We start from the raw sequence: 288,358 nt of genomic DNA on the forward strand, positions 1-288,358 counted from the left end.
GAGTAGTTTTCTCAAGATAAGGTGGTTGTTAGTGGATCTTATGTTGGAGGGTAAAGAGTTCCATCGTTTGGCTGCTTGAACAGAGAAGGATGTGCCACCCACGTTTTTGGCTGGTATCTTGGTATTTTGAGGCACAATGCCCCTTTAGAGCAGATGTTCCTTTGTTGAATGTGTTTGGTGATTTTATTCCTGATGAAGAGCGGTCCCATTCCATGTAGTGCTTTGTGGGTGATACAAAGTAGCTTGAACGTGGATCTTCTGGCAACCGGTAACCAATGCAGGGCTTTCAAGACAGGTGAGATGTGGTCTCCCGGTTTGATATGCAAGAGTAGTCTGGCAGCCGAGTTCTGTATCTGTTGTAGTCTTTTGATGGTTGTTAAAGGTGATAAGTGGTAGAGGCTATTGGCGTAATCGAGTTTGGACAAAACAAGGGAGATGGTAGCTTGGATCTTGTGTGGAAATCCCAAATGAGGGAAAATTCGGTGCAGTGTTTTTATAGTGACAAAGCTTGATCTTGCTAGTTTGTCCACTTGGGTATTCATTGATAGCTTGGAGTTCATGGTAATTCCGAGGTTTCTAAATTCCTTCGATACGTTAGGCGGTGATCCCAGTTCATCAGGCCATGAGGAAAGCGGGTCATAATGTTTCGAATCGCCACATGTGAGTATTTCCGTTTTTGGAAGCATTCAATTTGAGATGGCTCCAAGTCATCCACTGATCCACAGCTCTGAGACAACTGAACATTGGGGATTTTCCAGTGTCTTTGGGGAACTTCAGTTGAAGGAGTATTTGTGTGTCATCTGCATAGTTATAGCACGTGAGGTGAAATTAATTGAGATGATAGAGCTTTGAGGGACCCCAGCTTTTGTGGAGTACGGTTTGGATGAAAAAGGGGGGTGTGGGTGGCATTAGTTCTGTTACGAAGGTAGGACGCGATCCAGTCTAGAGCAGTCCCCTCTATGCCGGCTTCATAGAGTCTTTGTTTCAGAGTGTCATGGTCAACCGTGTCAAAGGCAACCGAAAGCTCCAAGAGGAGTAGTGCAGCAACCCCGTTGAGGTCTACTGTATTCTTTAGGTCATCCCCGATGGCAAGGAGGGCAGATTCTGTGCCTCTGCCCGGACGGAATCCCGTTTTGAAGTCTGAAAGTATAGCATTTTCTTCAATGAATTGTGACATCTGGGCAAACGCTTCTCTTTCTATCAGTTTGCCCAGGAAAGGTTAATTTGTAGTGGGTCTGTAGTTGTCAGGGTTCAGCTGATCCAAGTGTTTATTTTCAGTAAAGGGTGTATGTGTGACTTTTTGAGCTCTTCTGGAAATAGTCCGGTAGTTAAGGAATCATTGATGATTCTTTTTACTGGAGTGGAAGAAGAGGTTGATAAACGAGTTGTCTTGAAAGTTTGTGGTGGACACGCGTCAGAAGGGCTGCCGGCAGGCCTGCTTGCTTTGATCAGGTCCATAAATTCATTGTGTGAGATGTGTTGGAAGGAACGGAGAGCCTGGGTTATAGTACTCATGGGTTGTTGTTTTGTACAAGGGTTAGTGCTGGTGCTTTGTCTCTGTTTTAAGTACGAGTCCAGTGTGTCTGCTTTGTCTGTGTAATGATTTGCCAGTTTGTCTGTGAAATCTTGAGTAACAGGATGAATTTCTTCAAGGCAATTTGATTTGCGAAATTAAGTATTTGATAGAATTCTTTATTTGCACATTTAGCAATTTGAATTCTGTCTGAATAGTATATTTTTTTTACTTTTTTGATAGCTGACTTGTATAATTTGTTAATTTTCTGTAGGTGAAGTTTGTCTTGTTTGGCATTTGTTTTGAGCCAGGTATGTTGCAGCTTTCTAATTTATTATTTTATGTCTTTTATCTCTATGTTCCTCCAAGGAGCTTTTTTTCTTTTGTTCTGTTGAGTGGTTTTTAGTTGTATCAGGATGTCAAAAGCTTCCTGTAGCCACTTATATAGTTTTTGAACAGAATATATTGTTTCCAGATTTGTACTGAATGTTAGTTGTGTTTCTAAATGAATAGTGGATGGATGTAAGGTAGTTTTAGGTGATTCGCTTAGTGTTGTTTTATGTTGGAAAGCAAGCAAGTGGTGGTCTGACCATGTGACTGGAGTTATAGTTTGAAAGGTAACTAGTTCAGTATTAGCAAAAATGACATCTAGGATATGTCTGGCGATGTGTGTGGTTTGTGGACAATCTGATGCAGATTCAGTGCGTCTAGGCAAGTAATTATTGTTTTCGGATGGGTCATATTGGGTTTGACAAACCAAATGTTGAGCAAAACCCACAAGATGATGGATGGAATGTTGCACAATGGCAAAACATTCACCCCAGTCACGGATCTGGGTTTAACCCATCGTTATTATTCTCACCAAGCCACCCCAGTTCAGACATGGCCATATGCAAATCAGTCTTGACCCTGTGCCTCATGGGAACAGTCCAGCCCGAACTGCCAAGCCATGTCTTCCCTGAACAGGAATCAAACATCCTAGGACCGGTTTCTGGCTATCAGCCGTCTTCAGCCAGGATAGCTTGACTCCAGTGGCGTAGTGAGCACAGGACCCACGTCTGAGCATACCCTTCCCACATAGGGTGAACAGCAAAACACACAAGATGATGGACGGAATGTTGCACAATGGCAAAACATTCACCCCCAGTCACAGATCTGGGTTTAATCCATCGTTATTTTTCTCACCAAGCCACCCCAGTTCAGACATGGCCATATGCAAATCAGTCTTGACCCTGTGCCTCATGGGAACAGTCCAGCCCGAACTGCCAAGCCATGTCTTCCCTGGACCCGAATCAAGCATCCTCGGACCGGTTTCTGGCTATCAGCCGTCTTCAGCCAGGATAGCTTGACTCCAGTGGCGTAGTGAGCACGGGATGCACGTCTGGGCATACCCTTCCCACATAGGGTGAACAGCAAAACACACAATATGATGGACGGAATGTTGCACAATGGCAAAACATTCACCCCCAGTCACCGATCTGGTTTTAATCCATCGTTATTTTGCTCACCAAGCCACCCCAGTTCTGACATGGCCATATGCAAATCAGTCTTGACCCTGTGCCTCATGGGAACAGTGCAGCCCGAACTGCCATGCCATGTCTTCCCTGCACAGGAATCAAAAATCCTAGGACCGGTTTCTGGCTATCAGCCATCTTCAGCCAGGATAGCTTGACTCCAGTGGCGTAGTGAGCACGGGACCCACATGTTGAGGTCACCCAGAACATATAGGTTGGAGTGTATTGAAATTGTGTCTAGAAGTGTGTCTGGGAATGTCGCCTTGCTAGGTGGAGGTATGTAAAGGAGCAGGAAGTTACAGGAGGAAGACGGTGTATGATTGCATCTGGTGAAAAGAGCCTCACAATTCTTTATGGTGATGTCGTCAACTTTAGTGATATGTAATGTTTGTCTGAACACAACAGCTCGACCACCTCATTTTTTGCCTATACGATTTTGGGTGATTGTTTGATAGCCTAGAGGAACAGCTTCATACAGGACTGGAGCCATATCATCTCCCAACCATGATTCAGTTATGAATAGTATGTCTGGTTTTGCATCGGTGAGAAGGTCGTAGATATGAAGTTTGTTTTTAGAGAGGCACCAAGCATTTATTAGTGGACAGTTTAGAGAATGGGCTTTGGTTACAGTGAGAGTTTATTTTGTAGAAGAGTGATCAGTATTGTGTGGGTTTATAGCAGGTGTGTTTTTAGTGCTGGTATTAGCTGTCTGAGGATAGCAATTGTGTAGCTGTTCTCTATCATTTTCCTCATCCAGAATGCTAAGAAGGCATTTTGATGGGTCTGCATGTGAATGTGGTGAAGATGGTGTTTGAGAGTGAGTTGGTTGGCTGTGTTGTTTTTGTGGTGTAACATTGTTGTGCAGTAGACATGGGGAAGCGAAGTTGTGAGGTGTGGCACATGCTTATATTGTTTGCTTGTTTAGGGCGGCAGGTGAAGGAGTCAGGGGTGGTGGTGCAGCATGTGGGTCATGAAGTAATGTTCTAAATTGCCATCGGATGAGAGGCGTTTGGAGGAGTGTTGCTGTGTTGCTGTATCTTTGTTAGGTGTGGTAGCTTGGCATTTGTCTTGTTCCTTGATGGTGTGTGAAAAGTCGGTGTATGTTTGTATTTTGTGATGGTAGGTATTAAGAGGTATTGCGCTTTGAAGATTTTGTTGTGCTGGTGTGTGTGATATTTTGTTTTTGAGGAATATTGAAAAGAGGTTCTGGTGTATTTGTTTCATGTGATGGATTTGTTTGTATAGTATTGTTTATGAGTGGATGTTGTAAGGTAGAGCGGTGGTGATGTGTGTATAAGTAGAGTGTATGTTGTTTCTAGGAGGTGATGAAGTAGAGGTAAGAGTATTTGTCTTTGTCTTAGACTGGTTTGTTGCAAGAGTTAAAAAGTGTGGTGCTGTGCACTGTATGTGTTGTGCTTTAGTGCTAAGGTAGAAGGAAGAGGAGGGTGTTGGTTGGACAAATGATGGAAGGCTGATTATATGTTTGTTGGTGAGATACAGTGGTCTGATAAGGGTGTTTAGAGCAGGGAGTGAGTGTCTGAATGGGAAGTAGTTATGTATGGTGTTGTGCTAGTGATGAATGGATTGGTTAGTGGTACCCGATAGAGTTATATACTGTTTATAGGTGACGGTGTGGTAGTTGGGATAGGAGGGTGTATAGATGTTTTTTGGTTTGTTTTGTAGTGTATTCTGGTAACATTTGTATGTGCATAGGGTTGTGTGTGGTGTACATTTGGTGTGAGTGTGCACTGTTTGTGGATGTGAATGGTGTAGGGTGGGTATTCCTGAATGGGAAATTGGGCAGCATTTCTGGCCCCCTTCCCGTCTTTCACTCAAAGGTCGAGTGCCCCACTGCAGATGTATGGTTGTTCAGTCCCTGTGGGAGCACAAACTGACTGTCGGCATATGTATGAATTGGATGTTTGCTTATCACGCACAATGGTCTTACTGCTTACATCAAAGGACTGGTGCCAGTAAGATTAGAATGACATGCGTATTCTAGGCAGAGTATCTGTATTGATGTATCAGGCTATTGAAGATCAATTGGTTGCTTACTTTCTCTGAGAGGTAAAGAATTTCTTTTTTATTTTTAGACAAAGCAGCACTGGCAGGGCTGTGCTACTCTGTTCTCCGAGCCCTGCTATCTGTGCCACATCCAAGTGGTTACATCCAGTGCTTTTGTTTTTGGCGGCTTACAATGATACCTCTACAATATACATGTTTATACTGATAGGTGCTGAACTCAATCACCGAATTGTACTGAAACGGTGCATAAATCAAATTTTGCTGCTTATCTTTAAGGCATCTTTCGATCTTGCAAGTTGCCCACCAATGTTGGTGGCCCCCCGCCCTGGGCACCGCACCCAAGCCGACGGACCACGCGCGCAACCTGGGCTTCATCCTGGACTCCTCCCTCTCCATGACCAGACAAGTCAACGCCGTCTCCTCGTCATGCTTCAACATCCTGCGCATGCTACGGAAGATCTTCCGGTGGATCCCCACCGAGACGAGGAAGACGGTCACCCAGGCCCTCGTCACCAGCCGACTGGACTACGGCAACGCCCTCTACGCCGGAACCACCGCCAAGCTCCAGAAAAGACTCCAGCGGATCCAGAACGCCTCAGCAAGACTCATCCTCGACATCCCCCGACACAGCCACATCTCCGGACACTTGAGAGACCTGCACTGGCTCCCGGTCAACAAGAGAATCACCTTCCGCCTCCTCACCCACGCGCACAAAGCCCTACACGACCAAGGCCCGAGCTACCTCAACAACCGGATCAACTTCTACACTCCCACGCGCCTCCTCAGATCAACCAGCCACGCCCTCGCCGCCGTCCCCCGCATCCGAAGAGCGACAACAGGAGGAAGGTCCTTCTCCTACCTGGCTGCCAAGACCTGGAACTCACTCCCGTCCGACCTGCGCATGACCCAAGACCACCTCTCCTTCAGGAAGAAGCTCAAGACCTGGCTGTTCGAGCAGTAACGGCACCCCCCCCCCTCCCAGCGCCTTGAGACCCTACGGGTGAGTAGTGCGCTCTATAAATGTCTTGATTGATTGATTGAATGTTGTGTCTGTTTATAAACAAAATGATTAACAACCACAGGGGCTGTCCACAAACCCCGAACCCGGGACGAATAATTATTATATCAAACAAAAAGGCTCAGGGGAAGAAGAGAAATTAAAAATGAAAAAGCCATGAGGCTGTTGTGAAGGGCTTCTCTATATAACATATTGGATATCTTTCCAATTTTTCATTTTTAATTTCTCTTCTTCCCCTGAGCCTTTTTGTTTGATATGATAATGTTTATAAACAAAAGCCATCTCGACTCTGAGGGACTAAGATTCCCATGAACAAGGTTGCATCAAGCTGGCAAAGTAAGAGGAGAGATGGCTCCTATGAGCTCTGAAACCCAGCACCCTCTTTCTTCCGCTTAAGTGAAGGCGGCCGGGAGAAGCATGTTGTCCATATTCTTACAATTGGGCTAATATGTCCCTTTTTTCCCTGCCATTTTTAAGTTTTCCACGTTTTAGTTCCAGTTCCTAAGCAATGCTTGTTTGGAGTTGGCATCTGTGAAAAGGAAACGATTATCAACGTAAATATATTGTTATTGCTATTCATGAAGACTGAACTTATAATAGGGCATTTAGATAGATTTGTAATCCATGTTTTAGGTGAAACAATATTATTAGAACAGATCTTTAAGCACAAATGCAGGGTGTAAGAGCTGCAAAGCACTCAAGAACAATTATCCCCAGAATGGAAATTAAGGAAAAGGCATAATATGGGATTTTCGTACAGTGGTAGCATTGTTTTATTAAGGGTACACATTTCACTATTTAATGGAAATAGAGGAAACTTAGTATTTCTCTTTGTTGCAACGGTGTTCTTTGGTGGTTTACTTCCCACATTTTATTTGTCCTTCTCCCACGACATCTTGATAACTTTTCTGGGGCACACAGATGTTTAGGACTGCTACCAATCATCTTCTCCTTACCTCCTATCACAAGCCGGGTCCTTAGCCATCTCGAAAGGGTGTTAAAGCTCTTCCATGATCAGATATTGGCAGTGAGTCATCCAACCACAGGTCCTGCGTGCACTAGAGATGCGCGTGTCTTACCAAAATAAACCAGTGGTCAGGGAGGTAGCACCTTCTCGCCCACAGCACATCCCAGGCAGGATGAGCAATAAGGAGCTGTTTGCACTCTTCTGCTTCACCGACAAACATGTCCCTCTGCATCCTATTTGGTTGAAGAGTTTTCCCTGGGCCTGTGATCAGAGTGACTATTAAGGGTTTTCACCCTTAAACTCCTTTAAAGGTTTTCACCCTTAAACTCTCTCATTAGTTTAAGTTCTGGTTTGTTATGTTTTTGTCATTGCAGTAAAAAGAGTCTCTCCTCCTCCTGGCGTCTTTCTCTTGTTCGCCCCCTTCTCTTACAGTGTTCAAAAGGCTGAAGTGCCAGGAACCATCTTAGTATGCAAGGGTTTCTACCCTTGTTATGAGCCATCCATTCAAGAGGAGCATGGTATATATATATATATATATATATAGGGCAATTTCCTGTCCTTCCAAATAGTATCGAAGTGCATTTAATAGCTAAGGCTTCTTTCTCAACTGCAGCATCGTTCTTTTCTTGGGGAAAAAGCATGCAGCCATATATGGGACGGGTTTTTCTTCTCCTCTTTCATCTTTTTGGGACAGAGCCGTACCCAAGCCAACTTCCAAAGCTTCTGTTTTGGGAATTAAAGATTTTGTAAAATCGTGACTGCAAAGGATGGGTTCTGAGGTGAGAATGTTTTGTAAGGTATAGAAATCCAATAGGACCGCTTAGGAGGGATGATGTAACCTTAATTCTGCTTCTTTATTCTTTTTTTGACGATCTGTTAGGGCAGAGCTTTCCAAAGTGTGTGTCGTGACACAGTACTGTGTCGCCTCCCATGTGTGAGTGTGTCGCGCGATGATGATGTGTCGTCACTGGCATATTAAGGCAAATGCTTGCATTCAGTGACACAGTACAGTACAGCGACGTACGCAGAGGAAGGAGACGCTGAGCGTGCGGTCTTGTTCTCTTTCCGACGCAGAGACCACGGAGCCCCCTCCGCTCCCCAGGCGCTTGGTAAGCCAAATCTTCGAAATCTTAAAACTCTGTTTAGGCCGTACGGGGTTTGCATTTACAAGTGGGTCAGATTTCAATAAACCCTGTAATTACCAGTTGGTTTAAAGACCACACTACCCCTCCTATAGCCCCAACCCCTTCCAGTATAGATTTCAGCAGGTCAAAGCTGCTTGGCTCCTGGGTATCCATCAGTTAGGGTTGCTTCCCGACAAGTATTTTACCATTCTGGCTAGTATAGAAAAAAACCTCGAGATAACCATCAACATCAGGTCCCTTGTCTGCCTGAAAAAGTCCAAAAGGAAGTGGTAGGCTGCTGGGAAATAGGGCATGCAATCATGGCAAGGTCGGAAAGTGAAAATAAAAACGTGTGATCCTGAGCTTATTTTTCCCTCTGCTGCGTGTGCCAAAGAATAGCAGAAGCACTGTTTCCTACATCTGTGCCTTGCGAGGAGTAGAAGCAGGGGGGCTTTTGTCCTCTATCTTATGGGAGCAGATACGATGCAGAGTGCTGGGAGAGGGAAGATAAGTGTGCGCATATAGCGTACTTGAGGGGTTGAGCCAAAGTGCCTTTGTGCTTTGTGTGTCTAAGAGAGAAAGAGCTGTACGTCATCTCTGAGTGTCTAAACCTGTGTTCTGTGCGAGAATAGAAAAAGGATGTACTGTGTGCTTGCGCGTGCTCTGTCTGTGCAGAAGTGGTTTGTTTGGGATACATGCTATGCTTTCGTGTGTGAGTGTGTGGTTGTTTGAGCAGTGTGTATGTCTGTGTGCAGGGGTACTGGGTTTAGGGTCAGCAGGTCCCTTGTCTGCTTGAAAAAGTCCGAAAGGAAGTGGTAGGCTGCTGGGAAGTGGGGCATGCAATCACGGCAAGGTCGGTGAGTGAAAATAAAAACGTGAACACTGCATACGTGATTTGAAATACTTGGAGGTATGGGGTCCCACACACAAGCCTAAGAGACCTTCTTTATTTTATAAAACATAGTTCCTCACTAGGGGGTGTGGCATACAAGGCACTATAGGACCTGTTCCCACCATCATTATAATATGATTTCCCCTTTTGTGTTTTATGGAATTGTAACAATGCTGCTTGTATTACTTTTAATCATATCCCTGATTATGCTCGCAAAAATACTGCATCTTCGAGCACGTTGTTAAAATAAACATTTTAAACTTTACAGTGTCTCTTTTTTACCCATGTTGTGGTCTGGTATGAGAATAACAAACAAAAGAGTGTTCTTGATTCGCACCATTCCTGAGAGTAACCTAAGTCGCCTGTTCTGGGTTGTCTAATCATTGGTTACTTTGCTGTAGGACGAAGAGCTAATGTGACACTGATGCTAGTCGGTTAGGGGTTCTAGGTAATGAGGTGAGTTTTTTGGTACACCACAATTCACTGATGTTCTCGGTCTCTGTGCACAGTGCTGTGTCTGAGCAGAATCCCTGCAACAGGAGTGAGAAGGATAGTGGAGGGATAGAAGGGGAAGAAAGGTTTGCATTCATTTAGCGCCTGTTACCCCTGATGGGTGTTGAAGCGCTTTTCTGGCGACTAGCACGCTATTCTGGAACCCATAAAGGATTAGTGTTGAACATTAGTATAGTGAAATATGAAGTAATTTGAGTGGTGCATTCATTATTCAGTTATTTGGATAGAGGAGGGTAGGTGGGGGGATAGAAGAGGGAAAGAGGTTTGAATTTATATAGCGCTTGCTACCCCTAATGGGGATTTAAAGCGCTTTTTTGGCGAGTAGCACACTACTCTGGTACCCATAAGGATTAGCATTGAATTAGTATGGTGAAACATGAAATTAATTTGAGTGGTGGATATGTCAGTCATTTATTTGGATAGAGAAGGGTAGGCAGCGGGATAGAAGAGGGAAAGAGGTTTGTATTTATATAGCGCTTGCTACCCCTGATGGGATTTTGAAGTGCTTTTTTGGGGAGTAGGATGCTACTCCGGAACCCATAAGGATTAGTGTTGAATTAGTATGGTGAAACAGGAAATTAATTTGAGTGGTGGATATGTTAGTCAGCTATTTGGATTGAGAAGGGTTGGGGAGGAGTATAAAAGGAAAAAAAGGTTTGCATTTATATAGCGTTTTTAACCCTGATGGGGTGTTGAAACGCTTCATTGGCAAGTAGCACGCTACTCAGGAACCCATAAAGGATTAGTGGTGAATTAGTACAGTGGAATATGGAATTTGAGAAGTGAACATGTTAGTCTGTTATTTTGATTGAAAAGGACAGTGGTGGGATAGTCAAGGATTTCTTTTTTAAGTCATAGCAATAGGAGGGGGCTTTTGGATGAGTAAAAGGGTTTTGGAGGGGAAGAGTCAGAGGAAAGAGTTTAGAAAGGTTTGCTTTGGGGATCGGTATAGTAAAAGATGTCAGATGATGCAGGGAGGGGTAGAGTAGGAGAGATTCTAGAAAGGGTTATTTTGGGGCTCATAGTAGTGGTATGGGGTTTGGTATAAACGAGAGAATGGATGTAGAGAATATATTGATAGCAGTATAGGGTGAGAGATAGGGTAGCGCATTGGAAATAGTAGTCGAGATGAGACAGATAGTTGGGCTAGAAGATATATTGAGAGAGGTATATGCTGAGAAATAGGGTAGTACATTGGAAATACTAAATTAGAAGAAAGTGATAAATGTATAGATCCATAAGTACATTAAAAGTATATAGATGCATAAAGGAGGTAAGTATGTGTAAATTAAAGATATTGATAGAGGGACAGGATGAGAAATAGGGTAGTGCATTGGATATGCTTTTTCAGGAGAAAAGTAAATAACACACAGATCCAAGAACATGGAAGGTACATAGATGCACAATGGAAGCAAGTACATGTAGACCAAAGATCATATTTACATTTCATTATTAACAACATAATTATTGTACATGTCCATACAAAGCAATACACAAAGATAGGTACATATCTATGGTGAAATAAATGCTTATTTACAGTGAGATATGCTGTAAATGTCTGTTTGTGTATGGTGCTCTTGTGGGGAAGAGCCAATTCTTGAGTAGTTTTCTGAAGATACGGTGGTTGTCAGTGGATCTTATGTTGGGGGGTAAAGAGTTCCATAGTTTGGCTGCTTGAACAGAGAAGGATGAGCCACCCATATGTTTTCTGGTATCTTAAGATTTTGAGGCAAGATGCCCCTTTAGAGCAGAGGTTCCTTTGTTGAATGTGTTTGGTGATTTTATTCCTGTTGAAGAGCGGTCCCATTCCATGTAGTGCTTTGTGGGTGATAAAAAGTAGCTTGAATGTGGATCTTCTGGCAACCGGTAACCAATGCAGGGCTTTCAAGGCAGGTGAGATGTGGTCTCCCGGTTTGATATGCAAGAGTAGTTTGGCAGCCGAGCTCTGAATCCGTTGTAGTCTTTTCATGGTCGTTAAATGTGATCCGTGGTAGAGGCTATTGGAGTAATCGAGTTTGGACAGAACAAGGGAGATCGTAGCTTGGACCTTGTGTGAAAATCCCAAATGAGGGAAAATTTGTTGCAGTGTTGTTATAGTGAGAAAGCTTGATCTTGCTAGTTTGTCCACTTGGGCATTCTTTGATAGCTTGGAGTCCATGGTCATTCCGAGGTTTCTAACTTTCTTCGATACTTTAGGCGGTGATCCCAGTTCATCAGGCCAGGCGGCAAGCGGGTCATAATGTTTCCAATCGCCACATTTGCGTATTTCCATTTTGAAAGCATTCAATTTGAGATGGCTCCAAGTCATCCACTGATCCACAGCTCTGAGACAACTGAAAATTGGGGATTTTCCAATGTCTTTGGCGTGTTCCAGTTGGAGTATTTGTGTGTCGTCGGCATAGTTATAGCACGTGAGGTGAAATTTAATGATCAGTACCGGTAATGACTTCATGTAGATGTTGCAAAGCACAAATGCTGATTGTCCCCAGGTAGGCAAGCGTAGCCTGCCAGTCCTCCTTTACGCGGACGACGCAGTCCTTGGGCGAGGACAACTAGGGGCCTACAACTTCTTCTTAATTCTTTTGCCCTTTTTATGAAGGACTTGAACCTTTTGTTTAATCATTCCAATTCATTCATTTTTGCAGGTGGGACCTCGTAAAGCTAAGCAGTTCACCTTTCGTCAATACCGAAGACCAATGTTTTCTCCTATTTAGGAGTTATGTAACGATTCATTCCTTGAGTTGGTGCCCCTTTGCTGACTTGCAAGAAAGGGGATATAGTGAAAGCTTTAGCAGCTGTTCTTAACTTTGCCAGCAGAGTGGAAGGGAAGCCAATAGGGGCTCTTTTGAAGATATATGAAGCCAAATATATCTCAAAGGTTAGTTATGGGAGTGAGATATGCGGTCACATTGCGGTAGGGGCAGTGCAAAGTGCTGAAAACTCTTTCCTGCGACGTGCCCTTTCTGTCCCACAAAGCAACCCATTTTATGTTGTGCACGAAGAGTTGGGGATTTCTTTCCTCTCAGATGTACTGGCTTTCCGTCCCCTGTCTTTGTGGCTTAATATTTGGTCTTATTAACCCCTCCCATGCTCATGACAAGCGCAGCTCGTCATGAGCCTCGGTTCCCATGTGCTCATGACGAGCTGAGCTCGTCACGGCCGTTAGAATGCTCACACGCGGGAATTATTCCCCTGCTGTGCTGAGCGTTCTATTGAAACGGGCATGGCCGTGACAAGCTCAGCTCGTCATGAGCACACAAGAACCGTGGCTTATGACGAGCTGAGCTCGTCATGAGCACCGGGGCACTGTGCGCGCCCCTCCACTCCACCAGCACAGCAGGGGAATATGCTCCGCAGCCAAGGGGTTAAGAAAATACACTTGCAAAGATGTCCTACGGGAATGACTTTCACTTGACCATGTCTCAAGCATCCGATGGCTCCAGTATATAAGAGTTGGTCTCTCCAGGGTAGGTAGAAACTATTTGCTAAACCTGAGTGCATATGTAAGAGGGACCTTTCTCTGGTCAAAGAGTGTTTTTTAAGAATGAGCTGCTGTGAAAGAGAGGGAAATGAGCTGTGTAAGCCTAGTGTGCGTATGTACATCGTGTTAACCCCTTCGACGCTCATGACGAGCTGGGCTCGTCATGAGGTAGCCTCCTCGCACGCTCATGACGAGCCCAGCTCGTCATGAATAAAGGGCTTTACAGATTCTCAGCGTGCCAGCGGAATTCCGCCCGCACGCATGCGGTTAAAAACCGGACCAACCAGCGAACCTTATCTTCTAGGGCTTAAAAGCATCCATGATCTATTGACCCTGTTTCGGCTCAACCTCTTCCATTACCTCTTGGCACACCCTCGTGGCTCTCACAGAGGCCAGTGCCTCATGCCCTGTGGCTGCAACGGTGAGTCTCCTCAGGACATGATGCACTTTTTAAGGTTTTGTAGTTTTTATGCTGTCCCTAGAAAGTTATTTATTATTCCCATTCTCAAAAAAGCGGGTTTTAGGAGGGTGAGACCAGCTCTTATCTTTTAATAACTGCTCTAATGACACTGTTTTGAATACGCTTAACTTTTTACGGGTCGCTGTTAGACTCAGGTCAAGCTGCGATTAACTTCTGTACTGTAATTCATGAATTTTTATCTTGTGTTTTGATTAACTTGTACATATTATATTTGTCAATCTGTAACTTGGAAAATGTTTTATCATTTTATGTATGGTTTTCTTTTATAAAACCGAATAAAGTTTGTTGCTAATAATCAATAATTCATTTACACGGTAGCATGGTATCCCTCACAATAACTTCAGGAGTCACAGTCCACACAATGTATATGCGTTGTTCCCCCTACTTCCAAGTTTACATGTATCCCCAATCACCTGCCCAAACCTCTCCCTGCTGATGCCAATGTGGTACTCCGTCAACCCGCAGACCATATCTTTGGCCCCTTTGAAAGTGCCCATACAATAAAAATGCTGCAGTTGTAAATACATATCAACTACCATTTGTTGTGTTTGAAACATTTTATTGAATAATAAAACATAATAAACATAAGCTGATTATTAAAGCAAAACAGAACATCAGTTGCCATACACATAAGAGACGATAGTTGTACATAAAAATCAACATAATGTAACACAGCAAAGTTATGTAGAGCACATTTCCTAATTTCGGGCAATCTTTAAAGTTCAACAATAGAAACGTTCATAAAGAACAGGAAAGGAAACAAAGAAGGTAGGATACAGTGATTTCATTAATGTAATGCTTCCTACATATAGAAAAACAAATACTAATTATTTTGCTTAGGCATAAAAATGCCTTACATTAAAATACTAAGAGAAATATATTGAACAATGAACATTTCATATGTAATTAGAATTCAATTTGAATATTGTATCCTCCTAAGCATTATTTGACTCATGATTACAACCTGAATGCTTTCTGGAAAGAAACCACCTCATGGGGTTCAAAATCACATCTTTTCCAACAATAGGATTCAAATGATAAACTTGAATTCCTTCAATTCAATTTATTGATTTAGGCCATTTTGGAGATCAACAATTTGAAATATATACAACATCCATACACTTTTGTAAAATTGTCTCCTAAACTTGAATTCTATCCACTTTTTGATTAAACACTTCCCATTCCAGCAAGCATCACAAGACCACTTGTTGTTATCTTCCCAATTAGTGATAATGTTTCGGCTGGCAACAACAATAAATATATTTAGAATTTTACCTCCGAAAGCAAAAACATGCCATTTCTGAATCATGGTGCACAATAAAATGTAGGAACACAAGGGCATATTTTGGTGTAGCATTCATTAAGGTTTGACCAGGCTTGAAACTAGAATTCTTGATTTTTTGGACATTTAAATGTCATATTTTTGAAAGAGTTCTAACAGACCCAGCACGAGCTCACCGAAAAATAGAAGATGACTGAATTGTACTTAGAGAAAATGTGCTGATAACTAATCTATTGATATAAAATACAGTGGTCAGGCAATGCTTGTAGATCTAATCTATTCAGATTTTAACTCCATAGTTTGTTCAATAAATTGACTGAGCATAATACTTGAAGGTCCATCTCTCAGATCAGTTCTAGTACCGTTTTAGTTGCGATAACACTAATAGAGATCATTGATAAATAGATTTTAAAAGCCATGGGTGGAATTGATCCTGGGTCTAAATCTAGATTATTGTCTGCAATAGAAACCAGTGCAAAAAGATCAAATCTAAAATCTTTGAATATGTTTATTATAGTGGTTTGGAGTAAACCCAGAAGACACACATTGTTACTGAAACTCAGAAAATGTATCTAAAGATTATGATTACATCCTATTTTATGTCCAGAGACTGCTTTAGCTGCTTTCCTGTTTAAGTTTAAAAAAAAGAAGACTATAAACTAACTAAGCTAGACGTGACTTTATAACTGGTTAATCAAACGTTTCTGGAGGTTTAGTATATATAAACAACTCCTTTTTTCTATGATGTGCCATATAAAATTGATGCTCTTTTGGTAAAAGTACATAATGTCAAAAAAGGCAATACTGCTTTTAAATCAATTTACTTTTGAAAGCTTGAAGTGAAAGACATTTCTAAGTGGCATTTGCTTATGAGTAGGCGCTAATGACCATTTCCGGATGACAATGTAATTAGCATTTTTTGTATAAGCTGTGTTAAAAGTATGGGTAGGAAAAATAGCTATTTTGGCCAAAGGCTCCCCTTTCTATATGCATGCTAGTTCTAATTCGTACACAGAATCACATTTTTTATGTTGTACACTGTAATGTTAGCGGAATCTATTTTACCCTTCTGATAAGCAAGGGATGACGATGAACCGTTTTTCGTCCCTGGTTTTAAACGGATTCAGGTTAAAAAAAATGGTTGTTTCCCGCATGCTGCTTTCATGCGACTTAAATCCCTTCAGTGGAAGAGGCGGCTGCATGCCTGCAGATATGGCCAGATCAGTACTTGGCTGCTTCGGTTCTCCAGTTGGGCTAGAATAGAAGCTGATAAGGGCAGGGGCATAGCTTCCCATTGGTGCAGCAGGTGCGATGGCACCAGGTCCCAGATACCTTAAAGGCCCACTGAACCCTGATAACTGCTATTTGTCACAGTTCAAACAGAGGCCTGAGGGGCCCACAGAACAATGATTATTGCTGTTTTCCACAGTCAAAACAGAGGGCAGGGGTCACATTTCCTTTCTTACCTTGGGACCCAGGGCACACTGGCTAGGCCACTGGTTAAGGATGCAGAGGGGAAGAGGTGGCAAGACAGATGGATTAATTAAACAGCTCGACGATGACTTCATGCCTGGGTATTAAAGTATTCATCGCAATTAAAGACTGAAGCAGGAATAAATCTCATAATATAGGGAGGCCTATGTACAAATGCAGCTCGATCAGACAGGTCGGGAACGCCTAATGGCTTTGAACTTGATAAAGCCACATTAATCACTGGTCTTGAAATACAAATGGCAGCATTAGGCACGCAGAGGTGTTATCTACGTAATCTCATTATGTTCAGGGTACGGGAGGGTGTTTAGGGAATAAAGCACTTTGACAAAAACATTTCCGCCACCTTAGAACTTCATTCTTCCTTCTCCTACCCTTGTATACAAGTAGTACCACATTCTTTGTATACCTGAATTAAATAGGCACAGAAAATGTACCATATTTAAAAACCTAGTTCAGAATTACATGGAAGGTGCACTGTCCCAGACTACACAAAGGTGCAGTCTTCGGTGGGTGCTGTCATCCCACACAGGGGGAGTACACCAGATTATGCTGGAAAAAACATGTGGTGCCCCAACATAGGCACAGTTGTAAACCACCAGTCTGCTGACATAGTGAAGCGCCTGGCAGCTATGAGATGAGGTGGCACGTTTCCCCTGCAGGTGGTTGGGGTGTGTCACGATCCTGTCAGGTGGGGGGTACACAATCAGTACGCCTCCTGACTGCTTGTCTCCCTCCGCCATGCAAATTCATCACAAATCTCGTCCCCTTTTGGCTACAGTAGAGTTTTTCAACACTACCAGCGCCAGACCCTGCTGCAAACCCAGCAGGTCTCCCAGTTCTTTCATGGCCATGGCACATAAAGGCAACGTCCAGGACATCATGCCACTGCGTGACCTGCCGATACAACTGGAGCAGCTGCAAAAAATCTTTGTGTCCTGCCAGACACTGACTCGCCCTATTGTGGGCAGTATCCAACAATGAATTAGATTGTGCCAGTGGCAGACCCATCTCCCTATTCCACCCAGGCGTAACAGTGGCGATGGATGTATCACTTCTGGGATGGGAAGGCCATATGGGAGACATAGATTAGGGAACCCTCGTCAGCGGCAGAGACCCAACTCCACATCAAGCTGTTGGAGTGGCGAGCATTTTACTTAGCGGTGAAGGTCTTCTGGCCCACCATCACAGGAGGGCTGGTGCAGCTTCTCACAGACAAGGCAGTCAATGACGATGGTCTCATTAGGAAGTGTCACACTTGAACTTGTTTGACAGCGAGCCAAGGATTCACCGGCTGTAGTTGTATGGTCCGACGAACGGGCGCTGGAACTGCTTAGTTGAATTTGACTTCCTCCCAGGTACGCTGCCCCAAGATACAGAAGAATACTTACTGGGTTGTATTGAATATAGTTGAGAAGCATTTTGGAGAGACGGCGATCTACCATCCTGATGAGACCATGGTAATTAACTGGAGCGGTCAAAATATTAACTATACAGGGACTATTTCATATAAATTATGTCTTCTAAGAATAGCCTTTGCTTAACTTGTATTGTACAAAAGTATTTACAGCCCTATTTCTGTGTACAAAATGTGGATCGGACGGTTTTATCATCATATCACTTTCATCTTGAGCACTGCGCAGTCATCACTCAACACTTTATATATACACTTGCTGATGAGAATACAATTAGAATTTTTGGAAATGAAAAGGCCTCATCTGAATTCTAATCATGATAAAAATTGTGAATTAATATCTGTCCAGGGCCTGCATATGTGATACAGACCTGTGAGATAATGAACTCATAGGCCTCTGTAGTTGTACACAGTGCGCATGGGAAGTGCTTCTATGCGTCTACGCTTGTCACTTCTAGAGCAGAATGATGTCGACACTGAGCTGCATGATGTCTCCTACTGCATGCAGCAGGACTGCTTTAAAGTTTGAGGATCCAGTCTGGTGTGTGGGGAATATTCACACGGTAAGGAATCTGCAGGTAAAGGAGTATCCACCAGAAAGAGCGTTACCGAAGGCAATGAACTGGTTTGTTATGTTTTCCTGCTGTTGTATATTATCTAATTCTGGGTGGTGAACTCAGCGGAGCTCGTAGAGTTCCTAAAAACTCTGCTCCATGGAGCGTAGCAAGGTTTTTTTCAATGCTCACACTCTTTAACGTCATGTCCTGGAGCAAGGAAAATCCACCACCTGATGAGATTTTTGCCTTGCTCGCGCTCGCCAAGGTCTAGTTAGCGAGCAAAATCAACCTCCTGGCGAGATTTCTCAAAGTTGGTCGTCGGATTTCTCAATGCAAGTGGGCTCGGCAGGTCACAACCACTCGCATTGAGAAACCTTCCTTCACATTGGCAAAGCTGCAGCTCGATTAGAAGCAACTGCACCCTCTTGTGCTGCACATGGTGCCTTTCGCGATTATTTTTACAGGGCGGGACAAACACCCCTGGATCAAAATCACCAAGAAGGGCATGACCCTAACGCACTCCGCTGCTCGCGGAACTCCGAGTAGAGCGCCAGAGTTTTTTTGGCACTCTGCGGGATTTCTTCATTGAGGAACTCTACCTATGCTTAATCTTATCATGAAAATATAGATATCAGTCATATGTTAAGAAACAAGGGTGAGTAGAAGCCTTTTGGGTGGAGTAAAATTTAAGACATTAATATTGTGATTTTTTTGGCAATTAGTTGATTTTTGCAAGCACTAACACTTCTCTGTGTAAAGTAAAGACCTTGAGAGTTTTGTAACTTTCAGATACTCAAATTGTGGATTTTGTTGCAATTAAAAAAACTTCAAGGCCTGAAATTTCTTTGGAGGTTGCATGCGGGCAGCCTAAGCTATCCTGCAAGAGTTTCTTGATGAATCCTATTGCAACTTCAATATGTGCTCTCTCATGTAAAATCAGGTTGTTAGAAGCTTTTTTACAACTCAGGATACGCCTTACTTTTCACCTGGTGTGGATGCATTTCTCATGTTTAGTAAGGTCTCCTTTCTGAGTATAACTTTTCTGGCTTTCCCCTTCTGTATAAGGCTTTAGTCCAGTGTGAATTCTCTCATGTGAAATGACATTGAATTCAAGACTAAACCTTATCTGACATTCAGAACACACATAAGGTTTTTTTCGCCCATGTGAGTTCGCTCATGACAAGTGAGAAGTAATTTGTAACCAAAACTTTGCTTGCATTTCGAGCACTCATAAGGTTTTTCCCCAGAGTGGGATCTCTCATGAAGCATAACACTGTCTTTCAGATTCAACCTTTTATGACATAAGAATTTTCTACAGTGTGGAGTTTCTCATGGTGAGATAGCGTTTTTCTCTGCAGCTTTTCTGGCATTCAGAGCACTCATAAGGTTTTCATCAGTAGGGAGTCGCTTATGGTTGGTGAGGCTGTGCCTATCAAACAGGAATTTCTGGCATTCAGAGCATTGGTGATGTTTTTCCCCTGTGTGCGTCTGCTCATGTAGAGTGAGATTGCGTTTAAAATTTATGCTTTTCCGGCACTTGGAGCACTGAATTATTTTGATTGTGTGTCTCTTATGGCGCTTGTAACCATCTCTACCTCTGAATCTTTTATGACATTTAGAGCACTGATAATTTTTTTTCTCCAGGGTGGATTCTGACATGACAATTGAGTTGATATTTTTGGCTGAAACACCTTTGGCATTCGGAGCACTGATAAAGTTTTTCTCTGTGGATGCTTATATGCTTAGCGAGAGCCGTTCTTTCACGGAAACATTTATGGCATTCAGAGCACTGATAAGGTTTTTCCCCAGTGTGGGTTCTTATATGCTTAGTGAGACTGCTTTTGTCACTGAAACATTTGTGGCATTCAGAGCACTGATAAGGTTTTTCCCCAGTGTGGGTTCTTACATGCTTAGTGAGACTGCTTTTGTCACTGAAACATATCTGGCATTCAGAGCACTGATAAGGTTTTTCCCCAGTGTGGGTTCTTACATGCTGAGTGAGGCTGCTTTTTAGAATGAAACATTTCTGGCATTCAGAGCACGGATAAGGTTTTTCCCCAGTGTGGGTGCTTAAATGCTTAGTGAGATTGATTTTTTGACTGAAACATTTGTGGCATTCAGAGCACTGATAAGCTTTTTCCCCAGTGTGGGTTCTTATATGCTGAGTGAGATTGAATTTTTTACTGAAACATTTTTCGCATTCAGTTCACTGATAAGGTTTTTCCCCAGTGTGGGTCCTTGTATGTTTAGTGAGTTTGCTTTTGTCACGGAAACATTTCTGGCATTCAGAGCACTGGTAAGGTTTTTCCCCAGTATGGAATTGCATATGTGCAGTTAGAAGTGATTTAAGTCTGAAATCTTTTGGGCATTCAGAGCACTGATAAGGTTTTTCCCCAGTATGGATTCTTATATGATGAGTGAGACTGTTTTTGTCAATGAAACATTTCTGGCAATCCGTGCACTGATAAGGTTTCTCTCCAGTGTGGGTTCTTCTATGCCGAGTGAGACTGTTTTTGTCAATGAAACATTTCTGGCAATCCGTGCACTGATAAGGTTTTTCCCCAGTGTGGGTCCTTGTATGTATAGTAAGTCGTCTTTTGTCACTGAAATATTTCTGGCATTCAGAGCACTGATAATGTTTTTCCACAGAGTGGGTTAATGCATGTCGATATAGACTCGGTTTGATACTAAACCTTTTGTGGCATTCAGAGCACTGGTAAGGTTTTTCCCCAGTGTGGAATCGCACATGTGCAGTTAGAAGTGATTTAACGTGGACATTTTTTGGGCATTCAGAGCACTGATAAGGTTTTTCCCCAGTATGGATTCTTATATGATGAGTGAGACTGTTTTTGTCAATGAAACATTTCTGGCAATCCGTGCACTGATAAGGTTTCTCTCCAGTGTGGGTTCCTCTATGCCGAGTGAGACTGTTTTTGTCAATGAAACATTTCTGGCAATCCGTGCACTGATAAGGTTTTTCCCCAGTGTGGGTCCTTGTATGTATAGTAAGTCGTCTTTTGTCACTGAAATATTTCTGGCATTCAGAGCACTGATAAGGTTTTTCCACAGAGTGGGTTAAAGCATGTCGATATAGACTCGGTTTGATACTAAACCTTTTGTGGCATTCAGAGCACTGATAAGGTTTTTTCCCAGTGTGGATTCTCATATGCTTAGTGAGATAAGATTTCCGGCTGAAACTTTTTTGGCACACTGAGCCCTGAGAGAGGTTTTTTCCAGTGTGCATTCTCTCAAATTCAGTGAGATGAGATTTATGGCTGAATCTTTTTTGGCACAGGTAACATTTTTGCGCAACTTGGGTTATTTTGCTTTGATTGAGGCGGGTTTGAACACTCAGTTTGTTCTCACAGCCCGTGTTTTTATAAAGTGTATTCCTAGAGTTACATTTAGTTGTCTCTTGCTTATATGCCACGGTAAGAGTGAACCCGATTTTAGGGTCGGGCTTGTTTAGATAATGTTCAGCATTTATCTCTAAAAGAAATTGTGTGTAATCTTCTTAACACTTGAATTGAGCAAAATATGTCTAGAAGCAGCCCTGTAACATCTGTCGAAATGTTTTAAGCAGATAATAGTCTTTTGGTTATAGCCTCACCGGCAGCAACTTATTTTGTGACTGAAGTTTTTCTCAAATCTATTTGTATAGGTTCTTTGCAATGCAGTGAAAAGGTGCTAGTCTGATATTTAATGATTAAACATGAGAATTGCCTTTTTGCACTGGCCTAATGTCAGTAACTGAGGGAATACGAACATGCACAGTACTGTTGTGGCTCACCAGTCACAGAACATCAGTTCGTTTTACCCTTTCTATGTTTGGTGTAAGGTTAAGGTTTGTAGTTCTAAAGACGAGGATTTATCTACATTAGCTATAGCGCAAAGGTGCTCATTTAATCAGTTTTTACATATCACTCCTGCACGACAGATAAAGTTGAGGCGATTTACATAGAATTACAGAACAGTACACAATAAAAAGGAAACAATCTGAGATGGTCATGAACACAATAAAGTGGTGAATTTTTAAGGTTTTCGCCAGAGTGAGCAGAGTGGGTCGAGGTGTAATATCCAGAGGCAGATAGTCTCCAACTTGTGTAACTGGTTAAAAACGGTTGTTGAACAAAGGTGATTTTCCAATCGTTTGGTTGTTAACGTGTCCGCTTCGAAGTCTTCTTTCAGTGTCTTTTCTTTGATGGTTTGCAGGAGAAACCTTTTGTTATATCTTTCTTTTATGCAGTGTGTGCTTCCGCTCTGGAATTACATGATGCTTTAGATCATTTGTGCTATAGATGAACGTTATTCTGTCATGCTGCTGCAATTTGTCTTTCTGATAATATTTCAGATGAGGATGTTGTGATTGGTCTTTCTGGCATTATTTCTGATGCTGTGTGGACAGATATGACTTTGCTCTGGGTTAATGAAATGCAAAATTAGAGACTTCACTTACAGGTATAGTACTTTCCTCCGCTCCCACTTCCTCGCCACACCTAGATTTTGGAAATTGTTTAAACTTAGAATGATGGATGTCCTTCAGTTTTTCAAAATAATCCTTCTTATGGCACTAACATTCAGTTGGCTGGTGCTAAATCTTGCTTTCTTCGTCCGTAATTTCAATCACCTATAGTATTAAAATTAAACAGTTAATACATGTAAATTTCCCCAAAAATAATTTACAAGCCATATCAATGCAGAATTGCAGAATTTTGAAAATGTTGAGCTGTTCTTCTGACAGAGCAGAGTGTAGAATGGTAGCCTGAGAGTACTTGGATGTAGGAGTGAGGAATTGCAGAATGTCCAACATTTTATGAAGCTCACAAAGGATACATGTACCCTATGGACTTGTAACATAGAATCCCAAAGGCAGAAAATAAAGTCATATGCCCTGGCACCAAACAGCTATTTAAAAAGAATACTATTAATTAATTTTTAATGTAGATTTCTGGGATGGGAATTTCCCCATGGACAACAGGCGTTTTCCCCTGCCCTGAGTTACCACCTACTTGTATCTGGTATCCTGACTTTAGTGCTCTGGCCTCTGCCGCACGCAAATCTATTGTGTATTACGAGGACTATGCCTAGACCAATCCCTCAACTATGGTCCAGAGTGTGAATCAAGGGCAATGAAATGAAGGCGTACTTTCATGTGTTCATTTTATTCCACCTGATTATCAGTTGTTAGGTTTTTCTGCACCTGGATTTACTGGGTGCAGAAAAACAGGACACCATTTTTTTCCAGACAGAAAAATTAGACTGAAAAGAGGCACAAGACTCTGGGTGCAGCAGAAGCAGCCAAGACTTATGCTGTTTTTTTTACTAACTGGGGAAAACACACAATTCTTCCCTCTGTTAGAAAATGCTTTCCCCTTCCCTCCCCTGCTTCACCAATCCCTCCCCTACTTCACCAATCTGCCCCCCAACCAACCACATGCATATATATACCACCTGCTTAAAACAAGTGGTAAATAAAAGCAGAAAAACACTATGAAATAGTGAATGGTATGTGGTTTGACAGGCAGAAGAATCTGTTCCTCGTGGCAACTCCCCAGTCCATGGCGTCAAACTAGTAACTACACGTTACTGGGGTAAAACTACCACAAAGAAAAAAAAAAGAAATTTACATGAGATTTTCCTGTCACTCCAGTACTGTGCAACTTCTAACAAGGGGTTATGATAGGTCACGGACCGGTCCTTTGACCTGGAGGGTCACACCAAGTGTGCCCTTATTTAAGGCAGAGGACTGTCATGGGTTTAACAGCTAGAGCGGTGGTATCAATGCACCCTGTTGTAAGGATCAATAGCCTGATGGGATCTTTGCATCATGGTCAGTGGAGTGGCTTCCTACTGACACACCCATGTAATGCTCCATTTCTATGCCTGTGCCCAGACTTTGCGCTAACATCAAGTGTGTGTTTAGGGTGTTGGTGTGCGTAGCATAAATGCAATGTGAGAGTGCGACAGATTAAAATGCATCTCCTGCCTGCCAGGTGTGTATACAAGTGGGACCATCTATCCCTCTTTTATACCCTAGTTCAAAGTCCTCTGGTACCAAGGAATAATATGCTCTACAAAGTACTCAGGTGCCTGCTGTGCCACCAGGGATGGTGTCAGCCTGACAGTCTATCTAAGTTGAAGGGACATCACCTGCAGGCTGAATTACTTAATGGAGAAGCTATGTACCTGTCCTGAAGAGCCTAGAAGTCTGCCTAGAAGTCTGCCTGTCTGGTAAGAAAGGGAAGGGAGTTGGACTATCCAATAGGAGGACAAGGCGGTCCTGGAAGAAGCAAGGTCTTACACCTCCCCGGTATTTGTAGGGCGGGCCGGAAAGCGATCCAGCAGGACCAGCTAGTCTGAGGGACCCCCCCCGCCAAGACTTTCCCAACAGTTAAAGGCAGAAAATAAAACTCTACGACAACGTGATTGTTGAGGCCCAGTTGGACGATTGTGTGCTGCCAACAAGCCCGTTCAAGGTTGCATTTGCCAAATTCCTAATACAACAGGGTCGGAATCTACTGGCTTCCTGGAGAGCCTGTGTTGGGCTTTTAGCTGCTGAGTTTTTGACTACTCTGTGTCAGAGGCCCATGAGGGACTACAACTACCCCAGTGTCGAGCACCCTGTCTGAGCTTACGCCTGTGGTCCAGCTGGCCACAGTGTGGGCTCAATTGCTGACGGTCGGGCCTCCAGAGGGCTGCACTTACCGACAGGCCAGGTGTGACTGCTACCTTGGGACTGCTGATCTTCGGGCAACTGCAAAGAAAAGACAGAGTGGGTGCCCTACTGAATGCAGCCCTACACCCAGGGCAAAAGCACTCCACAAAAGCCTGCTGGTGGGTCACTGCTCTCTCGAGTGTTCGGACGTGCCATTCAAGTGCCGGGAAACAGGAAAAAGACCCAGACAAGACTGACTCATCTTGTGAAAGGGTAAGATGCTTACAACAATGCTAATCTGGCATGCCTGCACTATCTTTTCACCCAGACTGTCCATAAAGTTGATTTTAGTGCCGCTACACACATAGCAGGGGGAATCTCAGACCATTCGCTGGGGAAGGTGCAACTCGATGGTCCGGTTGTGGACTTCATCCTACCCCCAAGGGTTGATCCATGATATTTATAAGACAAGACGTTCAAAGCTCGTATGAGAGATGGAGCAGACTTCTATTTTAAGGAGAACGGGCGGCCTGTTGAATCAGCTTGCATGCTATAGGATGAATTCAAGCCAGTGATCCTTGAGGACACTTACAACAAGGGGAAGGAAATACTGGGAGAGACTTCCTGAAGAACAAGTTACTTACCTTCGGTAACGCTTTTTCTGGTAGATACAATATCTGCCTGTGGATTCCTCACATTGTGAATACCCCTTGCGTCAGCAACATTCGGAAGTTCTTTTTGTAGCCTCGCGCCGACGTGGACTAGGACGTCATAGAGACACGACCTCGCTCGCGACTCCGCTGACGTCACCGACGCCTACAATAGGCCCACGCCGGCGTGATGACATCAGTTCCGCCCTTTTTTCCGTGCCATCGAGGCACACGGACGGACCAATGACAGTAGAAATGCATACAGTATACACAGTACACAATAGCAAAGGCAAAACACACAGTGTAAAGCAAAAGCAGGAAAGCTATAGAAACATTTCCATGACAGCAAAATATATATACATTACATTACAGTAACACTGGTATAGAAGAGTGGACAACGGGGAGGCGGGCGGGCATGTGAGGAATCCACAGGCAGATATTGTATCTACCAGAAAAAGCGTTACCGAAGGTAAGTAACTTGTTTTTCTGATAGATACATCTGCAGTGTGGATTCCTCACCTTGTGAATAGAGTCCCACAGCAGTCCCCACTCCCGGAGGAGGGTGTCCACTCCTCTATACCAGGAAATCCTGAAGGACAGAGCGTGCAAAATGACCGTCCCTCCTCACTTCGGTATCCAAGCAGTAATGCTTCGCGAAAGTGTGGAGGGAAGACCAAGTTGCCGCTCTACAAATATCCTCTACAGGCACACCTCTAGCCAATGCAGAGGTCGAAGACTTAGCCCTTGTAGATTGAGCCCTTATACCCTCTGGTGGTTCCTTACCGGCCAAAGAGTAGCAGATCTTAATGCAGAGGACGATCCATCTTGACAAGGTTCTTTTATGGACCGCTCTTCCTTTCTTGCAGCCAGCAAAGCCAATGAAGAGTTAGTCTTCCAAACGAAAGTCCTTGGATCTCTCCAAGTAAAAGGACACCGCCCTCTTAGGGTCCAGACGGTGCAGTCTCTCTTCCTTCTTAGAAGGGTGAGGGGGAGGATAGAAGGTAGGTAGGGTAATGGACTGACCCAGATGAAAAGGAGTAACCACCTTTGGAAGAAAAGCAGCCCTGGTCCTAAGGACCATTCGATCAGCATGAATGGTCAAGAAAGGGGGCTTGAAACTAAGAGCTTGAAGCTCACTTACCCTCCTTGCCGAGGGTATTGCAACAAGGAAGACTGTTTTAAAGGTTAAAAGTCTCATGGGACATTTGTGAAGAGGCTCAAAGGGAGCAACCATCAAAAAAGTCAAAACAAGATTTAAGTCCCACTGAGGCACAATAAAAGGAGAAGGAGGGAACCTATTTGTGAGGCCCTTCAAAAATCTTAAGACCACAGGAGACTTAAAAAGAGATGGCTGGTCAGGCAAGCAGAGAAAAGCCGACAGCGCAGAAAGATAACCCTTCACTGTGGCAACAGCAAGCCCCTGCTGCGCCAGAGAAAGGGCAAACTGGAGAACATCAGACAAATGGGCTGTCACCGGGTCAATAGACTTTTCCCCACACCACGTGACAAATTTGGACCATCTATAAGAATAGATGGACTTAGTGGAGTCACGCCTGGCTGACAAGATGACATCCACAACGTCAGGCGGGAGGGAAAAGGAATTCAGGTTGCCCCGTTCAATCTCCAGGCATGAAGGTGCAATGTCTGGAGGTGGGGGTGTAGAACCTGCCCCTCCATCTGAGAGAGGAGGTCTGCCCTGAGAGGGAGACGGAGCGGCGGGTGAGAGGAGAGGTGAAGATCTGTATACCACACCCTTCTTGGCCAGTCCGGGGCGACCAATATGACTTGGGCCCGGTCCTGGCGAATCTTCCTCAGAACCCGAGGAATCAAGGGTATGGGAGGAAACGCGTAAAGGAACTGATTTCCCCAACTCAACTGAAACGCGTCCCCCAAAGCTCCTTGCATCGGAAACTGGAGACTGCAGAACGACAGGCAGTGAGCATTCTCGCGAGTGGCGAACAGATCCACCCGAGGAGTTCCCCACATCTGAAAGATGTTGTGAACCACCTCCGGGTGAAGCCTCCACTCGTGGTCGGCAGAGAACTGCCGACTGAGACTGTCTGCACGCACGTTCAGAACTCCGGCCAGATGATTCGCCATCATACAAATCTGATGGTCCTGAACCCAGGACCAGAGGCGCAGAGCCTCTCTGCAGAGACACTGCGACCCCACTCCTCCCTGTTTGTTGATGTACCACATCGCGGTCGTATTGTCTGTCAGGACTTGGACCGAACGACCGCAAAGGGAAGGGAGGAAGGCCTTGAGCGCTAAACGAATCGCCCGCAATTCTAGAAGGTTGATATGAAGCAACCTTTCCTCTGGAGACCAAAGACCCTTGACCTCCAGATCCCCCAGATGAGCACCCCACCCTAGAGTGGATGCATCCGTTATCACTGTGGCCACCGATGGAGGCAGCTGGAAAGGCTTTCCTTGAGACAGATTGCCTTCCACGCCCCACCAGGACAGATCCGCCGCAGCTTCTCTGGAGATCCTCACTGACTCCCTGAGTTTTCCGTTGTGCTGATACCACTGCCTGCGGAGGCACCACTGGATTGCCCTCATGTGCCAGCGTGCATGGTTGACCAACAGAATGCAAGAAGCCATCAGACCGAGCAGGCGAAGGACCTTCAGGACTGGAACGACCGCTCCATTGTAAAACAAAGGAATCATTTCCTGTATGTCGCGAATCCTTTGAGGAGGAGGGAATGCACGACATACAGTTGTGTCCAGTACAGCACCTATGAACAGGTTGCGCTGGGAGGGCACCAGGTGAGATTTGGGTACATTTATCGAAAAACCCAACCTGTACAACAACTGGGTTGTCTCCTGCAGATGAAGTAGCACAGTCCCTGACGACTCTGCTTTGATCAGCCAGTCGTCCAGATACGGGAATACAGGAATCCCTGACCTTCTGAGATGCGCCGCCACCACTGCCATCACCTTGGTGAAGACTCGAGGCGCAGTAGTAAGACCAAACGGAAGGACCGCAAACTGGTAGTGCTGCGATCCCACCGTAAAACGGAGATACCTCCTGTGCGACTTCAGGATTGGAATATGAAAATACGCATCCTGCAAGTCGAGGGACACCATCCAGTCTTCTTCCAGCAGAGCCTGAAGAACCTGAGCAAGGGTGAGCATCTTGAATTTCTCCTGCTTCAGATAAAAATTCAAGATCCTGAGATCCAGGATTCGACGAAGACGACCATCTTTCTTGGGAATCAGGAAATACCGGGAGTAGCATCCCTGACCCCTTTCCTGCTCTGTGACCACCTCTATCGCACCTTTTCTCAATAGAGTTTGGACTTCCTCCTGGAGGAGTAACAGATGTTCCTTTGAGCAATACCCCTGGCAAGGAGGGTAATTGGGAGGGAATTCCCGAAAGGGAAGGGCATACCCAGTTTCTACGAGATTGAGAACCCAAAGATCTGATGTAACCGATTCCCAATCCCGTAGAAAGTGGGTAAGCCGACCCCCCACTGGGCCTACATGATCCTGAATGGAGGATCTAGGGCTGCTTCTCTGTGGCTGGGGGGTTGGAGGAAGTAGAGGAGGAAGAGGCTTGACGTCCTCGAGGACGTGCTCTCTGCTTTCCCCTGTATGACCTATACAAGGTATTCTGCTGCTGCTGTTGCTGCTGCCGACCTTGTCCATATGAACAAAAGGAAGAGCGACCAAACCCTCTGAACTTCCTATTTGTAGAACCTCTGACCTGAAGGCCAAGAGATCTAGCACTTGCCCTGCTGTCCTTGAATCTCTCCAAGGCCGTGTCTGCTTTCTTTCCAAAGAGCCCCTCACCATCGAAAGGCAAATCCAACAAAGCCGACTGCACATCAGCTGAAAAATCAGACGACTTCAACCAGGCTGAACGCCTTGTGGCAACCGCCGTGCCCATGATCCTTGCCACAGAATCCGTAGTATCAAGCCCACTTTGGATGACCTGACGGGCTGCCGCTTGAGAATCAGACAAGGCTTCCTCAAAGTCTTTTCTGCTATCCTCAGGGACCTAAGGGATTAATGAACGCATAGAGTCCATAAGAGCATGAATATATCTGCCCATAAGGCAAGTGGCATTAGAAGACTTCAACGCCATACTAGCCGAAGAGAAAGTCTTTTTTGCAATTTGGTCCTGTTTCTTGGCCTCTTTGTCGCCAGGCACCTGTGGAAAAGCACCCACTGATTTTTTAGAACAAGCAGCCTGAATAACCAAACTCTCAGGAGAAGGATGTGAAGACAAAAAAACAGGATCCTCAGGAGCCACTCTATACCTCCTAGCCACACTTTTTGAAACTGCAGGAGCAGAAAAAGGTATTTTCCATACCTCCATAATGGGATCTTTTAAAGCATCATTAAATGGAAGTATAGGCTCCACTGCCGAGCTTGGAGAATGAAGAACCTCAGTCAGTAAATTCGACTTAAATTCGACAGTGGGCAAGGTCAAACCCAAAAGTCCTGCTGCCTTCTTCATGACAACATGATATGGCTGCACATCCTTGGAGGGTGCATCAGGCCCTGAAGGCAAAGACCACTCCGGAGAAAATTCGAGACCACTCGCCTCTGCCAGGTCTTCAAAACAACTCCCATCCAGCTCGCCCTCCTCCACTTCAGAAGAAGATTCATCAACCCTCTGTTCATCAAGAAGACGTTGAGCTTCTCACCGAGATCTCATTTTGACACGAAGCGCAGTCGAATGCAACGTCGAATTCGACGACGTCGGAGCCGACTTCGGAATCGAATCCGAGGGCTTGGAAGGCTGCCCCATAGAATTAACAGGAGTCGGTGACGCCGGAACCGGAGTCGTCGACTTCGGCCGAGCCGGCGTCGATACCGGCGCCGACCTCGGTGGAGCTTGGTACTGCCACAGCGGAGTCGGGGCTGGCATGTATGGCATAAAGGGTGCCGGAGCATATGAGCATAACACCCAAATTGAATGCCATTGGACCCATGGGACCCGAAGGTGCACCAGAGGGGTACCACGATCTCGAGAAGACACCATACATCGCGTTTAAAAATGCAGAGGGGTCCTGACCTGGAGTCGGAAATGGTGGATGCTCAGGTCGATCTCGAGGTAAGTTTGAATCTGCTTCCTCAACAGGATTCGAAACCTCTTCCTCAACAGGAACTCCATTGATGTCACTTGGAGCCGGAGACGGAGTCGGAGATGGAGCCGGTGTCGGATCCGGAACCGGAGTCGGAGAATGGACCATCGACTCTGAAGGCGAAGCCTCACCTTCTTGATCCGACACTTGCGGAGGAATTACCTTCAATTTCATCCTCTTGGGAGACTTCGATCTAGAACCAGACTTATCACCTGAATGATGTCGGGATTCATGCCTCCTTTTCTTATGCTTCTTACGAGAACCGGAAGCGTGATCAGACGAAGACTTCGAGGCCGACGCCTCTCGAGACCTCGACCTGGATCTCGACTTCGACCTCTTCGAGTGCTTCGAGGATCTTTTAACTTTACTCGCCTTAAGCTTGGCCACAAGAAGCTTAGACTCCCTTTCACGAAGAGCCTTCGGATTCATCTTCTGGCACAAAGAACATCCATCAACGTCGTGATCCGAACTCAAGCACCTGATGCAGTCTTGGTGGGGGTCCGTAACAGACATCATCTTCCCACATTCTCTACAAGGTTTAAACCCTGTCTTCTTTGTCGACATGACAACGGAAGCAAAAGGTTAGAGAATGGAGAATCGAAGAAATAAAGTAACAATATACTAAATAGCTACAGAGTATCCCGAAACCGTTAGCGTCGACGACGCGGAAAAAAGGGAACTGATGTCATCACGCCGGCGTGGGCCTATTGTAGGCGTCGGTGACGTCAGCAGAGTCGCGAGCGAGGTCGTGTCTCTATGACGTCCTAGTCCACGTCGGCGCGAGGCTACAAAAAGAACTTCCGAATGTTGCTGACGCAAGGGGTATTCACAAGGTGAGGAATCCACACGGCAGATGTATCTATCAGAAAGACCTGACCCTGCCAATGCTAACGAATGAGGACCGAGACACACTAGACCAAGACCTGACAGTAGACAAAATAAATAAGACAATAAGAACCTTGCAAACAGGGCAAGCGACGGGGCCTGATGAGCTACCCTTAGAATTATATAAAAGCATGATGGATAAAACCAGGGAGTGCCTCCAGAGGAAGTTTCAGACTGCCTGAAAAGAAGGGTGTCTCCCAGAGGACCAAAGAGCGTCTGAGGTGGTGGTCAGCCCAAAAAAGGACGAACCAGCAACTGAGTGTGGGTCTTATAAACCTATCATCCTGCTTAATTTTGAGGCTAAGGTACTTGCGTAGCCCCTGGAGATCTGCCTGCGGACAGTAATTGCAACAGTGGATCATCCTGATCAATCGGGCTTTATACCACACCAGGGAACGCGCTTATACCTCCGACACCTTAATGGAGTACCATATGCAATAGGGGATTCCTTTGCTGTACCAGTGGCGCTGCTATTAAGCTCTTGTATGTGGCCCCTCTAGCGCGCATGCGCGTCAATAATACAGTCTACCGAGTCTTTGCCGTCCGACAGGGATGTTCCTTGTCTCCTATGCTCTTCACACTTGTTTGGGTTCACCACAACCTCTCATATGGGATATTCCAGTTGATCAGGATATAATATCAACTGGAAGAAGTCCTTAATATTCCTGCTGGTGGCAGGGACCCTGCGGCTGCACTCTAGGTGCACAGTTAGGGTGGCACTACATGGCTTTAAATATTTGGTTGTGTTCATTACAAGAGAGCACAGGCAGGAACATACTCCCGAAATTAGACCGTCTTCGCTGGGATGCCCCACACTTGCGGGCGCTCCCACTCTCCTTACTGGGCCGGGTGGCCCTATTTGAAGTGATGACGCTCCAGGGTCTCCTGTACATTGTGCAAAAAATGTCCTTTAAGATCCCACCAGACATTTTTTTTCAAAAGGTAGTCTGAGAACTTCGGCTCCTGTTGTGTGATGGCGGCACGTCAGGCTGAGTAAGGTGCAGAGGGGAGTTTATTAAGGTGGACTGGCGGTCCGGAGCATTCACAAGTATTACTGGGCCACGCAGCTGGTGGCAGGCAACAACTGGGTTTTTGCGGACTGTGAGGATCCTGCTCACCGGGTTGATAGATTGGCCATGGGCAAGAGAGGCTGTATCGAAGAAAGTATGAGTGCACCCTACCTACTCATACCCAAACAGTGGTACGGGTGTGGAGAGAGGCTACCAAGTGTTTAGGCTGAGAAGGTAAGCTGACTGAAATTACTCCACTGTAAGATGGTGATCTCTTAAGTGCAGTGGGAGGATTGCAGGGCTTCATAAAAATGGGGATTGATTAGCTTAGAACGGCCGGGCGATGTGTGGAGGGGACAGGCACTTGTGTCCTTCACGATCCTACAACATTAGTATAAATTAGGTGAGTAAAAACGGTTCTGACATTTGCAGGTGGCCACGCTCTGCAAAGTCACATCCGGGAAGGGGGGCAGTTCCCTGATGCATCCCTACTGGAGGACCAGCTATTAATTGATCCCCTGACCGAAAAAGCAATCTCAACCAGCTATAGGAAGTTGATCTACAATTCTCTGGATGCCTTGGGGACGCGGAGCGCTGTGTGGGAGAGGGATCTAGGAAAGCTTGGCGATGGCGATTGTGTTGAGGCCATTCAGGGTGTCAGAGAGATGGCAATTAGAACTCATTTTTGTCTAATTTAACTGCAGATACTGATACTGCCAAATCAATTACCCTACTTACATTAAAGGGCAGCATGAACTCAGAGCTCAACAACAGACTCGATTGAATAAATGACCAGCACACTGCTTATCTTGCCAAGACACAGGTACTTTGTAAAACTCTTTTTATTGAACTAGTGCTCAATCGATGGTGTTGACACTGAAAATACGGTATACATTAGTGAGAGTGATTAGACCAAAAACACAAAGTCTGCCAATATAGAGTGAGTAACATAGCTTGGCTTGTCCCGACACTCCCTGGCCAAATCCCACTACATAAAACTAGATTGCCCTTTATCGAAGGCAGGTAGTCCTCCCAAGGTTCTGGAGATCGCTGGGCTGCAAGTCCATAGTTCTCTACAGAGCCTCACCAGCAGAGAAGGCCGCAGTGCCCGGCTCTTCTTAGGTCGGCAAGAACTGAAATTCAGGGTCTGGGGATGCCATCTAAAATCTTGATTTAAGGGTGTTACAAGGCAGTGACAGGTAGAGGCTAATGGTCCCCTTTCCTGGGGTGGCTACACCCTCTATCATGCCCACCTCCTGTGGGAAGGGGACACAGTCCTAGCCCTGATTGGATAAGTCCCATTGTTAGACCTGTCTGGATTTTTTGCGTAGTCCCTCCTCATTATTCTTTATTTTGGCCCCTTTTTGCCCCTCATACCCTTACTATTTTTTGTGTCTACTACTTTTTATAGGTGTTGGTCAAGGGGATAGGTGTTCTTTCTTCCCCCCATAATCTTTTACCTCAGGCCCAGAGGCCTGTTCTGACAGGAAAGTTGGAACCACACAAAATGGTGGCTTCCAACTGCCCCAACTGTCGCACTCAGAACTTGGCCATAGCCTAACATAGGGCATTCCAGAACCTTCTGGTCCATGCTGGACCATTGAAGGGCAGCCTATAAAAGGCGGAATGCGGGGCAGCCATTTTGTCTACCTGTGAGAGTCAGCTGGAGGACAGGCTATCCTGGCAGGTGGGAGGAGACTAGTGTAAGTGTGAGAAGTTGGCCTGGTAGGGGATGTTTCCAATTCTGGAACCACCTACTACCTGACCAAACAATCCCTTATGGTGTCTGGTTGTAAGTCAACCTTATTAGACAAGCTATCCTAGGGGTAGCATGGACTAAGCAGCCTAAAGGCTTAACTTAAGAGGTCGTGTTAAGCGAGCTGTTTTACCACATACAATCCTGTAATACCAAATGAAAGGACACCACACAAGTATACATTATAAAAATATATGTGTTTATTACTAAAAACAATCCCCAGTATTCTTTATGAATAAAGGGGCACAAGCGTTAAATCAAAAGCACTGTTTAAACATACAAGTTGCACAATTATGGATGAGGGCGGGTGGCCACTCAAACCATATACTAAACAAGTGGTATAAGAGATGCCACTCGAGCAGTGGTTAGGCCTAGGGCCTAGGGAATCGCTGGGAGCAGTCAGGACAAGCAATGCTGAAGTCGGGAATGGCCCTCGGGATTCGGGAGATGTGCGGAAAGCGCACGCATGCACCAATGTTAACCAATGGTGCGTAAAAGTCAAAGAGTTAAAGTTTAAGGACACTTCCGCTGAACCTAGAGGAACAAAACTTAACACACAGACCCTAGAGGTGTGCACCAGTGTGGGAACACCGGCGGAGCAAAGTTACCTCACCCACAGGAAGTGGGTGCACAGGGTCGAAGTGGCGTCGGGTTTTGACACGCAGGCTCTTGGTGCTTGAAGCTGAAAGGGCTGCAGGCAGGGTGAAGACGAAGTGTCCGGTGGAGTCCAAGGGTGGACTCAAGTTGTAGAGTACCTGAAAGCAGAGGGGACAGAGTCTGGGTCACTCAGCAGTGACCAGGGTGGAACCAGGACGGAACCAGGCAATGTCGGGCGCAATCAGGTGGTCGTCGAGGAGCTTCTCTCCGCTGTCACGTGGGCTCTGGGGCATCTGCGACGTCCAGGAGCAGGTCACGATCTGTCCCACGCAGGCTCTCACCGTCGGTGCAGTCGGCTTCAAGTTTGGAGCAAACAAGCCTTGGTAAGAGCAATCCACGCAGGATCGGAAGATTGCTTCTCACTCGGACCAGGAAGGTCAGAGTCGGGGCTCCTTTTCAGGGGAGCTGGTGTGGATCTGGAGCAACCAGAATCACAAGTCTTTTTAGGTAGTTCGTCGGCACAGGGACCACAAGCCAGCTGGCAAGTGACCGGGCCAACGCGTTGAGCCAAATCGTGCCAAAGGGCCCCACGCAGCACTCGTCGAGTGTGGAGGGCTGAACTTCGGCTCAGGAGTAGCTCAGGGTGGGGGCTTCTCAAACCCCGGTGCACAGCTTCGAGGGTCACTCGTGGGCTGCACGGTCAGCGTCTCGTGGTCACTTCAAGATGGCGTGCCCCACGCTTCCGGTCGCCTCCACGGGTCTCAGCTTTGCAGGGACTGTGGATCGGGCTGTTAGAAGCTGGGCAGGCTTGATCTCGTCGATCTCAGTCGCTCGAGTTCCGGCGGGAACTGCAACTAAGTAGACGTCGAGGGCTGGATGGTGCCTGCTGCTGCAGGGTGGTCACTCCTTGACCACAAGGGAGATTCTTCGGGCTTCCACGTTGAGATGGAGGGCGAAGGGTCCAGAATATCGTTTCAAATGTTTCTTCCAGAAAATCTGATGTGCATTGGCACTGCTCCCACTCTTATTCGAATCTGGTGGGCGTGATTACCTGCTAGGTCCCCTCCTATGGGTGGGACCCAGGAAGTGGGTGGATACACCCCCTTCCTTTGATCCAGGCCGCCCTGGCACGAGGGCTGGAGTGCCCCAGAACCGGTTTGGCCGGATTATGCAAGGGGCAGCCTTGTGCGCCCCAGGCAGTGTCTGGTTTCTTTCAAACCTCCCTGCTACAATACACTATCTCCTGTCTGGAGGGCGGTGACACCCTCCTGTGACAGGAAACCCTTTGTCCAGGACCCCCTTGACTGAGTTTCGGTCAGCTCCAGGGGTCCAGACATTTGTCTGTGGCAGAGGCATCCATTTTGTGGATCTTAAGGCCTTTGGAGAAATCAACCGCATTAATGTGAAGTAACATGTCTTACCCCTCTAGAGGGGTGGAATGCCATCCCCGTCGCCAGAACTGGCGAGGGGATGGTATTCCAAAGCGTATGACACCTTACACGACATGTTTTGATAAAGCCAAACCAGAGTTGCTAAATAACCGCGAGGATTATAAGGCACTTAATAGTATATGGTATGGCATTATCCTGAAACAGCTTAGGGATTTGTTCCCGACGGCTGCAGACAGGCTCAGCTCATGCTAGAGCTCCATCTCACATAAAACCATGCACCCAGCCTCCAGGATTGGTGAGGCCTGACTATAGGAGTGGCTCACAGGTTTACATGTGTCCAGATATAGGTTTAGACATAGGTATACTATATCTAAGCAAGGGGTGTGTACACCACCTTACCCCAGCTGAGTGATCAGCCAGTTGTGTCAATTTAAGAACCAGCCAGGGGTGGCAAAAGATATGCTGCAGCCCCTGGTAGGCCTTAGTGGCTCCTGTGCCCTGTGCACCTATAGTGCATTCTACAGGGGCTGACAAGGAGTCCATTTCCAATTGGTATGTGCCTATAGCACATGTGTCATTAATTTAGTGAGAGAACAGCAGGCTGGGGGTCTGATCAGCAGGCCCACAGCCTCAGTAGTCGAAAACCAGTGAAGCAAAAAGCAAAAATTTGGGGTGACCATAGGATAGCAGACCCTACTCTCCTACACAACCCCCCCCCCCAAACGCAGGGACATTAAACTAACCTTGACCAGATAAGTCTTCATGTTCTAAGTGGAAGTACCTGGAGAGACCATCTGCATTACCATGGTCAGTCCCTGGGCGGTGCTCCACTGTAAAGTCCATCCCCTGTAGGGAAATGGACCACCTGAGCAGTTTGGGATTTTCACCCTTCATCTGATTAAGCCATAAGAGGGGCTTATGGTCTGTTTGCACCAGGAAGTGAGTTCCAAACAAGTAGGACCTCAACTTCTTTAATGCCCAAACCACAGCAAAGGCCTCCCTCTCAATGGCTGACCAACGTTTTTCTCTTGGGGTTAGCCTCCTGCTAATGAAAGCAATTGGCTGGTCTTGACCATCTTGATTAAGTTGTGAGAGTACAGCTCCCACCCCCAACTCAGAAGCATCTGTCTGAACAATGAACTGTTTGGAGTAGTCAGGACTCTTTAGGATAGGTGCAGAGCACATGGCCTTCTTCAGGTCTTCAAATGCCTTCTGACAGCTAACTGTCCACTGAACCTTTTTTGGCATCTTCTTGGATGTCAAGTCATTTAATGGTGTCACTATAGACCCATAGTTTTTCACAAACTTTCTGTAATACCCAGTCAGGCCCAAGAAGGCTCTGACTTGTGTCTGGGTAACTGGAGGAGCCCAGTCCTGTATGGCCTGGATTTTGCTTTCCAGTGGCTGAACCTGGCCTCCACCTACTAGGTGGCCCAGGTATACAACCTTACTCTGCCCTATCTGGCACTTTGTGGCCTTGATAGTTAGGCCTGCCTTTTGCAGGGCCTCCAAAACTTTCTTCAGGTGGATCAGGTGATCCTCCCAGGTGGAGCTAAAGACAGCAATATCATCTAGATAAGCTGCACAAAAGTCATCCAACCCAGTAAGGACTTGGTTCACCAACCTTTGGAAAGTGGCAGGTGCATTCTTCAAACCAAAGGGCATTACCACAAACTGATAATGTCCACTAGGGGTAGAGAATGCTGTTTTGGCTTTTGACTCCTCAGCTAGTCTGATTTGCCAGTAGCCAGCTGTCAGATCAAATGTGCTCAGAAACTTGGCAGAAGCCAATCTGTCAATGAGCTCATCTGCTCTTGGAATGGGGTGAGCATCTGTCCTAGTGACAGCATTGAGACCCCTGTAATCCACGCAAAACCTCATTTCTCTCTTACCATCTTGGGTATGAGGTTTTGGCACCAGGACTACTGGGCTGGCCCATGGGCTCTCTGATGGCTCAATCACTCCAAGCTCCAACATCTTTTGCACCTCAGCCTTGATGCAATCCCTGACATGATCAGGTTGCCTGTAGATCTTATTCTTGACAGGCAGACTGTCACCAGTGTCCACAACATGGGTACACCAGTCAGTTTGGCTGGGTGTGAGTGAAAACATTTGCCTGTGAGCCTGCAAAACTTGTCTGCAGTCCCTCTGTTGCTGGTCAGTGAGGCTGCCTGCCAAGGCTACTCCATCAACTGAACCATCATCAGGGTTCTGAGAAAGCAGGTCTGGGAGAGGGTCACTCTCTTCCTCCTGTTCCCCATCTGTGGCCATGAGCAAGCTCATGTCCTCCCTGTCTACAAATGCTTTCAAGCGATTCACATGGATTACCCTGTGAGGGCTCCTGGGTGTTCCAAAGTCTACCAAGTAGGTGACTTCCCCTTTCTTCTCAATAATAGGATAGGGTCCACTCCATTTGTCTTGGAGTGCTGCTGGAGCCACTGGCTCCAGTACCCATACCTTCTGTCCTGGTTGGAACTCTACCAGCACAGCCTTTTGGTCATGCCAAGCTTTCTGCAATTCTTGGCTGGCCTCCAGGTTTTTGGATGCTCTTTCCATGTACTCAGCCATCCTGGAGCGGAGACCAAGTACATAGTCCACTATGTCTAGTTTGGCTTTTTGAGAGGTAACTCCCATCCTTCCTTCACCAAACACAATGGACCTCTCACAGGGTGGCCAAACAAAAGTTCAAAAGGGCTGTAGCCAACCCCCTTCTGTGGGACCTCTCTGTAAGCAAAGAGCAGGCAGGGTAAAAGAATGTCCCATTTCCGCCTGAGCTTCTCTGGTAATCCTTTTATCATGCCTTTAAGGGTCTTGTTAAATCTCTCCACAAGCCCATTGCATTGTGGATGATATGGGGTGGTAAACTTATAGTTTACTCCACATTCCTTCCACATTGCTTTTAGATAGCTGGACATAAAATGTGTCCCTCTATCTGATAGTACCTCCTTAGGAAAGCCCACTCTTGAGAAAACTGCAATGAGGGCTTTTGCCACCACAGGTGCTGTGGTGGTCCTTAGGGGAATAGCCTCTGGGTACCTGGTGGCATGATCCACTACCACCAGTATGAATCTGTTCCCAGATGCTGTTTGGGGGTCCATTGGACCCACAATATCAATTCCAACTCTCTCAAAGGGGACCCCCACCACAGGTAGTGGTATTAGGGGGGCCTTTGTTGTGCCACCTGATTTACCACTGGCTTGGCAAGTGACACAGGAGCGACAAAACTCCTTGACATCCTCTGACATGTGAGGCCAGTGAAACTGTGGAACAAGCCTGTCCCACGTCTTGTTCTGGCCTAAGTGTCCTGCAAGGGGAATATCATGGGCCAAGGTAAGAAGGAACCCCCTAAACTGCAGAGGTATGACCAACCTCCTGGTCATGCCAGGCTTGGGGTCTCTAGCCTCTGAGTAAAGGAGTCCCTCATCCCAATACACAGTATGGGTACCTTTAGCATCCCCAGCAGCCTCAGCAGCAGCCTGCTGTCTGAGGGGTTCAAGGGAAGGGCAATCTAATTGAGCCTGCCTCAGGTCTGCCCTTGAGGGTCCCCCTGTCCCCAGGAACTCAACCTGGTCAGGTTCAAGCTCCTCAGAGACAGTCTCCTCTTGGACTGCAGAATCAGTTTCCTCTGAAACCTGATCCTCAACCTGGGACAAGGTGGAAGGCGAGGCCTTTCCTCTCTTGCTCCTTCTCTTGGGTTGTGGCTGGTCTATTGTCTCAAGATCCACCACTGGTTCAGGAAGGCACTTCTTAGCCTGAGCCCTTGTCATGGCAAGGACATGCTCTGAAATCCCTAGCATTTCTGCATGAGTCCTGTACTCCACTTCTGACCATGCTGAGCTTTCAAGGTCATTGCCTAACAGACAGTCTACTGGTAGGTCTGCACTCACCACAACTTTCTTTAGGCCATCAACCCCTCCCCAGGAGAAGTTCACAACTGCCACACTATGGGAGGTAGTGGAGTTGCTTGCATTGGTTACTAGGTAGCTCTCTCCTAGTACAATCTGTCCAGGGTCCACAAAGCCAGGGGTCACCATGGTGACACTAGCACATGTGTCCCTGTAAGCTTGAGCCAGTTTCTCATTTATTAAGGGAGTCTGCCTGTATTTGCCCAGGTTAGTGGGGCTTACTGCAGTGGGCAACTCAATGTCCACATCATACAGGAGAACTGCCTGTGTAGGGACTCTGACTAGGCCAGATCCTACTTCAATACCCAGGGTCAACCCAGCTACACCCTTGGACTGTGTTCCACCACTGCTTACTGTACTTGGGGTTGCAGTTGCTTTAGGAGCTGTAGTGGTGGGAACTGGATTTGCCTTGGTGCACTCACTGCCCCAGTGTGAAACTGATTTGCAGGTATTACACCAAGGTGTCTTTGGACCTTTGTTCTTCTTCTTCTTGTTACCAGTTTGGGAACCACCCTCCTTACTATTAGTTTGGGGGCCTGAAGACTTCTGGTCTTTTTCTTTATCTTTCTGATTCTGATTACCACCCTTCTGGTCTGTTTTCTTCTGGTCACCACCTTGGTTCTGGGGTTTCTGCTTAATCCTTGTTCTGACCCATTTGTCTGCCTTCTTTCCCAATTCTTGGGGAGAGGTCAGATCAGAGTCAATAAGGTATTGATGCAACAGCTGGTTTGTACAGTTATTAAGGATCTGTTCTCTCATCATAAGATTGTACAATCCTGTATAGTCTGAAACTTTACTTCCCTGTAACCAACCCTCCAAAGCCTTAGTGGCACACTCCACAAAATCAGTCCAGTCTTGAGTCTGTGCTTTCTGGGTGTCTCTGAACAACAACCTGTATTGCTCAGTGGTTAGGCCATACCCTTCAATGAGAGCACTCTTCAAAACAGAGTAGTTTTTGGCATCCTCAGGTCTAACTGTGAGGAGCCTGTCCCTCCCTTTCTCAGAAAAGGAGTACCACAAAATTGCAGCCCACTGATTCTCAGGAACCTGCTGTACCATGCAGGCTCTCTCAAGAGCAGTCATCCATTTGTGGATGTCATCCCCTTCTTTAAAGGGGGGCACAATTTTGGTCAGGTTTCTATTATCATAGGACCTGTCTTTTTCTCTTGGAAAATTGCTGCCACCAGTGACATCTAAGCCACTTAATTTCTGCTCTCTTGCCAAGGCAAGTCTAGCTTGAGCCAAGGCTACCTCCTCCCTCTCTATCTGGAGTTTGACAGCCCTCATTCTGGCCCTATGCTCTAACTTTTGAGAAGCATTCATGCCTCTCTGTGATTCTCTGGAGGCACTAGAAAGATGAGAGTCCCCTGAGGGAGATCTCACTCTTCTGTTGCCTGGGGGAATCATATGTTGGGTTCTGGGGAGGTGCTGGCCCTCTCCATTCCCCAGTAGGTCCAAGTTGGCCTGGCTAAGCCTACCAACTGGAACCTGGCTACCCTGATCCTGTACTCCTAAGTCCTCAACATCTGAGTCCTCATCCAAGTCATCATCATCCTCCTCTTCAAGGGGATCAACTGCAGGGGGGTTCCCTCCAGTTCCTGTATCTAGGGAAGCTGCTTTTGCCTTCTCTAAGTCATCCTGTTCTAGGATTTCTACCAGGATTAGGCAGGTGGGGCTTCTGCCCCTTTTTAACCCTCTTGCTTTGCACAAGGCAATCAAGTCTCTGCGGGTTAGTTTGTCATATCCAAAAGTTGCCTGGGTAGGGTCAACTGTCACAGGACTAGACCCTGAGGCCTTTCCTGTGTCAGACATGGTTACTAGTGAGGTGTAAGTGGTGCACTTACCTACACTAAGTGTTTTCCTACTGGACCTTGCTAGTGAGTTGTAGTCAGGGGTGTGCTACTCCCTTCAACCTACAACTACTAAGTTCAGTAGAACTTAATATGCTAAGCTTTTGATTTTATATGTACCTAGAGGTACTTGATGTGATCTTTCAATTTGATATAAAGATTGCAATGGTAAAACAACAGCAAGCTCAAATCTGCACCGCTGCTCACCAATGTGAGAAGTTGGCCTGGTAGGGGATGTTTCCAATTCTGGAACCACCTACTACCTGACCAAACAATCCCTTATGGTGTCTGGTTGTAAGTCAACCTTATTAGACATGCTATCCTAGGGGTAGCATGGACTAAGCAGCCTAAAGGCTTAACTTAAGAGGTCGTGTTAAGCGAGCTGTTTTACCACATACAATCCTGTAATACCAAATGAAAGGACACCACACAAGTATATATTATAAAAATATATGTGTTTATTACTAAAAACAATCCCCAGTATTCTTTATGAATAAAGGGGCACAAGCGTTAAATCAAAAGCACTGTTTAAACATACAAGTTGCACAATTATGGATGAGGGCGGGTGGCCACTCAAACCATATACTAAACAAGTGGTATAAGAGATGCCACTCGAGCAGTGGTTAGGCCTAGGGCCTAGGGAATCGCTGGGAGCAGTCAGGACAAGCAATGCTGAAGTCGGGAATGGCCCTCGGGATTCGGGAGATGTGCGGAAAGCGCACGCATGCACCAATGTTAACCAATGGTGCGTAAAAGTCAAAGAGTTAAAGTTTAAGGACACTTCCGCTGAACCTAGAGGAACAAAACTTAACACACAGACCCTAGAGGTGTGCACCAGTGTGGGAACACCGGCGGAGCAAAGTTACCTCACCCACAGGAAGTGGGTGCACAGGGTCGAAGTGGCGTCGGGTTTTGACACGCAGGCTCTTGGTGCTTGAAGCTGAAAGGGCTGCAGGCAGGGTGAAGACGAAGTGTCCGGTGGAGTCCAAGGGTGGACTCAAGTTGTAGAGTACCTTAAAGCAGAGGGGACAGAGTCTGGGTCACTCAGCAGTGACCAGGGTGGAACCAGGACGGAACCAGGCAATGTCGGGCGCAATCAGGTGGTCGTCGAGGAGCTTCTCTCCGCTGTCACGTGGGCTCTGGGGCATCTGCGACGTCCAGGAGCAGGTCACGATCTGTCCCACGCAGGCTCTCACCGTCGGTGCAGTCGGCTTCAAGTTTGGAGCAAACAAGCCTTGGTAAGAGCAATCCACGCAGGATCGGAAGATTGCTTCTCACTCGGACCAGGAAGGTCAGAGTCGGGGCTCCTTTTCAGGGGAGCTGGTGTGGATCTGGAGCAACCAGAATCACAAGTCTTTTTAGGTAGTTCGTCGGCACAGGGACCACAAGCCAGCTGGCAAGTGACCGGGCCAACGCGTTGAGCCAAATCGTGCCAAAGGGCCCCACGCAGCACTCGTCGAGTGTGGAGGGCTGAACTTCGGCTCAGGAGTAGCTCAGGGTGGGGGCTTCTCAAACCCCGGTGCACAGCTTCGAGGGTCACTCGTGGGCTGCACGGTCAGCGTCTCGTGGTCACTTCAAGATGGCGTGCCCCACGCTTCCGGTCGCCTCCACGGGTCTCAGCTTTGCAGGGACTGTGGATCGGGCTGTTAGAAGCTGGGCAGGCTTGATCTCGTCGATCTCAGTCGCTCGAGTTCCGGCGGGAACTGCAACTAAGTAGACGTCGAGGGCTGGATGGTGCCTGCTGCTGCAGGGTGGTCACTCCTTGACCACAAGGGAGATTCTTCGGGCTTCCACGTTGAGATGGAGGGCGAAGGGTCCAGAATATCGTTTCAAATGTTTCTTCCAGAAAATCTGATGTGCATTGGCACTGCTCCCACTCTTATTCGAATCTGGTGGGCGTGATTACCTGCTAGGTCCCCTCCTATGGGTGGGACCCAGGAAGTGGGTGGATACACCCCCTTCCTTTGATCCAGGCCGCCCTGGCACGAGGGCTGGAGTGCCCCAGAACCGGTTTGGCCGGATTATGCAAGGGGCAGCCTTGTGCGCCCCAGGCAGTGTCTGGTTTCTTTCAAACCTCCCTGCTACAATACACTATCTCCTGTCTGGAGGGCGGTGACACCCTCCTGTGACAGGAAACCCTTTGTCCAGGACCCCCTTGACTGAGTTTCGGTCAGCTCCAGGGGTCCAGACATTTGTCTGTGGCAGAGGCATCCATTTTGTGGATCTTAAGGCCTTTGGAGAAATCAACCGCATTAAAGTGAAGTAACATGTCTTACCCCTCTAGAGGGGTGGAATGCCATCCCCGTCGCCAGAACTGGCGAGGGGATGGTATTCCAAAGCGTATGACACCTTACACGACATGTTTTGATAAAGCCAAACCAGAGTTGCTAAATAACCGCGAGGATTATAAGGCACTTAATAGTATATGGTATGGCATTATCCTGAAACAGCTTAGGGATTTGTTCCCGACGGCTGCAGACAGGCTCAGCTCATGCTAGAGCTCCATCTCACATAAAACCATGCACCCAGCCTCCAGGATTGGTGAGGCCTGACTATAGGAGTGGCTCACAGGTTTACATGTGTCCAGATATAGGTTTAGACATAGGTATACTATATCTAAGCAAGGGGTGTGTACACCACCTTACCCCAGCTGAGTGATCAGCCAGTTGTGTCAATTTAAGAACCAGCCAGGGGTGGCAAAAGATATGCTGCAGCCCCTGGTAGGCCTTAGTGGCTCCTGTGCCCTGTGCACCTATAGTGCATTCTACAGGGGCTGACAAGGAGTCCATTTCCAATTGGTATGTGCCTATAGCACATGTGTCATTAATTTAGTGAGAGAACAGCAGGCTGGGGGTCTGATCATCAGGCCCACAGCCTCAGTAGTCGAAAACCAGTGAAGCAAAAAGCAAAAATTTGGGGTGACCATAGGATAGCAGACCCTACTCTCCTACAGTAAGGGTTGAACTCCTGGACTGGGAAGCAGCCTAATAATTCCACTTCTCTATTTCTCCTGTGGGTTCCTTGTCTTGTCCCCGCTGTGGAAGTTTAAGGGAGACCCTGGGCGCCTGACTGACCCCTAGCTTCAAAATAGTGGGGTGTAGGCAGGAGAAGGAGACTGCGGCGCTGTGGAGCGCAGTCCTCTGCCCAGTGGTAGGAACTGAACTAAGGAGGGCTCCTGTTAACTGTCCAGTAAAAAGGGCTGGGGTCCTAGAGTGGAAAAAGCGCCCTGTGGCTTCATTCTGTGGAAGCCTCTTTGATCCCCCCTTTCCCTGTGTAGGGCAAGAAGTAAGCTTGTGACCTGGGTGGCACTGGGCATCTCTTACCTGTGTCAGGACTGGCAGGGAGCCGACACTTTACTAATTAAGACTGGAGGAAGATTCCTTTGAGCCTGGGCAGCCTTGTGAGGCCAGCGCCGTAAACGGGACCCCGGGGGCACCTGTCGCGCTCTGTGTGGGCGCCCGGTGAATCTGGGAGTGAAAGTGAGCGCAGTGCTCATGCCCGGCGCCAGTGGGCTACTTCCCCACTGAATTGGGGGACTGTGGTGAGAGGAGGGGCCGAGGATTGAGCAGGCCCGGAGCGGAGTCGCTTTTCCCCCGCGCATGCGCAGTGGAGGCCGGGGGTGTGGAAATCGACGTCGTCGCCCACTGCTGAGGAGCGCTGTGAGGAGGCGGTTTCGGCGAGTGGCTGGGGCCGATCTGCGCGCCGAGGGACAGATCCGTGTGGATGAGGAGCAGCCTGTCAAGCGGCTGTCGCGCTGTGTTTAGCGCTCTGGTTCTGTTCCACAGGGGGCGGAGAGGCCGAGTGTGAGGAGAGAAGCAGTTACAAGGTACAGGGGGTGAGCGGAAGATCCGTCTGCCGGCCCCCTTCACAAGTAAGCAGGGAGGAGTGAGGGGTAGCGTGGGAGAGCTGGTCAGGCCTCCTACGCGTTTGGCTTCCTCCCTACATTGTCCATAATTGAGAGAAAGAGGAGGAGAGCCTGGAAACGAAAGGCTTAACAATTAAAACACTGACTGACTCAAGAAGCCTGATTACCAGTGGGGGTGCCAGGAGAATAAAAGTCAATAAATAACCCTTGGCTCTTGATAAATAATGACAGCTTGCCCCCCCCCCCTTCTTCTAATGGAGTTGAGTTCTTGAATAATCCCAGAAAGCTTGCTGTTGGCTATGTAAAGTTGGTATATTTGTAGCCCTCAGAGTTTATGTACTAGGAAGAAGGAGTGATTATTGGTGCTGTGGGAGACGAATATAGTACACTGCATAGTACCCATACACAGTTACTTCTAGAGTCTAACCAAATGCACTGTTGAAGTTTAATTTACATTAACAGGTCTGAGAGTGTTAATATTGACTTAATGACAAATGTACTGTATTGTTAAAACTATCTGGTAAATTGCTTAGCCGGTTAAAAGTGTTTGCTATTACTGAGACAACCTGAAATGTATTAAGTGGTATATTTTGAAAACAAAGAGTATATTATTTTTATAAAGCAGTACTTATTTTTCCACATTTTTGGTGTAGCGTTATTTTTGTGTGACATTGCGTGGATTTACTTTTGGGTGGTCTGCAACCTTAACACTGTGCCTCTGAAATGTATGTCTTGCCCTAGGCCAGGCTACCCCAGGTTCTAACACCCATCATCTTCCCATCTTCAGCACCTGAGGGGTGGAGTTGACAGAGGGTGCGGGGGGCACACCTCCTGCTCTATCTAAGGTTTCCCACTTGTCCTTGCGCCTAAAAGGGGGTGAGGACAGGAAGATTGCTTGCTCCCTCTAACAGGAAGGGCTGGGGTCGCATTACAAAGGCGGCAAGGCCTTTGAAAATCCCTGCCACAGATGGCTCTGCCTGACCAGGGGAGGTGTGAGCACCTCCACCCAGGAAAGGCATTGTTATCGACCTCAAAGTGCGCAGGCACTCTCCCTGAGGACAGGATACTGTCTGGTGGTAGCAGGCTGGCTCAGGCCAGTCGGTGACCATACTAAGGATTGGTACATCTTAGGGGACCCCTCTAAGGTGCACTCTGTGTGCAATTTTTAATAAATCGGACACTGCAATCAATGCAGGTTTAATATGCTGAGATGTTTGGTAGCAAATATCCCATATTTCAGAGAAACCTTCATGAGGCTGGGGAACTCGTAATGACAATTGTGCAGCCAATGTACTTACTATAGAGCTTCCCTGGTCACTTGCAATATCCCGGAACCGACAAGGATATTGCTGGGGCATATCTGCTCATGTAGATATGCCCTCACAGGAGATATCCAAGCAGTGTGCACTATAAGGCCTGCTTGAAGGGTGTCTTACCTATATCTCAGACAGTCCCTATGGGCATCGCATACAGGGATGAGTGCCATGTCGACTCTTCAGTTTTGTCTGCACCAAGACACACAGCTGCAGTCGATCAGAAGTAGCTCTCACTATTGAAAAGGTGAAGACCCTGGTATAACACAAACGCAGACATGCGTTTAGGCTCTACCAGGACATGCAGTAAACTATTAATTTATGTATCTGTAGGATTAGATTGCATTGCAAGTTAATTCTTATTTCACTATTTTCCGCACACAACATACACCATCGATTTCTCACGTGCGCCCCCTGATGAAGGGAGAACCCCTAAAATGAATTGGGGCAGACTGAATTTGAATTTACTTGAGGAACAGTGGATTTTTAAACTGATTCTATGAGAATAAATATGCTTAAACTGGAATACAAGTGGATTTGCTTCCAAGGGAAGGAGACATTGATGCACTTTTACGGGTACAAGCTGTGGAGCAGGAGACACAGACCAGATCGAGTCTGGCGCTATATAAACAACTGTAGCCACACACATCTAACTTCTGGCACGCGATGAGTGGATTACATAATCATGACAATAATTAATGAAAAATACACGGCATGCATAGACAAGGTTTGCTATGTAACCTCTGGACTCCTGTAAACCTAAACCACCACCAGTAATAAGACACTAGGAACATCACCTGCAGCAGCTCAGATTTTCCTTTTGTTCGGTATCTTGTTTTTGGAAGGTGGGTTTTTAGGATAAGCTACTTTTAGGTGTCTTATTTTATTCCAGGATGGGCACTAGTTTTAGCATTGTCAGCTTTATACTCTGCATACCAAGGCAGTACATAAAATACAGCCTGCATACCACAATCCATGGCTGTATCCCATAAAACATCCTTACCTTTTAACAACAAAAAGGACCCAAGACCTTCTGGACTTTATTCAGTTGACCAGAAGCAACTCCCAGTCGATTGACAGTAGTTATAGGACTCAGCGTTAAGGAACAACCAACAGCCTCGCTGGTTAGTAATTGTTGAAATGCCTCACAGTAGCCAACAATCTAGCACCTAAAAAAGAGAGCATTAAAGGTGTCTAGTCTGTAAATTTTGACCCGCAGGCACCTTTGATTTACAATGTTCATCTTATTTTTAAATGCAGTTTACTTGTCTGCTGTTTCTTTTTATAAACTGAACCACAGATTGCACATTGCAGCTAATGAGTGCTTCTACTGCTACCGCTCGCAGCTGTTGCTTTGGGACGCTGAGTTTGATCCTGTCGCATTCTTCGTTTGGGAGCCAGTTCTACAGAGGGATAACAAACCTTGTGGATTCACTGCCGCCTAACACACAGGGGCCGGGACTGCGAGACCCAGGGTTCCGCACACGACCAACGCAGCGCACCTGGTGTCTCTTCCCGCCCCCTGCTCCTCACTCCTTCACCGGCTACATACAGCTCGCGGCCCCCGCCTCGCGGGTGCCGCTCGCAGCTGTTGCTTTGGGACGCTGAGTTTGATCCTGTCGCATTCTTCGTTTGGGAGCCAGTTCTACAGAGGGATAACAAACCTTGTGGATTCACTGCCGCTTAACACACAGGGGCCGGGACTGCGAGACCCAGGGTTCCGCGCACGACCAACGCAGCGCACCTGGTGTCTCTTCCCGCCCCCTGCTCCTCACTCCTTTACCGGCTACATACAGCTCGCGGCCCCCGCCTCGCGTGTGCCGCTCGCAGCTGTTGCTTTGGGACGCTGAGTTTGATCCTGTCGCATTCTTCGTTTGGGAGCCAGTTCTACAGAGGGATAACAAACCTTGTGGATTCACTGCCGCTTAACACACAGGGGCCGGGACTGCGAGACCCAGGGTTCCGCGCACGACCAACGCAGCGCACCTGGTGTCTCTTCCCGCCCCCTACTCCTCCTATGTAGTCACGCCCCCAACGCTTAGCGGGACGCGAGCGGGACACCGGACGAAGCCCGGACAAAGGGCGGACAGTCTGAGACCGTCCGTGACTGGCCGTGACTGGACTGGGCTAGGATTCGTATCTGTTGCATTTGCTGCTTCCTCGCGGTGCCTTGACCGTAAGACTTTCTATTGTTGATTCTCCTGCGCATTGCTGGTGTTGTGCTATATTGTTAATTGTTTGTTTTGGCGTTGTTTGAGTTTCTCGTATAACTGTGGCACCAATCTATTAAGCGTAATATGTCTAAGCAGAAGTCTTCTTCTACTACTAATACCTTAGACAACTACCTAGTGCAGGTAGTCAGTACAATTAACAAGTCTAGAAGAATATCACTGGGTTTGAGCTCTACTCCCTTAATTCCCGCAGAGAGTTCCCTACTAGAACCGAACCAGATTGAAGTTCCGATACAGGTACATCATAGTGATTCCCTTGATAATGTATTTACTCAGGAAGATAACCCCGACCAAACTATTTCTACTGCTATTAATTTGGTAAATGATTCTCTAGAACAATCCATTACGATCCAAGAAAAATCACTCCCTCCCTCCCCTGTGTCTGTCCCAGTAACTAGAGCAGTTAGAGCATGTAGAAAGGGCCAGAACAAACGCGGTGGGTTGCGCTCTAGTAGGAAAAGGACTGTCTCCCCTCCTAAAACCATGCCCGTAAAAGACACATTAGGGGAGCTTGGTGAGAAGGTGTTTCTGGAGGAAGAGCAAATTAAAATACTTGTGAGCATGATTGATTCTAAGATTAAAAATATTGTTAAACCGCTGATATATAAAATCGATCATCTAACAGCAGAGGTATCTAGGCTTGGGGGTATCATAAACCAGACAGTGGAAAAGGTGGGTAATATAACAACCCTAGCCTCTAGTAGAGCCGATCCAATAGTAAATACACCAGGTGCTGGGATAGAAAGTAGGGGAAAAACGGCCTCAACCCCAAATGCCCCCTCACAGTGTGCCCAATAATAACCAGGGAATCAACATCGAAACCCAGCCACTCAAATCCACGAGCACAGGTATTGAGAAAGGCCCGGTCCAACTTGTAGTAGAGGCTTCCCCCCTAGTTCTGGTTCTGGCAAATGTACCTAACTTAAAGCCTGGTCAAGTAGAACCTACTGCTTCTTTGATTAGTAAAGCTCTTCATTGGCTATCCAATAACATGGTGATATCCCCCTGGGGCAAATAGCAATTAGCAGAAGAAATCACTATGGCAAGAAGGGTGGATTACAACGTAGGAGTACAGATATTGTTCCATTAACCCGGGATTTTTTTTATCATAGTAGTAAAATAGGGAACCCGAGCATCCTAAAGACAAAGTGGAACCTGGTATCACACAAGTGGGGAAGGGTCCCTCAACCTAGTGAATGGGAAATTAATCTAGAAAATCGATTTGGGGTGTTATCAAACTTGAATGAATGTGATTGACTCAAACTGGCTGACAGAGCAGTGCCAGACGAGCCAGCGGAGTTAATTCACAAGGATACCCCCGCAGAGAAAGAGTACTGTTCGACACATGCTATTCCCTCGTTCATGGGGAAAAAGGTAGAGAAAGCATTTAGTCCAAGTAGTGGAAATATGAAAGGACTTTTGAAGCCACAGTTAGATCCTTTTATAGTGGAACCAGCTTTCGACTTAACTGTCCCCATCCTTGAACCCCCACGCCACAAAAATATTCACCTAGATCTAGAAATGGGGTGGGGGGATGATCTACAAGGCTTTTCCCTTCCACAGATTCCACCTGAGGCAGTGGTAGCTAATATAGAAGAGACAGGGATGACCTTTCTCTCCTGGAACATTGCTGGAATCACCAACAAGTTGACATCTCCTGAATGGTGTTCATTTATAGAACAGTTCGACATCCTACTGTTCCAGGAAACATGGTCTGTGACCCCAATACTCCATCAAGGGTACCTTAATTTTTATATCCCAGCTACAAAAAACCCTAAGGGACGTCCTGTAGGGGGATTAATAATCTGGGTTCGTCAAAACTTATGCTGCAGTATTCACCAAAGGAGTTCCCCATTAGCAGACATATTGCCTATTACTCTTACCTGGACTAATGGTCATGGGATGGTCATATTTAATATCTACGCCAGGGGAATAGCGGGTGGCAAAGCATCAGAAGTGATAACTGCTCTGGATTATGAGCTTGAAGTTCTCCCAACATATTTGACTTTCATTGTAGGGGGTGATGTTAATACCACCTTTGAACCGCTTGGCCAAGAAGACCAAACCTTAACAGATGAAGAAGATAGTAAGTGGGGTATCCCACAGCTAGAACTTCCTGTAGTTAATAGATGGCCAGCGGCGGCCATCCAATTGAAGGCTCTATGTCTAGCAAGAGGACTTAGAGCAGCAAATGGAAGAACCCCATCAGATCGACAGGGGAACAAAACATTTAATAATGGTAGGTTCTCCAGTTGAATAGATTATATTCTAGTGGATGTCAGACTATGGAATAGCCTGATCGACATGGCAGTCAAAACCCGAATAGAGAGTGACCACAATCCACTCTGCATGGTCCTTAAAATAAATATAGGATCAAGAAAACCAATCCTAGGAGGAGGTAAAACTACCCTAGATATAGTATCTTCGAACAACCAGCGCTATATTAAATGGGGTAGCCTTATTGAGAACATGGAGAGACTAGAGGATCTAAAAAAAGTTGTGTTAGAAGAGGTTGCTGAGATAAATACATACGTTGATAAGCAAGATTTCCCTGAAATTATGCTTGATGCTCATTCGACCTTCTTTACAAAGCTCCAGGAGTTTTTTAAAAAGGAGAATAAACCAGGATATGTTCAGAATAAGAAGCCCATACAAGGATGGTATGATAAGACCTGTAGAGAAGCCCGCGTGAACCATAGCATAGAACTTAGAAATAAGAATATCCTAGGGGTGAGAAAAGCAAGGGACAAATACAGGAAAGTACAAAAAGAGGCTAAGAAAAAGTGGGATGAGGCCCATTGGCGTGATCTCAAATCTGCCTGTGACTCAAGGAATCAGAGACAATTTTGGGCTCTGGTTAAATGGGATAGAGGAGGGGCGGCCGAACCCCCACAAAATAATGTAGCTCAAAACCAATGGGAAGATTTTTTTAGACCTCAATATGCCTCTGTGCCAATTAAAGGGGAACACAGTTTACCCCCCACAATCTTTTATCAATGTCAGCTATTTACCATAAAAGATGTTAGTATAGTGTTGGATTGTGTGACCAGGGGCCGCGCCCCAGGAATGGACGCCATACCAGCAGATGTGTTCTTAAGTGATCGCCCATCCTGGTGTCAGTACTTTGTGTGGCTAGCAAACTCCGTGGCTAGAGGTGCACCTATACCTACCTCTTGGAAGGGCGCAGAAATAATTCCAGTTTTTAAAAAGGGAAACAAATCATTACCCTGCAACTATAGACCTATTAGTCTTATAGACTCTGGTCAAAAAATAATAGGTCGTCTAATACAAAATAAACTACAAACCTGGATCGATAAAAACGATATTTTATCTCCATACCAAGCCGGGTTTCGTTCCTGCACAAGCTCAGTAGATCAGGTCTTTTTCTTTATAGCTCTGTATTGGAGGAATGTGTTGCTCACCAATGGAACTCTCTACGCTGTATTCGTAGACTTAAAATCAGCTTTTGACCTAGTTCCTTGTTCCAAACTTTGGGGGGTACTTGCTGAAGCTGGATTGCCCCCGGAACTATTGACGTTACTAGTCCGCCTGCATGAGAACAATTATGCGAGAATTAGGTGGGGTGCTCAGGGCGAGGTGACCGACACATTCCCTGTCGAGCGCGGGGTACGGCAGGGTTGTGTCTTGGCACCGACATTGTTCTCCATTTACATCAACAGGATTGTAAAGCATCTAAGCCGTTCCCTCACCGATGCACCGATACTGGCTGGAGCCAGCTTTCGACTTAACTGTAACCATGCTTGAACCCCCACGCCACAACAATATTCACCTAGATCTAGAAATGGGGTGGGGGGATGATCTACAAGGCTTTTCCCTTCCACAGATTCCACCTGAGGCAGTGGTAGCTAATATAGAAGAGACAGGGATGACCTTTCTCTCCTGGAACATTGCTGGAATCACCAACACGTTGACATCTCCTGAATGGTGTTCATTTATAGAACAGTTCGACATCCTACTGTTCCAGGAAACATGGTCTGTGACCCCAATACTCCATCAAGGGTACCTTAATTTTTATATTCCAGCTACAAAAAACCCTAAGGGACGTCCTGTAGGGGGATTAATAATCTGGGTTCGTCAAAACTTATGCTGCAGTATTCACCAAAGGAGTTCCCCATTAGCAGACATATTGCCTATTACTCTTACCTGGACTAATGGTCATGGGATGGTCATATTTAATATCTACGCCAGGGGAATAGCGGGTGGCAAAGCATCAGAAGTGATAACTGCTCTGGATTATGAGCTTGAAGTTCTCCCAACATATTTGACTTTCATTGTAGGGGGTGATGTTAATACCACCTTTGAACCGCTTGGCCAAGAAGACCAAACCTTAACAGATGAAGAAGATAGTAAGTGGGGTATCCCACAGCTAGAACTTCCTGTAGTTAATAGATGGTCAGCGGCGGCCATCCAATTGAAGGCTCTATGTCTAGCAAGAGGACTTAGAGCAGCAAATGGAAGAACCCCATCAGATCGACAGGGGAACAAAACATTTTATAATGGTAGGTTCTCCAGTCGAATAGATTATATTGTAGTGGATGTCAGACTATGGAATAGCCTGATCGACATGGCAGTCAAAACCCGAACAGAGAGTGACCACAATCCACTCTGCATGGTCCTTAAAATAAATATAGGATCAAGAAAACCAATCCTAGGAGGAGGTAAAACTACCCTAGATATAGTATCTTCGAACAACCAGCGCCATATTAAATGGGGTAGACTTATTGAGAACATGGAGAGACTAGAGGATCTAAAAAAAGTTGTGTTAGAAGAGGTTGCTGAGATAAATACATACGTTGATAAGCAAGATTTCCCTGAAATTATGCTTGATGCTCATTCGACCTTCTTTACAAAGCTCCAGGAGTTTTTTAAAAAGGAGAATAAACCAGGATATGTTCAGAATAAGAAGCCCATACAAGGATGGTATGATAAGACCTGTAGAGAAGCCCGCGTGAACCTTAGCATAGAACTTAGAAATAAGAATATCCTAGGGGTGAGAAAAGCAAGGGACAAATACTGGAAAGTACAAAAAGAGGCTAAGAAAAAGTGGGATGAGGCCCATTGGCGTGATCTGAAATCTGCCTGTGACTCAAGGAATCAGAGACAATTTTGGGCTCTTGTTAAATGGGATAGAGGAGGGGCAGGCGAACCCCCACAAAATAATGTAGCTCAAAACCAATGGGTAGATTTTTTTAGACCTCAATATGCCTCTGTGCCAATTAAAGGGGAACACAGTTTACCCCTCACAATCTTTTATCAATGTCAGCTATTTACCATAAAAGATGTTAGTATAGTGTTGGATTGTGTGACCAGGGGCCGCGCCCCAGGAATGGACGCCATACCAGCAGATGTGTTCTTAAGTGATCGCCCATCCTGGTGTCAGTACTTTGTGTGGCTAGCAAACTCCGTGGCTAGAGGTGCACCTATACCTACCTCTTGGAAGGGCGCAGAAATAATTCCAGTTTTTAAAAAGGAAAACAAATCATTACCCTGCAACTATAGACCTATTAGTCTTATAGACTCTGCTCAAAAAATAATAGGTCATCTAATACAAAATAAACTACAAACCTGGATCGATGAAAACGATATTTTATCTCCATACCAAGCCGGGTTTCATTCCTGCACAAGCTCAGTAGATCAGGTCTTTTTCTTTATAGCTCTGTATTGGAGGAATGTGTTGCTCACCAATGGAACTCTCTACGCTGTATTCGTAGACTTAAAATCAGCTTTTGACCTAGTTCCTCGTTCCAAACTTTGGGGGGTACTTGCTGAAGCTGGATTGCCCCCGGAACTATTGACGCTACTAGTCCGCCTGCATGAGAACAATTATGCGAGAATTAGGTGGGGTGCTCAGGGCGAGGTGACCGACACATTCCCTGTCGAGCGCGGGGTACGGCAGGGGTGTGTCTTGGCACCGACATTGTTCTCCATTTACATCAACGGGATTGTAAACCATCTAAGCCGTTCCCCCACCGATGCACCGATACTGGCTGGAGCTCGAGTACCTGTTCTCATGTTTGCGGACGACACGCTCATAGTTTCCCGTACACCAAGTAGGCTCCAGAAGGCAGTCAATGCCTTCGGAGAGTTTTGTAAAGCACATGGACTTGAGATAAATACATCTAAGACCAAGTTCATGTGCTTAAACCAGCGGAATACCTTCAGGGGTTCAGTAAACTTTGATGGTACCCCATTGGAACAGGTTGAAGCTTTCACATATCTGGGAATAAGTCTCCAAAGTAATCTGAGCTGGAAAAAACATATTGATATGGCTCTGTTAAAGTTTCATCAATTGGTAGGTATAGTGGCTCACAAACACAAAATTTCACTGACCAAGCCTATTACACCTGCACTAGAAATTTATAACATGAAGGTAGTCAGTGCCTCTCTATACGGTTCGGAACTTTGGGGTTTCTCCAACCTGAAACAACTAATAAAGGCGGAAAATAGTTTTCTCCGCCGTCTGATTGGTGTCCCTCAAAGTACTCTCACCGTAGCACTGGCCTATGATCTGGGCAGGAAAAATATCAAGGATTTGGCACGGCTTCGTCCGCTGCTATATTGGAGACGCCTAATGACCACGCCAGAACTTGTGCACTTTGCAAATGCCCTAAAGGATATCATACGGGCAGATCGTTTTCATTTGATCTTGTGGCACTTGGATGCTAATGACAAGGGTAACTCGTCATGGAGTGCCCATTCATTTCAATGGACATATAAGTAAATTGTCGCAGATACCTTAGCATCCAAGTGGTTAAAAGAAATAAGAGGATTGCTCAGTAAGCTGGAACTTGACCATCTATGGAATTCCCCTAACGTTGAAAGTTTCCCACCAAAGGTTACGTTAAAGAATATGTATTGGGAAATGGTATGGCTGTCTACCCAATGTACAGGTTTTAACACAAATCTAACAGAACGTTGTGAGAAGTTGGCCTGGTATATGATGCTCACTAGTTCTAGTGATCACCTTGTACCATGCCAAGCAACCCTTATGGTGCAGGTTGTAAAGTCAACCTTATAGACAAGCTATCCTAGGGGTAGCATGGACTAAGCAGTCTTAGGCTAAACTCTGTAAAGGCATGTGAAGCAAGCTGTTTTACCATACACAATCCCTTGAATACCAAATGAAAGGACACCACACAGATATATATTGAAAATATATATAGATTTATTACTACAAATATCCCTGATACTCTTTATGAGCACAGAAGCAAATGCGTTAAAACAAAACACAGTTTAAATACACAAAAGTTGCACAATATGGATGAGCCCTAGGGGCCACCTAAACCATATACTAAAATAGTGGTATAAGAACCACTATGGGGAAAGTGAAGAGGCCTAGGGCCTGGGGAATCGCTGGAGCTGTTCGGGACTAGCAGTGAAGAAGTCGGGAAAGGCCCGCGGGACTCGGGAGCAGTGCGGAAAGTGCACGCTTTACCAATGTAATGTCAATGGTGCGTAAAAAGTACAAAGTTAGTTAAAAAGGAACCTTCCGAGTGACCTAGAAAGCTGAAACTTTAGACACAGGCCCTAGAGGTGTGTACCAGTGTGGGAACACCGGCGGAGCTGAGTTACCTCACCCACAGGAAGCAGGTGCATAGGGTGGAAGTAGTGTCGGGTTTCGTCACGCAGGTCGATGGTGCTTGGAGCTGAAGATGCTGCAGGCGGCTCGATGTGAAGAGTTCCGGTGGATCCAAGGGTGGATCTGAAGAGGTGAAGACCTGAAAGCAGAGGGGACAATGTTCAAAGTCACTAGCCAGTGACTACCGTGGAACCAGAGTGGAACCAGGCGATGTCGGGTGCAAACAGGCGTCGAGGTGTAGCTTCTCTCTGCAGCCACGTGGACACGAGGGGTTGAAGACGTCCAGGAGTCGGTCACGAGCTGTCCCACGCAGGCTTCTCACTGTTGGCGGTGTCGGCGACTTGATAGAAGCAAACAGGCCTTGGCTAATGCAAGCCACGCAGGAATCAAGAAAGGCTTGTCACTCGGACCAGCAAGGTCAGAGCGGGTGCTCCTTTTCACAGGAGCAAGGGCAAGTCTGGAGCAACCAGACTTGCAGTGAAAGTTGTAGATTTTGTCGCCAAGATGGCCACTAGCCGCGTGGCAAGTGGACGGTTAGGCGCGTCGAGTGGCACGATGCAAAAGGGCCCCACGCAGATCGTGGAGATGCTGGGGGGCTGATCTTCGGTGCAGGGGCTGCTCGAGGTTGGGGCTTCTCAAACCCCAAAGCACAGCATCGAGGGTGCCTCTGATGCTGCGCAGTCAGCGTTTCGGGGGTCTTCCAAGATGTCCGGTCCCACGTCTCTCGGTTCCTCCACGGGTCCCTTCTTTGCAGGGACTGTGGATCGGGCGGTGAGAAGTCTGGGAGTCTGGGTCTTTTCAGGCTCTGGCTCCGGCGGGAGGCGGCGGCAAAGCAGATGTCGAGTTGCTGGTTGGTGCCTGTGTTCACAGGGTGGTCACTCCTTGGCCACAAGGGAGATTCTCTTCCGTCTTCTGTGCAGCAGAATGTCGAAGTCCAGTCTTCTTCTTTATTTCAAGTTGATTCAGGATGATCTGAAGTCTCAGGACACAGCTCCCACTCTTATTCGAATCTGGGGGGCCGGATCACCTACTAGGTCCTTCCTCTGGGTGGAACCAGGAAGGGGGGTGGTTACACCCCCTTTCCTTTGTCCAGTTTCGCGCCAGGACTGGGGCAGGAAAGCCCCAGCACCGGTTTGAACTGACCTATGCACAGGGACACCTTGTGTGCCCCAGGCATGTCTGATTCTATTCAGCCCTGTCCTACCCAATACACAAAATCCTGTCTGGGGTGGTGCTAGCACCTCCCAAGGCAGGAAACCCTTTGTCCAAGCTGCCCTCGCTGGAAGGACTCCCAGCAGCAGGAGGTCAGACTTGTGTCTGTGGTGGCAGCATCCATTTTGTGATGCTAAGGCTCTGTTTAACTTTAACCGGGGTTCAGGTTAGGTACATGTCGTGTCCCTCTAGAAGGGTGGAATGCTACCCCCGTCGCCAGAACTGGCGAGGGGGTAGTATTCCAATTCGTATGACACCTTACTCGACATGTTTTGATAAAGCCAAACCTAAGATAGCATTTAACCGCGAGGTTCATAATGCACTTAAGAGTATATGGTATGGCAATATCATGAAACAGCTAAAGGACATGGTTCCGAAAGCTGCAGACAGGCTCAGCTCATGCCAGAGCACCATCTCACATATTTCCAAGCACTCTGCCTCCAGGATTGATGAGGCCTTCCATAGGAGTGACTTATAGGAACATATGTGTCCATTTTAGGTTAGGTATAGGCATACTACCCCTAAGTAAGGGGTGGTTACACCGACTTACCCCAGCTGAGTGATCAGCCAGTTGTGTCAAATATGGAGGCCAGGCCAGGGGTGGCACAATACATGCTGCAGCCCCTGGTAGGCCTTGGAAGCACCTATGCCCTGGGTACCTGGGTACACTGTTACAGGGGCCAATAAGGTGAACCAGTTCCAATTTCGTTATGCACCTAAAGTACATGGGTTACAATTTAGAGAGAGAACAGCAGGCTGTGGGTCTGATTAGCAGGCCCACAGCCACATTAAGTCATAAACCAGTGAAGCAAAAAGCTAAAATTTGGGGTGACCATAGGATAGCTTTGTACTCGTTCGGAGGGGGGCCGCGCAGCCCCCATTCTAGAGCCCTTGATGGCCTGGGGACCACCACCCCCTCGGGCCAGCTGCAATGTCTCCCGCCATGCCATAGCAAACTCTGCTTTGCTTCTTGGAAGCAGCAGGAAACCTGCTCTCGCTTCCAAGAAGCAAAGCAGAATTGCTTTTGGGCAAAGGGAGCTGCATGTTAGGAGCTCCCCTTGCCCAAAAGCAATTCTGGCTCCCGCAGGAGGCGAGGAGCCGGCAGGGACCGTGGTGGGATTGGGGCTCCCCCTTAATTGAGGGTCGGCCCCCGGGAATGGGGTCCCTGGGGCCAGAAATGGCACGGGAGGGGGGCAACAAAGCCCCCTCCCCTTTAGTTTATTGATTTTTTTTTATGGAAGGGCAGCCCTGGGGGATGTGGTCCCCGGGGCTAGAGGTGGCCCAGGGGAGTGAGGCCACGCTGCCCCCCTCTTGGCACATTTTTTTAACACAAGGCCAGGTCCTGGGGTATTGCATCCCTGGGGTCAGAAGTGACCCAGGGGCATGGGGACTCCCTCCCTGAAACAAAAAATAATAAAACAAGGCCAGGCCCTAGGGGATGGGGTCCCCAGGGCCAATAGTGACCCAGGGAAGCGGGCCACACGGCCCCCTTCCTGTTTTTTTTAAATGCTCAGGCCCTGGGAGATGGAATCCCCAGGGCCCAAAAAATGTTAAGAGAAGGCGGGCCACACAGCCCCCTCCTAAAAAACGAAAAAGAAAACCGAAGCTGGAGCTCGCTGGAGGCCCCGCCCCCTCCATGCATCACTTGAAAACACGCCTTCTGGCGCGTTTTGGGTTGGGGGATGAAGTCCCCTCGCATCTTATGGGTCCTTAGGGGCCAACTAGCCCACCAGGTACCTCCAGCAAGCAGCACACAGTGGGATTGCTGAGAGGTTGTCCGAGGCCACGCCCTTTTTTAAACCACTTTGCAAACGCGCCTTGTGGCGCATTGCTGATGGAGCAATGAGTTCCTGTTGTGCCCTGAGGCCCTCAGGACTAAAGTGAACTTCATCCCCTGAGCAGCAGTGCGCCAGGAGTCGCGTTTGCAGAATGGTGTAAAAAGGTGGTGTGGCCTTTGAACACTCTCAGCAGTCCAGCTGTATGTGGCTTTCTGGAGGTAACAGGAGGGCTAGTTGGCCCTGAGGGACAGGGCACTGTCGCAATTAAAACTCACATGTGATCATTGGCAGTGGTCTGCATTTTCTGAGACTCTGGCTTTACTGCCCCACTGATGAGTGATCCTATCCACTTTCGGGTACTCACTGACACCCAATGTGCTCCTCAGCCCTTACCGCTACGCTCAAAGATATCAATTTATAATAGGATCTTCCAGTTAAGCCATAGGCTAGTTAGTAAATTCTCTCTCTCTCAATCTATGCAGCCTCCATTTGTAACTGCTTCGACTGCCTACTCTTTGGAGTGCAGCACGTTGGCAATCAAAGTCTTGTATCGATCATGATTACTGGACTATTTATACTTCACAGATGTGCCTGCGATTACTCTGTGGCATACTTTTTCCCTAAAACAGCAGTCTACGGACCGTATTTCCTTGTGAGAACTAGTTGGCACTGAAAGTCTATGTACCATTCTATTGTGAGTTAACTTCAAAACTGTTTATCCTGAATTTTTTTCATGGATCAATATTGCTGATTCTTCTTTATTCCCACCACCTACAAGTGGTGTAATTGTTTCGATTTTCATTAGTAACTCTCCATGCAAAAGACATTGCTACCTGCTCCAGGTTATAGTATTTATGAAAAGTACGTCTATTTATGAGAATAAAACCTTTAACATCACAAATTCCTTCAATGCAGCCTTTCTTCTCAGTCCACTTTACTTTCTCTCCTTACATGTCTCTCACGGTTGTGGTCCCTCTTCTATCCTTTTCAGCCTCTCATTCCCTCACTCAAGTGGACCTTCATGGTCTTAATTTATCTCTTACTTTCTCTTTCTAGCTTCTCACTTCCTTTTTCCCGTAATATCTCACTGTTTTCTTTTAACTCTCTTTCTCTTTTTCAACAGCCTTTTTTTCTTTCAATCTTGTTTTTTTCTCACTTTTCTTCTTGCTTTTACTTTTTATGTCTCATTGTCTGTTGTATTTTCACTCTCTTGATCTTGTTCTCTTCTAGCCCTGCTGCTCTTTTTCTCCCTCTGTTCTTCTCTCATCCTCATCTTTGTCTCCTTTTATCTCACTCTTTATTTTTGCCTTATTTGCTCTTCTTCTGAACCATTGTCTGCATCACCCTCTTTCTTTCCTCTTTTTCAATCTGTTATCTGATACCTTTGGGTTTCCTTTTGCTCTCCATTCTCATCTTTCTCACTCTCCACCCTACTTGCAGAGTGTGCACCTTTAAGCACTCTGAATAAGGGGGACACCATATCTGACAAGCTCTGGCTGATATCCATCAACTCACAAATTCTAAATGCTAACCTTTGACTTTTTCACTCTATTCTATAATTCCCTTGATTTTGCAGTCACTTTCATGTTAGTTTGTTTCTCTTTTGCTCTGGTTCTTACCCTATTTCATTCTCTCATGCTATTTCTCACTTAGTTTTCACATTCTCTTAGTCTATCTTTCGGTTTCTTTTGCTATTTTGGTCACACATAAGACTACCAGATTTTGAAAACAACAAAAAAAAACTGTACATTTCAAAAACTAAAAGAAGGATGACTATTTTACATCAACTGAGGGGTATGGGATGATAGTGCTTATCAACATCGAAATGCCAAGGAAATAAATAAAATGCCATTTTAAAGACCGTTTCATACCTGCTAATTAAATTGCTTTCTGATAACAGAAACTAGCCAGTCCTCCAATAGAATACATAAAAATGTACCTCTTTCAGCTAGCCCTCTATGAAAACAGGGACACAAGACAAATTTCTTGAATTTTGAAAAACTGGGGTTGTCCTGGTAAATCCGGGGCACCTGGTCACCCTAATCACACACGCACTTCATAACCTTTGTTTCTCCTTTGCTGTTTCTCGTTCTGTTTTTCTACAACATTCACTCTTTTTTATATCCCCATTTTCTCTCTTGCTTTGTTTTCTTATATATATTCTCTGCATATCAGGTTTCAGAGAGGCCCTTCCGGATCGCAGAGTTGAAAGGGTCTTATCTAATGTATGGTTCATATGAGGGCAGATGGAGTCACATCAGGGCACATAAATGTAAACAGCCCAGTGCAACCAACTCTCAGGGCACCGAAGGCTAGGAGTCAAAGTTCAAAATGCTCCTAGGACAGAGAACATAGGCACATCTATTGTTAGTGCAGCAGGCACAGTGGCACTAGGGCTGAAGAAGAGGTAAGAGGCGAGGCCAAGGCAGAGACCAAGATGGTCGCTCGGCTTTGAAGCTCTGCCAGCAGTCGTTGCAACAACGTGAAGTCCCGCTATCCAGCGAGGCTACCAGGCAGGGAAAAGACGCCTAAATGCAGCAAAAGGGATCCTGATTAAAAGTCTCCCTGCGGTGCTGCGAGAAAACCACCGGAACGGCAGAAATCGGCAACTCCAGGCGGACGGACGACTTTCAAGATGGCGGAATCGACGATATGAGGAGACTCCGGGTGCGGCGGAGGAGGGACTGAGCCAGCAGCTGGGGTGCTGTGAGTCACCGGGCCACGGGCCGGAGCGTTGAGCGGCCGCATTGTGGGCAAAGCGGCGCTCGGTACTGGTGGGAGGTCCGTTTGACCTCTGACGGTCCAAGCGCGGCACTCTTATGTCTGCGCTCATCGCGGGGGCACACAGGGATGGTGCCTGTGATCGCTCCCCCGTCGACACCTGGTACAGCATTTCCAAAGCGCCCTTGGGGATCTCCTCCCCGCATATGCACTCGCTCGGCCGCGGCCTGCGCTGTTCTCCCTCTCTCCCCCCCCACAGTTCTCCATTGCTGTAACGCTTCCTGGCGTGTCTGCGCTGCTCCCGGAGCGAAAAACGGAATCCAAACCTCAGCAGTGTCTCTGCCCCAGCCACCAATTTATGCTGCAGCAAACTTGAAACATTAACTGCCCACTGCACATTGCCTTGTCTTCAAACAACCTGCTCCGTGGAAGTACTGTGCCTCGACCACTCCTGCGCCACAAGCTCCATTGTGGGAGACAATAGTGAAATACCCAAAACCTCCCCTGTTGCCAAGAAAATACAAACACGGGTTGGATGCCCATTCCTTGCTGATCAGTTCTGCTTGCCTAATCTCTCTTCGCCAGCTACTTGCACCTGCTCTGCGGTCATAACCAGAATACTCTGGCATTGGGCTTAATTAATACTTGACGGGTGGAACTGCGGTATGGGCCGCAAAGACCCCAAACAGCATCTTCTCCCCTTCGAAAAGGTCACCGAAGTAGCCCAAGAAGCCCCTGACAACATGGCAGAAGGTGGCCAGAAAGACACAACACTAGAGGGTGATACCAACCAATTAGGTTCCCTGCTACAAGAGATGAGAGCGGGGTTCAGAGCCCTAGATGTGCGCTTTGATGCCCTAGATAAGCACATGGCGGATCTGAGATAGAAGATCCATGTTCACGACAGAAAACTGGACGTGGTGGAATCGCATACATCAGATCTAGGAGCTGGAACGGCGCAATCCTTGAAAAGGCTTGACCGAATGGAACGTTACCTCAAAGATGTCGCGATCAAGAAAGAGGACTTAGAGGTGCGCAGTCGCCAAAATAGCGTGCACATTTTGGGTGTTCCGGAATCGACAGCCACTGGTCGCATGGACACCTTGGTAGAAACAATCCTGATAGACTTGTTTTGTAGAGAAGTCTTCACTATGGGCTTTGTATTAGGACCCGCTAACAGATCACTAGGTCCAAGGCCCAATCCTGGATGCCCGCCCAGACCCATCACTGCCCGTGTCATGAACTTTAGGGATCGAGACACGGCCCTGCGCCTGGCACGAGAACCGGGCAAAATGGTATGGCAGGGCTCCAAGCTGTCCCTATACCCAGACTTTACAATCATGGTACAGGAGGCCAGGCAGAAATACACTGGAGTTAAGGCAACACTCAGAAATCTAGGACTGCTCTATCCAGCTCGGTTACGTGTTGAGATCAATGGGAGAGCCCGTGTCTTTGGCAATCCTACGGAGGTGCAGGAGTTCTGTCACACTTACAAACTTAACAACAAACGCCCAGCTGAGGACAAAAGACTTCCCCCTCCGCAGAGTGGTTCAGACGTCAGCATGGAACTATTCTCGGGATCTGGGCATGGCTAAACTGTTAATATGGTCTTCCTTTACATGGAGACTTTAATAAGTTGGGATTTCATTCAATCACTTTATAATATCATTTTTTATTGCCACGTAGCTGTAGGGCCGCTGCCACCACCCCTAATGGTGTTCACCTAATAATTGTTGTGTGAATTTAGTAAGTACTATTTATGGCTGTTTTTCAGCGATGCAGAGGAACTATTAGTACTGCACTGTTTTTGGATAGTAATGTTTCTGCCTCTCTGGTAGGGTGGGGAGGCTGGGTGGGGGGTGAGGCTGGGACATTGTTTAGCTACACTGAGACGTTCTTAGGTACACACTTGGATGTAACTGGCAAGTACGCACGGTTGATTTTCATTAAGCACTCATTTTTACCACCACCATGGCTCAGTTAGGGTGTAATTCTGTACCCTCAGAGGTGGTGTTGGTGACATGGAACGTCCGCGGCCTGAACAACACTCGCAAGAAAAGGCAGATAACACAGTATTTACTACGTCACAGGGTAGATGTAGCTTTCTTACAGGAAACTCATCTGCCTCCTAGTGATCAGGCCCACTTTGCCGCAAATTGGGGAACCCATCGATATTTTGCCAACTTCAGCAACTTCGCACGGGGCACTGCCATTTTTATACATAAATGACTCCCCTTCCATTTGCATTCTGTAATACGTGACAGTGAAGGCAGGTATATCATTGTCCTGGGCACGTTAATGGGTCACAGGGTGGCATTGGTCTGTGTGTATGGCCCCAATAGCGACTCCCTGGACTTTATTATACCCTACTCTCTAAACTGGCGCAGCTAGGCCCAGTTCCCCTTTTACTGGGGGGTGATTTTAATATAGTCCAGGACCAGTCACTTGACACCACGTCGAGAGCACTAGATTCCAAACCGTGAGCACGAAAGGCATTGAGCTCGCTTTGCGATCAATTCTCCTTAATTGACATAGGTCGTACGCAAAACCCGCATAGCACTGACTATACTCACTACACTGGCAGTTATACCACATGGACGAGGCTCGACTATTGGCTGGCATCCCCAGAACTTATCAGCTGGTGTCATGTGATCCGGACGCTTCCTCGCACATATTCGGATCACTCCCCGGTATTATTAATATTGAAGGTCCCGCGATTCCCCAGCCGCGCATTAGATGATGAAGTTTTTAGACAGGAATAACGAGAAGCGATAGAGGACTACTTCGTCATTAACACTGGTTCAGTAGACACTGTGGCAATGTTATGGGAGGGTTTAAAAGCATACATGAGGGGCGTGTGTATATCCAAAAATGCCGGTGTAGTGCGGGATTTGTGCAGTAAGTTAGCCCGCATGGAAAAGGACCTAGGGCCGTTAGACTCTGAACAACGCCATTGGCGTGGGTCTCCCTTCCATTTTTGCTGTTGCCTCATGTATTTTTTCTGGTGTTAGATGCTTTGGGCACTGTGTCACTGCTATCCAGTGCCACCGTGCAAGTGCTCCCTATTGTAAATTGGTGTACTAATCAGTGGTTTCATGTTTGGCTATTAGGTTTACTTGTCAGACCCTAGTCTAGTGCACTGAGTGTGCCAGGGCGTGTAATCCAAAGGCTGTTGGTGGGCCTGCAGCACTGGTTGTGCCACCCACAGAAGCAGCCTAGTAAAATGTGTCTGAGGTCTGCCATTGCAAAGCCTGCGTGCAGTCTGGTACTGTTATGCTGACTGGGCAAGTGCACCCACTTGCCAGTCCCTAAACCTTCCCTTTGCTTCATATTAGTCACCCCTATGGAAGGCCCAAGGGCAGGGTGCATTGTAAGTATAAGGTAGGACAAGCCCTGGTGTGTGTGGCATGTCCAAATAGTGAATTACAGCCATTTTCGTTTTTCACTATTGCAAGGCTACCTGTTCTCCATAGGCCAGAATGGGCTGTTAGAATTGTTACATGTTATAATCCTAATAGGCTCAGAGAACATGGTAGAAGTTCGAGTTTAGTATGCCTGAACTCAGAATAATAAAATACATCTTTTAGTAAAGTTTATTTTAATATTCTGTGTTTGCAAATACCACTTTTAGAAACTAGGTATTTGCTTGTCTAACTATTCAAACCTGCCTCTGCTAGTTTGTGTATTCCTATGTCTGGTTTCTGTGAGTGACAGGGTGGGGAATTCCAGGAGACAGGCTGAGTCACCCAGTGGTGAATAGAGAGATATGCAACTTGATGGGAGGGAGGAGTGCACCTGAACTCTGAATAGGGCTGTACCTGCCTTCCACAATGCTGGCTCCACCCCCTGGGGAGCGGCTGATGTCTCTGCCCTGCACACTTAAAGAAGAGAAGGAAGACTGTCAACAGAGTACTCCAGGACTGTACTTGCCTTCCAGAGGGCGGTGACCCGTGGGCCTGCTATTTACCTAACTATGTCTTATGTCTGCCACGGCCTTAGAGTTCATGGTGGCCCACCACGGGGACTAGTTCTTTTAAAGTACTAGTCCCCGGTGCGGGTGTACAACCATCCCTTCGAGCTCATCATGGCGGTGAGTGAACTCAACTTTTGGCTACATTCAGAATGCCCGGAGCAGAAAGAGCTGTGAGTGTGTGTGATAGAGGTGAAGGCCACGTGGACTCTGTGCTGAACGACGAGCACGCAGGGGAATGAGCAGCCTGGAAGGGCATTGTTCACCATGCCGGTGTCCAGCGTGATTCCTACTACTGACCGGTTTACCCAGTGCAACATAATACGCAATGGAGCCATGTCCCATTAAAAGCAATCCTTCCTCGTTTAATGTTTTTTGGCAACTTAACTTTCCTTATGACGAGAGTATCAAGTCTGCTTTGAAAATTTAACTTGCGTTTTTTTTAGACCGCGTACATCGTCAGGGCACTCTTAATTTCCATGCACGTTGGACAGTCCTGGCATGGATTCGTCGTTTTAATAGTTGGTGGGTGTAATCAATGGATGGTGCACGGACGTGATAAAATAGTATTCACCCTAATGTTCGGACTCGCTTGTACACCCAGTGCTTTACTTATAAGAGGATAAGTATGGATTTAGTGGGTCCTCTCCCAAAATCAAAAAGATGATATATCTATATACTGGTTATTGTCGATTACGCAACTCGACACCCAGAAGCATTTCCCCTACAAACACCAAGCACGAAAAAAAAATCTGTGAAAAGTTACTAGAATTGTTTTCGAGGGTAGGATTTCCAAGAGAGATTTTGACAGACCAGGGTACCCCCTTTGTTTCTTGTTTAATGAAACAAGTCTGTAAAACCTTGAAAATTACCCAAATAAAAAAATCGGCTTATTACCCTCAGACAGATGGTCTGTGCAAGTGATATAACGCCACCTTCAATCTAACCATGAAGAAAATGCTAACCACCGAAGGGAAAGAATGGGACATGTTGTTGCCACTCGCCCTCTTTGTTATTTGAAGCCAGGTTCAGAGAAGCTTGGGTTGTTCTCCCTTTGAACTTCTTTACGGGAGACAGCCACAAACCATGCTAGAAATGACAAGAGAAGCGTGGGAACAAGAGAAACAAGAAGAGACACAACACCATCTAGAATACACCCCAAGCCTAAGAAACCGCATACAGAAATTGCGAGATTTTGCTCACAAAAACCTAGAAAAAGCTCAAAGAAGCCAGCAGATGTCTTACAATAAAGGAAAGAGGTGACAACAGTTACAGGTCCATGACTGGGTGCTCCTATTCCTACCTTCCTCTATACGCCAAAAACGGGCAGATTGGAAGGGACCATATGAAGGTGCTGAAAGGATAGGCCTCACTACTTACCGGTTACGCCTTTCCTCATCCAAAACCCAGATATACCACATAAATCTACTAAAGAAATGGTTGGGACCCCTCCCCAAAGACACCCATTACGTTTTGTCTGACTCAAAACCCATTCATTCAACAGTGACTCAATTGCCCATAAACGAACATCTAACAGAGGAACAAAAAGTGTCTCTTCAGACCCTCTTAGAGTCCTTCTCCTCCATCTTTTCCGACCTCCTGGGAAAATCAACAATACTCGAGCATGCCATTGTTACCCCACCAAATAAAGTAATAAAACAAAGCCCCTACAGAATACCACAATTGGCGACGAGGACGAAAGGAAGAGGGCCCACGGGTACGGAAACTAAAGAATACAATGTACGAGTGAGTAATACTTGTATTAATATTTTAAAAGATTACCGAAGAGCTATCTGGGATCAGCGGCACAAAAAGTGAGTAAAATACCGGCAGCGCGCCTGGCGAAGCATTGTATCATGCTGAGGAGACTCCGTGTATGCGCGCTGGAAATTCCTGTCAGATGGTACGCGCGAGGCATGTCGGGAGGTGCGCTGATGAAGCATAGCGTATGATTGGCTGCAGGACTTATCGTCATCAGCAATTTTAACAAAGCGGCCATTTTGAATATATAAAAAATCAAAAATCCTCGTACGATCCTAAAGCAAGAAGGGAATTGTCATTCGAATGACAGATTCGTGTATGTGGAATAGGAATGAGCTAAACAGTAAAAGAATAACGATTAATATTGGAAATGTAAAAGCAAAGGACAGTTTATGAGAAAATACTAAGAGAAACATTTCCATTTCGTCTGCAAAATAATAGATGGTGGAGACTATCGAGAGTAATTTAAACCTATGTAAACCATTTATGAAAAGGAAATAAAGTGATAAACAGAAATAAAAGGTTGTGTAGTAACTGCAAGGAAGGAGTATTAAACCTAACTCTAAAATGGCACAGAGCAATAACATTTGCGTTCCACCTTTGTTTCTAGATGAGCCAGGGAAACCTGTAATGAGATGGAGGAAATGGCTAAGAACTTTTGAAAACTACATTATATCCATTGATGGAAAAAAATATGATGCAGAAAGGAAAACTTCAATTTTATTTGGCTTGTTAGGGAAGGCTGATCAAGACGTATTCGACAGTTTACCTGAATACGAAAGCCCTCCCGGTGTTTTCATACCACTAGATGAGTACAATGAAGTGGTAAAAAGGCTTGAAAAACAGTTTGACGAGGAGCCCAATATAATGGTGGGAAGGCATAAATTTGCTTTACGCAAACAAGAAGAAGGAGAGACAATTGAGGAGTATATTGCTTGTTTGAGGGTACTCGCTATAGAATGTGAATTTGAGGATATGAGTGAAACCTACATTAGGGACCAAGTGGTGTTCTATTGGTACTCAAAAAAAGTACAAGAGAGACTACTGGCATGTAAGAAACCAACTTTGCAAGAGGTTGTAGATATTACCAAAGGGATAGAGAGGTCAATGATATCTACAAGAGAGCTTTCTAGTACAAGTAGTAATGCCAATGTATTTTATTTGCAGGATAAAAGGAAAGGAAATGAGAAAAATTGGAGCAATAAGAAGGTGGGAGGCAAGAATTTAAATTGTTTTAGATGTGGTTTGCATGAACACCTAGCTGACAGTAAGTGGTGTCCAGCCCTTACTAAAAACTGCTCTAAATGTAAAAAAACAGGTCACTACACTACGTTATGTAAAACCAAAATGTCTTATGGAAATGTAAAAGTTAATGCTATTGGTGAATTTGATGATGAAATGTGTGCCAACATTGTGCTGTATGTAGAAGTGATAGATGGTAAAATTAAAGGACCTATTGGCGAAGTTAAAATTGGGGATGTGGAATTGCAATTTACTGCAGATTCAGGGTCACCGATTACCACGATATCTGACACACTATTTGAGGAAAAATGGAAGGATGTAACTTTACAAGAAACAGACGTCAACCCAAAGGCTTTTGGGGAACAAGATATAGACATGGTAGGTTATTTTTGGGATACGGTTACCTTTAGGGGGAGAATAATCAATACCAAAATTTACGTGGCAGTGAAAGGAAGGATTCTGATCGGATGGAGAGGTTTAGCGAAGCTAGGTGTAGTTTTGCAACCTGGTGCTAAAGAGCCTATAATGCTAAGGGACGATTTTATAAACAACATAGCAATGGATGAGGAGAAAAAAGAGCTAAGTAACGTGTTGGAAAAGTACAAAGATATATTCAAGAATGAAATAGGGTGTGTGAAAGGGTTTACCCATGATATTAAATTGAAAGAGAATGCAATACCCATGAAGCATAAGGTGAGGACAGTGCCCCTGTCAATAAAAAATGAACTGAAACAGGTGTTGGAAAAACTGAAGAGAGAAGGTGTCATAGAGGAAACTGATGAGTCTGAATGGGTTTCAGCTATTGTCTCAAAAAAAAAGAAAACTGGAGAGTTAAGACTGTGTGTTGATCTCAGGTCTTTAAATAAAAATATTCTGGTGAATTGCCACCCTCTTCCAAAGATCCAGGAGATACTACAATCAGTCTCAGGGTCAAAGTACTTCACTTTAATAGATCTAAAGGCAGGTTATCATCAGGTGGTTCTGACAGAAAACAGCAAAAAACTAACCACCTTTATAACGCCATTTGGGGCATACAGGTATGTGCGGTTGCCTTTTGGATTGGCTTCATCATCGGGAGTCTTCCAGAAACTGATGGACATGTTGTTCAGTGAGGTGAGGGGTGTGGAGGCATTCCAGGACGATATCCTTATTCACTCTAGAACAGAAAAAGAGCATCTAGAGATCTTGGAAAAAGTGCTGAATATCCTGAAAAGCAGAGGGATGACCGTCTCAAAAGAAAAATGTGAATTCATGGTCAACAAGTTGGAATACTTGGGACATGTCTTGACGTCTGAGGGTATCACTCCAAAGGATGATTTAGTCAGAGCAATAAGAGATGCCCCAGAACCAAACGACAAGGAAACTCTAAAATCGTTCCTGGGGCTCAGCGAATACTATTCAAAATTCATTAAAGGTTATGCTGACATGGTGGATCCATTAAGGAAACTGTTGAGAAAAAACGTGAGCTACAGGTGGTCTCATGAACAAAGCCAGGCATTCAACAATGTAAAAAAGAACATTGCAAGGGCACCAGCACTGAAGCCTTACGATCCACAGCTGGAAAATGTGATCACCGTGGATGCAAGTGCAAGAGGGATAGGCGCAGTATTTTGTCAGCAGGAAGGAAGGAATGAGAATACAATCGCATTTATATCCAGAAGACTGAACGAAACTACAGCACGATTGAGCGTGAAACCCTTGCATGCGTCTGGGCAGTGCATAAACTTAAGGATTACCTGTGGGGCAAGAGGTTTACTATAATAACAGACCACAAACCCTTGGTCTACATGATGGAAGGCGAGGGGCGCGGAAATGGAAAAGCTAGTTCCAGGCTGATAAGACTGTTATCAAAGCTTCAGGAGTACAATTTCAGCATAAGACACATAAAAGGAGGAAAGAATTGTAGAGCTGACTGTCTGTCACGGTTGCCTGTGTGTGACCAATCAGAGGACACCCTGGATGATACCGAGTGTGTGGTAGCCTGGATGGATGCTACAGTCATGTGTGAAGGTTCAGTCAGTGAAGATGAATGGATGCAAAATTTAGAAGATGACAACGTGTTAAAAAAAGTTATGGAATATGTCAAAACAAAATGGCCGCCTATCAGGAATCTTCCTAATGAATTAAGGAGTTATCAGCAGATAGATGAAGAATTGACCATTGAATGCGGGTTACTCAAGAGAAGAGATCTATTCATACCCCCTGCAGGTTTGAGAAGAAAAATCGTGACACTTGCTCACAAGGGGCACCCTGGAAGCACCGCCACAAAGAACATTGTAAGAATGCATTACTGGTGGCCAGGTCTAGATAACGATGTAAAGGAGAACATTGACAAATGCGAGAAATGCCTCAAAGCAGACAAACACTGGAAAGTTAGAAAAGGAGAATTGCAAATGGTTGAAATACCAAATGGTCCATGGACAAAGGTAGCAATTGATTTTGCAGGGCCGTTCAGTTTATTGCAAGATGAATGTAAAAACATAATTGTTCTGACGGACTACTACACTAAATGGGTGTATTTTAAATTCGTGAACAACGTGACAACTAATGAGGTGATTAAGTTTCTAAAGAAAATTTTTGCTTTGGAAGGCCGACCTAAGATTATTGTATCTGACAATGGCACCCAGCTGGTATCTTCTCAAATGTCAGATTTTTTTAACACAGCAGGCATCAAACAAGAGAAGACACCTCTGTATAGCCCGAAGAGCAATGGCCAGGTGGAGAGAATGAACAAATTCATTAAAGAAGGGATCCAGTTGGCTATAGCTTCTAACCTGAACGTAAAAGAGTACATTCGTGAAAAAATAAACACGTACAATAACACACCAAATGAAACAACTAAGAATACACCTTTCTACTTGATGATGTTCGGAGATGATTTAAGTGACGTCACACCTGTCACTGTCATCATTCTATTATCGCTTTGCCCTTTGCGCACAGCTGTCCCCTGGCTCCCTGTGGGCCCTGTTATCTTAATAAATTGCTTTACACCCTTATCTTCTCCTGTGTGATCTATCGCCCCCCACAACACTTACCTGTGTCTTTTCCTTCTGTCCGAGGGACGACGGCGGCCGAGGCACACCTAAGGGACTGAAGAGGAAGACCCTGTGGGAAAGAAGAATACAAAAGCGACAATCAATCATTGTGATTTCCTGTAATACTAATAAAAAGTGCATACCAAGAAATTATTCAACGCAGTGTGCTCCTTCTTGACCGACTCTTTTACAATGGGGAGCTACAAACTCTCCCTACAGGGAATGGGAGACAGACACACAGAGACCAACAGACACACAGACAGACACAGACACATAGACACACACACACACACACACACACAGAGACCAACAGACACAGACACACACACACACACACACACAGACACAGACAGACACAGACGCATAGACAGACACACACAGACACAGAGACCAACAGACACACAGACAGACACAGACACATAGACACACACACACGGGAAAACGCTACATACAGTTGTTCTATGCTCGCATATGTACATTGTTTTATAAAGATGGTGGAACTATTGCTTTGAATGCACTTTCTTTTCTTAAGTCACACATGTATGACGCAGTTCAGAGTCTGGAAAGCCCTGCAGAGCCCAGTGCCCTAAGTGTCGCCTCTCAGTGTCCTGAAGATGCCCCCGCGCTCGTGAGTCTCCCTGGGGTCAGAGGCCTCACTCACCTCAGCTGGAGCCCCGGGGGCCCGGCTGCGTGTGAGGAGGGGGGCCGGTGTGTTATTCCCCACCGAGTGACGCGCGAGCTCAACAAAATAAAACAAGGCGTCTCACTGCTGGGCACGCGCAGTTAGGACCTTGCACGGGGTACGGACTGTGAGCTGCCCTGCACGGAGAACACTCAGCATGCGCAGAGGAAAGACACTTCTCCCAGAGGGAGGCAGTTATATCTCATTCATTGTGTCCCCGCGCGGACATTGGAATTCTTCTGCTTCTTTGAGTCCCACCTGTCCTGGCTCTGAGCTGTCGCCCTTTACTGCGCTCCGTGCTGTGAACTAAATGAAATCTTTCTTGCACCGACTTCTGGAGTTGGATTGTAGTAACATCGGCGTCTGGCCTCCGCGCATGCGCAGTTGTTCACCCACAGGCCCTCTTTAACCCTCGCTCCGCAGCGGAAGGCAGTGTCTGTCCTCCGCGCATGCGCAGTTGTTCTTCCAAGGCCCTCTAACCTTCGTTCCGCAGCGGGAGGCAGTGTCTGTCCTCCGCGCATGCGCACCTAATCCAAGGCCTCTTTAGCCCGCGCTGTGGGTAGCAGTGTCTGTCACATGCGCAGTTGTTTATCCACAGGTCCACTTTTAACCCGACCCACAACAGAGAGCACAGCACCCACATGAAACCCCAGGTGAGGTCATTTATTTAATGCATTCTTATAAAGCGCGGACCTTACCCGAAGGTGTCACAGCACCGTACAATAGAACCAATAGAACCAGTGAGGTTACATGAGAGAACTGTTACAGGATGGAACAAATAAAAACAGCAGCCATAGAATCAAAACAACGCAGGCAAAAGGCACACAAGCTCAAGCACAGCAAGCACAGACTGTACAAGAACGTAGACATTGGGAGGACTCTGGTTGGGAAGACTTGCTAGCCGCAGCAAGGGCAGGAGATCAATTGTTGCAAACGGCAATAAGTCGAGCAAGCCAGCCCAGGACTACCATCTAAATCCTAAAACATGGTTCAGACACTTTGCACATTTATATGCATGTTCGGGTTCCCCCTCAAGCGAGAACTTATGCATAATTAAAGAGCTGACAATGTCCTAGGAGTTTGAACCACTGTATTTTAGTATCTTAGATACTAAGTAGGCTGTAGCCGCCATTAAGCCGTCCAAAGAGCCAGCCCAGATAACATCCCGGGAGACCTCTTTAGACATGACCCAGAGGTATGGGCACCGTATATCAACTTACTGTGCAATGCAATTAGCAGAGGGCAGCCTATCCCTATATCATGGAAGGGCGCGGAGATCGTCCCTATATACAAAAAGGGCAGTAGGGACGATCCCGCTAATTATAGACCTATCAGCTTGATAGATATTACCCAAAAGGTCTATTCAAAGCAGATACTGGACAGGCTAAACAACTGGCTAGTTGACAACAACATATTATCCCCATGACAGGCAGGGTTCAGAAAAAGAATCAGCACCATAGATCAGGTGTTTAGGCTGCTAACCATTTCCTGGAAGTATAATAAACTAAGATCCAGCAATTTGTATATGGCCTTTATTGACCTAAAGGCCGCTTTCGATTCAATTCCAAGAGATCTGCTGTGGATAAATCTGCTAAATCAAGGGGTCCCAAAAAACGTACTGGTGCAACTCATAAAATTACATGAAGATAATTTTGCAAAAGTGCGCTGGGGTATGGGCGGGGAGTTGACAGAGGAGATACCGGTGAGGAGAGGGTCCGCCAGGGCTGTGTCCTGGCGCCTACCCTGTTTCTCCTCTATGTTAATGATATGGTGGATTTCCTATTGGACACAAACCACGATTCCCCAAAGTTAGGTGGCTCTCATGTATGTGCTCTGACATTTGCGGATGATAACATCCTCCTCTCACAAACCCCAATGGGACTGCAAAATCTTCTGAATAACTTGGTGGTGTACTATAAACAAAAAGGATTGGAAATAAACCCATCAAAAACAAAATACATGTCCATCAGGCCACACAAAAGTTTTAAGAAAAAGATGTTGCTGAATGGCGTAGCGATAGAATGGGTTCACACTTTTGTTTACTTAGGGGTGACCCTAGATTCTAAGCTCACATGGTGCCCGCATGTCAGAAAATCTGGGACCATTTTAATGCAAAATTCAGTGCCCATCTTGAAAAAGCTCCATGCAACTGGTACCAAGTCCATCACCCCAGCATTGGAGGTATATGAATCCAGGGCCTAAACCGCTTCTCTCTATGGCTCGGAGCTGTGGAGCGGAGAGCAAATCTCCACCATAACCGTGGGAGAAAACAGGGTTCTAAGAGCGATGGTCCCCCTCCCCCAAAATACACCGGTGATCCCCTACATGTACGATCTGGGGTTAAAACGCATCGAGCATAGGGCTGTGTGGATGACTTTGTCATATTGGTTTAGGTTATGGGCCACTGATGAACTCCATATCTACAGGCAGGCACTAAGTGAACTTATCGCACTAGAAACCCATGTTACTTTCCCATGGCTGGCTAATATACGTAGATGGCTTTTGACCTTGGGGCTTAGTGAGTTCTGGCACCACCCAGAAAGGTTGACCGCAGAATCAAAAAGGGAACTCAGAAGGGTCTATTGGAACTTCACTGTGCACAAAGTTTTACAAAATTGTGGAGTTGGCTCACTCACAAACAATATTCTGATGGTTAAACCAACACCCCGCTTTGAGGCATTTTTAGACCAAATCGAACCCCAATTGGCGAAAATATTGTACTTGAAATTCAGGTACGGGACCCTCCGTGTTAAGTCCTTTACAACCAAATGGGAAAATTGCCGAAATGGGGGGAAAGATAGTGAGCGTAAAATGTGCCAGCTGGGAATGCAGGAAAATATAGCACATGTTTTGTTCTTCTGCCCCACTTACCTGAGAGCTAGACAAAAATGGATTGTGCCGTTGGGCAGGAACATGGGTGTCAGGAGATTTAATGATATGTTACGCATTTTAAAAACAGATAACACCCAGCTTACTGTATTTGGAGTTTCTAGATTTTTATTGGCTATCAACTATATAAGAATGAAGAAGGGTTTGACATTTTATCTAGGATTCTGCAATAGAGGATAAAAGAACATTAATTGAGTATTGCAGGATTGAATCGCCGCAACGTTTTATTGTATATAGTATTTCATATTTTATAATGTATTTTGTTTGTATTAGTTCTTATTATTTCTTTTTTTAATTGTTACTGTGATAAACATATAAGGGGCACAAGTACCTTTGGGAATACAACTATGATACATATGCACTGTACTTTACTATTTTATTTGTCTATTGCACCGAGAACCTAATGGCCATGTTATTTGCACTGATTCTACTAACTGCACCTTATCATGGAAATGCGTATTTGCACAAATGTAATGATACCCAAAAATCTGCAATTTACTTTCTCTAAGATTATGGCATTGGACGGAAATGATGTATCTATAAATATTGCATTGTTTTTTCTTTTATGATTCCACGAATCGAATAAAGATGTTTTGAATGAAATAGATAGCAATATCCAATCCATAATGTAGCAAAATACAGTAAACCTAGGTAAAGTGCATATTGTGAATAGTACTATACAAATGACTTCATAGATTGCACATAGATTTCCGTGCACCCGTAGCTACTCTCAAAAAGGTGCCAATGCTCAAGATCAATTCAACATTGTCCAATTTAAATTTGCAGTCAAGAGCGTCTGTTAAATTAATAGGTGACAATTTTTTAAAATACGGAATTAGAAACCTTAGTGCATATTTCATATTTTATTTTATTTTATTTAAGGTTTTTGTAGAGCGCGTAGTAACCCGTAAGCATCCCAGCGCTGGAACCTAGAAAGTCAAGAGGAAGCGGAAGCAAGGAATGCTAACGGATCAGGGAAAAAGAAGAGTTTTGAAAGATTATCTGAAGTGTAGGAGGTTTGGTTCTGTTCTCAATTTCCGGGGGAGAGAATTCCAGTGATTCGCCGTGTTCACAGAAAAGCGACGTCCACCAGAACGGGCTTTTTTCACTCTGTGTACTACGATGAAGTTCTCGTGGTCTGACTGGAGTGATCTGGTAGCTTTGTAGGGAGTGATACAGTTTTTGAGGATGGGGGGGCCTTTATTATGAAGGAGTTTATGTGCCAGGCAGAGAGCCTTAAACACCACTCTTTCTATGACTGGCAGCCAGTGAAGATGCTTCAAGGGCGGCTTTGCTGATGTTCTGGCAAGGGTGTCAGTGAGAAGTCGGGCAGCGGCATTCTGGATTCTCTGTAGGGTGTTAAAAGTGGCTTCGGGGCTCCCAGGTAGATGGCATTGCTGTAGTCCAGCCTGGATAGAATAAGGCCTTGGATCAGCAGCTTCCGGGAGTTGGGAGGGAGCAAGGGGAGCACTTTCCTACATGACCTAAGAAGTCCAAAGCAGATACTCGCCGTTTTTTTGCCTGGGTTCTGAAGGTCAAATCTTTCTCAAGCCATATTCCCAGGCTCTTGACCTCAGTTTTGGGGACCAGGGGTTCACCTAGACAGGCGGGCCAGATGTTAGGAGGCAGGGAGGGCCCTTTTTGTCCAAGAAGCAGAATTTCGGTCTTGGACCCGTTAAGTTTTAGTGCTGAGTTGTTCATCCATCCATGTATTTTAGTAAGGCAGCTGTGGAGGTTGGACGGTTCTTGATTGGGGTGGGAGAGGGTTACCACTAGCTGGGTGTCATTAGCGTAACTGATGATCGTCACTCCAAACGGGGTGACCACCTCCTCCAGCGGGGACATGTAAACGTTGAATAACGTAGGGCTTAATGACGAGCCCTGCGGCACTCCACACCAGAGGGGGATTGCAGAGGAGCGGCTGTCATTCTCCCAGACTTGAAAGGAACGGTGATTGAGAAATGACGCGAGCCATTTCAGGGCCATGCCCTTCACTCCGATATCTCCCAGGCGCTGAATTAAAACCTGGTGGTTGACAGTGTCGAAGGCCGCACTGAGGTCCAGGAGGATCACTGCCACTGATCCTCCTGTGTCTAAGATGTATCTGGCCTTCTCCACTGCCGCCAGGAGGGCGGTGTCCGTGCCCTGACCTGGGCGGAAACCCGTCTGAGAGCTCCTGAGCAAGTTGTTGGATTCTAAAAATAGCGACAGCTTTTTATTCACTAATTTCTCCGTGATTTTACTATTCCCTGGGAGGAGGGAAATTGGCCTGTAGTTGGCTATGTCCTCAGGGTCCAGAGAGGATTTCTTGAGGAGCCCTTTGACAACAGCCGCTTTCCTGCTGGAAGGGACTTCTCCTTGGAGTAGAGAGGCATTAATAAGGGCAGTAAGCGGAGGGACAATGGTATGGGCAACTTTCTTGAGGAAACGCATGGGAACCGGGTCACTGGGGGAGCCACTCTTAATTGTGGCAAACACCGCAGCTACCTCTTCTGTGGTTACCGGCCCGAAGGAGTCAAGATGAGGAGCAGGGGAGTCCGGGGACGGACTAATGAAGGGGGGGGGGGGATTGCCCCTGTCACCATCCGTGAAATCAGCTTCGGTAGGGGGTAGAGAGGCGAGGATTTTTCGAATTTTCTCATCAAAATTTTTTGCCAATTTGTTGCATTTATCTTCCGCAGCGTTAAAGTCAAGGGATTTCACTGGGGGGTCAGGGACATGAAGAAGTTCTTTCAGAACAGTGAAGGTTTCCCTAGCGGAGCAGGAGGAGTTTTTTATTCTTTCCTCATAGAATGAGCTTTTGGTGTTGCGGAGCGCGAGTTTATATATTCTTATGGATGTCCGGAACACGTCTTTTTTGTCTGCAGACTTGTCCTTCCTCCATGCGCGTTCCGTCTTCTTACATTCCTTCCGTAGAACATTCAGTTCAGGGGTGTACCATGGGGAGGGATTAACTCTCTTAGCTTGTTTAAGGGTGCTAGATCGAGGTAAAAGGCTGTCCAATGACTGGGTGAGCCAGTCATTAAATTCAATATCCGTGGTTTTGGGGTCCAAAGAGGGGAGAGGGGTAGATTCCCTGAGTTTAGATGCCCATTCTTCCGGTACAAGTTTGTGCCAGCGTCTGATGAGGGCCCGGGCTTTAGGCGGTTGGAGTGGTATAGTCTCGAGATGCCAGTCGATGGGGATCAAAAAGTGGTCTGTCTATGGGAGAGGAAGAGGCATACGGGTTTTGAAATCTTGGATATTAGTGAAGATACGGTCCAGAAGCTGGCCTTTATCATGGGTGGCTTGTGGGTACATTAGGCACAGACCAACCGAAGAGAGGTCCGTCAGCAATTCGGCTGCGGTGCTGTCGGTGGGGTCCAGAAAATGGAGATTGAGATCCCCTAGGAGAAGGAAATTAGAAGCTGTGGTTGCTCTAAGGGTAACGTAGTCGATGAGCTTGCTAGGGAACTCGACAAGTGGGCCTGGGGGCCGATATACTAGCAACCCAGAGAGAGAGGTTGCAGGCGAGATCTGCAGAGTGAAATGGCAGCTTTCGCAATCTTTGATGTTGCCATTATCGATTCTGCAAGTAAGGTGATCCTTGTATAGTATGGCCAGTCCACCTCCTCTGCCAAGAGGTCTGTTCAGGGAGCAGATTTGGTAACCAGGAGGTACGGCATTAACGATATCAGAATCGTTATTGGGCGTGAGCCACGTTTCTGTAAGGAACAGAATGTCCATGGCAAAGTTTCAAATAAGGAGGTTTAGCTCGTGAGCGTGTTTAACGAGGGACCCACAGTTGAGAAGACCAAGTTGAAGGTGATGGAGTTTTGCCTCAGCGCGGGGCGGGTTGCAGCCAGTAAAGAGGTTATCTCCTGTGAAGATGTATTTACAATTGGAGTATTTGCTCGAGTTCAGTGCCAGGAGCCTGTCTTGGGTATAAGATAGACGGCGCTTTGGAAAATCGGGCATAGTAACTGGGCCTAGGGCCGTCTGGGCCCGGACGGGCCCAGACGGGCTTGCCTTAGGCGCGCCTTCGGCGCGCAGAGGGCGCGCCCGCTGCGCGTCCGGTGCAAACACATTATTTTATAGGGGAAATAAGGGGAGTGCCTCTAGTGCAAGGGCGTGTCCTGCATCGATTTTTCCTCTCCCGCGTCAGCGCTGACCTCGGCTGCACGGGGGGGCCAAGGCAAAGTGAGTGCCCAAGCGAGCGGTGCTCCAGGTGACAACAAGTTTAAAAACACGATATTACACATTTTATTTTAAAATCGGTGCCCAAACAGCTAAGATCTCCCGGCTGTGCCTCAGGAGTTTACTAGGTTCATATAGTATCTACTAAAGAATAGAAAGTGTAAAAGTGTTTGACCGCTGTGACCATCACATGGACATGGCAGGGAGTCACGTTTTGCTTTATAGCTATAGGAAAAACAAAGCAAATATCTTACTGTCCCAGCTCTTAGACGGAATAGGAGGCCTCTCTCCCATTGGGACATGGGTAGTACAATATAACTTGGAAGGCAATGCTCGGGGTACGCAATGGATCTACATTTTGCGACAGTTTGTTTATTCTATTCCCTTTCTAGTCTTTCCGCGCTATGAAGTGCGTACAATGCTGTCTTTAAAACTTTTTTGTCCATTGTTACAGCTGTGTTCGAATTGGCAAACAGTCTACCAAGGTTAACGCTTTCCAGACTCTTGACTACCCCAGGAAGCCATGGAATATCCATCCCTTCCTCACACCGAAGACTATCCTCTATTATGTGCCTTGTGAGAGAAGCCTCGAGATTCCTTATTATGGATAGCCAAAATAATGTGGGGCGGGCCTTTATGATGTCTTCAATGTATCCTAATTTCAGTTCGCCTTGACATATGACATATGTACAGAGGGGTGGAGATTGGAGCGCCAAGAGTTTTCTACAAAATCTATTTTCCTCTGATGGACGCAAGAGCATTTGGCAACACTTCATACCTCTGCCCCACAGGTAGCTATTGGTACACTCTGGATCTTAAAAATCTTTAAAAAGGCTGGAATTGTTCTCGATCTTTTAGTGCGGAGGAGACTGAGGATTGAGTTAAAATCCCTCGAGAACTTACTTTTACAATATGCCAAGTGTTCACACCAGGTGCCGTTCGCAGCGAAGACCATTCCCAGATAAGGTAAAGTAGCAGTGCAAGTTAATTTTTGGTCACCCACAGAGATAAAAAATAAAGGACATTTCCTTGACCCACAAGGCATTATAAAATATTTCTTAAAATGTGTGCATAAATCTAAGCCGGACATAAAATATGTGAAACCTCGAACTAAAGTGCGCAGTGCATTTGGTGTGCGACCAATTAAAACCGCATCATCTGTGTATAAAAGCAATGGGAGAGGTTTGCCTTGAATTCTGGGAATATCATTAGTTAGTGTGATCAGTGATTTATGTAAATTGTTTATATATATGATAAATAGAAAAGGGGCCAGAACACACCCCTGTGTGACCACTCTGTCTACACTGATGTAATTGGAAACTTCTCCCCCACCAACAATCCTGACCCACGCTTTCAGGTTCGTATGGAGATAGGCCAAAAAATGAACAAGGGCCTCATCCAGTCCATATTCTAAAAGGATGGACCATAGACGGGACCTATTGACAAAATCGAAAGTGGCGAGTGCTGTGCAATAGTGTACTTCCCTATGATCAAATTATGATTAGGACTTTGCTCGTTTGTGCCAACTTTACCCCTGAAACCTAGTTGGCATTGTTCTAAAATCTGATTGTCCTCTGTCCAGGTTCAAATGTTTATGTATAAAACTCTGCCTAAAATTTTAAGGGTGTTATCAATGAGGGAGATCGGTCTACAGCAACAAGGTTGTGTGCAATCGCCCTTTTTAAAAATGGGAACGATCATGCTAGTAGACCATGTCTTAGGCAGTGGGGCATTGGTTAGAATATTAAAAATATTTAACAACAGTGGGGCCCAAAAATCTGGTTTATATTTAATAAGATCGATGGGCAACCCATCAAGGCCTGGAGTTTTATTGCCCGCACTCTGACGTATAGCCTCCTCGAACCTCGTTTATTGATAATGAGACTCAAGGTGGCACCCTGTTAATAAAAGGGTCGGGTTAAAAAGCAGGCACTTGGTAAATAGTGGAAAAGTGACTTTCCCAGGTAGCGCTCATTATGTTGCAGCTGATGGCAGTTAACGGTTGTCCCATTGATCTTAACGCTTTAATGGTAGTCCAAAATATATTCCCATTATTTAAGCTGGCAGAATTAATGAGCGCGTACCAGTGCTCACCTAATAACTGTTCCTTCCTATTAGCAATAGCCTGCTTATATGTCAACCTTAAGGACTTGACCAAATCATTACACCTAGGGCTTTGAGATGCGGAGCTTCCTGTTGACAATTGAGCACTCCTGATTGAACCATCTAGGTTCGCGCAGTACTGTACAAATGGGTTTAGACAGTAAGGTTTTAATGGCTCCACTGAGTTCGTTAAAGGCGCTGATAGCCACTGGGTGTGGAACAGGGCCTCTAAACAGATGTTAATAAGATTCATGTTTCCCCTAACCATAGAACTGAATCGGTCTGCGTTATTAATGCCTCGCCATATCAGTCTGCGGTTATCTATGGACGGTGATAGATCTCCAGCACCACATTCTGTCTGAGGCGTTGGAACTGAAGACATCTGTAACGTTACTTGTATTGGGTTTTGGTCCCCAAAGATTGTGGCCATAATTTCGGCTTTAAGCAAGCTTGCTTCTAAAGCGGGGGGGATAAAAAACATTATTAATTTCAGCTGAACAGACTCTCCCTCTGAATGTCGGTTCAGGGGGGTCATTATCTTTTGTAGTTGCATCAATTTCCATAACATTAATTAAGTTAAGGGTGTTCAAATGGTCCATTAGCTCTCTACCCCTAATGCATGTTTGTCTGCTGCTGTGTGAATATTCGCTTGACCATGACAAAGATAGCTTAGCATTAAAATCGCTCCCAGACAGATTCCTACTGACTTGAAAGAGTCTTTGGAGTTTCCAATAGATGCAATAAAATTAAACAAATTTATAAAATGCATATTTGGAACAGAATGAAAATCATTGTTATAAAAATTAATTATCCACAAGAAAATTCCCCTATTAAATAATATGCCTAGAAAATTAATGTTATCTGTATGTACAGCTTTTATGCATCCACCTGTCTTAATATTGACCCAGATTGATAAACCCCCAAATGGTCGACCCTGCTTAGGGGTTGTTGCTAGGATATTATGGCTTTCAAACGCCTCACTATGCAATTCTTGTGTGGCCCATGTTTCCTGAAATAAAAGGATATCTTGGTCTTTAATAAGTTGTACCCAATCTGGCTGGTGAAGTTTAGAGTACAACCTTGCAACATTCCAGCTTAAGATACGGAGGTCTGAACTTGCTGAGGCCTTCGTTTGCATAGGGGGATAAGTGGGCTGTGGGAATAGTACACTCAGTTACTGGCAGGGCATGAGGTAACCTAATAGCAGGATCAGTATTTTCCCCAAAAGTCGATAGTTAGTCTTGGGTCTCTAATCCAGACAAGGCCTGGAACCTATTAGAGGTAGTAATTCAAGAGGAATTGTTGGTGAAAGGAGCATGACTTGGTTTGTAGAAATAAACAAGGGGTAGTGCGCATGTGTTAGTGCTATTAGGTGTAATGAATTAGAAAGCCCTTAGTAGGTGTCTCACCAAAGAAGGTCTGCGAAAGTTAATTAGAATACTGTCCCCTTCGATATTTTTTGTAGATGCACTGACTCACCCAACCCAGCGTGCCATAATAATAACCTTTATTTCGGATACATGGACGCTTCTATGCCTTGATATCCAGTCCGCACATTTATTGCGTAGCTGGTCCCGTGACTCATGCTGATCACTCTTTAAAGTAGGTACTCCTGCCAGTACCAACACATAAGGGCAAGCAGCGGGCGTCATACTCAGGACATCCTGATTAGCCATTCATACTTGGGGCGGCAGGAACATTAATGCACGAGGTACTAGACAACCTGTTCTGATTCGAGCCCCTGGGCCTGTTTAACCTATTAGCACCATCCCTGATGGGGTTGGTATTTGAAATGGTTATTGGTATAGGTGGGTGGGGGTTGGGGGGAGGATCCGTTTCTATCTATAGGAAATTGAGGCAGCCCCTGAATTGATCGTATATCGGGTGATGGGTGATTGCGGGAGCAGTAACTCTGGCGGTTTGCCACACAATTTCGGCATCTAAAATACTCATACCAACACCTACGCTATCGATGGCCCTACTCCCATCAACCTCTTTGATTTTGGCCACCTTTTCCCCCACTGTCCCCTTAAAATATTTGGTTACTAAAATAGCCACCCGCCTTCTTATCCAGGGTAGATGAAAAGAACTGCTGGGGAAAGAGTTGTGACCTCATTCTATGCCAATCTATGGAGGGGAGCTGTGTCTCCTGGAGGAAGCACACAGCTGCCTCCATGTTATCCCTTTAGGAAAGGATGGACCTCCTTTTATTGGGATTGTTGAGACCTCTCGCATTGAGAGTGAGAATTTTCAGTGTGGGCTGGGAAATAGCGTGTCATAGTGAGTGCACCAGCTTTTGCCCGTATTTGGGCCCCTGTGATCCCTCTTCCCCTGAGCTCCCAACGTCTACCCGGCCTCCATTGCCCTGTGATCCTCTCTTCAACGCCTTTAACCTGCATACCAGTTGTCCACCCCCCCCCTCCCTAACCCCAACTAGAAACCCATTAACCACAAATTGTCCAGGGCCCGCCATTCGTACGTGCACGTCCTTGGAAGTCGAAATAGTTGGGAATGTGTGTGGACACTTGAATTGAATTGAATTGAATTAAGCACTATATAGCGCAACTGCCACCCTTCGGGTATCCTGGCGCTTGGATTGTCGGATAGACACCACAAAGCGGAATCATTTGTCAATAAGACAATCTAAAGACCACCTTTGGGAAATAGCCATGTTTTCAGGCTCTTCCTAAAAGAAGTCAGGGAGGCCCCTGTCTCCTCCTGGAATGGATTCTCGATTCCCAGCACCTGGCAAGTGTCCTGCTCGGATCTGAGCTGGAGGAGTTTGCCCTGACATATGAAAATCAGCCGGAAAGGGTGACCCAAAAAATACGGTATATTCCTTGATTTCGAAGAAGCGTGGTTGCCACTCGGAACTCCATACACTTTTGAAGGGGTATTAGAGTCAGGCACAAGTATAAAATGGATGTTAGTGCATCTATCATAGACAGTTTTAAATTTCACTCCTTTTTCACCTTTTTCACACGGCGCTGCAACCTCTCAACACCAAGCAATCTCTCATATGGGAATTAGTATCCATCCTTTTCCCCGAAAATGAATAAAAACATCTATGAGCTCTTTCATTAAAACAACAGGAAGTCGTAGCTCCCAGTGTCGACTAGGAATTCTTCGCTGGTAAGGAGGACCCATATGATGAAGCATGTCACCTTCGGGTGCGTGAGGGTTCTACTCCTTAAGGGATGATTCCCCTTATTGATTGACTTACCTTTTTTGAGAGAACACAAACCATAGTTTGCCAATGTTTTTGAACAGACTCGAGGTGATTTATGTATGTATGATAGTTTAAATTGGGGAATCTTCACCTTGCGGGTCTTTAAACTTGTTCCCTTGGACCCCCAATCTACGGTTGTTGTTTGCATATTAGAGTCAGGTCCTTGTACAAAGCTATGGAGAGGTCCTGATATCTTAGTGGTTGCTTGTCCCTGGCAGCATGTAGTATATACTCTTTTAGTTGAAAGTCTGGCATGTAAGCCAAAATATCCGGTGGGGTGCCCAGTATGCTCCTCAAGAGACCCTGCAGGTAGTGTGTGATGTCCTGCCCTTCTTCTTTAGGTTGAACTCTCTTAACGCGGATGTTGTTTCGCCAAGACCGATTCTCCAGGTCTTCTGTGTGTGCCTGGAGATCGATCTGTTGAACCTTGAGCCGGAGTATCTCTTGCTGTAGATGCTCTACCTCCTCTTCCCAGGCTTGCTCCTGATCCTCAATGGAGGCCACACGTTCCCCAACGACATCGACGTCCCGCCTTATCATAAGGGGGACGTTGATGCTGTTGGGGGACGTGTGGCCTCAATTGGTTATCTTCTTCATCTCCCCCGCTATTTCCCTTATCAGCGTCTGCAAGTCGCCTCGTAATGCACCGAATAGCTACTCTAAAAAGGCGTGGGTAATTGGGGCTTCAGAGGTGTCCGCATCTTGGCTGATTTGTGTCATTGGGGAGAGCATCCCTTCTCCACTGCCGGTCATCGGGAGCTTGGTCAGCATCTCTTTTAGATTCTGATCCTTATTGCTTCTCACTGATTACATTACCACATCACCAGACCGGCCTGCATTGTCGTGGGGGTCCCTGCCCCAGTGGGTGGCTGTCACCGGGTTGTCCTCCCGCTGAGCTCCACTACGCTGTTGCATGATGGTGAGGGCCCTAGGTGTCACTCCCTTTCAGTCTCGTCCGGGCCTTGCTGCCTTTGACCGTCTGCTATTGCCCTGCTGGGTGTCTGCTGCTTGTCCTCAATACTCTAAGCACTTTGCGCACAAACCTGCCGTGAATCCCCCTGTAGGCCAGCAGCCCTATCTGAGCCTGGAGCACTAGATGTCTTCTTGGACCACTGCGGCTAATTCCTGAACTATGTGTTTGCAAGACGTGGCCTCCGGTTTCCTCTGACTTGGCAGTCAGCTCCAGAGAGACTAATCCATGCCCGGGCCCCTCATCCATTGGCACCTTGTGATTCTTACAGCGTTATAGTTCACATCTCATTCCCCTTATTGGATTTTGTCTTTTAGTGTCATTTTGTTCAATATATTTTACTTTATTTTTCTATTTTGGTTTGGGTTTTTTATTGTTTTGCATTTTGACTTTTACTTTTTTTGTTTCTGCATAAATATTTTACATATTACCGTAAGTTAAGCCTGCCTGTTCGGTGCTTAGGTACCAGGGGGTTGATCCTAGGTTAATTGAATGGCTTTGAAAGTTCATTCTGACAACTGTTGTGATTGTTCCTCATCTACCGTAAATAATAATTCAGTTTCTTACTGAAATTATCTGCAAAACAGGCAGGAGACAACCTATCAGGGTTGAAGCACCCTGTGGACAAACTGGAATATGGGAATAGTATTGTGTGGCAATTGAACCTCTAAAAAAATTCAGCTTGGAGATGAACCAAGAATCACGCATGAATGTCACAACTTTTTAAAACAAGGTAGTCAGGAAAGTGTGGCGATTATATTGCAGCTCTTTGTATTTTGACAGCCTCAATCAAATTTGAGAACAGAGTGGATGTATGTAGCAGAGACGAGTCTTTTCACCCAATGTGAATGGTGATTTCCGCTTTGCTGATCTGCCTGAAGTTATGATGCTGCCGACAGTAGCGTGTCTGCTAATAGCGATGGCGTGACTGGTGGATCTATAAAGCCAAATAAGTGAAAGTTATCTTCTGACACCACAGTCTTTGTGACTGAGACCAGTAATACTGAAGACTCTGAGACTCACAGCAGTAATTTCTCCTTTCAGAGCGTTATTGCTGCAGATGGAGAGAAGCCCGGAAGTAAGCACATTACTAAGGTACCAACAAAGTTTAATATTGTTCATTTGTATTAACAGTTTCTCTTTTGCAGCATTTGGAAATGCATTTTCTAGTTTTGTTGCTTTTTGGTTCGTTTTTCATTGTAGGTTGTTATCTTCGGTTTAAAGGGAATGCTGTTGTAGTGTGTGACCTTAATGCTGCAGTTTGCATTTCATTACCATCATTTGCTTATCCTGGAGAATCTCCAGAATGGAGCAGTTTTGCTGTTTCAGAGTTCTTTCTTCAGCTTCTGGGCAGTTGCCACTCTGTGGCGATCTGTGGCCCTGTTTCTCTGCTCTTCTTGTAATAGCTCTTATCAGAGCTTCATCCTCCCGCCAACGATAATAAGATGCCAGGCATCACCCAGCACAAAACACAGTCTATGATGGGCTACGTCTATCTGCTCAGCGCAGTTAGAGCGCGGATAAAGTTCTCCGGACCCATCAGGCTGTGAATGTAACCTAAGGACTTAAGATGAAATGAAGAGCTTACCTCCTTCCTGAGTGGCTCCAGACTGCTGGGTGCAGACCCGATAGCTGGCAGCACCCTGCAGTATGTATGTATAAATCCGATTATGTTGGAAGAAACCTGCAATACAGTGGCAGGCAGCACCCTGCCATAGAGTAGGATTTCTCATAGTGTTTTATTTCCTGACACATTAATGGAGGTTGTCTTTTAACAGGCAGAAGAACAACACTGACCGTACATTTTTCTGGGTTTGTCTTTAAAATGACGTACACATTAGGAATGGCATTTCATTCTGCTGCAATAATAACACAAGTTATCTTGCACTCTATGTTGTTGCATGGATTTTTGGCTGCAATGCATTCCATGTTTCATTCAAACGTGCTTTCTACAGGGCACATATATGATTTGCTGCTGTAAAGAAATAATGCTCCTGTGTACTGTGGCAGACTCCGAAATATTGAAAAACTTCATGATTTCTCTTTCAGCACTTCCTAGTAAAACCTTTGAATTTTTGACTCAGTCATTTGGCAGAAACATAACTTAGTACCATTAAAATAGTTGTGATGGGGAACATTCATGTGGGTTTAGGACTGGCTCGACCAGAGTGCTTGCTGACTTGGAGGAGCATGGAGTTGGCCACCTAGCCTGGTCCGGTGTGGAATCAAGCCAGCGAGGCTTTGCTGCAGGCTCATTTGCCCTGATAGCTGGTCAACAGTTTGAGGAGGAGGAGGTGAAGAGATGGCTAAGTGTGCCATGAAGCTGGCATTTCAGTACATCCCTGAGAAGAGAGCTTTGAGTCGATGTAGTGCTCCTCTTATACCACGTGCAATTCACCCTCTCCAAAGACTCAAGAATTCCTGGGTGTGAAGGGCGGCTGATTCTGATTGGGTGCTTGATAGTTTTCCAGAAACTCATGTTCTTGATTGTTCATGTTTGTTAGTAGTTAATTAAACACGCCCAGGGGTTTTATCTCTTCAGTTGACAGAAGCTGCAATAAAAGTTTATTTGTCGTTGCAAAAAAATATGAATGGCCAACGAGCCTCTGTAGGTCAAAGAATGGAAGGGCTGGGGAACTGTCAGTCATCTCACTGCTAAGCAGAGCCATGTCATGCTTCATCCTCCGTCAGGCCTCTGATTTTAAATAACATCGCTTAGAACACTGGGACTTTAGAGCCCATCCTTTTAATGAGAAAAACAAAACTACAAGTCCCATACGCAATAGTGGTGGAAGGTGTCATGCATGACCTGGGACAACATCCGATTCAGCGCATCCAGTTCCATTTTTTAAGTATTTGACACAATATTGAATTTATAACCTTTGTTTTTTATGGTCATGAGTCACCATAATACTAAAAATGTGTCTTTTATTTTCAAGGTCAATTAAGTAATGGTCACCAGCTTGGAAGCTCTGTTAATTCTTCAGTATTTGTCATTGATCTCCACGTGTGGCTGATTTGGGTCTGCTCCCTGCATCTATCCCGATAACTCACACAGGTAAGGAGCTTGTAGAAGCAACATGATAACCCGATACTCGTCGGTAAAAAGTGCGCTCTGAGGCAAGTATCCGATAATTTTTGTGAAACAAGCAAGAGCCAATATCTGCTATGTACATTTGTTAAAATAAAACACAATCAAATCACAGTATACTGTTCCGGAGGTTCAGTCCCAGAGGGATTAACTGTAACTGAACGCAGTCACCCTAGGAAGCATGCGTTCACTCACCTGAAGGTGAACATGCTTAATCATTGAGCTATACACCTCACCAGGCCGGCGCTACAACACCTGGCGGTCACCACAAGAGGGCACTTTGTCGGATACCTTTTAATAAGTACGCTGGATGAGCATAGTAGGACAGAGGATGTTGTGTCATAAGATGTGAGAAAGTCAGAAAATAAGATCAACTATCGACCAGTTGGGGGGGCGCTAGAGAGCCCGGAGCAAGATGGCCACATATTAGTGCAGCTGTGCTGGTCAGGGCCCAACATCCTATATATCCTGCCTTCTACGAGTCCATCCTGTACTCCATTAGGTTGGAGGAAAAAGTCTTACCTGTGGGCGATCGTTTGCTCTGCTCTGTCTATCGCGAAAATGGAGCTGTTTGTGGAGGATTTGTTGATGACAATGTTTGGTGCCGAAAACTTCTCCGGCATGTTGATGGTAGAGCAGGCGCATAAGTCCCTTGTGCCGCGCCCGGTCCCAGGGGCGCCTCCACATCCGATTATAGCAAGACTCCTTAATAATAGGGATCGGGATGTTGCGCTTCGGATGGCATGGGAAATGGGCACTACAAGGTATCAGGGAACAGAGATACAGCTCTATCTGGATTTCACAACAGCTGTTCAGCAAGCCCGGCGGGAATTTCAACAGGTCAAGAAGAAGTTGCAAATGCTTGCAATCCAGTATGCAATGCTCTACCCGGCCCGGCTTAAGATCCAACACGGCAGCAAGCCGAGGATCTTCACGACTCATAAGGACGCACTGCATTTCATCAAACAAAATGAACGAAAGCCTCGACGATGACGGAGGGTGGAGAAGCAGATGCAGGGTCCTGATGAGGCTGTGAAGGTGCTGCAGATCACCTCAGTTGTTCTGCTGTGTTACATGCTGGAACATGATTAGAGCCAACAGCTTCGATATCTGAACATTCTCTGTTGTTTGCTGTTATATGTATATGGTAAGGTATGGGCTCACATCTTGCCACATCAAGCTGGCTGATACATGCACCTATAATGTTCGGATTGTATGTCAGTAATGAGCCTGATTCCGTTTTCTTTGCTGTTTTCTCTTTATTTTACTAGTTGTACACGTGCTGTATTATGGTTATTTTCCGTTGCTCCTTGATGTCTAGCGTACTTGCTGATCCTTCACGGATACAGTCAGCAAAGGAATGACAGATGCTATACATGCTATGGAGGGTGGGAATTGACGGTGGATAGCCTTAACGTTGTGGACTCCAGACTGTCATTGATTACTGTGGGGTCTTTTCAATTTGTTACAGTTTTTACTACAATATACTACAGCTAGTTCGATTGAAGGGGGCTATGATTATGGCTCTGACCCCCCTGCTTACAATAGTGGGGGCATTTGGTCTACTAGCTTTCCTCAAAAGGGAACTCCCCTAGCAGTTTAGCTTTTGTTCCTGGGGTGTGAGCAGGTTCTCTGCTTTTGGTGGGCGGGGGCAAGGGTTATGTTTTGTTATGTTTCTTCTGATGGGGCTGCGGGCATGATTGGGATGCCTGTGCGGGTGGGGGGACTGAAAGAGGGCTTGTTTATATGTATTGTTATGCTGTACAGAATGCAATATGCCAGGCAGAATGATTTATAAAGACAGCATGCAACATTACAGTGGGATATGATAATTGAACTTAATGTGAATGGTAGCTGAGTTGGGAAAACTTACATGGATAACGTGGAACGTCAGGGGCCTCAATAGTCCAAAGAAACGAGACAGGTGCTTGCCTACTTGGATAGGCATAATGTACAAGTGGCGTTTCTGCAAGAGATCCATCTGACTAAACAGACGGCCAAGAAGGTAGCCACGAAGTGGGCTGAGTTTAAGTGGGCCTCCAGTTATTCCTCCTATGCAAGAGGCGTCATGCTATTGATTAAGAAAGGCAGCCCCTTCCAGGCGACTCATGTGAATATAGATGATGATGATGGCAGGTATCTCATTGTCCAAGGGAAAATGTGTGGCATGTCACTGACTCTGATTAATCTGTACGGTCCTAATATTGATGACCCTGGTTTTTATGAGGTCTGGAATAAGATCTATCATTTGCCCCTAGCTCTGATTGTCTTATGGACGGGATCTCAATGTGGTCCTAGATCTTAAAATGGATCACCAATCCAGGGTGGATCCGATAATTAAGAAAGCTTCGCAGGCGGTTAAGGATGGTATGCAAGCGCTGTCTCTCATTGATGTTTGGAGGCTGAGGCATCCTGGGCAGAGGGAGGGTACGTGCCATTCCTATGCACAACACTCATGGTCTAGGTTGGACTATTGGTTAGTTGCAGTCGAGGTTAACTCACTGATCACTAAAGCCCATCACCTGCCCAGAACACTATCAGATCACTCTCCAGTTCTCATTCAAATGCTTATTCTCTCTTATATATATATATTACGTCCTGGCAGAGCATTAGCGGAGAAGATCAAGGGGCCTGGGGCAAAACACAGAATGATACACTCCATTGTGGATGGGGGCCATAGACTCTGTGATACTGAGGGTATGCTTACTACCTTCGTGCAATATTATAATCAAGCTAGACAAACCGCGGGGGAAGAGGAGATTGCTCACTATCTCGAAGAGATAGCTTTGGTGTGGCTTTCCAAGGGGCAGCAGGAATTTTTAATGCATCCCATCACGATTGGAGAAATCCAAGATGCGATTAAAGCTTTGTCAAATGGGAAAGCTGCGGGCACGGATGGACTCCCTGCGGAGTTTTATAAAGAGTATGCGGAGTTGCTGGTGTCACACCTGCATGCCATGTTTGAAAATGCTTATGAGCAACAACTGTTGCCGGGCACCCTTCGGGAGGCTTTGATTGTCACTTTATTGAAGCCCGGCAAGGAGTCTGACAAATGTGAGTCATATCTTTAATGAGTATGGATATCAAAATACTAACAAAGGTCCTGGCCACGAGGTTGCCGTTGTTGCTGCTCCTCATGGTCTTGCCGGATCAGTTGGGTTTTGTTCCATCGCACTCCACGGCCCACAACTTGCGAACGCTCTTTGCTGTCCTGCATCTTCTAGAGCCCACCATGCCGGCTGCTACGGTCCTCTTGGACGCCGCTAAAGGTTTTGATTCTATCTCCTGGCGGTATATGATAGCGGTACTACATCGTATGTGTGTCCCCTATATTTACACCAATTGGATTAAGCTACTATATGAACAACCTGTGGCAAGAGTGAGGGTGAATGGTAGGACGTCTGAATCATCCCCAATTGGGCGAGGGACGCGGCAGGGATGTCCGCTGTCGCCAATACTTTTTCCTATCGTACTAGAGCCAGTGGCCCGTATATTGCGGCAGCGGCATGCCAAGGCAGCGTTGCGCTTTCACCTGAGACCATTAGCAGTGTCTATGTACGCTGACGATATGGTTTTGTATGTGCGGGTTCCAACAATAAAGGGCCCCACCTGAATTGCACCTATCTTGACTAACACAAAGGATCTGATAATAATATTATCTCCTTATCCTCCTAGTGTGTTAGTTTACACTACTATTTTTAGTCATGGTGCCCTTTCAATACTTAAAAGCCGTCATCACAGGTCTATACTAACTCGTGAAGAAATGTAGTGTGTAAAGAGAGAGTACCTCACTGTAACACCCGAGGGGGTTACTGACTAATGATTGCCAGTCTACCCACTTCTCGTCATTGGCCACTCTCTCTTTGTTGTGTGTGGGAAAGGATATATAAAAAAGAACTAATGTGCTCCCTTTACAACAAAACTCATATAGTGAAGAAATAGTGGACACAGTTAAATTTGCCCACTACACAGACCACATACGTGCTCAAAGAACCCCAGTGAAAACCAAAAAAAATAAATTTTTTAGAATTCTCACTTATTAAAACAGGATGATGCTAACTGGCCATCCAATTTTATTCCTGGCTGAAAGCATTCCCACTTAAAAATGGTTACCAATACACCATCATTTTTGCCAACATGTTTTGTTGCCAAGAATTTACGCAACTTCGTCAGGGCTTTGGGGGTTCTATTCTCTTATTCTTATTCTTCACTCTTGATAGTTCCCAGGACCTGTGACAACATTAAAAACGAACCAACATTAGATCACCCAAAGGTTACAAATCGAACCACAGTCATTCTGAGAACCAAGAAGGTTCAAGGAATATCATTTAATATTCAATCGTCTCAACAGTACCTACAACCATCACTCATTTATGGACCCCATGTAAAAAGATCACGTGTCCGCCGAGTGGCCCCTCAATGTCGAGCACCCTACAAAATGTAAAAAAGCATGAGATAGAGCATGTCACATCCCAGTCAATATTCATAGATTGTGTAGTACACATCCCACTTTAAAAACTCCTGCAATGCCTTTGTGTACCCCTGTCTCACTTTAAATATTCCCGTGCTGCATGGTATATGTTCCCGAGTTCGGGTATGACAGCCTGCGGCGCCCTGGGCCCCGAGGGTCTCTTCTGGGCTCCATTGGTTCCAACCCTACCACATCATTCGATTGCACTAAATGCAGGCTCCACACTTCTCTCGGACAAACAACCAACACACTGAAGTGCTTACCGGTGCCGAGTACCTACGGCGCGTGTTAAGCTCCGACAATCTGCTCTCACCGCCGCTCTGGTTAAACGCCCATGCTGACCACGCCTACTAGCTCGAGTGTGACGCTTGCGTGTTCACGTCGTCAAGCGTGGCGGCCATCAACAATCAGGATGTGTTTTGTGTGCCAGAATTTGGAAAAAAGTTCTTTCTAAACAATTTTTCACAACTAATGTCCGCATATATATACATCTGTGATTACTATGCGGCCCCTAACCTCGCAGGCAATTTCACAGAGCGATGCGCCTGTGTGTTACTGCTGCTATCAGTGGCGGCCATCTTGGGTGACGGTGCAATTCTGAATAGAAAGTGAATAAAGGTACAAAATTCAAAATCTGTGACCACTAAGTCTTGCATGCCAGATACTCCAATTGCTCTCGGATCAGGTATTAGCAAAGGGGACAGGGAGCAAGAGGGGGTACATACTGTGCCTATTTATCAAAGGACCCTCATGAGCCGACCTCACGTACCTCACGTGAAAATGTTGTGAGAATTGTCATAGGGTCACAAATCACCCATGAAAAAATAATACAAATTCTAAAATAAAACCAGGGACTTTTAATAAAATATCATGAATTTCGGATAATGGGTCTTTCCTAATTTTTCATACTATGTACATATCGGGGCACAGGATTCTCACCGCTTGCTAACCTTATTCCACTCAATTGAATCGTTAAGCCCATCCTGATCTGCTCATTCTGAAAAGATCCATTTGGCCTCTTTTCTTGCCAGAATAGCTTCCAAATTGTGAGTGTCACCAATCACCTTCTCTAATACAGTCCATCTTAAATCCCTTGGGTCATGCCCCTTGTCAGTGAAATGTTGCGCTAAGCGTGTTGTCAGCTTTCTCACTCGAATTGTAATCAGAAGTTCCGGAATGCGTATTTTAACCTTTCTGGAGGTTAATCCAATGTGGTGCAAACCACAACTACAAGTCAACCTATAGATCACGTACAATTACTAAAACGATTTTGAAACCAGGTTCTCCCATCATGTAATGTGACACTTTTCGTCATCTGTGTCAAACCACAGACAGAGCAACCTCCACAGGGATAATGCCCCACTGGCAGTGAATTAGGTGGTGTCTTTATCGGTGTGCACGAGTGGACCAATTTATCTTTTAAATTAGGAGCTCTTTTAAATGCAAAGCGTGGCACTGGCATTTTGATAGTAGCAGTGTCCAAAATGGACCAATGTTTACGTATAATCTGTCTAATTTTTGTTGACAGCATGTCAAATGTGGTTACCACCGGAAGACAGGCCTGTCTTTCCCTCATGTTTCCCCACCCTCTTCAACATATACATGAGTCCCCTCGCATCCATCGCACGCCAACACAACCTCAACATCATCTCCTACGCAGATGACACCCAGCTGATCCTCTCCCTCACCAATGAGCCAAACACTGCCAAAACCAACCTCCACGAAGGGATGAAAGAAGTAGCCGAATGGATGAAGGACAGCCGGCTAAAACTGAACTCGGACAAAACAGAAGTCCTCATCTTAGGCTCATCCCCCTCCGCCTGGGACGACACGTGGTGGCCACCGGCCCTGGGAAATGCACCCAAACCAACGGACCACGCACGCAACCTGGGCTTCATCCTGGACTCCTCCCTCTTAATGACCAGACAAGTCAACGCCGTCTCCTCATCATGCTTCAACATACTACGCATGCTCAAAAAAATCTTCCATTGGATCCCCACCGAAACAAGAAAAACGGTCACCCACGCACTGGTTACCAACCGACTGGACTACGGAAACACCCTCTACGCCGGAACAACGACCAAACTACAAAAGAAACTCCAACGCATTCAAAACGCCTCAGCCAGACTCATACTAGACCTCCCCCGCCGAGCTCACATCTCCGGACACCTCGAAGACCTCCACTGGCTCCCCGTCAACAAGAGAATAACATTTCGCCTCCTTACCCACGCAAACAAAGCCCTCTACGACCTAGGGCCCGAATGCCTCAACACGCGTCTGTCCTTTTACAACCCCTCCCGCCAACTGCGATCATCCACTCAAGCCCTCGCCGCAATCCCACACATCCACAAATCAACAATGGGAGGAAGATCCTTCTCCTACCTAGCGGCCAAAACCTGGAACTCTCTCCCCACCCATCTCCACCTCACTCAGAACCACCTCTCATTCAGAAAACAACTGAAAACTTGGATATTCGACATATAATAGATTATATTTTACCCCCTCCCCCTCCTCCTCAAGAGCCTTGAGACCCCCTGGGTATATGAGGCGCTATACAAATGCCGAACTTGAACTTGAACTTGAACTTTCAAGCAAGGCTTCACGCGGGGTGTTTAGTGTCCGTTTCTGCGCCTGCTTAATGACCTTCATAGGATATTCTCTATCCCTCAATTTCGTTAGCAGCTTCTCCGATTGTTCCATAAATGTATCAATTGTTGAGCAATTCCTCCGATAGCGTAAAAATTGGCCAACTGGGAGATTAACCCTGAGGACCCTGGGATGGAAAGAGCGATAATGGAGGAGCGAATTTCGGTCAGTTACTTTACGGTGGACATTTGTTGCCAATTTATGTTCCACCGCAGAGATATCCACATCAAGATATACTGCAAACACGTTACTGATGGTCCAAGTGAACCGCAGGCTTTCTTCCGCCTGGTTCAACCATTGCAGGAATGACAACAGCAGGTCGTCTGTACCTGTCCAGATACAGAGGTAAAATGCAACTTCTGCAGTATATCTCGCGTGTTATTGATAAATCTGATGGGGGGGAGAAGCCACGTATTAGTTGAGCTGTCCTGACACGCCCTTATGAGAGAGGTGGCTTTAAGGTACCTGACATGCATCTGTATTATTTGTGTGCACAAGCACAGTATGCTTCATTTTGGCAAAGTGCACCTCCCTATATACCGCATGTCGCGGTTGAAGCTGGGGCAGTGCGGCATGGTCACACCTCAATTTCGCATTGAAAAATTACCCTTTTTCGGCAAAGTGCCTAGCTGTTGTTATTTAACCCTAGCTCTGCCGGCACCTAGGGAAACCTAGCAAACCTACACATTTTTTAAAACTAGACACCCAGGGAATCCAGGATGGGGTGATTTGACTGCCTCCCACAAGGTTCTGTTACCCAGAATCCATTGCAAACCTAAAAAATAACTCATTTTCCCCACATTTCTTTGGTGGAAAGTTCTGGAATCTGCATGGATCCACAAATTTCCACCCACCCCGTGTTTGTTCCCCAAAGTCTTCCGAGAAAAATGGTACCTCACTTGTGTGGGTCGGCCTAGTGCCTGCGTCAGAAAACAGCGCAAAACGCAACGTGGTCACACCTCAATTTCGCATTGAAAAATGACCCTTTTTTTGCAAAGTGCCTAGCTATAGTTTTTGAACCCTACCTCTGCCGGCACCTTGGGAAACCTAGTAAACCTATACATATTTGAAAACTAGACACCCAGGGGAATTAAGGATGGGTTGACTTGACTGTCTCCCATCAGGTTCTGTTACCCAGAATCCCTTGCAAACCTAAAGAATTGTCCAAAAACACACATTTTCTCCACATTTATGTGGTGGAAAGTTCTGGAATATGCGTGGATCCACAAATTCCCACCAACCCTGCGTTCCCCAAAGTCTTATGAGAAAAATGGTACCTCACTTGTGTGGGTCGGCCTAGTGTCTGCAACAGGAAATGGTGCAAAACGCAACGTGGTCATACCTCAATTTCGCAGAGAAAAATGACCGTTTTTGGCAAAGTGCCTAGCTGTAGTTTTTGAACCCTAGCTCTGCCGGCAGCTAGGGAAACCTAGCAATCCTACACATTTTTTAAAACTAGACACGCAGGGGAATCCAGGATGGGGTGACATGACTGCCTCCCACCAGGTTCTGTTACCCAGAATCCCTTGCACACCTAAAACATTGCCAAAAAAAACACATTTTCCCCACATTTCTGTGGTGGAAAGTTCTGGGATCTGTGTGGATCCACAAATTTCCACCCACGCCATGTTTCCCAAAGTCTTATGAGAAAAATGGTGCCTCGCTTGTGTGGGTCGGCCTAGTGCCTGCGACAGGAAACGGCGCAAAACGCAACGTGGTCCCACCTCAATTTCGCAGTGAAAAATGACCCTTTTTTGGCAAAGTACCTAGCTGTCGTTTTTTAACCCTAGCTCTTCTGGCACCTAGGGAAAACTAGCAAACCTGCACATTTTTGAAAACTAGACACCCAGGGGAATCCAGGATGGGGTGCCTTGACTTCTTCCCACCAGGTTCCGTTAGCCAGAATACCTTGCAAACCTAAAGAATTGTCACAAAATCCACCCCGCATTCTCCAAAGTCTTCAGAGAAAAATGGTTCCTCACTTGTGTGGGTCAGCCTAGTGCCAGCGACAGGAAACGGCTCAAAACGCAACGTGGTCACACCTCAATTTCGCATTGAAAAATGACCCTTTTTATGGCGAGCTGGTGTAAGCAGCAGCGAAACCTCTATTATTAGCGACTTGTGGGACAGGGGATGGGCACGCGCTGGGCCGTCGGCGATTTCAGCATGTGTGCGCGCACGTACAGGCCCGAGCCGTGCACATCTCCTGTCCCGCTTCCAAAGCAAGTCAGCCTCTCGCAATCGCACGCACACACTCAAACGCACGCACACACATGCACACAGCCACACAAACACACAGCCACACACACGCACACACACAGCCACACACACATGCACGCACACACAGACACAGCCACACACCCCCCTCTCTCTCACGCAGGCATGCGCAGCCACACACACATCTACACACACACACACACACACACAGACACAGCCACCCCTCCCTCTCTCTTACGCAGGCACACAGCCACATACACAGCTACACACACACGCACACACACAGACACCCCCTCTCTCTCTCACAGGCACACAGCCACACACACCTGCACGCACACACACACAGCCACACACCTCTCCTCTTTCTCTCTCACGCAGGCACACAGCCACACACACACACGCACGCACGCACACACACACAGCCACACCCCTCCCCCTCTCTCTCTCCAAGCCCCACTCACCTGGCTCTTTTGTCGCGACTCCCCTGGTGTTATCTCCGCCGCATCACCTGGCACACATGCAGGGCTTCCCTCACTTATGGGAGCCCCGCACTTGCATCGGCGGCCTCAGCCGCCATGTCTGCCGCCACCGCGGGGCTCTCCCTGAGGCGAGGGAGTCCCGCGTCAACACTGCTGCTCTCTGCCACGCACTCCGTGTGCGCGGGCTTCCAGCAGAAGGCGGAAGTCCCTGCCCCACGACTGGCTTCATGCTCCCGAATGTCTGGTTTTCGCGCCGGGATATCCTTCACCATCGCACCACTTTATGGCAATCTCTTCGTGTTTCAAATAAATAATTTCAATGTAGTGTTTTCTCACCGGCCAATAGGAATTTCCGCCTTCTTCAAAGGTGCTCTGTAGAGAGAACCCTCACAAACCTCCAAAGTATACTTGCTTTGCCAAAATACGAAGTCTGCCAACTTTCGCATAGCCATTCAGTAAAAGGTAAAATTCGATTAGTCGTGCTAATTTCCATACTAGCAGCCTCCTAATGCCATATGGCGCTACACACAAAGCTAACACAATCTATTCATAACACAAGTAACTGCATGCTTCAAAATACATAGTAACATGATATCGGAATAATGCTAGTCAGAAAATGGTTAAACGCTCGCGGCTGACATCTGCAGAGGTCTTTCGGCCGCAGTTCCAATCACAACAACAAAAGCCAGACTTTTGAGGTCAACAGATTACCATTAACGAGGGGAAAAGAGATAGCGCTTGTCTCTACTTGTTTGCTAAATGTGATCCTTCCATTGATTTGCTGTGTTTTGTTAAATTTAATCTTCTACTTGCTTTTCTTTACTTTTTGTTTACTATCTATCTCTTTCTCCATACAACGTGTCACTTGTTCTAATTGCTCTCATCATAAAGAACAACAACTACACACAAAGCCCAGTTCTGTAAATATGCAATTAATAAGTCGCCTTTCAACAACACTATGAGTTCTGTTCTGCAAAATACAAATATACAAACTTGAGATACAATTGGTAAAGTCCTATAGTACGTGCACGTCCTACACCTTCACCAAACTAAACATCGAACAATCCCATCTTAACCTGATCTACAATTGAACTTAACTTAAATCACAATAGCTGTGATCAGACAGACTCCCCACATTCTGTAAGCGCTATGGGGTCTACAGTTGGTATCAATGCACTATGTAAAAGCCTGTAACATTAGCAGTGGAGACAAGAAAGCAGACTAACACTGTTCTTTCTTTCTACCAGCTTTTCCATCCTTCCTTTCACTCCCTCTTCTTTTGATGTAGACACACTTGTCTTCATTCCTTGCCTCTCATCTTATCTGTTTGCTTTTCTATTACTTCTTCTTCTCGTCTTTTTTTTTGCTGCATCCCGTTTCACTGCTGCCTCTGTTCTCTCACTCCTTTTCCCCTGCTTCTACTCTCAAATTCCTGCCTCTTCCCTTGCACCTTTTTCTGTAGTAAATCAATCCCATCCTTGGCCACACCTCTATGTTCTCATTTCCCTTGTTTTCCTTTCCTAATATCCTTCCTTCATTCCTGCATCGTCCTACCTGTCTTTCGTAACAACCTCTAGCTTTTCCTCCTATTGCATGTCTTCATTTTCTTATGCTTTATTCTCCATAATTCCTCTCTTTCACCGCTTCACTCTCTCTACAAGGAGTCATCTCAGGAAAACATATATTTGTCTTTTTGATGGCTGTTTTAGCTAATCAAAACTAATCCGAGCCACTGCAAACAGTAACTGGAAACAGTGGGCTGATGTGCCAGGCGCGCTGCTGGAGCCCGCTTTGATATCGGCAGTCGGCCGAGCAGCGCCTTTGTGCTTGACTCTAGTGGTGTGGAGAGCATGGGACTCACATCTGAGCATACCCATTGTGCAACATTCCGTCCAAGGGTATGCCCAGACGTGGGTCCCGTGCTCACTAAGCCACTGGAGTCAAGCTATCCTGGCTGAAGACGGCTGATAGCCAGAAACCGGTCCTAGGATGCTTGATTCTGGTCCAGGAAAGACGTGGCTTGGCAGTTAGGTCTGGACTGTTCCCATGAGGCACAGGGTCAAGACTGATTTGCATATGGCCATGTCTGAACTGGGGTGGTTTGGTGAGCAAAATAACGATGGATTAAACCCAGATCTGTGACTGGGGGTGAATGTTTTGCCATTGTGCAACATTCCGTCCATCATCTTGAGTATTTTGCTATTCACCCTATGTAGGAAGGGTATGCCCAGACGTGGGTCCAGTGCTCACTAAGCCACTGGAGTCGAGCTATCCTGGCTGAAGATGGCTGATAGCCAGAAACCGGTCCTAGGATGCTTGATTCTGGTCCAGGAAAGACGTAGCTTGGCAGTTCGGTCTAGACTGTTCCCATGAGGCACAGGGTCAAGACTTATTTGCATATGGCCATGTCTGAACTGAGGTGGTTTGGTGAGCAAAATAACGATGGATTAAACCCAGATCTGTGACTGGGGGTGAATGTTTTGCCATTGTGCAACATTCCGTCCATCATCTTGTGTATTTTGCTGTTCACCCTATGTGGGGAGGGTATGCCCAGACGTGGGTCCCGTGCTCACTAAGCCACTGGAGTCAAGCTATCCTGGCTGAAGACAGCTGATAGCCAGAACCCGGTCCTAGGATGCTTGATTCTGGTCCAGGAAAGACGTGGCTTGGCAGTTCGGTCTGGACTGTTCCCCTGAGGCACAGGGTCAAGACTGATTTGCATATGGCCATGTCTGAACTGGGGTGGTTTGTTGAGCAAAATAACGATAGATTAAACCCAGATCTGTGATGGGGGGTGAATGTTTTGCCATTGTGCAACATTCCGTCCATCATCTTGTGTATTTTTCTGTTCACCCTATGTGGGAAGGGTATGCCCAGACGTGGGTCCCGTGCTCACTAAGCCACTGGAGTCAAGCTATCCTGGCTGAAGATGGCTGATAGCCAGAAACCGGTCCTAGGATGCTTGATTCTGGTCCAGGAAAGACGTGGCTTGGCAGTTCGGTCTGGACTGTTCCCATGAGGCACAGGGTCAAGACTGATTTGCTTATGGCCATGTCTGAACTGGGGTGGTTTGGTGAGCAAAATAACGATGGATTAAACCCAGATCTGTGACTGGGGGTGAATGTTTTTCCATTGTGCAACATTCCGTCCATCATCTTGTCTAGTTTGCTGTCCACCCTATGTGGGAAGGGTATGTCCAGACGTGGGTCCCGTGCTCACTAAGCCACTGGAGTCAAGCTATCCTGGCTGAAGACGGCTGATAGCCAGAAACCGGTCCTAGGATGCTTGATTCTGGTCTAGGAAAGACGTGGCTTGGCAGTTCGGTCTGGACTGTTCCCATGAGGCACAGGGTCAAGACTGATTTGAATATGGCCATGTCTGAAGTGGGGTGGTTCGGTGAGCAAAATAACCATGGATTAAACCCAGAACTGTGACTGGGGGTGAATGGTTTGCCATTGTGCAACATTCCGTCCATCATCTTGTGTATTTTAATATTTCACTTCTGTTCTTGGATTTTCGTCATTATTAAATACACTGAACATATTCTTCACAACAGTTCTTTACAAAAGTTTAAGCTATTGCTATTATAAATTACAATAACTTTTATTTAAGTATTAATTATTATAAAAAAATTAAAAGCCATTGTTATTTGTAATATTAATACATGTAAGTCACGTAAATACAACATTAACATATTGCATTACAAATGCTATGGGTGTTCCATTTGCGAAAGTTAAAACAATTGGCATTGTAAATGACAAAGCTATTAATTTCGCTATTTTCAAAACCAACACATAAATACAAAATGTATCATTTACAATACCAATAGCTCAAAGTTTCCTAATGCGAGACCTATTGCATTGCAAATGCTTGTTTTGCAAAGTGCCTAGCTATAGTTTTTTAACCCTACCTCTGCCGGCACCTTAGGAAACTTATACATTTTTGAAAACTAGACACCCAGGGGAATTCAGGATGGGGTGACTCGACTGCCTCCGATCAGATTATGTTACCCAGAATCCCTTGCAAACCTAAAGAATTGTCCAAAAAAACACATTTTCCCCACATTTCTGTGGTGGAAAGTTCTGGAATCTGTGTGGATCCACAAATTTCCACCCACCCCTCATTCCCCAAAGTCTTCCGAGAAAAATGGTACCTCACCTGTGTGGGGCGGCCTAGTGCCTGCGACAGGAAACGGTGCAAAACGCAACATGTCATACCTCAATTTCGCAGTGAAAAATGACCCTTTTTGGCAAAGTGCCTAGCTGTAGTTTTTGAACCCTAGCTCTGCCGGCACCTAAGGAAACCTAGCAAACCTATACATTTTTTAAAACTGGACACGCAGGGGAATCCAGGATGGGGTGACATGACTCCCTCCCACCAGGTTCTGTTACTCAGAATCCCTTGCAAACCTAAAGAATTGTACAAAAAAACACATTTTCCCCACATTTCTGTGGTGGAAAGTTCTGGAATCTGTGTGGATACACACATTTCCACCCACCCCGCGTTCCCTAAAGTCTTATGAGAAAAATGGTACCTCACTTGTGTGGGTCAGCCTAGTACTCGCGACAGGAAACGGCGCAAAACGCAACGTGGTCACACCTCAATTTTGCAATGAAAAAGGACCTTTTTTGGCAAAGTGCCTAGCTGTAATTTTTTAACCCTAGCTCTGCCGGCACCTAGGGAAAACTAGCAAACCTATACAGTTTTGAAAACTAGACACCCAGGGGAATCCAGGATGGGGTGACTTGACTGCCTCCCATCAGGTTCTGTTACCCAGAATCCCTTGCAAACCTAAAAAATTGCCAAAAAAACACATTTTCCCACACATTTCTGTGGTGGAAAGTTCTGGAATCTGCGTGGATCCACAAATTTTCACCCACCCCGCATTCCCCAAAGTCTTATGAGAAAAATGGTACCTTAGTTGTTTGGGTCGGCCTAGTGCCTGCGACAGGAAACGGCGCAAAACGCAACATGGTCACACCTCAGTTTCGCATTGAAAAATAACCCTTTTTCAACAAAGTCCCTAGCTGTAGTTTTTGAACCCTAGCCCTGCCAGCACCTAGGGAAACCTAGCAAACCTATACATTTTTGAAAACTAGACACGCAGGGGAATCCAGGATGGCGTGACATGACTGCCTCCCACCAGGTTATGTTACCCAGAATCCCTTGCACACCTAAAGAATTGTAAAAAAAAAATCACATTTTCCCCACATTTCTGTGGTGGAAAGTTATGGAATCTGCGTGGATCCACAAATTTCCCCCCCCAACCCCCCATTCCCCAAAGTCATCCGAGAAAAATGGTACCTCACCTGTGTGGGGCGGCCTAGTGCCTGCGATAGGAAACGGTGCAAAACGCAACGTGGTCATACCTCAATTTCGCAGTGAAAAATTACCCTTTTTGGCAAAGTGCCTAGCTGTAGTCTTTGAACCCTAGCTCTGCCGGCACCTAGGGAAACTTAGAAAACCTATACATTTTTTAAAACTGTACACGCAGGGGAATCCAGGATGGGGTGACATGACTCCCTCCCACCAGGTTCTGTTACTCAGAATCCCTTGCAAACCTAAAGAATTGTACAAAAAAACACATTTTCCCCACATTTCTGTGGTGGAAAGTTCTGGAATCTGTGTGGATCCACAAATTTCCACCCACCCCACGTTCCCCAAAGTCTTATAAGAAAAATGTACCTCACTTGTGTGGGTCGGCCTAGTGCATGCGACAGGAAACGCCGCAAAACGCAAGGTGGTCACACCTTAATTTTGCAATGAAAAATGACCCTTTTTTGGCAAAGTGCCTAGCTGTAGTTTTTTAATCCTAGCTCTGCCGGCACCTAGAGACACCTAGCAAACCTATACAGTTTTGAAAACTAGACACCCAGGGGAATCCAGGATGGGGTGACTTGACTCCCTCCCACCAGGTTCTGTTACCCAGAATCACTTGCAAACCTAAAAAATTGCCATGAAAAACACATTTTCCCCCACATTTCTGTGGTGGAAAGTTCTGGAATCTGCTGGATCCACACAAAATTTCACCCACCCCGTATTCCCCAAAGTCTTATGAGAAAAATGGTACCTTAGTTGTTTAGGTCGGCCTAGTGCCTGCGACAGGAAACGGCGCAAAACGCAACATGGTCACACCTCAGTTTCGCATTGAAAAATAACCCTTTTTCGACAAAGTGCCTAGCTGTAGTTTTTGAACCCTAGCCCTGCCAGCACCTAGGGAAACCTAGCAAACCTATACATTTTTTAAAACATGAGGCACAGGGTCAAGACTGATTTGCATATTGCCATGTCTCAACTGGTGTGGCGTGGTGAGCAAAATAACGATGGATTAAACCCAGATCTGTGGTTGTGGGTGAATTTTTTGCCAATGTGCAACATTCCGTCCATCAGCTTATGTGTTTTATTTTTCCCAAAAAAACCCTGGCGTCTACAGGGCTTTTTGCCCCTCCCGGATGGGCAGATTGGGGGCTAATGCCACCAATCTGCCCCCCCCGGGGGGTTGAATGTCCACTAGACGCCAGGGAGTTTTTTCGGCAAATTTTAATTAGGGTGGAGGCTGCCCAAAATGGGCATGCCAATATCCCCACCCTAATTAAAATTTGCCCAAAAAATCCCTGGCGTCTCCTGTTTGCCCCCCTGGGGGGCATATTGGGGGCTAATGCCCCCATCTGCCCCTAGGAAAGGCGGGAAGGCTATAAGTTTTGCGGAGAATGGAGTGGGGGCATGGACACACCTGTTTTGGGCAGCTCCCACCCTAATTCAAATTTGCCTAAAAAAATCCCTGGCAACTAGTGGGCTTTTCGCTCCCCCGGGGGTGCAGATTGGGGGCTAATACCCCCATCTACCCCCCAGGGGGGCAGAAAGCCTACTAGGCGCCAGGGATTTTATTGAGGACATTTTAATTAGGATAGGGGTTGCCAAAAATGGGCATGCCAATGCCCCCACCCTAATAAAAAATTTCCCCAAAAATCCCTGGGGTCTAGTGGGCTTTTTGCCCCCCCGGGTGGGGGAAGATTGGGGGCTACTACCCCATCTGCTCCCCAGGAAGGCTGCAATTTTTGTGGGGGAGTGGGTGGGGGCATGGACATGCCTGTTTTGGGCAGCCCCCACCCCAATTCAAATTTGCCCACAAAAAATCCCCGGCGACTAGTGGGCTTTTTGCCCCCTACAGGGGTACAGATTGTGGCTAATGCCCCCATCGTCCCCCAGGCAGGGCAGAAAGCCTACTAGACACCAAGGTTTTTTTTGGTAAGTTTTACTTAGGGTGGGGGTTGCCAAAAACAGGCATGCCAGTGCCCCCACCCTAAAAAAAATTTGCCCAAACAAATCCCTGCAGTCTAGTGGGGTTTTTTAACCCCGGGGGGCAGATTGGGGGCTAATGCCCCCACCTGCCCCTCAGGGAGTCTGAAAGTCCACTAGAAACCAGGGAGTTTTTTGGTCAAATTTTAATGAGGGTGGGGGCTGCCCAAAACGAGCATGCCAATGCCCTCACCCTAATTAAAATTTGCCCAAAAAGTCCCTGGCGTCTACTGGGCTTCCCCCCCCCCCTTCTATGGGGGCAGGAAGGCTGTAATATTTGCAGGGAAGTGGGTGGGGGCATGGGCATGTCTGTTTTGGTCATCCCCATCCTAATTCAAATTTGCCAAAAAATAAATCCCTCGACAATATGTATGATAGGGTGCTGCACTCGATGTAATAACACTTAGGTCAATTCTTAAACCGTAATGGATCTAGACTTCTACGTAAGCAAAGGATTTGAACACGTGCATGATGCAAACACGTATGCCAAATTGGATGGAGATCCAACAAATGATATCACTAAGAATTTGGACGCAATACTGGATAAATCGGAAGAACTGGGCTGGCTAAATACCACAACTAAGAGATACTTGAGGCAAATTTACCCAAGAAGACCCAGGATATATTTCTTGCCCAAAATACATAAGGATCTTAAAAATCCCCCGTTCAGGCCGATAGTATCGGGATGCGCATCCATCTTTGAGAATTTGGGAATCTTCATTGATGCCCACATGCAGTCGTTCATTCGCAACTGGCCAACCTACTTGGAAGACACATCAGACTTCTTACGAAGTCTGTCAACTATCGACACCACAGAAGCAACGGATTGGACTCTATGCACAATTGATGTGACAGCATTGTATACATCAATCCCTCACAGACAAGGCCTGGAAGCAATAGAGTGGGCTCTTCTTCGTGACGACAAACCAGAGGAATTAAAGTGCCTAATATTGCAGCTACTAGAATTTTGCCTGTTAAACAGCTATTTCACATGGGAGAAGGAGTATTACATGCAGCTCACGGGGACAGCCATGGGTTTTCCGGGGGCCTGCGTGTATGCAAACATCTTCATGGCTAAGTTCGAACTGGACTACATCTTGGAAGACTCAACTTGGCAGGATGGTCTAGTATACTACAAGAGATATATAGACGATGTAAGAAATGGGACCCCCGGCCAGCCAGGGCTTGCGCCCCAGCCAGTCAGAGACCGCCACTCCTATATAAAGTCGACCCCTGCTCGCCCTCTAGGTAACGCGGCGCGGGCAGTCAGGCCTATCTCGGAGGACATGTGTGAGGCACTTGCGCCCGCACCCACCAACAGCAACATCCCAGGCCTCCCACAAAAGGAACTCCACACGAAGTATATATGAAAATAGTCTTTGTATTAGACAGGACACATAGGAACATACACTTTACAAGGGGTTCAAGGCACGGCAGGGGTTACCAGGGAAAAGGTACAGGGCAGGGCCAAGGGACCACTGCCAGTGGTACGCATCTAGTGGAACTGGCATTAGAACACACATCTCCTGGGAGCTTCCTAGAACTAGCAGTGGAACTCACTCTGACCAGGGATCACATACATGAGACATCGGGTACTCAGGCGGGGAGGGACAAGGTACATAACACAACAGAGGCCCCATCAGCAGGGCAACACATAGTCAATCAGCAGGGCAACACATAGTAATCCTCAGCATCACATTGATATTAGTCAGCAGCACCCCCTAGGCCAGATGACCGTCCTGGGGCAGGGGCGCCTTAGAGTCTCGGTGTCCAAAGTGGCCTGAAAGGGCCCGGGCAAACCTAAACGTGGCAGCGGCCCACGAAGTGCTGGGCCGCTGAGGGACTTGGGTGGAGCCTTGCAGGCTCAGGGGGACAGGAGGGCGATAGTGGAGCCTCTCGGGGCTCGGGGGAACAAGGGGGCACGTGGTGGAGCCTCTCGGGGCTCAGGAAGACAAAGGGTCACGGTGGAGCCTCTCGGGCTCAGGCATTGTAGGAGCCTCGCTGGGCTCGGGGAATAGTGGGAGCCCCACGGGGTTCGGGACAAGGCTGCGGGCAGGCGGGCCCCCCCTCGGGGGACCCGGCATCAATGGTGGCCCCACGGGCCATGAGGGAGCCTCTCGGGCTCAGGGAGACAAGCTGCGGGCAGGCGGGGCCCCCCTCGGGGGACCCGGCATCACTGGGGGCCCCGGGGGCCTCTGAGCACACTCGGGCTCGCATGGAGGGGAAGGGCGGCCACCGGCAATGTGGCCCGATGCCCCGCCTCCCCTCCGGCATTACTCACCGGTCGCCGAGCGCGCCGGTCTCTCTCCGCTCTCCGGGGCTCCCTCTCGCTCCTGGGGGCCCCGGGGGGAAGTCGCGGCGGTCCTGGGGTCAAGCAGGGGCGCGGAGTAGGCTCCCGCTGCCCCCTGCATTACTCGGCTCTTCTTTCCTCGCCTCCCCAGCTCCCCGGGCCGACGTCCAATCACAGCGCGGCCCGGGGGAGGGCTTCACGGAGGGGTCCCGGGCCGGCGGCGGTGACTTGGGGGGAATTGACGAGGGTCAGGCCCCCTCGGGAAGGGGGCAGTAGCGAGGTAGGCACTCGCTGGGGGTGTAGAACCCCGCAGAACAGGGCAAAGGCCGGGTGGCACCGGCTGGTGGAAGGAAGCGCTCCCAGCGCTAGAAACACGGGCAAAGCGCTCCAAAGCGCTAGGAGACAGAGTGAAGCGCTCCAAGCGCTAGGGGTCGGAGGAAAGCGCTCCCAAGCGCTAGATGAGGGATAGCAAAGTCCATGGGAGAGTCCAGGACCTCAGGAGGAGTACAGCAGCTCCTAGGAGGTGCAGAGGCCCAACAGCAGTTCAGGAGCAGGGCAGGGCCCAGGGAGGCCAGCCAACCCTGAGCCCACGCAGCAGCAGCCCCTGGCAGGGTTCCAGTCAGGAGAAGCAGGAAGAGAGAAGAGAGAGAGAAAAGGGCCCACCCCCCTTTTTATATAGGAGCGCCCTTTGTCTCCAAAAGGGGCAGGCAGGGAGAGAACCAGCTGGAACGGTTTACAAGGAATTTCTTGGTGCTGGCCAGGCCAGGGACACTGGACGCACCCCCGGGGGGGTGGGGCCAGCCTGGTGGGGGAAGGCCCAGCCGGCTTCAGCCAATCAGGCGCCAGCACATCTACTGCACACACACACCAAGGTCTAGAAGGGGCCCTTCCCTTCTAGCCACACGCATGCCGCAGACATCATCTTGTAGCATTCAACCTCACGAGCGCACACATACCAAACACGGCCCGGCACGCCCCACGCATCAGGAACTACCAGAGCCACATACATCCCCCATGCATTCCTATGGGCGGCGGGTCTCTCTCACCACGCACACACTCAGGAGGGGACTCACCATCCCCCGGTCACATATACTAAGCACAAACTTCAGGGGTGGACCTGCCAGACGGGCCAAGTCCAACACATGCCCCCCCCAGCCCAAACGCAGGGCAGACCAATCACTACCGGGATGGACTTCCCTGCTGCAGGGCGGTAGGACGTGGACGCGGCCCGCAGTGCCGGACCAATAAACATATCCATATTAAAAATAATAAAAGTTAAAACAAAAAAAAACCAAAAACAACCAACAACAAAAAAAAATAAAAAATGAAGACATAGGTCCAACCAGGCTACCCACCTGGTACTCCTTAGTTGCCCATGACTAGGACCAGGCCCTAAGCCATCCAGATACCACTGGTCCCTGCTAATCCGAAGTGGGGGGGCGGTACCCCTGGCCCCCAACAGCCATTCTCCACTCCCTTTCTCAGTGTAGCCACGACTACCACGGTTCCTTCCACCTAGGGTCCGCACCCTCAGGTTTACCAGAGGTCACGGGCAAGAATGCCCCACCCTACCTCTACTTCTGAGGTTCCACGTTCTCCCAGGAGAAACACCCTCAGAACACACCTTCCTACCAGTCTTGGAACTTCCTCCCTCCACTGGTCTTCCACCTGGGAACTAAGCGTTCAGCTCTCCCCAAGGCAAGCCGCGGCCGAGCCAGCAGGTCTTCCTTGTCCGGGATACAACTTAACATGAATTCCGCCAGGGCGACACCTGACACCTAAAACACCACAAGATGAGCCGCGGCAGCGCCAGCAGGTCTCAGTACAACACAACATAAATTCAGCCAGGGCGACACCTGACACCTAGAACACAACAAGATGAGCCGCGGCAGCGCAAGCAGGTCTCAGTACAACGAACACAACAAGATGAGCCGCGGCAGCGCCAGCAGGTCTCAGTACAACGCAACCTAAATTCAGCCAGGGCGACACCTGACACCTAGAACACAACACGATGAGCCGCGGCAGCGCCAGCAGGTCTCAGTACAAAGAAACACAACAAGATGAGCCGCGCCAGCAGGTCTCAGTACAACGCAACCTAAATTCAGCCAGGGCGACACCTGACACCTAGAACACAACAAGATGAGCTGCGGCAGCGCCAGCAGGTCTCAGTGCAACGAACACAACAAGATGAGCCGCGGCAGCGCCAGCAGGTCTCAGTACAATGCAACCTAAATTCAGCCAGGGCGACACCTGACACCTAGAACACAACACGATGAGCCGCGGCAGCGCCAGCAGGACTCAGTACAACGAGCACAACAAGATGAGCCGCGGCAGCGCCAGCAGGTCTCAGTACAACGCAACCTAAATTCAGCCAGGGCGACACCTGACACCTAGAACACAACACGATGAGCCGCGGCAGCGCCAGCAGGTCTCAGTACAACGCAACATAAATTCAGCCAGGGCGACACCTGACACCTAGAACACTACAAGATGAGCCGCGGCAGCGCCAGCAGGTCTCAGTACAACTCAACATAAATTCAGCCAGGGCGACACCTGACGCCTAAAACACAACCAGCGGGGTAAGGGGACCTGATGCATCCAACACATTCAGCGGGGTAAGGAAGGACATTATTATCGTTGATTCAGCAAGCTCCCCCTCCCAGAGAACTTACACCCCATTACTCAGCACACCTCAACATTCATCCACACATCGTCCCTTAGACTGGTAAGACAGTTTTCTACCGCCCAGATTCCTCAACCTGACCCTGGTGGCACAGGTACCATTACTCTAGGGGAGGGACAAGGACCATACACATTTGAACACAGCTACGCAGACACCACTGGATCCCACCCTTCTGGGGAATCCAGAAAACCACATTGTACTAGGGAGATGATTTACCCTCCCAAGCTAGGGGCAACTAACTAACAGGGTACACAGACACTTTTTCCACAGAACAGACATTTCCATTGATCATTAAACATTTCCATAGGGCAGACATTTTTAGCAACCTGACCTGACCCCATGTTGTGCAGGTATCATTACTCCAGGGAAGGAACAGGGACCATACACATTGAACACAATTACGCTGCCACCACTGGATCCCACCCTTCTGGTGAATCCAGAAAACACATCGCACTAGGGGGTTGATCTACCCTCCCGGGCTAGGGTCACCTAACCAGAACACATTTTTCACAGAACGGACATTTAAGTAACCTCCTAAAAACAATAATCTCCTTTCTTTGCGACCAGTTACAATACAGAGTTTTTGTAGGGAGGCCAGTTATCGTTGTGGTACTTGCGCAAACACCAGTCCGGATCCCACCGCTAGCCGCCAGTGTAAGAAATGGGACCCCCGGCCAGCCAGGGCTTGCGCCCCAGCCAGTCAGAGACCGCCACTCCTATATAAAGTCGACCCCTGCTCGCCCTCTAGGTAACGCGGCGCGGGCAGTCAGGCCTATCTCGGAGGACATGTGTGAGGCATTTGCGCCCGCACCCACCAACAGCAACATCCCAGGCCTCCCACAAAAGGAACTCCACACGAAGTATATATGAAAATAGTCTTTGTATTAGACAGGACACATAGGAACATACACTTTACAAGGGGTTCAAGGCACGGCAGGGGTTACCAGGGAAAAGGTACAGGGCAGGGCCAAGGGACCACTGCCAGTGGTACGCATCTAGTGGAACTGGCATTAGAACACACATCTCCTGGGAGCTTCCTAGAACTAGCAGTGGAACTCACTCTGACCAGGGATCACATACATGAGACATCGGGTACTCAGGCGGGGAGGGACAAGGTACATAACACAACAGAGGCCCCATCAGCAGGGCAACACATAGTCAATCAGCAGGGCAACACATAGTAATCCTCAGCATCACATTGATATTAGTCAGCAGCACCCCCTAGGCCAGACGACCGTCCTGGGGCAGGGGCGCCTTAGAGTCTCGGTGTCCAAAGTGGCCTGAAAGGGCCCGGGCAAACCTAAACGTGGCAGCGGCCCACGAAGTGCTGGGCCGCTGAGGGACTTGGGTGGAGCCTTGCAGGCTCAGGGGGACAGGAGGGCGATAGTGGAGCCTCTCGGGGCTCGGGGGAACAAGGGGGCACGTGGTGGAGCCTCTCGGGGCTCAGGAAGACAAAGGGTCACGGTGGAGCCTCTCGGGCTCAGGCATTGTAGGAGTCTCGCTGGGCTCGGGGAATAGTGGGAGCCCCACGGGGTTCGGGACAAGGCTGCGGGCAGGCGGGCCCCCCCTCGGGGGACCCGGCATCAATGGTGGCCCCACGGGCCATGAGGGAGCCTCTCGGGCTCAGGGAGACAAGCTGCGGGCAGGCGGGGCCCCCCTCGGGGGACCCGGCATCACTGGGGGCCCCGGGGGCCTCTGAGCACACTCGGGCTCGCGCTGGAGGGGAGGGGCGGCCACCGGCAATGTGGCCCGATGCCCCGCCTCCCCTCCGGCATTACTCACCGGTCGCCGAGCGCGCCGGTCTCTCTCCGCTCTCCGGGGCTCCCTCTCGCTCCTGGGGGCCCCGGGGGGAAGTCGCGGCGGTCCTGGGGTCAAGCAGGGGCGCGGAGTAGGCTCCCGCTGCCCCCTGCATTACTCGGCTCTTCTTTCCTCGCCTCCCCAGCTCCCCGGGCCGACGTCCAATCACAGCGCGGCCCGGGGGAGGGCTTCACGGAGGGGTCCCGGGCCGGCGGCGGTGACTTGGGGGGAATTGACGAGGGTCAGGCCCCCTCGGGAAGGGGGCAGTAGCGAGGTAGGCACTCGCTGGGGGTGTAGAACCCCGCAGAACAGGGCAAAGGCCGGGTGGCACCGGCTGGTGGAAGGAAGCGCTCCCAGCGCTAGAAACACGGGCAAAGCGCTCCAAAGCGCTAGGAGACAGAGTGAAGCGCTCCAAGCGCTAGGGGTCGGAGGAAAGCGCTCCCAAGCGCTAGATGAGGGATAGCAAAGTCCATGGGAGAGTCCAGGACCTCAGGAGGAGTACAGCAGCTCCTAGGAGGTGCAGAGGCCCAACAGCAGTTCAGGAGCAGGGCAGGGCCCAGGGAGGCCAGCCAACCCTGAGCCCACGCAGCAGCAGCCCCTGGCAGGGTTCCAGTCAGGAGAAGCAGGAAGAGAGAAGAGAGAGAGAAAAGGGCCCACCCCCCTTTTTATACAGGAGCGCCCTTTGTCTCCAAAAGGGGCAGGCAGGGAGAGAACCAGCTGGAACTGGTTTACAAGGAATTTCTTGGTGCTGGCCAGGCCAGGGACACTGGACGCACCCCCGGGGGGGTGGGGCCAGCCTGGTGGGGGAAGGCCCAGCCGGCTTCAGCCAATCAGGCGCCAGCACATCTACTGCACACACACACCAAGGTCTAGAAGGGGCCCTTCCCTTCTAGCCACACGCATGCCGCAGACATCATCTTGTAGCATTCAACCTCACGAGCGCACACATACCAAACACGGCCCGGCACGCCCCACGCATCAGGAACTACCAGAGCCACATACATCCCCCATGCATTCCTATGGGCGGCGGGTCTCTCTCACCACGCACACACTCAGGAGGGGACTCACCATCCCCCGGTCACATATACTAAGCACAAACTTCAGGGGTGGACCTGCCAGACGGGCCAAGTCCAACAGACGATGTTTTCTTAATATGGAAACGGCCAGTCGCTGACCTAATTCGGAACATCAAGAGTTTAAATCTTGCTCACTCCAGAATACAATTCACACACAATGTTAGTAACGATGCACTACCGTTTTTGGATGTCTGGGTTGAACTTCGAGGGAACTCCATCAACACAACGCTTTACAAAAAGCCTACTGACAAGAACACCGCACTTCTGTATGGAAGCTTTCACCCTTCAAACCTCATTAATAACCTACCGGTGTCTCAATTTATGAGGATCAAAAGAATATCTTCGGATAAGGCAAGTTGCGACAAACATATGGAAACACAAAAACAACGCTACTTGGATAGAGGATACCCAAGAAAACTACTAGAAGCTCATGTGGACAAGATAAAAACAATACCAAGGGCAGATCTCTTGAAAAAAAGAACAAAGATTGAGAACAAAAGGATGGTATTTGTATCTAAATACTCTACAGCTTCCAGAGATATAAAACGTATTATTCTTAAAAGATGGGAGATCATACAAGTTGAGAAAGACTTCGGCACTCTATTCAGTGACACACCTATGTTCGCATACAAGAGAGCTCAGAACTTAAAAGAACAATTGAACAAACCCAGACAATTTACAGACACTATTCAACAACCCGAAGAATACAAAGGTACCTCACGCTGCTATAATTGCAAAAATTGTAATAACGTAATACCAGGTAACATCCTACTACACCCACGGACAGGTGAAAAAATCCAATTGAGACATAACACAACCTGCAATTCAGAATTTGTGATCTATTCCATTAAATGCCCGTGCGGCTTGATATATGTCGGCAAGACCGAACGTAAGCTGAAACTGCGACTTTCTGAACATAAGAGCCGTATCAGAAACAAAAACTTAACATCACCACTCGCAAAACACTGGTGGGAAGTTGGCCACACCATCGCACAACTGAGATTTCAAGTCATTGAACTACTTCCACAACGATTGGGCCTTAACAACTCCAAAATCCTACTACAAAGGGAGGCCTTCTGGATTCGTAAACTGCAATCATTGACCCCCACAGGGTTAAACGACAAATTGGACATGGCATGTTTTTTGTAGTATGATCAAATAACATATACTGACACTTGATATATAGCAACCCCTAGGAGACTCACACACTTTGTCAGATATATACATTAATACGTTAGGTATATCCTCAGGAGGCTACTATAATGATATTTACAGAAACTTTCTTTATGTAACAATGCTTGGTATGTAAAAAATACCAAGAAGGTCTCGAATTCATTGAAAAACTCTATGAATAAAAATGTTTTACTGTGTAAGATTGTAGATAATGTCTTATATGGATTGTACAATGCAACTCGCTTATTCATTTTACTTTCACATTACTTTTTTGGCAAAGTGCCTAGCTGTAATTTGTTAACCCTAGCTCTGCCGGCACCTAGGGAAAACTAGCAAACCTATACAGTTTTGAAAACTAGACACCCAGGGGAATCCAGGATGGGGTGACTTGACTGCCTCCCACCAGGTTCTGTTACCCAGAATCCCTTGCAAACCTAAAAAATTGCCAAAAAAACACATTTTCCCACACATTTCTGTGGTGGAAAGTTCTGGAATCTGCGTGGATCCACAAATTTTCACCCACCCCGCATTCCCCAAAGTCTTATGAGAAAAATGGTACCTTAGTTGTTTGGGTCAGCCTAGTGCCTGCGACAGGAAACGGCGAAAAACGCAACATGGTCACACCTCAGTTTCGCATTGAAAAATAACCCTTTTTCAACAAAGTCCCTAGCTGTAGTTTTTGAACCCTAGCCCTGCCAGCACCTAGGGAAACCTAGCAAACCTATACATTTTTGAAAACTAGACACGCAGGGGAATCCAGGATGGCGTGACATGACTGCCTCCCACCAGGTTATGTTACCCAGAATCCCTTGCACACCTAAAGAATTGTAAAAAAAAAATCACATTTTCCCAACATTTCTGTGGTGGAAAGTTATGGAATCTGCGTGGATCCACAAATTTCCCCCCACCCCCCATTCCCCAAAGTCATCCGAGAAAAATGGTACCTCACCTGTGTGGGGCGGCCTAGTGCCTGCGATAGGAAACGGTGCAAAACGCAACGTGGTCATACCTCAATTTCGCAGTGAAAAATTACCCTTTTTGGCAAAGTTCCTAGCTGTAGTCTTTGAACCCTAGCTCTGCCGGCACCTAGGGAAACCTAGAAAACCTATACATTTTTGAAAACTGTACACGCAGGGGAATCCAGGATGGGGTGACATGACTCCCTCCCACCAGGTTCTGTTACTCAGAATCCCTTGCAAACCTAAAGAATTGTACAAAAAAACACATTTTCCCCACATTTCTGTGGTGGAAAGTTCTGGAATCTGTGTGGATCCACAAATTTCCACCCACCCCACGTTCCCCAAAGTCTTATAAGAAAAATTTACCTCACTTGTGTGGGTCGGCCTAGTGCATGCGACAGGAAACGCCGCAAAACGCAAGGTGGTCACACCTTAATTTTGCAATGAAAAATGACCCTTTTTTGGCAAAGTGCCTAGCTGTAGTTTTTTAATCCTAGCTCTGCCGGCACCTAGAGACACCTAGCAAACCTATACAGTTTTGAAAACTAGACACCCAGGGGAATCCAGGATGGGGTGACTTGACTCCCTCCCACCAGGTTCTGTTACCCAGAATCACTTGCAAACCTAAAAAATTGCCATGAAAAACACATTTTCCCCCACATTTCTGTGGTGGAAAGTTCTGGAATCTGCTGGATCCACAAATTTTCACCCACCCCGCATTCCCCAAAGTCTTATGAGAAAAATGGTACCTTAGTTGTTTGGGTCGGCCTAGTGCCTGCGACAGGAAACGGCGCAAAACGCAACATGGTCACACCTCAGTTTCGCATTGAAAAATAACCCTTTTTCGACAAAGTGCCTAGCTGTAGTTTTTGAACCCTAGCCCTGCCAGCACCTAGGGAAACCTAGCAAACCTATACATTTTTTAAAACATGAGGCACAGGGTCAAGACTGATTTGCATATTGCCATGTCTGAACTGGTGTGGCGTGTTGAGCAAAATAACGATGGATTAAACCCAGATCTGTGGTTGTGGGTGAATTTTTTGCCAATGTGCAACATTCCGTCAATCAGCTTATGTGTTTTATTTTTCCCAAAAAAACCCTGGCGTCTACAGGGCTTTTTGCCCCTCCCGGATGGGCAGATTGGGGGCTAATGCCACCAATCTGCCCCCCCGGGGGGTTGAATGTCCACTAGACGCCAGGGAGTTTTTTGGGCAAATTTTAATTAGGGTGGAGGCTGCCCAAAATGGGCATGCCAATATCCCCACCCTAATTAAAATTTGCCCAAAAAATCCCTGGCGTCTCCTGTTTGCCCCCCTGGGGGGCATATTGGGGGCTAATGCCCCCATCTGCCCCTAGGAAAGGCGGGAAGGCTATAAGTTTTGCGGAGAATGGAGTGGGGGCATGGACACACCTGTTTTGGTCAGCTCCCACCCTAATTCAAATTTGCCTAAAAAAATCCCTGGCAACTAGTGGGCTTTTCGCTCCCCCGGGGGTGCAGATTGGGGGCTAATACCCCCATCTACCCCCCAGGGGGGCAGAAAGCCTACTAGGCGCCAGGGATTTTATTGAGGACATTTTAATTAGGATAGGGGTTGCCAAAAATGGGCATGCCAATGCCCCCACCCTAATAAAAAATATCCCCAAAAATCCCTGGGGTCTAGTGGGCTTTTTGCCCCCCCGGGTGGGGGAAGATTGGGGGCTATTACCCCATCTGCTCCCCAGGAAGGCTGCAATTTTTGTGGGGAAGTGGGTGGGGGCATGGACATGCCTGTTTTGGGCAGCCCCCACCCCAATTCAAATTTGCCCACAAAAAATCCCCGGCGACTAGTGGGCTTTTTGCCCCCTACAGGGGTGCAGATTGTGGCTAATGCCCCCATCGTCCCCCAGGCAGGGCAGAAAGCCTACTAGACACCAAGGTTTTTTTTGGTAAGTTTTACTTAGGGTGGGGGTTGCCAAAAACAGGCATGCCAGTGCCCCCACCCTAAAAAAAATTTGCCCAAACAAATCCCTGCAGTCTAGTGGGCTTTTTGAACCCCGGGGGGGCAGATTGGGGGCTAATGCCCCCACCTGCCCCTCAGGGAGTCTGAAAGTCCACTAGACACCAGGGAGTTTTTTGGTCAAATTTTAATGAGGGTGGGGGCTGCCCAAAACGGGCATGCCAATGCCCTCACCCTAATTAAAATTTGCCCAAAAAGTCCCTGGCGTCTACTGGGCTTCCCCCCCCCCCCCTTCTATGGGGGCAGGAAGGCTGTAATATTTGCAGGGAAGTGGGTGGGGGCATGGGCATGTCTGTTTTTGTCATCCCCATCCTAATTCAAATTTGCCAAAAAATAAATCCCTTGACAATATGTATGAGAGGGTGCTGCACTCGATGTAATAACACTTAGGTCAATTCTTAAACCGTAATGGATCTAGACTTCTACGTAAGCAAAGGATTTGAACACGTGCATGATGCAAACACGTATGCCAAATTGGATGGAGATCCAACAAATGATATCACTAAGAATTTGGACGCAATACTGGATAAATCGGAAGAACTGGGCTGGCTAAATACCACAACTAAGAGATACTTGAGGCAAATTTACCCAAGAAGACCCAGGATATATTTCTTGCCCAAAATACATAAGGATCTTAAAAATCCCCCGTTCAGGCCGATAGTATCGGGATGCGCATCCATCTTTGAGAAGTTGGGAATCTTCATTGATGCCCACATGCAGTCGTTCATTCGCAACTGGCCAACCTACTTGGAAGACACATCAGACTTCTTACGAAGTCTGTCAACTATCGACACCACAGAAGCAACGGATTGGACTCTATGCACAATTGATGTGACAGCATTGTATACATCCATCCCTCACAGACAAGGCCTGGAAGCAATAGAGTGGACTCTTCTTCGTGACGACAAACCAGAGGAATTAAAGTGCCTAATATTGCAGCTACTAGAATTTTGCCTGTTAAACAGCTATTTCACATGGGAGAAGGAGTATTACATGCAGCTCACGGGGACAGCCATGGGTTTTCCGGGGGCCTGCGTGTATGCAAACATCTTCATGGCTAAGTTCGAACTGGACTACATCTTGGAAGACTCAACTTGGCAGGATGGTCTAGTATACTACAAGAGATATATAGACGATGTTTTCTTAATATGGAAACGGCCAGTCGCTGACCTAATTCGGAACATCAAGAGTTTAAATCTTGCTCACTCCAGAATACAATTCACACACAATGTTAGTAACAATGCACTACCGTTTTTGGATGTCTGGGTTGAACTTCGAGGGAACTCCATCAACACAACGCTTTACAAAAAGCCTACTGACAAGAACACCGCACTTCTGTATGGAAGCTTTCACCCTTCAAACCTCATTAATAACCTACCGGTGTCTCAATTTATGAGGATCAAAAGAATATCTTCTGATAAGGCAAGTTGCGACAAACATATGGAAACACAAAAACAACGCTACTTGGATAGAGGATACCCAAGAAAACTACTAGAAGCTCATGTGGACAAGATAAAAACAATACCAAGGGCAGATCTCTTGAAAAAAAGAACAAAGATTGAGAACAAAAGGATGGTATTTGTATCTAAATACTCTACAGCTTCCAGAGATATAAAACGTATTATTCTTAAAAGATGGGAGATCATACAAGTTGAGAAAGACTTCGGCACTCTATTCAGTGACACACCTATGTTCGCATACAAGAGAGCTCAGAACTTAAAAGAACAATTGAACAAACCCAGACAATTTACAGACACTATTCAACAACCCGAAGAATACAAAGGTACCTCACGCTGCTATAATTGCAAAAATTGTAATAACGTAATACCAGGTAACATCCTACTACACCCACGGACAGGTGAAAAAATCCAATTGAGACATAACACAACCTGCAATTCAGAATTTGTGATCTATTCCATTAAATGCCCGTGCGGCTTGATATATGTCGGCAAGACCGAACGTAAGCTGAAACTGCGACTTTCTGAACATAAGAGCCGTATCAGAAACAAAAACTTAACATCACCACTCGCAAAACACTGGTGGGAAGTTGGCCACACCATCGCACAACTGAGACTTCAAGTCATTGAACTACTTCCACAACGATTGGGCCTTAACAACTCCAAAATCCTACTACAAAGGGAGGCCTTCTGGATTCGTAAACTGCAATCATTGACCCCCACAGGGTTAAACGACAAATTGGACATGGCATGTTTTTTGTAGTATGATCAAATAACATATACTGACACTTGATATATAGCAACCCCTAGGAGACTCACACACTTTGTCAGATATATACATTAATACGTTAGGTATATCCTCAGGAGGCTACTATAATGATATTTACAGAAACTTTCTTTATGTAACAATGCTTGGTATGTAAAAAATACCAAGAAGGTCTCGAATTCATTGAAAAACTCTATGAGTAAAAATGTTTTACTGTGTAAGATTGTAGATAATGTCTTATATGGATTGTACAATGCAACTCGCTTATTCATTTTACTTTCACATTACTTTTTCCTCATTATTTTCTCTTTATTATTAATTTTTCCTCACTTTTTTCATAATTTTCCTAAAAACTCTCCCTTTCTCGATAAAGGGCATTCAAACTGCAATTCCGGATAGGTATAGCGATCTAATAATGAAATTTGTCAATACGGATAAAACACTATTCAGAAATGGCCGACACTTTCTCTCTAGTCCGGCGTCCATGTGATAAGGGACTCACTTGATCACAAAGCTCGAACGAAACGCGGATGCGTGAGCTTTTCTTTCTTGCTCGAATGACTAAATCTGTAACCGGTAAGAGACAGTATCTTCGTTTTCTAATATCTAATGAGGAGGCTTACTATTCGCATAGAGAGTGTATGTGTGTTTTTGTACACAGAACTATCGCTAATCCTGAAACGCCAAGCGGGACTGATTCATCTATCGAACCCGCAGGTAAGCGGATGCGCTTTACCTAGTCGGTAATTTTTTGAGCACTTTTTCTGCAAATTAGCTAAGCCCATATTTTCATTTTTAATTTTCTGCAGGTGACCTCGTAAAAATCCGAAAGGCTATAGTTTTGTAATAACGACAAACTATACAGGTAAAAGACACCTCACCCCTCTTTTTTGACATGAATACAGTTTTGTATATACATTGAATATCCGTGACTAAAATTCGCTTATTCGCATTTTTTTAGAAAGAACGGACTAAGGCTACAAGTACAGGTGAGCCTTTCAAATTAATTTAGGTCATCGTTATTCACTCTATAACTAGTGGAGAATTCACAATAAGTAATTCAAACCATCTCCTTACAGACATAGAAAGCAGAAGACAATACCAGATATAAGCACTATATCATGTAGTGACAGCAAACAAATTGCAATAACTAGGTAAGCTACATGCAACATAAGAGTTTTCAGCATATACATACTCACCCTCCTTGACATCAAGAGTAATAAGGTTTCTTCTTTCTTTTTCCTTTCTCTCCAATAGACGAAGGGGCTTGGCCCCGAAATGCATTGGGTGTTATTGATTTGTTTTCAACAATTTTGAGATCAACTGATATAATTTGTGTTCTTGATGAAAATGCAAACTTTGAATGATTTTCCTGTGATTCATTGATGAAAAGCACATGATGATTGTAATGTTATAAACTTTTCTGATAAGATATAAGATATAAAATGCATTATATGGACAAAAGGAGTATTTAATTTTGTTGTGCGTGCTGGAGTCCTGGTGGTCTTCAGGCACCAGGCCATATTCAGTTTAAAAAATAAATCCCTGGCGACTAGTGGGCTTTTTGCTAATGCCCACATCTGCCTCCCAGGGGGAGCAGGAAGCCTACTAGGCGCCAGGGATTTTTTGGAGCTAATCCTAATTTGGTTGGGGGTTGCCAAAAACGGGCATGCCAATGCCCCCACCCTAATAAAAATGTGCCCAAAAAAATCCCTGGTGTCTAGTGCTCCATCTGCCCCCCAGGGGGGGGCATGAAGGCTGTAATTTTTTGCCAGGGAGGAGGTGGGGCATAGGCATGCCCATTTTGGGCAGCCCCCACCCTAATTCAGATTTGCCCCGAAATAACCCTGGTTTCTATTGGGCTTTTTACCCCCCTAGGGGGGCAGATTGGGGGGCAGAAAGGCTGTAATGGTGGCACGGGTGGGGGCATTGGCATGGCCGTTACAAGCAGCCCCCACCCTAAAAAAAAATGGTGCAAAACCAAAATCCCTGCCGTTTAGTGGGCTTTCTGCCCCCCTGGGGGGAAGATTGGTGGCTACTGCCCCCTCTGCCTCCCAGGGGGGGCAGAAAGGCTGTACTGGTGGCTGGGGTGGGGGCATTGGCGTACCCATTTCGGGCAGCCCCCACTCTAAAAGAAAATGGTGCAAAAACAAAATCCGTGGCATTTAGTGAGCTTTCTGCCCTATCTGTCCCCCAGGGGGTGCAGAAAGACTGTAATTATTGTGGCTATGGGGTGGGGGCATCGGCATTCCCTTTTTGGGCAGCCCCCACCCCTAATATATATCAAATAAAAATTCCCTGGTGTCCAGTGGGCTTTCTACCCCCCGGGGGGCAGATTGGGCGCTACTGCCCCATCTATCCCCCCAAGGGGGCAGAAAGACTAATGATGCCAACATTTTTATGGGGGAGCAAAGGCCCTTGCCCAGAGGCTGCTCCCCCCTTCCTGGTGCCTAGTGGGTGGATCCTTGCTTCTGGGTGTCTTGATGAGCTGGGCTCATTATGAGCACATGTGCACGGTGTGCCATGACGAGCTCAGCTCGTCATGAGCACTCAAGGGGTTAATATCCGGGCTCCGGGTAGTGCTGTAGTCTAGGCATGCAGAGTAATTCAGGGGTCGAGGGGTGCTTCAACAGGGTCAAAGTCTATGGTCACTTTCCCCTTTGCATAATTTCTCAGATTTTGTATTACAGACTTATTACAGACTCCAATGTCTCAGCGACTTACGGACAGATCAACCGTAAGTACTCGCCACACACCTCTTTCAACTTGTCACTCACTACTCACTGTTCATTGCTTGTTCGTTGCTATTCGTCGCTGTCAAGAGTACAAGGGAGAATGCTGGCAATCCTTGAGGAGCAAGAGCGGGATCCTGAGACAGTCCCACTACAGACGGCAGATGTAGGCACTTCCCTCCGCTCCTCGGCTCAGCTATGCTCTGCTCAATGCTTGGTATATATGTAAAATCAGGCGGCAGGCGAAGGCTCCTCTGTGCCCTCTGTGCTCCTCTGTGCCTCTGTGCCCTGGAGCAGCCGCCGCACCAGCAGCACCGCAGGCCAAGCCTCCTTTGACCCCTGCAGCGGCAGCCGCACAAGCAGCACCAGCAGCGCCTTAGCACAGCGGTGCCGGCAGCGGACGTTCCTGCCCCCACAGCGATCCATAGAACTTAAAGCGCCCGTATAACAGGACGCGGGTGAAGCGGGAGAAACCTTCGGCAGTGGGAACCGGTCACAAAACAAACCCTGGCAGTCGTCCCAGGCTCCTCTCCGCTTGCTTGTCAACTCCTGCTCGGCTCGGCCCCTCGCCTCTACTCGATACGCTCTGCCGAATTACAGGCCGACAACGACTGTGAACACCAACAGAGGGAAGAATTGTGTGTTTCCCCCAGTTAGAAAAAAACCAGCATAAGTCTTGGCTGCTTCTGCTGCACCCAGAGTCTTATGTGTCTTTTCAGTCTAATTTTTCTGTCTGGAAAAAAATTCTGTCCTGATTTTCTGCACCCTGTAAATCCAGGTGCAGGAAAACCTAACAACTGATAATCAAGTGGAATAAAATGAACACATGAAAGTACGCCTTGATTCATACTCTGGACCATAGTTGAGGGATTGGTCTAGGCATAATCCTCGCAGAACACATTAGATTTGCTTGAAATTTGCTTGAGATTTGCCAAAACTCAAAAGTCAGGATACCAGATACAAGTAGGTGGTAACTCAGGGCAGGGTAAAACGCCTGTTGTCCATGGAGGAGTCATTCCGTTCCCAGAAATCTGCATTACAAATTAATTAATAGTATATATTTTTTTTTTATATCTGTTTGGTGCCAGTCCATACGACTTTAATATTTGTCTTTGGGATTCTATGTTACAACTCCATTTGGTACATGTATCCTTAATAAAATGTTTAAAATTCTACAAATCCTCACTCCTACATCCAAGTACTCTCATGCTACCATTCCACACTATGTTCTGTCTGAAAAACAGCTCAACATTTTCAAAATTCTGCATTGATTTGGCTTGTACATTATATTTTTGGAAATGTACATGTATTAACTATTTAATTTTAATACTTTAGGTGATTGAAATTACGGACGAAGAAAGCAAGATTTAGCACTAAGCAACTGAATGTCAGTGCCATAAGAAGGATTATTTTGAAAAACTGAAGGACATCCAGCATTCTACGTTTAAACAATTTCCAAATATCTAAGTGTGTCGAGGAAAGTACTATACCTGTAAGTGAAGTCTCTAATTTTGCTTTTTATTAACCCAGAGCAAAGCCATATCTGTTCACACAGCATCAGAAATAATTTAGAAAGACCACTTCAGCATCCTCATCTGAAATATTAGCAGAAAGACAAATTGCCTCAGCATGACAGAATAACGTTCATCTAAAGCATCATGTAATTCTAGAGAGGAAGCACACACTGCATCAAAGAAAGTTACAACAAAAGTTTCTTCTGGATACCGCAAAGAAAAGACGCTGAAAGAAGACTCTGAAGCTGACACGTTAACAACCAAAAGATTGGAAAATCACCTTTGTTCAACAACCGTTTTAACCAGTTTCGCAAGTTTGAGACTATCTACCTCGGGATATAACACCTCGACCCACTCTGCTCATTCTTGCGAAAAACTTAAAAGTTCACCATCTCAGATTGTTTCCTTTTTATTGAGTACTGTTCTGTAATTCTATGTAAATCGCCTCAACATTATCTGTTGTGCAGGAGTTATATGTAAAACTGTTAAATATAAAAATGGATTAAAGGAGCACCGTTGCGCTATAGCTAATGTAAATAAATCCTCATCTTCAGGACTACAAACCTTAACCTTACACCAAACATAGAATTGGTAAAAGGAGCTGATGTTCTGCGACTAATGATTTTCAATATTACTGTGCACGGTCTAACCCCCTCAGTTACTGCCTTTACGTCAGTGCAAAAAGGTACTTATCAATTTATTAATTAAATATCAGACTAACACCTTATTACTGCATTGCTAAGAACCTATTCAAATAGACTTGAGAAAAACTTCAGTCACAAAATAAGTTGCTGCCGGATAGGCTATCACCTAAAGACTATTATCTGGTAGAAAAATGTCAACATGTGTTACAGGGCTGCTTCCAGACATATTTTGCTCAATTCAAGTGTTAAGAAGATTACACACAATTTCTTTTACAGGTAAATGCTGAACATTATCTAAACAAGCCTGACTCTAAAATCAGGTTCACCCTTACCGTGGCATATAAGCAAGAGAAAACTAAACATAGAGATATTAACTCTAGGAATAAACCTTATAAAAACACGGACTGTGAGAACAAATTCAGTGTTCAAACCCGCCTCAATCGAGGCAAAATAACCGAAGTTGGGGAAAAAGGTTACCTGTGCCAAAAAAGATACAGCCATTAATCTTATCTCACAGAATTTGACAGAATGCACACTGGGGGAAACCACTCTCAGTGCAATGTATGCCAAAAAAGTTTCAGGCGTAAATCTTATCTCACTGAGCATATGAGAATCCACACTGGAGAAAAACCTTATCAGTGCGCTGAATGCCAGAAAAGGTTTAGTATCAAACCGAGCCTATATCGACATGCATTAACCCACTCTGTGGAAAAACTTTACCAGTGCGGTGAATGCCAAAAAAGTTTCAACCGTAAATCTTATTTCACTGAACATATGAGAATCCACTCTGGGGAAAACCCTTATCAGTGCTCTGAATGCCAGGAAAGGTTTTGTAACAAACAAAGTCTTTCTCGACATGTAATAACCCACTCTGGCAAAAAACCTTACCAGTGCTCTGAATGCCAGAAATGTTTCATTTACAAAACCAGTCTCATTCGTCATAGAATAATCCACACTGGGAATAAACCTTATCAGTGCATGGATTGCCAGAAATGTTTCATTGACAAAAACAGTCTCACTCGGCATAGAAGAACCCACACTGGGGATAAACCTTTTCAGTGCTCTGAATGCCAGAAATGTTTCAGTTGCAAAAGCAGACTAATTGAACATAAAAGAATCCACTCTGGAGAAAACCCTTATCAGTGCTCTGAATGCCCAAAACAGTTCAACCGTAAATCACTTCTAACTGCACATTTGAGATTCCACACTGGGGAAAAACCTTATCAGTGCTCTGAATGCCAGGAAAGGTTTTGTAACAAACAAAGTCTTTCTCGACATACAATAACCCATTCTGTGGAACAACCTTATCAGTGCTCTGAGTGCCAGAAATGTTTCAGTATAAAAAGTAGTCTCACACGGCATACAAAGATCCACTCTGGGGAAAAACGTTATCAGTGCACTGAATGCCACAAATGTTTCAGTGAAAGAAGCTATCTCACTCACCATACAAGAACGCACACTGGGGAAAAACCTTATCAGTGCCCTGAATGCCCAAAAGATTTCAAACTTAAATCACTTCTAACTGCACATGTGAGATTCCACACTGGGGAAAAACCTTATCAGTGCTCTGAATGCCAGAAATGTTTCAGTGAAAAAAGACATCTCACGCTGCATATACAAACCCACACTGGGGAAAAACCTTATCAGTGCTCTGAATGCCAGAAATGTTTCAGTGAAAAAAGACATCTCATGCTGCATATATTGACCCACACTGGGGAAAACCCCTATCAGTGCTCTGAATGCCAGAAATGTTTCAGTGACAAAGGAAGTCTTTCTCGACATACAATAACCCACACTGTGGAAAAACCTTATCAGTGCTCTGAATGCCCAACATATTTCAAACTTAAATCACTTCTAACTGCACATGTGAGATTCCACACTGGGGAAAAACCTTATCAGTGCTCTGAATGCCAGAGATGTTTCAGTGACAAAATGAGACTCACTAAACATACAAGGATTCACACTTGGGTAAAACGTTATCAGTGCACTGAATGCGACAAATGTTTCAGTGAAAAAAGCAGTCTCACTCAGCATATAAGAACCCACACTGGGGAAAAACCTTATCAGTGCTTTGAATGCCACAAAGGTTTCAGTCAAAAAAACAGTCTCATTCATCATATAAGAACCCACACTGGGGAAAAACCTTATCAGTGCTCTGAATGCCAGATATGTTTCATTCAAAAAAGAAGTCTCACTCAGCATATAAGAACCCACACTGGGGAAAAACCTTATCAGTGCCCTGAATGCCACAAATGTTTCATTGGAAAAAACAGTCTTGCTCATCATATAAGAACCCACACTGGGGAAAAACCTTTTCAGTGCTCTGAATGCCAGAAATGTTTCAGTGAAAAACGCAGTCTCACTTACCATATAAGAATCCACACTGGGGAAAAACCTTATCAGTGCTCCGAATGCCAAAAATGTTTCTGCCAAAAATCTCATCTCACTGAACATGTGAAAATCCATACTGGTGAAAAAAATTATCAGTGCTCTAAATGTCAGGAAAGATTCAGGGGTAGAGATGGTTACAAGCGCCATAAGAAAACACACCATCAAAATAATTCAGTTCTCCGAATGCCAGAAAAGCATCAATTTTAAACACAATCTCACTCTTCATGAGCAGACGCACACAGGGAAAAAACATTACCAATGCTGTGAATGCCAGAAATTCCTATTTGATAGGCACAGCCTCACTAACCATAAGCGACTCTATACTGATGGAAAACCTTATGAGGGCTCTGAATGCCAAAAAAGCTGCAGAGAAAAACACTATCTCACCATGAGAAACTCCACACTGGAGAAAATCCTTATGCCATAAAAGCTTGAATCTGAAAGACAGAGTTATGCTTCATGAGAGATCCCACTCTGGGGAAAAACCTTATGAGTGCTCGAAATGCAAGCAATGTTTTGGTTACAAATTACTTCTCACTTGACATGAGCGAACTCACACGAGGGAATAAAAGCCTTATGTGTGTTCTGAATGTCAGATAAGGTTTAGTCTTGAATACAATGTCACTTCACAAGAGAGAAGTCACACTGGACTAAAACCTTATACAGGAGGGGAAAGCCAGAAATGTTATACTCAGAAAGGAGATATCACTAAACATGAGAAATACATTCACACCAGGTGAAAAGTAAGGCGTATCGTGAGTTGCAGAAAAGCTTCTAACAACCTGACTTTACATGAGAGAGCACATATTGTAGTTGCAATAGAATTTATCAAGAAACTCTTGCAGGATAACTTAGGCTGCCCGCATGCAACATCCAAAGAAATTTCAGGCCTGGAAATATTTTTAATTGCAACAGAATCCACAATTTGAGTATCTGAAAGTTACAAAACTCTCAAGGTCTCTACTATACACAGAGAAGTGTTAGTGCTTGCAAAAATCAACTAATTGGCCAAAAATCACAATAATAATGTCTTAAATTTTACTCCACCCAAAAGGTTTCTACTCACCCTTGTTTCTTAACATATGACTGATATCTATTTAATAATGATAAGATTAGGCCTATGCGGAGTACCTCAGTGAGGAACTCCGCAAAGTGACAAAAAAACTCTTGGGTCTACGCGGAGTTCCGCAAGCAGCGGAGTGCATAAGGGTCATGCCGTTTATGGTGATTTCATCCCATGTCGGAGGATCATTTGGCCCTTCTCTTCCAGGAAGTTATGGATCTCTTTGCCAAGGGAGCTATCAAACGCGTCCCTGTGCCAGAATTAGGTCGGGGTTGCTACTCCCACTACTTCTTGGTACCGAAGAAGGACAAAGGCCTGCATCCTATCTTAGTCCTCAGGGACATCAACCGCTTCCTCCGAAAGGAGAAGTTCAAGATGTTAACCTTGGCTCAGGTCTTGTCTGCCTTCGACCCTGGAGATTTGATGGTAGCGTTGGACTTGCAGGCCACTTGCTTTCACATCCCCGTCTTGCCTGCCCACCGGCATTACCTGCGGTTTACGGTAGGCCACACGCATTTACAGTTTACCACGCTACCCTTTGGCCTTACCAGCCCCCCCGGGTGTTCACGAAAGTGATGGCGGTGGTCGCAGCTCATCTGCGCAGATCAGGGGTTCCAGTCTTCCCCTATCTTAACGACTGGCTGTTGAAGGCGAGCTCGCCAAGGCTGTCGTCTCCCACCTCCAGACTACGACGGACTTCCTGCATTTCCTGGGGTTCACAGTTAACATGCTGAAGTCGCACCTGATTCCCTCCTATAAGCTCCTTTTCATCGGAGCGGTTCTGGACACAGCACAGTTTTGGGTCTATCCTCCCTAGCAGCAAGTCCAGGATATTCGGGCTATGATCACATTTGATTGGATTGTCCACTCCTGATCCTGCTCTGGAAGGAAGTCCTTAGTCATATTAAGGAGGTATTGGGCTTCCCCCTGCCTGAGTCCACAGCCAGGGGGAAGCCCAGTACCTCAAACCTGATAACCTAAATGCACTCACTCACAGAGATTGGACTATAGCACTTCACATGCTTGGGGCGGCTAAACAACTTATAGCACTATACTGGAAAAAAGCGGAGACTCCCCCAATTGCCGCTTGGTTTGTGCGCTAGTGGTATGTAATAACTATGGAACTTTTTACAGCGCGACTGCAATCACGAGACACCCGCTTCACAGCTGTTTGGCGACCCTTAGTTTAATACCTCTATAAAATAGAACATGCACGTTATTTACCCTCAAAAGTTAAAAAGCGCTGCGACTCTTTGAGGATGATATACTTCCGCCAGATCCTAACAGGCTTCTCACATAATTAGAACAGTAGGGCCCGCCAACCCCTTCAACAAGCATTAAGACCTTCATTCGCCACACCTGACACCGTCACACACCTATTCCCGTCCGTCCACCCAACCGCCTACTTTGCTGTATACCTCTCCTTTCTATCTCTTTTTTCGACCCTTTTCTGTCCATCTACCGCTATCCACTTTATATGGGGTTCTAGCCTGTGTTCTCAATGTTATTGGTTTTAAACAGGTCCTGAGACTTCCCACAACACGCTAATATTGTGATATGTACTAGATCACGCGGCCGGCCTATGGGTTGTAGGCGACATGCTGTGTTCCAATTAGTTTATTATTGCCTTTTTCTATGCTGGGAAACTCTTGAAACCAACGCGGCCGGCCCTCAATGGGTTGTGGGCTTAACACTGTGCACATCTGGACCTATGTTCTACTCCTGATTTAGAAAATAAAACAGATTAAAAAAAAGATATTTCAATATGTTTGACAAAAAGAATAGGTATATTTCATGACAATATTGAAATGGGAAATAACAGGAACAAATATTTACACCACATTTCAAAAATATTAGAGACTACATTTCAGCAATATAGAAAATACTGAGGTTCTTGCATTAATAATCCATTTGGTAAAAGTGATTGCTTGTGGAGTCAGCTCACTCCTGTGTCTGTTATTGCGTTTAAATAAAGGCATTTTTAATGCACCCCATTTTACTTTCAGATTCAGAAACTCCCCCTCGGGTTACTACCTCCTGTTACTGTTTTTCAGCCCACATATGGTTTCAAAGCTTAATACATACCTTAAGGATGTATTACATATTCAAAAGGGACACTATTAACATTCCCCTTTCAAATTCTGAATTGTTAAATGGGCTTAGTACATTTCAAAAAGGGGTTTAGCATTTGCAAACTCTGTGAATTACCCAACCAGTGGATTTTTGAACAATAAAACCCTTGGTACATGAGACAATTTTTCTCAATTCCCTCCAAATTAAGTTTGCTAATAATGTTAGTTGAATGATAACCTGTGCACGTACCTATTTAGTGTAAGTGTTGCTTCAGATCAAATAAAAACCATTACACATAACTCTTACACAATACTTAAAGACTTTCTGACATCCAGCTTTAATGTTTTGTTAAATATATTCGCAAATGTTGTCACTTAAACAGGAAAGCACCTAAGCGGTCTATGGACATACATAGGATGTAATCATAATCTTTAGATACATTTTCTGAGTTTTAGGTCCAATGTGTGTCTTCTGGGTTTACTCTAAACCAATATAACAAACATATTCACTCCTTTTAAATTTGATCTGTTTGAACTGGTTTCTATTCCAGACAATAATCTAGATTTAGACCAAGGATCAATTCCACCCATGGCTTTTAAAATCTATATATCATTGATCTTTTAGTGTTATCGCAAATAAAACTGTAATAGAACTGATCTGAGAGATGGACCTTCAAGTATTATGCTCAGTCAATTTATTGAACAAACTATGGAGTTAAAATCTGAATAGATTCGATTCACAAGCATTGCCTGACCACTGTATTTTACATCAATAGATTAATTATCAGCACATTTTCTCTAAGTACAATTCAGTCATCTTCTATTTTTCGCGGAACTCTTGCTGGTCTGTTAGAACTCTTTCAAAAATATGACATTTAAATGTCCAAACAATCAGGAATTCTAGTTTCAAGCCTGGTCAAACCTTAATGAATGCTATACCTAAAGATGCCCTTCTGTTCCTACATTTTATTTTGCACCATGATTCAGAAATGGCATGTTTTTGCTTTCAGAGGTAAAATTCTAAACATATTTATTGTTGTTGACATCAGAAACATTATCACTAATTGGGAAGATAACCACAAGTGGTCCTGTGATGCTTGCTGGAATGGGAAGTGTTTATTAAAAAGGTGGATTGAATTCAAGTTTAGGTGACAATTTTACCAAAGTGTATGGTTTTTGTATATATTTAAAGTTGTTGATCTCCAAGAATTGAATTGAAATTCAAGTTTATCATTTTAATCCTAATGTTGGAAAAGATGTGATTTGAACCCCATGAGGCGGATCCTTTCCAGAAAGCATTCAGGTTGTAATCATGAGTCAAATAATGCTGAGGAGGTTAAAACATTCAAATTAAATTCAAATTACACATGAAATGTTCATTGTTCAATATATTTCTCTTAGTATTTTAGTGTGCAGACTTTATTGCTTAAGGAAAATAATTAGTTTTTTTTTTCTATATGTAGGAAGCATTACATTAATGAAATCACTGTATCCCACCTTCTTTCTTTCCTTTCCTGTTCTTTATGAACGTTTCTATTGTTAAACTTTAAAGATTGCCCGAAATTAAGAATTGTGCTCTACATAACTTTGCTGTGTTACAGTATGTTGATTTTTATGTACAAATTTTGTCTCTTATGTGTATGGCAACTGATGTTTTGTTTTGTTTTAATAATCAGCTTATGTTTATTAGGTTTCATTATTCAATAAAATGTTTCAAACACAACAAATGGTAGTTGATATGTATTTACAACTGCAGCATTTTTATTGTATGGGCACTTTCAAAGGGGCCAAAAATATGGTCTGTGGGATGATGGAGGACCACATTGGCATCATCAGGGGGAGGTTTGGGCAGGTGATTAGGGGTTAATGTAAGGTTGGAAGTAGGGGGAACAAAGCATGTACATTGTGTGGACTGTGACTCCTGGAGTTATTGTGAGAGATACCATGCTACCTTGTAAATGAATTCCCTAGTGATTATTATCAACAAACTTTATTCGATTTTATAAAAGAAAACCATAAAAGTCATACATAAAATGATAAAACATCTTCCAAGTTACAGATTGACAAATATAATATGTCCAAATTAATCAGAACACAAGATAAAAATTCATGAATTACAGTACAGAAGTTAATCGCAGCTTGACCTAAGTCTAACAGCGACCCGTGAAAAGTTAAGCGTATGCAAAACAGTGTCATTAGAGAGGAGTTGTAAAAAGATAAGAGCAAGTCTCACCCTCCTAAAACCCGCTTTTTTGAGAATGGGAATAATAAATACCTTTCTAGGGACAGCAGAAAAACTACAAAACATTAAAAAGTGCATCATGTCCTGAGGAGACTCACCGTTGCAGCCACAGGGCATGAGGCACAGGCGTCTGTGGAAGCCGCGAGGGTGTGCCAAGAGGTAATGGAAGATGTTGCGCTGAAACTGGGTCAATAGAAAACGATCATGGATGCTTTTAAGCCCTAGAAGATAAGGTTCGGTGGTTAGTACAGTTTTTACCACAATGTACTTACGCACACTAGCCTTACACAGCTCATAGTTCCCTCTCTATCACAGGAGCTCATTCTTAAAAAACACTCTTTGACCAGAGAAAAGTCCCTCTTACATGCGCTCAGGGTTAGCAAGTAGTTCCCACCTACCCTGGAGAGGCCAACTCTTATATACTTGAGCCATCGGATGCTTGAGACATGGTCAAGTGAAAGGCATTCCCGTAGGACATCTTTGTTAAGTGTATTTTCTTAATTAGCCCAAATATTAAGCCATAAAGGCAGGGGACGGAAAGCCAGGATATATGAGAGGAAAGGCATCCCCAACTCTTTGTGCATGACATAAAACGAGGTGCTTTGTGGGACAGAAAGGGCCCGTTGCAGGAAAGAGTTTTCAGGACTTTGCACTGCCCCTACCCCTATGTGGCCCAATATCTCACTCCCATAACTAACCTTTGAGATATATTTAGCTTCATATATCTTCAAAAGAGGCCCTATTGGCTTCCCTCCCACTCTGCTCTCAAAGTTAAAAACTGCTGCAAAAGCTTTCACTAGATCCCCTTTCTTCCAAGTAAGCAAAGGGCACCAACTCAAGGAATCGTCAAACACTACTCCCAAATAGGAGAAAACATTGGTCTTCGGTATTGACAAAAGTCCGAGTTTAAAAGTGAACTGTTTAGCTTTACGAGAAGTTGTAGGCCCCTAGCTGTCCTCGCCAAGAGGCCTGCGTCATCCGCGTATAGAAGGACTGGTAGGCTACGCTTGCCTACCTGGGGACTGTTGGACTTGGCCCTTAGGGTGAGTTCACCCCTAATCTTTTTGCTTTTATTTGTGACCCTGTGTTCATGATTTTTTGGTCTCTGCGCACTTTTCCCTGTGTCCCAGAGTAAAGTGCGTGCGTGTAGTATGGCTGGTCTGCCCTCTCATAGGAATGCATGGGGAATGTGTGTGTCCATGTTAGTTCCTGATGTGTGGGGAGTGCAGGCTCGAGTTTGGTATGTGTGAACTCGTGAGAGTGAATGCTGCACGATGGTATGTGCGGCTTGTATGTGTCTAGAAGGGAAGTGCCACTTCCAGACATTGATATGTGTGTGCAGTAAGGGTGCTGGAGCGTGATTGGCTGGAGCTGGCTGGCTGGCATGCCAGGCTCCAAGAAGTCTGGATGGGTCTGCCCGGTGGTGAGTGTGAGATTAGCATGCTGATGGCTGGGGAGGAGTGTACCTGTGTCCTGAATGGGCTGGGTTTTCCCCCACACAATGCTGGCTCAGCCCCCCTGTGGTGTGTCTAACGACCCTAGCCTCCCCAGTGAATGAAAGGGGTGGTTGGGCCATCAAGGGTGCTCCAAGACCAGCTGCGACTGGTCTCCCCCCACCCTGCACCTCCAAACAAAGGATTTCACAGTATAAGAAGGGGCTGTGTCCCCATGAATGTTGTTCTCTTTTCTGATCCTGCCAGAGGGGGCTGTTGCTGCTGCTGGGGCCAGGAGGACTGCCACTTGGACTGTCTCCCTGCCTGGAGACCCAGTGTGCTGGCTCTGGACCCAGCCTTGCCCCCCTGCCTGCCTCCAGCCCCTGCTGGAGCTTGTGCTGTGCCTATAGCACTGAGAGCGCTGCTCTCTGTCCTTCAGCGCTGGGGAGCGCTGAAATCCCCTGCCTAGCGCTTGAGAGCGCTTCATTTGGCCCATAGCCCTGTGAGCGCTTTATTCCGTCCTGTGACGCTTGGGAGCGCCTTGTCCTTGCTGCTAGCGCTTTGTGTACCTTGGCCGGTGCCCACCCGGCATCTGTTCACCCCGTGAGGTGACCGAGCGGCACGGGTGCCACCCCGCTCGTTGCCGCCCTTCGGTTGCCCGTTTTTGGTGATTTAATCACGGAGGTAGCCCACCCCTCGTGAAAGCCCCGAGATCACCGCCGCAGCACCGGGCCGAGAAGGAGGAGCTGCCGCGTCATAGCCCGGCCGCGCTGGGATTGGCCCAGGCGGCCGAGCCTCCCGCCGCGTCATGAGGAGGACCGGAGAAGCAGGAAGCAGCCTGCCACGTCTTGCCAGGGCTCCCGAGTGGAGAGGAGCCCCGCCCGCGGCCCCAGCAGATCCGCCGAGCAGCAGAGAGCCGGTGAGTGGGGCCCTAGTGAGCGTGAGAAGGGAGGAGGGCGTCGGGGCACATTGCCGGTGCCCGCCCCTCCCCTCCAGTACGAGCGTGTGAGCCCCGAGAGGCTCAGCGCGCCCCAGACGTGATTGACGAGCCTGCGAGGCTCTTGGGGCATTATTTGAGTCTGAGTCCCCCGTGAGGGACTCCACCGAAGCCCACATCCGTGTTGAGGAGCCCCTAGGCTCCTGGGGGCAATCTGCATATTTCGAGCCCGAGAGGCTCAGGGGCATTCCTGTTCTTTCGAGCCCTGAGAGGCTCTTGCGCCCACAGTCGTTTTGCGAGCCCAGAGAGGCTCAGGGTGCCAGTTCATTGTTCTAGAGCCCAGAGAGGCTCAAGTGCCAAGTCTAGTGTGAGAGCCTGAGAGAGGCTCAGGGCGCCAATTCCTTGCTCAAAGCCCAGAGAGGCTCATCGCCCGCATTTATCCACGAGCCCAGAGAGGCTCAGCAGTGCCACAGTGGTGGTTCTTGAGCCCACGAGGCTCCAACGTTGTCCTAACTTTCCTGCACCAGTTGCCCAGCACTTTGTGGGCAACTGACACGTTTAGGCTTGTGTTCTTGGCTGTCTACGCAGCCTGCCTAACATTGAGACTCAGGGCATTTCAGCCCTTGTGAGGCCAGTTGGCCTGAGAGACCGTCCTAGTGTTGTGCCAAGTGATTCTGGTACATTCCTGATTTACTTACTAAATGTGAGTTCTGCGCAATTGTTATTGCTACACCTCTGAATGTGTTGATACATCATGTGTTTTGCTTCTTTCCCTTTGCTAGGTGTTTATGCTTAGGTGATTGCTTTTCCTTCCATAGGTCCTGAGACTAAGGTCCTAGTTACCTGCGTGATTTTCCTAGAGTGGTTAGGGTTACGTAGGAGGGGTTTACCCCTTACCAGGAAGTCCTGGTTGTGTGCTACATGTGCTATTTTTATGCTAAAGTCATTATGTGATTTATGTGCTGAGTATTGTTTCTACAAAGTATTCTTTCTACAAGTGCTAAGTTCTAAAAGTGCATACCCCTGACAGTGGTCCAGGTGGCCCTGTCCTGTACATTATCCCTTGTAAATTCCGCCCGTGCCTGTTGGCACAGTGTAACAATATGTGTGTTTTATCTAATGTATATTTATTATAATACAAAGGCTATTTTTACATAACCTGGTGTGGAGTTTCCTTTGTGGTGGGCCTTGGGAGTTGTTGCTGGGGGAGCGCACGCAAACACTTAACTCACATCGCCTCCAAGTTTAGCCTTGCTGCTCGCGCCACGTTACCTAGAGGGTGAGCAGGGGTTATCTTGTTGTGTGACTCCCTTGCCCTGACCTTGGGAATGGGGATCTCTGACTGACTTAGGCAGGAGCCTTGGCCAGCCGGGGGTCCCGTTTCCAACAGGGACAATCCGCATTTGTGGGCAAAAGGCCCTCGGCTAAGGAATTAATATATAGGTTAAAAAGAACGGGTGCTAAAATGCACCCATGACACATCCCTCTCTTGATGTCAAGCTGACTGGACACTTTCAGGTCCTTTGAATAGCGGACAACCGTGGTGGAATCACGGTGAAGATCCCTCAGAAATAAAATGATGTTACTGTCAATGCCAATGGAGGACATCAACTGCCACAGCTTGGACCTATTGACCCAGTGGAATAATGAGGACAGGTCCATGAAGGCTAAGTATATGGGGCTGGAACGAGCCATAGTGTATTTCTTCAGAACCATGTACAGGTTTAAACACTGTTCCACAGTGGAACGACCTGGGCGAAAGCCGTTTTGGATATCGGATAAAAAGTTGTTTTCATCAACCCAAGATACAAGTGTGTCAAGTACCATGTGGCACACCACCTTCACCACAGAGAAATGAGCCTAAAACAATAGGTACTGTACTGATCTCCCTTTTAAAATGCCGGGACTATATAAAGCCCAAGAATCTGAGCGGCCAACCGGGACTGCAGCATTGCTAACAGTTGTGAGGACAGGCACCCAAGTTTCCATGTGGGCGGTGTAGAGATCTGGCGGGATTCCATCTGGCACGTGGGCCTTGTTTTTAGACAGACCCAGAATACCGCCTCTTACCTCTTTCATGGTGAAAATAAGTTCTGACTTGCCTTCCACCCTTTCCTGCGCCTCAATTGGAGGGGTATCCGACTGGAAGATACCCTCGATATTATGTACCCAATCATCCTCTGTGACATGGACATCTAGTAATTCTAGTAATTAGCATTATTTCCAGATAGAAATGGGTTGTTAATAATGCCCCAGAACTTTGAGCTATTACGCAGTGTACTAGCCTCCACTAAATCAATCCAGGCCTCCTCCTTCAGGTCAGGCTTGCGAGTAGCTAGAGCAGCCTTATATGCTCTTCTTAGTCCTTTGACCACCACCCGGTCTTGGTGCTTAACACCCAAGGCCAGTCTCAGGTTCCTGGAAGCGTGGGAGCACGTGAGTCAAACCATCGTGGACCTGGTTGCTTACGGCCCCCACCCGGGGCTTGTAGTAACTTCCTTATGACAGTAGACATGGATCCAAATGCACCAATGATTTCCGGAGCACTTGCATCATCATCAAGACAGGTGGCAAACTCACTGTGAGACTGAGTTAAAAGGGACTAATGGAGTAGCTCTGGGACAATACAACCCCACGTTACGCTCCTTCCCGCTTCCACTGCTTTAAGGGGGACACCAGCCCCCCGCCCACCTTGGTGTGTCTGAGTGTTTGGGACCAGCCTGCTAAGACACAAATTGGGTTGTGGACACTACATTCACTCGACTGCACAGAAAAATCGGTAAACAGAGAGTAAAAAGTGGTAGATACAAAGGTGAAATCAATAAAGGTCTCATACCCTCTGCCAATAAAGGTGGGAGTAATGTCTGTTTTCCCCGGAGGCAGCTTATTCATTACAGATGTCAGATCAAATTCAAGCAAGATGGAGCTAAGCTCAATACCCTGGGGAGTATGTTCCATGTGTAAGCCTGCTTGTCGTGCACAGCCCATAGCTTCCACTCCTCCTTGCCTGATGTCCCCACACATATGAGTGTTAAAATCCCATGTTAAAAAGTTTTAGTGATAACTCTGACATTTCAAGATGCTATCCTGAAGTACAGACCCCAGCAGAGTTATATTGCCTTCATCCGGGTGTGTAACTCCCGCGTTCTAAAAGTTTACCCAGAAGTAGCTTCCTCTTTCCACTGGACAACAACATCACATGTAAATTGGGAGAGACATATAGTGAGGTAGTGTAAGAAACTGGCTCTGTATACTGCACCAAAGTGAGGTATAGTGTGTATAGAGTCCAAGGGTCTCCAGAGGTAGGCAGAGGTTAAAGTTAGATAGAACCTTACTCCCTGAAATGGTAGCTTGGTTACGCAGTGAGGCAGTATCAGAGGACAGTGTTAAGCATTTGATGTAGAGAAGTGTGGCTCACTGGTTAGAAGCGGCAGACCCTGAAGCAGAGGTCGGCCCGGGACCAGGGTTCAATTCCCGACACGGCAGGGTCTTGGGTCAATGTCCGCGGACTCGATAATTCTCGCTTAGGTGCCTACGCTAACCATGGGTCCCACTCTGCAACTCTGGGCAATATCTTGCTTAATCTCCACAACGGCCCCAGCAACGCCGGGGATGCCTGGCTTCACCTTCGGGTGCTCTCTCACAGGGAAAGCCAGGACTGGTTTCCCAGTGGTATACAGCGCCAGGACGCCACGAAACGAGGTAACAGTGCGCTTTACAAGTATACATATATTACATTACATTACATTACATTACATGTACACACTCAGTCAGCAAATTAATTCACACACTCAAGAATGGGTCTTTCAGGATCAGTGCTTAACTGGTTCACCTCTTTTCTGCAAAACCGTACTCAAAAATTCAAGATCAACAACACCCTGTCCAAACCCGTTCCAGTTACGCTAGGAGTCCCACAAGGATCCTCGCTATCCTTTTTAACTTATTCTTGGAGCCACTCGCCGATCTGCTACAAGCGTCCAACATGCAATTTCACATGTATGCTGACGATACCCAACTGTACCTTAACATCAACACCCTTGACGACATCAACTTGCTTAACACCACTCTTAAGACCACCCAAACATGGTTAGCAGAGAATCACCTCAAATTGAATGCTTTAAAAACTGAATTCCTCCTAGTTGCCCTACCCACCAAAGTCCCCATAATGCACAATTGGATCAAACACCTTACAGCACTCAATGTCCAACCAACCATTGTGGATTCAGCAAAATCATTGGGTATAACTCTGGATTGCACCCTCAATATGCAGAAACACATTAGTAATGCAACGAAGGGAGCAAACTTTCAGATTAATACACTAAGGAAGCTGAAACATTCCTGCCTGCCAATGACTTCAAGATGCGGTTCAAGCTCTAGTCCTACCTCGGCTGGACTATGGTAGTGTCTCGTTATGCGGTCTCCCCAAAGCCACTACATCTCCCCTAAGAGCCTCTACCAATGCAGCAGCGAGACTCAACACTGGCTCGAAAAGAAGGACCCACATCTCCCCTGACCTAAAATCTCTAAACTGGCTGACCTTTGAAGCCAGAATTCACCTTAAAATAGCATGTATGACGCATAAGGCCTTACATCACAATAGGATGTAAGGCCCACAAGAAGTGCGGAAAACCTCCTCCTGAAGCCACAAAAATTCAACAAGAGAAAAACTTATAAACGATCCTTTTCAGGAATGGCACCCAGGATTTGGAATGCCCTTCCCCCGGAAACAAGACTGAACCCCTCCACCTCACCCTTCAAATTGGAAGTAAAAAGCATCCTTATGGCAAAATTCACTTAAACAAAGTACCATATTTTCACGAGAACTTCCATACACTTCAGCAAACTTGTCAATCTAACCAAGATAATGGACATTACCGTGCTTCAACAGTCCGCCCTTGCTATGTACCTCATTGCTTTGCTTTTTTTCTGCACAGGTGATGTCTTATACATACCTCATTGCTTTGCTTTTTGTCTGCTCGGTTGATGGTTTATATGTTTGACTTACTTAGGCTTATTGTACTATCTTGACTCATCAGGCCTCTCCTGCTCTTCATCCTGTTTGATTTGCTTTTTGTTTTCACTCTTATGTTTATGTATCTTGGTCCTTCATATCTTTTATATATGACATAACTAAACTCATTTACTGTAAAGCGCTCTCTATAAGGGTCTCTATAAAAATTTCAAATTAACACCAAGGGGGGCAGTTTAACATGTTCTTCACCATACTGAACCCCCCAACTCCTGATGAACAATATATGTAGCGCAAGCAGGAGTAAACCTAAGAAACGTCTCAAAACTCGATTCTGTCTGCAGAGCAAGGCTGTTGGAAAACCCCCAAATACCAGCCCCGTGAGTAAGGATCGGTAAACACTTGCTCCTAAAAACTTCCAAAAGAAGATCCACAGTTTTTTTTCCAATGCGTGAGGCTAAATTATAAATAAAGCCCGCAGCATTGGAAAACTTTTGGGAGGTTAACACACCAATGAATCTCTGAGCTTCTTTTCTATTTCGCGGTACTGCGAACTTTTTAATTTTCTGCTTCACCTGTGAAATCACTTCTCGATTTCCCTCATGCCATTGAATGCCTAAGAATTTCACACTTTGTGCTGGACCTTGCAATTTGTCAGGATTAATCTCCCATCCTCTGTTCTGCAAATGGGTTACAACTGAGATTGAATCTGTTCCTGCGTCTCGCCTTGAATCATGATGTCATCAATATAATGACAAACTTGCACTCCTGAACTTAACGGTACCTCGTCTAAGTGCTCTGCCACCAGCCGTTGACAGATTGTCGGACTATGTAAATAGCCCTGGGGCAAACTTTGAAACGTCATTTGTCGGCCATTCCATGTAAAACTGAATTGTTCCTGACATTCAGGAGCAATAGGAATAGAAAAGAAAGCATTAGCAATGTCAATAGCTGCGTACCATGTCCCTGGGTGTTTTTGGATTCTCTCTATTAAAGTAACAGTGTCTGGCACAGCAACAGTCAAAGTAGGTGTATGTTTATTCAATTCACGGTAATCAACTCTCATACGCCAAGAGTTATCACTCTTGCGCACGGGCCACACGGGATTGTTCCAGGCAGAAGTGACCGGAATTAAAACCCTGGCATCCATCAAGTCTTGAATAGTAGCACTGATTTCATCATGCCCACCTGGGATTCGATACTGTTTCATTGAAATAATCTTAGTCGCTTGAGGTAATTTTACAGGAGGAAATTTTAAACGTCCTACTCGCACAGGTTTAGTCGAAACATAACTCTTCAAGCCAAATTGGTAATAACCATCACTCAGATGTAAAGTCATTCCCTTTAAAATATCAATTCCAATTATATTCTCAGAAAGGGGCACCACTAATACACTATATTCTCTTTTTGGTATTTTACTGATTCTCAACTGAAGATTAGTTTGCACTGCTGGGGTCTCTTTACCACCCAATCCGGTGATAGTAAAATATTGTCCTTTGAATTTCATGAGATTTCCATATATCAAAGTGGCCTCCGCTCCCGTATCTACCAATGCTCGGGCCCGTTGTACATTATGGTGTCTACATATGGCCTATAATCTCTACGAGCCCAATTTTGTACTGGAGCTTGACCTATTTCCTAATCCGTTTTGCTTTTGTCAGATGCCCACGATAAATTAGGATAAAGACTCTCATATCGTTTAGGCAGCAGCACATCAAATTCAAATTTCAAATTTCAAAGCTTTATTCGACAGCAGTCATAAAAGCAGTTTGCATTCTTACATACACAATAAATACTACAACAAAATTAAAATCAACAATTTTTAAGAAACTTATTAAACATAATGCTGTCTTTTACGAGATTAGCTACATAAAATCCTGACAAACAACCATATCGAAGATATCTTTAAACGGTGTCTAGCTGTTGTAAAGTAGAGGTGCGTATAATCCATGACCAACCTAGGAATTTTGCGACAGCAATCGCTAAATGAGGTGTACAGTCTGATTCCAATATTCCCAGCGCCTCTGTGCACCTTCGTGTTCCTAGATTTAGGCACACTGGTTTTATCCATTTACGTCGTGGATTAACATATAAGGGGCAGACAAACAGTATATGGGCCGTATTCAAATCTTTACAATGGGGACATTTATCGTCCTGGATAGTCGAGCATTACGAGTAAACACCTTTGTAGGAAGCGTCCCAATTCTAAACTGAAAGTATAGTTTTCTGTCAAGTGGCCTTTCGATAATGTCCCAGTAAGGCTTGCATGATGGTACAGATTTAATGTTCAAGTAGCGTCCTGTTAGGTTTGTATTAGAGCCTGTACATTGGGTAGATGTCCATACCATTTCCCAATACATGTTTTTTAATGTAGCCTTTGGTGGGAAACTTTCAACATTGGGAGAATTCCACAGATGGTCTAATTCCAGCTTGCTAAGCAAACCTCTAATTTCATTTAACCATAAGATCGTATGGAAGCGGTCTGCCCTTATGATGTCCTTTAGGGCATTTGCAAAGTGCACAAGTTCAGGGGTGGTCATAAGGCGTCTCCAGTATAGTAGCGGACGTAACCGTGGCAAGTCCTTGATATTTTTCTTACCCAGATCATATGCCAGTGCTATGGTGGGGGTGCTTTGGGGAACCCCAATCAAACGGCGGAGAAAACTATTTTCCACCAATGTTAGCTGTTTCAGGTTGGAGAAACCCCAAAGTTCCGAACCGTATAGGGAGGCACTGATTACCTTCATGTTGTAAATTTCTAGGGCGGGGGTAATGGGCTTGGTCAATGAAATTTTATGTTTGTGAGCCACTAATCCTGCCAGTTGATGAAACTTTAACACGGCCATATCAATATGTTTTTTCCAGCTCAGGTTACGTTGGAGGTTTATTCCCAGGTATGTGAAGGCTATAACCTGTTCCATTGGGATACCATTAAATTTTATTGAACCCCTGAAGGTATTCCTCTGGTTTAAGCACATGAACTTGGTTTTAGATGTATTTATCTCAAGTCCATGTGCTTTACAGAACTCTCCGAAGGCGTTAACTGCCTTCTGGAGCCCACTAGGTGTTCGGGAGACTATGAGCGTGTCGTACGCAAACATAAGAACAGGCACACGCGCTCCAGCCAAGATCGGTGCATCGGTGGGGGAACGGCTTAGATGGTTTACAATCCCGTTGATGTAGATAGAGAACAGTGTCGGTGCCAAGACACACCCCTGCCGAACCCCACGTTCGACAGGGAATGTGTCAGTCACCTCGCCCTGAGCACCCCACCTGATTCTAGCATAATTGTTCTCATGTAAGCGGACGAGTAGCGTCAGAAGTTCCAGGGTCATCCCAGCTTCAGCAAGTACCCCCCAAAGCTTGGAACGAGGAACTAGATCAAAGGCTGATTTTAGATCTACAAATACCGCGTAAAGAGTTCCATTGGTGAGCAACACATTCCTCCAGTAAAGAGCTATAAAAAAGAAGACCTGGTCAACTGAGCTTGTGCAGGGACGAAACCCGGCTTGGTAAGGGGATAAAATATCGTTTTCATCGATCCAGGTTTGTAATTTATTTTGTATTAAATAACCTATAATTTTTTGGGCAGAGTCTATAAGACTAATAGGTCTATAGTTGCTGGGTAGTGATTTATTTCCATTTTTAAAAACTGGAATTATTTCTGCGCCCATCCAAGAGGTAGGTATAGGTGCACCTCTGGCCACAGAGTTTGCTAACCACACAAAGTACTGGCACCAGGATGGGCGATCACTTAAGAACACATCTGCTGGTATGGCATCTATTCCTGGGGCACGGCCCCTTGTCACGCAATCCAACGCTGTACTAACATCTTTTATGGTGAATAGCTGGCCTTGGTAGAAAACTGTGGGGGGTAAAGTATATTCCCCTTCAATTGGCACACACGCGTATTGTGGTCTGAAAAAATCTACCCATTGGTTTTGTGCTGGGTTGAGCCACCCCTCCTCTATCCCATTTAACCAGGGCCCAAAATTGACTCTGATTTCTTGCGTCACAGGCGGATTTCAAATCACGCCAGTGGGCCTCATCCCACTTTTTCTTAGCCTCTTTTTGTACCTTCCTGTAGGTATCCCTCGCTATTCTCACCCCTAAAATATTCTTGTTTCTGAGTTCTATACTAAGGTTCTCACAAGCTTCTCTACAGGTCTTGTCATACCATCCTAATTTGGGCTTTTTATTCTGGACATTTCCTGGTTTGTTCTCCTTCTTAAAAAACTCCTGAAGCTTTGTAAAAAAAGGTTGTGTGGGCATGAAGCATAATTTCAGGGAAATTTTGCTTGTTAACGTGTGAGGTAATCTCAGCCACTTCTTCTAGCACAGCTTTTTAAGGTCCTCTAGTCTCTCCATGTTCTCAATAAGGCTACCCCATTTAATGTGGCGCTGGTTGTTCGAGGATACAATATCTAGGGTGGTTTTACCACCCCCTAGGATTGGTTTTCTTGACACTGCATTTGCTCTGAGAACCATGCAGAGAGGGTTGTGATCACTCTCTATTCGGGTTTTGACTGCCATATCGATCAACCTATGCCATAATCTGACATCCACTAGGATATAATCTATTCGACTGGAGATTTATCAAATGTTTTGTTCCCCTGTCGATCTGATGGAGTTCGTCCGTTTGCTGCTCTAAGTCCTCTTGCCAAACATAGGGCCTTCATTTGGATGGCCACCGCTGTCCATCTATGAGCTACAGGAAGTTCTAACTGCGGGATACCCCACTTGCTGTCCTCTTCTTCTGTTAAAATTTGATCTTCTTGGCCAAGAGGTTCGAAAGTGGTATTAACATCGCCCCCTACAATAAAAGGCAGATATGTTGGGAGAACTTCAAGCTCATGGTCCAGAGCGGTTATTACTTCTGATGTTTTACCACCCGCTCTTCCCCTGGCGTAGATATTAAAAATGACCATCCCACAACCATTGGCCCAGGTAAGAGTAATTGACAATATATCGGCTAGTGGAGAGCTCCTTTGATGGATTCTACAGCATAAATTTTGTAGAACACAGATTATCAGTCCCCCTACCGGTCGACCCTTAGGGTTCTTTGTAGCTGGAATATAAAAATTAAGATACCCTTGATGGAGTATTGGGGTCACAGACCATGTTTCCTGGAATAGTAAGATGTCAAATTGATCTATAAATGTACACCATTCGGGAGATATCAACTTGTTGGTGATTCCAGCAATGTTCCAGGAAAGGAAGGTCAATCCTGTCTCTACTATTCTATCCACCACTACGTCTAGGGAGACCTGAGGAAGGGAAGAACCTTGTAAATCGTCCCCCACCCTTTTTCTAGATCTAGATAATTATTATTGTAACATGGGGGTTCAAGCGTGGATACAACCGGGTCAGGAGCTGATTCCACTAAAAAAGGGTCTAACTGTGGCCCCCGAAGTCTATTCGTGTTTCTACTACTTAGAGTAGGTGCTTCCTCTACCCTTTCCCCAAAAACGACGAATTAGCATATGTCAGACAGTGCTCCTTCTCTGTGGGGATATCTATGTGTTTTGACTCCGCTGATTCATTGAGCACTACTCTATCGGCCAGTTTGAGTCAATCACATTCGTTCAGGTTTGACAGTGCCCCAAATCGATTTTCTAGATTAATTTCCCATTCACTAGGTTGGGGGACCCTACCCCACTTGTGTGACACCAAGTTCCACTTGGTCTTTAGGATACTCGGCTTCCCTATTTTACTGCCATGATAAAAAAAATCAAAAGTTAACGGAACAATGTCTGTGCTCCTACGTTGTGGAGGAAGAAGATTCCTCAAAACCTCAGGAAGTACTTCTGGGTTTAGAAAATGCAAGACTACACAGTCACCTTTGAATTTTTTAGCACCGTTCCCTATCCAGTCCACCCTTCTTGCCATGGTGATTTCCTCTGCTAATTGCTGTTTACCCCAAGGGGATATCACCATATTATTAGATAGCCAGTGATAAGCTTTGCTAATCGGAGAAGCAGTGGATTCTATTTGACCCGGCTTTAAAGAGGGTACATTGGCCAGGACCAAAACTAGGGGGGAAGCCTCTACAATAAGTTGGACCGGGCCTTTCTCAATACCTATGCTAGTGGGTTTGGGTTGCAGAGCTTCGATATTAATTCCCTGGTTATCATTGGGTGCACAGTAATGGGGTGTTCGGGGAATTGGGGCCTCTTTTTCCCTGCCTTCTATCCCGTCACCTAGTGCATTTTCTGTGAGATCGGCTCTACTTGGGGCTGAAGTTGGATTGTTGCCAACCTTTTCCACTGTCTGGTTTATAATACCCCTAAGCCTAATTACCTCTGCTGTTAGGTGATCAATTTTGGTTATCAGCGGTTTAACAATACTTTTAAACTTGGAATCAATTATGCTCACAAGTATTTTAATTTGATCATCCTTCAGTGACACATTCCCACCGAGCTCCCCAGTTTTATCTTTTGTGGGCATGGTTTTAAGAGGGGAGGCAATCCTTTTCCTACTAGAGCGCAGCCCACCGCGTTTGCTCTGGCCCTTTCTGCATGCTCTAACTGCTCTAGTTGCTGGAACGGACACAGGGGAGGGGGGAGAGGATTTATCTGGGGTCATGTTAGATTGATCTAAGGAATCACTAACCAAGTTAATAGCGGTGGAGGTGGTTTGATCGGGTTATTTTCCTGAGTGAATACATTATCAAGAGTATCATTACAATGTACCTGTATCGGGACTTCGACCTGGTTCGCATCTAATAGGGAGTACTCTGTGGGGATTAAGGGGGTGGAGCTCAAGCCCAGTGATATCCTTCTAGAGCTATTTATTTAACTGACTACCTGCACTAGGTAGTTGTCTATAGTGTTGGTAGCAGAAGAAGACTTCTGTTTAGACATATTGGACTCAATAGGTTAGTACCACAGTTATACGGGAGAGTCGAATAGTACCTCAATTAGCAATTAACAATAGAAGACAACGCCAACAATACGCAAGGGAGTTAACAACAATAAGTCTTACGGTCAAAGTGCCGCAGGAAGGCAACGGAAGCAACGGATAAGAATCCTGGCCCAGTCCGGTCACGGTCAGTATCGGACTGTCTCAGACTGTCCGCCCTTTGTCCGGGCTTCGTCCGGCTTCCCGCTCGCGTCCCGCTGAGCGTTAAGGGGTGTGACTAAATAGGAGGAGCAGAGGGCGGGAAGAGATACCACGTGCGCTGCGTTGGTCGTGCGCGGGTCCCTGGGTCTCACAGTCCCGGCCCCTGTATGTAAGCAGCAGTGATTCCACAAAGTTGAATTTCCTTCAGCAAAACTGGCTCCCAATTGCAGAATCCGGCAGGATCAAATTCAGTGTCCCAGTGACAGCTACGGCAGCACATCTTGCTCGTACACTTTTTCCTTGTAAAATGGATTCCTTCCACTCCTGCAAGATTGTGATCTCCGATCAGGAGATTTCTCTCGTTCATCTCTCGTTCTCCATTCCGTAGACCTTCCCCTTTCGTTCCTGTTTCTGCGGTCACTGTACTCTTCTCTCTCTCTCTCTCCCTTGCAATGACCTCTGTCTGGGAGATTCATCTCTCTCCCGTCGATTTCAGTAACTCACAAACTCATCTCTTCTCTCTCTCTGGTAACCTTCATCACCAGTCCCATCTGGTGTCAAAGCTAACCACGTCGTCCCTTACCTTGTCTTGACCGAAGTTCTCTTGGAAGACGTGGATGATTTCGCAGGGACGCAAGGGACCAACTTCCCAAATCACTAACTAAAACTTACTGAATTAAATATTAACAGCAAGGTTTTAAACTAGAAATTAGGGAGGAGGGCCGGTACTGGGCGTTGAAGAGAAGACTTTGGTTCTTGCTGTCGACCTGCGAAGCAACAAGCACCAAGATATTAGTATTCCGTTTTAGGAGTGAGCTTTCCTAACCTCCCTAGCCCCCTTCGCCACGATCTCTATCTAATCAGAGCTCCTATAATCTAGTTAAGCTGTTCAGAAATCCCCCTACCTGCAATCAGCAAGTTGAAGGCCTTCGCCCAGTATGTCTTTGTAGGGATGTAGGGTTGTGGTGATTAAGTTGTCAGATGTCCTCTAGGATAGTTGGTTGTCCGATGTGATGTCAGCTTGTTCGTTTGGTATTAACCTTTGTCTCTTGGTCTCGGGGTTTCTGTTCCTTTTTTGTTAATTGTGCTATGAAAGAAGCATTAAACAAAGACACACCAATTCCTAGATATCTTTCTTAAATCCCACATTTCTTAAACAAAATCTAAAAGTTCCTTGTAAATCTCTTCACAATTTCACAAACATAAAGTTCTTTGTAATTCTCTTAACAATTTACAAACATAATGATCTGGCAAATAATCCTCAAAATACTGTTAGGCCTTGAATGTCCGAAGTCTCTTTCTTCGTGAAGGCTTTCACAAAGTAATTGTTCCAAAAATTAACCTTTCTTGCGAAGGGCGCCTTAAAAGTAGCAAAAGTACTTAGCTTTCAGAGTTAGTTCTTTAGACTTCAATCTCCAGGAAATAAGAAGCACCGCCGTGGAGTCCAGCCAGGATAAAATCCTCCTTCGGGTGAGTTCCTCCTACTGACGCGACCTTCTCCGAAGAAAACCTGAAGGCAAAGCGCCTTCCAGAAGGCTGGGTGCGGTTTAAATACCTGACCGCACCCAGCCGCTCCCAGTCACGTTCTGTTAACGTGCGCGGGGACGCTGAATGCAGTCCCAGTTCTAGCGCGCACCAAAAGGCAGCGTGTAGGGATGCGGGGAGAGATCTGAAAGACCTTCGCCAGGGCGTTGTCTTTCACGGAGCCACAAGCGGAGCTTACAAAGCACATCAATTGAGCTCCAAAAGTTCAACAAACATATAAGGCAATACAGCAGTGTACTAGCAATAAGGAGCACATGCAAAGTCAAGAGTGGCAACAATGTACTAGCAATAAGGAGCACATGCAAAGTCAAGAGTAGCAAAACCTTAGGGAGGTGACCAACATGTGATAAGGCAGATGAAAATGTAAGCACCCAATCACACTGACTAGAAGCGTGCGTGGAGCACGGGACAGGGGTGGGTTTTTCCAAGGGGGAAATCAGCACATGTCTTAGGATATGTGTGTTAGGGGTAAGTAGATTCATGACAGTACTCCCTCCTCAAGATCCCCCCCAGAACGGTTGAAATGGGCTTTGGTTTCTCAGGATGTCTTAGATGGAAGAGTCGGATCAATCTAGGGGAGTTTTTTAGATGGTCTAAAGGTTCCCAAGACCTTTCCTCTGGGCCATAACCTTTCCAATCTATGAGGTAAAATAGTTTTCCTCGAACTCTTTTGGAATCTAAGATAGTTTTAACCTCGAATTCCGGGTGATCATCAATCATGATGGGGGATGGGGATTTGGAGATGCGGGTCTGGGGATGAAATGGCTTAACCAGGGAGACATGGAAAACCGGGTGTATCAAGTATTTATGAGGGAGACTCAACCTTACACAAACCGGGTTAATTATCTTCTCAATAGGAAAGGGACCAATGAATTTTGGATTGAATTTCCGATTTCCTCTAAGTTTCAAATTTTTTGTACTCAACCATACTTTTTCACCTACTTGGTATTGCGGTTGTTCAGATCGATGTCTGTCCTTGGTCTCTTTCTGAGATTCTTTCGCCTTAGCCAAGTTGAATTTGGCCTCTTCTTGGATAAAAAATACTTTGGATATATAGTCAGAAATTGCAGGTACTGAATCAGAGTTTAAAGAATTTTCAGGAATGCTTTTGGGATGGAATCCGAAATTGCAAAAGAACGGAGACATTTTGATAGATGAATGTTCAGAGTTATTATAAGCGAACTCTAGGGGGCTCAAGAGATCAGACCATTCATCAGGAACATTGGGTAACATGCATCGGAGATATTGTTCGATTGTCTGATTAGTTCGCTCAGTTAAACCATCTGTTTGGGGATGGTAACTAGAAGACAATCGAACGTCCATTTGTAACAATGTACCCAACTTTTGCCAAACCTTAGAAACAAATTGGGAGCCTCTGTCCGAAATGACCACTGATGGGATTCCGTGTAATCTGATCACGTGTGACATAATTAGATGAGCCAGCTCTAAGGCAGTGGGAAGTTTCTTTAAAGGAACGAAATGGGCCATTCTTGTGAACTGATCCACTACAGTTAAAATTGTATTGAATCCCTTCTTGGTTTCAGGTAGTTCAACTATGAAATCTAGCGATATAGTATGCCAGGGTTGAGGTGGGATAGGCAGAGGCATTAACAACCCACTAGGAGCTTGATGAGAAGTCTTATGTTGAATGCAAACACTGCAAGTTTCTACAAACAACTGAATGTCTTTGAACATCAAAGGCCACCAAAAGGTTCGTCTTATTAGTTCCATGGTCTTTAAGATGCTAGGATGGGCAGATAACATTGTATCGTGATGAAGCTGAATTATGGATTTTTGTATCTTTTCAGTAGGAACGTAAATCAAATCATGTACCATCATCAAATCATCTTTCTCCAGGAGGTAAGGATGATCTCTTTTCAGCATCTCAACATCCGTATCTTTCAAGGCCTCCTTAATATCATTAATAATGTTACTAGTGGTTAAACTTCCCTGAAAACAAGAAGTCGGGATTACAGGATGGATAATTTCAGGTTTTTCTGGGTCTTTATCTCCTATCCTAGACAAAGCGTCCGCTTTCATGTTCTCTTTTCCAGGGCGATAAGTTATCACAAAGGTATAGTCATTGAAGAACATAGACCAACGTAACTGTCTAGCTGTCAAAGCTTTCACAGATCTTAGAGCTTGAAGATTACGGTGATCAGTATAAATTGTTACAGGATGACGAGCCCCTAACAGGTAGTGGCGCCATTCTTCAAAAACCGCCTTTATTGCTAATAATTCCTTATCGGCAATGGCATAATTCTGTTCAGCTTCAGACAATTTCCTGGAAAAGTAAGCTATAGGGTGCATTTGGCCAGTATCGGAACTTCGTTGTGAAAGAATTCCTCCCAATGCATATTGAGATGCATCTGCTTCTACAATAAATGGTTGATTGGGGTCTGGATGACACAAGATTGGGGCCATGGTAAATCTCTTCTTTAAAATTTGGAAGGCTTCTTCAGCATCAGAGTTCCACAAGAATTTCACTCCTTTTCTCAGTAACTTGGTTATGGGTGTAATTATTTGAGAAAAGTTCTGGATGAATCTACGGTAAAAGTTTGCAAAGCCTAGGAAGCTTTGGATCTGCTTCACAGAAGTTGGACTGGGCCAGGTTGTTACCGCTTCCACCTTTTTAGGATCCATTTCAATACCTTCGGGACTAATTATATAACCCAGAAAGTCCACCTTGGAGGCATGAAACAGACTTTTTTCCAATTTTACATAAAGAGAATTGGAGAGTAGTTTTTGAAGAATGGCGCGGACCTGTTGTACATGTTCTTCCTCAGTGTCTGAGTAGATGAGAATGTCATCAATATACACTACGCAACAGATGTCAATAAATTCATGCAACACTTCGTTTATAAAAAACTGGAAGGCGGCAGGAGCGTTACACAGTCCGAAAGGCATGACTTGGTATTCAAAGAGACCGAACTTAGTGCGGAAAGCCGTTTTCCATTCGTCTCCTTTTCTTACCCTGACTAAATGGTAAGCTCCTCGCAAGTCCAGTTTTGTATAAATCTTAGCTTTCTTAATTTGATCCAAAAGTGTTGGGATCAAGGGTAAGGGGTACCTGTTCTTAATGGTGACGTTGTTTAATTGCCTATAATCTATGCACGTGCGCAATTCCCCTCCCTTCTTTGGAATAAAAAAAAGAGCTGAAGATACTGGAGATTTAGAGTGTCTAATGAACCCATTTGCAAGATACTCATCAAGGTATGCTCTCAGGTGAATGTTCTCTGCCTCCGTAAGAGCATAAATGCGACTGCAGGGTAAGGTTGCTCCAGGCACGAGATCTATTCTACAGTCGAAATCTCTATGTGGAGGTAGAGTATTGGCTTTTCTTTTGTCAAACACATCAGATAAGTCGCTATAAACCGATGGAACCCCTTCCAAAAGCAGGACATTGGGTGATTCAATTCCGAAATCAAAACCTTGAACCATGTCCTTGGACCTATTGATTAGGAAGCACTGCTCAGTACAAAAGGTTGACTTAAAGGTAATTAACCTGGTTACCCAATCTATGATTGGGTTATGTTTTATTAACCAAGGTATCCCTAAAATCATCTTGAATTGAGGGGCATCAATTATGTCAAATTGTATTCTTTCTCGATGTATGGGAGAACAATCCATCTCTAAAGGTTCGGTTTGTCTGTTTACCAGCCCTGAAGTCAATTCCTTGCCATCAACTGCTCTGACTGTTTCTGGATGATCTTTAAACACAGACTGAAAGCCCAACTGTAAGAAAAATTTGGAATCAATAAAATTACCTGTAGCCCCAGAATCTATAATGGCTTCCACTTTTCTTGTGTGAGATTTAGGAAGCAAATCTCGGAGTTCTACTAAGATAGAAAAGTGTCTGAAACCTGCAGGGGGAAGAGTTGAGGCCAAACTAGAAAGACCACCCGATAAACTGACCTCTCCCTTTACCGAGTGTACTAGTTTTCCGACTTTTCCTGTGTGATGGCCACATCGGAAGTCTTGGTTTTAAACTTGTTAGGTCGAGTAGGGCATTCTTTTACGAAGTGTCCAGTCTTTCCACAATATAAACACTGGTTTAAACGTCGTCTTTTATCTTTCTCCTCCTTAGTTAAGGGTCCACGGATCGAACCAATTTGCATGGGTTCGACGGAATCTGATCTTGGACCTGATTCTCGATTCGGGGTTGACCTTTCCTTAAAGAAAACTACTTTATGCTCAGTTTTCCCTCTTTCTCCCTTTCGTTCAGAAATACGATGATTAAGTTTTACCACTAAGTTAATGAACTCGCTTATGTCTTCAGGGGGTTCAAGAATCTGAGTAATCATGTCCTTTAATTCCTCTCTTAGACCTCTGTAAAAGATAGAAACTCTTTTGTCGTATGGCCAGTCAGCCTCTAAAACCAGACGGTTAAAGGTGGATATGTAATGTATCAGATCCGAAGATCCCTGCTTTAAACTTAGAAGCTCATTGTCTGCAGACTGAACGAAAAGATGTTTTGCAAACATTTTCTTTAAAGCCCTCTCGAAATCCTTAAAATTATACAAAATTCGGTCGTCCCTTTCTACTAAAGGAACTGACCAAAGAGCAGCATCTCCACCCATATAGGACAACATAAAAGCTACTCTAGAAGAATCGTCCGGGAAGGCTGTAGTCTTGGCTATAAAATGTAGGTGACATTGCTGTAAAAATACAGAAAACTTATTACAATCCCCATAAAATCTTTCTGGTGGGGCTAAAGGAGTGGGGAACGGAGTTACCACTTGGATCTGAGTCTTGGTATCTGTACTGGATGAGGGACTCAGAAAAGTGGTTGGTTTTTGCTGAATAGAGTCTTGAAGAGAGGATAAATCTCTACGTAAGGCTGCATTATCCTGCCTAATAGCTTCTAAAACTGCTGCCAAATCCTGCATATTTACTTGATCCATTGCGTCCGGGCGAAATTATCTACGTGGGCTTTGCCTTCTGTCAAAGCTAACCACGTCGTCCCTTACCTTGTCTTGACCGAAGTTCTCTTGGAAGACGTGGATGATTTCGCAGGGACGCAAGGGACCAACTTCCCAAATCACTAACTAAAACTTACTGAATTAAATATTAACAGCAAGGTTTTAAACTAGAAATTAGGGAGGAGGGCCGGTACTGGGCGTTGAAGAGAAGACTTTGGTTCTTGCTGTCGACCTGCGAAGCAACAAGCACCAAGATATTAGTATTCCGTTTTAGGAGTGAGCTTTCCTAACCTCCCTAGCCCCCTTCGCCACGATCTCTATCTAATCAGAGCTCCTATAATCTAGTTAAGCTGTTCAGAAATCCCCCTACCTGCAATCAGCAAGTTGAAGGCCTTCGCCCAGTATGTCTTTGTAGGGATGTAGGGTTGTGGTGATTAAGTTGTCAGATGTCCTCTAGGATAGTTGGTTGTCAGATGTGATGTCAGCTTGTTCGTTTGGTATTAACCTTTGTCTCTTGGTCTCGGGGTTTCTGTTCCTTTTTTGTTAATTGTGCTATGAAAGAAGCATTAAACAAAGACACACCAATTCCTAGATATCTTTCTTAAATCCCACATTTCTTAAACAAAATCTAAAAGTTCCTTGTAAATCTCTTCACAATTTCACAAACATAAAGTTCTTTGTAATTCTCTTAACAATTTACAAACATAATGATCTGGCAAATAATCCTCAAAATACTGTTAGGCCTTGAATGTCCGAAGTCTCTTTCTTCGTGAAGGCTTTCACAAAGTAATTGTTCCAAAAATTAACCTTTCTTGCGAAGGGCGCCTTAAAAGTAGCAAAAGTACTTAGCTTTCAGAGTTAGTTCTTTAGACTTCAATCTCCAGGAAATAAGAAGCACCGCCGTGGAGTCCAGCCAGGATAAAATCCTCCTTCGGGTGAGTTCCTCCTACTGACGCGACCTTCTCCGAAGAAAACCTGAAGGCAAAGCGCCTTCCAGAAGGCTGGGTGTGGTTTAAATACCTGACCGCAGCCAGCCGCTCCCAGTCACGTTCTGTTAACGTGCGCGGGGACGCTGAATGCAGTCCCAGTTCTAGCGCGCACCAAAAGGCAGCGTGTAGGGATGCGGGGAGAGATCTGAAAGACCTTCGCCAGGGCGTTGTCTTTCACGGAGCCACAAGGTGAGCTTACAAAGCACATCAATTGAGCTCCAAAAGTTCAACAAACATATAAGGCAATACAGCAGTGTACTAGCAATAAGGAGCACATGCAAAGTCAAGAGTGGCAACAGTGTACTAGCAATAAGGAGCACATGCAAAGTCAAGAGTAGCAAAACCTTAGGGAGGTGACCAACATGTGATAAGGCAGATGAAAATGTAAGCACCCAATCACACTGACTAGAAGCGTGCGTGGAGCACGGGACAGGGGTGGGTTTTTCCAAGGGGGAAATCAGCACATGTCTTAGGATATGTGTGTTAGGGGTAAGTGGATTCATGACATCTGGTTCTGTTTGTTAACTTTTCTGCTCCCTTCCTTTCTATCTAAGCCTCGTTTTTGAAACATGTACCACAATTTAGCAGTCGGTTCCCCATCGATTTCTGCTACACTCACCCCATCCTTAAGTAGGGCAAGAACATATCTCATCTACTTAGTCGGTTATTGTCTGTACGGACTTCAGGTCTAGATGGTCTGTCTACTTTCATCCATTCTCCTAACTCACCTAACTCTCGAACTGCTTCAATCACTTTGGCTAGGGTGTTCCCTGTCTGATTTATTAACAGTGCCATCATCACCTGCTTGTAAGCAGGAGGAGCGGTACGAATGATCTTATTTCTCACAGAAGTATTAAGCAATCCTTCCATTAGTCTGTGTGCAGCACCTAGGAAAATAGAGGCTTTCAACACCTCTTCCTTTAATCTCTGTGTCGCATCCCTCAACGTATACGATGGTTTCTCATTCACTGGCCAATCTGATTCAGTTGGTTATTTATGACTACAACCGGTCACGGCTAGTTATAACAGACTGACTTGCTCATCATCTTCGTAACATCTAAAATGTTCTTGAACAGTTGGGTCTGTGCTTAATGTGCAGAATTTCACTGCATCTCCGCGGTCTAACATTATACCTGCGGCACCCAAATCAAAAATTCGGACCATCCATGTAAGCAAACTCTCACCAGATGTCTGGCAAAATCTGTCTAGGATATCATTGATCTCTTGTTGTGTGAAGTCGTCTAAGCTGTCAAGAGCTATCCCATGGGGACTATTAGGACCACCCTGCAACTTTCTCCGATGTATCGGTTGCGCCTGCACTTCTCTGCGCGTTTCCATGACCAACCTAGGAATTTTGCGACAGCAATCGCTAAATGAGGTTTACAGTCTGATTCCAATATTCCCAGCGCCTCTGTGCACCTTCGTGTTCCTAGATTTAGGCACACTGGTTTTATCCATTTACGTCGTGGATTAACATATAAGGGGCAGACAAACAGTATATGGGCCGTATTCAAATCTTTACAATGGGGACATTTATCGTCCTGGATAGTCGACCATTTACGAGTAAACACCTTTGTAGGAAGCGTCCCAATTCTAAACTGAAAGTATAGTTTTCTGTCAAGTGGCCTTTTGATAATGTCCCAGTAAGGCTTGCATGATGGTACAGATTTAATGTTCAAGTAGCGTCCTGTTAGGTTTGTATTAGAGCCTGTACATTGGGTAGATGTCAATACCATTTCCCAATACATGTTTTTTAATGTAGCCTTTGGTGGGAAACTTTCAACATTGGGAGAATTCCACAGATGGTCTAATTCCAGCTTGCTAAGCAAACCTCTAATTTCATTTAACCATAAGATCATATGGAAGCGGTCTGCCCTTATGATGTCCTTTAGGGCATTTGCAAAGTGCACAAGTTCAGGGGTGGTCATAAGGCGTCTCCAGTATAGTAGCGGACGTAACCGTGGCAAGTCCTTGATATTTTTCTTACCCAGATCATATGCCAGTGCTATGGTGGGGGTGCTTTGGGGAACCCCAATCAAACGGCGGAGAAAACTATTTTCCACCAATGTTAGCTGTTTCAGGTTGGAGAAACCCCAAAGTTCCGAACCGTATAGGGAGGCACTGATTACCTTCATGTTGTAAATTTCTAGGGCGGGGGTAATGGGCTTGGTCAATGAAATTTTATGTTTGTGAGCCACTAATCCTGCCAGTTGAAGAAACTTTAACACGGCCATATCAATATGTTTTTTCCAGCTCAGGTTACGTTGGAGGTTTATTCCCAGGTATGTGAAGGCTTCAACCTGTTCCAATGGGATACCATTAAATTTTATTGAACCCCTGAAGGTATTCCTCTGGTTTAAGCACATGAACTTGGTTTTAGATGTATTTATCTCAAGTCCATGTGCTTTACAGAACTCTCCGAAGGCGTTAACTGCCTTCTGGAGCCCACTAGGTGTTCTGGAGACTATGAGCGTGTCGTCCGCAAACATAAGAACAGGCACACGCGCTCCAGCCAAGATCGGTGCATCGGTGGGGGAACGGCTTAGATGGTTTACAATCCCGTTGATGTAGATAGAGAACAGTGTCGGTGCCAAGACACACCCCTGCCGAACCCCACGTTCGACAGGGAATGTGTCAGTCACCTCGCCCTGAGCACCCCACCTGATTCTAGCATAATTGTTCTCATGTAAGCGGACGAGTAGCGTCAGAAGTTCCAGGGTCATCCCAGCTTCAGCAAGTACCCACCAAAGCTTGGAACGAGGAACTAGATCAAAGGCTGATTTTAGATCTACAAATACCGCGTAAAGAGTTCCATTGGTGAGCAACACATTCCTCCAGTAAAGAGCTATAAAAAAGAAGACCTGGTCAACTGAGCTTGTGCAGGGACGAAACCCGGCTTGGTAAGGGGATAAAATATTGTTTTCATCGAGCCAGGTTTGTAATTTATTTTGTATTAAATTACCTATAATTTTTTGGGCAGAGTCTATAAGACTAATAGGTCTATAGTTGCTGGGTAGTGATTTATTTCCCTTTTTAAAAACTGGAATTATTTCTGCGCCCATCCAAGAGGTAGGTATAGGTGCACCTCTGGCCACAGAGTTTGCTAACCACACAAAGTACTGGCACCAGGATGGGCGATCACTTAAGAACACATCTACTGGTATGGCATCTATTCCTGGGGCACGGCCCCTTGTCACGCAATCCAACGCTGTACTAACATCTTTTATGGTGAATAGCTGGCCTTGGTAGAAAACTGTGGGGGGTAAAGTATATTCCCCTTCAATTGGCACACACGCGTATTGTGGTCTGAAAAAATCTACCCATTGGTTTTGTGCTGGGTTGAGCCACCCCTCCTCTATCCCATTTAACCAGGGCCCAAAATTGACTCTGATTTCTTGCGTCACAGGCGGATTTCAAATCACGCCAGTGGGCCTCATCCCACTTTTTCTTAGCCTCTTTTTGTACCTTCCTGTAGGTATCCCTCGCTATTCTCACCCCTAAAATATTCTTGTTTCTGAGTTCTATACTAAGGTTCTCACAAGCTTCTCTACAGGTCTTGTCATACCATCCTAATTTGGGCTTTTTATTCTGGACATTTCCTGGTTTGTTCTCCTTCTTAAAAAACTCCTGAAGCTTTGTAAAAAAAGGTTGTGTGGGCATGAAGCATAATTTCAGGGAAATTTTGCTTGTTAACGTGTGAGTTAATCTCAGCCACTTCTTCTAGCACAGCTTTTTTAAGGTCCTCTAGTCTCTCCATGTTCTCAATAAGGCTACCCCATTTAATGTGGCGCTGGTTGTTCGAGGATACAATATCTAGGGTGGTTTTACCACCCCCTAGGATTGGTTTTCTTGACCCTGCATTTGCTCTGAGAACCATGCAGAGAGGGTTGTGATCACTCTCTATTCGGGTTTTGACTGCCATATCGATCAACCTATGCCATAATCTGACATCCACTAGGATATAATCTATTCGACTGGAGATTTATCAAATGTTTTGTTCCCCTGTCGATCTGATGGAGTTCGTCCGTTTGCTGCTCTAAGTCCTCTTGCCAAACATAGGGCCTTCATTTGGATGGCCACCGCTGTCCATCTATGAGCTACAGGAAGTTCTAACTGCGTGATACCCCACTTGCTGTCCTCTTCTTCTGTTAAAATTTGATCTTCTTGGCCAAGAGGTTCGAAAGTGGTATTAACATCGCCCCCTACAATAAAAGGCAGATATGTTGGGAGAACTTCAAGCTCATGGTCCAGAGCGGTTATTACTTCTGATGTTTTACCACCCGCTATTCCCCTGGCGTAGATATTAAAAATGACCATCCCACAACCATTGGCCCAGGTAAGAGTAATTGACAATATATCGGCTAGTGGAGAGCTCCTTTGATGGATTCTACAGCATAAATTTTGTAGAACACAGATTATCAGTCCCCCTACCGGTCGACCCTTAGGGTTCTTTGTAGCTGGAATATAAAAATTAAGATACCCTTGATGGAGTATTGGGGTCACAGACCATGTTTCCTGGAATAGTAAGATGTCAAATTGATCTATAAATGTACACCATTCGGGAGATATCAACTTGTTGGTGATTCCAGCAATGTTCCAGGAAAGGAAGGTCAATCCTGTCTCTACTATTCTATCCACCACTACGTCTAGGGAGACCTGAGGAAGGGAAGAACCTTGTAAATCGTCCCCCCACCCTTTTTCTAGATCTAGATAATTATTATTGTAACATGGGGGTTCAAGCGTGGATACAACCGGGTCAGGAGCTGATTCCACTAAAAAAGGGTCTAACTGTGGCCCCCGAAGTCTATTCGTGTTTCTACTACTTAGAGTGGGTGCTTCCTCTACCCTTTCCCCAAAAACGACGAAATAGCATATGTCAGACAGTGCTCCTTCTCTGTGGGGATATCTATGTGTTTTGACTCCGCTGATTCATTGAGCACTACTCTATCGGCCAGTTTGAGTCAATCACATTCGTTCAGGTTTGACAGTGCCCCAAATCGATTTTCTAGATTAATTTCCCATTCACTAGGTTGGGGGACCCTACCCCACTTGTGTGACACCAAGTTCCACTTGGTCTTTAGGATACTCGGGTTCCCTATTTTACTGCCATGATAAAAAAAATCAAAAGTTAACGGAACAATGTCTGTGCTCCTACGTTGTGGAGGAAGAAGATTCCTCAAAACCTCAGGAAGTACTTCTGGGTTTAGAAAATGCAAGACTACACAGTCACCTTTGAATTTTTTTGCACCGTTCCCTATCCAGTCCACCCTTCTTGCCATGGTGATTTCCTCTGCTAATTGCTGTTTACCCCAAGGGGATATCACCATATTATTAGATAGCCAGTGATAAGCTTTGCTAATCGGAGAAGCAGTGGATTCTATTTGACCCGACTTTAAAGAGGGTACATTGGCCAGGACCAAAACTAGGGGGGAAGCCTCTACAATAAGTTGGACCGGGCCTTTCTCAATACCTATGCTAGTGGGTTTGGGTTGCAGAGCTTCGATATAAATTCCCTGGTTATCATTGGGTGCACAGTAATGGGGTGTTCGGGGAATTGGAGCCTCTTTTTCCCTGCCTTCTATCCCGTCACCTGGTGCATTTTCTGTGAGATCGGCTCTACTTGGGGCTGAAGTTGGATTGTTGCCAACCTTTTCCACTGTCTGGTTTATAATACCCCTAAGCCTAATTACCTCTGCTGTTAGGTGATCAATTTTGGTTATCAGCGGTTTAACAATACTTTTAAACTTGGAATCAATTATCCTCACAAGTATTTTAATTTGATCATCCTCCAGTGACACATTCCCACCGAGCTCCCCAGTTTTATCTTTTGTGGGCATGGTTTTAAGAGGGGAGGCAATCCTTTTCCTACTAGAGCGCAGCCCACCGCGTTTGCTCTGGCCCTTTCTGCATGCTCTAACTGCTCTAGTTGCTGGAACGGACACAGGGGAGGGGGGAGAGGATTTATCTGGGGTCATGTTAGATTGATCTAAGGAATCACTAACCAAGTTAATAGCGGTGGAGGTGGTTTGATCGGGTTATTTTCCTGAGTGAATACATTATCAAGAGTATCATTACAATGTACCTGTATCGGGACTTCGACCTGGTTCGCATCTAATAGGGAGTACTCTGTGGGGATTAAGGGGGTGGAGCTCAAGCCCAGTGATATCCTTCTAGAGCTATTTATTTAACTGACTACCTGCACTAGGTAGTTGTCTATAGTGTTGGTAGCAGAAGAAGACTTCTGTTTAGACATATTGGACTCAATAGGTTGGTACCACAGTTATACGGGAGAGTCGAATAGTACCTCAATTAGCAATTAACAATAGAAGACAACGCCAACAATACGCAAGGGAGTTAACAACAATAAGTCTTACGGTCAAAGTGCCGCAGGAAGGCAACGGAAGCAACGGATAAGAATCCTGGCCCAGTCCAGTCACGGTCAGTCTCGGACTGTCTCAGACTGTCCGCCCTTTGTCCGGGCTTTAGTCCGGCTTCCCGCTCGCGTCCCGCTGAGCGTTAAGGGGTGTGACTAAATAGGAGGAGCAGAGGGCGGGAAGAGATACCACGTGCGCTGCGTTGGTCGTGCGCGGATCCCTGGGTCTCACAGTCCCGGCCCCTGTATGTAAGCAGCAGTGATTCCACAAAGTTGAATTTCCTTCAGCAAAACTGGCTCCCAATTGCAGAATCCGGCAGGATCAAATTCAGTGTCCCAGTGTAACAGCTACGAGCGGCTCCCGCAAAGCGGGAGCCGCGAGCTGTAAATGGCCGATGAAACAGGGATGAGCAGGGGGCGGGAAGAGACACCAGGTGCGCTGCGTTGGTCGTGCGCGGATCCCTGGGTCTCGCAGTCCCGGCCCCTGTATGTAAGCAGCAGTGATTCCACAAAGTTGAATTTCCTTCAGCAAAACTGGCTCCCAATTGCAGAATCCGGCAGGATCAAATTCAGTGTCCCAGTGTAACAGCTACAGCAGCACATCTTGCTCGTACACTTTTTCCTTGTAAAATGGATTCCTTCCACTCCTGCAAGATTGTGATCTCCGATCAGGAGATTTCTCTCGTTCATCTCTCGTTCTCCATTCCGTAGACCTTCCCCTTTCGTTCCTGTTTCTGCGGTCACTGTACTCTTCTCTCTCTCTCTCCCTTGCAATGACCTCTGTCTGGGAGATTCATCTCTCTCCCGTCGATTTCAGTAACTCACAAACTCATCTCTTCTCTCTCTCTGGTAATCTTCATCACCAGTCCCATCTGGTTCTGTTTGTTAACTTTTCTGCTCCCTTCCTTTCTGTCTAAGCCTCGTTTTCGAAACATGTACCACAATTTAGCAGTCGGTTCCCCATCGATTTCTGCTACACTCACCCCATCCTTAAGTAGGGCAAGAACATATCTCATCTACTTAGTCGGTTATTGTCTGTACGGACTTCAGGTCTAGATGGTCTGTCTACTTTCATCCATTCTCCTAACTCACCTAACTCTCGAACTGCTTCAATCACTTTGGCTAGGGTGTTCCCTGTCTGATTTATTAACAGTGCCATCATCACCTGCTTGTAAGCAGGAGGAGCGGTACGAATGATCTTATTTCTCACAGAAGTATTAAGCAATCCTTCCATTAGTCTGTGTGCAGCACCTAGGAAAATAGAGGCTTTCATCACCTCTTCCTTTAATCTCTGTGTCGCATCCCTCAACGTATACGATGGTTTCTCATTCACTGGCCAATCTGATTCAGTTGGTTATTTATGACTACAACCGGTCACGGCTAGTTATAACAGACTGACTTGCTCATCATCTTCGTAACATCTAAAATGTTCTTGAACAGTTGGGTCTGTGCTTAATGTGCAGAATTTCACTGCATCTCCGCGGTCTAACATTATACCTGCGGCACCCAAATCAAAAATTCGGACCATCCATGTAAGCAAACTCTCACCAGATTTCTGGCAAAATCTGTCTAGGATATCATTGATCTCTTGTTGTGTGAAGTCGTCTAAGCTGTCAAGAGCTATCCCATGGGGACTATTAGGACCACCCTGCAACTTTCTCCGATGTATCGGTTGCGCCTGCACTTCTCTGCGCGTTTCTGTCTTGTCTTCATTTTGAGCCTTAGCAGGCTCTGTCCTGTTATTTTCCTCCTCACCTGAACCTGAAAACTCCGAAGAGTCCCAGATATTGCCATCCCTCTTTTCGGGGTCCCAATCAAGCCCTGCTTTCGCAATGACTAGACGTACCTTTCTGCTGTTAACTCTGCCCCGTCTATGTCTGTATTTGTATTTAGCAATACGTACTGCAGCTTTTTCTGCCACAGTTTGGTAAGTTTCTAGCTTGTCTGCAAGTAGTTTATTCTGACATCTTAACAGCGTGTTAGCATTTTTTACTTCCACATATCGTTCTTCGAATTCTTTACATTCCCGCTGTAATTTCACAAATTTTTCGTGCACTAATCTGTAAGCATTTACCAAAATCCATCCCCTTCGTCCTAATATAGAAAGCTCTTCTCCTTTCACTACCGTCACTTTTTGTAAACATGACACCACATGAGCCGGTTCAGCCTCAAGCAAACACGAATTCCAGTTTTCACTCAAACCTGTCGAATTAGCCCATTCATGAGCCAGTACTCCATATGGAGTCGACTCCCATCCGGGAATCTCTAAAGGCAATTGAAACTCAGTCTTTCTTTTCCTAGAAAACATGATATATCTTTTCTTTGAAATTCACTTAGCCTCAACTCTATAAATGTCACGACGCCAAGATATCATCAATTTCCCCTACACAATTTCCACCCGACGATCCTGTTCGTGATGCCAAGATGTAATGACTGATGTTTTCTCAAATAAGGGTGTCTTAGTCAGAGCTATAAGGTCAATACTTATCACAGTCCCTTCTCAGGATACCTACAAACACCACACTTTTAGAATACCTATCCGAGAAAGAAGTAACACTAACAACTAAAGATACAATAAATCATAGCTCCGAGGGTATGCATAGCAACGTCTTCCAACGAATCAGTATCAGCAACGTCTCCCGACGAACAAAATCAGAATCAGTAACGTCTACCGACGAACAAAGCAACGTCTTCCGACGAACAAAATCAGAATCGGCAACGTGTTCCGATGAACAACGCAAACCTATGCGAGCAAAACCTTCCGGTGAACAGAATCAGAATCAGCAACGTCTTCCGACGTACAACACGAACTTGCGCAAGCAACACCTTCCAGTGAACATAATCAGTACATACCTCTTACGCTACGTTGGGCTGGTTTACCTGCAATTTGGATATTCCTGTTTCAGAGCCGATTTCCCTCCCATATTGACAATTACCCATTAGAGGGGAAATAGCCCGTCCCTCCATAAGCATTTGGTAAAAAAGGGTCCCGGCCTTCCTCCACAAGGAATAAAAACACGAATAAACGCTTCAAGGGTCTTTATTACATGATAATAGAGTGACAAGAAAGATGGAGAAATAGCTAAATATCACAATCAGTCATCAGCACATGTACATAAAACCTGAAAATAAATGGTATAGTTAGATAAAATTAGACATGCATGGAACACCTCACCATATTCGTAGGCATCTTTATAAGGGTCTGTCTCTCTTTCCCTCTCTGGTTGGGTCAGGACTCTCTGTTTCACAAACACGACAGCACGTCTGCACCGTGATGTTTCACCAGACCGCCAAACAGCCAGACCAGCATCATCTCACCCTCACTTGGACCCACTTTCACTAATATAGAATGTGTCTCTTTCTCGAAGCTTCTGGAAGAACCCGCCTACAGTTCTCATAGGATTCCTGTACCAGCTCGTACCAAGCACACAACAGCAGCTGGCCAAACGTTTGTTATAGCTCCGTGCGAAGAGAGCACATTCCACCGATAAGAACCGGTACTCTCTGATTCACTGCTAGCGAACAACACAGGAAAACTAAAACATTGCCTTTCACCTGAAGAGGCTCAGCAAAAGGGTGTCAGAAAAGAACATGGCATCGCTCGAGCATAGGCCTTTTAGGCCCGAAAAGATCAAAATCAATATGCAAAAAGGCATAAGATCATGCCAAAGCAAATAGGCAAGCCCTGCTAATAGGTGAGGTAAAAGTCGGAAACAGAACGAGCATCATAGGTGTTCGAGTGACAGCAACATATACTGAGATGGTGGTGGGCAAAGGTCATAACCGAGCCAATCAGTACTAATACCTCTGTCATTAAAAGAGTTCAATGCAAAAAGTTCAGGGGTGAACCTGCCAGAAGGGCCAAGTCCAACACAACCCCCTTCCAGCCAAAACACAGGGCAGACCAATCACCACTGTGATGGACTTCCCTGCTTTGGGCGATAGAACACGGACGTGGGCCCATACTGCAGGGACACCCTACGGTTCTACTCCCCGTTGTTCCACAAGACAAGCACACATAAAAAAAAAAAAAATATTCAGGCCCAACTAGGTTACCCCACTGCTACTCCTTAGTTGTCCACAGCTAGGACCCGGTCCTAGGCCACCCAGATACCACTGGTCCTTGCCAATCCATGATGGGGGGTGGTAACCCCTAGCATACAATAGCCATTCTCCACTCCCTTTCTCAGTGTAGTTCCAAACTACCACTGATCCTTCAACCTAGGGACCGCACCCTCAGGCTGACCAGAGGTCACAGGCAAGAATGCCCCACCCTACCTCTACTTCTGGGGTTGCGCACTCTCCCAGGAGAAGCACCCTCCAGAACACAACTCTCCCACCAGTTTAGGACCTCTCTCCCTCCACTGGTCTACCACCTGGGATCCAAATTCACCGGATGCACAGGGGTCAGACTCCCTCTGACCCCCTTCCATAGGTCTGCATCCTCCCCACTGGAGTGGTACCCCTAGAAGACAAACCAGCCAGGACACTGGCTACAGTCGCCCTGCTGTCCAAGACAGGCAAACACCTGAACCTGGCACCCCAACCTAGAGATGCTACACTTTGGTTAGATGCCTGGCGCACCAGGACTTCTACAAGTTGAAAATAAAGTCTAAGACTTTCTCTTCTCCTTCAGCAGCAAGGCAACCACTGCAGGCCAATCCCTCAGGTCAGGGACAGTACTCCTCCATACAGCTTACCCAGTTCCTTCTCTTCAGGCAGAAGTTTCTTCTTGTAATTGCAGGACACTACTTACAGTTGCCCTTACGTCCAGATCCGGAACCACCGGCTACTGGCTCCCCAACCGAGGGACGTACCCTTTGGTCAGATGCCTGGTGCACCAGGACTTCCTTGAGGGTGACACATAACTAATGTGTCGTGTAACAAGTCTGCCTGTTATCCAGGAGAGAAGTGGCATCACCATGGTCACTCCCCGGCGACACAACCCTTCTGGTGGCCCCTGCCCCACTGGTTCTTCCACTGGGGAGCCTATCCCCCTCGCACCCCTCCATCTGGACTTCTGCACCTTCCCAACTGGAGTGGTACTGCCAGACACCAGAACGGCTGGAACCCTGCTTACAGATGTTCCACGTTCTCCAGACACTGGGAGATCCTCTTCAAGTGGCCTATTAGTACAGCCTAGGCCCCCGACCTGATGTTCCCTTAAGAAACAATTAAGGCCCAGAGACTGGGTTTCGGGCACCTGGATACACGCAGTCCCACCCACTCCTTCTCCTCTGAGACAGGTCGTGAGCCCCTACACCGGGACCTAGTAGGGCTACTCTGAACCTCTTCCACCACGCTGGGCTGGAAGACACATCAGCCACTCCTTTAGGAATCACTCTTACCTCTATGTATCCCTCTTCACAGAACCTTACCAAATCTAACATACTGTATCTTAACAGACCACAGAAATCAAAAGCAGGCTCCACTTTGGTGGACGTTCTCGAGAAAAGTTTAACACAATGAACCTAGGTGTCTGAGCTAACACAGGAGTACACAATTCACAATGTATTCAGCAAGCTCCCTATCTCAGAGAACTCACACCCAATCATTCAGCAAGCTCCCTATCCCAGAGAACTCACACTCATTTATTCAGTGCAACACACCATTCATCCACACCCCCCCCCAGACCGGTGAGACAGTATCTACTGTCCATGAATCTCAAACTGCACCCCTCTTACTGAGCACCAGGTACCATACTCTGGGAACGGGACGTGGAACACATGCACTGGACACACTTATGCTGACACCACTGGATCCCACCCTTCCTGGGGAATCCAGAATAGTCACACTGCACTTAGGGGATGATCTACCCTCCCGAGCTAGTGACACCTAACTCACAGTGCACAAGAAACACATTTCCGAAAGAATTACATTTAGAACCAACTTAAAAACAATAATCCCCTTCCATGTGACTATATAAAATGCAGAGTTTTGTAGTGGAGCCAGTTGTCGATGTGGTACTGCGCAAACACAAGTCAATTTCCCACCACTGATAACCAATGTTAGAAATGGGGTTTCTGGTTGGCTAAGACTTGAGCCAAAGCCAGGCAGAAACCACCACTCTAGTCAGGGCAAGGAAGTCACCTGCCAAGACAACCCCTGCTCACCCCCTTGGTAGCTTGGCACGAGCAGTCATGGCCTATCTCGGAGGCAAGCCTGGCTGAAGACGGCTGGAATGCCAGAAACCGGTCCTAGGAAGCTTGGTTCCGGTCCAGGGAAGGCATGGCTTGGCAGTTCGGGCTAGACTGTTCCCATCATGCACAGGGTCAGACTGATTTGCATATGGCCATGTCTGAAATGGGGTGGCAGAGTGGGCTAAAGAACGGTGATGGATTAAACCCAGATCTCCTGACTGGGTGTGAGTGTTTGATTGGTTCAGATGCTCCGTCCATCGCCACCCCCTTTTGTACCGCTTTGTCGCCATAAGTTAGCAGGGTATGCTCAGACGTGAGTGCCTTGCTCACTTTGCCACTGGATTCAAGCAAGCCTGGCTGAAGATGGCTGGAATGCCAGAAACCGGTCCTAGGAAGCTTGATTCCGGTCCAGTAAAGGCATGGCTTGACAGTTTGGGCTGGACTGTTCCCATGAGGCACAGGGTCAGACTGATTTGCATATGGCCATATCTGAACTGGGGTGGCAGAGTGGGCTAAAGAACGGTGATGGATTAAACCCAGATCTCTTGACTGGGTGTGAGTGTTTGATTGGTTCAGATGCTCCGTCCATCACCACCCTCTTTTGTACCGCTTTGTCACCAACTACTTGCTGGGCAGCTGAGGACAAGCACGCTGCAGCTGGCACTAAGTGCTGCGCATCTGTGGAGGCCAAGGTAGGGGCGAAGGAGTGCGACTCACTCCTGAGTCCAGAGATATGTCCCTAGGAAAGAAAACCTAAACGGTGCAGCTGCCCACTACTTGCTGGGCAGCTGGGATCTGTAAACGGTGGCATGGGCCCTCACTGGCCCTTAGGAGCAAAACTGTGCCAAGTGGGAGCCTTCTAGGCTCTAGAAATACAGATTGCGCCCATGGGAACCCTCTAGGCTCTTAAACAATTGTGCACCCAAAAGGTTGGAGCCCTCTAGGCTCTAGGAATGACTTTGCCTCTCGGGGAGCTCTTTTAGGCTCTCAAAATAAGTGGGCCCTCAGGGGCAAGAACACGGGCCCCTCTAATCGTTAGAGCGGCCTACTGACACACGGGGCCGCTCTGACGCAGTGCCTCGCACCGGCGCCTCCAAAGTCCATCTGCGCCCACGGGCAGAGGTAACAGAAATGCCCCCACGTCCCCCGGCCCAGCCCTGACTCACTGGGCTGCTGGGGGAGGCTCCTCTTCCTTGGGTGGGAGCCCCGCCTTCTCAATGCACCCGCTTCGCCCGCTCTTCACCTGGTCCCCCATCTCGGGACCGGGACTCAATGTGGAGCCTTCGTGGCTCCGGGGCAGCAGTCCCCTCTTCCGGCCGGACACCGGCCAATCCCAGCGCGGCGGCGGGCAGGACTTCCTTTGAAAACCAGAAGTCCCGCCCATCGTCAGGCACTACGGTGCCTGACTTCCTGTTTGCGGCGCGAGGGCAGTGACTTCTCAGGGGCAATATCGAGGGGTGGGCACCCTCGAAATCCTAAATAAAAGTAGAAACGGGTTGGGCACCCGTTAAGGCGCATGGCACCATCTTGACTCTTCCCCCAGGTCAGAGCCGGTCTGGGTAACGGGCTGTAGCGCTAGATTGCAGCAGCTTAGTGACCCCTCGTCGCATCCACACAGCTCAGGACGATCCCAGATGTCTCACAGGTATTCTCCGGGCCCTCAGGGTGCCAGAATCATCGTCGGATTGTGGAAAATGATTATTTCTCATAGGTTATGTCCCATCATACACCCTTTCCAGTCACGTCCCCGAGACAATCATGCCGGAACATGAGCAAACGAGCACACAAGCAAGAACCGATCACGCACTCTCCTTCCCCGAAAATTAAAAGTTACATCCTTATGGTCAGGGCGATTCCGAGAACCAGCTTCCTCACTCAAACCGTACATGCCGAGAACAAGACTCCCCCCCCATTTGTAACCATTTCCCTATAATCAGGCTGATTCCGAGAAATAGGCCCCGTTCTGCTAAACCACGACGACTAATTCCAAGAAGAGCCCCCGAATGCTAAACCACGACGACCAATTCCGAGAAGAAGAGCCCCCGAATGCTGAAACACGACAAAGAGACATCCTGTCACGACCACCTCTCTCTTATCTAAGGAACCAGCCTAGTGTTACTTCTCCACATTTCTGCTTCTCTTGTGCTTCCTCATTTTAATCATGACGCAGCCTCATCTCCTCTGCCATGTTTCCTCCTTTCATGACGCAGCCTTGTTTCCTAGTCATGACTTCTGTTTTATTGCAACATATGACACGTGCCTGCATTAAAGGGAAGCTCCTTCCTCTTTTCCGGGTATAAATACAATGGGTTTTGATACTAAAGTTAGAGATTCTTCCGATCCTCCTCAGGTGACGGAGCTCTCCCTTAACTCGAGATACTGAATAAAGACCCTGAATTCGAACCACCACGGACTCTGCTCTTCATACTTAAACTTATTGATATTGTCTAGAAATTCCGATCAAGGTAAATTACTAAAATATTTACCACAGCAAATTGGCGCCCGAACAGGAACTTCCCTTTCTCCCCACACGCCGGTGATGCGGACCTAAACCGGTCTCTTCAAGACATCGACGGATTTCTACGTGCACACTGCAGGGTGTTCCTGCATGAACACCTTCGTGTCCGAGAGAGGCTGCACCAAGATCTGAGCATCCATACAAGGTGGTGAGGACGACAGCGGAAGTCTCGACCCAGAGCCCGAGGTCGTCTGAAACCCGACCAGTTCCGGTCCACGAGTGCTGCGTAATCAAGTGTCCAGATCTTCAAGGTCTTCAAGTTCTCTGCACCTCGGTGAGTACTGCTGGGGGTGTATCAAGACGGGTTCTGATTTTCAGAGCACGGTCAAGACGGGTTCTGATCTTTCAGAGCACAGTAAAGACGGGTTCTAGGTTTCTAGAAAACGGTATGTTTGTACTCTGATACTCAGAGTATATCTAGTTTTTTCAAGTGTAAATTTTATTTGTATCTAATACAATGCCTTTGTTCTCTAAACTGTGTAAACTGGGTACCCGGAAAGGGTTACTGGAACAATCTGTACCAGTCCCCCCGAAGGATACTCCTGGTTACTTCATGTATACGAAGTATGGAATTGGTGCCTGTTAGACCTGGCACCTTGGCGTGAGTTTCCCTTCCACTTTTTGCTGTTGTGCCTCCAATGTTTTGATGGTGTCTGCTACTCAGGGCACTGCGCCACGGCCAACCCGTGCCGCAGTGCAAGTGCTCCCTACTGTAAAGTGTACATATGATTGATGTCCATGATTGGTTCATTGGATTTACTGTTAGTCCCTAGTAAAGTGCACCAGGAGTGCCAGGGCTTGTGAATGCCAATACTGCTAGTGGGCCTGCAGCGCTGGTTGCGCCACCCACAGAAGCAGCCTTAAAATGTGTCTAGGGTCTGCCATTGCAGAACCTGCGTGCAGTCTGGTACTGTCACCCTGGCTGGGCAAGTGCACACACTTGCCAGCCCCTAAACCTTCCCTTAACTTCATATTAGTCACCCCTATAGCAGGCCTGAGGGCAGGGTGCATTGTAGTGTAAGGTAGAACATGCCCTGATGTGTGTGGCATGTTCTAATAGTGAATTACTACCAAATTCGTTTTTCACTATTGTAAGGCTACCTGTTCCCTTATAGGCCAGATGGGCTGCTGGAATTATTACACTCTATAATCCCAGCAGGCTCAGGGAACATGGTAGAAATTCGTGTTTAGTATGCCTGAACTCAGAATAATAAAATACTTCTTTTAGTAAAGTTTATTTTAATATCCTGTGTTTGCAAATGCTACTTTTAGAAAGTTAGCATTTGCTTGCCTAACCATTTCAGCCCGCCTCTGCTTGGATGTGGATCTGACTGTCTGGTGTGTGTGAGTGACAGGGCTGGGAGTTGACAGGTAGTGATTAGCAGGAGGACCCCTTAATGGGTGGTGGGAGTTTCCCCTGAATGATGCATCAGGCTGTGCCCCTGCCACCACAATGCTGGCTCCGCCCTCCTGGGGAGCGACTGATGACTCAGCCTGCACCTGGCCCAGGAAGGACCGAAGCTTGTAAACAAAGTGCTCAGGCCACTCCTGCCCTCTCAATGCCGGCTCCGCCCCCCTGGGGAGCGGCTGATGTGCCTGCCCTCACACTGAATGCAGAAGTCATAAGTACCCACAACAAGTACTCAGAGACTGGAGCAGTTATGCAGAGGCCCCCCTGGCTTGCTAGAACAAAAGAAACTGGGTATAAAAGTAGGAGCCCTGCTCCTTGTAAATTAGATCCTGTTTGTGCTACAAGAGAAACTCTGCCCGAAGAGAAGGACCTGGAAGGACTACAAGGAGGAGTGCTGACTCTGGCCTGTGTCTGGTGCCTTGCTGCCAAAGGAGAGGAAGAGAAAAGGACTACAAGAGACTTTTACTTTATTTTTGAACTTTGTGCCAAACCCTGCTAAAAGATCTCCAAGGGCTTGCTGCTGAACTTGCCCCCTGACCAGCGCTCCAGGAACAGTGAGCGCTAACCCCTGACCAACGCATCTGCTGTGTGTGCTGCTTATCGCTGCAGCGCTGTCTGAGGAAGACAAGAGCATCAAGCCCCCCTGCACACCGTGACCGTGGGTGAGCAGATCGCCATAGCAACGTGAAGCCCAGCCGCCGCTGGCCTGAACACCGTGACGGCATCTGCACCTGACCCCACGAGAGCAAAGTAACGGAGGACCCGTCCGGTCCAAGCACCGGAGTCTACTGGGCACAAGCGCCGTGGATTCCCCCGCAAAGACGGACTGCCGCCTTGTCATCTCCCTCGCTAATCAGCGTCTGGCCGGCTGCCCCGCTGAAGGGACATCACTGCGATCGGCACTTTGGCTGGGTACGTCCCGCACTTGGGGACCGTACTGCCACTGCGCCACACCCAGCCGCCGCCGTCAGGACGGACGAGAAGACTGAGTGAAAGGACCTGAGCCCCATCGAGCACCGCCGCCCTGGGTGACCCGTGACCTGCTGCCTCGAGCCGCAGCTCGCACCGCCCGTCAAGGAAGCAACGCGACGTGGGACAGCCCCCCTTCAGCCGCCCTCTCCGAGGATCACCACAAGAAGTGAAAGGTACTGTCTTTGCCCCTCCGCGGCGCGAGCGTCCTGCAATCTGAGCTCGCACCGCGCGGTCTGACCTCAGGCACCCCGGGAGCCTCACCGCTGCTGTTTGCTTGGCAGCGCGAGCCGCCCCAGAGTCAGAGGCGCGCTCTGCTCTTGGCCCCCGAGGCCCCGCCTGACGCTCCCCGAGGCCCGCGGCCCCCTCTCCCCGAGTCGAGCCCCGACGGGTGACTCATTTCGAGAGCGGAGACAGCGGGAAGCGCCTGGAAGCGCTATAAGACACTGGAACCTTTCTAAAGCTGGGCAGAAGGCCCAAAAGACCGCATTTATTCAAGAACTGTGCCTTTTTTTCATAAAGAGTAACTGGAACCTGCATTTGAAGTAACCAAGACTGTATTTACAAGCCTGCTTGAGATTTATATAAAGAACATATATTTTTACAAATACAGTTTGGTGTCATTGTGTGGTGGGTTGGTTGTGATGGTGTGATATTGCAAATGTTTAACCCTACATGCCCCAGAGATTAGCCTAAGACTGCTTAAGCCACACTACCTAGAGGGTAAGCAGAGGTTGTCTTGAAGGTAACCCTCAGCCCTGACGAGGAAGAGAGAGGCCCTGCTTGTCGCCAGTGTTGCACTGCGCCAACCAGAGACTCCCCCTTCCTACATTGGACGCAGCGGTGAGGATTCGCGAATTTACATTTGCAGTGTTTTACCTTAGCTACTGACCATTGCATAGTGATTACAGTCCAGTAACTTAGCCACAGACTTTTTGATTTTTTAATTTTGCTAAAAGAAGAAGATCCCTAGTGTTGCAAGCATGCCTGGCACAGACAGCGTTGATGGGGCGGAATCCCTGACCTCTGAGGTGTTGGAGGTAGAATGGGACCCATCAAAGTTGGATGACTACAAGAGGAAAGAACTGTGGAGCTTTATAAAGAAGTTCAAGGTTCCCCATGCAGGGTGCAGGAACAAGGATGATTTCTACAGGGCCCTGAAAGCCTGGAGTGAATCAAGGGATGCGCCTGTGGATCCTGTGATACCTGAGCGACCAGACAGCGTCCACAGCTTTGGCAGAGGCCTGTCGCCAGAGGAGCTGGCAGACAGACAGGCAACCAGGGATCATGAGATCAAGATGGCAGAATTGAATTTGAAGGGCCAAATGGAGCTTGAAAGCAAAAAAATGGCTCTGGAAGAAAGAAAACTCCAGTTTGAGTTTGATGTGAAAATGAGGGAGATGAGTCTAAAAGAGAAAGCCTTGGATCGTCCTCCCTCTGGTGGCAGCACAACGCCGGTGCAGGTAGAGTCAAGAGTGCACATCCCCAAAGATGTAGTTAAAGAGTTCTTTAAGGGGGATGACATAGGACAGTGGTTTAGGGCATATGAGGTAGCCATGCTTTCCCACCGGGTCCCTGAGAAGGATTGGGGAGCGGGGTTATGGGGAAGGTTCCTTAGCGAAGGAAGGGACACCCTGCTAGATTTGCCCACTGAAGACCAGAGATCCTATCCCCATATGAAAGAAGCTTTAATGACCAGGTATGGGCTTACCCCTGAAATGTATAGGCAGAAGTTTAGGGGGTGTAATAAGCGGCCTGGGAATACGTATGTGGAGTTTGTGACTTTTTTTTGCAGAGCACTGGATGGTTGGGTGAAGGGTAACAAAGTGAATGATTTTCAAGGTCTCTTTGATTTAATTGCATGGGAGCACTTGTCTGATCAATGTTTTCCTGAGTTACGCCAGCACCTGATTGATAGCAAGTTGTCCAACCCGAGGAAACTTGCTGAGGAGGCGGACCGCTGGCTCAGCACCAGGGTCCACAAGGGTCCAGTGGGAGACTCCGCCAAGGGTGGGCAGGGTCCCCAGCAGAAGAGTGGGGGGGACAAGGGAAAACAGAAAGGGTTCCAAAAAGGCCCCCAAAGTAATCCCCAAGGGGACCAGCAGAAAGGTTCTCAGCCTCCCCCACCCCCTAAGCAGAATGGGGCCCCGACAGGTCGACCTGTTCCAAAGGGGCCCTTCAATTGTTACAAATGTGGTGACCCGGGGCACATAGCCAGTGACCCCAAGTGTCGCCTGTTTGGAAAACCAGCACCCACTGGTGCTCCGCCCCGACAAGTGACCAGTGTTCACTTAGGAGAAGAAGTGATGGTCCCGGGGGGTGGAGATCCTGTTCAGATGACCCTAGTCTCACTAGGAGACAGTGAGATGGTCCCTGCAAGCTACCTGCCCTCTAACACTAAAAAATATGGGCAGGTGGTTACCATCAATGGTAAGAAAGCTGAGGCTCTTAGAGACACAGGAGCCAGTGTGACTGCAGTGAGGCATCACCTGGTGTCTCAGGAGCAGGTTGTACCCCATGCCTACTGTAGGGTTGTCAACGCTGACAATTCAGAGAGTCAGTGTCCGATGGCTCAAGTTCCCTTCGAGTGGGGGGGGGTCTCTGGTACTCTGCAGGTCTGTGTGAGGAAAGCCATGCCTGTTGACTGTTTGCTAGGGAATGACTTGGAGGACTCCCCTTGGGAAAAGGTGGAGAAAACGACTCACCTGAAGATGGTGGGTCTACCTGACTGGGCGTGCGTGACCACCCGGTCAATGGCAGCCAGTAGGGGTGATCAAGAGGTCCTGGGGCCTGACGGAGAGGCCCAGGAACCGGCCTTAGGGAGAAGGCGCAGGGCGCGCGGGAAACCGGCCCCTGAAGTTCCCACGGTCCAGGAGGAAGCAGACCTTGAGGGGGATGCCCTGGAGCCTACTGGGGAACAGATTGCCGAACTGGGGGACCTGCCTGAGCTGACCCATTGGCAGCAAGAAGGAGGCCCCTCCAGGGAGGAATTCTGCAGGGAGCAGAAAGAATGCCCTTCTCTCGTGGGTATGCGGCAGCAGGCTGCAGACCAGGCCAATGGTGTTCAGGCCAAAACACATTATGTGTACTGGGAGAATGACCTCCTATACTCAGAGCCTAAGGCTGCTGAACCTGGGTCAGCCCGTGTGCTGGTGGTACCCCAGAAGTTCAGAGCCTTCCTACTGGGACTGGCTCATGATGTGCCTTTAGCAGGACATTTGGGGATGGACAAGACCTATGACAGGCTTGTCACCCACTTCTACTGGCCCCAAATGCACAAGAGCTCAGATGCTCATTGTAGGACCTGTCCAACTTGCCAGGCAAGTGGGAAGAGCGGAGGGAAGAACAAGGCTCCCCTCCAGCCCTTCCCTGTGGTCAGTACGCCATTCCAACGAGTGGGTATTGATATTGTTGGGCCTCTGGACCCCAAGACAGCCATGGGCAACAGGTTCATCCTGGTCTTGGTGGATCATGCCACCCGGTACCCTGAAGCCATCCCTCTGAGGACAGTGACGGCCCCCGTGGTGGGGCGTGCACTAATGGGAATTTTCTCCAGAGTGGGGTTCCCTCTAGAGGTGGTGAGCGACAGGGGGACCAACTTTATATCCAAGTATATGAAGTCCCTTTGGCAAGAGTGTGGTGTAACCTACAAGTTCACCACACCTTACCATCCACAAGGAAATGGGTTGGTTGAAAGATTCAACCGAACCCTGAAGGGCATGATCATGGGCCTGGAAGGTCCAATGAGGCGTAAGTGGGACGTCCTCTTACCATGCCTGCTCTTTGCATACCGCGAGGTGCCACAGAAGTCTCTAGGGTTCAGCCCCTTTGAGCTGCTGTATGGCCACCCCGTGAGAGGACCACTGAGTTTGGTAAAGGAAGGCTGGGAGCAATCTCCCAGGAAACCTCCCCAGAATGTATATAGCTACATGCTGGCCTTCAGAAACCAAACCAGGCGCTTCAGACAACTTGCTGAGGCAAATCTGGAAGCAAGCCAGGAGGAGATGAAGCGGTGGTACGACCAGAATGCCACTCTGGTAGAGCTTCAGCCTGGACAGGAGGTGTATGTCTTGGCCCCAGTGGAACCCTGTGCACTTCAGGATAAGTGGACAGGCCCATTTGAGGTTGTGGAGCGCAAGAGCTCAGTGACATACTTGGTGGACATGAAGACGCCCAGGAATCCTTTAAGGGTCTTACATGTCAACCGCCTCAAGCCCCACTTGAAAAGGTCCGAAGTGGGCATGCTGTTGGCCACTGATGATGGAATGGAAGAGGAGTCTGAGCCTCTTCCTGACCTCTTAGTGGCCTGTGAGAAAGATGGGTCAGTGGATGGAGTTAACCTCTCACCCACCCTGACCCCTGAGCAACAGGAAGACTGCCGCCAGTTGCTGGGGCAGTTTCCAGACCTGTTCTCCCTGGTTCCTAGTGTCACAGATTGGTGCGTCCATGATGTGGACACAGGGGACAGCTTACCTGTGAAGCACAAGGCTTACAGGGTAACTGACAGGGTACGGGCCTGCATCAAGGAGGAGGTCTCCAAGATGCTTGCTCTTAGGGTGGTTGAGTCTTCCAGCAGTCCTTGGTCCAGCCCCGTGGTCTTGGTCCCAAAGGCTGCTGCGCCGGGAGCCACACCTGAACTCCGGTTCTGTGTGGACTACAGAGGACTCAATTCAGTCACCAAGACTGACGCGCACCCTATCCCCAGAGCTGATGAGCTCATTGATCGGCTAGGGGCTGCCCGGTACCTCAGCACGTTTGATTTAACGTCTGGGTACTGGCAGATCGCCTTGACCGATGGGGCAAAGGAGAGGTCAGCATTCTCCACACCAGATGGGCATTTCCAGTTCCGGGTTATGCCATTTGGGATGAAGAATGCCCCTGCCACCTTTCAGAGGTTGGTCAACCAGGTGTTGGTCGGGCTGGATGAGTTCAGTGCCGCCTACCTGGATGACATCGCAGTGTTCAGTGGCACCTGGCCAGAACACCTGCGGCACCTCTGGGAAGTGTTGATGGCGCTGCGCAAGGCAGGCCTCACAATCAAGGCAAGCAAGTGCCAGATTGGGCAGGGTTCCGTGGTGTACTTGGGACACCAAGTGGGGAGTGGCAAGGTGGCACCCTTGCAACCCAAAATTGAGACCATCCTGGCTTGGGAACCCCCCAAGACCCAGACAGCAGTGAGAGCCTTCCTGGGGCTCACTGGGTATTACAGGAGGTTTGTCAAGGGCTATGGCACTATTGTGACCCCCTTGACAGAACTGACTTCGAAGAAGCAGCCCAGGAATGTGATTTGGACTGACACCTGTCAGAAGGCTTTTGACACCCTGAAGACTGCCATGTGCACGGCGCCCGTGCTCCTGGCTCCTGATTTCTCCAAGGAATTCATAGTGCAAACAGACGCTTCAGAGCATGGTGTAGGGGCTGTTCTCTCACAGATGACTGAGGAGGGCTGGGACCAACCCGTAGCCTTCATCAGTAGGAGGTTACTTCCACGGGAAAGTAGGTGGAGTGCAATAGAGCGAGAAGCATTTGCTGTGGTCTGGGCGCTGAAGAAGCTAAGACCCTACTTGTTTGGGTCTCACTTCCGGGTTCAGACGGACCACAGGCCCCTCAGATGGTTGATGCAAATGAGGGGTGAGAACCCAAAACTGTTGAGGTGGTCCATCTCCCTACAGGGTATGGACTTCACGGTGGAACACCGCCCTGGCACAGATCACGCCAACGCTGATGGTCTGTCCAGATTTTTCCGCCTTAGTGATGAGGAACTCCCTGGGGAAGGGTAGTTCTCCCCACATTTCAGCTGGAGGGGACACGTGTTAGACCTGGCACCTTGGCGTGAGTTTCCCTTCCACTTTTTGCTGTTGTGCCTCCAATGTTTTGATGGTGTCTGCTACTCAGGGCACTGCGCCACGGCCAACCCGTGCCGCAGTGCAAGTGCTCCCTACTGTAAAGTGTACATATGATTGATGTCCATGATTGGTTCATTGGATTTACTGTTAGTCCCTAGTAAAGTGCACCAGGAGTGCCAGGGCTTGTGAATGCCAATACTGCTAGTGGGCCTGCAGCGCTGGTTGCGCCACCCACAGAAGCAGCCTTAAAATGTGTCTAGGGTCTGCCATTGCAGAACCTGCGTGCAGTCTGGTACTGTCACCCTGGCTGGGCAAGTGCACACACTTGCCAGCCCCTAAACCTTCCCTTAACTTCATATTAGTCACCCCTATAGCAGGCCTGAGGGCAGGGTGCATTGTAGTGTAAGGTAGAACATGCCCTGATGTGTGTGGCATGTTCTAATAGTGAATTACTACCAAATTCGTTTTTCACTATTGTAAGGCTACCTGTTCCCTTATAGGCCAGATGGGCTGCTGGAATTATTACACTCTATAATCCCAGCAGGCTCAGGGAACATGGTAGAAATTCGTGTTTAGTATGCCTGAACTCAGAATAATAAAATACTTCTTTTAGTAAAGTTTATTTTAATATCCTGTGTTTGCAAATGCTACTTTTAGAAAGTTAGCATTTGCTTGCCTAACCATTTCAGCCCGCCTCTGCTTGGATGTGGATCTGACTGTCTGGTGTGTGTGAGTGACAGGGCTGGGAGTTGACAGGTAGTGATTAGCAGGAGGACCCCTTAATGGGTGGTGGGAGTTTCCCCTGAATGATGCATCAGGCTGTGCCCCTGCCACCACAATGCTGGCTCCGCCCTCCTGGGGAGCGACTGATGACTCAGCCTGCACCTGGCCCAGGAAGGACCGAAGCTTGTAAACAAAGTGCTCAGGCCACTCCTGCCCTCTCAATGCCGGCTCCGCCCCCCTGGGGAGCGGCTGATGTGCCTGCCCTCACACTGAATGCAGAAGTCATAAGTACCCACAACAAGTACTCAGAGACTGGAGCAGTTATGCAGAGGCCCCCCTGGCTTGCTAGAACAAAAGAAACTGGGTATAAAAGTAGGAGCCCTGCTCCTTGTAAATTAGATCCTGTTTGTGCTACAAGAGAAACTCTGCCCGAAGAGAAGGACCTGGAAGGACTACAAGGAGGAGTGCTGACTCTGGCCTGTGTCTGGTGCCTTGCTGCCAAAGGAGAGGAAGAGAAAAGGACTACAAGAGACTTTTACTTTATTTTTGAACTTTGTGCCAAACCCTGCTAAAAGATCTCCAAGGGCTTGCTGCTGAACTTGCCCCCTGACCAGCGCTCCAGGAACAGTGAGCGCTAACCCCTGACCAACGCATCTGCTGTGTGTGCTGCTTATCGCTGCAGCGCTGTCTGAGGAAGACAAGAGCATCAAGCCCCCCTGCACACCGTGACCGTGGGTGAGCAGATCGCCATAGCAACGTGAAGCCCAGCCGCCGCTGGCCTGAACACCGTGACGGCATCTGCACCTGACCCCACGAGAGCAAAGTAACGGAGGACCCGTCCGGTCCAAGCACCGAAGTCTACTGGGCACAAGCGCCGTGGATTCCCCCGCAAAGACGGACTGCCGCCTTGTCATCTCCCTCGCTAATCAGCGTCTGGCCGGCTGCCCCGCTGAAGGGACATCACTGCGATCGGCACTTTGGCTGGGTACGTCCCGCACTTGGGGACCGTACTGCCACTGCGCCACACCCAGCCGCCGCCGTCAGGACGGACGAGAAGACTGAGTGAAAGGACCTGAGCCCCATCGAGCACCGCCGCCCTGGGTGACCCGTGACCTGCTGCCTCGAGCCGCAGCTCGCACCGCCCGTCAAGGAAGCAACGCGACGTGGGACAGCCCCCCTTCAGCCGCCCTCTCCGAGGATCACCACAAGAAGTGAAAGGTACTGTCTTTGCCCCTCCGCGGCGCGAGCGTCCTGCAATCTGAGCTCGCACCGCGCGGTCTGACCTCAGGCACCCCGGGAGCCTCACCGCTGCTGTTTGCTTGGCAGCGCGAGCCGCCCCAGAGTCAGAGGCGCGCTCTGCTCTTGGCCCCCGAGGCCCCGCCTGACGCTCCCCGAGGCCCGCGGCCCCCTCTCCCCGAGTCGAGCCCCGACGGGTGACTCATTTCGAGAGCGGAGACAGCGGGAAGCGCCTGGAAGCGCTATAAGACACTGGAACCTTTCTAAAGCTGGGCAGAAGGCCCAAAAGACCGCATTTATTCAAGAACTGTGCCTTTTTTTCATAAAGAGTAACTGGAACCTGCATTTGAAGTAACCAAGACTGTATTTACAAGCCTGCTTGAGATTTATATAAAGAACATATATTTTTACAAATACAGTTTGGTGTCATTGTGTGGTGGGTTGGTTGTGATGGTGTGATATTGCAAATGTTTAACCCTACATGCCCCAGAGATTAGCCTAAGACTGCTTAAGCCACACTACCTAGAGGGTAAGCAGAGGTTGTCTTGAAGGTAACCCTCAGCCCTGACGAGGAAGAGAGAGGCCCTGCTTGTCGCCAGTGTTGCACTGCGCCAACCAGAGACTCCCCCTTCCTACAGTGCCATCTTGTATTTGGATCTTTGGGAAGGTTACACTAAAGATTTAGACATTGCGATCAGATGGCCAAAGAGTGGTACATGGGATTTGAATTGTATTATGGCAATCGAGAAAAAGTGTTGGGAAAAGAAGGCAAGACCCTCGATGTTAGAGAGCGTTGATATATGGAGAAAAGAAGCCCATCGAAAGGGAACAGAAAGAGCAAGGGAAAGTGGAGAAAGCAAAGAGAATGTCAGAAGAAAGTAAGATGAAAAAGTTACAGGATCAGAATGATGACATTTGTTTTGAACAAAAGAAAAGAGAGGTCTCGGCCTCAGTGACGGGTATATATCCTGTCCTCTCACCAAAGATAGGGTCCGAGGTTAGCTCAGACTCTAGTACCCCTACGGCACCTCCACGTCCTAAGGTTCCTTCTGTACCCGATGATTTTATCACCACCTATTTAATGGAACCTCCTCCTGCTTATACTAATCAGATAACAGCCAGACGAATAGTTACTCAGATGGAACCCATCCCTTACACTTCAGGTAGTGTTTTACCTATGTTAGAGTGCGATTATGACCCAACCCCAGGGGAAGGTTCACAAGCAGATATCTCCATTCGCCTACGAGAGGCTCTAGAAGGTATACGGGAGGTACCGAATGTCACCAATTGCCTAAACAAAATTTACGAGGCTCTCCGAACAGGAGAAAATTTAGAAGCCCTACAGGAAGCTATTAAAAATAGACCCATAGCACATAGAAAATGCCTCTCACGATTCATGATCACTTGTTTTATCAGAATGATAGCTAGCACAGGAAAAAGAGTTCCTGATGATTTACTACAACTAGATCAAGCAGTAGTTGCAGGAAATTACAATAAAATAAAAGAAATGGATCTCTTTATTCCACTCTTCACGAGCAAGGTTTCTGATTCCCATCGAAAAGATGCCCCTACCCGAGAAACAGAGAATGAGAGTACAAAAAAAGACAGGGAAGAAGGAACTTCTTTTCACGGTGCAGTACATTCCTGTATCCCTAGTTCTCAGAATAAAGGACAATTCAAACTTAAAACTAAGAAATTGTCAGCCCCTACAGATAGGTTGTTCCAACGAACACAAGAAGCTCTAGATGATTGGATGGACGACGAGCCTCCACTCACCACCCAAGAAAAATAACTTGCTAGATCAAGCACCCATTGTGTATCTCAATACTCCATATATGGCCCTGATATAGTTGCTCAAATGTTTTTATCGATCCCTCTAGCATCTCAAAGGAAAGCTAGCATCTATATGGTTCAACGCCTCATTACAATGTACGAAGATACTGGTTGCCCACCAAAAAGGCTACATCCTCTCTTACGAGACTGTTTAGAAGGGAGGTGGGTGGCCAGGGGACAAGAATTCCTTAATATCTTCCTTGAACTACGACAGCGATATATCCAATGCTTTACAGACAGTTATGATACAAATCCCCATCACTATGACCAAGGACAGTTCCCCCTCCGAGAAGTACACCCCGTTGCAGATTCCGAAGGAAAGTTGCAACAAACGTTTGTGTACACTCCCTTGACAAAACTAGAAATACTAGAGATGAAGAAAATGGTCCCTTCTCATGAAAAAGACCCTTCGGGTTTCCATAGGGAACTCAAGGACATTCTTCATATGGGTTCCTTTACTTATAAAGACCTCAATATTCTCCTCAAAGTCCTTCTACCTCAAGGAACGTATGACAAGCTAAAAGGAAAGGATTGGGAGGTTGAAGGGAAAAAGGTAACATGGGCAGATTTAGAGAAAGAAGACACCACTCGTAATCCTGGACAAGGCTTGGGACCTCTAGTTCAGGAACTCCCTCGCCTTCTCCCTAAAATACTATCCCAGTTACCGACCTCTAAGAAAGAAGATTGGGATGCTATCTCTGCATGTAAACAGAAACCAGATGAGGATATAGGGGACTATTATACAAGGTTAGAGAAATGTTTTCTCATCAACAGCGGCCTCTCCTCAGGTGGAGACGCCTATAGTCGATTATTTGTCTCCAAACTCGTAGAAAATGCCTTGCCCATGATCAGAAATAGAGTACTGAAAGTAGAGAGTACTTGGCAAGCAAGCTCCCCTTCACAAGCGCTTCAGATGCTCCAATATCACCAAAATAGAATTAGGGACGAACAAGAACAAGAAAAGGAAAAAGGACAAAAGATACTAAAATGAAGGTATTGGTAGCACAAACTAATACGATCCAACAGACCCCTAAACAACCCCAAGTGTCACAGGAAAAAGTTACTTGCAATTATTGTAAAAAGCCAGGTCATTTTGTGCGTGACTGTCCAGTATTACAACATAATATTGCCACTGGGAAGACACAACCTCGTAACTATCCCCCTCGACCCACATCAGCTCCTCCAACTGATGCTAAACCTGCCACCCAACTCTACCAGTACCCAGTGTCATCCTATCCTGAATTCCCTATGATTTTATGAGACAGCTGGGAGGAACACGATAGTTGTCCACTGATACCAGTCCCGGTTGACCCAGAGGGTCCCTATGTACATGCTAAACTCCTAGGTAAAGTAGCAATATTTCTGATCGGCACCGGGGTTAGTAGGACGACAGTGCAGCACAACGAAGTTCCCAAGACACCCCTCTCAGGCTCAAATAGTATTTCCTTGGGTTTTTCTGGTACACCTGTCATCAACAAAGTTTCTGAACCAATATCACTTAAAGTTGGTTCTCTTACAACTTCCACCGATTTGGTGCTTACAAAGTCCTGTCCCGAAAATCTCCTTGGCATTCAGACACTAAAAGAACTAGGTGCTATAATATGTTGTTCACCGGAAGGAGTCCGACTATTCCTCCGAGATTTTAAAGGTCATTTCACCACACGAGAACTAGATGTCAGACTAAGAGACATTGCTGTTACAGTATGGGCTACTGATCCAACAGATGTAGGATTCATGGATATTACACCACACCTAGTGATATTGAAGGAAGGCGTTGTCCTACCCCGTGTCCGTCAATACAAGTTACCTCCAGATGCAGAACAAGCTCTTATCCAGATTATTGATGACTCGATACAGAAAGGAGTAGTCAGAGAGGTACCTTCCAACATATGTAACTCGCCAGTTCTGCCAGTCTGAAAGAAAACTGATGATGGTGCGCCACCAGTCTACAGACTCGTGGTTGACTTACGTGAACTCAATAAATGTGTAGTACCACAATACCCCGTGGTCTCAGACATCAGTAATCTGTTAACAGCTATAGACCCTGAGGCCACACATTTTACTGTAATCGACCTGAAGAATGCTTTCTTCAGTGTACCCATCCACCAAGACAGTCAGTACCTATTCGGATTCTCCTTACAAGGTCGTAGCTTCTGTTTCACAAGAGCTCCCCAAGGATATACAGAAAGTCCCAGTATCTACAGTCAGGCACTTAAAAGACAGTTAGACGACATTGTTATGCCCACCAATACGACATTGTTACAATATGCTGATGATTTGCTGATCAACGCACGCTCCGACCAGAATGTGAGCAAGCCTCACGAATTGTCCTAATGTTCCTTGCACAACATGGGTAAACACAGAGAATCCAACATGAAAATTGGAAGGGAAGAGAGTGATCGACAAGAGTAGAAGCACTCAGTGTTTTGTAAAATACCCCTCACACACCAAAAGGCCCCTTGGTGTCATGCTTCATCATCGGGGTCTTCGCACCCCTCTATCGGGACGCGGCGTGCTACGACCTACGACTACGCGGGAGCACTAATAGTAATGACTATGTGTGGTGTTAGGTGTATTTAATTTAAGTGAGTGGTGAGATGTGGTGAAAAACAGTTAAAAAATACCTGGCGCTTGAGTTGAAAGAAAAAAATGTTATTCTGAACTCTGGCTGGTATTATTAAAAAGAAGTGCAGTGTGAGGTCAGGGCTGTTATATTAGGGAACAGGACCTCTGGTGTGCGTTGTCGACATGTTTCGGAGTCAAGCTCCTTCTTCAGGACAGGGGCACGACCTCCCCACCTTACTCACGTGTTTTTTTTAAATAAAAAGTGTATTATACAGAAAAGTGAAAAATAGGCTAAGTGTGCCTACAGCGGTCTGCTACAAGTACAATGACCTGTAGAAAGACAAAAAAGGGAGAAAACAACATTGGTTACCCTTGTAGCGGGTAGTTCAAGCAGGTGCAGTCACCTGGAACCTCACCAAAATGCTTGTTTTAAAGCCTGTGGAAGGAAAAAGGACGCACAACACATACAACATAGAACACACATAGTTGGTACTAGGAGTTATTGTTGGTCATACTTATGAAGCTTGCTTGCGGGCTTCATGAGCAAAATGGGACGTCTGGGGTGTTGCTATTATTGCAATCTGTTGGGAGGAATGATGCAGGTTTTAATAAATCATTCTTACTCACTCAGATGTCAGAAGGATGGTCTTTTCAAGTCGATCTATGGAATACTCACATTGACAGGACGCTTTGGACACCGTCTACCCCCACACGCTGCTCCGCTGATTGTGAAGTGGTGGACGAGTAGACATGCTATTTATACCCTGTTTTGTAATTGGGCGGAAGCATCTGTGTTGCCTAACATGGGTGTTCCGCTCCATGTTAATTGATGGATGCCCATGTACGGAGCGTCCGCTAATTAGCCATACATCATGCTTCTCTGTCCGTCATGGAATAACATGAAAATAGCGTCTCGTTATTTACCCCTGCACGCGCATGGAAGGTGTTGTTTCGCGCATGCGCAGGATAGCGTTTCTAGCGCATGCGCGTTGGGTTCTGGCACTACTGAATAGGCAGTGTTTATCGCGCATGCGCATTTGGAGTTTAGCGGTCCTTCAAGTACTGTGTATGAATCTCTGCAGATAATTAACTGTATTAATGGTGACAGCGCTGGGTTTTTTGATATGCTCATTGTAAATTAAGTTAAGTGCTTTGTTTCTGAGATATTCGTTTTTGGCAAAAACGATTGCATCAAAAATGTTACTGATTATTGGTTAATTGGGTCCATGGCACATCGTCATTAAGCCCAATTAAATGGGTTCCAAGCCTGAAAACCAATCTTTGTTCTTTCTGGAAGAGCCCGGCTTCAGAGGGTAGTTGCTCTATAATTGTCCAATTGAGGTCATTTACACAGTGTCCTGCTGTTAGGTAGTGTGTTGCCATTTTCGTTGTGCTCTTCTTACAGCGCACGTTGCTCTTGTGTTCATTCATTCTTGTTTTTATGGCCCTCGTGGTCATACCTACATATTCAAGGTTGCAGGGGCACTTTATCAGGTAGACCACGTTTTTGGAATTACAATTGGAAAATTTCCTTTGCTCCCAGGTTGTTCCATTACGGAAGGAAAGTTTTTTACTTTTTTTGGTCAGGTGGCAGCTACTGCAGTTTCCACAGGGGAAATGACCCTGGATGTCAACAGACGGTTGCGTGACTGCTGTTGTTGGTTTAGGTCTTGTGTGTACCAACATGTCTCTCAGGTTTCGTCCCCTTCGGTGAGCAAACATAGGTTTTTCAAAGTTCAGGTTTCCACATGTTAGTATCCTCCAATGTTTATTGACAATCTTTGATACTTCATTGGACATGGTGTTGAAAGTTGTCACACATATCGGTCGTTTGTTCTCATTGGGTTCTTTTGTTCGATCCTCCAGTAGGGCCTCTCTGTTGTTATTCTTGGCCCTTTTTAATGCTTTGGCAATAATTCTCCTGGGGTACTCTCGTTGTTTTAGCTTCTCACTCAGGTCTTCTGCCTGTGATTTGAAATTGGACACATCTGTGCAATTACGTCTGAGACGTAAAAATTGCCCATACGGCAAGTTTTCACGCAGGTGCCTGGGGTGAAAACTGTCGTATCTTAACAGACAATTTCTGGATGTTGGCTTGAAATGGGTGGTGGTTTTTAAACCCCCATCTTCTGCATAGATATTCAAATCTAGGAAGACCAGTAGGTTGGCCGATATGGTACTTGTGAATTTGAGGAAGGCGTTTTGATTGTTCAGCCAGATTTGGAAATCTTCAGCAGATTGTCGGTCACCTTCCCAGATGACTAGGACGTCATCTATATACCTCCTCCAACATTTGCACAACATGGCCACAAGGTGTCACCCTCAAAATTACAATTGTGTTTACAGCAGGTGGCCTACCTAGGACACCTGCTGTCAAAGGAGGGTAGGGCACTCACACCTGAAAGAATTCAACTCATTTTTAACATTCCTGTCCCCAAGACACAGAAAGAAGTCCGTGCCTTTATTGGCCACACGTCCTACTGTAGACAATGGATTCCCCAGTTTGCATACTTGGCCAAACCCCTGATACAGCTATCGACCACAACCTCTTCCCCATTGCCATGGACACCTGATCATACTTTTGATTTTGACACCCTCAAACAAGCATTATGCTCTGCACCTGTCCTAGCTACACCTGATTATGCCAAACCTTTTGTCCTCTTTGTCACAGAACGGGAAGGTACAGCCTTGTCAGTACTCACACAAACACAAGCCAACAAACATCGTCCCTGTGCTTATTTTTCTAGCACTCTTGACCCTGTTGCACAAGGTTTGCCTACCTGTTTGAAGTCTGTTGCAGCTACAGCTCTAGCAATACGATAAAGTGATTCCATAGTACTAGGACACTCTCTTGAAGTGCAAGTTCCACATGCAGTAGAATTACTCTTGAATAGGACACAGACACAACACTTGACCATAGCTTGCCTCACAGGTTATGAAGTCACTCTGTTCCAACCCCACATCATCATCAAAAGATGCAATATCCTCAACCCAGCTACGCTACTGCCTACTGTTCCAGTTGACAATCAGATTCATGACTGCTTAGAGGTAGTCGAACTAGTCACAAAACCCCGATCTGATCTTACAGATGTCCCTCTAAGTACACCAGAACACACACTATTTGTAGACGGTTCCTGCATGCGCCTCCAATCAGGCGAACTTTCAGCAGCCTATGCTGTCACGACAGAAAACACAGTCCTTTTAGCAGCCAGAATATCCGTACATTCAGCACAAGCAGCAGAACTAATAGCTCTTACCCAAAGCATGTGAATGGTCCAAAGGAAGACGAGTCAACATCTACACCGATTCGCAATACGCATTCGGGGTAGTCCACAACTTTGGCATCCTTTGGAAAGAGAGAGGTTTCCTAACCTCTCATTGAACCAAGATCCAACATGGAGATCTTATCCTCCAGCTACTAGAAGAAATACACAGACCCACAGAAGTAGCCATACTGAAATGTAAAGCACACACCAAGGTCATAGACTCTATCACTAGAGGTAATGCTCTGGCAGACGCCACAGCTAAACATGCTGCTCAGACAAAAACACTAAATACCGAAACCACCATTAGAACTATCTGTCCAGTTATCGATCCCACCAAAGATGTAGTAGACATCCAAAACCGAGCCACAGAGACCGAAAAGAGAAAATGGGAGGAAGAGGGAGGTTCACACACAGATCAAGGTTGGGTAACAAAGGACAAGTCCAAATGGTTTCTCCCTGACCTAATGGATCCCGTAATGATAGAAACTACCCATGGTCCTGCACATCTAGGAGAGAAAGGAATGTTAGACAGTCTGAATTTGATATGGCACAACAAGCATCTGCGTGCAGCAGCCAAACAAAAAGTACGAACCTGTATGATTTGCTGTCAGTTCAATCCAGGGAAAAGTATATCAGTTGAACAAGGAGGGTTCCATCCTCCAGATCATCCCTTCGAAGTCCTCCAAATGGACTACATATAGATCTAGAGATGTCGGGGACATAAGTATGTCCTCGTAGTAGTCTGTACCTTAACCCGATGGACTGAAGCATATCCTGTCCCAGACTATGGTGCCCAGATGACTGCCAAGCAATTGGTAAGGGAATTTTCCCTCGATATGGGTTGCCAAGAGTTATATACTCTGACAACGGACAACCATTCTCCTCTAAATTAATGGAGGCTGTCTCCTTACTGTTAGGATACACCTGGAAATTTCACTGTGTCCGACATCCCCAAGCAGCAGGCCTAGTAGAACGACATAACCAGACATTAAAAACGAAGTTTGCAAAAATATGCGCTGACAAGCAAATAGATTGGGTTACAGCCCTTCCGGTTGCCCTCTTCTACATGTGAATGGTGGCACATTCCCGGACGGGTCTGTCCCCTTATGAGATCACGTTTGGGAGGCCTCCGAATATCTGGGGTGTGCCATCTCCTAAAAAGCTAATTGACATTGATGCAAATGTACTGACAGATTACCTGGCTTCTTTGATGTCTGCACTACATTCTTGCCATTCACAGGTGGCTGCAGCTTTTCCAGACAAGACCACGCCCGGGGAGCACTCCCTTCAGCCTGGCCAATGGGTGCTTGTCAGAAATTTTGACCGAACCAGCCCTCTGGAAAGAAGGTGGACGTCTCCCAAGCTGGTGCTGCTGACGACGAGGACCGCCGTCAAAGTCGAGAGACGGAAAGGATGGCTCCACGTGAGCCATTGCAAACCCTTCTACGGACCAACTCCTTCGGACGCTGTTGCTGATCCCGAGACCAGAGACACTAAAACATCAGACTTTAAAGACACTGAAATGACAGACTTTATTTCACCCCTTCCAGAACTTTTGTCCAAAAGAAGAGTACAAATCGCGGCTGCGATCTTATCCAAAACAGACTTGAGACATTGCACCTGACCTCGGCCTGCCAGTGGCTATTTAAGCCCAAGACGGACGCTTGGTGAAGCGGTTGCTGGGAAGTGTCCGGTCACTGGTGCATATTTTACTCAGACTAAGCAGCCGAAATCATGAAGATAAAGACTCATTGTGCGAAATTGTTACAGAACAAAGTTTCCTTTTCCCTTTCTATCATGATTCTTATTTTCTGCATCATGGCCTGTCTAGGTTGGTTCCTTCATCTAGCTTTCCCACCATCTTCCCCCACACCTTTGAACAACACCGCTATGCATTCACACGTAGACCTTCTCCCACATCTCAAGAACAGAAGAAAAGAGTTCTTCAATAACACGTTCATCTCCACACTCCACCAACATCAATTGGTGATTAACCAGACCAATTGTTGGGTCTGTGGTTTAATGCCACATTCCGTGCACGGAGGAATGCCTTTTATTCCTCTCCCTTTTGGCTATGCTGGATCTACCTATGCACTCTCTATGATATTTTCTGCCTCTGTTAGAAACATTCCTGAGACCCAGATCAAGAACGCTAGTACCTGGAACGAGATAAAAACAAAAACAATACGAGCCGTCGAAAGAATGGTAACTTTTACAGCAAAATGGGGATGAGCAGACAATAGTGAAAACACCAGTTATTCCCTCTTTAATGACACTACCTCCTTTAGGGAGACATTTTCAGTCCAGAAGAGACAGACAGAACAGGGAGGATGGGCCGTGCCCCATGAGGGCCTATTCTGCGTAAGAGGAAAGGGCAAGGGTCAGAAAATGGGAGATAGTGAATGTAACAAGACATACCCCCTACCTGATCCAAATTTCCCAACGATGGCCACTGCCCCCAACACCTACTTTATCTGTGGACCTCACGCACGCACTTGGCTACCTCAAGGCTGTTCCGGAAAATGCTACATTGCATTTTTCCTTCCCCCTACCTACACCGCCCCAGCAGATTACCATCTCAGTGACCCTCCGACCGTAATTAAGAGACGGCGAAGGGGGGCCATAGACGCTGAAGATTCAGCGGACCAAGAGGCCGGCGACTTCTTTAAAGGAGTCATCCCATTCTGGGGGCCTATGATCAACAGCCGCCACATAAGACAACTGACTCGTGTAGTCCAGGGAGCCATAAATGAAACAGCTGGTGCATTAAGTAACATCACCGCTGAGATGGCTGCCGACAGACTCATGATGTTACAGAACCGTATGGTCCTAGACATCGTATTGGCTGACCGTGGTGGCGTATGTGAACTGATCGGGTCCAGCTGCTGTATATTTATCCCAGATAATGCAACCTCGGTGTATTCTGCTATTTTCCGCCTTCATATACTTTCCAGGAAACTAGATGCAGACACTGGTGCCTGGTCCCTGACGGGTTGGCTCTGGGGCCTCCTGTCCTCATGGGGATGGAAGGCGCTTACAGTTATAGGTCTTGCTCTAGCCTTCCTTCTCACCTGCTGCCTCTGTATTCAGTGCGGTCCAGCACTCTGTAGTTTCTGTACCACTACCTGCATTCCCAAAACCCAGTCCAGAAAGAAAGAAAAGGAAAGAATCATGTTACAGGAACAAGTAAACGGCCTAATGAGTATAGAAGTGGATTAGAAAAGGAAAATAATTTTAGAAGGGTATATTATGGGACAAGGAAGGAATGTGGAAAATGATTATTTCTCGTAGGTTATGTCCCATCATACACCCTTTCCAGTCACGTCCCCGAGCTCATCATGCCGGAACACGAGCACACGAGCACACAATCAATCAATCAATCAGGAGTTTGTTAAAGCGCGACTACTCACCCGTAAGGGTCTCAAGGCGCTAGGGGTGGGGGGGGCTTGGGGGGTGCAGGTTCCATTCCATCAAGGAGGGGGTCTGTCGAAGAGCCAGGTTTTGAGGTTTCTTGCGAAGATGGGGAGCGATGTTGTCTGTCTGAGGTGGAGCGGAAGGGCGTTCCATGCTTTGGCCGCGAGGAAGGAGAAGGAGCGGCCTCCCGATCTGGTCTTTCTGGTGCGGGGGACCACAGCGTAGGAAAGCTGGGCTGATCGTACGGTCCTTTGGGGTGCGTGGAATTTGAGTCGGCTGTTCAGGTATGCTGGTCCGGTGCTGTGGAGGGCCTTGTGTGCGTGGGTGAGCATCTTAAAGGTGATTCTCGCCTCGACGGGGAGCCAGTGGAGTGTGCGCAGGTGCTGGGAGATGTGGCAGTGTTTTGGCAGGTTGAGGACCAGTCTTGCGGCGGCGTTCTGGATGTTCTGCAGCTTGCGGATGAGGTTTTTGTTTATTCCGGCGTAGAGTGCGTTACCGTAGTCGAGTCTGCTGGTGACCAGGGCGTGAGTGACTGTCTTTCAGTGTTCGAGGGGGATCCATTTGAAGGTCTTACGAAGGAGGCGGAGGGTGTGGAAGCAGGAAGATGAGACAGAGTTGATCTGGCGGTCCATTTTGAGCTCGGAGTCCAGGATGATTCCCAGGTTGCGTGCGTTGTCTGTGGGGGTTGGCGGGTTTCCGAGGGCGGTGGGCCACCAGGTGTCACTCCAGGCGTCGGGGTTTGGGCCCATGATGAGTACTTCTGTTTTGTTGGTGTTTAGTTGTAGGCAGCTGTTTTTCATCCATTTGGCGACGGCTTCCATGCCTTCTCGAAAGTTGCGTCTGGCGGTGTTGGGCTCGTTGGATAGGGAGAGGATGAGCTGGGTGTCGTCTGCATATGACACGATGTTGAGTCCGTAGGTTCTGACGATGGGGGCAAGTGGAGCCATGTAGACGTTGAAGAGCGTCGGGCTGAGGGAGGAGCCCTGGGGGACTCCGCAGGTGATAGGTGTGGCGTCCGAGAGGAAAGGGGGGAGTCTGACCCGCTGCGTCCTGCTGGAGAGGAAGGAGCAGATCCAGTCGAGGGCCTTGTCCTGGATTCCTGCATCGTAGAGTCTGCGTATTAGGGTGCGGTGGGAGACTGTGTCGAACGCCGCTGATAGGTCGAGGAGGATGAGGGCTACTGTTTCTCCTTTGTCCAGTAAGGTGCGGATGTCGTCTGTTGCGGCGAGGAGGGCGGTTTCCGTACTGTGGTTTTTTCTGAAGCCGGATTGGGAGGAGTCGAGGATGTTGTGTTCTTCAATGAATGTGGCGAGTTGGCTGTTGATGGCTTTCTCGATGACTTTCGCTTGGAACGGGAGCAGGGAGATGGGTCTGTAGTTATTGAGGTCGGTGGGGTCCGCTGAGGGTTTCTTTAGGAGGGGGTTGACCTCGGCGTGTTTCCAGTCGTCGGGGAATGAGGCGGTCGCCAGGGAGCGGTTGATGGTTTGGCGGAGCATGGGTGCGATGGTGTTGGTGGCTCTGTTGAAGATGTGGTGGGGGCAGGGGTCTGTGGGGGCCCCTGAGTGGATTGACACACAAGCAAGAACCGATCACGCACTCTCCTTCCCCGAAAATTCAAAGTTACATCCTTATGGTCAGGGCGATTCCGAGAACCAGCTTCCTCACTCAAACCGTAAATTTTTGCGGTCAAGCCGATGCCGAGAACAAGACCCCCCCCCCCCATTTGTAACCGTTTCCCTATAATCAGGCCGATTCCAAGAAATAGGCCCCGTTCTGCTAAACCACGACGACCAATTCCGAGAAGAAGAGCCCCCGAATGCTAAACCACGACGACCAATTCCGAGAAGAAGAGCCCCCGAATGCTGAAACACGACAAACAGACATCCTGTCACCACCACCTCTCCCTTATCTAAGGAACCAGCCTAGTGTTACTTCTCCACATTTCTGCTTCTCTTGTGCTTCCTCATTTTAATCATGACGCAGCCTCATCTCCTCTGCCATGTTTCCTCCTTTCATGGCGCAGCCTTGTTTCCTAGTCATGACTTCTGTTTTATTGCAACTTATGACACGTGTCTGCATTAAAGGGAAGCTCCTTTCTCTTTTCCGGGTATAAATACAATGTGTTTTGATAATAAAGTTAGAGATTCTTCCGATCCTCCTCAGGTGACGGAGCTCTCCCTTAACTCGAGTTACTGAATAAAGACCCTGAATTCGAACCACCACGGACTCTGCTCTTCATACTTAAACTTATTTATATTGTCTAGAAATTCCGATCAAGGTAAATTACTAAAATATTTACCACAGGTTGGAGCTTTCAGCCGGAGCTCGGTGAAAGCACGTCCTACACCGCCATACAGCTGGCCACGCCCCCTGTGAATAATCTATTTTTGAGCTACTTCTATCATCTTATTTCTGATTACGGTATTGTGGATTTTTGTCTTTTGAGTCTTGTATTAAGTCTATATAAAGAATACTATTTTTTATAAATCCTATGTGGTGTCCATCTGTAGTGTTTTCACTGTATTGCTGTATGTATTCACAAATGCTTTACACACTCCCTCTAAGATGAACCTTCCTGCTGTGGAAGAGGTGTGGCGTAGAGGCCAGGATGAAAGACAAAAAGGGGACTCAGTTGTTCCTTGGTGAAGAGTTATATGGTCAAGGAGGGAAGAAGGTTAATAGGAGGGTAGTGCTCAGTGGAGGGCTACCCTGGGCATCCCATTAGTTGGAATGAATGGCCTCACACACTCTTGCAAGTGTCATGCTTCATCATCGGCCGTTGCTCCTCGTTGGACAGGCGGTGCAATGTCCAACGGGCTCACCTCTAGGAGGGGCTCTTTGTCGGAGATCTTTTTTCCAACAGCCTGTGGGTGAAGTGCAAGTGAGGGGCCAGGTGAGGGGTGGATAGTGTAGGTGGGTGCGTTAAAATATAGCAAGGGATACCGGAGATCAGTTTATTCTGGTGGTTCCCATGCTATAAGTAAAACCAGTGGGTAGCCTATGATCGCCAGAAGTTAGGTTCTGTATCACGATCTAGGACTACAAAGCGTTCTGTGAGATCAACATGTTTTTCGCTTTTGCAATTATGCTGCGATTCTTCAGGACCTAATATAATTATACATCTATCACAAGGGAAGACCTAATAAAGTGTCAACCTATAAACATTATATTTTCTGTTGTACTACCTGGTTAAGACTGCTCTTGCCTAGAGGAGACAAAAGAGAGAGTTACCAAAATACACAGACAACAATTTCCCATTCTTGACCGTGAACACACTGTGGTTGTGTGAAGAGAAGTGACTCTGTGGCTGTGACATTCTGTGAGCAGTGACCGTTTAGTATCAACTTAATTCACGTATACCACATGTCACCTCTATCATAATTCAAATTAAAATAAGCATAAAAATCAAATTAAAACATGATAGCAGCAGTTTCTTCATGGTGTCTACTTCGTAAAACCACTGTGGGTTACTTAGTTACTCACCTACAGGTCAAGAGTACAGGTGTCAACAGTACCCGGTAGGTGTGACTTCAAGGGGGAGAGCCAATAGGGGTTTAATGGCTATAAGGAAGACAAAGGCACGTAATTCCAGTTTTGTCAGGGGTCCCCAAACGCCAAAACAACTCATGGTTCTAGAATTGGAGATGGTGTTTCTTTTGTGCTTAATGTTTCACGCTAAAAGTATTAGACATGCCATTGTAGGGACACTCTTATACATTCATTCTTCCATTCGATAATATGCAGCTTGTTTGGTCAATGCATTCTCTAATTTATGCGGAGGCCTCAGTGTTGTTTTAGCCATGTTCTATTAAATGTTAGCTATGGTTACAGGATATAGGTAAAAACGTCCAAAGTGCAGCATTCACACACTTAGTTCTGTATGCATATGCCAGGGTCACCGATAGTGTAAAAGACACAACCGTGTGTTGGTTGTAATGTCGCCCGTTCCCTTCTATAGCTAGATTGGGGATTCAGAGGCAGTCGTGCTCGTGCGTTATCGGTAAGGAAACGCCAGCACTAACTTCAGCAACGCCGGGCAAGCACACAAGTATCCTGGTGTCGGGGCGAGCGAAACAATCTCGCTGCGCTCCCAGCAGACGGTAAAACGCACGCGCCGCTCACTTACTTCTCGAAGCCTTGGTCAGAGCTAGTACGCCTACCCATCGCTACCGGTGTCCGGATAGTAACGGGTTCCCGGTACTCGAATGGTTATATCGGAAGTTTGGGACGTCACCAGCGCGTCTGGTGTATCACGTGATTAGTGGTGCTAGCGTGGTCGCCATCTTAGAAGGTGCAGTCCAGGTGTATCATCGATTAACCAACCAGGGGTGCATCAAAATAAAGGGTGTTAGTACAATTACACTGTAAGCGAGGAGAGTCAACAGTGTAAAAGACAACTAGAGTTGTGGTCAGAACCCATTATATTGGACGTAGCCAAAGCGCCTGGTATATCGTGTGAAGACCGACGTTAGCATGAGCGCCATCTTGGAGAGGGGAATGAAACCCATTGAGTTTATAGACAATGATGGATTAATATGCATTCGTGTATATAACCCAATGGAACTCATCGTATATTAAGCAATATTTACAGAAGCATGGTCAGCGAATGTCCTTTCATTGTGAATTGCACACTGTTCTTACAGTGGTCAATCAGACTATTGGAGCTGGTTCCAGACTAGACGTTGTTAAAGTCTAAAAAGGAGGTAGGATGCATACAGGAGGGCATGGGAATTTGAATCCACCATACCTAGGACATAGAGGAGTGGTATTGCATCAATGAAGTCATAGGCTGCTCCATGGGATATCCTCGTTGAGTCCCTGCTTATCTGAGGATAACCTATGTATCCACCGCTGTTCCTTTTGGAATAGATCCTGTTTTGATCTTTTATTGGGGATTTCAAGGATGAGCCACCTTATGGAGTCGGCAGTGTGGTTGTGTTCCAGAAAGTGTCGACACATCTTGGTGTTGGATTTCTTACATCGTATATTGCTTCGGTGTTCCGATATACGAATCTTGACCGGTCGGGTGGTCATGCCCACATATTGTAATTCACAAGGGCACCTAATAGGGTAGATGCAATTGGAGGAGTTACAATTGGTATGGTTACGAATTTTCCAGGTGAATGTCTCTGTTAAGTTGATAGACTTGGTGACATTAGTGAAGGGGCAGACACTGCAGGAACCACATGGGTAGTGTCCCTTAACTGGAGGGAGTTGCCAAAGTGTGTTCTGTCTGCGGACTGTACTTTGTTTTGGTCTGGTGTGGACCAAAATGTCTTTTCTATTACTGGACCTTTTAAAGGCAAACCTTGGGGTCTCAAGAGTCAGCTCTCCTGTGTGCCAGTGTCTCTTGACAATTCTCTTAATGTCATTAGAGATAGGTGTAAAGGTTGTCACACAAGTCAAAGGATTGGTATCTTGTGTGGTTCTGATATTATCCTCCAGGAGTGCCTCTCTATTGTTGTTCTGTGCCCGCTTCCGTGCTTTGTAAATCTCCCTAGTGGGGTAACCTCTTTCTTTCAAATTTCGTGAAAGAATACTAGACTCATTCCTGTAGTCGGTGAGGTTGGTGCAATTGCGCCTAACCCGCAGAAATTGCCCAAAGGGAAGGTTCAATCTCAAGGCTCTTGGATGATGGCTTGAGAAGAGTAATAAGCTGTTCCGGTCCGTGGGCTTCCGATACATTGTGGTGCTAATCTTACCCCCTTCCAATCTGATGGTAAGGTCCAGAAATGCTATCCTGGAGTCTGAGGCAGTGATTGTGAAGGTCAGGAAATTATTCAAGGTATTCAACCACGTGAAAAAACTCTAGGTACTGGTGTGATGTCCCTGTCCAGAGTATGAGGATGTCATCAATGAACCTCCTCCATAGTATGATGTTGGAGTGATAAGGGTTCATTGGTCCATTGATGTATTGTTCTTCAAAATCTGCCATGTACAGGCAGGCCACCGAAGGGGCAAAGGTACTGCCCATAGATGTACCCTGGGTCTGTTGATAATACTGTCCTTTGAACTCAAAGAAGTTCTCTGTCAGGGCAAGTTCAGCACATTCCATAATAAATGAAGGTGGTGTTGCTGATGTCCATACTTCCATACTGAGAGTCCTCTCTATCACCCCGAGTGTGGCCCTCTGTGGGATATTCGTATAGAGGGCCTCCACATCTAGGGTGATGAGGAAGTCAATCTGAATGTCCTCCTGCAGGTTGTCAAGGAGGCGTAAGACATCTTTGGTGTCTTGAACATAGGAAGGGATTCTCTTCACTAGCGGCTGCAGGAAGTAGTCACAGAATTGTGATAAAGGTTCCAAGATAGAGCCTATCCCTGAGACAATCGGGCGTCCGGGTACTGGTGTTATCCCTTTGTGAATTTTAGGGAGGGTCCAGTGGGAGGACACACAAACCCTAGGGATGGAAACGAGGAGCAGGACAGGAAGGAAGTGAGTTTGGTTGTGAACTTATCATCACGCCAACTTACAATACCAGAAGAAAAAGTCCTCCAGAAAGGATTGGGCTTTGTACCCACCCCAAAAATAGACAACTTTGAATTGACTTGTGAAATTCAGAAATTCTTCAGGAAAGTCAGACTGAGAGCTTTCTTCGATGATAAAGCCGTTGAGATACGTTCTGACTCAGGTCTCCACAATCCATCAACTTTTACACCACATAGTGGGATGATACCCAACGAAGTCCTAACATATGAGCAGGCTGTGCTCAAGGACATTGGGGCCCTGAGACCATGTAAGAAATACCATAATCTGTCCAATATGGAGACACAGATACTCAATTCTTTGGGCAATGATGAAACCATCACTATCAAACAGGCAGATAAGGGTGGAGCAACAGTCTTAATGGACACTAAAGACTATGAAATAGAATGCCTAAGACAACTCGGGGATAGACGCTACTACACTCCTATCCCAACTGACCCCACTGCACGACTTAAAACCACCATTACAGGATTGGTGGAATCTGCAGAGTGCCAAGAGTGGATCACCAAAAAAGAGGCGGAATTTCTTGTGAAAAAGGATCCAAGGGTACCATATTTTTACACCCTCCCTAAAATTCACAAAGGGATAACACCAGTACCCGGACGCCCGATTGTCTCAGGGATAGGCTCTATCTTGGAACCTTTATCACAATTCTGTGACTACTTCCTGCAGCCGCTAGTCAAGAGAATCCCTTCCTATGTTCAAGACACCAAAGATGTCTTACGCCTCCTTGACAACCTGCAGGAGGACATTCAGATTGACTTCCTCATCACCCTAGATGTGGAGGCCCTCTATACGAATATCCCACAGAGGGCCACACTCGGGGTGATAGAGAGGACTCTCAGTATGGAAGTATGGACATCAGCAACACCACCTTCATTTATTATGGAATGTGCTGAACTTGCCCTGACAGAGAACTTCTTTGAGTTCAAAGGACAGTATTATCAACAGACCCAGGGCACGTCCATGGGCAGTACTTTTGCCCCTTCGGTGGCCTGCCTGTACATGGCAGATTTTGAAGAACAATACATCAATGGACCAATGAACCCTTATCACTCCAACATCATACTATGGAGGAGGTTCATTGATGACATCCTCATACTCTGGACAGGGACATCACACCAGTACCTAGAGTTTTTCACGTGGTTGAATACCTTGAATAATTTCCTGACCTTCACAATCACTGCCTCAGACTCCAGGATAGCATTTCTGGACCTTACCATCAGATTGGAAGGGGGTAAGATCAGCACCACAATGTATCGGAAGCCCACGGACCGGAACAGCTTATTACTCTTCTCAAGCCATCATCCAAGAGCCTTGAGATTGAACCTTCCCTTTGGGCAATTTCTGCGGGTTAGGCGCAATTGCACCAACCTCACCGACTACAGGAATGAGTCTAGTATTCTTTCACGAAATTTGAAAGAAAGAGGTTACCCCACTAGGGAGATTTACAAAGCACGGAAGCGGGCACAGAACAACAATAGAGAGGCACTCCTGGAGGATAATATCAGAACCACACAAGATACCAATCCTTTGACTTGTGTGACAACCTTTACACCTATCTCTAATGACATTAAGAGAATTGTCAAGAGACACTGGCAAATTCTCAACACAGGAGAGCTGACTCTTGAGACCCCAAGGTTTGCCTTTAAAAGGTCCAGTAATATAAAAGACATTTTGGTCCACACCAGACCAAAACAAAGTACAGTCCGCAGACAGAACACACTTTGGCAACTCCCTCCAGTTAAGGGACACTACCCATGTGGTTCCTGCAGTGTCTGCCCCTTCACTAATGTCACCAAGTCTATCAACTTAACAGAGACATTCACCTGGGAAATTCGTAACCATACCAATTGTAACTCCTCCAATTGCATCTACCTTATTAGGTGTCCTTGTGAATTACAATATGTGGGCATGACCACCCGACCGGTCAAGATTCGTATATCGGAACACCGAAGCAATATACGATGTAAGAAATCCAACACCAAGATGTGTCGACACTTTCTGGAACACAACCACACTGCCGACTCTATAAGGTGGCTCATCCTTGAAATCCCCAATAAAAGATCAAAACAGGATCTATTCCAAAAGGAACAGCGGTGGATACATAGGTTATCCTCAGATAAGCAGGGACTCAACGAGGATAACCCATGGAGCAGCCTATGACTTCATTGATGCAATACCACTCCTCTATGTCCTAGGTATGGTGGATTCAAATTCCCATGCCCTCCTGTATGCATCCTACCTCCTTTTTAGACTTTAACAACGTCTAGTCTGGAACCAGCTCCAATAGTCTGATTGACCACTGTAAGAACAGTGTGCAATTCACAATGAAGGGACACTCGCTGACCATGCTTCTGTAAATATTGCTTAATATACGATGAGTTCCATTGGGTTATATACACGAATGCATATTAATCCATCATTGTCTATAAACTCAATGGGTTTGATTCCCCTCTCCAAGATGGCGCTCATGCTAACGTCGGTCTTCACACGATATACCAGGCGCTTTGGCTACGTCCAATATAATGGGTTCTGACCACAACTCTAGTTGTCTTTTACACTGTTGACTCTCCTCGCTTACAGTGTAATTGTACTAACACCCTTTATTTTGATGCACCCCTGGTTGGTTAATCGATGATACACCTGGACTGCACCTTCTAAGATGGCGACCACGCTAGCACCACTAATCACGTGATACACCAGACGCGCTGGTGACGTCCCAAACTTCCGATATAACCATTCGAGTACCGGGAACCCGTTACTATCCGGACACCGGTAGCGATGGGTAGGCGTACTAGCTCTAACCAAGGCTTCGAGAAGTAAGTGAGCGGCGCGTGCGTTTTACCGTCTGCTGGGAGTGCAGCGAGATTGTTTCGCTCGCCCCAACACCAGGATACTTGTGTGCTTGCCCGGCGTTGCTGAAGTTAGTGCTGGCGTTTCCTTACCGATAACGCACGAGCACGACTGCCTCTGAATCCCCTATCTAGCTATAGAAGGGAACGGGCGACATTACAACCAACACACGGTTGTGTCTTTTACACTATCGGTGACCCTGGCATATGCATACAGAACTAAGTGTGTGAATGCTGCACTTTGGAAGTTTTTACCTATATCCTGTAACCATAGCTAACATTTAATAGAACATGGCTAAAACAACACTGAGGCCTCCGCATAAATTAGAGAATGCATTGACCAAACAAGCTGCATATTATCGAATGGAAGAATGAATGTATAAGAGTGTCCCTACAATGGCATGTCTAATACTATTAGCGTGAAACATTAAGCACAAAAGAAACACCATCTCCAATTCTAGAACCATGAGTTGTTTTGGCGTTTGGGGACCCCTGACAAAACTGGAATTACGTGCCTTTGTCTTCCTTATAGCCATTAAACCCCTATTGGCTCTCCCCCTTGAAGTCACACCTACCGGGTACTGTTGACACCTGTACTCCTTGACCTGTAGGTGAGTAACTAAGTAACCCACAGTGGTTTTACGAAGTAGACACCATGAAGAAACTGCTGCTATCATGTTTTAATTTGATTTTTATGCTTATTTTAATTTGAATTATGAAAGAGGTGACATGTGGTATACGTGAATTAAGTTGATACTAAATGGTCACTGCTCACAGAATGTCACAGCCACAGAGTCACTTCTCTTCACACAACCACAGTGTGTTCACGGTCAAGAATGGGAAATTGTTGTCTGTGTATTTTGGTAACTCTCTCTTTTGTCTCCTCTAGGCAAGAGCAGTCTTAACCAGGTAGTACAACAGAAAATATAATGTTTATAGGTTGACACTTTATTAGGTCTTCCCTTGTGATAGATGTATAATTATATTAGGTCCTGAAGAATCGCAGCATAATTGCAAAAGCGAGAAACATGTCGACCTCACAGAACGCTTTGTAGTCCTAGATCGTGATACGGAACCTAACTTCTGGCGATCATAGGCTACCCACTGGTTTTACTTATAGTATGGGAACCACCAGAATAAACTGATCTCCGGTATCCCGTGCTATATTTTAACGCACCCACCTACACTATCCACCCCTCACCTGGCCCCTCACTTGCACTTCACCCACAGGCTGTTGGAAAAAAGATCTCCGACAAAGAGCCCCTCCTAGAGGTGAGCCCGTTGGACATTGCACCGCCTGTCCAACGAGGAGCAACGGCCGATGATGAAGCATGACACTTGCAAGAGTGTGTGAGGCCATTCATTCCAACTAATGGGATGCCCAGGGTAGCCCTCCACTGAGCACTACCCTCCTATTAACCTTCTTCCCTCCTTGACCATATAACTCTTCACCAAGGAACAACTGAGTCCCCTTTTTGTCAGTCATTGTTACTTGGGGCTCTGACTCAGGTTGGACCTTCCATTCTACTTTTCTGGAATGGTAATTTGAGCCTTAGGATCAACATTTGATCCAATTCCTTTACCCCTCCTTTGCTACACACGTAGAGGCCAGGATGCCTAACTCAGGACTACCGGGTTCACAGTTGATCCCTGGTTAGCCCAGCATCATGTGACTCTGGGCAATATATATACATTTCTTTATTCGGCTTTTCGCAAAGGAAAACCATAAAAGGAACATTTAAAAATACAATTTGAATATTTGCACAGAAATACAAGTTACAAAAGTAAGTTCCAAAGAAATTCATACATAAACAATTTATAATTTTTTTTTAAAGGATATCAAATCATTTCAGTTAATTGGGCTAAAACTAATTCCAAAGTGATTTTTACAGCTTTTTCCTGTGCTTCTTAATGCATTTCAAAAAGTTAAGAACAATGTAACAAACAAATTCAGATTCCAGCATCTGGAGGCGAAGCATTGCAGGATGACATTGTCTAAGTCCCCAGCGCCTCAGTATAGGTAGTAGCCACATTTTCCTATGTGGATGATGGAATAAACAGAACATGATAACATGTAGTTAGAATGGTTTGATTCCCCATCACAGGGACATAGAGGGAGAATTGAGTCCCAACTGTTACTAACGGGGAATGCTACCAGTCTAAAAAAAATATCCAATCTGAATCTTGTCATTAACATTCCCTCATAAGTAGTAAACTGAAGTGTTAGGTATGGCTGGATACAATGTGTGGTCTGTACCGGGTTCGCATGAAGAACCGAAGGTTTTGACGACTCAGAAGTCAATCTCAATGTCTCCAAGTGTCTGAGGGCTAGTTGCTTTAGGGCTCTCTTAGGAAGGTCAACAATGGTCTCAGGTTGGAAATAGTATTTCTCAAGACCGAGGTCTTTAGCGTGGAGTAGTGTGGCTCACTGGTTAGAGGCGGCAGGCCCGAGGGCAGAAGTCAGCCTGGGACCAGGGTTCAATTCCCGACGCGGCAGGGTCGTGGACCTTGGTCAGCGGACTCGATAATTCTCGCTTCGGTGCTTACTCTAATCAGGGTTTCCACTCGGCAACTCTGGGCATTAGCTTGCCTAATCTCCACAACAGCCCCACCAATTCCGGGGATGCCTGGCTCCACCTTGGGGACTCCCAGCAAGGGACCATCCCACAGGGAAAGCCAGGACGGGTTCCCCAGAGTTATACAGCGCCGGGACGCCCCGTTGCTGGGGCAGCTGTGCGCTTTACAAGTATACTACATTTACATTTACATTTAAGGAAATTTCTAATGTAGCAAAGCCACTTTACTTTTGAGGACTGATCAAGAGCCATTGTATCAGCTACGATCGACTGTGTCAGCGCGTTTTTGACCGAGGTCCAAACGCGGCGCCACAGCATCAATGGTTGGATCTTGAGCAAATCCACAAGGTAAGGGATTCCTAATTCCAGATGAGAAGTATAGATTGAAGTGCCTCTCGGGGTGGCTAAAAGAAATCTTAGGAAAGTGTTTTCTGCTACCTGGAGGGCACTGGTATCTATGTGGCCCCAAACGCCCGCTCCATACAAGGCAATGGCCTGGCACTAGGCACTGTAGATTTTCAGTAGCTCCGCTGGTGCCCTCCTCCCCAATCTCTGGGAGAAGCTCATCAGAGCCGCTATGGATCTTCTAAACAGATGGCATCTTGCCTCTACTGCTGGCCTCCATGACAGTCTCTCGTCTATCATAATTCCAAGGTATGGGTACTGGGCAGTTACCTCGAGTTTTTGGTTATCGAGATAGATGTCTTTAACTCATTTTTTCATAGTACCTGTTATCATGACAAACGTTTTTTTGACGTTCACTTGTAAGTCCAGACCGCCCATGAAAGCCGTGTATCTATTCAGAGAATTATGTAGTTCTTGCGGAGTGCGCGCGAGAATGACGGCATCGTCCGCATAGAGCAGGGCGGGAATCAAGCGTTGTTTTACACGTGGGAGGTCCTGGGCCCCCTCAACATCTCTCATGCCAAACCGTTGGTGTACAATGAGAAGAGAAAGGGGGCCAGGACACACCCCTGCCTGACTCCACGCTCTACTCCAAAAGATGCCGTCAACTCCCCGTTCAGGCCAAATCGCACTCTTGCCGAAGCTCTAGAGTAAAGTTCCCTCAAAAAATCTAAAAGGGGGGGATCCACTCCCATTTGCCTTAAGACCGTCCATAGTTTTGCATGCGAAACGCAATCAAAAGCTGCGGACAGGTCTACATAGACCATATAAACCATGTTCTTCTTTGCCTGTGTATATTTGCCCAGAATCAGACTGAGGTTAAGGGCCTGCTCTACCGTTCCGAACCCTCTCGAAAACCGAACTGGAGATCGGAAATAATGCCCCTCTCCTCCGTCCATTGCTGAAGTCGCTCAAGTATTACTCTCCCGACAACCTTGCCCAGTGAGTCCAGCAATGAGATGGGGCGGTAGCATTTCACATCCTGGCGGTCCCCTTTTTTAAAAATGGGGACCATGATGGACTTGGTCCAGGAATTTAGCAGTCCCACATTTGCAGCTGCTGTACACACTCTAGTAAGAATAGGGGCCCAGAGGTCCAAGTTGTGTTTAAAAAGGTCCACTGGGACCCCATCTGGTCCTGGGGCTTTCCCATTCTTACTTGTTTCTAAAGCCACTAGTAAATCGGAAATGTCAAAATGCAGCGGGATTGGATATTCTACTGTTGGAAGTATGTTAATTGACCCGGCTATAGTTGAATTGTTTTTGAAAATGTTGGTGAAGTGGGCCACCCATGTTTCTTCATCTATAGCCACTTCGATCTTAGGGCTATTATTATCAGTGAGATAGGGAGATCTAACAGTTCGCCAAAAGGCCTCACTGTTTTTAGAAACAGCACTCGTGTGCAGGTCTTCCCAGAGTTTCTGTTTCAGTTCTTGAGTTCTCAGTTTACGTTCCCTTCCGTATTGACGCCTAAGGAGTTGGATCTGTCCCGCGTCTCTGGTTTTATTATGTAGGGCGGATTTTAATTTGGTAAGGGCTATGGTGCAACTATGATTGAACCAACCTTTCTTAATAGGGTTCTTAGATGTAGGTTTTGCGGTGAGTAATCCCTTGATTTTCTCTAATATTTGACTAAAATTGTTTAGGACTTCTTCATGGTTTACCGATAAATCTAAACATTTAATTATATTGGTATATGCCACATCAACCAGTTTTTTTATAATTTCATTTGGATTAATTTTTCCCCATTTTAATGTGTAGCCATTGTGTTTGCCCAGATCTAGTTTATTCTGGGCAAGAGTTTTTGCTATTGCTGTATTTTGGGGCCTGTAATCAATTAAGTGGAGGTCCATCCTCAGCGCAAAATGGTCACTAAGTGAATTGGCGATCACCTGGAAAGCTCTAGCTATATGTAACAATCCAGGTGACAGGAAGATGTAATCAACTGTCGTTTGATGTCCCCTGCCCACATAGGTCGAATGGAGGGCATTTTGATCTGAACTTGAACTGTTGGCTATTACAAGATCCAAGTCAGAGAGCAGATTGTTCATAGCATTCCCCACCTTAGTGTGAGCAAAGTGTACTAATGGAGCATCAAATTCATCCACTATCCCGCAGCAGTTTGATTTAGCCTGTGGGCATGGATGGGCGTTAAAATCTCCTCCCCATAGAAGATGATTTGCCCCTTGTCCATCCTTCAACCGATAGAGTTGAATTAATCTCTCCTGAACATTACGTAAAAGAATCAGAAATTGGTCATCCTCTAAGTTATTATAGGAGTTGACCAAGAGGATAGACTCCTTATTCGTAAAGGAAAGAGAGAGAATTTGAAAATTTGGGTCGGAGCGGACATTGAACACTTTTAGGTGATTCAAGGTGTTTGCAATGTATGTTATTAGCCCTCCTTTCGGTCTCCCTATTGAGCTACGAACAGCTGGGATAAAATATGTTTTGTACCCCAAGAGAGGAAGCTCTGTTGTGGACCATGTCTCTTGGAGGCAAATTATTTTACATGGCTCTAAAAAATGCAAGGCCGTCCCATCCTCTATCTTTGGACGTAAACCCGCCACGTTCCAAAAGAGGATAGGTATAGGCAGTATGTCAACTTTTATTACTGCAGCTTCATTTGTTACCGGAGGTGTTCTTATTTTAGGAGTCGACTGAGGAATATTAGAGTTAATAGATTCAGTTTCCATTGGTGGTCAGTCGACCAATTCAAGGCCGCTAAATCTATTTCTCAACGGGATGCTATACCAAGGGTCCCAGCGGGGCGGTTCTCTATGAGTCGTCCTCAGCGTGTGTGGACCCCATTCTTCCCAACCTCCTCCCTGATAACGTGAACCCACTAAATGCCAAGAATTATCATAGTCACGATAACAAGGGCCCCCAAATTGTCTTGTGTTAGAGAATTCAAACTGACGAGGGGGTGGTGCAACCCAGGGAGGATCATAATTATGAAAAAGGCTGTTGGGTTGTCTTGAAGGGTAGAAAAAAGAGAGTGGTTTAATACCTATACCTCCGTTTGCACTCGTGTGGTCCCAAGAGCAGATATAATCTACTACTCGGGGATCTTCAAAAGTAATCACGATGCAATCTCCTGGGATCGTTTTTCTACCTTTTCCCACCCATGGGGTCCTACATACAGTCAGAATCCTTCCATGCCAAGTAGGATGAATGGGACGATTAGAATTTAGCCAGTGTTGAGCCTTGTTCTTCAAGGACCACATAGGTTCAGCCTTGTGGTCCACTAGCTCAGGCACACCAGTCATTACCACTACGTAAGGTGAAGCGTCCGGTGGCAAGTCAACTGGAAATCTAATCTCGGCAGGTCCTCTGGGAGCGTCTCTGTTAGAAACTGGGACCGGGGAATTAGAGGCTACACTTTGAATCACAGGGTTTTTAGATGTAGCTTTATTTGATGCCACTGCCTTCAATACTGGTGTTGTTGTTGACAGGGCATTTCCCTGTGACAGAGTCGTGGCTGAATTGGTAGATGGGTTCACTGTGCTCTTACTGTTCGTTAAAGTAGATGTTACTGCTAGAGATACATTCTTTTGAATAATTGCGGGTTTCAAGAGGGTGTTTGCAGGCTTAAGGGAGGGTTGTTTGTTGTGATTATTTCCCCCTGATTTTTGAGCCCCTGACGGTTGATTGTACTGTGGAAGCTTAACAAGCTTGGATAACGCTAACTTTGCTTCTACTGGTTGAAAGGAGAGTTTTAAAAGCTCAGCGATCTTATTTAGCAGCTGGGAATTGTTGCTATCTATTAATTTCTTACTGCAGGTTAGAAGAATAGGCGATTCCAGGTTAATAGGGGTAGGCGTGTCGTGATCGAGGTGATGGACCATCGCAGGAACTACTAACTGTTCTGCTCTAGGGGGTGGATTCTGTGGAGTACTAGGGGTATTATCGGTCGCATTAGGGATGGGATTTTTCGGATCGTTCTTTCTTTTCCTTATTGCGCCCTCCCTCCTCCCCCTTGCCTGCATTCTTTCATCTGATGTCATTTGTGGAAGGGTTTGGGGTAATAGGTCAGGTGTTCTTTCAAGATCTGAGCTTATCTGTGAGTCAGAAAGCTGGGAGGCCGACAAGTCCACATTGTTAGGCAGACTGCGCCTACCCTCACAAAGAACCCTCTGCCCTTCATTATTACCAGGGGCGGGGGTTCTAGCATCTGCCAAATTACCCATGGAAGATCTTTTAGCAAACGCCAAGTCCAAGGAAACCCTTTCCCTCATCAAAGAGATACTTTGGTCGATGAATGTGTTAGCCTTGGTGATAAAATCATCCATGGGACCTAACAGTTTACCCACACTACCAGGGGCCTTAGTTTAATTTCCTCTAGTTAGCACCATGTTTCCCAATAAGCAAAGAGAGGGGAGAAGGATCTAATATAAATATAGAGACAACAAAACGGAATACCACAGAGATAGCTAGAGCAATATCAATCGGGGAACGGAACGTACGTTTTATGAAATGTGACACATGTATCCATTACTTTTCAATAAAAATCCACTCTCATTGCCGCTTTCAACATTTGTCATCCGGTGCTGCCCCAATATAGGTCAGGACTCTGTTCAGTTTCAATGTCTATTTTTTTCAATAAAAATCCACTCTCATTGCCGCTTTCAACATTTGTCATCCGGTGCTGCCTCCAAAATAGGTCAGGACTCTGTTCAGTTTCAATGTCTATTTCGCCTCCTGCTCGGGGAGCGACGGTGGATCCCTCCGGGGATCACACCGGGGCTGAGGGTCACTGCAGGGATCCACTGGGGGCCTCACAATCTCAGGGGGCAAAGCCACGTCACGCTGCTTGAGAAACGTACTCTGGGCAATAGCTCGCTTAATCTTCCCGGCGCCCCCTGTGCCAGGACACCACTTCGGAGGTAGCTGTGCGCTTTACAAATAGTGATATTTCATTTCATGCCAAGCTAACACAGGGTTGAGCAGGGGTTATTTTAGGAGTGTAGCCCCCTTACTCTGACTAGAAGCAAGGGTCCCTATTTGGGGAAAGGTACAAGCCATTTCCCCCAGTTCTAAAACCCACATTTTCATCCACTAAGGTCCTTTTGGTCATTACCCACAACAGAGTGACTTCCATGATGGGAACCCTTCCTTTAAATAAACAACAAGAGGGAGTTTCACCAGTGTACGTATAAGAAGTGAACCTATACTCATGAACCTTCTTCCTCATGGCTAACTTCCAACGTTCACCACAGGTAACAGCTTGCTGCAGAGTCTCTTTAACAACCTTGACAAACCTTTCCACCACACCATTGCTTTGTGGATGGTACAGGGACGTGTTCTTATGCTTGATCCCTCTGGAACTCAGAAACTCTTCCATGACTAAGGTTGTGAACTGAACACTATTGTCTGACATGAGGGTTAACTAGAAACACTTACGTTCAAATAACTCTTCTAGAAACTCAATCACTTCACCAGACTCTATGGATTGAACCACCTTGATATCAGGCCAATGGGAAAACATATCAATACACATGTTCAAATAACGTTCCAGAGTCTTTAACTTCACAGGTCCCAAAATATCCATAGAAATGTCCACCACGACCAGTAGCCTGTTCCCTAATAACCATGGGTTGCGTCCTGCACTTCAATATTGTGTCACAACGCACACATTCAGCACATTCACGCACCAACCTCTCTACATGTACATCTATGGCAGACCACCAATATCCTTACTTGATCCTTTCCTTTGTAATGGCAATGCCCATTTACTAGCTTATCTCTTAATTCAAGGGGTACAACCAACCTTCTATCACGCATCAGGGGACCACCCCCCCACTGCCAGATCCTCCCTAACTCGCCAAAAGCCTTAGAGGACCTCTTCACAGTCCTTCTCACACCAACCACCTATGACCATGGTCAGGACTTTCTACAAGTGTAAATCGATCATGTGATGTTCCCTCCACTCTCTTTCGGAAATCAACCCTTCACTAATCACACACATTAATTTCTTCTTCCAGTTCTTCACCTCTAAACCACTCAACATCATCTTTCGTTTCACACTCCTCACCCCGAGTCTTTACAGACAGTCTGCCAGAACTGTAGAGCCACAACCCACTTCCGTATCCCATGGGAGACAAAGTCAATGCCTTTCTTGGAGAAGACCTCCTTAAGAGGTTTGTGGTCAGTAAGAATTCTGAACCTTTTCCCCCACAAAACCTTTCTCAGCTTGTGCACCACCCAGAAAACACCCCAAGCTTCTTTCTCTACAACAGAACAGTTGTATTCAGCACCCCTCAAGGGCATAGAGAAGAAAAGAATCTTTTAACCTCCACATCAACCTTCTGCAAAAGAACTGCTCCTAACCCCTTCAAGCTAGCCTCAGTCATGAGATAAGATACCTTTGGGGTCAAAACTTCATAGACAAGGTGTTTCATTCAGATGTTTCTTAATGCACTCAAACTCTTCCTCACAGCACTTGGACCAAACAAATGTACTTCCCTTCTAGAGGAGAGACCTCAAACAAGAGCTTTTCCCTCCAAAGTTCAGAACGAACTTGTGATCAAATTCAGCTATGCCCAGAAACTTTACAAACTCTCCTTTGTTCAAAGAGGTGCACAAATTACAAAGGGTGTTTAGCAATGAGTCTTTGGGTTTGATGCCTGCAGCGGACACAAAATACCCTAAGTACTCTCTTTCTTTGACACCAAATTCGCACTTGTCAGCCCAAATGGTGGGGTCAGCTTCACATAACTTCTTTAATACTGACCTCAGCCTCCCATTATGCTCCTCAAAATCCACACCAAAGATGAGCACATCATCTGGGTACACCTTGACATCCTGAAGGGCTCCAAGAATGCCCTTCATTGCCCTCTGAAAAAACTGAGGCTGCAGAAGTCAGTCTAAAAGTCATTCTTGGAAATCTAAAGGTACCAAAGGGTGTTACACAAGAGGTGAGGTCCTGGGAAGAGGAGTGAATATTCTGAATGTTCTGAAGAGGAGTGAAGGCTGGCCTGGTGATAGGCAGAGGTCAGGTTCAAGGAAGAAAAATGCCTTGCTTTGTTGAGCTCCCTCGAGCTGACACAGAACCTGGCCTCCCCATTGCTTTGCGGGCCATAACAACAGGAGAGACCCACTCTGTTGCTTCAACTTCTTGAATGATGCTCCCCCTTACTTACATAGGTGTATGACTGACTTTAACTGTTTTTGGAACAGGTTTAGATTTGACCTTTATCAAATGTACATAGTTTTTGAGACAAACCAGTTCACTAGCAAAGACTTCAGGGAATTCCTTGATCAAGTCTCGATTAGCATTACTAACAACCCTAACTGGTGGTAATTCTTTTAGGCAGACAGATCTCATTGGGATCAAGACAGATATGTAGATCACGTTGATGGGACCAACTTATGAGCGACTCCCCTTTCATCAAGACATAGATTTTACCAGGGATGACTCTCCCTTTGTAGTCAAACGTGCCCCAGAAATAACCCAGCAGCTCAATAGTCACCCCACCTTAACTTATTGGTCTAATGTCTGGCTTCAACAGGGTGACTTTGCCCAGCAGATTACGCTCATAACATGTTTTTGGGACTAGAGTTATCTTGGCCCCAGAGTTGAAGAGCATGCTCACTGGAGCATCATTGGTCAAAACTAGCTCCTGAGGGCCATCACTAGCATTTCCTGTGACTGGGAGAGTATTGATTCCTTCCAAATCTTCTTAATAAAGATCAACTTTCCTAATTTTTTATGCTTGTTGCTCGTTCTGCAGCTCTTTGAGACGTGAACTTTTCTCTCACAAGTTTTGCACACGGCCTTCCAGCCTGGGCAGTCTTTAACCTGTTGACTGCAGCGTGAATTTTGCCGCGGTGCAGCTATATTAATGAGTGGGCGCGGTTCGGATGGCCCCCGGCCATCCTCCGCACATTCCCACTGTGACGTCGGATGGCCGGGGCCGTCTGATGCACGCAACAGGTTAAAGTTGGCCATAGGGCTAGAGTTGTCACACCTGAAGCACTTCCTCTGAAAATTCTTTGTGTTAAAGAGCTTTGAAGTGGTGCTAAATTTGGGTTCAACTAATCTATCCACCAGCACCTTGACATTAATATTCTCCTTTTTATCACCTGAACTGTCTTTGTGCATAATATCAACACACCCTTTTGAATGCTCGTGACTTTTGGTTATGGTCAGCACTTCTTGAAGTGATGGCGTGTATTTTTGCCACAGGGCGTCTCTCGTTTTGTCGAGGGCGCATTCCAACATGAACTGAGTTTTTAACCGCTCCACTAAAGCTGCACCAAAATTGCACGTGGAAGCCAATTTGCGCAAGGTAGTCATGTACTGTTCGACCTACTCAACCTGGCTTTGCATCCTTTTCCCAAAGTAATATCGTTCAAGGACAGTACTCACTTTGAGGAGGTGGTGCAAGTCCAACTTTTTGAAGCAGATCTCATATTCATCAAGAGTTGCAGAGTCATTATCAGAGAGTTCTGGAAGGTGTTCAAAGAATTCTTGTCCCTCAGAGCCCAAACAATGCATTAACAATGGGGCTCTCCTCTCTGTGCTTAAGGAAGTGCCACAGACACGAGCATAATGTGTGAAAACGTTCTTTCACTTCAGCCATGAGAGAGGAGGAACTCCTGGAGATGTCAAAAAGAAGAGGGGCAGTGACATTTTGCGTTATGTATGTACTATGTTTTGACCTAGTTACTACTTAAGGGTGAACTTCAGTGATCTGCTTACAGTGTGCAATATCCACAAGCCTTATAAGCTGTACACATCAGCGAAACTGCGTGAAACTTCAGCAATTAAAATTTAGGCGAATGAGCGCAATCTCAGAAACTTTATTTGCTATGCGTATCAGTGGAACCATCAGCCCGATTACTGATGGCACATATTTATATAGTGAGGAGTCACTTTAGTCTGGTGCTCAATTACATGTGTAGACGTGAGTCTGGTGATGCCTGATAACTGAAAGGCACATATTTGTTTACATACAATTTCATATATGTCTGATTTATTATTCCTCTTACAGCGCCTTCTACCTTGAGAAGGCCCGTCGTAGACCAGTGTGTGGACAAAATCCATGCCGACAAATCGAGGACAAATGGATTGGGACATGGTCTAGGGACACTAACAACAAATCCTACATCAAACCTCACGTTTAACTGATGGAGAGCTATGAGCGACCTGAAGCGTAGTACTGAGAAAAAGTAACCAGGAGAATTGCTGCAAATTAAAGTAAATTTAAAAAAAACGAATAAAGAACTACATAACCACAGCTGTGTGACCTGGAAGCCGATTGTTTCTCAATAAAGCTCTTCTTTGCGATTACCTTACAGTGCTCACATTATCATCCACGCTAGAAGAGATGGGAACCTGGGGTGTTTGGTCACAGAAGCTCATTTACATACAAAGGGGGGTGACAGCCTGTTCACAACGCACAGCAGAGCTTGTTTACGTAAAGTGCTAGTACACAGAACAGGGTAAAGTCTTGTGTCTCTTTTTTTCATTTTCTTTAATATATCCTGCACCTCGCTCTCTTCTTCTCTTTCTCTCACTTCAATTCATTATAAATTACTCAAAGTCACTATTGCTTAGTCAGCATGGCACAAGTCTGGGGTAGCCACAGTTTGAAGGGGCCCCCCTACTATTATCTAGAAACGGGACTTAGTTCCACCTAGACCCTTAGCCTGCAACTGGTAATTGTTACTTTGTGCCCCAGTACTGCAGACACAGGCCTCTGAGTGTTTGTTTGTGTGAGTGGTGTAAGAGAGGAACAGAGAACTTGACAAAATTAGCCCTTCTATTTCTTAATACATTGTAAATGTGAAACAGTTTGGGGCTTGGGGGCTGGATAAAGAATAATGTCGGGAAACAAACGCAAATTAAAAGCACATTTTATTTATTCACTGAAAACTGTTTAAAATTTTTATTTCCAAGTTCCACATATCTGTTTAAAAATATTTACACTTTCAGTCAATTCCGAGTTTAGTTACAAACTGATAGTGGGAAAAACACATGATGAATAAAAACTGAAACCAAATCTTATTTTTACATTATTTTATGTTTCTTGTTTTTTGTTTTTAAAACATGCCGTCAACCTTTCACGTGAAAATTATTATGAGGGCCTGACATCACTTCTTGTGACATCACTACATGTGATGTCATTGTGATTTGCATATGATAATGGGCTCCCTCACTATTTTCCTTACTTGTTCCCTGTTTATTTGCATGACATTGGTCTATAGGTATTAAAAATAAATCTATAAATTCACAGGTATTCACCCTGTTTCTCTGGTGATGTCACACATTGACATGTATTCGGCTGCTTCTTCTATTTTTAGGTGAATACATATTACCTGCCGTTCCCCCTCCTTCCTTTACTCTTTCTTTTTCTCCCCCTTTCTTTGTCTCTCTCGCTCTCTTTATCTCTCACCCTCTCTATCTTCCACACACTCCTGTTAGCGTTAGCTTCATGAATGTCACTGCCACTTCTGGCATTCATACGACAAATCCTTCAGAACATTTGAGACCAAGGGACAATCAGTGTGGAAGACAAGTTGCTGGGAGTGCAACTGATTGTCCAGTCACATATATACTTTTGATGTGGGATTTCGCTATTTCACCACATTCTTCAAACAGAGTCGACTGCTTACAATGGCTCAATTCTGGTAAAAAGTAGAGTTTGGCAAGTTACAAAATGAATAGGGTGAGCCATGTCGGTGAGGAGCCACGGGTCACACTTAGTTATAAGGCCCGAGGCACGAGCTGATCCATCAACCGATAACAGAGTGTAAAAGATGCAGCAAACATTACTTAAAAACAAGGTATATGCTCTTTTATATCTCAAAGCAGGTTATTTCTTGAACACCTGTGCTTCACTTTAGTTCATTATATATGCTGCTGTGGCATTTGTTAATAGTAATATCTACATTTTACCAATGAAGTTTCCCATCTCCAGAGCCCTGACAACATGTCCACTCTGGGTGTGTTTGGTTTATAGGTGTTATCACTAATCCGACAAGTTAGCTGAAAATATCGTTGTTAGTCCCAGTATTGTTCAGTGTTGCTTTTACAGATGTGTGGTCAGGTGCGATTGAATGTTTTTCTTTGTATCTCTTCTTCACCAAATAAAAATTAACAATTTTTCTTTTCTTTTAGTCCACATTGTGCTAGCCTCCCACTGTGTATCCTGGTACATCATGCTGCTTTGCTATGTGTACGGAAGTGAACAATCACTGAAAACAAACACATTTATAATTCTGTAAATACTGTTATCTGTTTTCCTTCTTTACTGCTAGTCCGGTCTTCTATCACCTGGCATTTCAATGTCCCACATAATTTGAATTGAATCTTTTTCCGTAATTCATTCCTCTCACAGTAACTGCACTGTTCTGCTCTTGTCTATGTCCTCAGATGGGTCAGTATTATTTTTGATGTTCTTAAGTTCTTTGCGGAGTCTCTGTGTTCGCTGATGTGTTTGGAGGTTTGATAAGTGACTAAAGCTCTTCCCACATTCACTGCCGCGGAATAGTTTTTCCCCCGTGTGTGTTCGCTGATGACTTTGAAGGTGTGATAACTGACTAAAGCACTTTGCACATTCACAGCACTTGAATGTTTTTTTCTCCTGTGTGTGTTCGCTGATGAATCCTTAATGCTGAAGAGCAGCGAAAACTACTGTTACATTCACTACAATTATAGGGTTTTTCCCCTGTGTGTGTTCGCAGATGTGTTTGGAGGTTTGATAAGTGACTAAAGCTCTTCCCACATTCACTGCAGTTGAATGGTTTTTCCCCTGTGTGTGTTCGCTGATGAATCCTTAATGCTGAAGAGCCGCAAAAACTACTGTTACATTCACTACAATTATAGGGTTTTTCCCCTGTGTGTGTTCGCTGATGTGTTTGGAGGTTTGATAATTGACTAAAGCTCTTTAGACATTCATTGCACTTGAATGGTTTTTCTTCTGTGTGAGTTCGCTGATGATACCTTAATGCTGAAGAGCTGCAAAAACTACTGTCACATTCACTACAATGATAGGGTTTTTCCCCTGTGTGTGTTCGCTGATGTATTTGGAGGTTTGATAATTGACTAAAGCTCTTTAGACATTCATTGCACTTGAATGGTTTTTCTTCTGTGTGAGTTCGCTGATGATACCATAATGCTGAAGAGCTGCGAAAACTACTGTCACATTCACTACAATTATAGGGTTTTTCCCCTGTGTGTGTTCGCTGATGTGTTTGGAGGTTTGATAATTGACTAAAGCTCTTTAGACATTCATTGCACTTGAATGGTTTTTCTTCTGTGTGAGTTCGCTGATGATACCTTAATGCTGAAGAGCTGCGAAAACTACTGTCACATTCACTACAATGATAGGGTTTTTCCCCTGTGTGTGTTCGCTGATGTGTTTGGAGGTTTGATAATTGACTAAAGCTCTTGACACATTCATTGCACTTGAATGGTTTTTCTCCTGTGTGAGTTCGCTGATGAATCCTTAATGCTGAAGAGCCGCAAAAAGTACTGTTACATTCACTACAATGATAGGGTTTTTCCCCTGTGTGTGTTCGCTGATGTGTTTGGAGGTTTGATAAGTGACTAAAGCTCTTCCCACATTCACTGCAGTTGAATGGTTTTTCCCCTGTGTGTGTTCGTAGATGACTTTGTAGCACTGATAATTTACTAAAGCTCTTTAGACATTCATTGCACTTGAATGGTTGTTCTCCTGTGTGAGTTCGCTGATGGTACCTTAATGCTGAAGAGCTGCGAAAACTATTGTCACATTCACTACAATGATAGGGTTTTTCCCCTGTGTGTGTTTGCTGATGACTTTGTAGATGTGATAATCGGCTAAAGCTCTTTAGACATTCATTGCACTTGAATGGTTTTTCTCCGGTGTGAGTTCGCTGATGAATCTTTAATGCTGAAGAGCTGCGAAAACTACTGTCACATTCACTACAATGATAGGGTTTTTCCCCTGTGTGTGTTCGCTGATGTGTTTGGAGGTTTGATAAGTGACGAAAGCTCTTTCCACATTCACTGCAGTTGAATGGTTTTTCCCCTGTGTGTGTTCGCTGATGTGTTTGGAGGTTTGATAAGTGACGAAAGCTCTTTCCACATTCACTGCAGTTGAATGGTTTTTCCCCTGTGTGTGTTCGTAAATGACTTTGTAGCACTGATAATTGACTAAAGCTCTTTAGACATTCATTGCACTTGAATGGTTTTTCTACTTTGTGAGTTCGCTCATGACACCTTAATGCTGAAGAGACGTGAAAACTACTGTCACATTCACTACAATGATAGGGTTTTTCCCCCTTGTGTGTTCGCTGATGACTTTTTAGGTCTGATAACCGACTAAAGCACTTTGCACATTCACTGCACTTGAATGGTTTTTTCCCTGTGTGTGTTCGCTGATGACTTCGTAGCACTGATAATCGACTAAAGCTATTTAGACATGCATTGCACTTGAATGGTTTTTCTCCTGTGTGAGTTAGCTGATGATACCTTATTTCTGAAGAGTCACTAAAACTACGGTCACATTCACTACAATGATAGGGTTTTTCCCCCGTGTGTGTTCGCTGATGACTTCGTAGCTTTGATAATCGACTAAAGCTCTTCACACATTCACTGCATTTAAATGAATTTTCCATTGTGTGTGTTTGATTATGTCTTTGAAGGTGTGATAACTGACTAAAGCACTTTGCACATTCACTGCACTTGAATGGCTTTTCCCCCGTGTGTGTACGCTGATGTATCTGTAGGGTTGATAACTGACTAAAGCACTTAACACATTCAATGCACTTGAATTGTTTTTGTCCTGTGTACGTGTGCTGAGGAAGCTTGATTAGTGATGACAAACTAAAGCTCTCGCTGCATGTGTATGATTCTTCTTTCTTGGTTAGTCTCTGTGGGTCGGGTATATATTTGTCTACATCCCATGACTGCATTTCCTGATGGGCCGACATCGCTGATCAAGCACTGGTGTTTTTCTCACACACTTTATATGTGTGCAGTATTTAGCACGTTTGATTTCTGTTTTAACAATAAAATGCAATACCCACCAAATATTTGCCACACTCCTAATATGTATTAGGTGTCTTTGTAGGTGATTGTGCCTTTAGATTGGATTATGGCTATGCACGCTTGCGGATAAAGATGTATCTTCCTTCTGGCCGGTGCAAATTAGGACAGTCTGTTGTATTGTAGATAGAAGAACTCGTCTTTCCTTTACCAGTCAGTTGTCTGGTTCCGCTCTGTTGTGCTCTTCTCTGGTTACTGTGGTTTGGCCAGAAAGAGTTTACAATTCACCTAGAGCACGGAATGATGGCTTGTCTTCATTTTACAAAATAGAGCACTGCGGTAATCACATCATACCGATACATTGATCAAAGTTAGTATTTGACACTTGTTTATACAGGAGGTGGTTTGTTATTGTTGTTGCCTTGATTTTCCTAAGGTCATTTCTTCGTCTTGTGGCATAGAGGTGCACAGCTCAGCCTCTTGCAATCACTGAACTGCCCTTGATGCTTCACCCAGGATCTGTCAGTTTGTGTGCAGGTTCCTCTGTCGCCGACTGCGCTGATGTTTTCCTGAATACTGTAGCTCAATATTTGTGCTATTATTGAAGATTTACAGCATTCGCTTCATTATTGATGGTCAATTCATACATTCAAGGCTTGTTTTCTGTTGGATGTAAAGATATTTAAAATTACTAAATTGAAACATAATGGAATGAGAATTCACAATGTTTAACTAGTAGTAAAAGACATTTTGGGGGAGATTTACCAAATCTTCATACAATGCAGCGCAGCCCTCCCCCCGCAAGGCTGCGCTGCGTGGCGCAACAGGAAGGGAACAGGAGAGCACCATATTTTCAAAGATATGGCTCTCTCCTTCCCTTTCCCTTGCACCGGCACTGATTACAGCGGCACTGCATCAAACACACACTCCAAAAGAAACATGTCCGAACTGAACTTCATGGGCACTTTTTACTCGCCAACCTAAAAGCTGGCACAATACCCTGGGGATTGCAGATCAAGAACATCCCGTTCATCTTTACGGATGATCCGTTATACAGAAAGGGGTTTAGCTGCTTAAGTACCAAATGCAGCAGAGACCTGATGGTCCATACCGTCGAAACGGCCCAACGAATATGCAAAAAAGAAGAAGAAGAGATTGAACAACAACTCCAAGCTATTAAAGACAATCACACCGAAACTGAAGCCAAAATTCTTCTGGACAAAATTGAAAAGGAACTGTCCACGTTTAAGGACCACACAATAAATTTCAAAACTTCCAAATTCGAAAAAGACCTGAAGAACTTTAACCTTGAGACGGTTTACCTATATCTCAAAGAGGACTTCTATACACGCTCTGACTCTACTAGGCATCTGAACACCTATCAGGGGCGGTCAAGAAAGAAGTTCCTAACATTTTCGGAGACTTCGTCATCAGAATCCACTGAAGATTCAGACGCTGGAGAAGGTCCTTCAAACAGAAATCCCCATAAAAGGCCTTTTTTAGGACAGGGCCAACAGCAGAAGCGTACCAGATTCAAACCCCAATGGGAAATGACAACACGGAAACATCATTACAAGTCATAAGCAAATCTCCCATTATCAACCCGTCCAACAAGATACTATCGAAAGCTGAAAAAGAATTACTGGAATTTGGCCTGTCATTTGTACCGGGGACAGCCACTGACCTCACTAAGATCAAGCTAGAAGTTTTGGAATTCTTCAGAAAGGTGCACCTGAGATGGTTCTTCAAGGATTCAACAAATCAATTACAAACTGAGGCCTCTGGCCTGAGGAACAAATCTACGTCTGCCCCCCCAACCATAACACTTCCAAAAATATCATCACCTTCGAGCGTGTGGTCATGTCGTCTTTGAATCAACTTGAAAGACAACGTCAGTTCGTTCCTACAAACTTAACAAAAGATTAGAAGGAAGCCATTCGTGAATTGAAGAACCAGCAAGATGCCATCATAAGACCGGCAGATAAGGGAGGAGCTGTTGTTCTATGGTCTAAGGAACTCTACAGAGCTGAAGGTAGAAGTCACGTGTACACCCAGGAATGGTATCGCCAAATCACACAAGACCCCACTTCCCAGATTACACAAGAAATCTCCACACTTGTCCATGACGCAAAGGAAAAAGGGATACTTGATCCCAAAGAAGCTGAATACCTCGTAAAAAAGTACCCCCGGGTCCCCCACTTATACTTTCTACCGAAAGTACATAAGGACGCCACAAAACCTCCCGGACGGCCCATCGTGTCCGGGTGCGATTCGGTCCTTGAACCAATCTCTCAGTTCGTTGACGTGTTCCTCAAACCACTGGTAGTTGAGGTTCCATCATACCTTAGGGACACAATGGATTTCATTAACAAAGTGGAAGGGCGGCAATTTGATCCAAATAAACAGTTGATGGTCACGATGGATGTATCATCCTTGTACACCCAAATTCCGCAACAGAATGGACTCGATGTCATCGAAATTTCCTTAGAGAAAAGGCCTCGCCCACATCGAGTGCCTACCGACTTGATTGTCGCGTTCGCATCTCTAGCGCTAAAAATAAACTTTTTCACGTTTGAGGAGGAAATGTTCTTACAAATCAAGGGCTCAGCAATGGGCTGCCCTTTTGCTCCTGAAATGGCGATTCTATACATGGGCCAATATGAAGAAAAATATGTATACAACAACAACCCATATCAAGACCACATCCACCAGTGGCTAAGATATATAGACGACGTGTGGTGTATCTGGAGTGGTACACCACAGCTCCTGGAGGAATTCCACGGGTGGCTCAACAACCGAAGTCCAGGCATCAAGTTCAGTCTCTGCTATGATGCCAAAGCCTTACCGTTCTTGGACGTCGAAGTCAAGACAACACCAGATGGACTGGCATGTACCCTTTTGCAGAAAAAAACGGACAAAAATAATGCTCTCCACTTTACGAGCTACCACCCCAGGAGTCTTAAAAATAATCTGCCCTATGGGCAATTCCTGAGGGTGAGACGGAATTGTTCAAGAGTGCAAGACTTTGACCTACATGGTGAAGCGCTGACAAAGAAACTACAAGAGAGAGGATATCCTCGCAAACTGCTGCAGCATTCCATGAAAAGGGCCAGATGGACCCCAAGGGAACATCTACTGGAAAAGAGGCAGAGATCGCCCACACAGCGAATGGTTTGTGTTTCCACGTTTGGACCTCACACCCACCCCCTGCAGAAGATTATCCGAAAAAATTGGCACCTGGTGGAAGAAATCATGCCCGAGGTGGGTTCATCACTATTCGCCCTCAAGAAGAACCACAGCATAGGACAGTTGATTACATTGACCCGTCCCCAAAAGAAAAAGGACACCCAGAGCACCATCTTCGGTATGACTCCTGTAAAGGGACACCGAAAATGTGGGACATGTTCCGTCTGCAATCTCACTATGGAAGGTTCATTGTTCTCCGATGGAAAAAGATTTTGGCGCCATGAAGAGCACACCCTCTGTAAAACTAAAAGCGCAGTGTATGCAATCCAGTGTCCATGTGACAAAGTGTACATCGGGAAGACAACACAAGAGGTCCGACAAAGGATCATACAACACCGCTCCCGGATCAACAACAAAGTCCTCACAGCACCACTAGTGTCGCATTTCTTACAATACAAGCATTCTGCCAACGATCTGAAATGGACAGTGCTGTCAGTAATCAAAGGCGGAAGTGGTGATCCTGAGATACGACTGTCCCAAAAAGAAGCTTACTTAATATTGAAATTTGACACAACCACCTCAGGGCTCAATGAACTGTCTGAAGTAAGCAATCTGCAATAATGAATTCCTTCTCGAATATATGAGTCCACTATATTAAGTTTGTCTGTGATCGCTTTTCCGCTTGGTCCGTGCAGGGCAGCCCTCTTTTTAACCGCACCACTCTTTTAGCGTATATGAGATGATATTGAACTACGAATACCAGCATTCATTGCACTCAGTCACGCCCAGTCAATATGGCCGCCCATCGCCTCTAAACTACCTGAACCGTCACTTGCATGCAAGACGCCGGAGGGATCCTTGTGGAGGAGAACGCTCGTTTTACGAGTAAGTACAAGCCCCCTAGCACGCCACCTCGATGGTGCGCTCGCGCCTAACTGCACTCCATTCTGATGATTAGGGGTGGGTGTTTGCGCGTTTCTGCGCTTCACTAAAATACTTTCCCTTCAATTTATTAATAGCGCTTTTGAAAATACTGCTGGACCGACCGGTCAGATTGCCCCTCATCGCGACCATTCGTATTAAAAACAGGTATGTCCTTCTGCCTACCAGCAGTGTTGTGTTCCATCTATACAGTGTTATGGTAATATAGATTCATACGCGGCTGTACTTATTCACTTGCAGATACTTGGCACGACGCAACCTCTCCACTCCCATTCCATATTAATATCATGGATGCCACAAAAGGAACCAGGTATGCTTCTTAACAAGCCAGCCATGGCTCCCCATGATGCCAATGGTTCTCGGTAGTGATAGGCCATTCTCTATCATTTTCTTTGCAGATAATGAGTGCCCTGTGAGGCTGCTGCCCATACACATCGTGACTATGAACACTACATTCAGGTAGTTATAAACACCTGTTTTCGAGTCTCTGAGTCTATTAGATCGTGTTTGCAACCAATACTCACACCAGATTTCATTATGATTATTTACAGCTACGGCTATATCCAGTCCGTGTCCTGAGGAGAACCCTCAATCGTTTTGTGGTTCAAAACGCGTTGACCCCGAGCCAGGGAGAAAGAAGAAGGGTGCCACTAGAGACTTAAATTAAACCACACTCTCTGTCCCTAGTTGTGTAACCATAACAATATCTAATCACTGGCTCAGTAAGACTGGCAGGCAGTTTCCATGAAATGTGTTGTCCGCTTGTCTTCTGTTATAAAATCTGAAGGACTGGTGCCTATTTTTGTTAAAAAACTTTATCTAGGCATCGCATTTATTTAATTTGCTTATTGCTATGTAATTTTTGGTGTGTTTGAAACTTTTGTATTGATGATGTATATATTGACCACTTGTATATATTGCGCACATTGTTTTCTGAATGCATTCTTTATTGTTTGATGACTGTCTGTTTTCATGACATACAAAAAAGAAATGTTAAAATTTTTTGAAATTAAAGAAAATAAATTAGAAACAAAACACTGACCGCTCAGTACTTTCAGGCTGGGTGTGTTAAAATAAATAAAAAAACAAGTAAAACCTGACTAGCCAACTCTTTGTTTGGAATATTGGAGTGGTCCAAGCTAGTCAGAGATAGGACCCAAACCTTTTCTGTTGCCCTCTCACCTTAGCACCAGAGCGCTAGGGTGTGTGTGTGTGAGTCCAGCATCGGTTTTGTATAGGAAGGACACTCTTCCTGTACAAAATACTATGTCAGACACGAAGGAAGGCTTTTCCCACTTTGTATGCATGTTGCGCAGTGCAGCACGCATGCAAAGTCAGAGAAGGAAGGAGAAATTAATTAATTTCTCCTTCCTTGTGTCTTGTATAAAATGGTGCAGTTTTCTCACGCTAAACCCAATCCACTGAATTTGGTAAAATGGGTTTAGCATGAGAAATCTTGGGTGGTTGCACGGGAATGCCCATGCACCCCCTTGGCAGGTCCCAATGTGTGAAGTAATGCGAAGCAGTGCTATGCGCTGCTTCACATTACTTTTTTTTTTGTTTTGTTTTATTCTTTTTATTTGCATTTTATTGTACATGAACACAAACAGCATGTCAGCATTAATCAACACACCCCACTCTTCCGTCCCCTTCCCCCCTTGATTCATCGGTACGAACAATCCACTCTCCACTGCCCCATCTAGCCCCCGTCGATTTTATCCCTGATCCACCCCCATAATATCACAAAGGCTCTTGGCACCCTCTCTCTTGTCCCCTGTAGAATACCTCTGCGCCCCTGCCAGCTCAAAGCCCTCCATCCAAGCCATGATATGTACGCCATCTGCCCCACACTCTTCCAAACTTTTTAGGGCATTTCAGCCGCCATGTAGAGATCCATGCCTCGTCTCCATTCCTCCAGCTGCTGCAACGTGGCCACCCCCCAGCTCCGTGCTACATCCCTTTTGGCAACCACTAGAGCCAAAACTAGAAAGATCAACTGTGGGCGGGCAAGGTCCACATTGTTAGTCATACCCAATAGACCAATTTGGGATCTAGCGGCAAAGTGGTCCCCAGTACCTCCCCTAGTTCTCTCAGGAGCTCAACCCAAGGCCAAGAGCTCCGCCTCCACTCTATCCAACTCCGCCCTCTTCTTTTTCTGCCCAGATACAAGGGAGAGGACCTCCCCTCTCACGACTGTCATATACGCTTCCTAAAGGGAGCACCTCGAGGTGACTGATCCCTCATTTTCACAGAAATAACTATCTGTAATCCGCACCAGCTCCTTTTTTACCACAGGGTCTTTCAGATGCCATGCATTTATAGGGGCTATCCTTCCAACATCACCATGTCCCATACACAGCCGAAGCCAGATCGGCGAGTGGTCTGAGACCCCCCGTGCCAAGTGAGCTGCGTCCCGAACAATGGCCGCCTGCGCCGCTGGCAATAACACGTGATCAATCCTTGAAAGGGAGTGATGCGCCGCTGAGGCGTGAGTGTACTCAATAGCGCTCTGGTGTCTGAGACGCCAACAGTCTACCATCCCCAACGCAGGAATAAAGTCGGGCAACCACCTACGACAGGGCAACAACAAACGGGAGGGGAGCCTATCTAGCTCCCCGTCCATGACTGCGTTAAAATCCCCACCCAGCACCGTGGTGCCGACGGGTAGAGTTAGGATCATCCGGCCCAAATCACGAAACGTGTCCACCTGCAGCGCCGGGGGGACATAGATAGACACAAGTGTGATAGTCTTACCCTCCCAAAGACCCGATATAGCTCATAATGGCCGCGATTATCAGACCAGGTCGAACGGACCGCAAAGGGAAAGGAGTTCCTCACTAAGATGCCCACACCCCTAGAGCCAGATGTAAAGCCAGCATGGGCGACAAGTTTGTAACCACCCCTGTGCAACGCCATACATCGCCTTTCCATGAGATGCGTCTCTTGCAACAATACAACGTCTGGCATGTGTCGTCTAATGAGCTGACTCACCATGGTTCGCTTTATCTTGTCACCCAAACCATTCACATTCCAGCTGAGGGCAGAGAACCCCAGGCCCTGTCTAATGGAAGCCATAAATCATTAAAAAAACAGGAGATCCAAGTGCACCCATAGCAATCCCTGGCCATACAAAACAAACAAATCAAAACGCAAAAACCCCCAACCCCCTGCCCTGCACCCATGCATGCAGCTAATGCACATCCCCAACTCGCAGTGTGCCTGTCGCCCCCAACTAACTACAGTTATCTAAAGGTAGAAAAACAGAGAAGGACCTTACAACAGGCCGCCCTGCCCCACCACCCCAAACCAACCACTGTCCCCCCCATCCGGTAAAGGCACGAAAAAGAGTCGTGAACAAAAATAGTCCAGGGGGGGGGGAATTAGGACAACCCCCACCAGACCCCTCTGCGCCACCGATACAGTCTAAAACAAGTCACTGTTCCTCACTATCCGATCGGGCCCGACCCCTCAATTCGATCCAGCCAGTCCGCAGCCACCTCAGGAGTGTAAAAAAAACAAGTTTTTCCATCGTGTTCAATCCTCAAACGAGCCGGATACATCATAGAGTACTTGATGTCACGGTCCCTCAGTCGCCGTTTGATAGACAGAAACCCTTGCCGTTGTCTCTGAACCGACTGAGTAAAGTTCAGAAAAATAGCAACGAAGCATTCTCGTAGGCCAACAGGCCCGTGGACCTCGCCGTTTGCAGGACAGCGTCCAGGTCCCGAAAATTCAGGACCCGTGCAATGATGGGACGCGGAGGCGCCCCAACCTTCGGACGGCCGCCGGGGATACTGTGTGCCCTCTCTACGGTGAAGAAATTGCTGAGGCCCTTAGGCTTGAGAAGGTTTAGGATGAGATCCTCAACAAATAGGTCTGGGGTCGCCCCCTCGGACTGCTCCGGAACCCCCAGGATACAGACATTGTTGCGGCGCGCCCGGCCCTCATACTCATCGAGCTTCTCATCGAATTTCAGTCGGGCCGCCTGGAGATCACGCACTTCCTTCTGGAGCTCCGAAACATCCTCGAGGAGACTCCCCGTCTTGATCTCAAGGTTCTTGACCTTCTCAGTAGTTTTGGTGAGGTCAGCCCTGATTATACCCACCTCAATAGTGACAGTGTCCAGTTTTGTGTCCATCTTGCCCAAGGAAGATTGAACCCCAGTGATAGCAGCCATTAAGCCCTTCATGGTGGGGTCATCACTGTCCGGATCCCCTTCCGCACCTCCTGACGGGGTTCGTTTCGCATCAACTGGGGACCCCTTGGAAACGGCGTACTTGTCAATACGATTCGACTGGACCTGTCAAGCGGATTTCAAAGATCTCGGCGGAGGCTTTTCAAGATCTCTCGACGCCATCTCGACCGCAAATGCAGGAGAAACCCACCACTCCTCAGTCGAGTGTAGGTGGGTCCTGCGATGGGTGACCTCTGAACAGGATAGAGAGGCCCAAGACGTCTCGGCCACCACTCGGAGGTGACAAAGTAAGATCCGGCCGGCCACTTCCGGTCCCGGAGGCCGATGTTGTTGCACTACACCCCGGATGGCTCCAAACCAGGGGTCCCGGACGCCGAGACCACAGGCCCAAATCCCTCCGTCGAGGTTATTCAGTCGCCAAAACAGCCAAACAAGCCAGAATTACACCTAGCGGCTCAGGTACTGGTCCCCCACCCGTCGGTAGGGACGGGGTTCAGGATATTGTGCCGGATAGTCGTTCAGGATGTGGCGGCCGGCGGAACCGATGCTCAAGCGGCCATCTTGGTCGCTGGCGCGGCTCCTCCCCCCTATTCGTGATTCTTTTAATGTTCCTATCAGAGGAAAGAGTTGTATCCAGAGTCACATATATCCCTAGATATACGAACCCTACACCTGTCGTCTGCAGCCTTCGCGGTAGTGCTGTCCAGTCATCTCGGCCCCTGGGATCATAGAGGATCGACTTATGCCAATTTATGCAGTAACCAGCCCGTGCCCCGTAGAGATCAAGTTCGCAGAAAAGGGCCCTTATCATTGTAGCCGGGTGCGTTACATACAGGAGGATATCGTCTGCGTACAACGATATCTTCTCCACTGCCGTATCCATCTGTCCTATCCGGAACCCCCTAATGTCCTCATTCTGTCTAACCGCATGCGCCAGTACCTCAATCACGAGGGCAAAGAGCAAGGGGGACAAAGGGCATCCCTGCCTAGTCCCGCGTCTCACCGGAAATTCGCTAGAGAGTGTCCCATTGACCCTAACACGTGCCCTGAGGTCAGCTTAGAGCAACCGCACCCAAGCCCGAAACTTGGGACCAAAACCAAAACGCAATAATACCCCTTCCAGGAACGGCCAGTGGACGGCATCGAACGCTTTTTCCGCGTCCAACAACAGGAACCAATGTGGGTCGTGTCTCGTGCTCACCTCCTGTAGCCAATTGTGGGTACGACGGAGGTTTAATCTCGTGGCCCGATCTGGGAGAAAACCCGTTTGGTCTAGGTGCACCAACCCCGGTATCACCCACAACTGGAGAGCGAGTACCGTCGCAAGAAGTTTCACCTCTACATTCAAGAGGGAAATGGGGTGATACGTCGCACAGTCGGCCCTGGTCTCCTGCGCCGCCGCCTCAAAGAGTCCCATCACGTGACGCAAGAGTAAGTCCTCTGTCTTTTTTAAAAATTCCGCCGGGAAACCATTGGGACCCGGGGACTTCCCTGCCCGGAGCTTGGATAGGGCTGCTCTAACTTCGTCTAATGTGAAGTCTCCCTCCAGATCCTTCTGGTCCTCGTCCGCTAAGGCCGGGAGCTCAATGTCCGCCATATAGTGGAGAGCATCCTCCTGCGTCCCTAGGTCCTTTGCTTCGTAGAATGTTTTATAGTATGTAGCAAACGTCTCCGCTATCTGTTCATCCGTCCTTATCAGGTTCCCTCGGGCATCCGTAACTTGCTTCACCCTCCTGGCATCCCTCTCTTTTCTGCTAAGCCACGCCAACAGCTTTCCTGACTTGTCGCCCACGTCATATAAACGATGTAAGGTTGCTACGGCCTGCATTTTAGCTTCCACTGTAACCATGTCTCTGTACTGGCGCTGTAGATCCTGTAGGCCTCTAAGAGTTCCCTCTGCTTTGTTATGTTGATGGTCCAGCTCCATCGTCAATATCTGGACTTCCAGTGACCTTGCCTCCTCCTGCCGCTTCCTCTTTTCCCCGGCCAGTCTATTCTGCGCCCTGTCCCGCATGACCGCCTTAAGGGCTTCCCAGAAGACCACCTCGAGGAGACCTAACCCTCATTTTCAGCGACATAAACTTTCACATCTGCCCGAAGGCCTTTTATGACTCCGGCATTCTGCAAGTCCCATGCCGTCAACCTCCAGAAACGGCCTTTTCCTTCCCTACCTCCCCCCACCACTGCTAGGAGGGGCGAGTGATCAGATATTCCTCGAGCCTGATAGTCTGTAGTGTTGTGTACAGTCAGTGCTTGCCGTGCCACAAAGATATAATCCAAACAGGAGTACACCTTATGTGCCCCAGAGAAAAATAAATGCGCCCTCCTCTCAGGATGTAGCCATCTCCACATATCTATGAGCCCTAATGCAGTCATCGTCCTGGAGAGCAGGGTTGGTGTTTGGGCCCTGGTCCTTTCCCCTGTCCTGTCTGTTTCCGAGGCCATCACATCATTAAAGTCTCCCCCTAGGATCTGCTGGGTGTCTGACGTGTTCAAGATGATATCTGTGACTCCCCTAAGTGTAGGTGCTTGCAGTGACGGTGGCGCATATGCCGAAATGATAGTGTATTCCTACCTTCTCCAACGGCCCCTCACCCCCACATACGTCCCCTGAAGATCTATCCAGGTCTGTATTACTTGAAAAGGTGGATTCTTTCTAACCATAATTGCCACCCCTCTGGAACCAGTGGTAAAACCAGCATGCGCAAGCACTGTATACTGTCCTCTAGCCAGGAAACCCCATTTAACTCCCTGTAGGTGAGTTTCTTGTAGGAGGATTACATTAGGGCCCGCTCTCTTCAGCTATGCATTAACTAACCCTCTCTTTATCTTACACCCCAGCCCGTTAACATTCCAGGTAAGTATTTTAATCCCCCTTGGAGCCTATAGCGTGTCTGTCATTCTATCCCAGGTCCGGCCGTGCGTCATGGTATAAGATGTCTGAACTCAGTGGCCATGGAGCGGCTAAATCTCGTGTGTCAGAGACGAGGCCACAAGGTCGTGAGTATGTGTGATCCGTGTGACATGCTGTAACAATCCCCCCTCCCCCAACTCCCAACTCCCACTAAAGATCTGACAGTCCCGTCCCATTCCCCCCATGAGCTCCCCAGCATGCAATACCTGTTCCCACTCCCAACTCCCCCCACCCCACCCCCCGTCCGTCGCACCACCGCCATAGGCTCCGTAGAGGATATTCAGGCTGAGAAGGTCTGTCGCCCACCCCTACAAACCCCCCCCCTTACAAACTCAGCCCCCGGTTCGGGTCTGGACGGCAACGAACACCCCCTTCACTTGTACGTACACATGCAACGGTCAGGTAACCAAATAAACAATGAAACAATAGATCTGATCAGATAAGTCTTTATTTCGACATCATGCCATAAAAGACAAACATCTTATTAAAAGTAAAGGAAGAAACACATCATCAATACCTTGGAAATAAATTAAACACAGCTAGTTCATTAACAATTATACATAGATAAGGGCATTTCACAGTACCTACTAACTAAATCTGTCCTCGTGTTATTTCTTATCGATAGTTAAAAAGATAAAAATTCAATTAAAAGTAATAAATATAACAAACTTTATCTAAAATCCTTAAAAAGACAATTCATTTTTCATAATAAAAAGGCGGCATTTAAACATTTGGGGCAACTACTGATTTTAGCTTGGTCCTTCGAATTGCCCACATCCAGTTAAGAAATTCAGACACAGCAATAATTAGACTTTCCGAACAGTCCGTTTTAAAAATCTGTAAGGCCTCCGTTCCTTTTTTGATGCCTTTTTGCAGGCATACTGGCCTAATCCATCTATGTCGCGGCAATTTATACACAGGACATATGAACAGTATATGAGCTAAACTTTCCGGTTGTGAGATGCAGAAGGGACACATAACATCCCTACCTGTGGTCCATTTACTTGTGAAGGTATTAATTGGCAGGGTACCCACCCTATACTGGTGGAACCGTTTCCGGTCCTCAGGGATTGCAATAAAATCCCAATATGGTTCGTAAGCTGGTAAATGTTTAAGCTCAAAAAACTCCCTTTGAAGTGAAGAAGTAGTACATCTTTGGAATTTTTGTGTTGTGACCATCGACCATTATAGTTCCTTAAGAATCTTGTGTGAAGGAAAATTGTTTTGTGCTGGAGTATCCCGTAGCTCAGCCAAACCCATGGCATAATAAATTGCCTTGGATTCACTGAACCATTTTATTCTACTGGCTGTGTCCGTGTTCCTGACTTCGAGGAGTGCCTGAGCATAGTGGGAGAGTTCTGGGGTAACCCAGATCCTCCGCCAGTATGCTATGGGTCTAAAGCGCGCTACGTCCTCTATTTTCTGACAGCCCAGGTCAAAATAGAGCGGCAGGAGCAGGGTAGATGGTGGGAGCCTCACTATTCCTCTTACAAATTTGTTTTGGGCATTTGACAATTCAGAGCTGTTACATGATCCCCATAGTTCGGCCCCATACAATATGGATGCTCGAATTTTTGTGTCATAAATTTTTAGTGCCGGAGCTATGGGTTGAGTGGCCGAAGAGCGCAGTTCTCTTAGAAGTACTACCGCCAACTGGGCATGTCTAATAACTAGTTGGTTAATGTGTGGTTTCCAATCAAGCCTTGAACCCAGTGTGATACCCAAGTGTGAGAACGAATGGGTTTGCTCTAGCAACTCCCCATTCATTATTACTCTTCCTTTCACTTGCTTGTGCCTATGCATTACCATAAATTTAGTTTTAGACACAATCATGCTAAGGCCATAATCGCTACAGAAGGTCTCAAAGCGCCCAATCGCTCTTTGAAGCCCTTGTTGGGTCTTCGATATTAAAAGAGTGTCATCTGCGAACATCAACAGGGGTATCGACACACCACAGAGCTTAGGAGCATCCGTTAGAAAATCCCCGTAGTAGTTGATAACCCTGTTAATATACAGGGAAAACAATGTTGGGGCTAAGACACATCCTTGTCTTACACCTTTCAGGATTGGAAACCTGTCAGTTACCTGGCCTTGTTGGCCCCACCGGACCTAGGCAAAGTTGTTTTCGTGAAGTTTAATCAAGAACGCAAACAATTCAGGTGGCATACCTTGTTCCTGATAGACTTGCCACATCTTCGTTCGAGGGACCAGGTCAAAGGCCGATTTTAGATCGACGAATGCAGCATATAGTGTGCTACCTCCAAGGACCACCCACCTCCAATAAATAGCGACGAATCTACAGACCTGGTCCACCGTACTCGTGTGCGAACGAAACCCAGCTTGTAGGGGTGATAAGGCATCAGCTTCGTCTATCCAGTTCTGGATCCTGGTCAAGACTAATCTGGCAACCACTTTCTGAATGCAATCTATTAGGCTGATGGGCCTATAGTTTGCGGGATCCGAGCGGTCACCTTTCTTAAAAATAGGAAATATTTCGTCTCCCTTCCAGGAATCTGGAATTGGGGAGCCTTTGGCAATTGCATTGGCAAGGGACATAATGTACTTTGCCCATACATCTTTTCCGTGGATAAAAAGATCCGCTGGTGTGGTATCCAGTCCTGGCGCTCTACCTTTCGCGACTGTTTTTAAAACGTACTCTACTTCTTTTAGACTAAATTGTAATGGGATAAAAGAAACATTTGCGAGGGAGCTATTGGTTTATCCCCATGTCCAGGGCCCGGCATGCAAGTTGCGTCTTAAAATGCATCACCCATGTTTCAGGAGAAACATTATTTTCTGGTTGGGCTCTGGGACAACCCTTGCCCCATTTTACTAGATCCCAAAAACTTACAATGTTTTTAGATTTACTGGCATCATATAGGGATTGCCAGTATTTTTCGTCCCAGGATTTTTTCGCTTCCTGCTGGACAGATTTATACTTGGACCTTGCTTCTTGGTTTGCATCCCTACTTTTCAGTTTTACTGCTACAGCGAGGGATTTATAGGAATCCCTGCAGCTCTTATCGTACCAGGAGACTACCTGCTTCTTTGTATTACTATGTTTAGGTGCCGTTACCTTCTTAGTAAAAAAATGTTTGAGATTATTAAAAAGTGTTAAATGAATCGGAACAACTTTGGACAGAAAATCAGGTTTGGATATACACTCCTGGAGCTCCATAGTTGGCCTTCCGGCCAGTTCCCCCATCACTAGAATGTGTTCTTGCTTCAAGAGGCATTCGGACCATTTCACCCTCCGTGTGTCATTTGTCTGGAATATATCAATGGTTAGTGGACTAGAGTCCACCTGTGATACTCCATACAGGTCCAGTGTTGAGCTTAAGGGGTTATGATCGCTCTCTGCTCTTTTTACAATAGACATGTCATGGATTGATTTCCAGAACTCTATGTTGACGAGTATGTAGTCTATGCTACTATTACGCACCCCGTTATCGAAGGTTGATTCTCCTTCTTTATCTGTTCTGGTCCTGCCATTTACTCTCTCCACTAAAGGTAGTAAGAGAGGTTTCAATAGGTGTTCCATGGCTCTAATTATATCTGGTTGGGAGTTAGGGGGTGTGGTTGGGCAATGAGATGTTTTTCCCTTATCCTCTTTAATTGGATTCGAAGCCTTTTTAGGGCTCGGAATGGTTTTATTAATTTTAGCACGCCTGCCCACTTGACAATTCCCCCTACGCTTTCTTTTAGTCACCTGCCCTGGTCTTAATAAATTATCCACGCTCTTAGAGGAGGTGGGTTTAGGATGGTTTATCCCCCCTGTGCTAATTAAAATTGGGGATTCTATGTTGGAATGATCATTTTCGGACTCCCTACTTGTGCCAATCAGTATGTGCTTGTCTTGTAATTGCAAAGGGATCCCAATTTCTTCGCTAACGGCCCTTTCCGTGCCTAATGGTTCAGGGATGATAACATATTTGATAGGACTCAGAGAAGAGCGCTTATTTTGCGATAATTCAGTAGAGAAGCATTTCTCAGTGATGGCAATTTCCCGTTCCAGTACATTGTCTGCCCTTGTTATGAACTGATTTAAGGTAGATTGTACAGACCCTCCCACCAGGGATTTTCTACGTTGACTTGCTGATGATTAATTTCCCTTGTAGGGGTTATTACCCTAATCACAATAGAATCTAATATAAGTGTCAAAAACTGGATATGATGTTAGTTGTACTATAGGTCCGCACAATAGTTAAAAAACCAAAAGTCAATGTCATTAGGAAAGGGTCTTACATTATGGGCACTGCTATGTCGAATTCCGATGTCAGCGGGTGGCCCAGCCCGGCCTCGTCTGGCCCCGGATGGCCACAGACGGTCCTGCCCTTGTCCCGGTCTTGACCCAGCGTGACCCGCGCGTGATCCCGCGACACGGGGGGTAGCCGGAAATTTAAGCGCCTCCTGGCGCGGATGAAGGCGGCTTCCGGCCGCAAGGGTTGCTGGATCCTGTAGTCCCCTGGCAGGTCTCCTCCTCACTGCGACCACGCTCGAGTGCTGTGGAGCTGCGGCGGCGGGAGGAAACTCCTGGCAGCAGTTCAGGCAGTGGCGGCAAAACGGGCTCAACAAACGGGCTCCAAAGAACGCCCCAGCAATTCTCGGCGCAACACTCCAAACTGCTAGTATATATTCTACTATGTTTGACACACACCCTTTAGCTGTATTACTGGATGTTTTAAAACAAATACAAAATGAATGTGTGCCTTTGGTGGTTGATTTGCACATGAAGTTGATGGGTAACTTTGAAGCGGTCTCTTCGATAGTTCTTATTAAAGATGGAGAGAGGTGCTTTTGTTAGCCATCTATTAGCATCTGACAGCTGTTCCAGTACAAGATAATGAGTGTAATCTACCTAAAACTATTTCCGATGGAAATAAATCAATAGGTTGAGATATCTTCAGTTTCGGAGAACAGAAACAAAGAAAATGAATAAGGTTCAACAGAAGACCAGACTTTAATCTCATCCACAGAAGAAGCCGAGAAGGGGTGGTTATAGTTTGAGCGGCTTAACAACTTCATTTTAGTGAAACTCATTCAAAATAGCTTCTTTTCAGCATGGCGGGAGTGTTGTCAGCATGCACCTCTTCACTGGAGATTGCTTGAAGCTCTTTAGGCCGAGTTAGGACCACCTGCTACCCCCAAAGCACGCTGCTACTGTACACTGACGAAATAATGCACAGCCTCTGCTAATACGGAGGGAAAGCTCCAAAAACGCCCTTTGTGCCCAATGAAGAAAGTCATCTTGTGTGGAGAGGATTCCGTGACTGTTTTGATATTGCGTGCTACTCCTCTGCTCTCTATAACACCGGGTGGGTGATACTTCCAGATGTAGCCCGCCCCTCACCTGTTGCCATGCGGGCTCTGATCAGCTGTTTGCTTGTCCTAAGCAACTCTTCGGATGCCCCACCGCTCATCCCCGGGATCCACTAATTTCAACAAACAATAGGTATAGAGGTTAAAACCACTTGCGTACTGTCCAGCTATGAGCCTGTATCATTTCCGTCCATTCTGTCCCAAGTTCAAGAATGTGAGTCCTGGGTGGCTTCCTGCGAACCCATGGCCTCCTTGGCCGAGTCCTGCTCCATCTCTCAGATTGCCGCCACCAGCGGGTGCAGCGATTGTGCCTCAGCTTCCTATTCGCCAGATGCATTGCTGCCGATATCTTCCTCCCCCTCCGATCAGGCGGTTCTCTCCAGGCAGCGAAACCTTGAACCTGCAGGATCCCTTAGGGCCTTCGCCGTCTCATCGGACTGTGTGTGGGATATGGCGTCGTTTTCACCCTCCTACTGCCTCGCGAGCCTCTCTGTCTCTGGGTCTTTGGTTGCCCCCACTGAGCCCCGGCGGTCGTCGCCTCTCTTGCCGCCCCACGTCTCTCCTCCTCTGCTCTCCGAAGGGGGGGCGCTCTTCCAACCATTGCCACGCATCTTCCGGATGGGTAAAGAAGTACGTCGTCTCCTTGTACATTACTTTCAGTTTTGCTGGGAAAAGCAGCATATATTGAATATGCCGGTCCCGTAATTTCACCTTCACTAGGTCAAAGGAGCACCTCTGCTTCTGCACCTCCTGGCTATTGTCCGGGAAGATCATTATTTGCGTGTTCTCCACTCGAATCTCCCTGAGTTTCCTGGCTTCTCTCAGTATTAAATCTCGGTCGGCAAAGTTCAAGAAGCGGGCAATTACCGGCCGCGGTCTCTCCCCCACTGGAGGTTTCGCCATCAACGCCCGGTGTGCTCGTTCTATCAGAAAGCAAGTGGAGAACTTCGCAAACGGGAAGGTTGTCTGTAACCAAGCATGCAGGAACGTCGCCATATTGTTCTCCTCGATACCCTCTCTAAAGCCTACAAAGCGTAGATTATTGCGGCGGGCTCTATTTTCAGCATCGTCCACCTTCCACTGAAGTCGCCTATGTGAGGCCTGGAGTTCTGCCATGTCTTTCTTGAGGGTATGTATGGAGTCTTCCGCTTCGCCCAATCTAGTCTCCGCTGTTGTCACCCGCTCAGTCAAATTGCGGAAATCTTGTCGCAGCAGTGGGACCTCCGAGTCCACCTCTCAGATCTTGACCTCCAGGGCCGCCCGGGATGCCTGTATGTCCTCCCTCGAAGCTTGTATGGCCCCTAGCAACCGGTCCGTATCCGAGCGCGGCCCCGGTAGCTCCGTCTCAGCGCCGGCAGTCCCCATGGCGTAGCGGTCCAGGGTGCCCTGGCGGGGGTTCTTGGCGGGCGCTTCCTTCTTTCCCATCTTGCCAGTCCCAGTGGGCCAAAAGATGACGACGCTCCCTCGAACGGTCTGTTGTTCCTCCCCTCCAGGCACCGGCCCCCGGTCCGACCTTCAAATTCTGCGCAGTCCGTGCCAATCTGGCTCCCCTGGCTGGCCGCTCAGATGTTTCCTGCGCTGGGGGTCAGTACCCAGGAGGTGCTCCAGCCAGTGCTACTGCCTGCTCGGCAGATTGGCTCCCCGAGCCTCCAGCGGGATCCGGCTTCAGGACTCCCCCAGTAATCAGGCGCGGGCAAGGGGAATGGAGCGCGAGCGCCAAGGTGCCGCGTTTCCCGTCCCAATCACCAGCTCCTCCGGCCACCCCCGTCACAATGAGGCATCCGATGGGGAGGGGGAGGGGGGGCCGACTCCCTGCAATGTCCGATGTGGCCCCCATCTACTGTCTCAGTTGCCCGTACCGCTGGGGCCGCGGGAGTCCAACTTGGTTTAACACCCGGGCAATTCTCTGCTCCTCCAGCTCCGGGGCTCAGTGGGCTGTGCAGTCGGGCGCCCCCACCCCAGATGCGTGGCTCTTCTCCGGTTGTAGTGTCATGGAGATTAGCTATGCCTTTGCACTGTGTTAAGTTAGCATGAGCTTATTTGAAGCTTAAACGCCATTTTCCTTTCTGCAGCTTTGCGCACGACACACATTATTGTGAATGTTTAGAGAATAGCAGGATAGTTTGCTTCACACGAGAATATTGTGTTTTCTCATTATATCTGCTTTGCTTGGTAAACTATGTCTGTACAGTGTCTGAACAGTTAGTGCCCAGGCCTTCAAGGTTATTATAACACAGTGGCGGTTAGCAGGTCTGATCCGCGCACGTTTTAGACATAACATATATGCAATGCTGGCCAACTCGGGTTTTGGTGCGATTAAATAATGCACTGCACACAGAATGCCACACACATTTTGAAGAACCTTCGTATGCAGAGCACCAATGTAGAAACTGATGTGATCCATTCTGTAGATCTAATATAATATACTAGCAAGGTAGGGTAAGAATTAGGTACATTTTAGCCTTCTTCCCGTTAGCATTTTAACATGCTTTCTCCGTTTGTATTTTATGGAATGATAAGTATGCTGATTGCTTTGTTGCTTATAATATGTCTGCTTGTATTTACAAAGATACTGCGCTTGCGAACACGGCGTTAGAAATAAACCTTTCCAACTTGCACGTGTCTGCATTTACTCCTTGTTTTGTACTGAGATTGTAGCATAACGAAAGAGTGTTCATGTGTTCCACATTACCTGAGGTGTTCTAAGTCCATGTTCTGGGTTGTCTAACATTGGGTGAATGGAAGACCCAATGAGACACTGATTCCTAGTCTGGTAGGGGATGTTGGGTACTAAGGTGAGTTTTGGTTCATCCTAATTCACTGAGGTTCCAAGTCTCTAAGCACAGTTCTGTGTAGGAGCAGAAATCCCTGCGACAGTAGAGGGAGGGGGACCACGCAGGCAGCGCCGCACAGGGTCTCACTCACGGGCCCGGCCCGCACAATGGAGTTCCAGGCCCTCCTCCGCCCAATCACCGACGGAGCCGCTCACTGCCGTGGACACGCCAGAGCGCCCGGCAGCCCCTTAGTCAGCTCCGCACCTCAGTCCGGGTGGGCCTCAGCTACGGCTGTACACCCGGTCACCGCCTAATCACACCACCGGCCGCCAGCTGGGTCGACAGTTCCCTCCACGACAATTTCCGTCATTGGCAACAGGGCGCCGCCATCTTGCAGGCAGGGCCGACCTGTGTCCGATCGGCGTATCTCGCCTTTGTGGAGTTGCAGCGGCGCTGCGGGCACTACAGTCCGCTTCCCAGGAGCGACGGGACCTTTAGGGAACCCTTACTGCCAAAAACGGGCCTTAGGGACAGTGTATGAATGCCGGATCGTAGTCAGCTCGCCGGAGCTGCGGAGGGACTCGCCTTACTCGGCCATGCTGTTGGCCACGCCCCCGATTTGCGTCCGCTTCACATTACTTTTACATTATTTCCAGCGCTAAAAAAGTTTAGCGCTGGAAAGTAAATTAGGAAAAAAAGATTTTGCGCTGTTTTGTGCCACTTTTGTGATGCAAATACGGCGCAAAATATTACTAAATCTCCCTCTTCTTCTTTACGCCCTTTAAAAATTAGCAAGAAATATTTCATCATACACAGATATTTAACTAAAGGTTCTGTTGATTAGGTGATATCTTATTAATGTCTGAAAAGGAGGTGATTTACCAGTGTTTACAGAGTAACGTAGCAAAGTAAAGGCGCTCACGGAGCACCCAAGTGCTTGAGGAATAGCTTAAGATAGAGGCATATGGTCAAGATTTCATTTAAACAACAATAGAGTTTAGAAAAAGAGATGGATCAGGCTGGGCTGCAGAATTTCCAGTAACTCTTTACGAAGTATACAACAAAAGCAACTCCATTTACACACTTCTTCTCGTTCCTTTCCGATTCCACTTAAGATCATCTCAAATGCCAACTCCTGTCTTTACCTCGCTGTTCATAAGTTACCTTTGACACTTTCAACAGCTCCCTTGGTTCAAGCATTTCTGGTTTCTTCTAACCTGGAAGACTGGAACATTATTGTGGGTTGAGGGGGGTTTCCTATCGCCATAACATCTGTCCATCTCCCTGAAACTAACACAGCTTACAGAGCCTGGTTCTGGCCCTGGAAGACAACTTTAAAAAGCAAGTCATTAGTTCTTACTAAAGTTCTGTAAGATGCAGCTCCTTCCAGGGCTTTTGTGCCAAACAGAGCGAGGGGTTCATTGTAAGACCCATCCTTTACATTATGAGCGCAGATAAGGCAAACAAACGTTGATTCATATAATTTAATATTCAACGACATCAGTCATTTACTACTTATATAGAATCCATCACAACCAATAATTTACCTGACATATCCCTGCAGCAGATGTGCGCATATTAATCTTTTCCCCCCTTTTCCAACATTACATGGCATCTAGCCTGATGTTGTCCTTTTGGGGCCCAGGATGCCATTTGTGACCGGATGGGCATTTGGAAGAGCTGGAGGAGGTGTCAGTTATCCATAGGCAGTTCTACCTTTCCATATTTCTCATATTCAAGTTTACCTAATTTCATGTCCTTCGCCCCCCCCCTACTGCCCTCTGGCTGCACACTCACTCTGTGGGGTTCATCAGAAGTCAGATAACTGCCTCATACTCACAAGGCCATGGATCTCACTTCTTCTACAACACTTATTGCAGACATAGGGCCTAGTTAGGAGTTTGTCCAACAGATTATTGCCTCAAAACTGGGTTGGGTGAAGAATTCCGCTCTGCCGGCAGAACTCGCAAAGTTTTGACCACTCACTCAATGCAGAACAGAGTTATTTTCTCAAGCGGTTCGCCAACGGTAAGGTGGCAAGCGCTTGTGAGAAAATATAACGAGCTAGACCTCTTCCTGGCGAGATTTCTCATTGCGGGAGGTCACGGCAGGTCGCGATCACTCGACTGTTAAAATCTGCCATTCTCGTTGATGAAGCTGCCATTCGATTAGAATATCAATTAGAGTGGCGGACGCGTAGTGCTGTTTGTGCTGATTTTACAGTGGGGGGTTAAACTCCTGGCAATAAACATCAGTGAGAGCAGCGCAACTTAACAAACTCTGCCAGTAGCAGAAGACTGCAGAGTGCGGGGAGTTTCCCTAGCACTTTGTGGAATTCCGGGGAGTAAAACTCTGCAAACTAGACCAAGGCATCATCAAAATGTGACAGATAGCCTGTCTGCCTTATTATAATTGCCACAGGATGCAATGCATTTTTAATGGGGCGGGCAGGATAACTGTCACATTTGTGATGGAATAAACCATCCCCTGAACTCTAAATCAGGACTTTGGTGTACATTGCGTCCAGTGTGGCTAGCTGGGCTTGAAGGATCTTTTGGTTTGTGGGTCTCTCACTGTGTTGAGGTCACCACCAGGCAGACCTTCCGTCAGCTGCGCCCTGTGCAGATCTTCCTTTCTAGACAAGACTTCTGTCAGCTACACCCTGTGCAGATCTTCCTTCGTGGCAGGACTTCTATCAGCTGTGCCTTGTGTAGATCTGCTTTCCAGACAAGGGCTTCTTTCCTCAATGATCAGTTCAAAGGTCGGGAGAGGTAGAACTGGTCTAGGTCCTCTTCTTTATTGCTGTTCTACCACAGACCTCGTGCTTTGAGAAGACAGAGAGTCTGGATTTTCTGAGCTCCGTAAAACATTGAGACAGTTCTACCGCATCCAGCACACACTACAAGACTCCAAGAGTCAACGCTACAAGTTCTGCTCCAAGGTTTAATTCAACCACTGTATCTGAACATCCCCTGGCAAATTCCAACTAGAGAATAAACATCCTGCCTGCACCAGCAGAGGGCAGAAAGCTTTTCAAGAACCTTGAGGTAAATGGACTTTCACTATCTGCTGTAACTGAAGATGTTAATCCTTGGTAACATCAATCCCCTTCGGACAAGGTCCTCCATTTTGCTATCAGAATGTAACTCATCCAGCGCAGACACAAACCCTCTAGTCTGTAGTGCATGAAGCTGGGTGGTTCTCAGTGATCTCAGAGTTGCCTTGAAAAACCATCCCATGAGAGTGGAGGAAAAGAACATTAAGTGACACGCACTGCACAGGCGTGTAAATAAATCTACCTTTATCATTCCATGAACCTTTGTCCTACTGCTGATGTTTTGACCTGGATGTTTTGCCGTCTATCACAGCAGCTTCTTTGTTTAAAATCTCAACAGTTTGTTTTGCATCATACCTACTTTCCTATGTACTGTTTCTGACCCTACGACATCTCTGGCAGACATGCTGTGCTGTCTGTTGCTACATAAATAGGAAGTAGATTGCTACTGCAGGGAGAGTGCAGTGTCCTTGCAGTCAGATGCACTTGATTGGGATAAAAGGTACCATGTTTGTTAGAAAAGCTGCAACTATTAGAATAATAACAGACCAAAAGCAGCGCATATAATGCAATAACAGACCAGGAACTAGAAAAACGTGACGCAAACAATGCGATAACACAGGCCAGGCACTAGAAAAACGTGACGCAAGCAATGCAATAACACAGTCCAGGCATTAGGAGAATCCGGCAAAAGCAACACAATAGCACAGGCCAGGCACAAGGAGAATCTGATGCAAACAATGCAATAACACGGGCCAAGCACTAAGAGAATCTGACACAAACAATGCAATAACATGGCCAGGTACTTGGATTGACGCAAATAATGCAATAACACAGGTCAGGCACTAGGATTGATGCAAACAATGCAATAACACATGCCAGGCACTGGAAGAATCTGATGCAAACAATGCAATAACACGGGCCAGGCAGTAGAAGAATCTGATGCAAATAATGCAAAAACGCATGCCAGGCACTAGGAGAATCTGATGCAAATAATGCAATAATGCGTGCCAGGCACTAGGAGAATCTGATGCAAATAATGCAATAACGCAGGCCAGGCACTAGGAGTATTTGATGCAAATAATGCAATAACGCGTGCCAGGCACTAGGAGAATTTGATGCAAACAATGCAATAACAGAGGCCAGGCACTAGGAGAATCTGATGCAAATAATGCAATAATGCGTGCCAGGCACTAGGAGAATCTGATGCAAATAATGCAATAACGCAGGCCAGGCACTAGGAGTATTTGATGCAAATAATGCAATAACGCGTGCCAGGCACTAGGAGAATTTGATGCAAACAATGCAATAACAGAGGCCAGGCACTAGGAGAATCTGATGCAAATAATGCAATAATGCGTGCCAGGCACTAGGAGAATCTGATGCAAATAATGCAATAACGCAGGCCAGGCACTAGGAGAATCTGATGCAAATAATGCAATAACGCAGGCCAGGCACTACGAGAAACTGATGCAAACAATGCAACAACACAGGACAGGCATGAGGAGAATCTGTTACAAACAATGCAATAACACGGCCAGCAGTAGAAGAATCTGATGCAAATAATGCAATAATGCGTGCCAGGCACTAGGATTGATTCAAACAATGCAATAACACAGGCCAGGCACTAGGAGAATCTGAAGCAAACAATGCAATAACACAGGCCAGGCACTAGGAGAATCTGAAGCAAACAATGCAATAACACAGGCCAGGCAATAGGAGAATCTGAAGCAAACAATGCAATAACACAGGCAAGGCACGAGGAGAATCTGATGCAGGTGAGCATGTAATACCTGGCAGGATCTAGTGTACAGTGTGGACATGAGGGTGGGAGGGCAAAGAGTAGCTTCATATGGACTGAAGCATGGGCAAAGTGAGCAATATTTGAAGGAAGTATTACCATATAGTAAATCATGCAGAGTCAGTTTTTTTTTTCGGGCCAGGTATGGGATATTACGTACCAAGGGGTGTCAGAGAGATTATAATCTTCCCTTCAAGGGTCATCTGCTTTACAAAGAATTTCAATACAGGGAGTAACTCTAAAAAGCAGCAACGGGACATGCAGTGAGAGGAGAGAATGCAGAGTATCACTAACGTTATGGAACAGCACACAACTTTAGAGGCTGCTTAGAAACAAAGGAGATCCCTGAAATGGGCTCTGCACTTGGCCCCCCAGATAGAAGAGCTCATCTCAGCCACAGGGCCCCCGGATAGAAGAGCCCAGCTCAGTCCCTGGGACCCCGGATAGAAGAGCCCAGCTCAGCCCCAGGGGCCCCAGATAGAATAGCCCAGCTCAGCCCCCAGGGGCCCCGGATAGAAGGGCCCAGCTCAGCCTCGGAGGCCCCCGCATAGAAGAGCCCAGCTCAGCCCCAGATAGAAGAGCCCAGCTCAGCCCCAAGGGCCCCGGATAGAAGATCCCAGCTCAGCCCCAGGGGCCCCAGATAAAAGAGCCCAGCTCAGCCCCAGGGGCCCCCTGGATAGAAGAGCACAGCTCAGCCCCAGGGCCCCCCAGATAGAAGAGCTCAGCTCAGCCCCAGGGCCCCCAGATAGAAGAGCCCAGCTCAGCCTCAGGGGCCCCCGGATAGAAGAGCCCAGCTCAGCCCCAGGGGCCCCCGGATAGAAGAGCCCAGCTCAGCCCGGCTCCTGCAGAGATTCCCTACAGGATTATTCAGTCTATTTCTACAAACACAGCAGAAGGTGCTGACAATCTCCTACCTGAGCAGAGACCTGTGCAGACATGTCCAGGCTCTCTCCTCCTCCTAGGGCTGGGGGGGGGCAGGTCTGGGAGTGGTCAATCTGGGGTTTGAGGGGGGTCTGCAGATGAAGGTAACTGCACAGACAGACAGGGCTCCTTCCTTCTCTGCTGCAGGCTGCAAACACCAGGAGAGGCCGGAAGTGATGTCACAGCCGCTGCTGGTGCTGTCTCTGCCGCCGCTGACCCGGAAGAGGAAACCCCTCATCCCATGTGCAGCTCAGTGGTTTCATCAGTAGGCGAGGGGTGCCCTCTGGTGGCCGCTGACGGAACCGCCGCCTCCAGGCTCTAGCAGGAAAACAAGCACTGGCACCTGCAAAGACACAGACATGGATGTTTAAGACACCCACAGTCCATGACTTGGTCTCATATGGGAAACAAGCATTGGTTCCTGTAAAGACAGACATGCGTGTTATGGGAAACAAGCATTGGCGCCTGTAAACACACAGACATGGGTCTTATGGGAAACAAGCATTGGCGCTGTAAAGACACAGACATGGGTTTTATGGGAAAAAAACATTGGTTCCTGTAAAGACAGACATGCGTGTTATGGGAAACAAGCATTGGCGCCTGTAAACACACAGAAATGGGTGTTATGGAAACAAGCATTGGCTCCTGTAAACACACAGACATGGGTGTTATGGGAACAAGCCTTGGTGCCTGTAAACACACAGACATGGGTGTTATGGGAAACAAGCATTGGCTCCTGTAAACACACAGACATGGGTGTTATGGGAAACAAGCATTGGCGCCTGTAAACACACAGACGTGTGTGCTATGGGAAAGAAGCATTGGCGCCTGTAAACACACAGACATGAGTGTTATGGGAAACAAGTATTGGTTCCTGTAAAGACACAGACGTGGGTGTTATGGGAAACAAGCATTGTCGCCTGTAAACACACAGACATGGGTGTTATGGGAAACAAGTATTGGTTCCTGTAAACACACAGACGTGTGTGTTATGGGAAACAAGCATTGGCGCCTGTAAACACACAGACATGGGTGTTATGGGAAACAGGCATTGGTTCCTGTAAAGACACAGACATGCGTATTATGGGAACCAAGCATTGGTGCCTGTAAACACACAGACATGGGTGTTATGGGAAACAAGTATTGGTTCCTGTAAACACACAGACGTGTGTGTTATGGGAAACAAGCATTGGCGCCTGTAAACACACAGACATGGTTGTTATGGGAAACAGGCATTGGTTCCTGTAAAGACACAGACATGCGTTTTATGGGAACCAAGCATTGGTGCCTGTAAACACACAGACATGGGTGTTATGGGAAACAAGCATTGTCGCCTGTAAACACACAGACGTGTGTGTTATGGGAAACAAGCATTGGTGCCTGTAAACACACAGACATGGGTGTTATGGGAAACAAGCATTGGTTCCTGTAAAGACACAGACATGCGTATTATGGGAACCAAGCATTGGTGCCTGTAAACACACAGACATGGGTCTTATGGGAAACAAGCATTGGCGCCTGTAAAGACACAGACATGGGACACTCACAGTCCAAGGACAGGCCTCACCCTTGCATGGTGTGCTCTTGAGGAGCCTCAGATTCAGCCCCTCATGCCAGCTCTGCTCCCTCCCTCAGTGAAATACCAGCAATTTGTTCATTGTTTAACTTCTTCGAAGGCACAGACATGATATTCAGGAGTGAATTGAAATGAGGACTTGTATTTCATTCAATGTGTGCAATGTAGACACAGCTGCTGCAATGAGGCTGAGCAGCGTTTCTAATGTTCCTGTTGCTGGGGGTGATTCTGTATATTTGACAGGGCCGTGAATCCTCAAGCCATAGCTGCCAAGGTTTCAGAATGCTATGTGTGGCATTTTCATAATTTCAGTGAAAGTATGAGTGACATTCCAATGACTATGAGTGACACTGTCTTGTGGCGGCCAAAATCAAGTAATAAAGATTAGAGAAACAGATAAATATCAGAAATTACCCCCATTTGAGCAACAAGAAACTCTAACAAGGTCTTAAAACTGCAGCAAAGCAGCAGAAATGGAAAGAAGGGCAGTAACCGGAGACAGCAGCATGACTGAGGCTCTCAGTGACAGAGATATTTTCCCCCTGAAATAAAAGCAAACACGTAAGTCCATGGAAGAAGCTAAATATCAGAAATACGCCCTTTAAAACAGCAATAAGCTTTGGAAAGACGTTCAAGCTTCTGCACAGCCCCTGAATTGCAAACTAACTAACCCACAGCCCCTTTCTAAGATGATTGTTGCTGGAAGGGGCCTGCTAGCAGAAGGCTTGTGTTTTAAAACTTCATGGGATATAAATTGCACACAGATGATCAAACATGGTAATTAAGAAATAATTTTTAGAACCATTAAATGTGAACTGTAGCTCGTCCAAGCATGTTTTTTTTTAAGGGACCATTTCTTCCTTTTCCGTCTTAATACTGCTTTTCAAAAAAGGTTTTTGTTTTGGCATTTATAAAAATAGAAGAATTCAGGTCTTACAAGCAATATTCTGCATAGGCCGAATGTGGAGAGCAAGGCACGTGCACACTCCAGTACGGATGACAGCACTAGTTCAGGTGTAACATGAAAACGAACTACAAAACTCCCATGATCGCTTTTAGGTGACCTCAAGACGCCACAATGTACTAAAGAAACAGCCCATGGAAAATAAAATGCAATTGTTTAGACAAAAACGCAGTCATGTAGCTAAGAACCGGAGTATGTGCAAAACAAGAGAAGTTCGGTATTAAATACACTTGTATCACTGCTAAACAATTCCCAAGCAGGCCTCTGCAACAGGTTATGAAATAATTGCATAACATTATGATGTGAATGCAGAGCCCGCACACTGCCCAGATGAACAGAAGGGCCCTGCACACATTTGTTCTCAGAAGTTGCTGTCACGGAGAGCTACTACATAGATACTGAGCAAGTGAGCTGCGCTGAATTAAGTTTGCTAGAAGAAACCAAGAGAACCTGTTTACTAAATAGATTAATTCAGTCTATAAACAAAGCTACATTGGCACAACTTAACTGAATAGCTTAGACAATTGAGACAAACAAGGCCTCTGTCTTTACAACAATGGAATAAGACACCTACAATGTATTCGCATGTCTTGTAAAAAAAAAAAACTCTGCCACACAAGCTAGTTACATGATGAAAGAGAGCGCCCAACGGGAACGTCGTACCACACATAAATCAAGGACAGTTTACAATTAAATACATTTTAATTGTTTAAGGACGCTACAAATTGAAGATATTTTCCATTCTTATTGAACGATGCCACTCCAGTAAGCAAAAACATAGCCGGGACTGCATAGAAGAGGGTTTCGCTGTGAATAAGCAGCACAACCTTTTACTATTTAGTACAAACAACTCAGGTCACAAACTGGCACTGAAAGTATTAGGAACGGCAGCACTGGCAGCGCACTAGCGCTATTAATAAAATGTAAAGTACACTTCGAAGAAAACTGATACCTCTCGAGGAGCAGCAATTGTACGGGCCGGACCTCGCCGCAATGACTACCTCTGACAATCAACACTCTCCCGTTGCTTTGCATCACATCAGGGTTTGCATTTCTCTGCTGCTTTCTTGCCCACCTCCCCCTTCAGGGGCTCACTCATAAAACAAGGAAAGAAGCAGCACAATAAAGTCATGAGACAGGACCATCAGGTGTGACCCACACATGGGTCTCTCACTCAGTGGATGGGGTCTGATGGAGAGGTATTTCACCCACACAGGGGTCTCTCACTCAGTGGATGGGGTCTGATGGAGGGGGTATTTCACCCACACAGGGGTCTCTCACTCAGTGGATGGGGTCTGATGGAGGGGGTATTTCACCCACACAGGGTCTCTCACTCAGTGGATGGGGGTCTGAGGATGGAGGGGGTATTTCACCCACACAGGGGTCTCTCACTCAGTGGATGGGGTCTGAGGACGGAGGGGGTGTTTCACCCACACAGGGTCTCTCACTCAGTGGATGGGGTCTGATGGAGGGGGTATTTCACCCACACAGGGGTCTCTCACTCAGTGGATGGGGTCTGATGGAGGGGGTATTTCACCCACACAGGGTCTCTCACTCAGTGGATGGGGGTCTGAGGATGGAGGGGGTATTTCACCCACACAGGGGTCTCTCACTTAGTGGATGGGGTCTGATGGAGGGGGTATTTCACCCACACAGGGGTCTCTCACTCAGTGGATGGGGTCTGATGGAGGGGGTATTTCACCCACACAGGGGTCTCTCACTCAGTGGACGGGGTCTGAGGATAGAGGGGTATTTCACCCACACAGGGGTCTCTCACTCAGTGGAGGGGGTCTGAGGATGGAGGGGGTATTTCACCCACGCAGGGTCTCTCACTCAGTGGATGGGGGTCTGAGGACGGAGGGGTTATTTCACCCACACAGGGGTCTCTCACTCAGTGGATGGGTCTGAGGATAGAGGGGTATTTCACCCACACAGGGGTCTCTCACTCAGTCGATGGGGACTGATGGAGGGGGTATTTCACCCACACAGGGGTCTCTCACTCAGTGGACGGGGTCTGAGGATAGAGGGGTATTTCACCCACACAGGGGTCTCTCACTCAGTGGATTGGGTCTGATGGAGGGAGTATTTCACCCACACAGGGGTCTCTCAATCAGTGGATGAGGTCTGATGAAGGGAGTATTTCACCCACACAGGGGTCTCTCACTCAGTGGATGGGGTCTGATGGAGGGGGTATTTCACCTACACAGGGGTCTCTGACTCAGTGGATGGGGTCTGATGGACGGAGGGGGTATTTCACCCACACAGGGGTCTCTCACTCAGTGGATGGGGTCTGATGGAGGGGGTATTTCACCTACACAGGGGTCTCCCACTCAGTGGATGGGGTCTGAGGATGGAGGGGGTATTTCACCCACACAGGGGTCTCTCACTCTGTGGATGGGTCTGATGGAGGGGGTATTTCACCCTCACAGGGGTCTCTCGCTCAGTGGATGGGGTCTGAGGACGGAGGGGGTATTTCACCCACACAGGGGTCTCTGACTCAGTGTATGGGGTCTGATGGAGTGGTATTTCACCCACACAGGGGTCTCTCACTCAGTGGATGGGTCTGAGGATAGAGGGGTATTTCACCCACACAGGGGTCTTTCACTCAGTGGATTGGGTATGATGGAGGGAGTATTTCACCCACACAGGGGTCTCTTACTCAGTGGATGAGGTCTGATGGAAGGAGTATTTCACCCACACTGGGGTCTCTGACTCAGTGGATAGGGTCTGATGGAGGGGGTATTTCACCCACACAGGGGTCTCCCACTCAGTGGATGGGTTCTGATGGACGGAGGGGGTATTTCACCTACACAGGGGTCTCTCACTCAGTGGATGGGGTCTGAGGATGGAGGGGGTATTTCACCCACACAGGGGTCTCTCACTCTGTGGATGGGTCTGATGGAGGGGGTATTTCACCCACACAGGGGTCTCTCGCTCAGTGGATGGGGTCTGAGGACGGAGGGGGTATTTCACCCACACAGGGGTCTCTGACTCAGTGTATGGGGTCTGATGGAGGGGTATTTCACCCACACAGGGGTCTCTCACTCAGTGGATGGGGGTCTGAGGACGGAGGGGTTATTTCACCCACACAGGGGTCTCTCACTCAGTGGATGGGTCTGAGGATAGAGGGGTATTTCACCCACACAGGGGTCTTTCACTCAGTGGATTGGGTCTGATGGAAGGAGTATTTCACCCACACTGGGGTCTCTGACTCAGTGGATAGGGTCTGATGGAGGGGGTATTTCACCGACACAGGGGTCTCCCACTCAGTGGATGGGTCTGATGGAGGGGGTATTTCACCCACACAGGGGTCTCTCGCTCAGTGGATGGGGTCTGAGGACGGAGGGGGTATTTCACCCACACAGAGGTCTCTGACTCAGTGTATGGGGTCTGATGGAGGGGTATTTCACCCACACAGGGGTCTCTCACTCAGTGGATGGGGTCTGAGGACGGAGGGGGTGTTTCACCCACACAGGGTCTCTCACTCAGTGGATTGGGTCTGATGGAGGGAGTATTTCACCCACACAGGGGTCTCTGACTCAGTGTATGGGGTCTGATGGAGGGGGTATTTCACCCACACAGGGGTCTCTCACTCAGTGGATGGGGTCTGAGGATGGAGGGGGTGTTTCACCCACACAGGGTCTCTCACTCAGTGGATGGGGTCTGAGGATTGGAGGGGTATTTCACCCACACAGGGGTCTTTCACTCAGTGGATTGGGTCTGATGGAAGGAGTATTTCACCCACACAGGGGTCTCTCACTCTGTGGATGGGGTCTGAGGATTGGAGGGGTATTTCACCCACACAGGGGTCTTTCACTCAGTGGATTGGGTCTGATGGAGGGAGTATTTCACCCACACAGGGGTCTCTTACTCAGTGGATGAGGTCTGATGGAAGGAGTATTTCACCCACACAGGGGTCTCTCACTCTGTGGATGGGGTCTGAGGATGCAGGGAATATTTCACCTACACAGGGGTCTCTCACTCAGTGGATGGGGTCTGGGGACAGGGGGTATTTCACCCACACAGGGGTCTCTCACTCAGTGGATGGGGTCTGAGGACAGAGGGGGTATTTCACCCACACAGTCCTAGATCTACTCCTGAGGCGGAAGCCGGGAGCTGTGTTTCGTGAATTTCTACTCTGTACTTGTTAATACTTGAATTATCATTCAGCAATTTGCTCACATTTTAAGATCCTTCGCCGCAATCACCCCTCAGCCAGGTAGGCGCTGAGTTGACATACGCACCCGGAGGCTGCCGGACAAATCCAGCGGCCATCTTTGCCAGGTACGCTGGGTGGCGGTCTAGTCTTTTCTGACGCGCTCTGCGACAGCTTAAAAGCAGGAATTACCGCGCAGGCGCTAGTCCTAGATCTACTCCTGAGGCGGAAACCGGGAGCTGTGTTTCGTGGATTTGTACTCTGTACTTTTTAATACTTGAATTATCATTTAGCAATTTGCTCACATTTTAAGATCCTTCGCCGCAATCACCCCTCAGCCGAGTAGGCGCTGAGTTGACATATGCACCCGGAGGCTGCCGGACAAATCCAGCGGCCATCTTGGCCAGGTACGCTGGGTGGCGGTCTAGTCTTTTCTGACACGATCTGCAACAGCTTAAAAGCAGATGGGCATGCCTCTGCGCAGCGGACGCGAGCAGCAGGCACGCTTACAACACGCCGAAGGAAAGCCCGTCTGCGCCCGTCCGCGCCCGCACAAGCCCAGAGACCTTGACCCCTGCCCAAAATCAGGTAACACCTATTTCTCTCCCTCGGATTTCATACTCATCTGATATCTTACATACTATCAGAGCCACACAAACTCTCACTAAATGACCTAGCGCTAGCTGTATAAATATTTTTCCTGACTTATTGGAAGGTCCGGTAGCTTGCAGACATTGTTCCTTCCAGAGAAATCTGTATATATCTTCCGTCTCACCAGCCCAACTTCAAAGATTTTTCTCTCCTGAGGGCACCTCTTTCATCCTATGCAACGTGCGCTCCTTAGCCAAGCACCCATATGAAATCTGGGACACGCTCACATCTCACTCACCAGAGATATGTTTTTTTACGGAAACTTGTCTAAATCCCTCAAACCACCCCACTGTAAACATTGCCATTCCAGAGAACTACAAATGTATCCATCTGGATCGGACAGGGAAAGTAGGAGAGGGGATAGCCAGTGATTTCAAAAATCATCTCAAAATATCCTGGATTTCCACTATGATAGATGAGAGCCTAGAAATAGTCATTTTAAGGTCACTAAATCCCCTACGGAAAGTTGGCTTGGAGCATTAGTCTACCGACCTACTTTCTCAAAAACAGACTTTGCGGATACCGTAATAGACTACATAGCCATTCATGTCCTTGCGTTAAATAAATTCCTGATGCTGGGTGATTTTAATCTTCACTGTGAGGCTCATATAACTAAAGAGATCAGTAATTTCCTTGGTGATCTAGAACAGTTAGGGCTTACACAAAGAGTAATAGGTCCGAGCCACCAGGCGGGCCACACCTCGGACCTAATTTTTTCCAATATAGATCAGCTCAAATGCGATCCTCCGTGGCCTCTTACGTGGACCGATCACTCTATGATCAAGTTTGCAATGCCCAACATCGCCCTTAAATCTCCAGCACAGTTGGCGCTCAGAAAACCATCATCCCGTAGGCCCTGGCATAAACTAACGACCTCAGCTTTCAATATAAATTTTCGGGCCGAGCAACAAATACGAAACCATGATCAAGATGCATCTGCTATGCTGACATCTTTTAATAAGGCTCTTGAAAATTCTTTTGACAAAATTATTCCGACAAGTAAAAAGTCCAGACCAATCCCTTGTCGTACCTCAGCCCAATGGTACTCCTTAGAACTAAGACAGAAAAAAATCCTCCTGCAAAGAACTAGAGAGACACTGGCGAGCGACCAAGTGTTCTCAAAGTAGACAGAAATTTAAACTAGCTCTAACTAGTTACCATCGAAATCTAAAGACTGCCAGACGCCTTCTTTATTCTGAATCAAATTGAGAATGCCAGTAACTCCTCCAAAGCCCTCTTTGGCATTGTTAGAGAATGTATATCACCTGAAGTGTGCAAACAATTGCCTGTGGAATCCCAGGAATTCTGTGATTCCCTAACCGCCTTCTTTCAGGAGAAAATCTCAATTATCTACTCCAATTTTCCTTCACAGGATAACATTCCCCCTTCAATCCTGTCCAGCCTAAAAAGTCCCACTAGCAGGTTAACCTGTTCTCTGGACAGTTTTGTTCCTGCCACACTTGAAGAAGTGATTAAAGCACTAAATGTGGCCAAATCAGGCTCCCCTGCTGACCTTTGCCCCCCTAAAATTATGTCTATTTTATCCCACAGCTGTGCACCAACCATTCAAACAATTTTCAACCACTCTATTCAATAGGGCACTATCCCTATTTCCTGGAAGGAAGCGTTTGTTCGTCCCATCCTAAAAAACCTCTGGCTAACCCGCAGGAGCTCAGCAATTACTGCCCCATTTCACTGCTCCCCCTGCTGGCCAAAATGCTGGAAAGCATTGTAAATAGACAACTAAACAGTTATCTTGAAACCAAGAACATCATGGGCCCCTCGCAATCAGGGTTTCGACCAGGTTTTAGCACAGAGACCGCCCTGTTAGCCGTTACGGACTCTTTGAGGCTGACTGTGGATGCTGGAGGATCTGCCATACTGATTCTCCTTGACCTCTCCGCGGCCTTCGATACCGTCTCCCACACCAGGCTCGCGGAGAGGTTAATATCCTCTGGCATCCAGGGTCTAGCCCTTAAATGGCTTCAAAACTTCCTAACGGACAGAGCCCAAACGGTTATCATGGGTCCTTTCCACTCAGACAAAACAACGCTGGACAAGGGTGTCTCACAAGGCTCCTGCCTCAGCCCTACCCTTTTTAACATTTATCTGGCTCCGCTGGCTGAGGCAGTAGAAGCATTAGGTTTCGAAACAATCTCCTATGCGCATGACACCCAGCTACTGTTCACCATCGGCCCAAACCCAGAGGCTGACAGGCTCCGGTTAACCAAGGGCAAACATGCAATATCCAACTGGATGACCGACAACTGTCTCCAATTGAACCCTGGTAAAACGGAAGTTATGCTGCTGGGAAAGGCCGCTACCATCTGGACAAACAAATGGTGGCCTTTACAACAGGGTATTCCCCCTGCTCCAAAACAGTGTAAAAAACCTGGGTGTGAAACTAGATCGCCTACTGTCAATGAAGGATCATGTAGCAGCCACTATTGGTTCCTGCTACCACAGCCTTCGCCTACTTCGGAAAATTATCCCATATATCTCAACTGACAACCGTAGAACGCTGATCCAAGTGATGGTGATCAGCCGTTTGGACTACGGGAACGCCTTACTGGCTGAGGTTGGGACCACACTTCTAAACAAACTTCAAGTAATCCAAAATACAGCTGCAAGAATGATCCTAAACATGCCTGCTGGTTCTCCGTCATTGCCTTTGTTAAAATCTCTACACTGGCTGCCGGTAAAAAAAAGATCCATCTTCAAAATCTGCTGCTTGTCTTTTAATGCTTTAAACGGCCGAGGCCCTCAATATTTACAAAAGAAATTGAACAGATACACCCTTGGTCGTTTGCTGAGATCGGGCTCGGCGAGGCTGCTTCATATTCCTCGCATCCGTCTCAAGCGTACAGGTGGTATGGCTTTCTCCTATGCGCCCCCAAATACTGGAATAGTCTTCCCAAATTTCTTAGAGATATTCCCCTGTATACATCCTTCAGGAAACATCTAAAAGCCTTTCTGTACTAAATTCCAACTCAGCCCCGATGTTGCTATCAACGGACTAATACAGGCCCCCCAGGTGTGTGTTTCCTGTAGGAAGGCCACAGAGATCCCACCGCCTCAGATACAAATGCACAAGCCCCTTAGTGTGCTGCCCTAGTCCATGCACGTTCAATGTTAGGAACCTCTATGTCTGATCCATCTTAAGTGCCATGTCCCTTATCGATTTCACCCTCCCCCTGCTCTCTCACTCCCCACATCCACTCCAGACTTGCATTCACCATCCATTTTAGAGTACTGTAGAGCGACCCTAAAACACTACACCCCAGCTTAAACATCAAAATGATTTTTTTTGTGAATATATTCCCACCCACAGGCAGTGTGCCCAAACAACTCTAGCCCATAACAGCTGGGCCAACATTCAGCAACCACTGCCCCATCCCTCCCTCGGAGGCCAGAGTCTCAACCTCCTCAATTGCATCATGCTGAGGGCCCAGCAACTCACTGCTGGTGCAGCAAGGCCAATGCCACTCAAACCGCACCAATGGGACCGCAGCCCTCCATAGGCTCCCACCGACCTACATCAAAAGCTATGCAATCATATTGAACTAGATAATACCACATAGGAAGCATTCTACCCACATAGTAACTTTGACACATAATAGACAACTCTCCCCACCAATGCAACAGTATATCCAGTGTCTGCGGTCTTAATTATACATCACATTAGTACCCAGTGTAGCAGCGGATCTGCAGTCTATTGAAATCTGCACCAGCCTCGAGTCTTTGTATGTAGCATCTCTGTTTGGCAACCCCCAGTGCAGGGACATGGCCCCATAGTCCAGGGCAGATCACCCCACACCAAAGCATCCCAGCCTCATCCACTGCTCTCGCTAGCCCAGGGCTGTGCTATTGCTCAGGTAGCCACAATCTCCCCTTTGGGGCTTGCATGATTCCCAAGTGTCCAGCACACAGTTTGAGTCCTCTAATGTCCGTACGGGCAGTCCAGGATCTTCCTTGTTTGTAGAGCCTCAGTCCGGGTCCTCCGTTCCCGAAGAGTGTCTGCATGAACATGATGACTGGTGGCTGACACCACTTCTATCAGTTCTGCGGCTCGATGGTGGATTCCGTTTTTACTCCTTCCTGAGTGTCTAGTCAGTCATTTGCCTCTCCAGGGGTAACACATAAGAAAACCTTTTCATTGTGCTGCAAGGAACATTAGGCTGTACTGGAGGTCTGGCTCCCACAGTCTCTTTTTGGTCTGTAAAAATTTCCGGCATAGTTCCTGCACCTTATGGGTGTAATCCGGAAAGACCATGACATTCCTCCTACCCAGGCATGCTGCAATAGTACGTCTCGGACTCTGAAGTTAAAAAGCTGGGCAATAATGGCGCTGGGCGGTGCTCTGGCCTTGGGCAAAGGCACCACTGCCAGGTGGGCACACTTTTTTCATGAAGAAATTGAGGAATTTTCTTGGTTTCAGGACATTTGTGATCCAGTTCTCCAGGAACAACTCTAAGGGTTGTCCATCTACACACTCTGGGAAGCCCACAGATCTTAGGTTGTTCCTTTGAGAGTGCCCCTCCACGTCCTCAAAACATTCCTCCATTCGGGCGGAGAGCAACTGGAGTGGGGTTACCATCTTTTTAGGGCCACCAATTCCTGTTGAAATTCTGACATGCCCTTGAGCCTCAGCGATCCCCTTCAACATGTTCCGAAAGTGTGCACGGAGAAGCCCACCTCAATAGCCAAGGTGTTCATTTTTACCAGCATGGCCTCCAGCGAGCCTTTATTTCCACCATGATGTAAGCCATAGTTGGAGCCCTGGCGCCGCAAACAAAGCTTGTTTGGCCTGCTCCTCCACTGTACCCTCATTGAACACTGGATGGATATAATTTTATCAGCCTCCATGTCCTTAGTAGGCTTGTCTTTCACCATCGCATATGTTCAGTGGGATCGTAGCAGTCTGGTGTCCCTCAGGCCCAGGCACTCTCCACTTGCTGATGTCCGGCTCCGGGTCCAGGCACTTACAACCTAGCCTTCGTACGTTCCAGAGGGCCCAGTTTTTCTGGGTATTTCGCCCTGACCCAATTTGTCTGAGTGAGGGCGGTAGAGTGCTAGAGTGAGGGCGGTAGAGTGAGGGCGGTAGAGTGGTAGAGGGAGGGCGATAGAGTGGTAGAGTGAGGGCAATAGAGTGAGGGCACGACACCATCCCCATATAGTATGAGGACTCCAACAGAGCATATTGTCTTCATGGCGGAAGGCCTATAGTAGAAGACACCGAAAATCATGCAACGAAAGACAGCAACACAAACACGGTGGCATCAATCACTGTACAGTTACTGCCGCATCATTTACCAAACCAATTGTGCATTCAGCGTTGTCAAGGCAGATCCTGTAACGCATTAGTGCAGCACGTGCGATATCGTGACGAAAATAGCTCTCAGGCAGGGCACCTCGCTTGTATGAAGAGGGACTTTTACTAATTAATCATTCTGCAGTTATTCCTTTAAACACATGTCTAAACCACTCTAGGAGTGCAAGACTCTTAAACTCTCACATTGCAGGCACAATAAACTATGAGTTTGCAGTGGCTCTTACTTTTTATTAAGCATTGCTATGTTTTAAATTTGAATGTTCTGATTTTCAAGAAGTTCAGTGACCCACCGCACAGTCTGATTTAATGTCTCCCAATTATTTTCTGTGTTATGGTTATAAATGCATTAGTTTGGTAAATGCCGAATCTAATCAGCCTCTTAAAATACCTAAATTCAAATATGTGGGAGGAATGGTTTCACATATTTCTGACACTTAGCTTGCCAAGTACTGAATACAAAAGTGTGCAGCAAATAAAGAAGGAATGGGCAAGTACGAACAGTTTCCTGCCCGGTCACCTTCTAACACTGTAAAGAAGACTGTTTTCCAGCAAGTGAACATAGTCAGTTAGAAGCAAGCCACAAGACCATGCTCTTCATTCAGTTAAGAATGCATAACCCATGAAAATACACTGCGGCGGTTTCTCACCTATGGTGAAGTGCAAAGTTTTTCTCGAGGCCGTGGAAGAGTGGTTTTAGCCTTAAACCATGCAATGAATGACCCCAGTAACACGACTAGCAGAGGGCACTGATAAAAAAAAGAGGATGGTGAGCGTGTTGGAATTAGGTTAACAAGCTCTCGGCATTGCTGTGGCGGGGGAGCGCATTCCTTTCAAGTCTGATAGGGGGGACGGACACCAAAAGGGTTTCAATTCACATGGCACGCTTTCAGTTCAGGGGCACGCTTTCAGTTCAGAAGTGACAATGTTGATCTGGGAGGTCAAAACAGAGATTTGCACGCTTTTAAGGCATAAATTCGACTATGTATAGGAGCATAGCAAAATAGCAGAGCACAGAGAGCGAGGCTGCTCATACCCAGTGGATTTAGGAATCCGTTCCATAAAAAAAAAAACAAGTGTGAGAGAGCAGAAAGGAGTGGGGCTAGGCTGCAGCCTCAACAACCTCTCGGCATTGCTGTGGCGCGGGCGGGGGGGGCGCATTCCTTTGAAGTCTGATGGGGGGGTAGGGGAGTGGCTTGGGAGCGGCTTCCTTTGAAGTCTGATGCCGAGGCTTAGACAAATGGTGTATGGTGTGCGACGTGCGATGTGGCTGGTAATGTGCACGCGCCTGGTTCACATGAACTGCCCCTAATCCGCAGTTTGGGTAGACTTTTGAAATCCTTCTACTATAATCTCGCCGAACTATGCTTACATATTGGTTCAGCGAAACGTAAAAAGGAGCTACATATGATGTATATGTGTTGCAATATGTAGCACTCGCTAAGATGCTTTAACTGTGAGAGGAGGATTTCCTCTCGAGTTGTACCTGTAAAGGAAGGTAGACAGTACAAACACGTAAGCACACACATATGGCTAAGGCTTGTATACAGTGAAATTATCAGTAGTGCCTTGGTGAAAAGCGTAAAAAACGGCAGTGTTTGTGCGGTTCGGGTCGGTATTGTGATTAAATAGCGGACTGAGTAGTATATTTGCTATTATTGCTATTCCTAGAGGAGGTTTAAACAACATTTGTGGCCAAGGTGGTAGCTATGACAACTGTATGTGCGCTGCTTACTCTCAGGATTTCGAAAGTAAACTCCATGAGTTCCGAGAGGGGTACAATTGTGCTCTCGCTACTACAAAAAGTGTTCCAAACAGTACAATGACTGATAAGTGTTCAAGGAGACAGAAGCAGATTCTTTGACGTGTTCTTGATACAGCAAGAAGTTGGTTTATTCTCTCCAGATTCAAGGATTGTGATACAAAGCCGACACGTGTTTCGTCGTGTACAGTTGAGTCAACACGACTCTTCAGGGCTGATGATACAAGAGTAACACATACAGAATCAGTAATGCCGTAGTCACATACTGCAAATGGTGACAAGGTGCAACCAACATGCAGTAGTAGCGTGCATCTGTGTTTGCACTCAAAGGTATCGTGTGGTAGTAATGTCAACAAAAAAAAACTAGTGATTTGTGTCACTCCAAGGCTGTGAGTGATTGCCCTTGGGTGATGGTGCACAGTCGTGAGGTCTAGTAGCATAACGCTTCGGTGTTTGAACATGTTTAGCACAGTACACGGTGATCTCGCACTCCGAGGGTTCATGCAGTAGTGAATCAATCAAAAGTCAAAATTGGTGAGCTATTGTGTGGTGGTATAAGTGAGGAACTATAGCGGTAACATTGACGTGGTTTGCCGGCGGTGTTTATTCGTAGTGTTTGTGGGCAAGCAAAATGATCCGTTACCGCGCATGTTATGGAATTGTGTGATTGGATAAAACATGCTAATCTCTCTCGGCGTTATGGGTTGTTTACCTTGAAAATTGGGATGTTCGTGGTGCTTGTAGTTAGGTATGGTCTACTATCCATGTATTGGACGTGACTTGTCGGAGAGAGACTAAAGGAAAAAGTATATATAAAAATAGGGGGATCATTAGAAAAGACATACTAAAGGGGAGAAGAGCATCTATTCTGTAGGATAGATGGCGGACAAAAAGTAATAAGGTATTCTTACCACAGTTAGAAACTGACTACACAGAAACGGTCTGTTCCTTTGAGATAGTCACGTAGAAAGTGCTCAACCAATGGCAGTCTGTCAATTGAATGTCACACAACTATGTGTTTGTTCACTCTGTGTGACAGGGGATCGTGGAAAGAAATTGAAAAGAGGAAAAGGGGAATAATTCAAGTGTATTCCAACAACAATGCGCACAAATAGCGTCATGTTACACAAAGGACGAATTGCTATCTTAGAGGAGTTAAGTTTGTAAAGCACAACCTATAAGGAAGTGCATGATTTTTGGTATGTCAAGTTTTTTCCGCTTTAAAGTGCATAATAGCGCATTGTTATACATGGACATAGTGTTCACTTTTAAAGAGATAAGTCTCTGAATATCTCGGTTTTTAAAGAGTACATTTTATATGAAGTACCTGACTTCTGATACACCGATTTGTAACCGCTGAAAGCGCATGATAGCGCATTGTTAAGAGGACATATTATTTTCTTAAGAGAAGAAAGGTCTCTAGAGTACTGTGGTAAGAGGGTACCTGGCTCCTGGTGTGTCAGGAGGTAGCCGGGAGGGGATCCGTCTTACTCGGGATTCGCTGGAGACGGGTGCGTCTCTCGAAAGGCGATGCGCTGAAAACGGTAAAATATGAGCGCGTGTTAGCAGATGGAAAGCCCAATACCGAGGGCTTTAGAACAATGCCGTGGTGCCAGCAAGAGTTTGTTGCCGTTACCTGATTTCCGAAATCCCTCCTCCTCTGGTTCCCGGTCGCCGTCTCTCTGTACGGACACGTGACCGGATGGGAGGGATTAATTTGTAGAAAAAAGTAGTAGACATCAAAGATGTTCACGTAGCCCGTAGTCTTGAAAAACGGGGTCGCCATCTTAAAATGGCACTAGTATATCTAGACATATATCTATTTGGTCTTGTGAAGAGGTCGTCTCAGTGAAAAGTAATTTCTGAAAAGGGGAACTCGTAGTGTTAGAGCCCGCCTAAGAAGGGGGGGCTTAATAAGTAGTTTATGAGTCAAAAAATCAAGGACATGGATGTCTCGGAATAACGAGTGTCTGCTGGTGTAAGACACTTGTATTACACGTCTGAGATTTTAAAAGGAGCATGTAATTGAATTAGATTAGACTCAAAAGTTCATTATCTCGTGAATTGGGAGGTGGGAATAGGACCATACACTGATAAATGGTTAAAGAAATGAGCCGCGTTATGGTGGTTATTGTGCACGTAGTTACCAAGATCACAAGATCCAAACGCAGTGAAGATCGTGATTTCAATGATCTGAGTCATTGGGTGTCGCATGCTCATTGGCCAGATGTGCCGTGCTGTCACTTGTCCAAAAGTAGTGATGGTCTCTAACGCAAAAGTGCCCACCCGCACCTTTCATAAGTGAGTGTATTATTCTTTCGAAAGGGTTCCAAATACAACACAATTCATTTAACAAACAGTCTAATCATTCAAAAGTATTGAGCCTAGGTATTGGTTGAAAAAATATATATATGCAGATGATATATAAAAACATATCTTGACATGGTACAGCCGCTCATGAAATCGGGTATAAACGCAGTACAAATGATAGTTGTCTACATTAACCTCATGATGCATGGTAAGAGTATCTGGAAATGTCTATATCATACACTGTGAGTCCCTCGCTAATAACACATGTGTCTGCACAGTACAAATGGTGGTCATCTTCGTTAACATCAAAGTGCGTGGTGAGCATCTAGAAATGTCTATATTTCACATTGCGAGTTCCACGCTGATCAAACATTGGAGGTTCAGTAATACCACATAGAAACAAGGGGTCCCCCAGACGGCTAGCTAGTCGCCCAAGAAGAATTGAAGCTCAGGGTCGTAGTTGAGCCCCTGTTCCACGCATCGTAGACGCATGATCCAAGTGGCCTCCCTACGTCTGAGCTTCAGTTCGCGGTTGCCCCCTCTGATGTTGAGGGGAATCACATCTATGCCGAAAGCACGTACTTGGATATCATCTCCCAATGGTTGACATTCTGCTACGTGTAACGCCACAGGGTATTTGGGATCTCTCCTTTGTATTGCTCTAATGTGTTCCGAGATTCTTTCTTTGAATGACCTGATGGTGCTGCCCACATAGATCTTTCCACATTGGCATTCGATTATGTATACTACAAATTTAGTCAGACACGTGATATTGTGTTTGATTTTGTAGACAACTCCATCAGGGCCTTTGAAAGGCCCTGATGGAGTGAATTTCTTAAAACCCCACTGAAGTGTTTCTTGAGTTCCGAGAGGGGGTCCGAGTAGTAATAGTGCTTCTGTGCTATCTCGTGACCCGCTGCTTCACCTGTTGTGTGCCACTGCAAGTATTTTATCACAGGTACCTGTGATGCTAAGAATTGCCCTCAGAATGCCAGCATCAGTATTGCACTGGTGCCCCTCTAAGTCAAGTTTTGCATTCGACATGCCAGGACCAAAGGCCATCTTGAAAGCAGAACACTACAGGCCCAATGGGACGGAGGCCAGAGTGAGTTGGGTGGAGCAGAGTTGTCTGGTTGGTGTGTAGAAGGCAAGGCAGTGGTTCAAATAATCTGGTTCTGCATTGTGGAGAGCTTTATAGGCATGTGTGAGGAGCTTGAAGGTGATTCTCTTTTTGATAGGGAGCAAATGGAGTTGCCAGAGGTGTTGTGGCAGCGTTTTGGACTATCTGTAGTTTCCTGAGACGTTTCCAGGTGAGGCCGGCATAGAGTGCGTTGCTGTAGTCTGCTCGTGACGAGTGCGTGGGTGACCACCTTTCTGGATTCTGTGGGGAGCCATCTGAAAGTCTTTCAAAGTAGGTGGAGCGTGTGAAAACAGGATGATGCGTTGATTTGGTGGTTCATTGAGAGCGAGGAGTCCAGTATGATGCCAAAGTTGCATGTGTGGTCCGGTGTGGTGGGTTCCTAGCACGGTGGGCCGTCAGGAGTCATTCCAGGCTGAGGTGGTAGGTCGCCGGATGAGTACTTTGGTTTTGTCCGAGTTGAGCATGAGGCAGCTGTCTTGCATCCAGATAGCAACTGCCTTCATTCCGAAGTGAAAGTTGGTTCTGGCAGTTGTGGTTTTGTTGGTGAAGGAGATGATCTGCTGGGTGTCGTCGGCGTAGGGGATGATGTTGAGTCTGTGGCTTCTGATGATGGCTGTGAGGGGGGCCGTGCAGATGTTGAAGAGAGTGAGGCTCAGGGAGCAGCGAGGGAGTACTCCACATTTGATCTCTGTAGATTCTGAGAGGAACGGGGGCCGTCTGACTCGCTGTATATGGTCGGTCAGTAAGGAGTGGGTCCAGTTCAGTGCCTTGTTGCAGATGCTGGTGTCGTAGAGTCTCGTAATTAGGGTGCAGTGGGAGATGGTGTTGAATGCGGCCGAGAGGTCAATTAGGATGAGGGCTGTGGTTTCCCCTGGTAAAGAAGAAAGCAGATATCGTCGGTGGCAGTGAGGAGTGACTCATTCTCACTAACGACTTGTCACTGACTCTCACCCCCTCACTTTCATTCACATACACTCTCACACAAACACAATCCCTCATCTATATGCACACAACATTTAAAAGCATTTTTTTTATTACCTCAGCTACCAGTGAAGGTCCCATTCCAGCTCCTGGGGCTCCATGTTTTTTTATTACACTAATGGTGAAAAATGGACTATTATTTTTCACTTATATTAGAATAAAAAAAGAGTTCGAAAACTAGAATGATGAGCCCTGAGCTGTCCCTGTGTTGTTTGGCACATATGTTGCCACCCTTGATGCCAGGGGTTGCACAGGCAGTGCCAGGGAGCACAAGGGATAGTAAGCTGGGGGTCGTCATAGGTGCGAACTCTGACAACCCGTAAATGACATCTATGCAGAGAGCAGCCCCCTGCTGCTCCAGTGTCCCCCACCCTAGTGCTTGTACTGCCATATCCCTATACATACTAGACCTTCACATAATACCGCAATGCCATACCACAGCGCCCTCTTTATTTAGGACCCAGCCAAGGAATTCTTGGTTCCTACCTCACCTACCCTGTACCACAACGTGTAACAGCATCCTAAGTTGGCAACTGCACGTTTAAATCCTCAAATAGCTCTGTGTATAATTCCACTGTGTTACATGCATGCCCACAGTTGTGCCCTTCCTCACAATATTAATCTGCATGCATTTTCAATACAGAATCCTGACTTAAGTAATTTAAACTCATACTCAATGTTTCAGCACCCCCACCTCCCCAAAAATCTCATCAAATGTGTCAGTAGGCTTATAATTGGGGCTTTGACGGCATTCTTTTAGGTTTTGCCCATACAGCACTTGCAACGTTTTTTGGCCCTCATTTATTAGGCCTTGCGTCACTTTTACGCTGCCGGTGCGTCTCTTTTTGTGACGCACCAGTGGCGTAAAAAATGCGCCTTGTTGTGCCATATTTACAAAGTGACGCATCTAGGTAGATGCTTCACTTTGTAAACCACTGCGCCACATTATACCTGCGCCAGGTCTTTCCGTCCGCCGAGGTCCCCGCCATATTAGTATGGAGGGGGGGAAAACGAGTGTGGATGTCGGGCGGATTGCCCCCGCCAGGCTGGCGGTGGCTACCGCCAGCCTGGCGAGGAGCAATCCGCCCGACATCATAATGGGCCCCTTGGATTGAGTTACATGAGCACCAGTTGCATTACAGCCTCCCACCGAGACTCGAACCCGGTTCTCCAGCTTCAATGTCTTCAATGTCAGTGCTCTAGCTGTTACGCCATATCCTTTCTTGTTCTTACTTCATTGCCCCATTCTGCTCCCTCCCTCCTCGCGGTCCACTTTTAACCCTCGTTTCCTTTCAACCCTGGAAAAAAGAGTGGTGTTTGTTCATGGCTGCTCAGTATGCCCTTCTGATTAATACTATAGCCAGTCACTGATTTCCCTTGTTAATGATTGGCTAGCCTTTAGGGTTAACCCACACACACTACTGACAAAGATCCACTGCAGATTTCCACAAGCACTTCTCCCTCACATCTCTCAATTCCTGCTTCTTCTCCTCTCTCATCTTCATCATGCCAAGTCTATTATTCTGGGATGAAGGCAGCCAGCTGCCTGAGCCCACCCTTTTTATGCTGCTGTAAAGCCAAAATATTTGTTATCATACTCCACACACACTCATAAAACTTGAAGCCATGGGAAACTGGACTGAGGAGAGACAGACACAGATACCTTTGCTCGGTAAACACCCATTACGACGCAGTAATGACACCACAGTGCCATTACAACGCAGGTTTTACAACGCAAGTAGTTACCACGACTTGCGCTGGAGGGCGCTCTAGACTAAGGAATAGTAGATTTTCTATTCCAACACCTCCCCTGCTATACGTAGGCTGGTGTTGGAATAGTAAATCTTACTATTCCTAAGTCCAGCACCCTACAGCACAAGTCGTGGTAACGACTTGCGTTGAAAAACCTGCGTTGTGATGGTACTGCATTGTTTTCTACCGCGTTGTACCATCATACATCCCCTTTGCTCTCATATGAATGGATGACATCCTATTGCATGTTTTCAAGTTGTCACAAAAGGGAAAGCACCTGAGTACACCGCACAGGACAGCACCTGACATCCACATGGTGTCTGCCACAAAGATAGCCTGAGGAGTTTTTATGTGGAAGCCTACCAGACGTAGTTTAACCCCTTCCACGCTCATGACGAGCTGGGCTCGTCATGCAGTAGCCTCCTGCTACACTGATGACGAGCCCAGCTCGTCATGAATAATGGTGTTCCTGTATTTACAGCACAGGGGAAAAATCCCCATAGCGTTCAAGTGGTTAAGAAAACAAGGGTACCCCATAAAGTGAACCTGGGGTTGTGACGTATTTAAGGAAAACAATGGTTCAAGGGTGGCCTAATTAGGTCCTAAAAAGCGAAAGGAGTTACTTAAATTTGATATTAAATCAGTCTGGGAGCAGAACATGTAGGGCAACATGTGAAACTTTAATCATTTCATATTTTCAACATGTAGATATGCGTTCAGGTGCTCACATGAGTGATGGAGTGCATATCATGACTTGAGTGAAAAAGTGAAAATAGACGAAAGTCACACAGACAACAAGGGGTAATCCACAGAAATATATTAACGTTGGGGGGGGGGAATTTTTCTTGAGGGGGTCGACGACATTTCGATCTTTAGGTAGTCAACATCATCCTCAGGACAGGGTGAGCATCCTGAAACTGGAGTAAGATAAATTAAATTAGCACTTAGCCTTATTTAATGTATTCTTGACATAGTGACTTAGTGCTCCCAGTGGCATGATGGGCATAGTTTGCATGCACATTGTTCACATATTTAATTTACATGATAACCTGGCAATCGTGTTTGGGGCGCGCAGGGTGCCATCTCAAAGCTAGGTACTGTGAGTCGAGGGGCGCACTTTTAGAGTTCATACATGTTGTAGAACTTACTCTTTTAGAAGCCTACCAGACAACACAGCTGTCTGGTTGTGAAAATACTTCTTGGGGACATTCTTAAAGATTCACTGGAAATGCATTCAGCCCGTTGCTTATCATCGGCTTTGTGGTTTGCAGCTCACGTATTCTTGCTTTCTATTTGCTGGCTTTGCTTGTTTTAGTCTGTTCAGTATGTCTTTGTCCCTCCTGTGGAGCATAGCCTGTTTACCACCTCACTCCTTTTATTTTTCCACAAATGCTCGCTTTCTGTAAAGAGACCCTTAAATTTAATTCTTCTCCTGTCACCTTTGCTATGCATTCAAATACAGAGGTCCAATGTCAGGCACTGTCTTTAGAGGGTGCTTGGTGTTTACGTTTCTTTCTTTAACTTCAAAGTGAGAGAATTTAAGTGACAATCATGCTGAATATTGGGGACGGGAAGGGCGCAGCGTGCTCTAGTCATTTAGTCCTTTTTAGTTCGAAGCATACTTGACAGCACAGCAGTCAGGTTACTAAATACTTCTTTGGGACTTTCTGCAAGCTGACCTAAGAATGCATTCTGCCCATTCCTTACCAGCTGTTTAAGTTTTGTTCTGATCTTGTCCCATTTACTGTACATTTAAAGACAGAGGTCAAATGTCAGGCTCTGTCTTTCGTGGGAGCTTGGTGGTTACTTTTATTTCTCTGACTTCAAAGTGAGAGGATTTATCTGACAACCTGGGGGTGTGAAAGGAAAAACTTTTTCTAGTGATAGAGCGCGATTGTGCTCTTCAATTTGTAGGGGTGCATTATAATCATGAGTAGTTAGCACCTGCATATACCCTCTTGTCATATTAACATTTGGTTATTAGAATGTGTAATGTAATAACGTGTAAAGTGAAGTGATAGAGAGATTTAGTACAACATGGAGAAATGTACATTGAGAAATGAACATTGTAATTGTGTTATAAATGGTGAAATCTTAATGTTCGTTTCATAAATGACTAATGAGAAATTAATTAATTGACTGTGTAACGCACTGAATTAAACGTGCACAATAATAATGTTCATATATTCGTGTGATTAATAAAGTTTCTTATTGGTTCTTATGTCAGCCGATTTTCTGTAGGCCTCATATGTTTTTTTCCCTGGCTCTCAAATTCGAGTTGTTCGTAATGTTCCTGTGTATGCACAACCTCTTTTTTTCTCACGTTTCTGTTGCAGCTGGAGAAATGTATCTTTGTAAGTTAGAATAACACTTTTGTTTTATGAGTTAGGCTTAGGGAGGAGAGGATACATTTGAACAAGTGGTGCTGATAATGTGGGACGGTGTTCTTTCTCACTGGAGAAGGCCTAGATATCAAGGTCCTTGAGCCAGAGGCTGGGAGTTTCAAAGCCACCTGGAAAGTTACCTGCGAGGAGGTGTCTAGCTGGATGGGACGCTCGTATGATGTGATGATGGGTGTGCCTTAGGATTTTTATACTGGGGTTAGGGACAGGGCCCCGGGGGTTTGAGTTAGAAGAGAAGATCTGATGGAGAGAGATTGAGCATCTTAGAACAAGCTGTGTCGCTTTATGCTAATTCAACGTGAGTGCACTTCTTAGGAAGTCTTCATGAGATGACACCTTTTCCTGAACTTGCCTGGGGAAATGCTAAGTAGGGATGTCACGCTAGTGGTAGTGTAGGGACAGACTAATGCTTTTTACTTACGAACATCAAATGCAGAATACTCTTGATGTTGGCGCTGTGATCATCTGCATCCTGATTCTAGAGCTGGTCATCTTTTGTATGCTTCATAGATTGAATTTTGCCCAAAAGTTTTGTTTTGTATTAGTTCCAATGTATTTCTACACCCTCTGTTGGAGTGTATGTATGCCAAATTGTTTTTGGCCATGCAATAAACTAACTAAACTTAGAACCTTGATTCAGTGATTCTTCGGAGTCATGGTTTATTGGGATTGTGAAACCTAATTGGACAAGGTATTTCTCCCCTCTACACTTTTAAGCAGGAACCAACGATCCAGGGGTTTCAGAGTAAATCTACACCGTGGAACCCAGCCTCATCAGTTGGTAACAATGTTGGATGGTTCCCTCTTGACTTGAGGGGAGAATCTAGAAAATTCTAGAAAGTTTTAGCCCCACAGAGCCCCAAAGAATGAGAGCCCAAAAGATCAAGAACAGAGAATGACACACTTTGGCAGGGACCGACGAAGATTGACGGTGCAGTGAGGACAGAGGTGAATATGAATAGGAATGTTGTGAGTTAGATTGTGGTGATGAATTGATTGTTTGATATTTTGCGGAGTTGGGTTAATGTGGTATTGAACCAGACGTGCGCAGTCCATGAGATTTGTTTTTGTTTTGATGTCAGACTCAAGAGTAGCCTAAGAACCTTGGGATAGATTTGGGGTGTAGAAGACACAAATTTGTTGTGAATGTTTGACCATTGGTTTGTTAGGAAGTCGTTAAGCAGTAGCGATGATCCGCCTGAGACAGGGAACTTTGTGTAAGTGGATTTGTTAGAATCGTGTGGGAAGCCTTGTATACAGGGATGGACTACAGCGAGCCGAGTGGCCAGCGCAGGTCGAGGGTTACAGTGTATGAATGTTCTTGAGTGATTAAATTCTATCGATCTCGAAGAAAGGCAGACTATTACCTGTTCATGTGGCGATCCGGTCATTTGGTAGGCAGACAGCTACTTGTTTATGTGACTGTCCTGTCATTTCGTAGGGAGACACTTACGTGTTTCTATGATTGAGAGTGTTAATGCCAACGGTGATCCTGTGAAGGAGGGTGAACTGCTGTGAGGGGGAAGGGTGATGTCGGAGTGTGCCGCTCTGCGATAGGCCGGTTGGTGTAAGGCCGGGCTGGGATTGGGGGTTGTCATCAGGAAGTTGAAACGAAAACATCTTGTGAGCAAAGAATATGGTTTAATCATACAATGTTTTAAAGGGTAAATGGTAAAAATATCGAATCCAAAATATAGACAAACCAAAATATCAAGTCCAAAATATAGAATGGAAAAAATATCCAATGGACAGAATATAGACTTAAAAAATATCGTTTTGAAGGTAAGTAATGTAATATCGATTTTAAAAATATAGACAGTCAAAATATCGAAGTACATAATATAGTTTATTAAAAATATCGAATTTTTAATATCGCAATTTTTTAAGTGTTTTTTATGTTAGTATATGTGTGAAAAGTGTATATATTTTTGTAATTTATTTTGAGTAATTAATTTTATGTTATTTAATTATTGTGTAATTTAATTCTGTAGTGGGTTGTGGGTTTATAGGGGAATAGGGTGGGAAGTAATTTAATTATAATTAATTAAATATGTTAATTAATTAATTGGCATTTATTTAGAATAAATTGTTAATTAATTTTTAATTGGTAATTAATTAATTCCTAATTGATAATTGTTGTTTTATTAATTGATTAATTGATAACTATGTGAATTAAATTAATTTATTTTCTGTAGCGGGTTGTGGGTTTATAGGGGAATAGGGTGGGAAGTAATTTAATTATAATTAATCAAATATGTTAATTAATTAATTGGTATTTATTTAGAATAAATTGTTAATTGGTAATTAATTAATTCTTAATTGATAATTATTTTTTATTAATTGATTAATTGATAATTATGTGAATTAAATTAATTTATTTTCTGTAGTGGGTTGTGGGTTTATAGGAGAATAGGGTGGGAAGTAATTTAATTATAATTAATTAAATATGTTAATTAATTAATTGGTATTTTTTTAAATCAATTGTTAATTAATTATTAATTGGTAATTAATTCTTAATTGATCAATATTTTTTATTAATGGATTACTTGATAATTATGTGAATTAAATTAATTTATTTTCTGTAGCGGGTTGTGGGTTTATAGGGGAATAGGGTGGGAAGTAATTTAATTATAATTAAATAAATATGTTAATTAATTACTTGGTATTTATTTTGAATACATTGTTAATTAATTTTTAATTGGTAATTAATTAATTCTTGATTGATAATTAATTTTCATTAATTGATTAATTGATGATTATGCGAATTATATTAGTTTATTTTCACTAGAGTGGGAATAGTAAAATTTACCCCTATGCTATCCAATGCTTTCCCTACTGTTGCACTCTCTGGAGTAGGAATAGTAATTTTTACCCCTAAGCTATCCAACGCTTTCCCTACTGTTGCACTCTCTGGAGTGGGAATAGTAATTTTTACCCCTACGCTATCCAACGCTTTCCCTACTGTTACACTCTCTGGAGTGGGAATAGTCATTTTTACCCCTACGCTATCCAACGCTTTCCCTACTGTTGCACTCTCTGGAGTGGGAATAGTAATTTTTACCCCTACGCTATCCAACGCTTTCCCTACTGTTGCACTCTCTGGAGTGGGAATAGTAATTTTTACCCCTTCGCTATCCAATGTTTTCCCTACTGTTGCACTCTCTGGAGTAGAAATAGTAATTTTTACCCCTACGCTATCCAACGCTTTCCCTACTGTTGCACTCTCTGGAGTGGGAATAGCAATTTTTACCCCTACGCTATCCAACTCTTTCCCTACTGTTGCACTCTCTGGAGTGGGAATAGTAATTTGTACTCCTACGCTATCCAACGCTTTCCCCACTGTTGCACTGTGTGGAGTAGGAATAGTAATTTAAACCCCTACGCTATCCAACGTTTTCCCTACTGTTGCACTCTCTGGAGTGGGAATAGTAATTTGTACCCCTGCGCTATCCAACTCTTTCCCTACTGTTGCACTCTCTGGAGTGGGAATAGTAATTTTTACCCCTACGCTATCCAACGCTTTCCCTACTGTTGCACTCTCTGGAGTGGGAATACTAATTTTTACCCCTACGCTATCCAACGCTTTCCCTACTGTTGCACTCTCTGGAGTGGGAATAGTAATTTTTACCCCTACGCTATCCAACGCTTTCCCTACTGTTGCAGTCTCTGGAGTGGGAATAGTAATTTTTACCCCTACGCTATCCAACGCTTTCCCTACTGTTGCACTCTTTGGAGTGGGAATAGTAATTTTTACCCCTACGCTATCCAACGCTTTCCCTACTGTTGCACTTCCAGGAGTGAGAATAGTAATTTTTACACCTCCGCTATCCTACGGTAATAATATTGTGTATTTTTTTATTAATATTATGTTAATATATATATATGTTTTAACAGATATGATTGTATTTTTTTTTAATATAAGTTAAATTAGTTATTTAATAATTTTAAGGTTATTTAAGTATTTTTAAGTATATTTTAGCTATTTATTTTTAATATTTTTTTAATTTTACATTAATTTTAAGAAATTCGTGATTTTTATAATGTATATATATATAAACGATATTTTGGGGTCGATATTTTGGTATTTACCTGTTTGGAGATAGGAATTCGATATTTTGTCTGTCGATATTTTGGAATCTATATTTTGGGTAGTCTATATTTTGTCCCTCGATATTTAGTCAGTGATCCGTTTTAAAGTATTACGAGACCTTTATAGGGGAGATAGAGGAGTGGTAACTCGAGTGGGTGAGGAAAGACTGCCCAAGGATACACCAGCACATTCAAGTGTTTTAGGGTGAGTGAAGGATTTCACAATTTTAAAAATAGTTTTTAGTTTGGATTCTGCCAGCCTGAGTAGATTGGTGAAGCAGGATTTTTTTTTCTATTTTAATTTGTTAATGGTAAGTTTTGAGGCCATTTTTTAAAAGGGGTTCACTCTTCTTGTTTATAGCTTATCCGCGGTCTGCGTTCTAGCTGTCCCCAATGTCCTTGTCATTCTCTCAGCTTTTGAGTGAACCAGGGAGTGGAAACTTTGGGGGTCATTAGGATGGCGGGCGGATTGCCCCCGCCAATCTGGCGGTAGCCACCGCCGGCCTGGCGGGGGCAATCCGCCCGCCATCCTCAGCTAAATGCCCCCCGCCATATTAGTATGGCGGGGGACCGCGGCGGACGGAAAGACCGTCCGCCGCTTTTCCACCCCGGTCGCCTTGCGACCGGGGCGGAAAATGTTTAATATGGTGGCGGTGTCTATCAGACACGGCCAGCCATATTACAATGGGCAGTAACAGATGCCTTTCCGTAGCGGCAATGCCGCCACGGAAAGGCATGCGGTCTTCACTTCGGGGGCCCTCTGCGGGCCCCCGAAGTGAAGGCGAGGGGGGAGTGCACATGGGGGGTACCTGTGGTACCCCCCAGCATTTGCATACACAATGGGGCAGGCACCGCGCGGTGCCTGCCGCTTTGTGTATGCAAATGCATACATGCATTTTTAGCATTGTGGCGGGCGGTGCTGAGAGCACCACCTGCCACAATGTTATAAATGCAGGAAGCGCCTGCCACTGTGGCGGGCGCATCCTAATACCCCCCCACGGGACACCCGCCCTTATGGCAGGGGGTCCCGAATTCCGATAGGATGGCGAGCGGACTAAGTCCGCCCATCATCCTAATGACCCCCTTTGTTGGTAGACTTCTTTTCCGAAGGTCCTGGCGGGGCAAAGGTGTTACTGAGTGTAGCCATCCAGGAGTTAAAATAATGGGTATCTAGTGAGGGATCTCCTGTCAAGGACGGCCTACAGGCAGATGCTTTGGTGCTAAGGTGGCGTGTGCAGAGCTCTTCTTGAGCTTGGGCAGGAATGCAATGGCAGACCTGCAGACACACTTTTACCCCACTCCACTCTACTCTACTCTATGATGCTCCACTCTATGCGACTCTCCTTTGCCACTCCACTCAATGCTACTCCAATCTATGGCACTCTACAAGACTCTATGCCACTTTACGTACCTCCACTCTACACCACTTTACTCCACTGCACTCTATGTCCCTGCACTCTAAGCTCCTCTACTCTACTTCCCTCCACTCTACACCTGACTCTACAACACTCACTGACACCCTATGACACTCAATGCCACTCTATGCCACTCCAATCCACAACACTTCATTACACTCACGCACTCCACTCTATGCCACTCTACTCCACTCTGCTCTACTCTGCAACACTTTCCCCTACTCTACGCCACTTTACTCCACTCTACGCTATGACACTCCACACTACTCCACTCAATGCTCCTCCACTCTACGGCCCTCTGCTCTACACTCTATCCTCCCTCACTCTGACACTATGGCAATCCACTCTAATGTACTCTACACCACTCTATTCCACTCCAGTCTATGCCACTGTACTCCACTCTACGCTATGACACTCCACACTACTCCACTCTATGCTCCTCCACTCTATTCACCTCCACTTTATGCCTTCCACTCCCTCTCCACTCTATAGTCCTCCACTCAATGCTCCTCCACTCTATGCTCCTCCACTCTACGGCCCTCTGCTCTACACTCTATCCTCCCCCACTCTGACACTATGGCAATCCACTCTAATGTACTCTACACCCCTCTATTCCACTCCAGTCTATGCCACTGTACTCCACTCCATGACTCTCTACGATCCTCCACTCTACGACCCTTCACTCGATGACACTCCACTCCGCGCTACTCTACTCAACGCCACTCAACTCTACATTACTCCAGTCTATGCCACTCTGCAACACTCTATTCCATTCTATGCCACATCACTCCACTCTACTTCCCTCTGACAGTCTACTCCACACTATACCCTTCCACTCTATGACCCTCCTCTCTACGACACTCTACGACACTCTGCTCCACTGAATGTTCCTCCCTTTAAGAAATTAAATGAATTCGTACTTGTATAGCGCACTCATACCCTGAGGTGTCTTGGCGTTGTACGCATACCGCTGTGGAACCCTTCCTGGCTTTTCCCTGTGAAATACCCACTCCTGGGCACCCCCAAGGTGAAGCCAGGCATCCCAGCGCTGTTGGGGCCGGTGTGGAGGATAAGCAAGCTATTGCCCAGAGTTGCAGAGTGAGACCCATGATTGGAATAGGCACCGACGCGAGAATTATCAGGTCCGAGGAAATTGAGTCCAAGAGCCGCCCTGGTGGGAATTGAACCCTGGTCCCGGGCTAGACCTCTGCATCAGGGTCTGCCGCTCTAACCATTGAGCCACACTTTTCCTTTCCCCTCTCTCCCTTTAAACGCAATGCAGTGTATAAGTTCCTGTGTTGAACTGAGTTGTGTGAAAGGTTAGTAAATCTGACCCTAAATGCTGGTTACTTATAAGCTCAACTCAATCTTTGAACATCTACCCAGTCAGGGTTCCTCCCTCACCAAGAGATGGAAACTACTCTTCTAAATGATAAAAACGAGTTTTGTATGCCCGTTATGGATAGCACAGACTTAAGGTAACCCAGTTTCTAAGAAATATAGAGCAGAATTTCAATTGGAAACCTTCCCCCTGGCAGCATTGGCCCATGCAATAGGCATCTCTCAAAGAAAAACCTGAGTAAAGTATTTGAGCAGTATCCAAAAGACCTGTAAACCAGGCAATTACAATGTAAAAAGAAGTTGATGGGGTTAGGAGTTACAATGTTTTTAAATAAATGTTGAAAAACACTGAAAAAAAGAATAATGGGAATTTGAAACTTAATGACAGTCTTGGTGCTCAGGTGACAGAGTCTTAGGTGCCGTTCAGTATAAACACAACGAAGTGTGGGTCAGAAAAATTCTATTGGTTCATCCTGGTAAGCTGGTTTATTATCAAATGTATTTCATATGGAAGTCAACATTATCTTGTGTCGCAGAGTGGTGTGGGCATCAGCAGCTCTGCATGGCTAAACACACTGAATTTGGGTACCTGCTGCCATCTCACTTTTTGGAGCAAAAGTCGAAGGAAGCAACTTGAAATCTATAGCCGCTGAGGTAGTTTAACATCTGGCATCTTTTAATCACCTTTTCTAACTGAATTTTCTCTTCGTGTTGGAAATGGCCCTTTATGCAGAGTCACCCACAAACCTTATGCCTTCCACCTCCCTTTTTATCTGAATTTGTTTTTGATGGCTCTAGGATTCTGGGCACTTTACCACTACTAACTAGTGCGAAAATGCATATGCTCTGTATTCAAAACATGGGAACATTGGTTTATTGACAATTTGCATGTTTAATTTACTTATAAGGCCCTAACAAAGTGCCAAGTATGTGTCCATGGCCTGTACATTTAAATGCTGCAAGTGGGCCTGTACCACTGATTGTGCCACCCACTTCAGTAGCCTTTAAACATGTTAAAAATGGCCCAGGCCTGATAATGCAGAGCCTGTGTGTGCAGTTTTTAACTGCCATTTTGACCTGGCAAGTTAACCTACTTGCCAGGCCCAAATATTTTCTTTTAATGCATATAGGTCACCCCTAAGGAAGGCCCGCAGGGTGCAGTGTAATTAAACGGTAGGACATGTGCTTTTGTGTTTTATATGTCCTGGTGGTGAAAAACTACTAAATCCTCTTTTCGCTACTGCAAGGTCTACCTCTCCCAAAAGTTAACATTGGGATTGCCTTAAAACATCTTTAAAGTGTAATTCCTAATTGGGGTCAGATAGAAATTTGGAGTTTGGTGTCTCCAGACTCACAATTTAAAATCACAAAATATCACTAAATATAGTGAAGTCTGATTTTAAATTGTAAGTCATAAAATAAGACATTTAGAAAATTGTCATTTTTTTACTTTAACCATTCTTTGCCTATGCCTGTCTCTGAATCTATGTCTATGTTGGGTGACAGCTGGGATTTGTGCATTCCCTCTAGACAGTGACACAAAGGGAGCTAGGGTGTGACATGTGCATCCTGATGGCCCATCACTAGGTTGATTGGGAGGGAGGAGCTGAGGTTCCGTGAATTCTGAACCCGTTTCATAAAGGTCATGGTTTCGTTACGAATTTGATATTAGCGAACCGTAACTAGTTAGTACGACAAGTATGAGTGTTTTCATCACGTTAGACCGATGGATTCACTACGTATTTAGGGATTTCGTTCTGAACCCATGGGTTCCATTTTGTGTATGGCAGCCATTTTGTGGTTGCCCTCACATAGGCCGATGACTGTGGCTGAACAAGTCCTTTAAGTACATGTACCTCCAGTTCGTGCTGACTCCTGTTTGACCTGAGTGAACTGACCCTGTTGCCTGAAGCTGACCTTGTTAAACCAGTTCCTGCCCTTTAGCTGATCAAGAGTAAGGATCAAAGCACAGGACATCGTAAAACTTTATTGCACACAAATATGCCTTATCCTACTCACACCTGTTTCTGCTCCTTTCTTTATGGTCTATTTACGATGGGGATGTGCCCTTTTTTTATTCTGGGTTCGTTCGACCTGTCTTAAGAAGAATGTTGGGTTTGACCAATGATTGATCATGGGCCGGGTAACTGAAAAGTGGGTTTTACCGTCATGCGATACTTTGGGTGTGGATACATGTGATTGGACAGTTTGTAAATGTTAGGTATTTGTCTGGAATGTGATTTTTGGCATAAAAAGGGATGACTTGCTATGTAAAATTGAGCAGTCTCCTGAGAACTCATACCGTGATGACTTCTAGGACTTCTGTTACTGGCTGCAGCCAATAAATTTGATCTTTGACGCCACCAAGAAGAGTCCCGTGTCTCTGTATTCTAAGACAGGTGATACCCGAAGACTTTGGGCGTGCCCCTGGCGCCGACGGGTCTTAAATAACCCGGTTCTTCAGAGCTGCCACTCACACCTGAATAGGGCTGTGCCTGTTCCCCAACAAAGAGCTGCATACACTCCTGTAGTGAGTCTGGGGGACAGTGCAGGAAAGACAGGACCATATAATTTTCAAAGGCCTCTTTGATGTCTGGTACCATGACACCACCAAATCAGAATTTTGCTGGAACCAAGGACATTCTGCCTAGAAGAAGAGCTTCTGTGCTGTAGGAGGGACTGCCACTTTGCTACCTGCATTGCTGTGCTGGGCAGTGAGCTGTAACAGGCCGCAGTGGGTCCTAAGATGTCTTATATATCAACTAGCAGAGAGTATAAGAGGCTGCAATGGGTCCCAAGCTGTAGTATGTATTAATGGACACCCAGCTATAAGAGACTGCAGTGGGTTCGAAGCTGTAATATCTATCAATGTGAAGCGAGCTATAACAGGCCTCAGTGAGTCCCGAGGTGTAACATGTACCAATTGGCAGTGAGCTGTAACAGGTCTCAGTGGATCCCGAGCTGTAACAGGAATCCATGAGCAGCGAGCTGTAACAGGCCTCAGGGGGTCCCAGTCTGTAACATGCATCAATGGGCAGCAAGCTGTAACAGGCCACAGTAGGTCTCAAGATGTAACCTCTTTAGGTCCAACGCTGTAATATGTATCAATGGGCAGCGAGCTGCTACAGAACTGAAGTGGTTTCCGAGCTGTAGTATGTATCAATGGGCAGCGAGCTGTAACAGGTCTCAGTGGGTCCCAAGCTGTCTATCAGTGGGCAGCGATCTGTAACAGTAGGTCCGTAGCTGTAATTGACATTATTTAGCCCAAAGCCGTGACACGCTCAAAGGCCTCATAGGCCTCATGCAGCTCTGGGTATCAATCATCCCCAAGCAGTAATAGACATCAATGGGATTCAAGCTCTAATCAGCATCAACGGGTCTCAAGGTGTAACAGGTAACAATTGCCTTCATTCTATAATATGCATCAATGGTCCTCAAGCTCTAATAGGCATTAATGGACCACAAGCTAGAATAGTCTAAAATTATAATAGGCATCAGTGGATCTCAAGATGAGCTTCACAGTAGACCATGTGCCTGGGTAGGAGTCACTTGGTAAAATTACTGATTCCAGAAGGTTATGGCAGCCTGCACAATAAACGTCTGTGTTCCCTTTGGTGACCATAGGATACATACTATTCTTCACAATCATCCAAACCACACATGTCACTTCACACAAAAAAGCCCAAACAGTACAGTTGATTGCAAATATAGTGTGCCACTACGCAGATATACTAATAAGATTATATAAATAGGTTCATTAAAACAATAATAAAAACTTGTTTATCAATTCATTACATTAAAAACCAGTGTCAAAAACAATCAGATCCCTTACATTACATACAAGTACCAGGCAGTGTCCCACAGAAACAGAGTATAATCAAAGAAAAAGATAAAAATATCAAAAAGAGAGTATCAACAAGACAATACAGTTTGTTATCAATAAAACCTATCAATGACGAAGTTAAGTTAAGGATGGAACTCGATATCCTGAAAATATTTAATCTGTTGCGCCAGCCAACATCACAGATTAGGAGTCAAAGGCGTCGACGCGTTTTGATGGTATTGTCCAGATGTAAACCTCATTTATTAAGACTATAATATTAACTCTCATAGTGCATATAAAAACCAACCAATGTTATACACCTTCTGAGCTCTATATATGTAATTCTCAGAGTACGTCCGGAATATATACTGGGTAATTCCGGACACTGATTCCTGGTAACATGATTTTCTCAAGTTGAGGTAGACCCATAGATTTTTTTGATATTTTAGGCTGTCCATCAATTACAGTCCGTGAATATTGATTCTCAAAGATTTAAATAAGGGTATTTTCCGATATAGTTTGTAGATATTGCCCTTCCTCAATTATGCCGCAATTCTCAAATGTCAGTGCTTCCGTGCGTCCTGTCGGCCGTAATTGTAAAGATGCACGCACCCCTCCAACACGTAATGACGAGCTTGTACCCCCAGAATGGAGAAAGACGATATAGACACGAAATGACCAGGCTCTTTACTGAAAATGGATATCTATAATTCCAGGGAAATTTTTTCTCCCATTTATCACCTTAATTGAACACGTGGTTAATTGGATCCGGAGGGGTGCGGGGGGCAATGGGGATGTAGCTCTACTGTTTACTGCCCAGTCCTCTTTTTACGGTCACAGTCCTTGCAGTGCCAAGAAGCTCCTCCCAAAGATTGTCACCTCTAGGGACTGGTGCGGGCACTTTCAGCATTTGTTTTGTCTCATGAAAGCAGTGCCTTTCCTTTCCTGTCTCTCTGCTTCTCCTCTTTTGAACACAGGGTCTTTCGTAGATCCTTTTGCCAAGTTTTTTTCAGATTCCTGAACTCAGACACATGAAATATGTTGCGAATGCAATAATGCACCTTGACAGTTAGAGCAGGCACTACACATGTCCCACCAGCAGGCCACATGTCTACTGCAGGCCTCCAGGCCTTCACCAGGGCAAAAGACACACAAGTGATGGACAGAATGCAGAACAAATAAAACATTCACCCCCAGTCAAGAGATCTGGGTTAAATCCATCATTCTTTTGCTCACCATGCCACCCCAGTTTAGACCTGGCCATGTGCAAATCAGCCTTGACCCTGTGCCTCATGGGAACAGGCCAGCCCAAACTACCAAGCCAGGTCCTCCCAGGACCGGAAACAAGCATCCTAGGACCGGTTTTGGGTTTAAACCCCAGATGTGGGTCCCGGGCTCACTGTGCCACTGGATTCAAGCTATCCTGGCTGATGAGGGGTAAAGCCCTGAAACCGATCCTAGGATGCTGATCCCAATGAGGGGAAGGGAGAATGGGATGGTTCATGGAGGATGGAGAGATACATGCACTCACTGTGTGTCACCTGTACATGGAACACACAAAGCCACCTCATTAATATAAATGAGTTCTTTTTACCTCCAGTAGGTGCACACATAGCACAGCCCAGCTAATTCATATTTAATTACACATTTATTCCACTGATTACAATAATAATATTTTAATTGAACTCATTTATGACCTTTGTTACAGAAAGCCTATGTATAGGGCCCACAGGTGATAGATGATTATTATTTATATCATATAAGAGAACCTTTGTAGTAGAGCAAAGAAGACAAGATTGAAGGGTATTTGTAGAGACCATATGCTTAGGAGCATAGCTGTGGACACATTTGACAGTAATACAAGACAACTAGTGTAGAACAAGCATTTGCAACGCAATAGGTTGCACATTACTGAAAGATTGAGCTATTGGTGTTGCATTATTATTTCGGTAATGCAAGACCTATTGCATTGCGAATCCTTGTGTAATCTTGATCTTACCTCTGGGATGTCATGACATTCTTCAGCAGGCCAGTGTCTGCTGGGTGGGAACCAAGCATCGAAAGGCGGGACATATGCACAATATCAACCAACCAGAGAAAAAGAATTTGAAAAGCAGCCCAACTAACCAACCAAAAGCGGTGGGCGTGTCCAAAGTCCCCCGTAGCCCATCTACCGAACATTGCATGTCTTGCAGAGCAGCGCATGCGCTGCCCAGACTCGACCTAAAAAAAGTACCTCTGAAAGTGCACAACTCTTGAAAAGGCCAAACAGAAAGAGAAAGTGAAACCTGTCCACGCTGACTAATCAAAAGCAAGAAAAGGTAATGAAAGTGACGATGAAGTCAACCAATGGTAAGCAATGGGCAGGCTCTACGCCCCCTTTAATCTACAACACAATGCCGGATGTATGACATTACAACGCATGCTTTTACATCGCATGCCTTTACAACGTGGTATTTACAACGCATGCCTTTACAACGCAGTGAATAGTTTAATTTACTATTCCAACTCTAGTCCCCGTGGATAGTAGGGAAGGTGTTGGATAGTAAATTAAATCTATTCCCTATCCTAGAGCACCCCCCAGCGTAATGCGTTGTAAAAGTTGCGTCGTAAAGGCACTTGGTGGTAAACGTTGCGTTGTAAAGGATGTTTCCCCACAATGCCGCTCATGCGCTGCCTCAGGCAAGCCATACAAAATGTCCAAGAGAGCACAGAAGATTCCCTTCTCCCTGTGCGGAGTTCTAAGATGCACTTATGTATAGGCAGTAACGTACCTTATATTATACAAAGGTGGGAGATGTGAGGGACCATGAGGATTCACCCACCATCTGCAAACACAACGGTTCATGTACACACATCTCTGAGGCTGGCTGGGCTTATTTGCTTGGAGCTGCCACTTTCTAAGAGTCATTCTGCCTTGTTCTGTTGGTTGTATTATACATGTGACTACTAGCATTCCATCCGAGACAGCAGACAACATCTAGCTTTAAATCAACATTTTCTGATCTTAATTATGTCAGGTTTATGAAAGTTTGTGAGGTGCGCCCGTGGGTCTTGCAGAGAAGAGGCATGCTGTTGGGAAGGATAGGCTTCCGTTGCAACCTGTAACCCCCCAACCTTCCCCCTGATGTGTGCAGACCAACTAGGCCCCCTCTTGGGGTAGAGCAGTAGTGTGTAGGACTGATGCTACAGCAAGGTGAGAGGTAGACACCTGTGGCTGAGGCAGCAAATTGTTACTTTAGCAATGGCACCAAAATCCTTGTTCTGTCCATGCACATGGAGATAAAATAGCTTGCTCAGCTTAACTGAGCTGTCTGGTTCTGCTGCTCCCACTGCCCTGCAGGAAAATGAGTGGAGTAGCATTGTTTCCTAATGGCACTATAACTGTTTTGTCCACCCAGGCAGTAACCTTTATCGCCTGCCCCAGAAGATGGATCATATTATGTAATGGGGCCTAAGAAGTTACCTCTACAGTGAGTCTGGTGCACATTTCTAACCATGAAGAAGCCTGTCTTCAGACCTATTAATACCAATTCTTCAAAATATGTATAAAGTGGGCTCAGCTTCAACTAGAAGAGTATTTTTCTCTCACTTCATCATACTGGCTGTCTGGTGTATCTATCCACCTCCCATTGAGTGCTTAGGCTTGTTTACATTTCAAAAGTATGCAGAATCATCACCTATTAAATTATTTATTTCCTAGAGGAATTTTATATAGAAAACAATCTTTTTTTGTTTTGCATTTTTTCACTGCAGCCCAATACTTTATGTTTTAGTTAAGTTTCAACAACCAGGACAGGTCTATACACTTTATAAATGCTCATTTGGTATAGAAATGTAATGAAACAGCATACTTTTATGAAGCATTCTTTAAGATAAGACAAACATACCTCATTTCTAAATACAAATGGTAGTTAATACATTGAAGTTACTATGACACCTGTTGTGTAAAGCACCTGTCACAGACAATGGTGAGCAGTGGTTGAGAGAGCCCAGGATACAACACAGGATGGAAGTGACAATGGGAGGCATGTAATCTGAAAGAAGGCCAGCACATGGGCTGCCAACAGCCGCGAAGGCTGACTAAAGTACCCTCAACCTACACCAAGAAGAGGACAAGCATGCTGACCAATGGGGAGGCAGATACTTCATCTTATGCTTTCCCCTGCCATGTGTGACTTGCTCATCCAGTCTTGCTATTGCATTGGTTGCAGGAACTTGGTTTCCTGCATTTGTACTGGAGGAAATCAAAATTAAAGACAGATACAGGAGTGGAAAAACTACTCACAGCTGGTGTGTGACAAGATTACATTTTGTGAGGATGTACAGCTACGTGTAAAACAGAGGGCACTGCTGCCCGGCAGGGAACAGGCAGAAAGCCTGTAAGAATGCAGTGTTGTCCAGAACACAATCTGTATGAAAAACAGGGGCATATTTACAAAGAAGTGGTGGAGTGCGGTGTTAGCCTCCTTGGCTTAATGCAGCACTCCGCCACTTCTGAAAAGCAGGGCTGCACTGTATTTACAAGAATATGTTGCAGCCTAGCGTTTCCCCCTGCACTGGCACTAATATAGCTAGCTAGCGCCAACGAAGGCACCCTTGCACACTAGTGCAAGGGTGCCTCCATTGTGGGAAAGGTGTCCCTTCCTGCACATGAACAATCTTAAATGGCGTTTTGAAACTTCTATGTGTGCTGCTTAGTGCGTCACACATTGAAGTTTGCAAAAAGTCATTTTTTTAAATAATTTTTTTAATGCAGAAAGGGACAGCCTCCTCAACATAAACAATCAATGGTATGTTGTTGTTTGTATGTGTGCTGCACAACATAGCAGACATGGAAACAGGAAAAAAGGGGAGAAATTCAACATTTCTCCATGTTGCGCCAGGGTGAGACCAAGTTTTCCCTGTTCATCATTTTGGCCCTGCCCCATATTTACGCCACCCTTGTAAATATGGAGCAACATCAAAATCAATGGGTGTTGCGGTGGAAACCCCACCACAACACCCATTGAGTTCCACCACAACACCCATTGAGTTCCACTACAACACCCATTGCCGCCCCTTTCACACTAAGTGTAGCGTGGAATGGTGTCTTATTCACAATGCGGGGTTAAGCCACATTAAGTGGCTTAACTCTGCCTTGTGAATAAGGCCAAAGCTCCTATCATCACCACAGCATCGGGAAAAGTGATGCTGTGGTGGCAATAGGGGCTTGTAAATATGCCCCACTCTTTTTCAGGCCCAGACGCTTGTTCCAAGCAAGGTGGTGGCTAATTGGCAGCCAAGTCAGTAAGAGATTGGCACAACTCTGACCACTAAGCAGCTATAAGAACCAACTTAGGGGCCTATTAGGATGACGCACGGACCTCAGTCCGCCGCCATCTTCGCAGTGTTGGGACCGGATGCCAGACATCTGGCAGTCCCTCACCACGAATTACGATGCGGCCACCACCCTGGTGGTCGGATTCCACATTTTGGAATTGCGGCAGGTGCCTGCCACTTGGTGCAGTGACATGTAGAGGGGTACCATAGGTACCCCCCAGGTTCACCCTCCACGGCCTGCAACGGGCCCCCAAGGCCAATCTCCGCAAGCCTTTCCATGGCGGCATCGCCACCATGGAAAGGCCTTCAAAAAGCAACATCCTAAAATAGCTGGCGGTGCGTGCTAGGCACCGCCACCATATTGAAGCCCCTGCTCCACCTGGCAGGCAATCATAACGATTGCCTGCAGGCGGCAAAGCAGCTGACGGACTTTCCGTCCGCCGCGATACCCCCTGCCATCGTGTTATGGCTCGGCGGTGGTGATCGTTACGCCATCATAATGAGCCGCTAAGTGTTTCCTAGTGGTATTCATGAATTGAAAAAATATGCATTTCTCATTCTGAGCCAGAATACGAATGCAAGTGCCTCTAAATACAGCACCCCGTCACCTCCAACTTAAGATGAGGGTCAGGGCTTGAGGGGGGAAATACTTTTAACATGGTTCATACCATGTAGCATCACAATCAAGTTTTAAAAAAAGGAAACTTTAAATGGTGATTACTATGATTAAATATTGCTTAATATGACGTTTGTGCGTAACATGACAATGAGATAACCTAAGTCTCCTTGTATCCCTCTGGTAGCTTAAATGTGCAGTGTATAGATGTGGCATCTATGTGTCTAAAACAGGGTCACACCAGGTTGTCTCTGAAGCCATTAATCAACTTCTTTCAGAACATGTGCCAGCCCAGTAGGAGGGGAACATCTGTACCTCTTTACCCCTTGCATTCTCCTTACTGCCCCTTAAATTCACCTCCCTCGTTTCAAGCCCAGAACCCTCCAACCATCACAGTCTTTACACAAACAGAACCACAAGGCATCCAATGCCTGCCCACAATGCATGTGGCACATTCAGCACAATATAAACTCACCTTATCACTCCAAGTTTACCCATGTTTCTTACATTTTTCCACCAATTCACCCTTCAGACCATCTAAAGCAGTGTGACATGCACATTCAGATATAGTTACAGTCCTTGTAATGCTGAGAAGAATGTTGAAAGCCCTGCACCTGTATGGACAGGTGCAGGGCTTTCAACATTCTTTTGATTTTATGAAAGGAGTACCTTTCTTTCTGTGTCTTTCTGCTTCTCCCCTTTTGAGCACAGGGTCTTTCGTAGGTGCTTTTGCCCATTTTCGTTTTCCTGATTCCTGAACCCAAGAGACACATGAAATGTGTTGCCAGGGTGATAATGCAACTTGACAGCCAGAGCAGGCACTACACATGCCTCACCAGCAGGGCGCGTGTATCCTGCAGGCCTCCAGGCCTTCACTCCAGGGGCAGCAGTCACCGAAGGTGCCAGGAAAGAGGGAATGTTTCTTGCACTAAAATCCTCCACAATGCAGCATTGAGTTGTATATCATGGGCGCCATTTAGGGGTCGCAGCCGGGACCCCTGGCTTGCCCTCTGCTACCCCTGGCACTGCCTTTGCGACCCCTGGTTTCAGAGGTGGCAAATCAAGTGTCAGGAACACAGGGGCAGCTGGGGCGTCACACTCTTTATTTTCTGTCAATTCTTTATTCCACTAATGTGTAAGTGTGTGTGTGAGTGAAAGTGGATGTCAAAGGGTGTGTAATGTCACTTCCTCTACCCCTGGCATTTCGGGCAATTGACGTCCATGCAGATCATCTTTTGTTGCTTCGCAGCAGTTTGTGTTACGCCAGTAAGGTATTTTATGTGTCTAGCTTAAGGTGTGATTCTGTTGTGAATGACTTGTAGAGTGAAACCTCTCCAATTGTAGAAAAGTACTAAAAAACCTCAGCAATAAAATGTTAGTAAACACCCTATATATATGCTTCTGTGTTTCCGGTATCAGCTACATATAGCGCCTCCAGCCTGTGTTCATGGCACCTGCAACAGATGGTTTCTCCCCAAACACAGGGTCGCTCCCTCACTTGCCTTTACATCAGCCTCGACCAGTGGTCGAAGTGGGGAAAAAAAAGTAGGGGAACTGTGGGCGGAGAATCAGTGGGCGGGAATAACCTGAGCATTGGATCAGTGGGCGGAGTTAGAGGTGTGGCCAGGATGCGCAAAACATCACAATCTTTAGTATTTGTGTGGCATTTCACTGACCAGTTACAGCTTATTATGTTATGTAATTCAACCAATGGATACACATGATTATTTAACGATTAATATGAGCTATTGACATTAGACACATATTCCACTTTGTGAATTTATTTTAATCACAGAATGTCCCAAAAATGCTTAAAAGCGGAAGCATGAGCCATTTGTTTCCGAGCCATGAAGTTTCTGTCGTCAGCAATATAAAAAGAGACAATCAATTTTATGTGTGTAAATGACTGTATAGGAAATGTTACATACGACAAAGTACTACAAGGTGTAGGAGTCACATGATAACCATACTAGTAGACAGTATAGTTTAATAGTGATTGGCCTGGAGAAACACAAACTCAGAATTTAAAACTTATTACCATGATTGGGGGTTCTCTTTAAAAATCATTATTGATTTGTATCAAAAATAACACTTTTTGCAACATTAGGATAATCAAAGGCTTAGGGAAAAAACCATAACGCTCTAGTTTATACCTTGCAGTTTGTATGCAGCTCTTAGATAAAAGTTAATAGCTCACTGTTCTTTGTTAGGATTTTAACTTATAAACTGCAAGTAGCAAAAGGATCTCACTGACAAAAGCAGTAACCCACTGACCTATTTACAATATGTGCACTTTGTGATGGGCCTGGTACATTTTCTTTCCAGCAGCAGGCACATTAACCCTCTGCGCTATTTTTCCATGAGTCAAAACTTCCACTAGACAAATCTCCGATCTCGCTCTAGGAAGTAGTTTATTCATCAGAGTTATCATGACATTTTTCTTATTGCCGAAAATAGCCGGCGGCCAGGAAGGAGGCAGCAAGTGCTTTTAAAACCATAATATACGACGCCCCCAATCAAAGTCAGCGCCCGTTGCGGTCACACCAGTCGCACCGCCCTAGAGCCAGCTATTCTCAGGGGTCCTGTGACCTCAGTGACAGAGTCACTGTTGCTCTAGGTTCTGCTACTTTGTAGGCCTGCCCGCAAATCTGGAGGTGAACTTCAGTATGGATTGTGGTGGGCAAGCCTTCAAGGTGAACCCACACTTGCCACTGCTAGGGTCCACCTGCTGGTGCTAACTCACCAGGGCTTTTCTGGTGCCTTCTAAGGTCTGGCATGGGAATGTGCTCCCTCAGGAGAGTGGTCTGGGGGACTGTTCATGAAGGCTGAACCTGGTTCCCCAGTTCTAAATTTAGCAGCTCTGCCCCCAGTGCTACATCTGCTCCCTCACTGAACACCATACTGCCCCACTGAGAGAAACTCATACTGCCTTCAGCTACAATCCAATTTGACCTGCTATAAATAACTGGATGCAACTCAATTCAAATTACACACTAGGCAAGAGCAATATGCTGCCAAAAAGAAAAGGTAACAACATCCTGGAAAAAGCAAACACCCATAAGGAATGAAAGGTTTTATAAAGCATGTAAAATGTAAGCAGAAACATGGTGAACTTAACGCTTTTACAGTCATTATTCAGAAATCAACAAGTATTTTTGCCTGAAAAGTTAAGGACATAACTACAGAGCCCAGAAAGGACCCATTTCATTGTCCACTGCTTATATGCTTACAAAACGTAAGCAGTATGGTTTCAAAAGACACAAAGCCGCCGTACACATTTCGTTTTCCAATCCACCCATCAACCAGGTATTGCAGTAGCTCCAGGCAGGGATGGTCCTAGGATTTTCGGGGCCCTGGGCAAAAGGGAATGTGGGAGGCCCTTGAAATCTACATAAGTGACACCTTCTGATCTCTGGGAAGCTGCTTTGTGCAGACTCCACTTGGGCCGCAGCTCCTCTTCTCAGCCACCCCAAGCAACTCTTGTACAGCCCATTTCGAACTGAAGGTGTGAGAATTGCTTGGGGGCTGAGTTAAACCTGTGTGGGCTAAAGTGCTGACAATGGGCGCCCTGCCGAGTCTCTGAACTGGCTGCCTGAGAGGTGTTCCCACCCCTAGGCCTTCCCACACCATCCCTTTGAGGCCCCAGGAGGGGGCCCCCCTCCCATGAGTCCGTATGCGAAGCATTTCTTTCGCTCTGATCGGCAGACGTACATGAGGACTAGAGAGGTGTAAATTGCCATTGTGGGGGGGCCCCATCCTGGCAGGCAGAGTGCCAGGCCCTGGGCAGCTGCCCACACTGCCCAAGCCTAGCGCCGGCCCTGCCTCCAGGTAGGAGGTACTGGAGGAAAACAATGCTGTTCAAAGAAAGACAAGAAAACAAAAGTAGCGCTTTACTAGCAAACTCTGTAAAGTGGCGCTAATGTGTTGGGATTTGAAAAAAATTATCTGGCCACTTTAAGAACACTCCATCTTGCTTTATTTAATTATTTTTCAGAGTTTGAACATTTTATTTCCGAGGCTGCACTTTGGAATAGAAAAATGTCAAAACAGCATTTCCAGCAAAAGTGTTTTTCTTTTTTGCATCCATTTCACAGGGGTACAAATGGACGACAGGAAGAGACGGTGAGAACCATTTATTTATTCATGAATTTTGGAAACGTGAGGAGTTGGACAGAACGAGAGGGAATGGGAGTAAGAAAGAGGGGGAATAGGAGTAAGAAAGAGGGGGCAGCTGCCAGCGGCAGAGCAGGAGCGGACACCTTCCTTGTCTCTACGGGGCAGGAAGTAAGAGACAGAGACCTTTTCCTTCTCTGCTCCCCGCCCGTCCACAAACAGAATATTTCTGACGTCCAGGGTCGCATGTTCATAATAAAAAAGTAGGGGAACGGAATCCACAGAATTAAAGAAGTAGGGGCATGCCGTGCCCTGCCGTTCCCGCCCACTTCGACCACTGGCCTCACCAGCAGTGATATCAATTTATTGCCTATTCCTGTTGAATGGTTTTACCACATGAGAATCTATAGCAATAAGTTGTACACCTCATTGTGGACAGGTACTGTGTACTACCACTCCCTCGTGCAACGAACATGAGTTCTGGATTTGTGCTAGGTCTGACAGATGTTGGGTTGTCTGAAATGTGTATATTTCTCTTTCAAATAAATGTTTATATAGTACAGCTATTGAACTGATGCCACAGGCTGAAGTACTTCTAGGCACTCTAATATTAAAGTAGCGGCCGCTTCCATTGTGAAGTGGTGAGGCGGGAGGGAGGGATGGATAATACAAACCAAAAACATCAGTGAAGGCAGAATTTAAAATATATAAAAGTGCTCTTACCTACTCAAACGGCCGCCCCCTTACTCCCGATCTTTGCCTTTCTGACGTCAGTGTGTCCCAGGTCTTCTCTCATGCTGGGAATACTATTTCCTGGTTCGGCGCTCAGACAGGAACTGGGAGCCGGTGTTGGTTCTCCACCTGGCTGTACAACACAGCTCGGGTTGGAGAAAGGCTAAGTGCCCATGATGGTTTGGCCCGCCACTTCCCCCTTCCTTGCTGCAGCATCAGCATCGATGGCCGACACCCATCCCTCAGCTCGGCTGGAAAACTGCGGGATGAAAAATAAATGCTAATAAAATTGTTTTAATATCATTTTATTTTTCCCGTCTGCCTCTCTGGCTTTCAGCAGGGGGCCGACGCTCCTCTGCCACAGCGGAGGAAAGGCAGAGTGATTATTTCAAACCACTAAGTGGAACTCTTATCAGTGGTAG

The 288,358-nt window shown here is 46.3% G+C and overlaps 2 protein-coding genes and 2 long non-coding RNA genes across 4 annotated transcripts; 2 read left to right on the forward strand and 2 right to left on the reverse strand.

Annotated features, from left to right (window-relative positions):
* Nucleotides 1-14,121: 14,121 nt before the first annotated feature.
* Nucleotides 14,122-22,115, reverse strand: LOC144806200 (uncharacterized). The gene has a single exon (XM_078672613.1). It carries the CDS (start codon nt 21,514-21,516, stop codon nt 20,479-20,481), a length of 1,038 nt encoding a protein of 345 aa, XP_078528739.1. The 5' UTR covers nt 21,517-22,115; the 3' UTR covers nt 14,122-20,478.
* Nucleotide 22,116: 1 nt separating this feature from the next.
* Nucleotides 22,117-73,490, reverse strand: LOC144806202 (uncharacterized). The gene is made up of 3 exons (XR_013605724.1): nt 73,457-73,490; nt 72,796-72,865; nt 22,117-22,899 (listed from the first exon to the last, which is right to left on the reverse strand). It is a non-coding gene; the product is annotated as an uncharacterized LOC144806202 (long non-coding RNA).
* A 600-nt stretch (nt 73,491-74,090) lies between these two features.
* LOC144806203 (uncharacterized) lies at nt 74,091-126,595 on the forward strand. Its single transcript, XR_013605725.1, has 4 exons — nt 74,091-74,130; nt 87,889-87,939; nt 89,784-89,902; nt 125,313-126,595. It is a non-coding gene; the product is annotated as an uncharacterized LOC144806203 (long non-coding RNA).
* Nucleotides 126,596-126,741: 146 nt separating this feature from the next.
* Nucleotides 126,742-129,068, forward strand: LOC144806210 (uncharacterized). The gene is made up of 3 exons (XM_078672619.1): nt 126,742-127,267; nt 127,436-128,659; nt 128,977-129,068. Exons 1-3 carry the CDS (start codon nt 126,742-126,744, stop codon nt 129,066-129,068), a joined length of 1,842 nt encoding a protein of 613 aa, XP_078528745.1.
* Nucleotides 129,069-288,358: the final 159,290 nt, after the last annotated feature.

The sequence above is a fragment of the Lissotriton helveticus genome, assembly GCF_964261635.1.
Source record: "Lissotriton helveticus chromosome 1_1 unlocalized genomic scaffold, aLisHel1.1 SUPER_1_unloc_53, whole genome shotgun sequence".
NCBI lineage: Eukaryota > Metazoa > Chordata > Amphibia > Caudata > Salamandridae > Lissotriton > Lissotriton helveticus.

What these genes read in the sequence shown, in the direction of transcription:
- LOC144806200 (XM_078672613.1), bottom strand. Translation starts at nt 21,516, where the DNA reads ATGCACACTGGAAAAAACCTCTCTCAGGGCTCAGTGTGCCAAAAAAGT.
- LOC144806210 (XM_078672619.1), top strand. Translation starts at nt 126,742, where the DNA reads ATGAGAATCCACACTGGAGAAAAACCTTATCAGTGCGCTGAATGCCAG. An exon ending in AAGAATCCACTCTGGAGAAA is followed by an intron (nt 127,268 to 127,435) that starts ACCCTTATCAGT and finishes ATTCTGTGGAAC; the next exon opens with AACCTTATCAGTGCTCTGAG. An exon ending in AAGATTCAGGGGTAGAGATG is followed by an intron (nt 128,660 to 128,976) that starts GTTACAAGCGCC and finishes TGAAAGACAGAG; the next exon opens with TTATGCTTCATGAGAGATCC.